Here is a 288,358-nt window from a genome sequence, read left to right on the forward strand (position 1 = left end):
CTAGCGCCATCCTTCCTTAATTATCCCTTTAGGAAATGATCCACAGCTGAAGCAACCAGCCTAATAACATTTACTAGGGAAAACATCCCTTTTGTTCTCATGGCAATTTATCCTTATAGTTCCCGCCATGAAAATATAATCACTTGGATATTCATCCAAAACCACAGCCAATCCTTAAGTATCCTTTCGAGAACAATCAAGCTGAAACAACCAGCCTAACATCCTTTAACTAGGAAAACATCCTTTTTGTTCCCATGGCAATCAGTCATCACAGACCTGGCCATAAAATCATCAATCACACCCCACTTGGATTAACATCCAAAACCACATTAACAAATAGTTGAATGCACAACTTCTTGCTTCAAGGCATCGCAATCCCATTGCATGCACAACCAGAATTTAACTTGGATGTATCAAAATACTTGCTCAAGGAATTTACAATCTTTTCTAAGGTAAAAATCCTTATAGATCCTTTCAATGATCTATGTGGTCTTCCACTTGATCCTGATTTGATCAAGGCTAACGTTGCCCTATTGTTTCAAACATTGACAAGTTTGGTAGTTTGTACAACATTCCTGTTAAGGTGAAGTTCCTTTCCTGAATACCCTCAGCATTCTTCCTTAGGTCGATTGCAACCCGCAAGATCCGATACCTTGGGAATTAGGGTTTTCCCTAAGTACGCCTTTGCTTGTAGGGAACAAGAATATACATAGTCGAATGCCAATTCAAATCGTGCTTTTCGAGTTACGGACTGGTGATCTGCCCTTTCCAACGACCTTAGCATCGACTAGGTCTTCATAGGATTTTTTCCCTAGATAGTTTACCTATCTAACTCCTATATGTTGTTGCGCATTGAGTCCACTAGGACGTCCTTATCCTAGTGTATAAGTCTCCCCTTCCTGGAAGAACAAGAGAATTTTTCCGTCCCAAGTTGTGTTGCACAACTTTGGAACCACAATTGCAAATTGGCAATTGATGAACTGCTTAAATCGGGAATTGGTCGAGACCTTAATTCCCTTATTTCGGCATAGTGTGCCCTAATTGGTAGGACAACAAAATTGAGAAGAACTTCTATTGATCCATCAAGAGAATGTGTAAAAAGCAGGATGCAATAACCTATTCCTTTCCATGCATTGAGTGTGACAAAATTTACTACTTTCATCAATGCAACCTTCCTTGAACTTATTATTATTATTATCATTTTAATCGATGCAATCTACTCTTGCAACTAATATTTTTACATGTTAAAGGCGGATTACGAAGTCAAATTACGAGCTTAAATTCAGCGAGAGGATATGAGTCTAGGACCTGGTTCCCATCGGTTGAGATCCCATTAGTGGCGATGGCCCCGTCTCAATCGGACTTACTCGCATGGTTGCCGGACGCATGCCTCTTAGGTGCCATACTTCGCAGGAAATTAGCAGTCGTACACGAGGTAGTCGGAGAAAATTTTCTCCAAAAACTCCCACGGCCTACAGCACCTTTGGCAATCCAAATTGCGAATCCCAGGAAGGAGGAGAAAACTCCCTCTAAGCTAGGGATACTTGGAAGGTTCCTAGAACCTTCCAAAGCTCTCTCTCTCCCTCCCTCTTCTTCTTCTTCTCTTCTCCTCTTTCTCTCCCTCTTCTTCTTCTTTTCTTCTCTCCTTCTCCTACTCTCTCTCCCCCTCTTCTTCTTCTTCTTCTCTTCTTCTCCTCCTTCTCCTACTCTCTCTCTCCCTCTTCTTCTTCTTCTTCTCTTCTTCTTCTCCTTCTCTCTCTCCCTCTCCTTTTCTTCTTCTCTCTCTCTCTTCTTCCTCTTCTTCTTCTTCTTCTTCTTTTTCTCTTCTTCGCCTTCTCTCTCACCCTCTCCTTCTCTTCTTCTCTCCCTCTCTTCTTCCTCTCCTTCTTCTTTTTCTCTTCTTCTCCTTCTCTCTCTCCCTCTCCTTCTCTTCTTCTCTCCCTCTCTTCTTCCTCTCCTTCTTCTTTTCTTCTTCTTCTCCTTCCCTCTCTTCCTCTCCTTCTCTTCTTCTCTCTCTCTCCTCTTCTCCTTCCTCCCTCTTCCTCTTCTTCTTCTTCTTCTCTTCTTCTTCTTCTTCTCCTTCTCTCTTCTCTCCTTCTTCCTCTTCTTCTTCTTCTTCCCTTCCCTCTCACTCTCTCTCTTTCTGATCACGAGAGTGCAGCTTGCCTGGCAAAGACAAAGGGGGGTGCACTATCCACAATGAGGAGGGGGTCTCCACCTTACGAACGAGGAGGGGGGGGGAGTTCCTGACGAAGCCCAGGGGGGCTGCTGCAATCCACACGAAGGGGGGGAAAGGTGACGAAGCACGCGGGAAGGGGGGAGAAATCTGTCATTCCATGTAGGGAGGGGGACGCTATCCCTTTCCAGACCCCCCCAAGGGGGGAAGCTTTTAAGCTTTTAAGGTGGGAGGGGAGAGGTGGCTTATGGGGGGAAGACGACGCCTCCTGCCATCTAGGGGGCCCCCCTTCTCTACCTTTTACTCTCTGAGGGGAGAGGTGGCTAACGGGGGGAAGACGGCGCCTCTCGCCATCTGGGGGGCTGCATGCCCCCCTTCTCTCTCTCTCTCTCTCTCTCTCTCTCTCTCTCTCTCTCTCTCTCTCTCTCTCTCTCTCTCTCTCTCTCTCTCTCTCTCTCTCTCTCTCTCTCTCTCTCTCTCTCTCTCTCTCTCTCTCTCTCTCTCTCTCTCTCTCTCTCTCTCTCTCTCTCTCTCTCTCTCTCTCATGCACACGACAGGGGGAGAGTAAAAAAATTTCATAAAAATTTAAAAAAAAATTAGGGGGGTCCTCATGGGGGGAGGCATGAGGGGGGGAGGGGGAGATATTACATATTCAATGGCCTTGAGCCCTTAGCTCTTCCAAGAAATTTATCTACATCTTCAAATTCTATCTGCACAATAAACCACAATAGTGTAAGATGTGAATAGATAAACATCCAATATTATTTGTCTTTAATACATAACATACTCTAATATAAACCACAATGGATATCTTTGAATTATCTTCCATACCTTAGGGTTTTCATCTTCTTCAAGAAGACTATCATCATAAAGATTTATTGAACTTTTTGGTTTGTCCTCTAATGGAGACTTCAGTTTCTCTTCATACCCCATGTCATCAATACTAAGTCTCTACTGAATTTGTAATACATGAATGTAAGGCTACAGAGCTGTCTTGAAATTCTCTCCCTCAACATCAAGACTTGCTAGCAATTCCTATTCATAACCTATAAAATTATTATCATTTTGACCCCATGCTACAAGGATTGCCAATCAGTAATATTCTCTAAGATCAAAAAGGTGTTGAATATCATTTAGCAATATATATCTCTTTTTGTTGATGAGGTAACTAGGAAATGTTGGGACACATTCAAGAGGACGTGTTTCAATCTCTGCACTCAACTCTAACTCCTTTTCTTCAACTTTTGTAATGTTCTCACTTTTAAACAAAGCAACATCAAATCCCTGCACTAATTAGTTCTCAACATCCTCCTGAAATACTTCATCTTTGCTTGCAATATCCTCTATCTTCTTCTCCTATATTGTGTCTAAATAACAACTATTCATATATCGAATATATACAAGAAATCCAACATCCTTCTATACAACAAGACATTGATGTTGATTTCGATGAAAATGACAATCTGCTTCCCACTTCTTGAATTCCTCATCAATAAGGCTAAACCTTGTTTGCAAAGTTGTTCTAGCAGCATTGGTAGCTTCCACTATATCACTATAATGGACAAATCCCTCAATCTTTATGCTTTCAACATGTCCATCATAAAACTCGCTATAATCCTTCAGTTTGTCTTAAAGTTCTTTCAAAAGCTCTTGCAAATCAAAGGGAACATTAAGCATATCTTTGATGTAAACAAATTTGGATGAATTTTCAGTTGTATGGAGGAAATCAAAGAGCTTCTCATCACTTGTATCCTCCAAATCCTCTTCCTCCATTCCCTCTAGAGAAAACTTCATTTTAGTCATCCTGATTACTCACAGATCCCAATCCTAAAACAACAACACAAGTTTAGAGAAACAATATACGAATTTATATTTGCTCACAGCCAAAAAAATTGTATAAGCTATGTATGACATGCTCACTAAGAAAACTTGGGCAAGACATCAATGTGAAACTAGAACAATGAGCCACAATGACAATTTATTTCATTCATCTTGGATATCTAAATCCATATATTATACTCCACATTTACAAATGCCTGGATAACATAGCATACATGTTAAATTGTGCAAAACAAAATAACAATGCCTTATGAAACGTGAATTGACCCTTTAGATAGCAGAGCAAGCATAATATTTCACGTGTCATTGGGCGGACACTATTTTAGTTAGAGGATTTATGAAATGCGACAACTACTTTTCGAAGCCCTCTACAGGTTGACAATTTTAATGATCTTTTATTCCTCCAAATACTCATTGAACTATTTTTCAAAGATTGCAGAAAAATAGTGATAATATAAGTTTGTTACCCAAAAATTAAATTGCTTCCTCAATATAAATGGGCCTTGTTGAGAATACACTTACTTTGGGCTCGTAGTGCCTTGTTGAGGATATGGTTGTAGAAGAGAAATCAAATTGCTTGGAACAAAAATTTGCATAAACACGAGCCTGAGTTCTTGTATAATGGTTACCATGCATTTATTCAGGAAAAAACCTTGCACTCGTGCAGAAGATCTGTATTTATAGTGAAAATGAAAAGGCTAAAAGTTCTCTTTTACACCAAAAAGCGGTTCCATAAAAGCACCATCATATCCAAAAATGTCCGTGACATGTGGCACAAGTTTCGAAGCAACAACGGTCTACGCAGTGCATGTGCCAAGTTAATTGTGTATTATAGCAACCATATGTGTGAACAAAGGTCCTTTTAAAACCAATTTTTGGACCACAAAAGCGTTTTTTCGAAGAGACCAAGCCCTTTCCCTCCTCCGAAACACCAACACGATGCAACTTTGTCACAGCCAAAAATTCTTCAGCACCCTCCAGGTCAAGGTAAGATTTCATCACCTCACACAAAATGTGCTAAAGTATTAAAAATGTAATTTTCTTCAAAATTCTTAGTAAGCTCAATAGCAATGTTTATTTTGCCGAAATTATCTTTGAAATCTTCTCCGAACCTGTCGAAAAAATTTCTTAAAAAGAGTTTGACAAGTGAACGTGATAATGCATAGCTCTCCCCCATGCAGATTTTCCATCTCACATTTTATATGTCAGGAAGGGCTCTACAACTAATTAAAATAGCTCAATCTTATGCTAAGATTGGTTTAAGTAACTAAATGTATTGATTACTATGCTTTTGTGTTTAAGAAACAACAAATTTAAAAGATCGTGGTAAGTCCAATAGCAAAATCATATTCTACTTGGTTATGGACTTATTTTTCAAAAAAATTTCGAATTTGACCAAAATTTTCACCAAAAAAATGTGACATATGAAACCTGGAAATGCATGTCTCCCTTACCTAGAAGCCCCAGGTCGCGTTTCATAAGTCAGAGAGCTGTATTGCTCAATAGAAAGTCAAGTTAGAAGATTAGTAGAACTTTGATGAATTATTAAAGTTTAATTTTATCATTTGATAAAATAAGTTATTGTCAAAGTGTGAATATATAATTGGCTTGGGATTGAAACTATTTGAGTAGTGTTTGTTTACCACTAAGTGATTGCAAATGACATTATATTAGATTTTGGAGATCTTTCCTAATCCGAGTTATTTTTTGTTTTATCTTGAGCTTTCAAATGGCTAGAACTAACGCTACTACAAGAAAGTAGAAAGTTGATCCTAGAGGTCTTGCCTCAAAGATCCATTAGTCCTACAAGCCTTCCAAACTTACAAGGAAATCGCCACTCTAGCCCAGATGAGGTGATGGAGATTGCCACTGACTTCTACAGACAGCTTTTTCAGTAGGAGGCAATCTCAGCCAGAGTACATCATTGTAGACAATAGGTTTAGGATTGCATTCCATCCCTTGTCACGGAGGAGATGGGACGCTCCCTCTTGTTGAGATAGGTGTGTAATGCATGAGCTCCCCTTTAATATACAACAAAAAGTTGAGGTTCTTGATCCATCTATCTCATACTATATGAGGAGTGAGCCTAATGCAAGTGCATTTGACCATTGGTTCAATTCAATTGACTTTGAAACTTTGGAGCTTCTTCTAATTCCATACAATGAAAAGTAAGTAATTTGATATTTTGTTAGATTTTATGAGATCTTGTTTTACTAGATTATTTAAATATTTTTACTTTCAATTCTCATTGGAGCCTAATTGGAATAGACTGTGTGGAGAGGCAATGTTTCCTCATCAATTCTATGAAAGGAAGCCATGGAAATGCCAAGTTGTAAGTTATATAATCCAGGGTCTCATTGATATTTTGATCGTTCTTTTTGTAAGTACTCTAAATTGTATTGTCTTTCTTGTACAAAGCTATAGAATAATTGATTGAAGTGCTAGAGAAATTTTATTGTCCTTCATAGTTTTACTTTATATTGTTGATTGCAGTGTCCTCATCAGGATGATAGTCACTCTTGTGGTTGGAGAGTAATTGCAAATGCCAGAAGATTGGTTAGGTTTATTTATCTCAATGATGATAAACTTATAAAGGTTTGTTGCAAAATAGTCCATTGATAATAATAATATAGTCCATTGTAAAAAATAACAATGAACTTTTAAAAAAAATTACAAATGTATGACAGTTTACAAGGGATTGCTATATAAGTGAGCATGTTTGGTATATAAGAGCAAAGATCATGAAGTACATAATGGTCAATTGTATGCAACTGACAAGAATGGACAATAGTGGGGGACTTGGACATTGAAGGAGAGGAGGTGCATTTAACTGCAGTAGGTGAAGCTATGCCTTCAACACCCAAGGCAACCAAAGCATCAAAGAGAGGCAAAAGAATGTCCCTTCTCCTAAGAAAAGTTCTCAAAAAAAAAAGTAGCTTTGCCTCATTTCTTGTAAGCCCATGCATGTATAAGTCATGGAGATGGCTGATAATAATTTGCCACAAATTTTATACATGTATTTTATATTGATAGTAAAGAGATCTTTTCTACAATATCCTTGCATTGTATATTCTTATCTCTCCTTGTTGATATCTGCAAAAAATATGTTGCAAATGTTTAATAATTAAGAAGTGAAACCAAATATATACCTAAGTGGATATAATATGATATAAAAACTTACTCGTTTTTTATTAAGTTGGAACACAAATGAGCATGGTAGTTCAATATCTTCATTCTATAAATCCATCCTCACTTGATGTAGCATACATGGTGATCTAGCCTTTAGGATTGCAATAATGTCCTTATTGAACCAAACATCACGATCCACTATAGGGTCTTTGATAAAATTATCAAGATTTTGGTCTAAAGCAACCAGACGACTACCAACATAATGCCATCTACTATAATAAAAGCTAAGGATGAAGAGTAGCAATCATATATTTACAAGCTATAGAGTCTTGATCTATCTTACATATATTTTTTTCTTCTATCCTAGTGTCCCATCCCTCATCAACAAATTGTATGACATGATCATATATTAGTCTCTTCATTGAAAGCATGGCCATTGATCTTCTTATCTTAACATTAGAAAAGAAGTCACGAAATATATTAATAGGCATGAAAAAAGTAACTTTGCTTAGTCTACTCGAGATATTAGGTTTTAATGCTCTCTATATCTCAAAAAATATTTTACATCTATAGCCTTCACTAGTAGTTGGACTTGGCAAAGGCCACTCAAAGCTTGAAAAATCGAGCAAAGGGAGGGGGGATATTAATCCCTATAGGCTACATTGTATAGGGACAATATAAGAATGATAATAAAAGAATATTCCATTCTTTGCAAGCTCTGTCTTCTTTCTACCTTTGTACATTTCTTCTCCAATCGAACCATGCATCACATCAATAACATCAACAATAGACTCAACCGGTTGCCATTCCTCAAGATTAGAGGGATAGACATGTACAAGACAAACAAAAAAATGTTATAATGGAAAACCTTAAACCAAGTTCAAAAAAAGAAAGACTTTAAGAATCAAATTCTTACAATTCTATACATTAGAAGATTTGAAGTTCCAAGTTCCAAATATAGCTCTCTATGCATAAGCACATATTGCATCAATACCTCTTTTGTGCTATTCTTATTTACTCCAAGCTTGAAATCTCGAATTCTACCCTTCTAAGCAAAAATGAACGAGCTCTCATATCTTTCCCTTTTTCCACATTTTGCCTGCTGCATGGTGATCCAATTGCTTTTGCTAATGATTGTAGGAATCCATCTTTCATCTTTTTGGAATGAGTTAAACACTGATATGGATGTGATTTGGGAGCTTGGATGCCTTGTTCAAGGTCGAATTTCTGTATCCATAGTACACACACACACACACACACACACTGAGAAGAAGAAGAATAGGCTACCACAAAGGAGGGAAAAACACGAGAGGGACAAAAGAAAGGAGATAAAAAATATGTCCCAAGCTTTTTACTAATTTGAATTTAGAGTAAACATGTCATTATCATTAATCCAGACATATCATTAAATAAAAGTGGACGGGACTGTATATCATTAATGCAAAGAATATCATAATCATGAATATAAGAGGCTAAAAATAGATATTGATAATACAAATTTTTAATATGTATTATATATATATATATATATATATATATATATATATATATATATATATAGTAAAATAATTTTTTTACCTTTTTTAAAAATGGAAGTTCCGTTACGAAGGCTTTGCTCCTATTGGTCTAGAGCACTCTCTTTCTATCTCCTAAAAGGCATTTTCGAGACCTCAAAACTCCCCTAATGACTTGCAGGGGCAAAGTACATCATAGTCTCCATAGACTATCTCACAAAATGGGTAGAAGCACAAGCCATGATGAAAAATGATGCTCGGACCACGGCCAACGCAGACCATGGCTAAGTTCGTGTGGGAGCAAGTAATCTCACAATTCAGTTGCCCCATTGAACTAGTTAGTGATCAAGGCACGAGTCACGATGAAAAATGATGCTCAGACCACGGCCAAGTTCTTGTGGGAGCAAGTAATCTCACAATTCAAATGCCCCATTGAACTAGTTAGTGATCAAGGCACACACTTCATCAATGAATTGATTGCCCACCTCCAGTCTACCTTCCTAATCATCCATAGGAAATCTTCACTTTACTACCCTCAAGCTCATGGGCAAGTTGAGTCCACAAATAAGATCTTAGTGAATGTCTTGACCAAAGTAGTCTCTGCTTCTCACAACGACTCAGATAACAAGTTGATGGTAACTTTATGGGCCTATTGAGTAGCCTATAAAACAGCTATGGGACAAACTCCCTTTAAGTTGACCTATGGAACTGAAGCCATTCTACTAGTAGAATTCTTTGTCCCTATGAAACAACTATGGGATAGACTCCCTTTAAGTTGACCTATGGAACTGAAGCCATTCTGCTAGTAGAATTCTTTGTCCCTATAGCTTGAGAGTGGCCATCCACCAAGAGAGATGGGATGGAAAGAAGGCATGAACAGAATGCCTAGTTGAGCTAGAACACCTATTAGAGACTCGAGACTCAATTTCTAGCAACCCATCCACTAATTTACAAAAAAGCACGATGTAAGAGCTGGTTTGACAAGTACGTCAAGTAGCAAGACTTAGACCAGGGCGACCTAGTGTTGTTATACTAAGAGAAATGCCATCAAAAAAAGATGAAGTTAAGGGTATTGGGGCCTTTTAGAGTCTGCACTATCAGTCGGAACCGGAAATGTTGAGCTCAAAACCCAAGACGGAGAGGGCAGAGGTTCCTTCAATCGTAGTCGCATAAAGAAGTATTACCCTCTCGCACATCCATTGTATGAGCCTTCGATGCTAGAGTCCCTTGTGAATGTACGAGTTGCCACTATCACATAGATTGAGGACGAAGATGAGGAAGCAATAGCAGCTGCTTACCTATACATAACAATCACTGCCCTACAAATACCTTCGATGACTCAATCGATGAGGAAGCCGATTGTAATATGCTAACTCACTACCTTCGAAATCCAAGAAAATTATGAAATGCAAACCCAATGAAGTCATCAAGAAGGAGAAAATGCAAAAGGTGCAAAAGCAATCTTTTTTTAAAAATGCAACTTTAAATGAAAGATGCCCCTAAAATTTTGTAAAAAAGCACCAGGCTCCCTCCTATGAAAATTATAAAAATCTAGACGGGCATAGGTGGAGGGATAAGGTAAATAGAAGGAAATAGAAAAAGAGGACCGTAGCAAGACGCCCGGTCATGTAAAAAAGAGGGTGGATGCCCAAGGGATTTAGGGCTTGTATATAAACTCAAAAAGTGAATGAGAAACTCATTCTTGGTGTGTGGAAAAAGTAGCTCCCTTCTTCTTCTCTTCTTCTCTTCTTCTCCTCTTGCTTGTGCTTGTGCTTGTGCTTGAGAGGGGGAGTGTGTGAGTGCGTGACGCTAAGGGACCATGATGGAGAAGCTCTCCATCTTCTCCTCTCTTCTTTTCTTTTCTTCTCTTCTCTTCTCTCTATGGTGGATGGAGCTTGACAAGAGAGGCTTGAGCTTGCTTGAGCTTGCATCAAGAATTATGGAGCTACCGAAATGCTTGAGGAAGGAGGCTACTCATTTGGGCATTAAGGTAAGCTCACTATACTCCTAGCATCGGAGGCGCATCGGCTAGGTGAGAGATAGCTATTAGAGCTTGCTTGAAACGCTTCAAATAATAAGCGGACCGTGGGTCTTAGCAGCCAAGTGTGAGCTCCCACTTCAGCCCTGCATTTGTTTTCTTCATAAAGAGACTATGATTAGCCTTGCCAATAACTACAAATCCAAGACTCTGAAAGTAAGTATTAATCAATGCATGCTAGGCTCTTTGAGCCTGTTTCAACCCATAAAGTGCTTTTTTTAGCTTATAGACATAATTTTGATACTAAGGGTGCACATACCCTTCCCATTTATCCATAAACACCTCTTCTCCTAAGTCTCCATTCAAGAATGCATTCTTAACGATCCATTTGATGTAACTTCCAACCCTTTCCTACCAATGCAATTACTATCCTGATAGTTGCCATTTTGGCAAGGTCTCTTCATAATCTAGACCATAATATTGTGTATAGTTGTTTGCCACTAACCTAGCTTTATATCTTTCAATGCTATCATCAAACTTGCACTTAGCTTTGTAAACCCATTTACAACTAATTGACTTCTTACCATCAAGCAATGCAACCAATTCCCAAGTTTGATTTTTAGCCAATGCATTTATCTCCTTGTCCATTACTTTACACCAATTCTTGTCCATTACAGCTTCATTGAATGTAGCAAGCTCTTTATATTCCATGACCTTTGTCATATATACATAGTGATTTGCTAAAAACCACTATAAATAAGCATGTCAATAGGATATCTCACCCCCCTGTGATCATCTCACTTGTAGTGAACCAGTTGATTCGCCTATTTCATGAGGTGGTACATATCTAGTTTGCCCAACTCTAGGAGTATAAACAGATGGAAGTTCAAGTTGTTAGTTGAATCATATCTAGAAGTCAAAATCCAAAGAGCATCATCAGAAACTTTCTCTTTGCCTTTGCCTTTTGCTTCATTTCTACCCCTCATTGACATAGCACTGCTAGTGGATAGTGATGCATGACTATGTAACCTACTAGTCCAAGGAGAAACACTTGGAGATACATCACCTATTGGCCCAGAGATAGTAGTACTCTACTATGAAATATTAGTAGATACATGATCTAAAGGTACATCATGTGGAATAGTAGTATATGAACCGTACCATGATGCCAACTCATCAAAGATAACATCTCTGCAAATTATGATTTCCCATGTAGATGGATCAAAGCATTTATACACTTTCTGCTCTTGAGCATAGCCAACGAACACACACCTCTATTATGTAGGATCCAACTTTCTTTTCTTCTCATTTGGAATGTGTATGTATGCAATGCATCCAAAGACTTTCAAATGGTTGATGTCGGTGGCTTATGTCCATACAACTTCTTATATGGTGTCATGTCATAAATTCCTGCTATAAGAGTACGATTCAGCATATACATAATTGTCATAACAGCTTCAGCTCAATAATAAAATGGCACATTCTTCCCATTAAGCATTGCATGAGCAGTTTCCATAAGAGCCTTATTCTTCCTTTTTGCTACTTCATTTTGTTGTGGCTTGTAGCTACAGATAAGCTGCCAATAAATGCCATTCTTTGCCAAGAATCTATCAAACTCATTGGATACATATTCATCACCACTATTAGATCTCAAACAAGCAATCAAATTCCTTCTCAACCCATCACTTAAAATTCTTAAAAACAACAAGTACCTCATCCTTATGTTTCAAGTTATACACCCATGTATATGCACTGAAATCATTAATAAAAGTGAGATAATATTTGGATCCACTAAGGGTAGAATTATGGGTTGGTCCCTAAACATCAGAATGAATCAACTGCAGTGGCCTAGTGCTATTCCAAGCATGTTTCATAAATGAAAACTAAGATTGCTTGCCAAACTAACATGCATCACAAACATGACCAAAATCTATGTAGGTAAACTTTGGCAAGCATGTAACTAGCTGCTTCTTCTACATAGTATGCAGCCTTTGAACATTAACATGGCCAATTCTCTTATGTTAGATCTCAAGATCATTAATTGCACCCTATCCATATGCAAACATAGTTGATTTCAATCGGGGAAAACTAGCATCCAAAAGGTAAACATCTGACCATGTCTTTTTCCCTTAACAATCAGCTCACAACCATTTCCAAACTCCTTAATAAGAAACCATGTTTATTGAACCAAACTTGCAAATTCTACTCTAAGAATCATCGCATGTACAAACATAACCATGCTTGTCAAGACCCATATCAATGAACCATTCACCATGCACAATCATGTGATTAGAAGCTCTTGAATTAATGTACCATACGTCATCTGACTTATCAACCTTAGTGGCATTCTTCTAAACATAGGTCATAACAAACAACCTATTAGTAGTAGAATCCTTAGCATGACTAAATGAAGCATAATGTCCCTGTTGCTTGTCTCTTTAATTTGCTTGCTTCTTCTAGCATTCATTAGCAATATGCTCATACTTCTCATAGTAGGGGTAGTCCTTATCCTTATTTGCATTCTCATGTGCATTCTAAGATTGCCATGAACCGACCTCTAGAGTTGGATCTCCCCCTTACTTAGAAGTATCCAATACCTCTAACATTCTATACTACCTATACTAATTGTTCACATTCAAAGATGCATTCTAATTAGTCTCTCAACCACGAGAGAACCCTCTACCATGGCTACCATGGCCTTTTTTATTTGAGTAAAAATTTGAATCTCTACCTTTTAATAATTGCTGATTTTGAGTCATTTTTACACTATTTTTCATGAAAAATTGGAGGCCTTTGGCTCTATATTATGTAATATTTTTCATAAAAATTTAATACAATAAGATCGTAAAGTTGTATATAATCATGATGAGGTGGAGTTCAAAGTAGAGAGTTGGGATATTTTAGAAGAAATTTTTTAGGGAGCAAGAAAAATAGTAAGTGATAGAAAGCAAATGTAGGGAAAGATTTTTATTTAATCGTAAAAAGATCTAGTTCAAGTGGAAAAACATTAAAATTTAAAAAGAGGATGTTCAAGAAGTTGGAGGAGGAAGTAACAGGAAGTGGGGGTTGAGCAAGAAGCAAGAAAATAAGCAAAAAATGAGTGTCATGTTGCATGAGAATGTTGATTAGTTTGCTACAGCATTCGGCCTTAATTTCAACATCATATGTTACAAACAAACCCTCTTCTCATCTCTTTCATCATCATCTTGTTCTTGAAGAGCATTCTTGGGTGTAGGGAGAGACAATTTTCAACAAGATTAAGGAAAAATTAGGGGATATTAGAGAAAAACTTGGGAGATTAAGAGATTTGAAGATTGGTGAGTATGAAGGGAGAGTAGAGCAAGCATTAGCATCATCGAATACACGTAAAGATCTTCCTTTCTCTCATTAATCATCAAGTATGTCAAGTTCTTTTAAAGATTGAATGAAAATTGCATAGTTTGAATGATTTGTTGTTGAATACATTGAATTTATGATTTTTGAGATTCAAATGGATGAACATAAGTTGAATGCTTCCATTAGATGGAATAAAATGATAAGAAATGATGCAAAATAGGCTAAAAATTGCATTTTTAGATCATAATTAAGGATATTAAGAATTATGGATAGTATTAGTGGAAAAAATTTTGAAATAGAGTGAAAACACAATAATATGAACCTATGGATGAAGTATTACCTTTTGGAGATGAATCCATTAAGAGATATACATTTTTTAGTGATAAAAATAATATTTTTTATTATAATTAGAAAAAAGTAAGAATATTAGTGAATGATTAAGGTTAAAATCCAAAAACATAGTTGAATTATAGTATGATGGATCTCCTCATCAATTCTTAGGTTTAATGGATCTCTAGAATTAGATATACCTAGTTTTTAGGGTTGAAAATGGTAGTTTTTTTATGTTTCTAGTAAGTAATTAGTGAATATTAAGAGTAAATGAGGGAATTTATTGATGCCAAATGGGGAATGAGTTGAATTCATTATGCAAAATATTTGGTTAAGAGGGTTTAATTTTTTTAGTTTAAAAATAATATTATGAATATTTTTATTTTTTGAGTAGTAATAACAAAAATTAATAAGTCTTGATAATAAAAAATTAATAAAATAAATGAAAAGAGACTATAGTTTATTTTATTTTCAGAGTTTATTGTTAATATTTTGTGGCTAATGTAATCTATTTGCAAGTACTTTCTACGTAAAATGCTATTCAGGACTGAAGTACTGATTAGTGTATATCAATGATTTCACCAAAATATTGACAGAGGTTAATGGTGAATTAAGAGTTGTTAGATAAAATTTTCACTAATTTTAATCCTGAGTACAATGGGTTTGATATGTTAGGAGTTATAGTTCAAAATAAGGGTTAAGAAGTAGTATTTGAAAGACCGCAACTTAAAGGGGATTTTTGGGTGAGTTGACAGTGGGACTACATAAGGGAAATATAAAATGTCTTTTATACTAATAATTTGGGGGTGAAGAGAGCATACAACTCCACTTCCAATCCTTAATTAACACAATGACTTCACATATAGTCATCTTGCCTGTATATTTAGGGGTTTCTTAGGGGGCTGTCATTTTTGGTGTGTTTGCTGGGAGCAGCAAGTGTATTAATTAAGGAGAAGAGAGGGTGGTTTTGGTTGTTTTAATTATTTAAGCATAAACTAAAAAGAAAATAAATTTTAAGTCGAAGATGGCACACTAAAAAGGAATAAAATATGGAGGGAAGATCTATGAGATTTTTCGATTACCTGAAACCAAACTTCTTCCAAAGTTCAATATCCTGAAAGGAACCAAATAATAAACCACCACAAGTATAGTAGGAGCAACATATAGGGAGTCTTCCCTGAGAGATGGGCAGAAGCTATAGAGCTTAGGATTAGAACTTTACACTTATTTGGTGTAACGTGCCCGCCTATTGGCTGTCCAAGCACGTTTTAGCGGTCCATCGAGAAACGATTCTAGGTGTTGCCACCCGACACTCCCATGGAATGTTTCGAGGTTTGTCACCTAGGTTTCCCGAGTCTGCCTCGCAACGGAACATCCATGGCCGAACCCACTAGGATCGATATGAAATTTGGGTTTCTAGTAGACAAAGTCTCCTGACAACATCCTAGCATTGGGTCTTCGACATCCTACTTTACGCAAAGATACCCAATCCGAAGCAGCTTGGTTCAAAGAGAATGGGAAATGAGAGGGATCCACCGCTCAACCTCTATGCCCGTAGGACATAGTCCCATTCTGGTCCCCTAAAATGACATGAATCGGGTTCTAACTTAACAATACCTAAAGTCATTGTCGGTAAAACCTTGTGAGAAGCCTCCCAATTCTATGGGACCACCCAGCCGTAGGATGGACCTGTTGGGGATTTCGCCCACCTGCTTCCCTTGATAACTTTAGTTTTCTAAATAGGTCCTACCACATTTATGTGTGACATTTAAAATCAGCTTCATTAATTAAGCCTTTTAGGGAACAGGGTTCGTTCGCGTAATTTGCAACACAGACATGAAAACAGAGCAAGCAAATCTTTTGACAAACAAGTTCCTTAATTTATCTTCAAGTTAATCTTTGTCTCCTACCCATACAAGTGTCAAGATTATGGGAGAGAAGGAAGGAGTCTCACTTGTAGCTTTCTTGCTTGCACAATGGGGGAATACACACAGAGGTGGAGGCTGAAAACAGTTTTCTTCTTCTTAGTTGTGTAAGCCAAAAGAACTCTAGTACAAAGAAAATAGAAGAACCCTAGATATGGGTCTCAAACCAAACTCAACTAACTAAGGTGGCATACTAACTGAGCCACGAACTAGAGTAGATAAGGATAGCTATCATGTAGCTATTATTCAGGGGCGGTGTACCAACCGCCTCTGCAACTGACAAGTCGGTGACATAAATACACAACGGTCACCCTGGCGTATCACGAGTGGAGCTCGATATCTCAACACTCCCCCTCGAGCTCAATCCCAATTCCTGCACACCAAGCAGGTCTCTGAACTTGCGCAGCTTCTCTGCGCCCAATGCCTTCGTGAATATGTCAGCTACCTGATCCTCTGTGCTGACATAAACTAGATCAATAAGACCTAGTAAAACCCTCTCTCGTACATAGTGATAATGCACCTCAATGTGCTTTGTTCTAGCATGATAGACTGGGTTATTTGCCAAGTGTATACTACTCATGTTGTCACAATAAATGACAACTGGCCCATCTGTAGACTGATGCATATCATAAAGTAGCTTATGCAACCAAGCTACCTCACATGCAGCCATTGCTGCATCCCTGTACTCAGCCTCTGTGCTCGACAAGGCAACTGTAGGTTGTTTCTTGCTACTCCAAGTGACTGCAGCACTCCCAAAAGAGAACACATATCCACTGGTAGATCGTCTATCAGAACTACTACCAGCCCAATCAGCATCAGTGTATCCATGCAACTGTATCTGAACCCCAGTCTCATAAAATAGTCCATACTGCAATGTGGACTTCACATACCTGAGTATGCGTCTAGCCGCATCCAAATGTGGTTTCCTTGGAGCCTGCATAAACTGACTTACCAATCCAACAGCATAGCTCAAATCAGGTCTGGTAATAGTCATATAAATCAAACTTCCTACTATGCGTCTGTACATAGTAGGGTCTTCTAGAAGCTCACCTGCATCTGTGCTCAGCTTCACATTCTGCTCCAAAGGAACTGAAATAGGCTTACAGCCTGTAATCCCATATTTGGACAGCATGTCCAATCCATACTGCCTCTGCAAGAGCTGTATCCCACTTGGTGATCTAATCACCTCAATGCCCAAGAAATAACGCAGCTCTCCCAAATCCTTCATCTCAAACTTCTGCTTCAATAGCATTTTCACATGAAGGATATCTTCATCACTGTCACCTGTCATAATCAAATCATCAACATAAATGACAAGTAGCATAATACCTTTCTCTGTTTTTCTCACATAAAGTGAGAAATCTGCCTTGGAAATCTGAAAGCCAATAGTGACAAGATACTGTCCTATCTTGTCAGACCATGCTCTAGGTGCTTGCTTCAAGCCATACAAAGCTTTCTTCAACCTGCAAACAAACTCAGGATGAACAGCATGCACATAACCTGGTGGCTGCTCCATATAGACCTCTTCTTGCAAATCACCATGCAAGAAGGTATTCTTTACATCCATCTGATGTAAAGACCATCCCCTTGATGCAGCCATAGCAATGACTGCTCTTACGGTTGCCATCCTTGCAACCGGACTGAATGTTTCTTCATAGTCAATGCCATATGTTTGTGCATACCCCTTGACTACTAATCTTGCCTTGTATCTGTTCACAGAACCATCTGCATTGTGCTTCACTTTATAAACCCACTTACAGCCAATTGCATTCTTACCTTTAGGCAAAGGTACCAATTCCCATGTAGCATTTGCTTCCAAGGCATCCATTTCTTCATCCATGGCTTTCTCCCATTTTTCTTTTCCCATGGCTTGCTCAAAAGAAGTGGGTTCTGGTTCCTGTATCACCTTGACCATATATGCATAGTGAATGGCTGTAAATCCATCATATTTCAGCCTATCCACAGGATACCTAACTCTGGTAGACCTGCACAAAGTGGGTTCACTCCCAGGTGCTCTCAAAACATCCCTGGTCTTCCTTACTCCAGGTGTAACAATAGAAGGAATACCCAACTCATCATCAATGCTCTATTCTGAGCCACTGGATTCACCATCCACATAAGAGTGACCTGCATTCATATCAAACATGGGCTGATCAACCTTCTCTTTTCCTTTTCGTGATACCTGCATACCACTATCTGCATTGCTTTGAGAAGATTCTCCTGATCTCAATCTGCCTGTCCATGGCGAAGAATGTGAACCACTGCTAGAGGATGCTCCAGGTCCACTAATATTTTGTGACTGCTGCTGTGAATTCTGTGCAGCATTACCATTTTGTGCATCTACATCATCTATCACATTTACTGGTTTATACCAGCTACTCATCTCATCAAAAACAACATCTCTGCTCACTGAAAACTTACGAGTAGAAGGGTTATAGCATCTATACCCTTTTTGCTGCAGAGAGTAACCAATAAAGATACACTTCTCAGCTTTTGGATCCAACTTGGATCTCAACTCATCTGGCACATGTACATAGGCAATGCAACCAAAAATTTTCAAATGAGAAATATATGGTTTCCTACCAGTATACCTCTCCTCTGGAGTCATTCCATGTATTGTTGCAGTGGGAGTCCTGTTCATTATATAGACTGCTGTAGCAACTGCTTCAGCCCAATAAAAATCTGGCAAGTCTTTTTCATTGAGCATGGCACGAGACACCTCTCCAATATGTCTGTTTTTTCTTTCTGCAATTCCATTTTGTTGTGGGGTATGACTGCATGAATATTGCTGCTCTATGCCATGCTCCTGCAGAAACCTTGCAAACTCATTTGAGAGGTACTCTCCCCCTCCATCTGACCTTAGACATTTTATCTGCAGGCCTGTTTCTTTTTCAACCATAGCTTTAAGAGTTTTAAAATGCCCAAAAACTTCACTTTTCTTTTTCATAAAATACACCCAAACTTTTCTGCTTAGTCATCAATAAAAGTGACAAAATAATGACAGCCTCCAAGAGATGCAGCTTTAGTAGTCCACACATCAGAGTGGATTAATTCCAATGGCTTCTCACTCTCTTGAACATATCTAGGAAATGGTTTCCTTGCCTGTTTTCCAAACTGACAGGCTTCACATACCTTATGCATTTCTGCAACCTTGAATTTGGGCAATCCTGCAACAATATTTTGGGCCTGCATTGATTTAAGTCGTTGTACATTAACATGACCAATGCGTTTATGCCAGATATCAATATCTGCAACTACACCGGTCCCATGTGCAAACATTGCTGCACTCAATTCAGACATGTCTGCATCCAATGTAAACATTCTGCCCTTCTTCTTTCCTTTTGCTATCAAGCGACCTTTATTTTTAATATCCTCAACAAAGCATCCATGAGGATTAAATCTGACCTGCAAGCCCTGCTCAACCATTTGACCAACAGAAACCAGATTCTTGGTGATATTCGGGACATGAAATACATCGGACAGGTATTTCTTTTTCCCATCCTGCATAGACAAAGGAATTTTTCCAATCTGCACAATAGGATGTGCAGTATCATCACCAGTCTCCACAAATCCTGGTTTTTCCATTTTCCTTGCATCCTCCATCCATTCTGCATGACCTGTCATGTGGTTTGATGCACGTGAGTCAACATACCATACATCATTGCTTTCTTCTGCACTTGTCACAGAATTGTTCATGTGCTGCACCATGAACAAATGCTCATTTCTGTCATCACCCTGTCTACTAGAAGATGCATAATTCCCTTGTTGCAGTTTTCCATTCATGATGTCATTCTGCTTTTTATAGCAGTCTTTAGCCATATGACCCATTTTACCACACTAGTAGCATTCAACATTACTGTTTGCATTTTGACCTCTTTGCTATCCACCACGACCTCTTTGGCTCCCCCTGCCTCTAGAGTTACCACGTCCTCCTCCATAGGACTGGTTTTCTTGAGTTTGCTGCATATTCTGATTTCTACCACGGCCTCCAAATCGGCCTCCTCTACCTCTACCTCTACCTCTTCCAGCGTTTGAGTAGAAGACAGCTTCTTTTGAAGTTCCTCCTGAAGAAGATGCACCACCATTTCTCTGCTCCTCAGAAATTAGAAGAGCAATCAACTCCTCAAAGTCAGGAAATCTTTCACGAACGGAAATGGATGTTCGAAACTGTGCATAATCCTTTCCTAGACCATTCAAGGTCACGGAAACTAAATCATCATCTTCCACTGGCGACCCAATGGAAGCAAGTGCATCTGCAATCTTCTTCACCTTCATGTGGTAGTCATTGATGCTCATATTTTCTCTTTGCACATTATGCAACTCTTGCTTGAGCTGCATTTTCCTGACTTGCGTATTTGTGCTATACATTTTTGACAAAGTATCCCATGCCTCCTTTGGCGTACTTGCATCCTGAATATGCACAATCATAAAGTCTGAAATACTGAAAGACAACCAGTACATAACTTTCCTGGCTCTCTCATGCCATGCTTTGAATGCCTGCATCTGCTGTTGATTGGGAACATCAGGAAGAACTGGTTCTTCTTCATTTCCTACAACAAACTCCCAATATCCTTTTCCCATAAGGAAATTCGTCATTCTAAACTTCCATGCTTGGAAGTTGTTCTTGTCAAGCTTTTCAGTGACAATCTGTGAGAGAGAATCAGACGCCATTACAGAATACTGCAAAAAGTTCTGTCACTGCAAAGAACACAGCTTCAGCCTCACAAGGGCAAATCTGCAAAACTGGCGAAAGTGGTATTTGACCACACAGTCACTTCCTAGTGACGATTTTGCATAAACAGGAACCAAGGATGATTCTGTAACTCCCAATGTCTCTGCACATAAGCATACGATGCAATTTCTACAGTAACTTTTCACCGACCTGTAGAATAGTGGCTGCACAGCATAAAACTGGGCTTTTTTCTGAGTGCGTGCAGAAAACTTCCGCCTCTAAAACAGGCCCCGAAATACTGCCCTTTTGCTTCACCGCGAAGGGCGTCTCAACCTGAGACAATGCACTCCTGCAATTTCCGGCTGTGCTACCTGCAGAGATCTGCTCCCAAAACAGAAAATGAAAGCAACACTGCTCCTCTTACCAGACCACCGCGAGCTTGGCTTGCTTTCTTGAGCTCCTTACCACAAACAAGGCTTTGATACCATGTCAAGATTATGGGAGAGAAGGAAGGAGTCTCACTTGTAGCTTTCTTGCTTGCACAATGGGGGAATACACACAGAGGTGGAGGCTGAAAACAATTTTCTTCTTCTTAGTTGTGTAAGCCAAAAGAACTCTAGTACAAAGAAAATAGAAGAACCCTAGATATGGGTCTCAAACCAAACTCAACTAACTAAGGTGGCATACTAACTGAGCCACGAACTAGAGTAGATAAGGATAGCTATCATGTAGCTATTATTCAGGGGCGGTGTACCAACCGCATCTGCAACTGACAAGTCGGTGACATAAATACACAACGGTCACCCTGGCGTATCACGAGTGGAGCTCGATATCTCAACAACAGGAGAATTATGTATCCCTTCTGTCCAACAGAAGTACCTGGTCCAAATCACATGGCACCAAAATTTCCATCCTTTATCTAGAATAGGATCTTCCAACACCTCCAGACGTTGGGCTCACGGCAGTATACAACTCTGTTCTGGACTCGAAAAGGGGTGTCCAAAGCTCCACTGACCCCAAGCGACCTAGGAGTATGACACACTTTCCATGGGTGGACTTTTCACCACTCGACTTTCAGCCCATGAATCGAGCAGTGCCCTCTTGGGATAATCCACGGTGCGATCTTGGAGATGATCCACTCGTGCCAAATACCCTTCCTTAATTAATCCCATTAAGAATCAAGCATAATCGAGGCAATCAGCCCTAATATCACCTTCTAGGAAAACATTCCTTTATTCCCATGGCAACTTGTCATTACAGACCCCTGCCATACATTTGCCGTCAACACAACCTTGGAAGATTTATCCAAATCACAATGCAATAATCAATTGATTGAAAGAAAAACATTTAGGGTGTTGCTCAATCAACCAACAAAACTAATTGCATTTTTTCCAAACAATACAACAATAGACGCGACGCGATAATAATTTTATCGTATATTTGCTCTCCCCCTTGGGCTCAAAGAGTGATTCTATGTAAATTTTACTTAATACTTGCATGCACAATTCTTAATGTATTCTTTTTACGATTATGCTATTCATAACCCCTGATTGATTGCTCTGTCAACAAATAAGCCATATACAACTAGTGCAATTAACTTCGCTTGATACATGCACTTTGCAAACTCTATCTTTCGAATATGTGAGAAGAGGTTTATCCCTTCCCATGACCTATTCTCGTATGTCATAGCATGGGCCTAATGTATCTCATGCAAGAATCAAACCAAGCATCTAACAATTTAGAAAATACATTACTTACGACCGATACCGCAATTGAATTGACAATGATGCCTTCACCCGAAGCTTCGTTGCTGGTTGTAGGATTGCCATCCGCACGTGACATTCTTCGCTTGGAGGCCATCATCTACAAGTAAACTCAAGAGATTAACAAGGCATAATAGATTTGAGACAGGAGAGGGTAAGAGAAGATGGCTAAGTCAAGGATCGAGATAGAGGGAATTGTGCAGCCTCTCAGGGTAACTCCTCTCTCTCTCTCTCTCTCTCTCTCTCTCTCTCTCTCTCTCTCTCTCTCTCTCTCTCTCTCTCTCTCTCTCTCTCTCTCTCTCTCTCTCTCTCTCTCTCAAGCTTTCTCTCACAATCTCTTGGAGGGGTATCCTTCTCTCTACCTCTCTCTCACAGCCTCTCGGGGTCTCCTTATGCTCCCTTGTGCCTCCCCATGCCTCATATTTATAATGAATTAGAGAGGAGGGGATAAGGCTGAGAACAAGAGTGGAGGGGCTCTTGGAAGACTCAATGATCTGATGCTCAGATTATAAATTTGATAGTTGCATTGGCTCCGAAAGGGGGGTAAAATCTCAAGACATTGGTTAGAAAGCTCTCAGTTCACTCATTTTCTCTGTTCGAAGTGCTGTCTACTGCTTGTAGATTGTGATCGCGACACACACGATTTCACCAGTCACTTTTCTTTAATTTTTTTCTTTTTATAAAATTTGCAAAACTAACTAAAACATCACTTGTCTTTTCTTTTAAATGACTGTTAATTCTATATTTTTAGGATAATATCTAAAATATACTAGTTTTTTGCCCAAAATTCTAATATTTTTGGACCATCCAAACTATGCACATTAATACTAGTGATTAATATGGCTCATAAGTCTCGTTCACATTGTAACTTCCGTGAAGGGTGGCTATGATCCTTGTCAATTTGAGAAAAATATCGGGTTACGACTCTCAAATTTTTTTAATATATTTTTAATTAAATAAAAATTATTAGCTATTAACATTAGTTAGTTTTTCCCTTAGTTAGTCTTTAGTTAGTAATCTTACTAACTTATTAACTGACTAACTAACTTTTGAACTAACCAACTACTTTTATTGCATGAAAATATTACATTTGGCCTTGCTACAAGACATAATTAATCATTTTGAGATTAAGCAAAAGAATTATGGACCTAAGAAAACAAGACTCTAATGAGCCGTTACAATGAAACTTTCTTATGAGGCTTCTTCCCTAAATTTCCATAAGATATTCAATGTATTATTGTAGATAAGGCCAGGGATACCGAGTTAGTGGATGGGGGCAAACACTTTGGACCCCAACTGTGGGTTGATGTCGAGCAATTATGTACTTGGAATTCAAGGATGTTTCAAGATGAAGCAAATGGGACTGTCCTATTAGCATCACATTTTAAGTTAGTCGATGAAATTCAACTTAATACCATTAGTGTGAACCACCATTATGACTAGTTTTCTAGAGAATCTTATAAGTCTTTTAGAAGAATAGATTGGGTTCAAGTGTCTCGGTGGGTAGTAATAACGATGAAGGAAGTCAACATAACATTTGATACAAAGAAAGTGTGGGAAGTGGCTGAAATTTTAGGTTTAGTAGAAAATCTTAGTGATGATATACCCTATGGGTCTGAGGATAAGGAACTACTTGACATTCTTCGGAAATTGAGTTTACACAAACAAGGTCTCTTACAGTAGAGAGTGATAGGAGGATGTGCATGGTAGAGAAAGCTGTCACGCACTGGAGTGAATTAGTGAAAGCCAAAAGTTAGCACAGGAAGAGAACCAGAAGAAGATTGGAAAAGAAAGCTAAGCGAATAGTGTAGTTAGAACAATTGAACGTCGAGCTACAAAATACTTTGTAAGTTGGGTTGAGTTTGTCCACTAGAAACCAGAAAAGTCACTGGAGAGCCAACTTTTGTTAGAACTGAGTTAGATTACCATTGGGAGAGGTAAGCATGAAGCTCTGAGGAAATGAGTGGTACCAATAAGGGTAGCTCAAAGAAGGGGTCAACTGCTAGTGAGAAGAAAGAAGAAGATACAAAAGGAGAGGGACACAATGGTGACGATTTCGCAAGTTCTGATAACTTTTCCATTGAAACGATAGGATATAGGACAGACGAAGACTTCATTGATTGTATGATAGAGGACCATAGTATATATAGTCTTTCAAAATATTAAGGTCTTAGTATATTATTTGCTGACCCAAAAGAGCATGTTCCAATCTTCGAGGATTTAGAAGTGCTAAGAGTGTCATATATGGCTATCAGAGCACTTGTGTGACTTACAAACTTCATACAATATTCTGGTCGTTGGGATGATGATCCTAACATGCATGTTCAACGGTTTGAAGTGAGGTGTATAGCAAATGAGATTATTGATGAAGATTAGAAACTTCACATATTCCCAGCAACTTTGAAGGATGAAGTAGCCTTGTGGTATGGTAACCATCCTATTGCCACAAAGATGACTTACACAGTGTTAAGAGATGCTTTCTTAACTAAGTTTAGGCGGCAAGGATTTTAGGACCGTTTAGGGTTACAGTTTGATTATTTACCACAAACCCTAAGAGAAACTGTGGAACATTACATCAAAAATATGGAAACATTAATTAGAAAGATGGGACAAAATGCTCCTTCAGAGGATATGCAAAAACGAAAATTCATTGAGGGGCTGCAGGAAATTGTTAGGGAACATGTAAGCCTTAAATGACTAGCTACTTTGGCCGATACAAAGATAGAAGCACGATAGTGGGAGGAAGTGCAATTAGGACAGTTGAGGAGAAAGGGGCTATACAACAACCCTGAATTGGTTCCCTCAAATATGTCGCCCTCCGTGGTAGCTAGTATACCATATGTAGGAGCTCTAGTCGCTCGTCAAGCTGATGCATATATGACGAGTGTAGGTGTGACCCCATCATCAATGCCATATTTAGGTTTTAAATCCATATCTAGTCCCCCCAATATACCCACCACCATACATAGACAATTACTGCATCTATAGGAGGACAGAGTCTAGACAATTTTAAGGTGGTTGAGCTAATAGCCAAATCTTTGGAAGATATGAAGAAAGAGATTCTAGCTGAAGTGAACCCCAATGTGATCTTTCTTGTTCATCACCATCTTGGGGTGAGTACCAAGTTTTGTTTCTTGTATCTTAATTTCAGCTTCCATGGCTACATTTTGCTGTGGTATAATGAAAGTTGTCTATGGCATGGCCATGATTGAAGCATTTTCATGTTATTTCCTTAGTTTAGTTCATTAGTTTTTTGTAAATTTTCATGGTAGAATAGACCTTCTTTACATTGGTATCAGAGCATGCATTAGTTTAGATCCCTGTCAAGAGTCATTTTCTTGTACTTGATCTAGTTTCACAGACTAGGAAGTGAAAACGCAGTTAAAAATTGGTCATAGTAGTTAGTTCTTCCATAACCTTGGTGACATGGAGATCTGTCACAAACCATGACTAAGATGGAGGTTCTTGGCATGAACCAATGGATAATGGGCTTTGGTCAATTTTAGCAGGTCGTGGCTCAATTTTGGCCCAAAATGAAGAGAGATGGACAAAATGCAAGTAACTTGGGTTGAGGATGAGTTTAGTGGGGGTTACTTTTGAGAAGGAAGGGTTTGCTTTCTAAACTATGTCTTTCTCTCTCCCGCCTCAAGCTCACTTCATACTCCATAGCCAATCTCTTGCTAAAATCTTCCAATCATGTCTCTTCCAACCACAATGGATACCATAGTTTGATTCTATGGATTGTAAGCTTTGTATAGAGTAGTGGTTTGGCACATTATGCCTCTTCCTTTGCTTCATAACTCAAAGAAGGCATCAGCATGAACTGCGCCTGCAGTCCATACCCAACTATTCTACTAAGAAAGGAGCTCCATAGCTCAAGCAATCCATGCTTGAGGCTTCAAACCTCATTGGCAAGTGGCCTTCTTCAATCTTGGGCAATATATCTTCCAATCTTGAACTTTTCTCTCTCCCATGAAACCCTAAGCAAGATAGTTTTGGATAGCATCAAAGAATTTTAGAATTCTTGAAGCAAATGAAGGGGATTTTGGTGGCAAATCACTCTTGGATCTTGCTTACACACGTGGCTTCAATCTATTGTCAACATTGAAGAATCTTTGGCATACATTGGTCTATGGAAGCTTTGGACAGCATGCATCTTCAATGTCACTGAAATCTTTGGTTCTCTTCTCAATTTTTAGAGTCTATGATCTACATTGGAGTTGTTCATTATCATCTTTCAAGCTCTACATCAAATGGAAGAAGAATTTACCTTCATCAACCATACTTGAAGCATTGGAGTTTTTTTGTCTCTTGGACATAATGGATAGCTTGTAACAACTTCATCTATTTCTTCTATAATCCTATTGTCTTCTCCTTTCAGAACCTTATCATCTTCTTCTACTAGGTTTCATCCACATGACTTTGGACAGCATACCTATAAAGACGCCTATGGTAATGTCTATGAGAATGTCAACCATCATGATCAGTATGACATGGATGAATGAACCTCACTAAGGGCAGTATGCAACATAAGGAGGACTTTCATGAGACCTCTATCCTTCAAGAGGGACATGGTTATGCAAATTTTGGTTTCTATGGTGATTCTATTGATGATTTATATCAATCCATAGGTGATTGGGATATGTACATGTTGGATAATGAAGATCCTTTACATCCATTTGACCATGATGACTATGAGGCAAATTATGAGAATGTTCATTACCCTTTTGATCCGAGGGATCATTGGGATGATTCTTATTTCCCATTTGACCCAGGCATAGTCATTGATAGTTTTGGCAGTTGTTTTCATGATGATGATCACTTTGATGGATTCCCATATGATCCTAGAGGATTGCCATGGAAGAATAGCTGGACTTTTTGATCCCTTGACTTGCAAATATGATTGACATGTCTTCATTGATTTTTTTAATTTAGTTTATGGGAGAAACAGTTGAAGAAGCATGAGTTCACTGTTTAACATAGCTTGTTGTATTAAATTCCTATCATAAAAATAAATGGCATGATGTCATCAAAGTCAAGATTTTATTATTGGATGTGATGTTCCTAGGTGTATTCTTCAAAATGACACCTCATTTGTTTGATTCGGAGCTTTATTTCAAAAGTTATGACTCTTTAACTATGACAACCCTTTCTTGGACAGCATGAGCAACATGAAGACAGTCATGAACTTCTTGGATCATGGATTCTTCTTCAACTTGTGCCTTTGAATTTTTATGCTACATCCTTTGTAGTATCTTCCCATTTGCAGCTTTAAGGACAAAGCTAATTGAAGCACTGAGGGTTTGTAATTGGCTCTTGGGTCTACCCTCCTAAGACTCTACCTCTCCCTCTTCCTAATGCCATCACTGGCACTGGTCGACAGTCCATGAGAATTGGATTGCCCTCTTCATTGTATGAGATGTAAGGGTTGACATAAGGGTCCTCCTCATTCGGATCCTCCACATAATGGACTAGAGCATCGCTTGGTGGATGGGTTATGTAAGGTCCAGGTGGCCTGAGTATGTATGTGGGATTGATCTCCAACCTAGGGATGACATGTTTTGCATCATTGGGTATCCGAAGGGCCAATGGGGCTCCTCTCCCAAAGACATTTGGAGGCCTATTCTCTAATTAAGGCTGGTTGTAAGGTTGTGAGTATGTGAGTCTCCTTAGCAGTCTGCAGTGCATGGTATCATGGCCAAACCTACCGCAGTTGATGCAAGGTCAGGACCTAGGGTCCTAACACTCAACTGGAAGGTGGTTTCTACCACAATACACACATTGGACATGTGGGTGGGTAGGTCTTCTCATCATCTCTTGTAGTCTGGCTAGCTCCATTTTCATCTCTACTAGCTCCTAGCGGGTCAATGCACTTCCCTTTATCTTGGTTGCTTGGGCCTGATCGTTAGCTAGATATTGTTTCCCTTTTTGAGGTTCTAGAGTTGGCAAGCTCCTGGAGCTTCTCCCCTTAATCCGATTGTCCAGTCGTATGGCCTCTTCAAAGATCCTAGCTAATGTGTCTCTTTGCAAGCTTGAGTTGCCTATCAAGGCCTTGCAGAGTTCCTTAGGCATTCCATTGACGGTTCACACTGCTCTCTTAGTGGATCATTCATTAGTGGGGATTCTCTTATGGAGACTCCGCATGTGAGTAACGTAGTCCCTGACATTCTCTTTGTCCCTTTGCTTAACATTCATCAGCCACACTATAAGATTATTTGAGTATGCGGGCTCTGAGAATCTCTTAATGAAGAGACTCTTGAGGTTATTGAAATTGTTGCGCTCTAGAACATCTAAGCTTGTGTACCACGCACATCCTACCCTTATCGCAGTGAGGCCGTTAACCTCACAGACCTGCTCAAACTGCTCTATGAAACTATACGGGTCATTGCTCGGCTCATACTTGTCTAGTTGTTTCGCAAACTGTGGGGATTCTCGATTGGCTCTTGGAGCCATTGGTAACTCCTAATCTTGCAAGCAATGATGTTGCTAGTGCTATTGCGCTTTGTTCTGCCAACTTGTTGTCTATTAGTCACTTTGTGATGAGAAGCTTGCTCAGTGTTAAATCTACCTCTAGCACTCTTTCCCTCTTTGTGTCCGGTCCTGTTTGATTTCTATTTGCTAAGACTGACTTCTCACATTTCTATGTCATGTCGCAATCTCCCAGTCTATTGTTGCTCTGCTGGTTGTTGTATGTTGCTATGCTTTGCAAAGCTTTCCGTACCAGCTTTATTTCCTCCTCAAGGTCTGTTATGATGTCTTTTGACGGTTTGCCATGGTGTTCTAGCCTAGTTTGTGCATCATATTCATTCACCATCTGTTGGATTTCAACTAGGGAATCCCCCAGGTCAAGTTCTTCATTTCTGCAATTTGTATTGGGTTCTCCCATATCTGCGATCTGTTGCTTCACCAAGTTGTCAATGAGGTTGATCAAGTTAGGCAGTGTTACACTCTCAATCGTATCGCTCCTTCTATGTGTCTAGCTTTTTGAGTTGCGTCTCTCACTTAATCCTACCAATTGGAGTTATTGCTCACCCATCTCACTACAAGATACAGGCCTCATACCAACGTTCAAAGCGACGAAAATGTTCATAAAAAATTTTGCCCCCGTTGTCATAAAAAAATGTCAGTATTAGCGATGCCATAGAACAATCGCTATTATCGTCGCTACATTCGTCGCTATCAGTATCGCATATACGACATTGATAGAGATGCAAATAGTGATGCATATAGTGACGATTTGCGATGCTAACTGTGACGTTAATAGTGACACATGCAGTAAATTTGTGACGCTAATAGCAATGGTTACAGGGGGAAAAAATTTTGTGGCAGGCAACAAGTTGCCCTGCCACAAATAGCACTATGTGCTTTATTTGGGCCATACAAAAGAGTTACAGTAAAGTGTACAATGCTCTCTCCATGAAGGCAAAGTGTACTTGAATCCATAAGACTGATACATAAAATAAATACAAGATCGCGTAATGAAAGCAACAGTACAATCATGGCAAGATACAAAGGATAATATTAAGATAGTGCATAAAAAATGCATGCATAAATCACATGACCAAAAAAGAAGAGGATGTGAGCTCTACGGATCCAAGGGCGAGCTATAGATCCTCGCCATCCGAAACCTCATCATGCTGCAAAAGAGCATCGAATGGACTCTGCAAAAAAAGAAACAACTACATAATAGCCCACCATACAATAATGCATTTTAATTAAAATTAGTAACTACAGACAAGAAAGATGAGTGACTTACTATGCCGCCGCATCCATACAATCGGTCGATAAATGCAGTGAGACCATGTTTCTCTGCATATCGAGTCTCTAGGCCGGTGGAATTGCGATTTGTAATGGAGTGCTGCAAAGAAAACAAAATACAACTATTAGAAACACGATTGTCAGTACAAGGGATATTGCAAAAAAATAAGCAAGCGGAACAAAAGAAAAACTTACAAAGTCCTCCAGATAAGTCCCGTGGGGCCGCCACTCCCAATATGATAGACCACTCGTGCCTCCAGTCATGCCCTCCCTGCCTCGCGATGTTGTCTCCAACATCCTAGAAAATCTATAGCCTCTTCCCTGAGTTGGTGCCAGTCATCATGCGTCTAGCCACTCGAGCTTTGAGGCCCCACTCTTAAGTGTCTTGCGCACGCGTACACTCCATCATCCAGCCTATGGAAAATCTATCTGTTGCAACGGGTACCGAAAACTCCTCATGCAAGGATGCTACTATGTAGTCCTTGCTCCCCTCCGATATGTTCTTCCAATGATCCAAGACATTATGCCGAAAAACTTGTTGGCACAACTCTTTCATACGAGCCATCACCCTCCTCCCCTCATCATTCATGATGATGGCTCATGTTCTATCATCTACAAGGTATCCATACCCCTCTAGGGTATGCCTAACATGTGTCCTCTCCCACCTACAACCACGTTCTTGGGCATATCCAAGAGACCCCTGTACATCTGGTGTACCTACAGGGTAGAATCTCTCGGAGTAGCACCCATAGGGGTGTCACCTGTGAATGGCTGAGCAAAAGCTAGAGTGACTGGAGTAGACGTCCTCATAGGTGTGACAAATCTCATAAGTGACACAACTTCAGTAGAATGACGAGATGGAGACACTGCGTCGATACCTCCGCAACAACCACCTAAGCCACGCTCTCTCAAACCTGCATGAGAGCTAGGAGTAGCACCTGTATCTCGAGGCGACCGCGTGCTCATTGCATCCACATCTCTACATCATCCCCTAGAACCACTCCCTCTATCTAGCCCAAGTTTGGAGCGTCGACCTCGTCTACTGAAAACTAAAGCATTACTGAGCACCAAAGTAGATCTAACAGAACGGCCTAATGGTGTCTGAGACAGCTCCTGGTTTGCCATATCTCTAAATCGAGCCATCTGATCTGGAAACATACGTGTGAAGATCTCCTATAGCTCATTGTCACTCATCTCTTGACTCATCGTGCGGATCCAAGTATCCACAAAGGTCACGTGCATAAACAAAAATTGAAGTTAGCATAATCAATATAAATCAAGCAAAGCATGGTAATATAAATCTTCAAAAAATGATCTTACTTAAAACACATATACTATGTACCCTTATAAGCGATTCATCAATGAATTGAGTAGCTGGATGCTCCAAGTATGAAGTACCCTATGGTCCCATGTCAATCTTCTGACACACTGGAAGGTCAATAGACAGGTCACCACAAAAGGATGAGTCAACCTCGTTCTCAAAGAATTATTGGACTCTTGTATTTCCATCATTGTTACCCAATTTTGGCTCCTCTACATACTCCAAGCTTTCGGTGGCCTCCACCCCTTGTAATATCGACCCCTCTATTTGCATATTGTCCTCATCTATGCTGGGAGCATTGCTTTGATCATATACTCTCGTACTTCAGGGAGCTAAAGGTACAACATATCACCGTCGAGGTTGTCGAGGGTTTAGATAGAAAATTACATGTTCAAAATCACGTGTACAAGAGAGATTTAACTTTTGTGACATGTACCATGTTGTAATAAAATTTTAAAAAATATGAGTTCATGCATCTGTTCACAATGGGCCGCCAATACAAATATGTCACGCAAATCCATCCATCTTTTTTCAATATCTGCTTCAAGAAATCCAGATGGACCTCATTGAACTGTTGCCCCAGCTCCTTCAAGTACCACTTTGAACCACTGCACATCGAATAGGATCATGGAGAAGCTATGGTAATCCATCGTGATAATACTTTGCAAGTTTCCAAAATACTCCATCTCATCTATAATAGTGTTTGGATCCGTTGCTCGTTGTTAGCTCTCTTGCTCGAACTTTGCCATAATACCACAATCTGTTGTGAAGCGCATTTTATCGATACGCTCCACGCGGAAATGCCGTCCGCGCGACCATGTCGCACTGTGTATTTTGTATTGTACATTGACATAGTCAATTAGTTGTCGCATATAAAATCTAGATACGACAAACCCTAAACACGTCGTCACCTTTGGACTACATCCCCTCGAGAATTCCCACTCCTCAATTGAGACCTCCACCCCTTCGCAAGGTGCTGTGGTCAATGCTCCATGCAATCATCGCATTGACATAAACCGCGACATCTCCTCCATGCCCTCAGGATATCGAATCGGTCGATGGTGCGTACTACATCAAAATTCAAATCATGCTTCTTTCCGATCTTTCCTGGCTTGCTCATACCTAGCGAGCCACATCTCCATGGAGGCATGGTGCAACATACAAAAACGATTCACTTTCTCCTCCATTGCAACATCCATTTTTTTTTTCACCCCATTTTCAACCACCACATTTTCGGTCAGTCTATCATCGTCCTTCAACGATTATAGCATACTGTTGTCTAAATCCATCGTTGGTAGCCATTGTCAAATATGCACTAATGCCTCAGACACCAACCAACCTTCAGTCATGCTACCTTTTGGCCGAGCTCGTTGTCGCACAAAGCCTTTCGAGATTTTCATGAAGCGCTCCAACAAGAAGAACATCCATCGTGTATGGACAGGTCCAGCAATCTCTAGTTCATCTACAAGATGCACCAGAAGGTGGATTTGTATCATGAGCATACTCATGTGGGCATGTACTTCTCAAAGAGATAAACTGTCTCCACTGCTTCCCACCTTGCAGATTCAATAGAGGATGTCTTTATCTCCTTCTGTGAGATCCATTACACTAAATTTGACAACTTGTAAATTGCCCGGTGTATTTCTAAAGTAAGGCATGCGGACTTGAGAGAACGCATCATACCCATCGAAGTGCGGATAGACTTGATAATTTGCTTCACAAGGCACTCTTCTTTAGTGAACAAAACCCAAGGAGCGCGAGTAGTTGCAAGCGACCATCAACACTCGATTACGGCCAAAGCACCTCCATCTTACCTAACTCCTTTAAATCCATTCATGCCCCTAATGTGTCTCTCTTTCCTGTAATGTGGTCCCATAATAAGCTACCCACATTCTTGAAAATATGCATGGGATCCAACAAGTGGTTGTGATCTGTAAGTGGATCCAATACAACAACTCATAGAAAACTGAGAACCGTCGCATTACGTTTGGATGTGACTCTGTGTGTGGACCATTTTTTTCTTATACCAAATTTGGGCATTCATTCGTGTTGGAGGTCATCCAAGAAAACCTTCCCTCAGTTCATGACCCTCCGACAAGAAAGCAGCGTGTCCTTGATATACCATCCTCTTCATGGTTCATGACCTTCAGGAGTCTAACTGTGGCCCACACAACGGACATGCATGATAACCTAAGATAACCAAACATGTCCCAACACCTCTATCCAATGAATACAAACTTGAACAAACTATGATAGATATTACCAATGAGAATGGAAACCTACTTACCTAAGCATTCCTCGAATCCCGAAAAGTCATGCATCATCCACATGAGAATGGCTCGAATATTGGCAGACCGTTGACCATCGTGCTTGCTCATATCTTCCACCACAAACCCCTCCTCCCACAAAATCTTAAGCTCATCAACTAATGGACGAAGATACACGTCCATATTCTTGACTTTGTAGCAGTCGAGAACGAGCAAGCTAATGATGAGGTGTCCTTTTTTCGTAGAAAATCATGGAGGGATGTTGTAGTTAACAAGGACTATAGGCCACACACTGTAAGAAGTTAGGTGCAGACCGAATGGGTTTACGCCATCCTTAGCATAGCCAAGCCAAAGATTCCTTGGCTCTCGGGCAAAGCCTGAAAAGGTAGAGTCAATGTGGCTCTATGCACATGAATCCACTAATATTCGTTGGACTCCATCTATGGATCTATTCTGTGCATGCCACATTGTCAAGCTCGCCATGTCGGATGTACGAAACATGTGATGTATATAGGGGAATAAGCGAAAAGTGTCTAAGAAATTTTTGAGGGATGCTTTTCCCTTGCAAGTCCTATCGATACCAATGATCATGACACTTTGGACATGTCTCCATAGTCTTGTATTCTCCTCAAAACAGTACACAATCATTGATACATACATGAATGTTGTTGTAGTCCATGCCAAGCTTTCGTAAAACATGTCGCGTATCATCACAAGACTTAGGCATGGTATTTGCAAGTGGTAATATATGATACTTTAGTAACTTAAAAAACACCTTGAAAAAATATAATTTTTTTAATAATAGCACCGAAAAAAATCAACAAAGTATACATAGAAGGTGTCTGAACAACTCGTTCACACTTGCATCGCTCCACCCGTATTTTGCTTGCACACTTAAGAGTGTAAGTAGTGTATTCAGGCGAGATACTCGGCACCCATCATATAATGGTATGGATACTTCCTCTCTAAGTAGATCAGATGTCTCAACATCCATGGGCATCAATGCATCGATCATTGCCTCCATCTCAACCTCCAAGATTATAGAAAATTTTGGAAGGCTGCATGTCTCCTCTGGTATTGATGGTATAAATTGGGTAGTACCTTCCAAGTGGTGGATTGGCTCAGGCACTCCATCCATCGCACGCCCACGAACTCTTCTAACTGGCCACAAAGGGTGCACTCCTCCTTGTGATGCCAGGAGGCATATTCCACGGTGGATTCCATGCTACGGTGGATTCCGTGCCACAGTGGATTCCGTGCCACGGTGGATTCCGTGAGGTTTTACGGTGGATTCCGTAAGATTTTATTACCGGAGAACATCACAGCCTTCATCGTTTTCCATTGGTCTATGTTACGACAAACAATTTGGTTTTGTTATCATTCTTTTTTTCTTTTAAAATTGTTTGAGAAGGGATTTGTTCTCTTGTAGCTCAACAAAATTAACGTATATAAAGTCTCCACCTGGCCTACAGTATGTAAAGTCTAATATGTTGTGCATGCAGACAAGGGAGTAGCTACCCTATGTCGAAGTGTTTTTCGTCCCACTGTGGTATTGCACTGGACCACTACTACTACTAGTACTCGCCTTCTCGAACACACCAAAGATACACCTTTAACAAAACCTCTCTCTCTCTCTCTCTACTACTACTACTACTACTACTACTACTACTACTACTACTACTACTACTACTACTACTACTACTACTACTACTACTACTGTTGCTGCTACTGCTACTACTGCTACTACTACTACTACTACTACTACTACTCACCTTCCCAAAGCATCAAACACACACAAGGTGCACCTTTAATAAAACATCTCTCTCTCTCTCTCTCTCTCTCTCTCTCTCTCTCTCTCTCTCTCTCTCTCTCTCTCTCTCTCTCTCTCTCTCTCCCAAAAAAAGAAGTTAAAGAGCTACTACCACTACCACTACCACTACCACTACCACTACCACTACCACTACCACTACCACTACCACTACCACCACCACCACCACCACCACCACCACCACCACCACCACCACCACCAAAAGCAAGAAAAGAAGAAATTAAAGAACTGTTGTTGCTGCTACTACAAAAAAAAAACAAGAAAAGAAGAAATTAAAGAACTACCACTACCACTACTACAAACAAGAAAAGAAGAAATTAAAGAACTACCACAAACAAGAAAAGAAGAAATTAAAGAACTACTACTACTACCACTAGAAACAAGAAAAGAAGAAATTAAAGAACAAGATCTTACCCTCTCTTTGTTTTTTATCAATTTATTCTCCTCTCTTCCTCCCTCTCTCTCTCTTTCTCTCTTTCTTTATTATATTTCATGTTTATTCCCTCTTTCTCTCATTCCTTCTTTCTTTTTCTCTCTTCCTCTCCCTCTCTCATTTCCTCTCTTTCTCTCTCAATACACATCATTTTTAACAAAAACAAGCAAAAGAAAATGAGAAAAAATAAAAACAGACCAAGAGGGAGCAATGCACTCACCGCGAAGGTCCGAGGATGGATTTGGTGGCTCCTCTTCGTGATGGCGGCTCCTCTTCACCCTTCGTACACTTCCTCCTCTTCTTCGCAAACGACAGCGGTGGCAATGAGAAGCTCTCATTCTCCCTCTCAAATGCATAATGCAATTTGCTCTCTCTTTCACTCCCTCTTTCACTCTTATGCACAAAATGTCACATTGGGGTTTCAGCCTGCTTTTTTTCATTTGAGTACCGTTGCTATTTGCATCGCTATTTGCATCACAAATAGCGATGCCGCTAATATGCGTCGAAAATGGCTATGGCTATTCTCCTATATCCTTGTAGTGTCTAGGTTTGAGAGTCATCTCCTATTGGTGGGTTCATTCTATTCATTTAGTTTGAGTGTGTTCCTTCTTATTTACAAAAGTAATCCTCAATTTGCGTTCACTCTGTGTGTGTGTGGTGATCTTTTTTGTGCACTATGTGAAATCAAGCTTTCAGTTTTTTCAAGTACACTTCAAGTGTTGAAAAAAATGTGGATGCAAACATGAGATAATCAATGCATCTTCCGCACTCTGGTCTAAGTTATTGGCCGAATAGGGGTTGAGACTCAGTCTCATTGGCAACCCTCACTGGTCTCTAGAATCTATGTTATGCTATTTTGCTCAATCAAGGTTAATTGGATCCTGTAGGTTAGTTTATGGCTCTAAGAGGGGCTAAAAGCTGGCATGACTGTCAATGCTTGTGTCTAGCCATCTGGCTACGATTTCTAAGGTCAATTACACTTGCAAGGCTTTCAGACCCTTTCTTGGTGTGAGGTGTTATGCTTCGCCCGGGATGCACTAAATTTGTCAATTTTTCTCTTGTCAGAGTTTCAGTCCAATTCTACAGTGTCTGATTTCACAGTGTTCGATCCCCAAAATCATACGTCTAATTTTCAACTGTTTGATTTCCATGCATCCGATTTAGACTTGTCCAATTGTGATGTGTCTGATTTGGACTGATTCGATGTCTGAGTAGCCGATGGCCAAGCATCCGAATCCAATTTTGAAAGTGTCTGATTGTAGGCAATTGTAGGCCGTCTGATCGTCTCCTAGTTGGTCCAATTTTTGGAATTGGCTGGGTAGCGTCCAATCGGACATGTCGAGGTAGTCCGAGTGTCCGATTGCCTGGAATCGGACGTTCGAGTGTCTGATTCTGGGAATCGGACCCTTGTGAGCCTTGTTCAATTACGGTGGCGAAAAAACAGGGAGACGACAAAAAATCAACTCGAGGTAACGATTTTGGTCACACCAAGATGCAATGAGCTCTAGAATACAAGAATGGACAAAGAGGAAGGTCTCTATATACTTGGTATGCACAAAAAACTCATGTGGAAGGCGATTGATTCGCGCGAAGCTCAAGGTCTCTCTCTCTCTCTCTCTCAAACTCTCTCTCTCACTGCTGTTAAATATGAAAATGAGCTTCCCCCTTGCTCTATGGGATCTTAAACCCTTGTTCTGCTCAGCCTTGGCCTCTCTGATCGCTCCCCTTGTGGTATTAACACATTTAAGCGCTCTTTTTTCCCACTTTTACCTTATTTGTGCCCTGTTTTGGTCTATTTGACAACAAAATCCCTAAAGCATTTCATTTCAATCTCTCGACCCTATCCTACTCTAAATGCAACATAAATCAAAACCCAAATACTAAATTGATTTATCCTACTTGTCGACTTATCAAAAACCCAAAATACTTACTTGTTTGAAGATTAAAAACCCCAAATCTCCTATCTATATCAAGCACCAATACGGGGATGAGACCCTACTTTGACGCTCAATTTGAGACGCACAACTGCTCAAGCTTGAATATGTTGGTCCCGACAGCATAACCAAAATGTAGTGGGAGCTCACACTCATTCATCAAGACCCATGGACCTCTTATTGCTTCAAGCATTTCAAGAGAGCACAAACGGCCATCTCTCACCTAGTCGACCCATCTTCGATCCTATGGGGGTGTAGTGAGCTTACCTTTTTTATGCTCGAATGAGTAGCCTCCTCCCTCAAGCAAACCGGTAGCTCTACAAGTCAAGATGTAAGTTCAAGAAACCTCAATCCACCTCCAAGCTCCATCCTCCATAACCGCATGTGAGACAAGAGAAGAGAAGAGACGAGAAGAGAGGAAGAAGAGAGGAGATGATGGAGATCTTCTTCTCCAAGATCCCTTGCCCTCACACACTCACTCCCTCTCTCAAGCACACACAAGCAAGCAAAAAGGAGAGAAGAAGAGAAGAAGAAGAGACCACTTTTTCCACACACCAAAAGAATGAGCTTCTCATTTACTTTTTGGGTTTATATACAAGCCCTAAATCCCTTGGACACCCATCCCCATTTTTACATGATCGGGCATCTTGCTAATGTCCTCTTTCCCTATTCCCTTCTAGTTGCATTATCCCTTCACTCATATCCATTTAGACTTTACAATTTGCACAGGAGGGATCTTGGCACTCTTATAAAATGAATTACATTGCATCCCACGCTTTCCTTGCTAGGACATTCTATGCACCTTGCTAGAATATTCGAAGCTCTTATTCAATGCTCTCCCATGTTTTTTCTGAGCTTGCCTTCTCTACTTTTCTCACTTGTGCAGGATGACCTTCTCTATTTACTTTTTGGCTTGGGCTTCCTTGGTCTTCCTCTGCTTCTTTTTGGGCTATATGGTCTACTAGGCAACTATTCTAGGAGTTCCTGCTAGTGTGAGGCAGTTAGAGAAGCCTGTTGAAATAAAAAGAAGAGAAAATTTTTAATATAATTGAAATATAAAAATACAGAGGTGTGTAGAAAGGGGTTCTAACCCCTAAAATAGAAAAACAAAATAAAGAAGAACTTTAAGAGCAGTTATTCGTCACCTTATGGGGGCTTGGTAGGTTCCTGGGGATGAGTTAGACCCAAAACCCGATGCCTTGTCTTCCTAAGGGTGGCATCAGCTAAAAAAGTAATACTAAGGAAGATTAGAGTGAAAATAAAAGTGAGCGGAAGAAAAAAAGATTGGAGTGTTGCCTTGCGATGAGGGCTTGGTAGGTTCTTGGGTACTGAGTTAGAACCTGAGGCCAATACCCTATTCTCCTTGGATCACTACACTTAGCTCCCTCCTTTTTACATACCCGAGTATGGAAATATTGAAAGTAAAAATATGTTAAAAGAAAATATATGTTAACCAGGCTATAGGATTCCTTGTCTAGTAGGAGTTCCTGGTCTATTTGTCCTAAATTAGGTAGGTAGTTCATGCCACCACCTAGGATAACTTCCTTGATGGTTCTTTTTAGCCAATCTGTGTTAGAGCAGTTGGTTAGCAACTTGCTCTGGACTTCTATTGGATTATGCTAGGCCTACCCCTTGAGGATTTTCATATCTTGATTTTGTTAGGGGGTAGGGTGAGAGTTGTGCTTATTCTTTGTTATGTATTCTATTTGTGGCAGCTTGATGTTTTTTATGGTTGTTGTTTGTGCAAATCAGTTTGCAGGATTCGGCAGGCTGAGTCGCCCTATGTCGCCAATGAGAGCTGAATTTTTGGACCCCATTTTGAAGTACAAATTTGGTCGGGAGGGATAAAAGATCATTTTTTCATAGAAAATTGAACGATGATGGATGGTCGAGAGTTGGAGTTTTCCTAAGTGGATTTCAACACGAAGAACCCAATTGAAGTCTTAGTTTGTCAATCGGAGTCCGTTTGACCCCCCATTAAATCCCCACATGGTTTTACGTTATAAAGCATCATCTAGGAGCCATAAAGAGCGCAATAGAGGCTAACTTGATAGATTTCGATGCCACGAAGCCAGTCGTCCAATCAGATCGCAATTATGAGGCCACTTACACCCTCAACAAAGGTGAAACCACTTGTCGAGTGGTGTGAACTTAGTTTGTGAACCAAATATTTGATAAATGACATGCAAATGCATGTAAATGAAATGAAACGAATAAAAAAACTAAAGTTTGCAGCCGACAAGAAGGGGAGGGGCTAATTTTTTTGTGCCCCCTCATTCCTTGATTGTGTGCCTCTTCCCAAGCTAAGATGAGAGAGGATTGATGTCATGGCTCTGATCCAGGCAGAAAGACCTCCGTTTTGACTATATTCCCAATAGGTATGGTACAACAAATGAAATTGCTAATTTCATGGTGTATTACATCGATATGTGCAAGGACTCCTCTGAGAAGTGTGGGAAGGGTTATCCATTGAAATACAATCCATACAAACACGAAGTTCTACATTAGAGGTTAGGGTAGTACACCCCTTAGATGCTCTTGACCATGGGGACGAGGGGTGATTTGGGTGTGTAGTAGAGGCCTTGCTAGTGCCATAGAGCCAATGTCAGACCTGTTTATGTCCTGACAATTGTGGACACAATAAGGTAAGAGATTTGCATTAAGAAACAAATAATTTACCTTGTAAGCTTTGATCGCCAGCAAATGCTCTCCCCATTTGCAAGTCCTCTTCAAATCTCTCTCTCTCTCAGTGTCTCCGTCTCTATATTTACTTATTTATTTATTTATTTATATTTATATATACGTGTGTGTGTGTGTGTGCGTGCGTGCGTGCGTGCGTGTGCGCGTGTGTGTGTGTGTGTATCCATGTGTCTCTCTATGTATTTGGGTGTCTTTTTGCTCAAAGGGAAAGCTAAAAATAGCATGTTCAATTTTAAAATAGATTATGTGTCTAACTATGAGTGGAGAAATCACTAAAATGCACATTTTTTATAGTCTAGGAAGGGGTGAGAAGCATTTTTAGCAAATATAACATCTTGATTGATAATAATCTTACATGTGAAGAATGGATAAAGTCGATACCCTTGCTTTCAACACTCTATTCAATAAATATATAATGAATAGCCTTTAGCTTGTGCCTTTTTTGAGAAGGCACATGAGCATATATCAATGAACCAAATGTCCTCACATGTGTGAGAGAAGGCTTGGAGCCAGGAGTGATGGTGCATAAAGTTCTTGTGGGATACCTATTAAAAACATAAGCGGCACATAGAATAGCATCAAAACAAAAAGATTTATGTATATTGCCATCTCCATGAGTGACCTATTCTTTTGTTTTGCTACTCCATTTTGTTGTGGAGAGTAAGGGGTGATGCATTAATGATGAATAGCTCAAGATGCAAGATACTTTGAAAACTTTTTGGAAATATATTCACCACCCTTGTCAATATGAAGGATCGGAATAATCACTTCAATTTTCCACCATGGCAATAAATGTCTTGAAGCAAGAGAAGACTTCAAGCTTAGACTTTAGCCCATATATCCAAGTGAATCGGAATTTCTCATTAATGAAGGTAACAAAGTATAGGAACAAAATATAGGAATCCACCAAGAGATTTGGTTTGTATAAGACCACAAATGTCATTATGACAAAGATGTAAAATAGATGGAGAATGAAGATGAGAATCCTTAGGAAAGCAAAATCAATGCATCCTACCAAGCAAACACGCTTCACAAATGTGATTTGATGGCAAGTCAATTTTTGGAAGATCTATGATCATATCCTATATGTGATTGAATCTTCATTAATACTTGATAATTCATGTGGCCAAGCCTCTTCTAGCATAAATGTGTATCATGGAAGGATTCCTTTGTTAATAAGGTACATTCAATAGGATTTTCAGCAAGCTATTGATCATATGTATCCACACGATAGAGATCTTTAGTATGAAAGGTGGAGCGGAAGTGAAAGCAAGAGGGAAGCAATAGCTATGGAGATTCAACTAAATAAGAGAGAGATTGGTGTGTCGAAACTCCTATGGTCATAATGTGTGACCCTCCTTCCCTTATTCTATTGTTAAAATAAAGAATAAAGTGATTGTGATAGGCAGCCACCACCTATAGTGCACAAGTGTGTGGGTTGTAAGTACAGGTAAATGTAGACACATTCCATGTTCTTCATCTCAAAGCTCTTCTTGAGCCGAGTCTTCAAAGCATCTAGCTCATCATGAGCACTCCCAACACAATCAGCATATCATCGAATATAGCACCAAAATGATAAGGCGATCAACACGGGCCTTCTTCGTGTAAAGACATGGATCCATATCACTACAGGAGTAATCTTGTGAATGCATAAAGGCATCAAACTTATGATACCATTCCTTAGGTTCCTGCTTAAGTTCATAAAGACTCTTCCTCAATTTGCACACTAGGTTCCCATTTTCTTAAAGCCCTTAGGCTATTGCATGTAAATGTCCTCATACAAGTCCCCATGAAGAAAAATTGTTTTCACGTCCATCTAGTACAAGTCCAAATCCATCTATGCAACCAAGGTTAATACTAGGCATATGGTAGTCATCTTGATCGCAAGGGAGAATATCTCATCAAAATCAACTCTCTTTCTTGCTTAGAACCCTTAGCAACCAATTTGACTTTAAATATTGGCTTAAGGTGACTAGGGTTCAACTTGTACACCTACTTTCATGGGAATGCATTTTTCCATTGGAATAATGAACTAAATCCCATGTATGTTCTTTTTGTAGTGAATTATTCTTGAATTGTATGGCCCTCTCCTAATAGTGACTATCACCTCTGTACATAACCTTGTCATAAGTGAGGAGCTCATCCAAAATCTATCACTAACATAATACATAGAGGGATCAAAATGATCAGGAGCATGTGAGGCTCTAGTGGAGCATCTCAAGATTGGCTGTGGGGCTTCTATGGCCTATCCTTTCTATCCAACATCATGATCCTACACGATAGGTAGAACTTGGGTCACTACATCATCAGTAATTGTAGCAAGCTATCTAATTGGTGCCGACTATGCTATAACATGAGGCTCCTCCTAAAAGATCACCCTACATATCTCAATCATGTGCTTTGGTCTCATATGCATCTTTTTCTCATAAAATATAACATCACGACTATGGCAGATAACCTTCTGAGCCTGTAGATCCCAAAGGTGGTAGTTCATATCACTTGCATCACCATATCTAAGAAAATATACATTTGACAAACTTTGGATCCAACTTATTATGCTTATATGGGAATATACTAGAAATCCTCATATCCAAAGACTTACAAGTATGCATATGAGGGGTATTTACCAAGGGGCATTTACCAAACCATACTTTCTCTACAACTCTATGACCAAGAGATTATAATGTATGGGAACTAACTTAGCTCAAAATTATTGTGGTAAGCCTACTTAATAAGCATATTGTGGACTCTTTTCTAAATAGTTCTATTCATATATTCTGCAATACCATTCTAGGGTGGAGTGTATGGGATGGTCAATTGACACTTAATACTCCTCTCATCACAAAATTGCTCAAAATCCTTAGAGACATATTTACCCCCATTGTCAAACCATAGGCATTTTAGTTTATACTGAGACTGTCACTCAACCATAGCAAGAAAGTGCTGAAATGTAGGCAAAACATCTTATTTTTGCTTAATAGGATAGGCCCAAAGCTTATGTGAATAATCATCTACGAATGTAACAAAGTACTTCACACCACCCAATGACTAACAAGGCATGGGATCATAAACATCTAAATGCACAAGAGCCAACAACTTACCCATGCATATTGAACCAGATTTTTTATGAGAGCTACATGTCTGTGTGCCATAAAGACAATGATCACATGAATCAAAAAATGAGTAATCAAGAGGCAGAAGATACTACAAATGAGAAAGTACATTCATTCCTTTCAAAGATATGTTCCCAAGGCATCAATGCCATAAAGATACATGTGAAAGATTAGTCACAACTAAAATATGGTCAATAGATCCAGAGACAAGCAAGGGAGATAGAGGTTTCCAACCTTGGTACATCTAGCAAAAACAAGACTACTACGAGTCTAACGTCACCTATGTCAATTATATCCAATATAGTGTCATCTATAGTCTAACGTCACCTATGTCAATGATATCCAATATAGTGTCATCTCCCAATCTAGCAAGCCCCATAATAGTATGGTAGCTATGAAACCAATGACGATATGGGGTAACATAGAATGATGCCCCTAAATCAAGAAGCCAATACGAATAGGCATAAGAAAGTAGAGCATCGATCAAATAAGTAGTATTATGTGATGAAGCAGTGAGTATGCAATCATTGAAGTTGTACTCCCCGAGGAGTCCACCTATAAGAAATCATCTATATACCATGTGTTCAAATGATATTAAGAAATACCCATTATTTACATGGCCTTAGAATGATCCCTTTTACTTTACTAAACTTATAGATTTTTTTCAAATTGTAATGTAAAAATCCATTTTGTAAATATAATACATTTTTTTTAACTCACATGTTGTCTTACATGTTGCTATAAGGTGGATCCCCCACGCTGCACTCCAAGGTATTTATCTCCTCTATCTTGACATTGGACTTAGTCATAATATTGTGATCATCAATAGCAATTTCCTATGCTTTTTCCTTGCCTTTCTCATTACACCTATCATTATGCATCTTATGGCATTGTGGCCTAATGTAACCTTGCTACCCACAATAATTACATGTCAAACACAACTTATGACCATGGGACTTACTACAAGGCTACCCAAAAGACTTGATTTGAGACTTCTATGAATCTCTACCATGGTTATTATTTCCACTTCCACCATTTTTGCCTCTGACTATAAGTGCATGAGAAGTGCGAGCTACATCAACATTCTTCTTGTTTACTTGTTCAATAAGTAAAGCACTCTCAACATCACTGCATTTAAAACCATCTTTACGAGGAATAGCACTCACAACACTATGGAAGTTATCCCATGATTCTAACAGCATGACAAGTAAGGACAAGAACTTTATGTTGTCCTCAAAATAAATGCCCTACTAGATAAGCTGGCTGAAAATAGAGTGAAAATCATTCAAATGAGTATTGGGTTGTAAAACCCACTCCTAAAAAGTCTTGTGCATAATCAAACTAGTATCTGCAATGTAAAATTCTTCCTTGAGTGTCTTCTTGAAAGCTACTCACCTAGTCAGCATCCTGCATGTACAATTTAGTAATTCGCACTTTTAGTTCATGTACAGTGATCCAAACAAAATACTATCTCCATGCAAGTTGAGCCACTCCAAAGAATTTCATCTTTTGAGCATAGGTATGTACATATGTAGATACATTCTTGCCATTGAACAACTTCATCTCACGCTCAACTGCTTGTTGTAGAGCATTCATCCATTCATCATAACAGTTTCTGTTTGAGTAGAAGCCTGAATCACCTATTGTTGTTGTTGTACCAGCATAAGCAAAACATCACTGGAAATTGAGCTCGAAGGTTCTCCCATCTTGTCTTTCCTTTGGGCAACCTTTCACATTGGATTCACCAATGTCGGAGGGGTTTGTCAAAAGGTTATATCCACCAGGGGGGATCAAAGATAGAAGGAAGCAGAGGATAGGAGATGAAAGAGAAGAAAAAGAATAGAGAAGAGGTAAACACGATAAAGACAAAGCACAATGAATCAAATCAATATGTATTGGCATAATCTGAAATACCTTGTCTGGCACTACTCAGAAGCAATCTCCAAGCATTAGATCTCCTAGAGCTCCCTCGTAGACCAAAAACATGTAACAAACAATAGCTTTCTCTCTGCTGCTTGAAACCCAAATTTGATGGCTTCCTTGGCTCTGAAAGGGGGTAAAACCCTAGGACACCTATTTCAAAATTTCCCAGTTCTCTCATTCTTCTTCTTCTTCCAATTTAAGGTGTTGTTTTCAAATTGTCAACTACTACGATTGCGATACGCGTGATTTCATCCATCTTTATTTTTTATGAAAAATCTCTAATCTGACTGAAAAAGCAACTTGCTTTTTGCATGCCACCCTATTCTAGAAGTTTTCCTAGCCTTTTAGGATATTTACAATAAATCATATAAAAATAGGCTTCAATTATTCAAAAATCTAGTATTTTTGAACCATCCATGCCACACAAACACTAGCACTAATGACTTAGATGACACTGACTCTCTAGATCAATCAGAAAGTCGGATGATGATGCACTCTAGAGTTTTTCACACTGTGTCCACGTAATGGCATGACAATGTAGCCAAAAACCGTTGGCCTGAAGCGATTTTCATTGTCGTTGTTTACATGCCGACGGAATCGAACGCGATCTGCAGGCATTTGATTCCTAGAATCAGACGCTTGGACACCCTACACCTGTCCGATTCCGAGAATCGCCCAACACTCGGACCAACCTGACCAGTCTGATCGGACCCAACAAATCAAACTCGGACAATCGGACACACTAGACTCAGACATCCCAACAATCGGACCACCACCAACCAATCATCCTGATGAGGATTGGACACTCCGACATGAGACCTCATCCGATTTTGAAAATCGGACTCTCAGACCACCATGTTGGATTTTGAAAATCGGGCACACTCAAATCGAACCAACTTGACATGTCACCCTGTCCGATTCCTAGAATCAAACATCCCATAATCAGACCATTCAGAATCGAACATCTCAGAATCGGACACTTGTCAAATCAGACATCTGATTCTTGAAATCGAACACTGCAGAATCGGAGTAGATTTTGACACATCAAAATTGACAAATTTAGCGCGTCCGGGACGATAAAGTACAACTCGCAACACAAGAATTCACCGAAAGCCTTACAATAAAATCTAACCCTAGAAACCGTGAGCGAACGGCCCGGCACAGTGCTGACACTCATATAAGCATATTCACCACACTTAGAGCTACATGTTTGACTAGCAGACCCCATTTGACCATGAGCAAGCTAAATGACATAGCACAGACCCTAGAGACCAAAGGAAGTAGCTAGGAATTGAGCCTAGAGCCCCATTAGACCGAGCGTGTAGACGAGGGTGCAAGAGCTGCAATTATCACTTTGTATTCATACCCACATTATTTTCCACCCCCATTAGACTGAGCGCGTAGGCGAGGGTGCAAGAGCTGCAATTATCACTTTGTATTCGCACCCACATTATTTTCCACCACTTGAAGTGCACTTAAGAAAAGCTAAAAGCTTGATTTCGCATATGGTGCACAAAAGAGAGAACACATACACACACACACACTGAGTGAGTATAAGTTGATGATTATTTGTAAATAATAAGGAACTCACTCAGACCTAACAATCAGAACGAACCCACTAGTAGAAGAAGACCCTGAAAAGTAGTTGGGTGATCGAGAACCCCAAGTATAGGACCAAGCACGGATGCGACACACGAGTTAGACGACGCTGCAAGGACTGACACCATTGGAGGAGTGGATTTGCCTAACTTGATCAATCTCATCAACAACTTGGTGGAGCACGAGACTACGAACATGACAAAGTCGATCACTAACCACAGACGTGGCGACGAAGAGCTTGAGCTAGGTGGTTTCTCGATAGAAATCTAGCACAACTAGTCACTAATTATGATCTACAGACCCGAACAAACCACCATCTAGGATGTCCAAGGATATCATAGCAGACCTCGAAGAGGAGAGGAGATTGTGATCTCACATTGAGCGAGATTCAATGGAGCGATTGCTAGTCAACTCGTCAGCAAAACAAAGTGCAGTTGCAATGGCAACCTCGTTGCTTGCAAGTTTAGGAGTTGACCAGGGCTCGAAGAGCCAGTCAAGAATCCTTGTCATGGCTAAGAAATTAGACAAGTACCAGCCAAATGATGACCCATATAGCTTCATAGAGCAGCTCGAGGAAGTCTGTAAGGTCAACAGCCTCACCGATCTTACTCAGCACTCACAAGCTTTTAGTCTATGCTTACGAGATAAGTATAGGACTTGGTACATGAGTCGGAACACTGCTAAGCAAATTGACTTCAACAACCTCAAGAGTCTAGAGATTCTCTGAGCTTGGATACTCTGATAATCTTCTAGTACGGATGATGAATGTCAAGTAGAAAGACAAGGAGGACATCGGAGACTATGTCATCCATGTGTGCAGAGTCTCTTCAAGAGAATCCCAACTGGTGATGATGAGTGACCCACCAAAAGAGCGATCTCCACAATCTTCATCAATGGGATATGAAGCGAGGAACTCTAGAAGGCCTTGGTAGGCAATTCAAGCTTATAGCAAGACGTGCTAGTGAGGGTTTTTGACAAGGTGATTAGAGTGGACGACCAGCTCAATGAGAGAAGCTCTAAGAGCTTGACACGATAGGAGACTTACGCTAGAAACTCTAAGAGAGTTTCAATGTCAAGTGAAAAATCAAACCCAAGTACTCAAGATAAAGGAAAGGGCACGAATGCAAGTCAAAAGCTAGCAGATATGAAGATGAAACTAGCCAAATTACAAGAAATGATGAGATGGCCAACACGCCCTCATGTCCAATGCATGTATTGTGGCAGAAACCACCTACCAACTGAGTGTCAGGACCCGAGGTCTCGACCTCATGATGCCAATTGCAGTAGGTTCGGCCACGATACCCTGCATTGAAGCTACCGAGGAGACTCTCGTACTCGCAACCATACGGACAACCATACCTAGCAAATAGGATGCAAAACTTCTTTGGAAGAAGGGGAGCCCCATTGGCTCTCCTGACACCTAATGACACCAAACCAACCATTCCTAGGATGGAGATAAATCCCGCAGGCATACCTAGACCACTTGGACCATACGTAACCCATCCACCGAGCGACGCTCCAGTCCACTATGTGGAGGAGCGGAACAACGAAGAGCCTTATGTGCACCCCTACATAGAAAGAAGAGCCGTAGGCGAAGGAGAAAGAAAGCTGATGCTAAAAACCGAGAGTTCCATGATGCTACCTGCAAGAAAAAAGATGGTGGACACAGAAGCATAAATGTCAACTCCAAAGACGGTTGATAAGGGGAGTGCAAAGGTCGGGGAGTACCCCAATGCAAAGCGCCAATTCAAAGCCATCAAAAAGGTCAAGGAGAGGGTAAAAGAAGCCTAGGAGCATCTGAAGGATATTGAGCCCATACTGGAAGATGAGATCAATGATCTCTCAAGCATAAGCACACCAACCTTGCCTCCACGACCAAAGTCGAGGGACGTGGTCGTAGCACAAGTCGTATCGCTTAAACAGAGATTACACGATTACATGCTACGAATCACAGCAAAGCAGTCAAATCCATTGGCCAAGAAACGTAGCGTTAGGAGAGAGGCAAGCAACCAACGACCTCCTCACCACCCTAGTGACCACCCCGGTGACTCTAATCTAAGCCTAGGAGATCTGCTTAGGCAGGATCCAACACTATGGCAAGAACTGAAGTAGTGGGTGGAAGGACCAATGGAGCAAGGGGCAACTGATCTAGACGATCATGACGTGGTGATTCAGATACCCAGTCTGTTGCAATCAGTGCCCAAGTCCTTGCACATCAATGCTTTTTGGGAAGGCAATGAAATGCATGCAATCTTACTGGTCCTAGCTCTAGGAGATACCAAGAGAAAGGGAATTGTAGATACGGGAGCAGGAGTTAGTGTGCTGAGCCACACGGTACTCCGGGACTGGGGTAACCCACTTGTTGAGAATGCTAGGTTCAATGTCACCCTAGCCAATGGAATGAAAGTGCGACCGTTTGGAGTATTAAAGAGTCAATCATTGAAGATTGTAGGGATCCAATTCTTTATTGATTTTATAGTCATGAAGGGAGTGGACTATGACATCTTGTTAGGCTAGCCCTAGATGCGTAATACACGGGTCATAGAAGATTGGGGTAACGGTCTAATCTTCTTAGATAATAGAACAGAGGCAGTAAAAGTACAGTTGGATACATGGAATACCATACCAGTAGTCGACCTAGATGCCATTTCCACCATGCTGAAGGGTGGTATGCAAATTAGAAAATCGTAGGGGCCACTCACCAAGTACATCCCTTATCCTGAGAATGAGTGAGGTTAGATGCATGTGCTAGCCACAATCAATCTGCCATTCTCGGATAGTCAAAAGTACAAGCAAGCCATTAAGGCAATTGATAAGCCTAGTGACAACACGCTCCTAGTACCAAACCGCATGGTGGCAATGAGCTCTCATAGACAATCCAACCCTATCAAGGTACGAGTGGCCACCATCACAGGAAATTAAGATGAAGATGAGGAAGTGGTGACGCCTTCCTACCTACACTTGTCAATGACTACCCAGAAGACACACGTCTTTGATGCACTCATTGACGAGGGAGCTGACTATAACATCATTACGCGCAATCATTTGATCCTCATTAGTCAACCAAAACTGCAACCTACCAACATCAAACTCAATCCATTTGAAAGACGGTCCTACTCATTGCTCGAGAAGTGCAAAATAATGGTCTCTATTAAGACTGAAAGCCTACATGTGATTGATTTCTCTAAGGGGAGGAGAATGTAATATTTCCACACAATTAAAAGTTAGTTGGTTAGTTCGAAAGTTAGTTAGTCAATTAATAAGTTAGTAAGATTACTAACTAAGGTAAAAAACTAACTAACGTTAATAGCTAACAATTTTTATTTAATTAAAAATATATATTTTAAAAATTGAGAGTCATAAATCTGATATTTTTCTCGGATTGACAAGGACTGTAGCCACCCTTCATGGAAGTTACAACGTGAACGAGAGTTACGAACCATATTAATTATTATTGTTAATGTGTATAGTATGGATGGTTCGAAAATATTAGATTTTTGGGGAAAAAAACTAGCATATTTTAGATATTATCCTAAAAAGATAAAATTGGATGTCATTTAAAAGAAAAGACAAGTGATGTTTTAGTTCGTTTTGGAGACTGTATGATGTACAGTATGTATTGTGTTGACATGAAAGCCTTAATTTTGTTGCACAATTGAATGATGCTCATTATCGTGTATGTTTTGGTGATTCTTCTTAGAAGATTACTCATGGGACAACCTCATTTTTGCTAGAGGTGCCAAAGTTAGTAGTCTTTATCCCTTGCTTATTTTTGGATCTATGGATCATGTATTGGTCATCACTCATCTTCATCATGTATCTTTATGGCTTTGATGCATTGGGTACATGTCACTTAAAGGAATGAAAGTTTTGACTTGTTTCTGGTATCTCTTGCCCTTGGATTATTATAACTTTGATTATTGTGATCATTTCATATACCGCAAGTAGACTCATAATTCTCATAAGAAATTAGCTCTATATGCAAGGGTGAGCCATTGTCTCTTGTTCATTCTAAGTGTTTATGGTCCCATGCCTTGTGAATCTCTAGGTGGTGCTAGGTATTTTGTTATGTTCATTGATGATTTTTCACTTAAATTCTAGGCCTATTCCCTAAAATAGAAATCTAACATTTAGGTACTTCTTAATGCTTTGTTTGCAGAACCAATCTATGCATACATTGAATGCCTAAGATTAGATAATGGGGGTGAGTATGTTCCCCTTTCACTTCTTAAGGCATTGTGTTTCAGCAACCATTGTGTTTGGTATAGGTTTGGAATACTTTGAAATCAAAATGTATATCCTCTATTTTTTTGGGTATTTTATTGTAGAGAAGGAATAAACCTAGCTCTAATCACAGCGAAGCATCCATCTTCACAAAATCACGTTGAGGATCTCCTCTCTACCTCTCCCTTGCTCTCCTTGAATGTTGCAAGGCAGAGTGATTAGCACCAAGATTTCTTGCCTAATGTTATTGCTAGAGTTCATAAAAGGGCAGTAATCTTACCTTTTTTATGGCTAAAATAACATGTTTAGCTTATATATGGATGTTTGATTAAGCACTAAGTTAACGTTCTAGATGCTACTATGCATAATGTTAAAACTTGTTGATGCACATTGTTTTGGCTTTTAGACATTGGATCAGGTTGATAAAATTAACAAGTAAGCTCAAGGCATGTCAAATACAATTGGTCATGTTGATTTGCTCTTATAGGGGGCATCATTAGGTTGGTTAATAGGCAAGCAAGTAGCTTCTTACATGATATGGGGGGATGAAGACCTCAAACCACAAGTATTATGGCCATCATCAACTTCTCACAAGCCAATGGGATTGACATGACCATTTGCCAAAATAATTAGACCAGTTGAATGTTGTGACGAGGTTTATCCTTATTATACTAATTAGCTAATATACATAGGGAAGGATAACTATGCTAATTCAAAGTCAACACATCAAAGAAGAAGAAGAAGAGAGGGATGGGGTAATAGAAGAAATTATATACTATTATCTTGATTCTTCATTTTTCATTATAAAAGACATGATAAACTACTATATTGGAAGTTGGCACTCATCTATCCTGATGATCTTGAACAATTTGGCCACTAATATCACTCTCCATGCATTGGTCATCAACATATTTGTTCATCTTCATTGTCTATCAAAATCAACTAAGCTCTATACTGCATGTTGCATATAGTTATCACTTATTGCCACATCCCGCTAATGAAACTAGCAATTCATAAGGGGTGATATGGCAAGTATATATAATATTATTTGTAGTATTTTTTAAACCTTGATTGAGGTATATAATATTGTTTATTATATGTGTTGAGACCTCGATCGAGGTATATCAAACTTGGATAAAACCTCCATCGAGGTACATAATGTAATTTATAATAGTGATTAAGACCATGATCAAGGGAGATAATATAATTTATGGTAGTTGTTATGACCTTGATCGAGGCATTTAAAATTATTTTCAAATATCACCAACCCATGACCTCCATTGAGGTAAGTAATAAAAATATTTCTTACATGATGATGTTGTATGTGTAATGGGATGTGATGTACGTGATGGGTACGACAATGGTATGAACACCTCAATGGAGGTTGATACGGGTGACAATATTCATGTTCATGCATACATGGTAGTGTAATGAACCATGATTGTGGTCTTTTTTGCTCACATAGTAGAAGCACATTTTTGTGTCATCTCACTAACATGGATGGAATTTTCTGCATCTTCTTGCTTATGTGACCACCACATTACCTTGATTGAGGTTGCCGATGTGGCATGTGTTTTCTCCAAGTAATCTTTGTCACATATTACAGCTTTGATTCCCATTGAGCCTTTACCACATGAGCTACATTGTTATAAATAATGTATCAATGTGGGGGTTTTGATTCCCCTCGAGTGAGCACCCACACATGAATATGCTTCCACTTGGTGACATGGGAACTTGTGGGTGTCCACTACCATCATCTTGAAGCTCACTACTTCTAGGAGACATAAAGGCCATACAACCCTATGCAAGCATAATCCTTGGATAGAACCTCTTGGTCTCCAATGGCTACCATATCATGACCTCTATCTATGTTTCTCTCATGTAAATATTGTGAGAAAACACAATGAAATCTTCACTTGGCATAGCCTAATGAGAGCGACCTGTGTGTGTGTGTGTGTGTGTGTGTGTGTGTGTGTGTGTGTGTGTGTGTGTGTGTGTGTGTGTGTGTGTGTGTGAGTGTGTGTGAAATGTTTAGGTACCCCTTTAAGATGCTCTTAGGCTCGTTACTCATTCATTGTTGATCAAATGTTTAGGACCATGTCCAAACTTTAGAATACCTTTGGGCTAATTCTAACAAATCCAAAGGGTTAAATTTGCAATACGTGTCAAGGAGAACTCAATGAATATCATCATGGAAGTTGTCCCTCAGCTAACCATGTGACCCAGGCTTGCAAGGGTTTTACAGCCCCTTGCTAAATTCTTTTGTTTGATTTGCTAATAAATCCTAGGCAGACACATAATTATGTGTTTGGGGTTTGATTCCCCTTGATTTATATTTCTTTTTCTCTTTTATGGTTTGAAGTTAAGTAATTGTTTTTTCTAGTTTAAATGTATTATAAAGCCTATAATGACTTGTACGAGAGAGAGAGAGAGAGAGAGAGAGAGAGAGAGAGAGAGGTGTGTGTGTGTGTGTGTGTGTGTGTGTGTGTGTGTGTGTGTGTGTGTGTGTGTGTGTGTGTGTGTGTGTGTGCGTGTGCGTGTGCGTGTGCGTGTGCGTGTGCGTGTGCGTGTGCGTGTGCGTGTGCGTGTGCGTGTGCGTGTGCGTGTGCGTGTGCGTGTGCGTGTGCGTGTGCGTGTGCGTGTGCGTGTGCGTGTGCGTGTGCGTGTGCGTGTGCGTGTGCGTGTGCGTGCTATTATTTTTCTAAGAAGTATTGCAAAGGTGTATATTCTATATCTTACACATAAGCATACTAACTTACACATTTCAATGTTTTGTGGAAATCCTTGCATAATTAAATTATTTTTGTGATAAATCTATTCTATAAAATTGAAATTTTGCTCTTTTTCCATAGGGAAATGTATATTGTATAAAATGATTTTGAGTTTTTAAAAATGTAGTTTTTTACCTTGTATGATTATTGGGGTTTGTATCTAATTATATATTGAGCGTGCAAAGCATTGTTCATCCTCTTTTATGAGCAAAAGGGAGGTAACCATGTAATATATTTGGATAATGCATTTTCTATCCTCTTTTGTGAGCAAAAGGAAGCAAATGTGCTTTGCAATGACCCCTGCTATGCAAAGCACAGTTCGTCAACCAAGCTGGAAAACTAGTACTTTATAGATGTAGACAAGCCCTAAGGCTTGAACCAATGTTCATGAAAGCCCTCATGCATGAGATACGACGGTTAGAAAAGCGATGCCATGGTTAGCACTTTAATGATGTGGCAATTGACTTTCTAATAAACCAAGGTCCCCTCAACCATGGGGAAAACTTATGTTTTGTCAAGTGCATTATGGAATTGGCATTGCTCACCATGTGAAGCTTTTAATGGTATTTAACAAATCAAAGCTAAAATAGATTTTTCTTGATGTGGTACTTCGATTCAGCGAGTTCCTTGTGTGCACTAGTTTGCATAGATAAATTGTCAAAGCTACAATCACTTGAAACAAATTAATTCGTTGTAGTTCGTGCCATTTGCACTACCTTGGAAAATTTGGGTAAATTGTTAAATTTTGAAAAAATCCTTAACAATTTTATAGGATAAATTTTAACATTTAAAATAAGACTAGGCATTCAGCACCTAGATTCTCTCACTGCTTCGCATCGGTGCTCGCCTAGTGCTTCACATTGGTATTTCAATGCATTGATATTCTATGGTGCTTCACATCCATGCTTCAAGTCTTTCGGTGCTTTGCATTTGTGTTAGGCCAATGCTTAGCACCACTTGACTAGTGTGATTGATGGCCTAAGTGCCAACCTAGCCCACATCCATGCCACATGGAGCCCTCTAGGGCATCCCCTCAACTTTGGGTAAGGGGCCCTAGTCTTTGTCACATGGTTTCATAATCAATGATTTTTAAAAGAGCATTGGTTCCCTTGATCTTTGATGACAACATTATCATATCACCACTTTTTTCTCATTGGAAGAGATGGTGTAAATGACCAATCCTAGCATAGGGGACATTAGCATGCATAGAGGAGACCATTCACCCAAATAAATAGCAAGTGATGCAACATTCAAGGGGTCAGCACATGTCAAAGTATCCATCGAAATAACATGTTAAAAAGTTCTTTTGCCACATCAAACTAACATGCCAAATAATTTATTTTGTCCATTTGTATGTTAATTTTGTGCCCCTCTAAAGGCACATTAAAAAGATTATTTCCACCAACATTACAAATTCTTCTGCACTACTTATAGCATGTGCACACACACACACACACACACAGAACTAATGCTCCTCCCCCGAACCTACTCCTTGCTGTCCAAATCAACTTGGCATGTTGGCTAGAGAGAGAGACACACACACATAGAGAGAGAGAATATGTGTGTGTGTGTGTGTGTATCTAGAAAAAAGGATTTTGACCTCTCCCTCTTCCTTCCTTCTTCTTCTTCTTCACCTTCTACAAGAAAAAAAAAGAAGATGACGAAGAAGAAGAATATTAGAGGACAAACCCGTTCAAAGCTTACTCTACTCCAAATTTTCTTTTGTTGCCCTATTCTAGATGCTCTTAGATTACAACTTGGACGCACTTTATGTAACATTTAAATAGCCACTCCTCCAAAACCCTTATCTTCACTTGCAATAGCATCAAAATTCCTTAATGTAGTGTCCTCTCAGTAAATAAGCAAGGGTTTCATTAGTGCTTTAGATGTCAAACTTGTGCAAACATGTGGAGACGTCTACTCTTTGCTCTCTCATCAAGAAATTTGAAGGGCATGTTTGCTTGCAACATGGAAGGAGAGATGTTGCTTTTCCTCAAGACTAACTCTCAATATAGCATTTGTAGTACATGTTCATAGTAGATTTGCAACAACAAAAGGGGTTGTGTAATGCAAAAGGCCATAAGCTTCAAAGTAAAGGGCCTTCATCAGGCAAAAAATAGTTATGGAGGAAATGACTGATTGGAGAGAGAGAGAGAGAGAGAGAGAGAGAGAGAGAGAGAGAGAGAGAGAGAGAGAGAGAGAGAGAGAGAGAGAGAGAGAGAGAGAGAGAGAGAGAGATGTGCTTTGTCGCCCTAGCCTTACGGGAGGGGTGTGTGTGTGTGTGTACATAAATACACACACATTTATAAATACATATTTGTAAATGTGTATATGTTGATATTATATATATATAATTATTAATGGGGAGAGAGAACTCTATGTGTGTGTGTGTATAAATAGATTTATTGTGAATATCTATAAATATTTTATAATCAATATATATAAATATATGTGTATAACACACACACACACACACACACACACACACACACACACACTTATATGTTTACATTTTAACGTATGTACATATTTCATATTTGTGTATTATATATTCTATTGGGTGTTGTATACGAATCTATAGACCATTTGATATTCGCCTAAAGGTTGAGAAATGTGTGTGTCTCTACATTTCCCCTACCCTTGTTTTTATGCTTGTTTGTGTGAAGACTCTCAATTTCATTGTGCCTATGGGACAAATGTGCTTTTGTAGCATACTAGACAAATGCCTGGAACCAATGGGAAGGCCTTGAGTGTGGACACGTGGATATTTCGAACGCACTTGTAGGGAGGCCTAAAGGCTGACATGTGCGCCCCCATAAGAGCTTTGTACCTATACCATGGCATTGCTGCTAAAAATACATGTATATGGAGTAGTAGTGACTTTGAGCCTTGCTTGGTTTTCATTGTACATGTGATTCTCTATAACCAGTGGTGAATCCTCACATGTGCAATGCCATGAGGGTATAGTCCTAGGATGTGCCTATGTTGTACCATTTCTTTCATTGAATAATACAAGAATATGCCTTGCTCTCACATATTGTGTTACCTTTTCTGTGCCGTGTCGAGTGAGTGATCAAGTGTAGGTATCTTACACTTGGTATCAAAGCAACACTTGCTCATAGTTAAGGAGTGCTTATGGAAGTAGGAGAGAATATCCATCACCTAGAGATCATATTGTGACGCCCACACTGGGATGCATGTCCTGTTGCCCCACCTTGTGTCACCCCTCATAATGTCATCCCATGTCGCATCGACCCGTGTCACGACACTCTTTGGTGCAACAACCCTAACATGAGCTACCATTTGAAGATGTGATGCAGCTTCTTTGTTGCAACAGCCCCAAAGCCAAGGTGCAACTCTCCACAACAACATAGAGGACAACGGAGAGAATGCACCCATCCTAGTGATTGAAGAGAGGAAGAAGAGCCAAGGGCAAGAATGGAGAGAAGCTCAAGAAGAGAAAATAGCCGGATTAGAGAGGCAGTTGGAGGGCATGTTAGGCTTGTTAGACTCAAATTGGAAGAACATGCAAATGAAGGAGGAAGAGGAGGAGAAGAGAAGAAAGTTTGAAGAGGAGCAAGGATAGAGGGAGTGGCTGATACAACAATAGGAGGAAGAGAAGAGACACAAATTACAAGAGGAGGTAGATAGGTTGGCAGATAGGTTAGTTAGGGAGGAAACATCTAGGAGTTCTCAAGACATTAAGAATGACGAGAAGAAATTTGAAGTAGGACATAAGAAGAAAGACATGAAGAAATACAAGAGATGAAGCAATAAAGATGAAGAGGAGAGTGAAAGTTCAAAAGACAATCATGGCAAGTTCAATCCACTAAGTACAAGGGTGAGAGAGACGAGTTGATTTTGAATAAGTGGATTGCGGAGGTAGATAGATACTTGAAGCATGTGAGAATCACTAAAGATAGGAAGGGAGAAGTAGTAGCCATCTATTTAGAGGAGGATGCTGCTAGTTGGTACCTACTGGAGCAAGATCAAGGACACACTGTCTTCTCATGGGTGGAACTACAAGAGGAACTCAAAGACTACTTCGTCCCAAAGATGAGTGGAGAAATCTCTAGCAAGTACAAGATGAAGGAATATGTTAGCAAGTATAGATAGTAGACGCTACAACTCTTGAGCATGGACATAGATACAAAGTTACATGGATTCCTATTCAACATGCATGAGTGGGCCAAAAGAGATGTAGAAAGACAAGAACTAACGAGCCTGGCAGAGGCCATAAGGATGGCTAAAAGATTAGTAGACTTAGAGGAAAGGGGGACAATCCAATGGAGTCAAGCTTGATTCAACACCAATCTCACCACCAACTCTTGGACCCCAAGACCCAACCCATCGAGAGGCCCCATCTCAGAGATTCAAGGTTAAATTTCAAGAGCAACCCCCACTCCACCTTGGTACCAAGGAGAGCATTTGAAAGGTGGGGAAACAATCACTACAAACCAACTCTTAGCACATCTTATGGGTTTGCAATATCAAACATATCATAGTGGAGATCCCAAGACTCAATCACACGACTTAGATATTCAAGTGCAGGGGACCACACTACAAGAATAGATATTCCATGGAAGATACAGCTTGTACAAGTGGATCTAGAGTAATAGTCATAAGTGCTTATGGAGGAGAGGAACCACAACTCCACGCATTTAGGAGATCCCCAATGGGAGTGGATCTAGAGTAATAGTCATAAGTGCATATGGAGGAGAGGAACACAACCCCTATACCTGAAGGGAAGAGATAGTGAAGGAGATCAAGCAATCTTGGTAGGTACTAGAGCCATTCACAATTTCATCACACCAAAGTGTGCAACAAAACATGGGATAAAATTGTCTAAGGCCCTAGAAGGATTAACATTGACTTTTACGCAAGGAGAAGCAAAGAAAGTAAAGCAAGTGTTTCCAGTACAAGTGGAAGTTGGGAAATGGAAAGCCAGGCTCAATTTTCCAGTAATATCTATGGATGACGTTGAAGTCATTTGGGGTCGAGAGTTCTATGACAAGTATGTGATTGCAATGTTTGGCAAAGGAGTTAATGAGATGTTGTTTGATATGCAAGGAGAGGGCATAATAATACCATGTGAAAGGATTCAACTTCCATGCAAAATGCCAATCAAAGTACAAATGAAGGAGAGAAAGGCAGGAGTCTCTTACCAAGTTGCAAAGTCATGACCCAGTAAGCCAAGAGCTCCAACTTAAGTGATGCCACAACAAGTTACAAACATTAGACCTTGTATCATGACCTACATTGCCAAATAGGCAGAGAATTTAGTGAAGCATGGAGATATTGTATACTTATGCACGATCAAACCTATGGAGTATGAGGTTGCCAAGGGTCCCAAACTAAAAATTGGCAACAAGGAAGTGGAAGAGGAGTATGTAGATGTGATGCCCACAGAACTACCCAAAGGCTTACCCCCCAAAAGAGATGTAGACCACAAGATTGAGCTAATCCCAGGGGCAATCCTACCAGCTAGGGCCCTATGCCAAATGGATCACAATGAACTGATGGAGTTGAAGAAGTAATTACATTAATCAAAAGAGCAAGGCTCTATCCACCCAAGCAAGTCTCCATTTGGTGTCCCAATTTTGTTTGTCAATAAGAAGAATGGGAGATTTAGATTGTGTGTAGACTCTATAGCACCCTTAACAAGATCACCATCAAGAACAAATATCCCACGCCCTTAGTGGAAGACTTATTAGATCAATTCCATGGAGCAAAATAGTTCAGTTGCATAGAACTGGCTACCACCAAATCCGTATAGTTGAAGGAGATATCTCAAAAATAGCCTTTTGTACTAGATATGGAAGCTTCGAGTGGCTAGTCCTAGGCTTTGGATTGAGTAATGGACGAGGCACCTTTTGTGGCTTAATGTATGGAGTATTATGGCCAGAGATAGATGTGTTCATCATTATCTACAATGAACATTTAAGACTAGTATTTTAGAAGTTGATATAACACAAATTGTATGCAATACCTGAGAAATTTGAGTTCGCAATGAAGGAAGTAGAATTCCTAGGGTTTATTGTAGGAGAGGAAGGCATCAAAGTAGACCCTAAGAAAGTTGAAGTAGTAAAGCAGTGGCCAATCTTGAAGACTGTCAAAGAAGTTAGATCATTTCTAAGGTTTACTATATTTTGTAGAAGGTTTGTAAAGGATTACATCATGGTCATGGCTCCACTATCCCATTTGACCAAAGGAGAAGGAAATTTCACATGGGGAAGTGAGCAACAAGCCACCTTTGATTTGTTGAAAGCACGTACGAGTCTGACTCCCATAGTCAAAGTGCGAGACTTCACCAAGCCCTTTGAAATCTCCACAAATGCACTAATTTATGGCATACTGGCATGTTGATGCAAGATGGACACCTCATAGCCTATGAATCCAAGAAGTTCATAAACACAAAAATTAGGTGGAGTATACATGAGAAGGAGATACTAGTAGTTATCCATTGCCTTAGGAAGTGGAAGCATTATATCCAAAACAAGCACGTAGCCGTGTTCACTTATACCATATCACTCAAATGCTTCCAACTCGAGCCCCAGCTATTCACCAAACAAGCCAAATGGCCAGATTTCCTCGCAGAATTCGACATGGAAATCAAATATACACCATGATCTACAAATAAGATAGAAAATAGACTAAGTCACAAGACCAATTGGAAAGCAGCGAGTGTAGCCAACAACAACTTCCTAGAACTAGTGAAGGAGACCTTAAAACACAACCAGGAAATGTGCAAAATAATAGAAGAAGTGTAAGTTGAGAAGGTGCCACATGGCATGTATACACTGGAATAAGAAATCTTGCTTGTAGGCTCTTAAGAGATTATACATTCCCAATAATGTGGAGTTAAAGAAAATCATCCTACGTGAAGTGCATGATGGGAAGCTAGGTAACATAAGGGCCAAAGAAAAACACTCGAGGCGCTAAGGAAATAATTATTTTGGCCAAACATGAAGGAGGAGTTCATAGACTATGTCAAGACTTGTCCCACTTGCCAACTTGTGAAAGCTCCACTTCATATTTGCTAAGCTACCATTGAATGCTAGGGGAGTAGCCTACCTCTTCTTTACTCATGTCTTCAACCTACGTGGGCTACCCTTAGCCATTGTATCAGATCGAGATGGTCGCTTCATGAGCAATACGTGGAAGGAGCTCTTCAAGACTTTTAAAACATAGCTCAGATTCTCATCATCCTTCCACCCTGAGATAGATGGGCAAACAAAAAGAGTAAACCAAGGTATTAAAGACTATCTCAGAAGCCATATTTGAGTGGACCAAAAAGATTGGGCCTTGTACCTTGACATGCTTGACTTCCACTACAACAACTCAATCCATTCAACAACATGTTACAACCCCTTTGAGTTAGCCACATGGAAAGAAATCATCACACCTTTGGCATTCAGAGCTACCAAAGTAGAAGATTAGGATACATAAGACTTCTTGAAGAAATGGTGAGAGAGAAATGCCACAGGCAAGTAGAGTTTGGAAAAGAGCAAAATCACCATGATCGAACAAGCTAATAAGAAATACAAGGCAACACTATTCACCAAAGGCGACATGGTGCTCATTAGCTCCAAGCATATGTCCTTGCCAAAGAATACGAGCCCCAAGTTCAATCATCAGTACTATGGACCATATTGCATCACCGAAGTTCTAAATGAGGTCACCTACAAGTTGAACATGCTAGAAAGCATATGTATCTATAGTGCATTCCATGCATGCCTTTTGTGCGGGTTCTACCCTGACCGCTAGTGGAGGTGGCATGTTCCATTGCTCCATCCAATGGCCCCTTCGAAGTAAAAGTAATCCTTTGGCGTTGGGAGCACAAGGGTTACCTTGAGTACCTTGCCAAGTGGAAAGGGCACTCTCTCAAAGAAGCCACTTGGATTTCAAAAGCGGAGGCTTGTAAATGTGGCAAAGAGGCCTTTGCTACCTAGCTCAAGGAGAATACCAACAATACTTTAAATGTACCTTGAGTCATGCCTTATATCACCATAGGACTTGCAAGCCTCCACTCCCCACATGTAATTGAGTCGAGGGTAGATTGGGATGAAAAAGAATAAAACTAACTCTGGATGGGCAAGATAGCTTGAGCTATTTTAAAACGCCAAAATGAGTCGATAAGCACTACTCTTAGATTGCTAGCGACAATAATCCATCGTGTAGGGGTGAGTGTAAGGGCTTTGTAGTTATACCATGGTGTTGCTGCCAAAAACACCTATATAGGGAGTAGTAGTGACTCTGAGCCCTGTTTGGTTTCCACTCTATGTGTGATTCACCATACATACTCAATGGTGAACTCTCACATGTGTGTCATCATGAGGGTATAGTCTTGGGATGTGCCTATGTTGTACCATTTCTTTCATTGAATAATACAAGAGTATACCTTGCTCTTACATATCATTTTACCTTTCTATGTTGTGTTCAGTGAATGATTGAGTGTAGGTGCATTACCCCTTCCCATCCCCCCACCCCATCTACCCCACCGCCTTGTTGCTTTGAGCCCTTCCTGAATATGTAATAGAGATAGAGAAATAGAGATACTATTCTAGTTACAATATTAAATAAAAACCTAGAAAATCTCAAAAAACAAAAGAGGAGGTTTTGTAGCTTGAGCTTTGAAACTTAAAGCTTTTGCAGTCGAGACCAATGATTTAATTTGAAGAGTATGTGTAGGCTGGCAGCATTTGCCAGACGCGCGTGTTAGAGCTGTCCTGTCAATGCGACAGAACGACCAGCGGAGATGTTGCAAACCCTATTGCGCCGATTAATCCCACACTCATCATCATCGTCATCGCTATTGGCTGCGGTGGCGGCATCGTCTTCATCGGCATCGTCAGCCGCTGCTGCTGCTCCAGCACCATGGCACTTCTTGTGTCAACGACGGAGGACACTCTTCTTCTTGGCGTCTCCATGTGCTTCTCCTCCTCCTCCTCCTCTTTCCGAGCGGAGTAGGCCTCCCCTGTTCAGCAGCAGCAAGAGGAGGTGCACCAACCAGTCCTGCTCGCAGGAGGATTCCATCGACTTCTCCAACTTGGACACTTACAACTTTGGCGAGCCCTCCTATTGGGACAAGAGGTATACTGTAGACCCTGACCCCGTGGATTGGTACCAGTCTTACAGCGGCTTCGCTCCTATCGTACAGAAGCATGTGCCTAAATCTGGCCGGGTGCTTATGGTTGGATGTGGAAATGCAGGTATGCTTGCTTCTTCCTCGTCTTGGAAATATACATTCTGCAATGTGGATAGAGCAGGAACAAGTTGTGACCAGCCTAAATGTTCTGCCCGCCAAAAAAAACCTTTTGTTGCGGTCTTCTTTTTCAGCATTATTACATTGCACAAGTCGGCGAATTTAGATGCTTTTGCTCTTCATCACAGAATGATTTTTGGATAGTGGATTCAAGTAATGACTGAAAACGAAAATTGCGAAGCCTAATGGATTAAATTGGACACAGTCTATTAAGCAAATACGTTCTTTAGAGGAAGTCTTTTCTGCAGTGGATATCAGAGGCACAGATTTCAATTTAGTGGATATGGAGGTTTCTACCCTTAGCTGTGCAATCCTTCTGCCCTTATTGCTATTATATGGATTTTAATAGCATGTATTCTCTCAATCAACGTTGGAAGTTGGAGCTCATACTTCATTGTTGGTTGGTTGCTTGCGTCCCAAAGAGCGTACTGTTGTTACAATAGTCATTTGCAGCTGTTATTACCTCTTTCCTCTTGTTTCTTGCAATAACTGATATAGCATTCGAATTGCCTTGAAGTTCTTATATTAAATACTTAGGCATAGTTTGCACTTAGTTAACTTCTTTTTACATTGAAATTTCTCTTGTTTAAAGATTTGTGCTCTGTGGTATTTATAAGTTCCCTTGTCAAATAAAATGATTCAAGAAAGAAAGTTTCAAAGCTTCAACCAAATGTTTAAAATTCAAAGGATAAAATAACTTACAAATAGATTTTTATGGGCATTAAAGTGCTTCAATTTACAGCTCCAAGATTGTGACCAAGAGGCACAGAGAAATGTGACTGTTTTGTAGTGAGTTGAGGCATGATTGAACATACTCTCTAGAGTTGAGATTAGTTGTGTCATGATCCTAACTTGCATTTGATTTATGTGAGGAGTTGATAGCATAAGTTTGTATCACGACTATAACCCTTGTCTAGTTTATGTGAGGATTTGATACTGGAAGTGAGAACATGAGGGCTAACAAAAATGCAAACACTATAACTAATAAATTTATGCTCAAGGGATGTAGGACATACAATGAAGCTCAAGGAGCGGTGACAAAGGGGCCAACCACAAAGTAGTTGGAGCGAGAATGAAGGCTTGAAGTAGAAAGTGGTAGATGCTCACATTAGTCTTTGTGATTTAGGTCCAGGCTGTGGGATTTTGAAGGAGTTGAATGATACCATGAACAATAGGATGGATAGTTCTGTCCTCTAATGGATTCCAATATGGAGAAGAGCCAACCAACCCTCATAGGAGGACTTGGATATGGTGGTGCAATGGACCCAAAGTACGGCTCCCATATGCATCGACGAAGTTTGGTGGATTGAAATCCTAAAGTTGAGATTGACTTCTAGGTTCACGTAGACTTGTTTTATAGTAGAAAGCAAGCTTGGCTCCTAGTTGGAGGTCACATGAGGGGACATTTTGGGGGTGAATCCATGGTTATGTATATTATCGCAAAGGCATTGTTGACATGCGTGAGAGATTGTCGTGACTACTTTCTTTTTTTAGGGCTTGGTACAATCGACATTGACATTGACATTAGTGTCTATTGGAGGCACCTTGGTGGTTGATTTCACACCCATTACGTGGGTATCCATGGTCATTGTTGTATGCATTATGATGGGTCACTATGATTGTATTGGTCACCCATGATTTGAGTGAGGGTCTTAGCGGATTGTACATTTCATGGGCGAATCACATGTGGGTATTTCTCTATTTTGTGCAAGAGAGGGCTGAGGTTAGTTGCCTTGATTTTGGGTGCCAGATCACATTTGGTTGACTAGTGTTTGTCATTTGGGCACCCAGTTTGGGGCCACCCCATTGGTCTTCCACTTTCACATTTTTTTGTGCCTATTTATAGCCAGGATCCCTCTTTCACTTTTAGTCGCGTCATGCTCCACAGCTGCTTTCTGTTGGAGGGAGAGGGAGATGGTGTCCATTGCCAATGATTGAGTGTGAGCTTTGTACTATTTTGTGCATTGGTATATGGATTCCATTTCTTGAGCATCATCTCCTTGTATTATTTTGTCCTTTGTAGCATCTCTCTTTCCTCTTTGCGTTTGTGAAATCTATTACAACAGTTTCTCACGCTTCCATTGTTACCCCCTATTCTCACAACACCACCACCTCAACATCATGCAACTCTTGACTTAGGGAAGAAGAAGGAAGCAAATGCAAGTCGATACACAATGAGAATTGTTCTAAAGGTTGTTATTTTGCATGCCATTAGATCGGCCATTTTTGTGGAGACAAGGAGTGGAGAGATCATTTTGAATTTTTAGTAGAGGATTGATTAGTTTATGTAAGTAGTTACATGGTTTGTCTTGTAAACACGACCATGTTTGGCTTGCCTTGTTGTTAGAGATTTGGTCACTTCTAGGACGGGGGCACAGGCATGTACAAGATGATTTAGGGCAGATTATGCAGTTGTACCATGTTCAAGAGCAGGTTGTGTAGTTGCTAGTAGTTTGGGCACGTTTCCTAGCAAGGTGGGCAATTTGGATTAGGTGGATGGTTTGTGCCACATGGTAGGCTATTTGCTTTTGCATTTTTCTTATTGTTTTATTGTTTAATTTGTTGTTGGCCAATTTAGCAGCGATTAGTTAGCCAATTTTGATAGGCCAATCAAAATTGGCCAACCTAATCATTTTATTGCATTATTTTTTGCCTATTTAGGGAGGCCTATCCTTCAGTCATAGTCACTTCAGTGTTTGTAGGTTGAGAGAGCTTTGGTTGGATATACACTCATAGCCCATTTTACATATCAGCCTTAAGATTCAACATTCATACTTCGTTGTCTCCAGCATTCTATTGTCTCTTCTTTTCTCTTCTTTTTGTGTTCAATTCTTTCTTTTGGTTTGGTCATACTCTCCTGCATTCATTGCACTTTGACATGGTATTAGAGCAACGTTGAAGGGCTGATCAATCATTGGCAGATTTGAAGAGCAAGTTTTAGTGCAACACCAAGACCACGGTTTATAGTGTTTGAGGGCAAGCGGGAGGGTTGTGTATTTACACAACGCCGAAGCAAGCGGAGAGGCGCTAGAAAGGAAACGAGTTTGCTATTTTTTTGCAGGATTTGGAGACAAAGAAGCAGAAAAGGCTCATTTTCAGCCTTTTACAGTAGATTTTAACTTTTAATCGCCTTCGGCGGTTAAGATATGTTCGGGAGGAGCAGAGGAAGCCCTAGCAAACTACTTTTTTTGAAGTTAGTTGGGGCTACCCATTGTTTTGTGTAGGTTATTCACATGACCATGTCTTCAAAAATTGATGTGGAGCTCTGGGCGATTATGGACCGAAAGGTCCTGGTGTTACTGGCTCTTCCATAGGATCAAAAGTTAGATGGAGAGACCTACCGCATTTGGCTGGTGATGATGCTTGCTATCTTGGAGTCTTATGATTTGGTGGAACTTTCTTCTTCAAAGAAAGCGGAGTCGGTGAAGGTATAGGTACATTGGGATGAGCTGAATGCCCACATATGGTCTTGTCTATTTCTCTCTCGCACACCAGTTGTGATTGCTCACATCGAGCATCTGACTAATGCTTGTGAGATATGGCTGGAATTAGATCAACTCTACAATAGGATGATTGTAATGAAGGGTGTTTCTATGTAGCTGCAGATGCGGATTTTGAACTCAAACAAGTCCGCTTCCATGTATGAGCTTGTGAATAAGCTTTGATAGTTACATATGTAGGTTCAGAATGCAAGCAAGGTGATCACCTCCAAGGATATGGTGCTTACTTCGTTATCACAGTTGCCCCCTAGATTCAGTGCATTCTACTCGCTTTGATTGCTTTTGGGCGGACGGAGATCCTAAAGTTGGAGGAGCAGGTTCTTATGGTCTTGGACCAAGAGGTACAACTGAATGGTACAAATTCATAGAAATTTGAGGCTCTTATAGGTCAAGCTTCCCAAAAGAAGAGGAAGTAAAAGTAGAAGAAGGAAGACAAGAACAAAAAGGATAGAGAGTCCACTTGCCACATCTGTGTTAAGACAAGTCATTGTAAGAAAGATTGCCCTGACAAGGAGGATAAGGATCCCAAGGCGGAGGAGAAGAAGACTACAAAAGACTCGGGAGCGGTAATTGTTCCTTCGTCAGTGACATTTCTACGTTTAGAGGTTATTGAGCCTCCACATGATGTGTTTGATGCAATGTTGATGGCTTCACGGTCTCGAAAGTGGATTATAGATAGTGGTGCTTCCTACCACATGACCCCCTTCTCTAGATGATATTTCCCATGTGTGTCCGATGCATGGGTATATTTTGATGGGTTATCATCTCCTTCAATGAGCAAGATTTGTGGACTTGGCCTCATGGCTGAGTTTGATAGGGATTTCTTTTAGGTTCTTGATAGAAAGACTAAATAGGTGCTTTGCCAAGGGCACAAGGAGAATGGTGTCTATAAGATGCAGAGTTCTTTAGCCCTTACTTCTCTTCTCACTTCTTAGTCTCAGTTTGAGCTATGGCATGCTTGGTACAACCACCTCAACTATGAGTACCTTAGGAAGGTAGCTCGTGATTAGCTTGTGTGTGGATTGCCAAATGTTGGGGTGAGCCATCCACACCGTGTTGTTGAGCTAAAAAGGCGTCACAATTTGATTAGCTTTTTTGAACAGCCTTAAAACATGTAATTACTGAAGCTTTCCTTAAAAAGAAATGCTGTCCTAGAGAGTTTGAGTATCCCATAAGCCAAACCCTAACTTGGGAGGATCTAGTCATCTACAACTAGACAAGTTGTCCACCATTCAATATATCTTGTTTTGCAGTTTCTCAACCATCAGCCTTCCTTCAATGGCTGTGCAGCCCCAAGCGATTGCTGCCATGTCATCATCACCCTCTTGGCACCTATCCACTATTGTCGCTAGCGACTATTGTTAGAGATCATAGCCTGTTTAGGCAGCTGCACAGTCAGCAGCAGCAGTCGGTCCAGCAGCTGCAGTCGGACTGTGCAGTGGGACTGCCACGTGGCAGTCCGACTGCCTGCAGCCGTTTTTACCAGGCTGCGCCCTATTTCTGGCGCCCCGTTCTAGGTGGTTTTTCGCCTATTTATTGTCGACGACTTCAGCAGTCTACCCATTCTTCTCTGTCGCAGATTACAGACCGGTGCCGTGCAGATTTCTGTCTCTGTTCACAGATTTCAGACAGCAGACAGTGCAGACTGCAGCAGACTTCGAGGTGGACAGCAGGTCGCATCGTCGAGGTGGAGACACGCAGTCCAGCGCACTGCGCCCGTGTATATCTTTGTATTCAGCATTCTTTATACAGCAGATCTTCATTGTACACTGTCTCTTTCTCTCCCTTTTTCTCTCTGCGTTCTCTCTCTCTCAGTCCTACGCTTCCGCACCGCTGCACTCTGACATGGTATCAGAGCAGTGTTTGAGGGCTGACTGAGCGCAGAATCAACTTGAAAAGGAGTTTCCATCGCGACACAAATTTGCGTTTTTTGCGTTTAAGGGCAGACAGGAGGGCTGTGCCTTGGAACAAGGCTGAAACGAGTGTGGGCGCACAGGAAAGGAGTACAGGTGGTGGATTTGCTGCTGTTTACTGCTGTTTGATGCGGAGGAAGTTTGAGTTTTCAACCTAAAAGTGCAGGTTTTGCTTTTTCATCGCCTCCGGCGGGTGAAGAAGCTTCGGGACGCGGAAGAGCCTTAGCAGGCTGAGTTTACTCAGTCAGAGGGGGCTGCTTTTGCGTTTGAGAAGGCATTGCAGGTGAAGATGTCTACAGAGATGGACTTGGAGTTCCAGGCGATTATGGACCGGAAGGTGCCTGTCTTACCGGCTCTTCCTACAGATCAGAAGCTCGACGGCGACAACTACCGCATTTGGCGCGTTATGATGTTGGCCATTCTTGAGTCCTATGATTTGGCGGAGTTGGTACAGGAAGATATTGACCGGCCTTCGGTAAGAGATGAGTCCAAACTCTCTTCCGATGCTCGTGCGGAGTTGGCCAGGGCCCAGTCTCATTGGGACAAACTGAATGCCAGGATTCGATCCTTTCTCTTTCTATCATGCACTACAGCCGTGATCGCTCACATCGAGCACTTGACGGTGGCTCGTGAGATATGGCTGGAGCTTGATCAAATGTACAATCGGATGACCCTGATGAAGAGGGTTTCTTTGGAGGTACAGATGCGGACCTTGTCCGTCAATAAGTCTTCTTCGCTAAGGGAACACATTAACAAGCTAAGGCAGCTACAGATGCAGGTTCAGAATGCGGGGAAGCCAATTTCCTCCGAAGACATGGCGATCACACTCTTGTCCCAGTTGCCGCCACGATTCGGTACATTTTACTCTCCCCTTATTGCTTCGGGGCGAGAGTCTACTCTTCGGTGGGAAGAGTTGGTTCCTATGGTCTTGGACCAAGAGGACCAGTTAAAGGGACAGAATGCTTCCAAGACGGAGGCGTTGATAGGTCAAGCCTCTCAGAAGAAGGGGAAGGACCAAAAGAAGAAGAAGGGGGATAACAAGTCCAAGAAGGACAAGGACAAAGACTCCACATGCCATATTTGTGGAAAGACTGGCCATTGGAAGAAGGATTGCCCTGACAAAGACTCGAAGGACACCAAGAAGAAGGAAACCAAGGATTCTGGAGTGGTGGCTGCACCCTCATCAGCTGCATTTCTACATTTAGTTGTCATTGAGGACGCTTCACCGAATGCTTCTGATGTTGCGGTGGTGGCTCCCCAATCTCGAGAGTGGATTATTGATAGTGGTGCCTCACGGCACATGACTCCTTCATCAGATGGTGTTGCCCAGCTGCGACCTTCGCGTGGGCAGGTTCTCATTGGAGACAGCTCTTCAGTTTCTATTGCAGGTCGGGGTAAGATGCAGCTCATTCCGGATGGACGAGGTGGCACCCATACCTTAGAGGTTTTGCATGTACCAGGATTAGGGTACCATCTCCTTTCAGTTCATAAGATTTGCTCCCTTGGTCTTTTGGTGGAATTTGACAGTTCTACTGTGCGAGTCCTTGATCGTGAATCGAGGAAGGTTCTATCATCTGGATATGAGGAGAACGGCATTTACAAACTGAAGTCTTCCACTGCCCTCTCTTCTCTTCTTCTTACCTCACAGTCACAGTCTGAATTAAGGCATGCTCGGTTTGGTCACCCGAACTATGACTATCTTCGGAAGGCGTCACGTGGACAGCTTGTTCGAGGGTTGCCGGATATAGTGGTGAGCCAGCATCCATGTGTCTCCTGCATACGGGGGAAGCAGCATCAGGATGCCATTCCCCACACAGCTTCGCGGCGGTCTACTTCACCGATGGAGCTAGTATCTACGGATCTATGTGGCCCTATGAGGAATGAGTCCCTGCGTGGGAGCTCGTACTTCATGCTGATCGTGGATGACTATAGCAGGATGACATGGGCCTATTTTTTGACACTAAAATCAGAAGCTTTCTCGCACTTCAAGGATTGGGTTCTCTTTGAGGAGTACCGATCAGGCCGGAAGTTGAAGACCTTGCGATCCGACAAGGGTGGTGAATTTGTGTCTAATGAATTTGCTCGGTTTTGTGCAGATAGAGGAATTCACCAGGAGTTTGCCAATACCAATACTCCTCAAGAAAATGGTATTCTAGAACGGAAGAACCGCAGTGTGATCGAGATGGCGCGCACCATGATGGAGCACCGACAGACCCCTCAGGTTCTGTGGGCCGAGGCTGTGGCTACTGCAGTCCACATCCTTAATCGATCCCCTACTTCGGCCGTGGAAGGGATGACTCCATTTGAGGCTTATTTTGGGACGAAGCCAGATGTTTCTTACTTTCGGGTCTTTGGGTGTGATGTCTATGTTCACATTCCCAAGGCTCACCGTGACAAATTTGAAGCGGCTTTCCGAAAACAGGTATTTGTTGGCTATAGCTCTCAGTCCCAAGGCTACCGACTGTATGATCCCGTCAAGCGGGATGTATATACTAGCCGTGATGTGCGGTTTGTGGAGGTTCCGGCTTCTTCAACGGGTGAGGAGCATCCCGTTCTTGGAGATCCAGGGGAGAGTTTGGCTCCTTCTACAGTTCCACTGGAGCCTGTGCCGTTTGATTATGATTCTGTTTCTGACACAGAGTCTACTGTTCCACCGGATCCTTCTGAGGAGTTACCACCGGTGGACATTCCAGAGTCTTCTACTGATGGAGAACGACGAGGGGAGGTTCGGCCTCCTCCTCGCTGGGCCCGTGACACACTCCGTGATTCAGGGATCGAGGGGGTTCCTGAGGAGTGGGGACCGCAGGATGGTCCGCGGCGGTCACGGAGGCACCAGGCGCATTCTTCGGAGCTTGTTTGCTCCAATTATTGTTTGATGTCCCGAGTTATGCAGGATCGAGAGCCCACCTCCGTGAAGGAGGCTTTACAGTCCACCCCATGGAAGAAAGCTATGGAAGCTGAGTTGGAGGCTATTGAGAGGAATGGCACTTGGTCACTTGTGCCACGCCCCCCGAAGAAGAAGGTGATTGGAGTCAAGTGGGTCTTCAAGACCAAATATCTCAGTGATGGTACTTTGGATAAGCACAAGGCTCGCCTTGTTGCTAAGGGTTTTGCCCAGCGCCCAGGGATTGACTGTCATGACACCTTTGCCCCTACAGCTCGTATGGCAACCATTAGAGCTGTTCTTGCTTTGGCTGGCCATAGGAGATGGCCTGTTTATCAGCTGGATGTGAAGTCTGCCTTCCTGAATGGTGATTTGAAGGAGGAGATCTACGTTGAGCAGCCTCCTGGCTTTGGTTCTTCAGATGGGAAAGTCTACAGGTTGAAGAAGGCCCTGTATGGTCTCAAGCAGGCCCCGCGAGCTTGGAACGAGAAGATTGATTCGTTCCTCCAGACTCAGTTGGGATATCGGCGGTCCAAGGCCGATCCGCAGCTGTATGTTCACACTTCCGAGGATGGTTGTGTGCTGTTTGTATTATATGTTGATGATTTGATTGTCACAGGTGATGATGCACAGCAGGTCCAGGAGACAAAGTCAGCTTTACATCGGACGTTCGAGATGACGGATACTCCATTTCTTTTTAGGCCATGAGATTTATCAGTCTCAGAGGGGGATCTTTCTCTCCCAACAGAGATATGTACAGGAGCTCTTGGTGACTTTTGAGATGGAAGATTGTCGGGCCCTCTCTACTCCTATGGATCCGAACTGGAAGGCCACTTCCCATTCAGCTTCTCCTTTGGCGGATGCTTCCCGCTATCGACAGTTGATAGGGTCTTTGATTTGGCTTCTCAACACGAGGGTTGATCTATGTTTTGCTGTTGGGCTCTTGGCAGGGTTCATGAGTGAACCTAAGACGGTGCATTGGCAGGCTGCTCAGAGGATACTTCGGTATCTAAGGGGGACGTCTGATTTGGGGATTCATTACCCCGCAGGGACAGATGGGTCAGATCTCGTACTTGCAGGTTGGAGCGACTCGGATTGGGCTGGTGACGTGGACCACAGACGGTCTACAACAGGTTACTGCTTTACTTTGGGTGCAGGTGTTATTTCATGGAGTAGCAAGAAGCAGCCCACGGTAGCCCTTTCGTCTACTGAGGCGGAGTATCGGGCCGCATCTTCCACCACATGCGAGGTTGTGTGGCTTCGGAGATTGTTGGAGGAGCTTGGGTGCCCCCAGACTCGTCCTACATTGCTGCGATGTGACAATGAGAGTTGCATTGCCTTGGCAAGGAATCCTGTTTTTCATGCCCGGACGAAGCACATTGAGATCCAGTACCACTTCATCCGAGAAAAGCTTCTGGATGAGACCATCACTGTGGAGTATTGCAAGACGGAGGATAATCTTGCGGATTTGTTTACGAAGGCGCTTCCTCAGGCTCTACTTCGGCAACATTCCCGATCCCTCAGGCTTCTGCCCTGTCCAGGCTCTGAGAGGGGGTGTTAGAGATCATAGCCTGTTTAGGCAGCTGCACAGTCAGCAGCAGCAGTCGGACCAGCAGCTGCAGTCGGACTGTGCAGTGGGACTGCCACGTGGCAGTCCGACTGCCTGCAGCCGTTTTTACCAGGCTGCGCCCTATTACTGGCGCCCCGTTCTAGGTGGTTTTTCGCCTATTTATTGTCGACGACTTCAGCAGTCTACCCATTCTTCTCTGTCGCAGATTACAGACCGGTGCCGTGCAGATTTCTGTCTCTGTTCACAGATTTCAGACAGCAGACAGTGCAGACTGCAGCAGACTTCGAGGTGGACAGCAGGTCGCATCGTCGAGGTGGAGACACGCAGTCCAGCGCACTGCGCCCGTGTATATCTTTGTATTCAGCATTCTTTATACAGCAGATCTTCATTGTACACTGTCTCTTTCTCTCCCTTTTTCTCTCTGCGTTCTCTCTCTCTCAGTCCTACGCTTCCGCACCGCTGCACTCTGACAACTATTCCCATCTGCTGGCTACTACTCCTTCGGTCCTAGGCAGCTGCGTTTTCAGCTGTTGCTGGCCACCTTGTGAATTAGCTTCCTTGTGGATATTAGATAGTTGGCGTTCTGGTTAGTGTAGGCCCATACAACATTTGACTTATCTTCCTGAGCTGTTGCTTTGTTGTTCTCAGCCTTGGTGATCAATTTACACTTTTTGGGCGGTACATTGCTGCATTTGGCGAGGTTCAGCCTCTAGATACTTGCATTTTGGTTGCCAGCCTGTTGCCCTTTCATGTTTAGCATTCTCTCAGCATCGATTAGTGGTTACAACACTGAGGATTCGTCTCCAGTGGACGTCACATTTCGACTACTCTCATTGCTTGGCCTTTGATAATCTTGTACACAGTTACTATCATTTACAGCATTCATCCATTCAAAGTTTTTTGAAACTAGCCTTCCTTCTTGGAAAGGGTAGTAATTCCCTAATTAAGCACTTATCTGTAGCAATCAACAAATGAATATAACTTGAAATGCACAAATTACCTTAATAATCTCGGACATTGGACACCTTGTTGGCCCCAAAATTGGCGCCCTTTTCGGCATTTCTTTAACTTGATTGCTAATGGAATGAGTACAGATTGAGATTCATAATCTCCTTTGTTGTTCCAAAAAGCCTCTTTGCTGTACAACAATCAGCAAATCAATTCGGGCCAATTGCCCCTTCATTTTTCACCCAGGACTTGCACAAATAGAACCACAAACTTGTTAGCAGATATGTCAGCTCATGCATTGTTATGGGAATGTATGCCCAAGGATGAAAAGTAACACTTTCTGTTGTTTCTTAATCACTCAAGAACTTTCTAGAGAATCCACAAAATAAGCTGTTCTTCCTGCTTCAATTACTCTTGTCCTTCACTTCTATTTCCATTTCAACATTATGTGCCATCCTTTGGTTTTTTTTGCCATAAGTCAAAAAGTTCCCACCTTGAATAAAGAGAGTGTCATGACAACCTTGAAGTTACAACCCATTCAACTTTGCTTCTTTGACCACAAGTTGTAATAAGTCATGTAAATCACCAAGCATAATACATGATGGGAAATTAGGTTGTTGGATCTCTAGCCCTTTGACTCTGCCTTGTAAGCTTCTATGTCACTAAACCCGGATGGAAAGACCACTCTCTTAAGCTTCTTCTAAGTCTTCAAAGTTGATTTGATTAACCTAGTACACACAAGACATTGTGTAAATAACTTACCATGACTTATGATACACGGAACCTTTTGTGCATTAACCCGTGGAAAGGAGCAGCAGTCCGTTTTTTTCGCCGCATTTTGCGGGCATCTTCAGGCTGAGACCAGGGCGCCATGGATGGAGGAGGATGAGAGGTGTCCAAGCCACCACACAAAGGGGCCACTCTTGGCTGAGTAAAACAGGGTTAATATGTATAAGAAGGAGGGCAGCAGCCCATTCAGGGAGGGGATTCATGCTCATGGAAGGAGAAGGGAGGAAGCTTTGATCAGTGCTTGTGTCTACATCTTTGGAGTAGCAATTCACTCCTTTGAAGGGAGCCCTTGTTCCACTTCTTGTTCTTTCTTATCAAGATTTGTGGGCTGAACTGAAAGGTTAGGAATGCTCTTTAATGGGTTGAATTTCTGTTTTACAAAGCATCTCTTGCATGGTTCAAGAGATACATGCACTTGTGAAGAAACAAGAGAAGGACACTGTCTTATGCATCTACCTCTTGAAGTAAACTCTCTTCTCTATCAAGAGGAGTTCTTGGAGAACATAAAGCTTTGATTTGGACTGTTATATGCAGCCCATTACTTTCTTTGTGGGCTGAATTTCTGTTTTTGCAAAGCACCTCTTGTACGGTTCATGAGATACATGTATTTGTGTAGATGGAAAGAAGGACAATTCCTTATGTACCTACTGCTTGATGTAGACTCTCTTCTCTACCAAGAAGAGATCTTTGGGAGACATTAAACTTTGATTTTGGACTGTTATATTCAGCCCATCACATTCTTTAGGCTGATTCTTATTGATGTTCCATTTTCTACTCTTATAGTTTATAAAGAGGACATGCTCTACTTTCACTTGAAATTGCCGTATCTAAACACCCTTGCCTTGAAAGGGCATTGAAGTCACTCTTTGGTAGATTATTTGTGTTATCTTGGATTATTCTTGGCTGCCGAAAATAGGGAATTAATGGGCTGAAGCTTTATTTGTGATCCACTTCCTTAATCTTGGTAGAACATGGACTCCTCTTGGTTCATATGAGTGACTACTGTAAAGAAAAATACCCTAACACAGAAACATAAACAGAAACCGTACGACAAATCACAGACTGATAAAAAGAACATATTTAGGGTTAGGGTCAGAGTAACTCAGAGACAATGAACATAGTGAATAAATGAAATGATATGACTACTAATAATACGATGCTCATGCAGCAAACACACTATGCAGTGAATGAATATTGAACCTCGAACTCCTATATCTCTAGGATCAGGGCAGGGGTAATGAGCTGGAGAGTGTGTCGTACTCCGAACGGATTCCGAATCGTAGCAAGGTAGCCTCTGGATGTCGAGCACCAGCAAACGCAGCAGTGAGAAGCTGGATCTAATGCAGACAATAGTGACGAGAGAGAAAGACTAAAACGGAGCCTGTAGGAGAGAGAAAGACTAAAAATGCAAGCAAGACAGCCTGCAGGAGAGAGAAAGACTAAAAACGGAGCCTATAGGAGAGAAAAAGACTGAAAACGCAGGCAGGACAGTCTGTAGGAGAGAGAAAGAGTGCAGCAATTGTAGACAGGAGAGAGAAAACTGTCAAGGTGGCAGATGGAGCCTGCAAACGCAGCAATTTGTTCGCGTGGCAGGTTGTACGACAGCAGTGCAGATGAACAACAGTAAGTCGCTAGGCAGAAACAACGGCAATCAGCGTGTAGAGGGCTGGAAACAGGCGCTAGACTGTAGGGAACATTGATGGACAACAAGGGCTGAGATGTCCTCCGCGACCGGGGTGTGGGCAGCAAGCTGGTAACACCTGAAACTTGCAAAAACGAGATTGTGAAAGAGTGGAGGGTTGGTTGCCAATTTATAGAAAATTAGGATTCTAGATCCTCTCCCACTTAACTTTCTCGATCCGCTCCCCGTTTTAGGGTTTTGGCTAAACTAAGCCTAAAATAAGCATGTTTTGGGGCTATTTAAGTGGCTAAGTGCATTTCTTAGCACAACACCCCCTCTTAGGCCCAAAATAGGGCAAGAAAAGTAGGCCAGCCTAAATTTTGATTTACCCCAAGGCGTCCCACCCCAAAGCAGCCAGGGCATCGGACAAAAGGTGCACGTCGGCTGCCCAGTGGCTTACCAAGACTACAGAGACGATGGATATCTTACCAAGGGAGTTCAAGTGATCACCCAAGAGAGGTCAGGGCATCGGATCAAGGGTGCTCGTCGGTTGCCCAAGGGCCTACCAAGGCCTACAAAGGCAGATGGAATCAACAATGGACTTGTTTGTTTTGTTTTGTTTTGTTTTGTTTAAAAAAAAAAAGTGGTTTGAAAATACATAAGTAATATAGGGGCAGCGGCCGATTAAGTGACAGATAGGAATAGATAAAGAGAGTTTTAAACCCAAGTTATTCACAAAACTAGCAAGCCAATCCTTCGCATTGACGAGGATAAGTGCCTAAGGATGATAAAAGTGAGTGTATGTGCCAATCATGTGTTGAATATGTGAGAGGCAAAAAAAAAATGGTGGGCTTAGCAAGACAAGCAAAGCAAGCAAGCAAGCAAACAAGGGTAGGGAAAGTGCCTTTAGGAGAACTGCCATGTGTTATGCTACGAATATGGTGGATCCTAGAGTCGACCACTCCAAAAGACCGAAAAGGGATAAATGCGCACAGATGCATGTTGACATAAACAGAATGCCAATGCATAGGGTAATGCAAAGGGAGATGCAAGATGTCATGGCCATGCAATATGCTATGCAACAGTGCCACTCGGACAGTGCCCTCGTAGGGGAAGTGTTCACTTGTCCAAGTGCCCTTTTACAATCAGTCATCTTGATAGTGCGGATGAAGTTACAAATGCCCATAATACAATACAAAAGAATAAGTGAATGTAATGTCTAAAAAACTGTAAGCATCATCACTGTCACGATCAAGAGTAGGAGCTGTCCCCTCTCAAATTGGAAGGGAAAGCAAGAGGGAATCATCCTCTCCCCGTTAAGCTGAAGAAGTAGGGGAGGGTGTGCCCTAGCCGATCTTGGGTAGCAGGTACTGAAGAACCGGTCGGTTGACCACTTTGATCAAGATATCTGCAAAATTATCTGATGAAGGCACAAACTCTAGGCGAATAGTGCCTAGCTCAACTTCCTCTTTGGAAAAGTGAAAGTGGACTCCCACATGCCGTGTCCGTGGTGTGATGATTGGATTGCCCACAAGAGCAATGGTACTTTGGTTGTTGCAGTAGGCAACTGTGGGAGAGTCACATGGAAAATGAAGCATCGCCAGTAAACTCCTCAGATAGATGGCCTCGGTGGTGCCATCGAAGAGAGCCCGATACTTAGCCTCGGTCGTGGAAGTCGCCACCGTCTCTTGCTTACAGTTGGACCAAGAAATGGGAGCCGTGCCCAAGGTAAAGAGGTATCCGCCATGGGAACGTCGGGTGTCAGGATCTCCTGCCCAATCAGAATCAGTGTATCCTTGCAAACATAAACCAGAACCATATGTCAAGCCATAAGAAAAATTACACCTCAAATAACGCAACACACGAAGACATGCAATCCAATGTGACATCCTAGGTGCCGTGAAATATGACTGAGTATGCTAATTGAGTAAGCTAAATTTGGCCATGTGAATTAATCAAAGAAGTTTTCCTACAATAGAACGATAGGCTTTCGCTTTAGAGAAATGTCCCACAAAAATAAGGAGATTAGCTTGGGGAGTAAGCTTACCTATCTTGTCATTAGGTGTGTGTGTGTTTACGCACAACACCCGAAGACTCTGAAATGGGAAATAACAGGCCGAGAGCCAAAAAATGCCTCATACGGGGTCTTTCTGAGGAAGAGCCGCAGTCGGGCATCTGTTAAGGATGTACATTGAAGTGTTAACAGCCTTGACCCAAAGGCGCTTAGGAAGCTCTGCTGCGAATAGCATAGAGCGTCCCATTTCCATGACTGTGCGGTTCCTACGCTCTACGACTCCATTCTGAGAGGCAGAGTTGGTAGAGGTGAGTTGGCAAGAAATGCCATGCTTCTGTAGAAACTCGGAAAACTCGTGGGAGATAAACTCACCACTGTTATCACTCCTCATGCACCCAACACGATGACCAGTCTGGTTATGAACCAACAGTACCCAAGCAGAAAAATATGTGAAAGCATTTGACTTATGCTTGAGGAAGTACATCCACATGTATCGAGAATGATCATCCACTATCAAAAAGAAGTACATCGTGCCGTTCAAAGTAGTAGTGGATGTCGGCCCACAAAGATCAACGTGAATCAATCTAAGAGGCTCCTCAGCTCTATGTGTAGACTATTGAGGAAATGGGGTACGGTGATGCTTCCCGAGCTGACAGGCTTTACAGACATCTCGAGCTAGCTTCAGGCGTGGAAGGCCCTCAACTAGCTCACGGCGTGACAACTCATAAAGTGAGTCATAACCAAGATGTCCTAAGCGAAAATGCCAAAGACGCTCATTGTGCGTAGGCTCCCGAGATGTGGCTAAGGCCTAGAAGCTATGGAACACGGAGCCTTCGGCGGTCGGCTCGGTCAAAAAGTGTCATGTGGTATAGGCCATTAGGCTGTGTCTCACCGTGAGCAATCACTAAACCAGTCAGAGAGTCAAGGACCTCGACTGTGGTCGTTGTAAAGAAAACTACTCGCCCCAACTGACAAAGCTGCTGAACAAATAACAAGTTCACCCCAAGCTGAGGGACATGATATACATTGTCCAGGGAAGCCAGATCCGGACACTTGTTAGTGGCAAAACTGATGCAACCTTGAGCCTGAATCTTGATCGAGGAGTTGTTTTCTACACAGACCCGCCTGGCTGCAGGGGCTCGGTTATGGAAAATGTCCTCTATAGGAGTCATGTGATGTGTAGAGCCACTGTCCACAATCCAAACTGGAGCTGAAGTGCTCGGCTGTGACGAGTGGGCCTCTGCAGTAACCTCGTCGGGAGGCAACTCACAGATTTGGACGAGACTCGTATCTGATGTCTCTATGGAGACGATATGGGCCTCTGCAGATCAGTTAGACAAGCCCTCTGGAGTTGAGAATGTTGTCGACTGAGATGACTGTGCGGTGGCAGTGTGAGTTTGACCTTTAAACTACCCCTTGCCATCACCTTGCCTCCCCTGTTGGGGGTTGCCCAACTGAGGGGTGGGGGTCTGAGACTTAGGTTTTGGTGCTGTGCCTTGTGCCTTTGATCGACACTCGTAGTCAAAATGGCCAGCCTTTTGACAATGTTGACAATACCTATTTTTTTAAGTTACATTCTACCACCCAGGTTTGAGTTGTGATTGGGAGTTTCTTTGAGAATCCCTAGATTGATTTAGCTTTTGAGTTTGATTTTGATTTTGAGTGGAGGTTTGGTTTGGTTTGCCCTTCCCTTGTTGCCCTTTCTGAGAACGAGCAAGAAGGGCCCCCTCTGAAGAGTAATTCATATGAAACTGATCGAACAACTGTGTGTAACGCAACAGCTGACACTCAAATTCATAGAATGTAGGCATGATAGGCTTTGAAACTATTCCTTCCACAAAATTGAAGTATTTCTTGGGGAGTTTATTTAGGAACAATGTGACGTGATCGTTAGAAGACTTGGGAGTCCTCGTAGAGGAGAATTCAACGAGGAGATGCCAATACTCAGCCAACTTGACTTTCAAGTCATCCTGGTCAGTGATTTTGAAAAGCTGAAGCTCATGGTCAAGATTAATACGACGGGTCCTATCTCGAGCCGCATAGCGGTCAGTCAAGTGTGCCCATCGCTCTGAAGAAAGATAACTCTGAAGTGAATGAATAAATGTTGTAAATGAAGGAAAGAGTGTATAAGATGCTCAAAGGAAAGCTCAGAGTTGTTCTGTTTGATGGACGGGTCAAGTTGTCAACTCCTTACGTATTCTTGCACAGGTTTGAAAATCTTCTTTTTTTTCATTTGACTCTAGGCACAACTTGCAAGTTTAAAGTTTAAACTTACTTTCTCTTCACATGGTTTATGATTGTTCATCGGGTGCATGTGAGAGAAATTGGTCTGTCTATTTCCTCGTGTACACAAAATTTGTAAGAAGCTTAGCACACGACAATTGGAGCAACTAATTTATTGTTGCTCCAATTTACACATGCTATGCAATATGCATGAGATGTGTATGGCAAGTCATGTATTGTATATGCAATTTTTATATATTTTTAGTTGATAACTTTGTTTATAGATTATGAAATATATTTAGAGAAGTTTCATTTGTTTGATCTAAGTTTTTCATCCTTTAAATGTATAATTGAATGTGGATTCACTTAAGCTCTTCGTTAGCACACTTAAAAGTGTGACTTGCGAGAGAGACTTGGAGAAGAAGCAAATATTTAAGGAGCTTTACTTGGAGCTCGAGGAGATAGACTAGCTGGTCTCTTGCACTTATGCATGCCATGCCCATGTTGTTATTTGCCCTTGCGCCGGTAGTGATGGAGCTTCCGCTTCGGTATCCATATCGGCTGTGCGTGATGCTCGTGGTGCCCTTAGATGCTATTATACGAGATGTGGAAGTGGCTTGAGAAGTGCTCCTAGTTCGGCCTAGGAGGATATATCTATTACTGCCTTTCACATAGAGCTTAGAGAGCCCAAGTATGATGACGAGGGCAATGCCATTAGTGAGGGTGATTTTGTTGAGAAGGGTGTTGGCTCCTCAAGCGGCGACAAGGATGCTTCTACCTTCGATGTTGAGAGTGATATGAGTATCTAGAGTAATCATGTATTTTGATTCGGATTGAACCATGGATGATGGCTTTTATCTCAATCCATTTTTGTATGAGATTGCACATTTGGCTCATAATAAAGTTGTTGGTGTTATTATTCACGCTGTACTCTTGGGTCGTGACTCTTGAGTCTTGTTTCAATTCTCTTGTGCACTTACTTTTGACTTGAATCTCCAAGTTTATGTTTTAAGTTCAAGCATTAAGCATAGACTTAGAATTATGTGTATTTTTTTTTTCATCGAATGTAACATTGGTCCAAGATTTATTAGTTTGATTAGCACTGTACTAGCATCGGATTGTACTAATTGTGGATGCCATCGGACGCGACAACCTTGGGAAAGCTATCCAATAGGTGATGGCTCGAGCCCATGAGAGTAGGTTGAGGGAATAATCGAAGTGTGATGTCCATGGGAGATGGATCCCAAGTGTTATAACCACCACTAATTGGAGTTGAGATGAGGTGAAAGTGAAAGGGCCGTAGGTTGGAAACCAAAGCATAGCACTCTCTGGGGCTGGAATTGGTAAACACAATTGGGTGACAGCAAAGAAGTGAAGATGATGCTGATTGGGCATGCACTGCAGTAAACGCAAGTTTTATGATGCTCAGGAAGAGGTTGGACAATAGGATGGCAGTAGTGGATAGGGTGCAAGGGGTTGGTGATGATGTGGGAGGGGTCTCGGGTTGGACAGCTAGTGGAAGGAGAGTTGATGGTTGAACCTTCAAGACAATAGATAAGGGTGAGTGGTGGGCAGCCTATCTATTTATAGATGAGTGGATTCTTTTAAATTAGGGTTTGGCTTACGAGACATAGACATTCTCTAGGACCACACAACATTTAATGAAACTTTGGATAATTTACATGTTTTGGGGCAGTTTTAAAGAGCTAATCAGTTTGTAATGCATTTTTAACCTCAGTAGGCCAATTCAGCAACAGTTGGCTAGTCCAATCTAATCATTTTATTCCATTATTTTGCGCCTATTTAGGCAGGCCTGCCCTTCGGACATAGTCAGTTTTGTTTTGTGAAGGTTGAGAAAGAGCTCTGGCTGGTTATGCACTCACAGCCCATTGTACATATCCGTCTTGAATATTCAACATTCATACTCTGCAGTCTTCAACGTTCTATTCTCTCTTTCTGTTTCTGTTCTCTCCATGTTCACTTATTTCTTTCAATCAGGTAAGTTTGCATTTGTTGCACTCTGATATAACCTTCTAAATGTCATTAGTTTAGTTAACGACCAACTTGTTATGGTGTTGTTTGCCAACAACTCTACTCATGATATGCTTTCTTCTTGATTGGTGTAGAAACTTCAACTCTACAGCATGTGTCGACCGTGCATATCGTGTCTGCTCACATGTGGATACCTTTTGTTGTAGTGGACCGGTTGTCTTCAAATTTGGCATAATTCTTTTGATTCACAGTAGTAGGGATTCATGCATGCTTGATTGCTTCATGCATGCATCCCAAGACAGCTAATTAGGTTTGTAACAATAGATTAGGGTGGAGGAAATTTAGTTTTGTTGAGGAGTAAAAGATGAGTAGTAGATTAGAGAAAATTCTCAAACCTTCCGTGACCCAAGCTTGATATTTTGTTAGTCTCCATTTTCATTGGGGTCTCCACATGCAAATTCAAGCTAAATAGGCCTTTGGCCTTGCCCTTGTTTTAAATAACATTAAGGGTTACCCACCTCAATTTTATATTCCTAACCTCTTGAACTTGAAAGTGTTGGAACTTTCAAGAAACCTTACTCTAGGACATTAAATCATTTAAATGCTTTAATCCCTGTGACACCAAAAGTCATTTCCAAAGGGATCTTCAATATTCCTAACCAAGATCTAGCCTAGGTACCTAATTGGTATTTGTCCACATAGTGCTTGCCAATATCCCCACTGCCCAGGCTAGAATTATGTGCCACTGTGACAAATCTTTCAACTTAATCTCATATGTGCACAGCCTACGTGTCCAGAGAGTACTAGCCTACGTGTCTAGAGAGTACTAAGTTAAAAATTCACCTCCTTGTGATAGATCTTTCCCTCAAATTCTTGCAATCATTCTTGATTGAATTGTAGTGTTGACCAAAGCATGTGCAACCATAACTGCCAAAGCATGCAACATCATAATCAAACCAGTTGCAACATGTGCACCTATTGCTTGACCCAACTGATGATGCCCATGACATGCTGAATTTTCAGCCAGCAAAACCAAGTTATAATTCATAGACATGAGACATAACTGCTGTTAGAACCATAAGTAATGCATCTGCATGCAAAAAACCTTCAACTGGGCATAAACAATGCCTTCTAGCCAGGATGTATCTCATGAAAATAATGTAAAACGTACATCAGCTGTAAACCACTCACAACCAATGCGAATCTATAGTTTCAAAGCCATGGTAAAAACTATATCCATCTATACATTGACCGTAGTGTCTAGTACATTGAATACTGATCCCAATGGTAGAAATATTGCTAGCATACACTATCCTGGATGCAAACAAAGTACATCCAAGGCCCACTATATAACTGACCGTTCTATAACTAGGGGAGTGGAGGGGTACAACCTCCCTACCGAGCATTAGGCAATACTCTTTGGACCCTTTATGCTTTGCTTAACTTGAATGAACTTGATTCATAGTCATTTTGCATCTGTAGGTAAAATCAAGATGAAACAATCTCGATTTCTCCAAGTAGTGCACAGAAACTTTACCTCCAACTTTATTTGCCCTAAAGCTTGGATTGGGTGTAGGTATTTTTCCCTTTAGGATCACCTAGATTCTTAGAACTTTCAAAGTGTTGCAAAAATGGTACATTCGCTACAATTCCAGCTTGACCAACATTAAACATTGCATCTCATTGACTGGCTCCAATCCCTTGTGCAACAACTATGCTAGGAGAACTGAATGCATTACCAAACATTCCATACGTGGGATTTTGCATTCCACCAGCCATTCTAGGATACGTTTGTCCATGCATTCCATGCATTTCTGACTATGCATCAAAAGTATTTGTGCCATGTATACCAGAAGAAGCAGTACCATGACCAACCATAGTAGGAAAAAGAGTTCCACCTTGCAAGTATCCCTGGATGGCTCACATTTGCAAAACGCATAGTGTTGTGATTTCTACGATTCCCATGTATTTGCCATCCTTGCTGCAAATCAAGCATTTTTATTAGTGCACTTGATGCATTGGGTGTTTTGGAGGGATGGTGGTGCCACACCGACCTTTGGAGATTCATGCTGTATTGACACTTTAGGAGATGCCTGACACATTTTACCCTTGCTGCCCTTCCTAGGTGACTACATGAACTCAGCATCCAAATCCTCTTGTTCTTGTTGATTCCAATATTATGATGCATTAAAGTTCTATTTTCATGAACAAGACCAACGTTTTCAAAGTGCTGCCCATGCTGACGGCCCATTCCAAGATTAGGCATTGGATTAATTCCATTGTCTTTTGATATCTTTGACAAAGATTCATGGCCATAATGTGCTGCTTCACCCCTTGAAGAAGACATGCTCGCTGAATATTACCACAGCTGATAATAATTTAAGCAAATTGCTTCCAATTCTAACTTGCAATGAGGTGCCTTGAGCCCACCTACTCACGGTTGATGGATCTTGGTGATGGGACCATGAAACCAACCTTCTTTTTCATAGAAGGGTGGTGGAGGTTGGAGCTCTAAATAACTCTGATTTACAATAGAAAGCAACACATTCATCAAATAATCGATAAATCGAAAATTTGACACACACACAGGGCTAGAATGCCCTAAATGAATTGAGATGAGTTGACCCCTAATTGGCTCCAAAGTGTTGGTGCCCCTGCAGTATTTCTGTTCACATTAATTCCAGGATCCTTTTCTACAGCTGAGATTTGACTAGAATCCCCGAGAGGTGTAGGCCTTGCCTTAGACTCAAAAGGCCTTGCCTTAGACTCAAAAGGATATGCTCTAGAGTTGCCACTTCCTCTATTGACCAGCCAGTACTCCCACAACATTTGGAATATCTTGTTGTTCTCTGTACCAGCCACCATGAAATCCAATTTGCCTCTTGATTGCACAATCAGGAAAGCTCAAATTGAATTCTCTTCTGTTGCATGCAAATTGGTTCACTTGTAGACCGAAAATCTCACCCATTCCATTTCACTTTCCATGTTCCAAATTGATATTAGTAACCTTCCTCAATCATTGAGGTGTGCATGCATGCATTGGAACACAGCTATTGAAATCCTTAACCTTGCTGGTTTTAGACTGAGATCAGCAAATCTCCAACTTCCGCAGTTAGATTCAACGTGCATTTGACCTAGACGAGGAAGAATAAGCAGAGGGAGAAATCTGAATTCCAGCCCCTAAGATAACGACCAGCAGCATATATCCCCAATTTGCCCCTTGATTTCGCAAATTCAAGGAGCCAAATTGGGTCTTGAAGTTTCACATGCAAATCTCTTTTGTTGTAGTTGGTTGTCCAATCTGCTGTAATTTTTCTGATTTACAGCAATAGGGCTTCATGCATGCATCCCAAGATGGCTAGTAAACTTTAATTTCCATTGAAATTAAATCTGTAACAGTAGATTAGGGCTGAGAAAATTCAGATTTGCTGAGGGGGAAGAGATGAGTAGCAGATTAGAGAAAATTTGCAAACTTTCCCATGAAAGAGATGCTTGCATAAGGGTTGTTCCAGGTCCAGAACATGCTGTAGATCAGGTCACCCTGCTGTAGTCAGGTTTTTTTTGCTGTCTAATTCTCCAAAATCAGGTTCAGCAGCTGTCAATTGCTCTAGAAGGTGCACCAATTGCTGCGTATTATCCTGAAACTTATCTCTGCAGCCTTTTCTAGGCTTTCATGGCCAAGAAACTACAAAGAATGGGAGAGAAAGAGCCCAACATGGAAGACACACTTGCATGCAACCCAGAATTGCACCAAACTTGAGATTTGGCAAATCCTCATTTTCATTGGGGCCTCCACATTCAAATTAGAGCTGAATAGCCCTATGGCCCTTCCCTCATTTTAAATAACATTAAGTCCTGCCAAATTCCAATTTTAAATTCATGACCTCTTTGAGCTTGAAAGTGTTGAAACTTTACACAAATCTTAGGCTAGGACATTAAATCATTCAAATCTCTAACCCCATGGCACCAAAAGCTATTTCCAAGGGGAGATTTAATGTCCTTGACCAAGATCTAACCTAGTTTCCCTAGTGGCACTTGTCCATACAACTTCCACCAATGTCCCCCACTGCCCAAGCTAGAACGATCTCTCATCTTGAGACACATATTCCACTTAATCTCACACGTGTACCTCGGATGTGCACAACTTAAGTGTCCAAAGAGAATTAAGTGAAAAATTCATGTCCTTGTGACAGCCGTTTCCTAGTTGAAACATCCTACCCCCTTTCCTTTTTAGGCAAGAAGTTGGCAAGGACACGAGAAAAAGGCTCCCACTTTTCCAAGAAGAAGAAGAAGAATAAGCAGCAGCAGCAGCAGCAGGAGCTGCTCTTACAGACTTGTTGTGTGTGTGACTCTCACAAGCCTTGAGTCTTGATGTCGACACTTGTTTTGGCATTGGCCCTTTTTTTGAATGCACTTCATGCTTTGCTTGCATGTGTGGCTTAAGTCTTACTTTATTCAGCTCTTCTTTAGTACTATATACTCATTTTTACTAGCGCAAGATGGTCTTTCATGTGGTGCTTTTAAAGTGTCTTTGAATACTTGTGACGTAAAGTGTAGGATTATGAGAATTTCCTAATTTTATGTATTTTTTAATGTCCCATTCCTATAATGGGGTCTTTCCATTCCTATGCCATTACCTATTCCCATCTGTTGTGCCTGTACCCTAATCCTGGCAGCTAGGAGATAAAGCCTATGAAGCATGAGTTAAGTGTACTGCATCTAAGAGCCTGAGAGGCGATTAGATTCACATTAATTTATGAAGATAAAATCCCCTTGGGTGCATTTACAAGCCTCATTGATGTGAAGTCCAAACCTAAGGAATTGGGAAGTTTCAAATCCATGGAGAAATACAAAAGAAAATTGCCTTTCACAAGAAGAAGCCAATAATTTTTGTCAAAAAACAAGGTTGTTTGTGACCAAGGTGTTTACACTCATGTTGAGGCTGTTTGTGTCTTTCTTTTTGTTTTTTGGGCAGTGGCGTGGGCCTGCCGTGCACACATGGCATGGCGTGCTAGTGTTTGTAACTTGTTCGGTTGAGTCCTTGTGATGTCCAGTCTTGATATTAGTGCTTACATGCATGTTAGCAGAACTGTTACAAGGTATGGTGATGAGAATGAGATTGGATGAGGTGACGTTTATTTTGGCTGAAAATATCTAGTGTTAACATCTCAATGTACACTCTTTAATTGCAGAAATGTCAGAAGAGATGGTCAAGGATGGTTATGCGGAAATAGTCAATATTGATTTGTCACCAGTTGTTATAGATGCAATGCAAAAGAAGTATTCTGATGTTCCTCAACTCAAATGTATCCATTTAAGCAGCTATCTATGTATTACAACCTGTTTTGGAGATGCATTTTTGTTTCAGTTTCAAAATTTTCCCTGAGTAACACAGTTGTATATCAAGGTTCACAGTTGCATGTTGAGGTTTTCTGATCTTATATACATATATTATGATTTACGATTGCAAATTTACAAATTTATGTGATTTGGATGTTTTAATGCTCAAAGTGGATGACATTATATACACTTCTGGCCATTGAAAGCATCACAGCGGAAGGCCCCAAATGCCACCTTAACTAGTCATTCTAGACTTGCAGATGGATGCACAAGACTTATCCGCCTTTGATAATTGCTATTTTGATTCAGTCATCGATAAAGGTAACCTGCGAAATCCCATTATAATTGCAATCATCTTGTGTGCTTATTTATTGGCATAAGGAGAAGGAAGAATAGGCTGTGAAGCTTTGAAGGGCAGGTCATTACCTATTACCTTTCAAAAGCTTGGAGCTAGTGCAAGCTTACTGTTTTTAGTAGATCGACAATGAAAGTGAGCCAAAACACATAGATGGAAATTTGTTTTGATGGTCATGTTTAATATTTTTACAGGTACGCTCGATGCTATGATGGTATGACTCCATGCTCTGAAACATACCTTCTTTTGCAGTATCTCTGATAGTTGCAATATTGTTCTGGTAACTGCTCTTATTCTAAGTATTCATGTGATTTTATATGCAGTGTGCAAGAAATGCAACATCTTGCATAGCAAGAATGTTAGCGGAGGTTAGCAGGTCTTGCTCTTTTCTCACTATTATACTTGTGAGCAAAACTCCTTGCATAAGTATCTCTCTATTGTACGAGTACTAATTTTTGTTTGATTTAACTTTTTTTACTACTCAGAACTTTGAAACCTGGCGGTACATTCTTACTGGTAAGCCGCTTTCTCTGCCTGGAATGCTGTGAATTGCTGGTCATATCTATTTTAGTTGATTTTGTTCCTATTGGTCTGGGGATGCAGATTACGTATGGGGATATTCAGTCAAGGTTGCCAGATTTGAACAGGGAGGAGTATTCATGGACAATTGATTTGTTTTCCATACGTAAGCTCAATAGCTGTGTATGCTTTTGTCGAAGCTTGAATTAACTGCTTATATATGCATGGCATACTTTAAGCTGTGAGTGGACATTTAAATGAATTTTTTTCTATGTTTTTGAGCTCTTCTTGTTCAGCCATACCGCGTCCCCTCATGTGAGAACAGACTAGGAGCAAACATGTCTCGTTGTCAAACACTTTCATCATGAACTTGAAAGGCAAAGAAGCTCTAGGATTTGAAAACCACCAGACTTAAGTAGGTGTATATAGAAAGCCATGCTCAAGTTCGACCGCACTTGAATATGGATGAGGCTTACATAACCCACCTCCACCATTCTCTATTTCTCTCCATCTTTGGTGCAGAGTGGAGAGGAATGTTAGCACCCTGAGGGGTAGGAGATAGATTCAAGGTGGAATCCAAGGACATAAAGAGTCAAAGGAGTCATTGCTCTTCTTCTCCTTCTTCTACACGGTCGCTAGTTTCTTGTAGCCCTTTTGGAGATCTCACCTCTTCGTGAAGCATCCATTGCCCCTATATGGATGCTGTGGGAATGAGATGATAGTCTCCCTTGTAACTTGAGTGCTGCCTCATGCTCCAGTATCACAGAAGTCATATGCTGAGAATGTATTGGAGTCGCCCCGGTGTTTGAGCTTGTAGGTCATTTGCCACATTATCATTCTTAGAAGATAAAGGTGTGAATTAGCAAGTCAAATTGGACTAGAGGCAATGTACTTGATCTATCCATATGCCTATGTAAGAGGCAACTATCAAGCGATTCTAAGAATGGCTTTTTCTATTCTCTCAAATGAATAGCCTACTTTGTCTACAATTGACCTTGACTCCTATCTCCTTCATTTGGTATCAGAGTAGCGTTAGGTCCTTCTAAGCATATGCCATTAGCTACTTATCATTTTCTTTCATCCATATCTTATCCTTACCTTATCTTTGTGGTACTCTAAAACAAGTTTTTTTTTTTGTTTGTTTTGGGTCTAGCTATATAGATTAGAACTTTGCATTAGGCTCAGACATCGAGCGTTACTATTGTAGTCATGGTTGTGGATTTATCTTAAGCCTTATGACTAAGACAAAAAAACCTCGTCACAGTAGACACCAACTCTCTCATTGCCATATCAGTCACAAGGAGGGCCACTTCTTGAGGCCATAGCAGGTTACTATTGCTGAATGTGTTTTAGTGCCCATGTGCAGCTTGAGAGGCAGAAGAAAGAGTGGTGGATGCCATGGATTCAAAAGCTACATGCAGTCAACATTAGTATATCGCTGAAGAAGTAGCCGCCATAGTTACAACCAATGCCATGTTGGCTATAGTTGTCATCGACAAGTTTCCCTCTCAAAAATCCTTTCACACTAACCCCTCTTTCAAACAGATTATGCTATAAGCTCTGTTCACATTGAGGTTTTTGGAACTAGATATCTATAAGCTGAATTCATATTGTTACTGTTTAAAACTACTTTAACACAAGTCTTGTTCACATTGTAGATTGATCTATGTTTTCATTAACTAGTTAATTGCTAAGCATTGTTCATTTGCATTTAGCCGTTGGATAACCTATCTATAATCTTTTACTCTCTTCCCTGTAAATTGGAGCTAGACATTGCCAAGTGTCATTATAAGCTTGGTAAGACCTCTTTGTAAAAATCATGGTCTCAAATTCCAATATTTCATTTGGCATTGAAAAATTCAAAAAGGGGAGTTGGGGAGTAATATCACACTTGGGATACTTAGATGCAATTTCTACTTATGCACAAAAAACCATGGATGGTAATCTGGGACAAATTACAATGCACCATCACAAATAACTGAAGAGTGGATATAGAAGGATGAACAGGCACTTGCTTTAATTGGTTTATATCTTGCTCTAGGCTTTATCCACCATATTAATATCAAAGGAATAGCAAAGGAAGCGTGGGAGGAGTTAAATCAACTTTAAGTGGTACCTTCTCTACCTGTAATAAACAATGTGAACTAGAGCTTGTATGTAAAGGGATGAGGATGATGAGTTGGATGGATAAAAGTGTGAGTAAGCAAGTCAAATTGGACTAAATACACTGTACTTGATGTATCCATATGCCTATTTAAGAGGCAACTATCAAGCAATCTAAGAATGACTTTCTCTTTTCTCTCCAACTAATGCCCCACTTTGTCTGCAATCCACCTTGATTCCTATCTGTTTCACAAAGAGGTTAGGAATTTAAAATTGGGGCTGAGCACGGCCAAAGTTTGGGTAGGGGACATGCATTTTTCATTTTAAAAAATTATTGTTGACCCGAATTTAAGTCTAGAGGCTTAGTTTGCAAGAGTAGATTTGACACTTGGCAAGTAACTAAGTTTGGGAGCCATGCAAGGCTGTGTGAGGCTATTTTGGGCTGTTTGGGGTAGGTCTAGGGTTGGAGAATTCAATTTGGGCTAAAAGACAATAGGGGAACCATCAGGAGAGCAGGGTGACCTGAATGGCTGCACCTTCTAGTGCTAAAGAGCTGGGCGACCTGATTAACAACATCATTAGGGGGCTGGAAATAGGGGATGGTTGCTGCAGGGTTTCCACAATTGTGAACAGAGACTCTTATAGCAGGTTGAAGGCAATCTCACTTTCCAGCAGCAGGCGACATTAATTGGATGCTCCTTGGTAGTAGGTGACATGGGCACTGTTAGCTATAGGCGACGGCTGAGAGAGCCTTTATGGCTATAGGTGACTTGTTTTTCTCTTTTGTTTCTCTTTTGTTTTGTGTTTACCAGTTTATTTCAGCATTCTTTTATGCTTCCATTGCTGCCTTCACTTCTCACATGGTTTTAGATTTCAGGATGTACATTTGTGCTGCTGTCTACTGCCAATTATTAATCATCTATGTTTGCTGCTGCTGGGCGACCAGCTTTTGGGACTTTTCAGCCTTTAAATTTCTACGTTTTGTTGTTGGGATCACCTTTCAAGCTGTGTTGACTGCATTTAACGCTCTTGTTGCCTTCATTTTCTGATTTTCTGCATTATTTTAATGTTTATGCCAGCCTTTAATGCTTCTTTGTTTGTGTTTTGTCTTGCAACAACATTTGTGTTTGCAGCCTCTTGGGTGCTTGTAGGCTTACCGACAGGGTTTTCAACCTTTGTTTGTCTTTGGTTGGTTGATTCTTCCTAAATTTTGTAGATTTCATTGTTTTTACACTGCATGTCGACTCTGTTCCGTGTTGTTTGGGCTGTCTTTTGGCTATACACACTCTCTCTTCTCCTCTTTTTTCCTTTATTTTCTCTTCCTATCCTCTCCACATAGTTTCCCGTGTTGTTCTACTAATGACAAACTTCACGGCTTTGATTACCTCATATGGAGTATTGTTATGAATGCATGGTTTGTGTAGTAGGTGTTATGGTATGTTGTTTCTAGAGCTATTGAATATCATGAGGGCATCACTCCTCTTCCAACCGATTTTGATGAAGACAACCACGAAGAAGCTGTGCGTACATGAGATTTTGATGATGCTCATGCATATTTTGCTCTTTTTCATTGTATCTCTAAAGAAGTTCTCTTGGTGGTCATCTCTTGTAGGATAGCTTCAGCAATATGGGCGAAGCTTTAGATATTGTACGAGGCTTTCTTGACCATGTATGCAATTAACCTTTATGAACATCTTCAACAGATGAAGTTTAAGCTAAAGGATACTATGACTAGTCATTCTTACTTCGTATTGCACATGTATAAGGTCAACTTCGTCACAAGTAGTTCGCCCTCCTAGAGGCTTGTCTTGTGGGGTCTATGCTTTACAAGCTTCCTGTAGAGTTTGATGGCGTAGCCAATGCTTTATGGGTCCAGATGTCATTAATGCTAGTGAGCTTTACCCATATGTTCTCGATGCTTGAGCATAAGGCGTCTTTATGGTTACAAGGGTGGCTTCCCTCCTAGTGTGGTATCTTCAATGAGGTCTTTGCAGTTTATGAGGGGGTTGACAGGAAGAGAAAGTCGAAGGCCTAGTGTTATCAATGTTGTAAGAAGGGACATTTGCGCAATGATTATAAATAGTTAGTGGTTTCGAGAAAGGAGGAGGAGAAAAAGAAGACGTAGGATACAGACTCCTTTTCGCCACCTCCTTTGACTTTGATTTGGATTCTTTGGCCAAGGCCAAGGCCAAGGTGTGGAAGGGGTTGTCTTCTTCAGATGGTAGGCGAGCCTTGGCAACCCCTCCTTTTGTTGCTTTCTAGGGTGCATGATGCGGTCATCCCTAATGACTCTCTGGTGCCAGAGAGGGAGAGTGAGAGGGTGGAGAGGTGGGGCAAGTGAGCCTCATCTATATAGGTATATAGGTGCCTAGGTTCGAGAGAGGGGCTTCCCTGATACCTCGATCAAAGTCTAGCAGTTTTTGAAATCTTGGAGCTAGGATTGACTTCTAGGTACATGATGGGCTGATACTTGACAGAGCGGGATTGACTCCTAGTTTGAGCTCACACAAGAGGACACTTTGGCGCTACTTGGGTATCCATGGTTCTATTTTGGTGGTCTTTGTTGTATGGAGTATGATGCGTCCTTATCATTTTATCATTGTATTGTATTAGATCACCCATGATGTAAGAGAGGGTGTTAGTAGTCTAGTCAGCTCACGAGTTAGTTTGGGCATATGTCCTAGTGGATTGGGCATTTTAGTGTCATTTAGGCATTTTTTATTTGTCATTGTGGGGATGATTTTGGCATTTATTTTTGGCTGATTAGCTTTAAATGATGGTCGGCCTGATCACATTATTGGCATATTTTTGCCTTTATATTCAGGCTCCTTCCTCCACAGTTCATTCATTCATCACTTGCAGACTCTTTTGTAGCCTTTGTTGAAGAGAGGAAGCTAGTGCTAGTGTCTACGCAGCTAGTGATTCATTGTTGTACGCGCTTGTCTCGTGTTTGGTTTATGGATTCCATTTCTAGAGCATATCTTTGAGTTCTCCTTTGCAGTATTCTTGTGTTTTCTCTTTTCTCTTTCTTTTGTCTTGTGTTGAATAGTTTATTTCAGCATTCTTCTGTGCTTTAATTGTCCCATCCACTTCTACAAAGATGCCCGAGCGGAGGTAACTGTTGGTAGGAGCTACTTCAAGATACGTCATAGAAGTTTTGAATATGCTTTGACATCATTCGTAGCCAATTCAAGGATTGTTTTCTCGAATTTATTTTTTTTCCAATCTAATATCATTGGAGAAGATATTTGAGGACAAGGAGTTGATCCCAAAGCAAGGTACTGTAATTGCTTCTACGCAAACCAAGCTTTCATGACAATACTTCAAGTTGGATAATCAAGGCCATTGAGCTGATCATAAGTGTTAGTGCAAAGAGGAGTCATTGAATGATGAAATCAAGAGTGAATTGAAGGTTATGAAAGAGTACTTGGGAAGAGTATGTGCGGTACTTGTGGTGAATAAAACCATAGTCAAATATATAACTATTCAGGTATGTAGATTACAAGAAAGTATACAAGAGAATGAATAAATAGTGAAGGGAATGTAGTGACTAAGTGCGACAACGGAGCACACACAAACCCTTTCTTAAGGTTGGAAGTGGAAAAAGAATCAAGTTTACCACACGTAAGAGCTGGCCAGTGGTCGCAATGCCTATAAAGTGAAAGAAAAGTAGATGACCGCATTTGGATGCTCAACCAAAGTAGGGGCAACAAATACAAAGTCACACGAACTGAAAACTTAGGGCGGCCAGCATTCAACATGTGGAAAAGAGGCCTTCTAGCTATTATCTGATCCCTTCAAGCTTGCATGAAGAGGCACATCAGCAAATGCATGTCTTAGCCGCCTTGGCAAGGTAGCTTGTTAGTAGATATGACACAATAGGAATAATAATAGAACCAAGAGACTTGGTCGTTTGATACCATGTAAGAATGAGATTGGATGACCATGAGAGTACCTATGATCTCTCTCTCTCCCCCCCCCCCCCCCCCCCCCCCCCAAAAAGGTGCGTCCACCAACTAGATGTACGTGTGCAAGATGATGTGGTGGAGGATAAGAGGAGTACAGAATATATAAGCAATGAGGAGCAAAAGATGGTAGCAGATTGAGTAGTTGTATGTAGCCAATAAAGTGGAGTAGTTAGCTATAAATCAAGCTGATGTGATGGGTAAAATGTTGGTCCAGTGTCTGCCTAGGTATTCCTCAAAGTGCCATCAATGTGGCCATAAATTCAATGCGTAAATCCGTGGAATGTACAGAGCTAACATTGATCTCATCAAAGAGTGGTCAAGTTGGATACCCATGTGGAACAGTCACATTGAGTAGACCCATGGGTAGCTTACCCACCGAAACCCTTGCCGCATAATAGTTTTTTATAGGGATTTCCAATGTTGTTGGATGGTCCATTTTTACACGCTTGTAAGGAAGTACCCTAACATAGAAACATAAACATAAATTGTACAACAAAGCACAGACAGATAAAAGAACAGAGTTAGGGTTAGGGTAACTCAGAGACAATGAACACAGTGAATGAATGAAGTGATATGACTATTGAATATATGATGCTCATGCAATAAACACACTATGCAGTGAATGAATATTGTATCTCGAACTCCTGTATCTCAAGGATCAAGAAAGGGGTAATGAGTTGGAGAGTGTGTCGTACTTTGAATGGATCCCATATCGCAGTAAGGCAACCTCTGGATGTTAAACACTAGCAAACGCAGCAGTGAGAAGCTGGATCTGATGCAGACAGTAGTGAGGAGTGAGAAAGATTTAAAACGTAGGTAGTAGGTGAGAGAAAGACTAAAAACGCAGGTAAGACAGCCTGCAGGAGAGAGAGACTAAGAACGCATTGTAGGAGAGAGAAATACTAAAAACGTAGGCAGGACAGCTTGCAAGAGAGAGAGAGAGTAAAAACGTAGGCCAGATAGCTTGCAGGAGAGAGAAAATTGCTAAATGCAGGCAGAACAATTTGTAGGGGAGAGCACTGCCGGACGCAGGGCTGTGATGATGTGGCAGGCTGTAGACTTGTTGTACGGCAGCAGATCTGCACAGGAACAGCAGTCACTTGGCTGGAATCAGTTCCAAACTGTGTGAAGAGGGCTGGAAATCATGTGCCAACTGATGGAGACAGCAATGGATAACTTCGACTGAGATGTCCTCCGCGAACGGGGTGTGGGCAGTAAGCTGAAACACCTGAAATCTGCAAGAACGGGATTACGGACTGAATGGAGGGCAGTATACATATTTACAGAAAGTTTGGGCCCTCCCAAGTGGGTTTGTGCTTATGGGACTCAGAAACTCTCTAAGATCGCGTTTCTTTTAAATAAACAAGTTTTCTTCATTAATTAAGTATGTTTTGGGGCTATTTAAGTAAAGCTAATGAATTTTTAGCTCAACAATGCTTGGTGGAATGCCTTGGTTTCTTTTAGGTGGTGTGAAGAAATGCTCTAAATGCAAAAAGCACAAAACCAATCACATCACTAAGTACAACTTGATAAATATAGAACATAGTTAGGGTTAGCATTAGGGTAACTCAGAGACAGTGAGCACAATGAATAATGAAGTGAATGAATACTGAGTATACAATGCTCATGTAACAAACACACTATATAGTGAATACTAAACCTTGAACTCTCATATCTTTGGGATCAAGGTAAAGGTTATGAGCTGGAGAGTGTGTCGTATGTTGAATGGATCTTGAAATGTAGCAAGGCAACCTCCATGTGTCGAATGTTGGGTGTAAAGCCCCTTTGGTGTAAACTCCCATTCATCCCGTGTGCATAAACTTACAGGTGTGAACGCACCCTTTACTTGTACCCTAACATATAAATACATTTTTATTCTTTGTGTACCGAGCAACACATTGGTACACTCACATTTGATTCTCTCAGATCTTCAACTCAATCATTGCTCATTCTAGTCTTGCATCACATAGCACTCACGCTCAATGAATTGGTATCAGAGCATTGGTTACAACGTTTGCGCTTTCCAAGAGTGTGCCAACTGTCACGGGACAGATAGAAGTTAACAAGTGTGTCAAGTCATAGGACTGACAACAGTCGATAAACAACACTCGACATGGAAGACGGGGGAGGTCGAGGTTGTGTGCAGTGTGACCAAAAACCAGCGACCACTCTTTATGACTGTTGCAGGTCGTGGGTAACAGTGAGCGTCTGGGTTCTGACGTGGCCTAACGTTAGATGGGGGTTGATCAACTCGGCAGCCACGTAGACTTCGCGAGATAGGTTGACGGGGCCAGACGGAGGCAGACGGTAGCATCGTCCGCGATTTGTTGGACATCACGTGCCACGTCAACGATGACAGGATTGATTGGCCAACATCATACACCAATAGTCGTGAGCAGATGGGCGACCTGTCAGGCAGACGGAAGACCACTCAATAGTTTGTGTTTTTTTTTCTTTCTTTTTTGTAGTGGCTTATTTTTTAAGCCTCGGTTCGCATGTACAAGCATGGTCTTCATTCTTATGCCTGAAAATTTGGGGGTTTCCCCAAATCTGATGTTGGTCATACATAACAGGACAATCTGACCACGGAATTGCAGAAATTGTGCACATTGGCTCTGAAAATTATGGGGCTTTTCTCATATCAGTGAAATTTTGCTTAGCTTAGTCAAATTTGTTGACATTGGTGCACATTTTGACCTGAGAATTTTGGGGCTTTTGCAAGATTTTGGCAAATTTTGCTAATTTTGCCCATTTTATGGTCTTGGGTTCATGTATTAATGCAATCGGTGCAGATTGGTCAGTAAAATTTTGGGGCTTTTGCTGAAATTTGATAATTTTGGCAACAATGATGTCTGAAATGTACATTGGGAACATTGCTGGTGCAATCTTGGTGCTGTAAGCAGTGAGATTTATCTCCACTTGTGAGATTTTGAAGAAATTGCAGAGAATCTTGCTACTTGGTCACACATATATGCAGTACACATGTTGGGCAGCTCCCATTGAGTTGATGTATCGTTGAATAGTCATGTTGCAGCAGTCTTAGTGATCACTTGCAGATCTGGGATTGTTGCAGATGTACTTTTGGTGATACTGTTGAAGTGGTCGTCATCACGCAGTGAAGTATGCTTGGAGTATATGCTGAGATTTTAGTTATATTATTGAAAGTCACCCGTTCTACTGCTGTACATGTACTTGGAATGAACATTGCTCTCATTGACTGAAAATTTGGATGATATTAGCAGAATATTCAGCTCATTGTTTGCTGTCATAAATTGCAGTATTGATCTTTTGGGGGCATTGCTGAAAAATGGCTGCAAATGCTTTAAGCAGCATTGACACTAAATCCCTTGTTGAAATCAATAGGTTTGATGGCACTACTTTTGACTTGCCGAAGGACAAGATGCAATGCATTTTGTTTCTCAAGGATTGTGATGATGCTCTTTTGGAAGTCAAGCCTGCAGCTATGACAGATGAGAATTAGGCTAGACTCAACAAGAAGGCTATTGCATACATTAAAATGGTTGTATTTGATGATGTACTTACAGATATTAAGCGTCTTGATACAACTTATGCCATATGAAAAAAGTTGATGGACACTTATGAAAATACAACTCCAGTAAATCAAGTGCACCTGATGCGCAAGCTTGTAAACATGGAGTTGGATGAGTCTAAGCCAACATTGGAGTATTTGAGTGCTTTCACAAGGATTTTGAGCCAGTTGCAGGACTCTGGTTTATAGCCCTTCAATGATAAATTGAAGGCCATTTTCTTGTTGATGACTTTGCTTGATAGCTGGGAGTCTTTGGTTGTTTCATTGAGCAACAACCTTGCTTTAATCTTCGATGGTGTTAGGGGCTCTATTCTCAACGAGGAGATTAGAAGAAAGTCCAGTGGAGAAAGCAGTGGTTCAACCTATCATCTTAGAGGCAGGTCCACGTGTCCTTTTACAATCATGTCATCTTCATAGTGTGGATGAAGCTACAAATGTCTATAATAGTCAATACAAAATAAATAAGTGTTTGAAAGTAAAGAATTCTAAACATTAACATTGTCACTATCAAGTGAAGGAAACTGCTCCCTCTCCACTGGAAGGAGAAGTAAAAGGAAAGCATCATTTCCTTGTTAATTTGAAGAAGTAGAGGAGGGTATACCCAAGTCAATTCATAGTAGAAGGTAATGTAAAAGCGGCCTATTGACTGTCTCAGTCAAAATATCTGCAAAATTATTATTGGACAACACAAACTCTAGTTGAATAGTGTCCATCTCAACTTGTTCTTTGGTGAAATGAAATTGAATCACCACATGCTGTGTCTAAGGGGTGATGATAGGATTTTTCCGCAAGGACAATGGCACTTTGGTTGTTGCAATAGACAACTATAGACAACTCCAAGAAAACTACAGTGTGGCCAACAAGTTTCTTAGATAGATGGTCTTTGTAGTACCATCGAAAAGATCCCAATACTTTGCCTTGGCCATGGAAGCCATCACTGTCTCTTGCTTGTGGTTAGCCCAAGAGATGGGTGCCGTGCCCAAGGTGAGAAGATAGTTGCCACAGGAATGCTAGGTGGCAAGATCTCCCGCCCAGTCAGAGTCATTGTACCCTTGCAAGCACAAATCATGACCATAAGTTAGTTCATAATTATAAGTACACCTTAAATATTGTAACACACGAAGACAAGCAATCCAATGAGACATTCTAGGTGCATTAAAACATTGACTAAGCAAACTAATTGAGTATGCAAGATTTAAGCTAGTATGAATCAACCAAAGTAGTTTTTCTACAACCGAACGATAGGTGTGAGTATCAAAAGACTAACTTGAGGTATCCTTCTGTGGATGGACAGCGGGATCTAGAGGCGTAGCCATGGGCCATATGTCATCACCGCAATATTGTTCCACTAGCTACAGGGCATATTTTTGCTGGGATGAAAATATACTTTTCTCAGATTTAACAATCTTCATCTCCAAGAAATAAGCAATAAACCCAAGCTTGTTATCTTTAATGTGGAGCAAAGTTTTGCCTTGTTATCTGCAATAGCTGTAAAATTTGAGTAAGTGAGGAATATATTACACATTTATAGATTAGGATCATAGAGGGTAGAATGGTATCCATGAGTTTGTAAGAACTTGTCAATTGTGTGGTACCAAGACGCTGGGGCTTGTTTCAACCCATAAAGAGCTCTTTGCAAGTAAAATACCTTGATGTTTCGATCAGCGGAAGAAAAGTTGGGAGGTTGCTCCACATAGACTTTCTTTTTCAAATAACCGTTCAGAAATCCACTTTTGACGTACTTTTGATAGATTACAATTGTGGTGAGTGATGAGCTCAACCAATAGATGAAATAATGTCAATTAAGCAGTAGGTGTGAAGGTCTCTTCATAGTCAATGTTGTGTTTTAACTTGAAACCTTGCAGTACAAGGTGAGACTTGTATTTGTCTGGAGTACGAACAATGTTTAGCTTGGTTCTAAAAATCCACTTCGTCTTGATGATGGCTTGTGACGAGGATAATCCATCAATATCCAAGTCCCATTTCAATCAATACTATCCAATTCCTTCTTCATGGTCTCATACCACACAAAGGGTCTTGGAGAGCCTCTTGCCAACAATCTCTCTCAGAATGTGCAATGTAATCAGCTATAAATAGTGATGCATATGAAGCTTGAGGGGTGAATTGAGTAGACCTTCTAGGGTTCTTTGGAGAGGAATTCGATGGAAGGATCTCAAAATCTCACATGGTTTGTTGGTACCCGTAGAGGTAACGGGTCTCGCGAAGGAGGCTCAAAAGTTGAAGTATCTGTATGAAGTTCAGGAGTGTGTAGTAGACCCTGCTCAATATAGGCAAGATCTCAAATGATGTGAGTGGAAGTGAGAACAAAGAGCCTAGCATAGAGGAGTGCACCGTGTCAATCTCATCAAAGACGACATCCCTTCGAATGATCACGTTGTTCGTTTAAGGATCTAACAAATAGTGCATAAAGATCAAGAATAAGCCTTCGCTTTGGAAGAATAGTGCGTAAAGATCAAGAGATTTGTTGGAGGGGTGAGCTTTTCTATGTTGTCATTAGAAGTGTGCGTATAAGAACAACTATGAAAAGCTTTGAAGTGAGAAATAAGAGGTAGAGAGCCAAAAAATGCCTTGTACGGAGTTTTTTTAGGGACCGCTAAAGTCAAAGGATGTACACAAAAGTGCTAATAGCCTTAATCCAAAGGTGCTCAGGGTGCTGTGCTATCCAGTTTCTATGCACTAGGACTCTCTTCTTTGTGGGGGAGTTGGTAGAGGTGAGTTGGTGTGCAATGCCTTGCTCCTATAGAAACTCAGAAAACTGGTGGGAGGTAAACTCACCACCAGAATCACTCATCATAGTATCCACATGGCAACTAGTCTGGTTATGGACCAGCAGTACCCAAGCACTGAAATAAGTAAGGGCATCTGACTTATGCTTTAGGAAGTACATCCACATGTATTTGGAGAAATCATCCACTATGAAAAAGAAGTTTAATACACCATTCAATCTAGTAGTGGATGTGGGACCACAAGGGATTCAACAGTATGAGTGATAGATTGTTGAGGAAAGGGTGTACGATGTTGCTTACCTAGCTAATCATCTTTATAGACCTCTCTTGAGAGTTTTAGGTGTGAGGGGTCCTCAACCAGCCCCTGATGTGACAGCTCATAAAGAGAGTCATAGCCAATATGTCCTAAGCAAAAATGCCAAATACATTCATAGTCCTTGGGCTTCCGTGTGGTGACTAAAGCTTGGAAGCGATGGAACTCTGAATCGTTGGTAGTCAGCTTGGTAAGAAAATAAGTCATGTGGTAAAGGCCATTAGGCTGTGCCTTGTCTTGAGCAATCACTAAACCAATCTGAGAGTTTAAGACCTTGATGATGGTCAGGTGAAGAAAATTTCTCGCTCCAACTGGAAAAGTTGTTGAACGGACAACAAGTTGACCTTAAGTTGGGGACATGATAGACATCATCCAGCGAAGTTAGATTCAGACCTTGGTTAGTGAAAAAATGACATGATCCTGGGACTAAATCTTGACCAAGGAGTTATTTTCTATGCGAACACTCTCGGCTGCAAGGGCTCGAGAAATGAAAATGTTCACTATAGGAGTCATGTGATGGGTAGCTCCACCATCCATAAGCCAAATAGGTGTTGAGGTGCTCGATTATGACAAGTGGGTCTCTATAGACACTTCATTAGGAGGCTGCTCATAAATGTGAATGAGACTTGCATCCGATGTCTCTAAGGAGATGTTGTGGGCCTTTGCAGACTAGTCAGACCAACCCTCTAGAGTTGAGTAGTTCGTTGACTATGATGGCGGATTGGTAGTAGTGTGGGTTCGGTCTCACCACTTTCTTTGGTGGGGATTATTTGACTGGGAAGTGGGGGTTTGATTCTTCGGTTTTGGTTGTATGCCTCTTGCCTTAGATTGACACTTTTCATCATAATGGCGAGCCGTTTGTCAATGTTAACTATACCTATTCTTCTTAGGTACATTCAGCCATCCAGATTTAAGAGTAAATTGAGGGGTTCCTTGGGATTTACTAGCCTTGTTTTGATTTTGATTTTGATTTGAGGTTTGTTTGCCCTTGCCCTGTTGTTGTCTTTGAGAAGATGCAACTAGAGCCCCCTCTATCGAGAACGTGTTGTGAAATTGATCGAACAATTGTGCCTAATGCAAGAGCCAACACTCAAACTCATGAAATATGGGCATTTGAGGCTATGAAAGCACGGGCTGCACAAAATGGAAATGTTTTCTTGGCAGCTTGTTAAAGAACATGGTAACCTGATCGTTAGAGGACTTAGAAGCCCCATTGGTTGAGAACTCCGCGAGGAGATGTCGATACTTAGTTTGTGATTTTAAAGTTTTGGAACTCATGATTTAAATTGATGCAATGGGTCCTATCTCGAGTCACATAGCGGTCAGTCAAGTGTAGCCAATGCTTAGATGCTAAGTCGAAATGTTGAAGTTGAGAGTGAAACTTAGGCAATAAGTCCTGTATGAGCTTGAAAATAGATAGAAGAGGTGTTACGTATCTTCCATGAGCGGATGACCTTGTATGGAATAAGTGTGGGATCAAGTTGGAGCCTCCACGATCTGTGCTGTGCCGATGCGCAGCGTGGAGTGAAGCCAATCCCGAAGCCGGGCCCTAGTTGGGGAATGTTCTACTACTTGACCATAAATTGCTATTTCCTTTAGCTCTAGATCCTTAGCTCGGACGGCTAAGAGCTGCTTCTCAGAGAGGACGACACGCAAGGTGTTTGACTGGGGGGCACTCACTGAGTGAGCCGGCGTCTGACCAGAGGTTTCCATTGCACGTTTCTTTTGAGAAAACTACCAATCACGTCGCGGTGCTACCTAAGGGGGGAAAGTTGCTGCAGATAGAGGGAACAACTGGAGAGTGGGGGGGAACAATGGCTTGGGGGGGGGGGGGGAAAGCTGCTGTTTTTTGGCAGGGGGTATTGAACACTGCGGATAGAGGCAGCACGTTGGGGGGACAACAGGGTGGGGGTGGATAAGACAGCAGACAGGGCGAACTGTCGGGGGTGGGGGCGAAAGACAGGCAGGCGGGGAGGGCGTGGTCTGACAGGGCGGGGGCGAAATGGCAGGATATGGCGGGGAGGGGGGGAGGGGCGAACTGTCAGGGCGGGGGCGAAAGATGGGCAGGCGGGGCGGTTGGAAGCACGGGGCGGCTCTTGTGAGAGATGACGGGGCAGTTGGAAGCACGGGGCGGCTGTTGCGAGTGGTCGGGTGGGGGGGAGTCATCGTGGGGGGCGGGGTGAGCTCACGCATGTACGTTGACGAATGGGTGCGATCAATCTGGGGCGGGCACAATGAGACGGAGCAGGGGCAGCTGGCGACGTGGCAGGCAAGCAACGGGACATTAGATGATAGGTGGCTAATGGTTGAAATTTGCATAATAGAGTGAGAAACCTGCTCCAAAGGATTAGCTTGAATGGTGGGCAGCTTGTCTATTTATAGATGTTGAAGGGTGTCTAAAAAAAAAGTAGGGTTTTGGGGGACCATTGAAACTCTCTTAAACCATGTATCAAATTTGCGTTTTTCGTTAATTAAGCATATTTTGGGGCTATTTAAAAATGCTAATTAGCTATAAAGCGTGTTTTAGCTCAACAAGGGCAGGGAAGCCTCATCTATACATGGTGCACGGGTTCTAGGGAGGGACTTTCTTGATGCATCGACCATAGTCTCAACCAAAGTTTGGCAAGCTTTGAAATCTTGGACTTGGGCTTGATTTTCAGGATCATGATAGGCTATTACTCGACAGAGAGTGGGATTGGCTTCTAGTATATGAGGGGACACTTTGGTAGTCTTGGCCAATGGCTGTAGGAAACCCATATGCATGTATACTTAGAGGCATTTTTGATAGGATGCTCATGTATGCTTGTGTGAGGCATTGATGATAGACATAGAGAGGTGCTAAGACTCTTCTCTATTTTTAGTTTTTGGTATGATTGACATTGTCATTAAGGTTCTCTCTGAGGCACCTTGGTGGGGGCTTGATCACCCATTGCTTGGATATGCATAGTCCTATTTTGGTGGTCTTCGTTGTATGGCCTTTGATCAGTCATTATCTTTGTATTGTTCCAGATCACCCATGATCTAGAGAGGGTGTTAGGAGTCTAATTAGCTCATGTGTGAGTGAGGGATGTGCCAGACATTATTGATTTATTTAGGTATTTTTTAGTGGTCACCGAGGTAATTATTTTAACATTTTATGCTAGCGGACCAATATTAAATGCTGGCCGACTTGATGCCATTTATGGCACTCTTTTGGCTTATTGATTGAGGCTCCTCCTTCACACTCTGTTATTCATCACTTGCAGATCTAGTGTATCATACATGCCCTATGGAGAGGGAGTCCGTGCTAGTGTCCATGCAGCCAATCACTCACTGTTGTATATGACTATCACATGTTTGGCATATGGAGTCCTTTTTTCAAGCACATCTTTGAGTTCTCCTTTGTAGTGTTAGTTTTCTTTGTTGTAAACCCTAATTTACAGCAGATATCATGGTTTAGTAGCTGCTTTGGAAAGTGTGCTAGCCAATGAAGATTGCAAGTTTTTGATTTTCAGTTGAAATCAGGTGGAGAACTGGCCAACCATCAAATTTGGGGCAATTTTACTCGTTTCGAAGTGGGTGATAGCTTATTTATTGTCTGAAACAAGGGGCAAATTGGATTAAAGACTTGTTGGTTATTTTGAACAGTAAGGGGCGTTTGGATTGTGAAGGGGATTTGGAGAAGTCCATTGTAAATTAACTCCTATTTCAATAAAGGTAAAGAAATAATGAAAGGGATGCCAGGCTTGGGGCTAACTGGGTATCCATTGTCCAAAGGTTAGTAGATAAATTTGTATTTTCAGTTTTGTAATATATGCTTAGTGCTGTAATTAAGTTGTAATTAAGTACTTATCACCTTGAGATTAAAGGAAGACTGGTTATAGCAGTTCAACTGCTCACAAAAATGAAAAGATGATAAAATGATGACAAAAATATCCTAGCAGTCGTGGAGCAAGAGAGCACTGACAAGGGGTGTAAACCAACTGAAAGACAAGAAAAGGCATAGAAAATGTGTCCAAAACAAAAGAAAAGCACACCAAATTGTCAAAGCTTCCATATCTTCGTCAGACTTTGACAGGAGCTCATAGCTTGGAGATGATAGACTGACATGACTAAAATAGACAGGCTAGCATATCTCCCTTCTTCTAATGAAGGGCATGCATCTTTATATAGTGAGGGAGTCTTTATTCGAGGTAGTTGCATTATAGGTATCGATGGTCTCTTGGTTTCCATCATAGCAAGAGGAGTCTTTTGTTATTTCATGGTGGTATAGGCAGCTTATGCAGCATGTGGAAGTGACTCATTTTTCCGCTATAACATCATACCTATGTCGATTAGCTAGAATATAGGCCAGGGAGGGTAGTTTACTACGTGCAAGAGCTTGATGCTATTGACCGTGATCAGACTTGGGAGTTAGTTCCACATCCAGGGTAGTGGAAGATAATTGGTGTGAAGTGGGTCTATAAGGTCAAATACTTGACCAATGGCACCTTGGAGAAGCACAAAGTCGGGCTTGTTGCCAAGGGATTCGCATAGAGTGTTAGCTTAGACTACTTAGAGATATTTACATCTACAGCGTGTATGTCTACTATTCAAGTTGTTTTGGCTCTTGTAGCTAATTACTGATGGCTGGTTTACCAAATGGACATATAGTTTACCTTCTTAAATGATATCTTAGAGAAGATCTATATTGATTTGCGTTTTAGTTTTTGTGTGTAGGGAAAGAAGGATTACGTCTCTAGGTTGTTCTCTACGGCTTGAAGCAAGCTCTTTTAATAGATTGATTAGTTCTTTCAAGACAGTGGATTCTATCGTTCTAGTCGTGACCTCAATCTTTATAACAAGGTTGAGGGCGATATGTGTGCATTAGTAATCTTGTATGCGGATGACTTGATTATTATATGGAGTGACTCACAATAGGTGGATTAGACTTGAGAGATTTTGCAATAGGAGTTAGATATGATGGACCTTGGGGTCTTACACTTCTTGCTTGGTTTTGATATTTGTTAGTCGATATACGGCATTTTTATTTTTCAAGATCTATCGGCCATAGTCTTGTTTTCCTCAATGATTGTTTTGAGTGTGAGACGAGAGGGAGTATATGTGTATTTAAGTGAGTGAGTGTATATACAATTGTCTACTCTATGTATGTTTGAGAAAATGTTTGGATTTGATAATTGGTTATAATTAAAAAACTTCAAATTTTAATAAATTTGAAAGAAAGAATGCGAGGATGTTTTTTTTTTTTGGGTCGTATGTCAAGTCAAGACACAGAATATAGATATTATGAAACTATATCAAATTATTCTATGATATGGGTATTATGTAACATTTTCTCTATTTAGAGGGTGTATCAAAGAGCTCATTTTTTTTCCAAGGTTGATTTTGTACACATAGATACTTTCGAATTTTGGGTGGGGCCTTGGGATTTAAGAGTCGCTCTTTAATTTAGCAATGCATATTGACCTCATCTTTTAGCCTTCAAGTACATATTAATAAACTTTTTTTTGTTTTATATAATAGTCTCTCAAAAGTAATAATAGTAACAATACAATATAATATGTATAATTTTATATGATCGTTTTATATATTGTAAATAATTGAACTATAGATATATCTAGATCTCGAACATATTTGATCAGAAAAAGAAAGATTTATCCTTTAATAGTTTCTTTTCTATCAAGAGGCTAAAGTACTTTTAAAAAACTAGAGAATTTCATGTTCGGAGATGTCAATGAGAATGTGGGTCATGCGAGTAGAAAATGCATATGTTTTTGAAATGCAAAAGTGTTTAACTTTAGAAGGGTGAAATGTTATTGGAAATACAAATGTAAGTGTTGAAAATGAAATAGAGAGTTTTTTTAAATATCGACGTTTCTAAAAAGATGAAATGAAAGTAGTAGCATTAATGGACTTTTTTATATCCATGAGTATTTATATACAAATCTCTATGTAATGAGAAAATAGTAAAATATCAATGGTGTTAATATGCTTATAAAATGAATATATACACCTAAAGAGACTCTTAGAGTATTCAATTATTTGCATTGAATGACTATGTAAAATCTCTAATCATATTAATCCAATACATGTTTATAACGCCAAGATAAAGATTGATAGTGATGTAAAAGAACCTATAGATCATGGATTGGACATAATAATTCATAGTGAATGGAAGAAGATTGTATCATGCATGAAATTGATATATTTTTATATATGAAGACATACTATTGGAAACCTATTCACAACTCGTGTAAGTTACAAAGGGAGCATTGTACTCTTAAGTATGCATGCATTAGATGAGTATGTATCTTATATAAATCTAGTTTCAAGAAAGAAATGAAATTTGCTATGAGAGAGTATTTTAGGAGGCAAATCTGTGCCGAGATACATACAGGTCTTTTATTTTTTTTGCTCATTGTTGAGAGCATTGATTGCACTATGCAAAAACATATTATTATCTATGTTTTATATGTCAATAACTAATAAATTTTATGTCTCTAGGGCATTAGGTAAGTATCACTTATTAGGTTAGTAATTGTGGAGACAAGATCCATTGTTATGTGATGGTGATTTATATCCCTCTAAACATTCCAATGTAGAAATGGACTATGCTGCAATAAATAATTATTCTTGTCTATCTATACTTGCTCGGGAAGAAACCTAATAAGGGCCTTTATGCTTGGGAAGAAGCCTCTATCAAAGTTCTAATTGTATAAAAGAGCTTTCTTACATAAAAGACATATGGTACTCTACAAATCACTCGATTGAAATAAGTTATAGAAGCCAATCAGTTGTAGCCTAAGTGGTTTGAGTGCGGCTCGTGGTGGTGATACAACCTACTAGTACAAAGTCTCCTAGTAAAAATGAAAGACGAATTGTAAATTTTAACATGTCAAATGATATTTATATTTTTATAGAGCATGTTGTGATGATATGCAAAATTTAATTTTCTACTTGTATTAGGGTAATTTCGAAAAAGCAGGTTTTGATAGGTGTAATGGCCTTTGATAGGAAAAATAACCATCAAATTTAGGCTCTAAATATCACCATTGGACACTTTATGACCCATTTAATGGCCTAGATCCAAATTGATACAAGCACCCACAAGTAACATGTCTAGCATAACTTTATAAAAGTTTTGTCAATGTTACTCAGTGTTTACTTGGGATACTTAGATCGTTAATGTGACTTTTGACTTGCAATAATAATGCAAAGTCAAGTATTAGAAATATACATCCTTGTGACAGAAATCCCCCTTGAGATCCTTGCAATCGTCTTCAATTGCATTGCAATGTGAGAAAAGCAAATCAATATTAAAGTGGAAAAAGCCTAGGTATTATAGTCGAAGAATATAGATGGCTTTTGTTTATGTTATGATATTGCCAAACACATGTTGAAATTTTCAGTCAACCTAACTAAGTTATAACTAACAAAAAATGAAGAATAATTGTTTCAGAATCTCATGGGAGAGATCCATTAACTCTAAGCCACAAAGTGTTCTGATGTGGCAATGATAGTAGAGCATAAATCATAGCTGAACTATCAATGGTATTCTATAACACTTTGGTGTTTATGAACACCGGCCGAGTACCATTTATAATTGATGAGGATCCATTGAAAACCGGTAACTAATAATGCATCTTTGATGATCATAATCTGATGCAAGTGTATAGTTTCAGAGTTGCAGTGAATATTATACTCGTTTGCATATCAATTACAATTACTAATATATTGAATAGTGACCTCATGGAAAAAATACAATACAAACAGTATCTTGGTTATAATTACTAATACAATGAATAGTGACCTTATGGCAAACATATAGTGTGCAAACAATATCTTGGATGCATGCTGAATATATTTGAGATCCACCTGAAAGAGTCTGATCTAAAGTTGGATCTAGCTGAAATGCATCCAAGTAAAGCTGTAACAACTCAGAGTGGTTTATTAAGTTACCTTCTTCCTCCATTTGGCATCCATGGTAAATAGTTTTAAACTTCACCAAGTAACCTATTGGAAACTTTATCTTTAAGCTTATTTTCTTTATGTGTCAAAATCTTGTTTTTCATAGCGTGGTCAGTGCTCTTAACAATGGGGCAAAGAAAACAAAGGAGTTGTATATATGTCACAGGGATGTGAAATTTTGAGATGTTGTTGATAACATTTAATATTGAGAAAACGTTTTTGGGGGTTAGGTCTTAGCCATTTAGTTAGTTTACAAATTGGGGGAGAAAGAGAGGGAGTTGGCGGTCCATTTTGTTGGAAATGCAATTTACACTTGCTAGAGAAAACTAGCTCATTATTAGTATAGCGACGATGTGTTGAGGTTTGAATCCTAGGCCAAATGGAGGAAGATTTCCATAATTGGATAGACCGGAGGTCATCCATCGCCTTAAGGTTTTGGGGCATAGATGGCTAGTCCAATTATGGGAAACTTTCGGTTAAGCGCGCAGTGGCGTGAATAATACTAGGATGTGTGACCTCTCGGGAAGGGGAGGTATAAGGGCTCCCACTTAGTTTCTAACTTGGTATCAGAGCTCAAGTTGTTGAGCTTGGATGGCACTAGGATCTCAACCAAGGTGTGGCTTGAGGGGTGGTGTTGAAAGTGCAATCTACACTTGCTAAAGAAAACTAGCTCACTATTGGTATTGCAGTTATGTGTTGAGATTAGGTTTGAATCCTAGGCTGAATATAGAAAGATTTTCATAATTGGATAGATCGGAGGTCTTTCATTATCTTAATGTTTTGGGAGCTAGATGGCTAGCCCAATTATGGGAAAACATCCGGTTAAGTACGTAGTGGCGTGAACAATATTGGGATGGGTGACCTTCTTGAAAGGGGAGGTACAAGGGTTTCCACCTAGTTTCTAACTCATTTTCTAATAAGAGAACAACAATTTGCTGGAGAAGACAGCCATTTGGGGGCCTTAGCAAGCGGGGGACAGCAGGGAGACACCTTTCAAAGTGGGGCAACAGCATTGCTGATCAGGTGACAACATTTTGGAGGTGCTTGGCAACTCTCATCTTGGCTTTCTCTTATCTTCTTCAATTAATTCTCAAAAGATATCAGCATTTCTTAGCCATTCTCGGCTAATCTTAGACAGATTTCGTAGACAGCAAGAGGATTTTTGTTGTAAACCCTAAATTTTGGAGAAATAAGGTTTACCAATCCGCTTGAGACTCATGTCAATAGGAGAAGGCATTGTACACTAAAATTAGTACCTTAAATTCATGGGATTGACAGGGATTTCATATGCTAGTCCACCCGTTTCAAATCTGGGCAACATTTGGTTAGTTGGTGGTTTCATTTGTGCAAGTCTTGAGTGAAAATCAAGGGGCAATTGGTCCAACTTGCTTGCTGATTTAATGCACATTAAGGGGCTTTTGGATCATCAAAGGAGATTGTGGAATCTAAACTTGTACACTGTGCATTTGTAATCAAAGTTCAAGAGATTGATAGGGGCATTAGTTTTGGGGCTAAGCATGTGTCTATTGTCTAAGATTGTTAAGATAATGTATACATTTCAGTTTATGCTTAGTTATTGATTGGGGTAATTAAGTGCTCGGTTGGGGATTATCATTGATCCGAAGAGGAAGGTTGATCATTATATCTTTGATATACATTTGCTTTCAAACGTGGTCGTCTAATAGTCAATATTATTTCTTTTCTTGAAATTGGATTTACATAAGATCCATACTTATATGATACATGTAGATTTGGAAATATAAAGCTTCCTTTGCAACATGTATATGTTGATATTTTTTCAATAGTATGTTTTTATATACATAAAAATATATTAATTTTATATATTATATAATCCACTTCTATTTACTATGGACTATTTTAATCTAATCCATGGTTTATAGGACTTTTACCATTACTATTAATTTTTACTTGGTATTATGTGTACGTATTAGATTGATATGATTAGATGTTTTTGCATGGTCATTTAATGCATATAATTGGATGTTTTGAAAGTCTTCTCGGGTATATATGTTCATTTTGTTAGTATCTTGATACTATTGATATTTTACTCTTTCCTCATTGCATAGAGATTTGCATATATATATATACTCACGGATACAAAAAAGTCCATTGGTGCCACTACTTTTGTTTTATGTTTTAAGAGTCATTATCATGAGAAAAGGTCTTTGTTTTATTTTGAACACAGACATTTGTATTTTCAATAGCATTTTATCATTCGAAAGTTAAATCCTCTTGCATTCCAAAAACATTTGTATTTTTTTCTAGCACGTGATCCACATTCTCATTGATATCTTGCGATGTCAAAATCTTTGGCCGTCCATAAGCACTTTGGTTTTTGGATAGAAAAGAAGCTATAGAGGGATAAGCTTTTCTTTTTATTGCCAACCCTTTTGAGATTTAGATGGATCCACGGTTGAGTTATCTATAATATATAAAAAGATCATACAAAATAATATATTTTATTTCTTATATCTTATATTGTAATTATGTTATTAATTGTTTTAAAAGGTTATTGTACAAACAGCAAACGAAGCTTATCAATGTGTGCTTGAAGGCTAATAGGTGAAGTCTATATGAGTTATTGAATTGAAGAGAGACTCGAGTCCTTAGGTTCCACTAAAAATTTGATAATATCTATTTACAATGCATCACATAAAGACCGTCAAAGAATGCTTACATTCATTGAAGATTGAATTATAAAGTATAATTTAGTTGAGATCTAGATGTATTGTAGATAAATGGATCACAAAGTATAAACGATAAAATAGTGTTTAATATATTAAGACCACCTATTTTATGGAACCTATTCACTATCGTACCAAGGGAAAGTATAAGATAGACAATGGAAGACATAGATATTATAGGGTCTTACTAACTAAACTAAGAAAAATCTTACACCATTTTTTTACGTGAACTAGATTCAAATCAGTTTTGCAAAAGGATGAGCTCTTTGATGTACCCTCTCTAATTAGACAAAATGTCCCACGATATCAATGCCATACAATTATTTGATGTTGTTTTGTTTCACATTCAGCCCATTCCATGTCTTGAATCGATATACGAAAAAATGAAATTTATGCTCATATTTTTTTCTTTCTAATTCATTAAGGTTTGAAGCTTTCTACTTACAATCAATAATCAAAATCTAAGCATTTTTTCGAATATGCATTTAGGTGTGAGCTTATATAAACACACACTCACTTAGTTGCTTACATATATACTCTCTCTTTATCTCTGTCTGTCTCTCTCAGATTAGAGAATCAAATGTAATCTTTGTATTGCCTAGACTCTTAATTGGCTACATCTTATCCTCCTATGCATTAGCCATCATAAAATGAGTATCATTTTACTATGTAAGCTAGATTCAATGGATACTTTTGAAAAACTTATGTTTTATGGGTATTTTGTAAATAAATGATCCTTTATAAGATTCTAACACTATGATTTTTTAAACTAGTCTTTCAAAGTTAGCAATGTATTATTAGTTCTAGAAGCCCATATTATAGAGTCATTTTATTGACAAATTTGAGAAGGATAATAATGTTCATGTCCTCGTGTTACAAAGTGAAGGTTTGAAGCTTTTCATAACACTATCATGTTGAGAGAATCTGTTAGAAACTCTATAGGACAAACGTGATAATTTGATGATGCTCCATTAACTAAGATTTAATGCTTATCTATATGTCGTGACTCCATTAACTAATATTTAATGCTTACCTATATGTCATGATGTTCTATTGATGTATGCATAGTTCACTGTATAGTAGTAGTGATGGTGCGTACTTCTATAATATCAATTCTTGAACACATTAAAGTGCTCTGGTTTTTTATGTTTGATTTCCTTATATAATCATTCTAGCCTTGATTTTTTGATCATTTATACGACAAATTTCCAAAATCTTCCATGTAAGAAGAAATAATGGTCCTAACTTCTTTCAATTGGATATTAACTCAGAAAAACAAAAAATGGAAAATATTTTTTTATTCTCATGTACATAAATCTTGATTTGCTGCTTGCTAAGTTGCTAATAGCTGTAGCCTGTCAGCTATAATCCTTGCACAATGCACTCCTATAAGGCTGTAAATTATAATGATTCAATCGATTGATAAATGAAAGCAAAAACATTATATAGTCTAGAGTCTACACTAGTAGATTAGGAGCCAGCTAGTGTCTTACCCGTTTGAGTCCTAATCAATTGTATACTACAATGTGAAGCTCCTCTCCTTGCTATTGCTATGGCAGCTTTCTTGGCTCTCCACTTGTTGTAACACCTGTTGCTTTTCATTGTGATTCATGAAGAGCTCCGCTTGTCGCTGTAGTTGCTACTTGCAGTTGTGAGTTGACTTGTAGCTTGTGCCTGCTACTGTAAAGTGAATGGCAACTACCTCCTTATTGCTACGTAGCTATGAAGTGCCTCACAATTGCCGCATTGCCGTCTCATTGTCGTGAAGTGTCTCCTTGCTTGCAGGTGGTGCCTTAGCTCTATAGTCTCTACTTGTAAGAGTGTGCCACCTTGTGTTGCACAGTCTGGTGGTGTGAGGATCCTATGCAGTGTGAGCAATGGTGGCATATCATTTGATGAGTCAAGAGCTGAGAGTGTCTTCTTGGGAGTTCACACTAGCCATTGAGTCCTAGTCTCTAGCTTTTAGTTTTGGATAACAATTATTCCTATTAGCCTATTAGTTGATAGATGGAAGTTTTAGAATTAGAGAAAACATTAAAAAAACATTTAGGGATCCATGGTACCTACTATCAAGTTACTAACATAATTAGTGATGCGAAGTTACTAACCTAACTAGTGGTACTTACTTAGTACTTTTGAGCCACTATTCACTAGTACCAAGCCACGACTTATTATATACTATATTATTGGTAGAAATGAAAGGCAAATCATGAATTTTGACTTGTCAAATGATATGCACATTTTCACAGAGTACTTTGTGGATGATAGGCAAAATTTGATCTTCATCTTGTACTTTGACAATGTATTTTTGAAAAGGCTTGTTTTGATAGTCAAAATTGTCTGATAGGAAAAATAATTGTTAAATTTAATCCTTGGATATCACCGCTGGACAATAATTGGCCTAGACTCAAACTGACACCATGCACCCACAAGTACATGTCCAATTTTATACAATATTCGTCCATTGCTTACTTAGGATACTTAGGCTGTCAATGTGTCTTAATTGACTTGCACTTCACATGTGGACAACTTAATACAAAGCTAAGCATTAAGAATACAGATCCTTGTGACAGACCCAGTACCTACTATCAAGTTACTAACAAAATTAGTAATACCAAGTTACTAACCTAACTTGTGGTACTTACTTAGTACTTGTGAGTCAGTATTCACTAGAACCAAGCCTTGACTTACTATGTACTATATTACTAGTAAAAAGGAAAGGCGAATTACTAATTTTGACATGTCTAATGATATGCACATTTTTATAGTGTATTTGGTGATGATAGACAAAATTGAATCTTCATCTTGTACTTTGATAAGGTATTTTTGAAAAAGCTATTTGATATCCAAAATTATTTTTGACAGGAAAGAGTCGTCAAATTTAGGCCTTGAATATCACCACTAGACAATTAATGGCCTAGACCCATTCTGACACCATGCACCCACAAGCACATGTCTAGTATAACTTTATATAATATTCATCCATTGCTTACATGGGAAACTTAGGTCATCAACATGACTTAACTGATTTGCACTTCACATGTGGATGATAAAATACAGAGCTAAGCATTAAGAATATGCATGCATGTGTAACTGACTTGCACTTCACATGTGGATGACAAATATAGAGCTAACCATTAAGAATACGCATGCTTGTGATATCTGGGCTTTCCCCCCACTTTGCGCCTGGTTTCTTTCGAAATCTTTGCAATCATCCTCCATCAAATTGCAATGTGAGAAAGTTAAAACAATGCTGAATTGGAAAATGCAAACCATGACTGACCTATCATTGGCATCGAATAACGCTCTACCGTGCATAAAAACCAGCTGAGTACCATTTGTAATTGATGATCATCGACTGAAAACGAGCAACTAATAACCAATCTCTAATGATTATAATGTGATGCAAATCTACAATTTTAGGGCTGTAGTGAAAACCATACTCATTTGCATATTGAATCCAATTACTTGTACATTGAATAATGACCTTGTGGCAAACGTACTATCTACAAACAATGCCTTGGATGCATGCTCAAGACATCCAAGATCCACTATATACATGAGGTGTCCATCACTAGAAAAGTGGAAGCACTATCTCCCCCTTGAGCATCAGGCAATGCTTTGGACCTTCCACTTTGCTGAAGCTGAAAGAGCACGATCTAAAGTCAATCTCACTGAAATGATGGTAGGTAAAGTTGCAACAACTTAGAATGGTCTACCAAGTCACCCTCTTTCGTCCCTTTGGCATCCATTGGTGAGTAGGTTTAAAAGGGAATGTGTTGCAGAGTTGGTCCACACTTTTGATGCAAGATAGAGCACTATCAATGTGGCTACAATTTAAGCAATTGTTTGCTTCTATTTGGTTGATGGGTACCTTTCAAGTGGATGTTATGTCTGGTTGGAGTAAGTTGGATGTATCACAATGCAAGAATTCGGAGCAATACAATAAGAGGTTTTGGGAGGTATCGTTGCTGGTCACTTCTTATTGTGTTGTCCCCCTTTCAAAGCAAAGTAGAAGGTATTGTTGTGGGCCACCCAAGGAAATCAAGGATGTTTGTATAAAGACCTTTGTGACCAACATCTCACAACTCATTGAGATGACACGTACAGCCGATGCTTTGTTGCATGAAAAGTCCTCAAGCTCGAAGGACAAAGATAAGAAGCCATCCAAGTAAGTTTTTCAAGGCTGAGAAAAGTGGCAGATCTGAATATAGATCTGAGAAGACGTAAAAACAGCAAGGAAGGACTTAGAAATTGATTGCACAACACAAAGAATCAATGGCTATAAATAAATGCTTTTTTTGTGAATGGTAGGGGCACTGTCTCCAATAGGTAGCAAGCTGAAAAAGCTGAAAATAAGGGAGATTGCAAGGAAAAAAAGCCCAAAATCTTAGTTGGTTTAGTCTTGATGTTGTGGCAGATTAGCCCCAATGATGATGCTATAGAACTTTGCAGAGCCTAGGATAAGATTAGAGATTAATATGCATTGATCATTTTTGATTGTGATGCACGTTCAGATTTTATCTCTACAGACATGGCTACTCGTCTAGGCATGAGAGAGGATGAGATAAGTCCCATGGGGGAGATTGGTTTGGCATGTAAGAGACACAAAGCTCGTTGCTCTAATCATTATAAGGCTTCGCTTACACATTTAGAGTTATGTGGACAACGAAGAGTTCTTTATAGCACCATTGGTAGAATGTGATGTGTTACTTGGAATGCCTTGGTGCCATCATGCGCGTGTAGTAGTTGATACCTGTGACAAATTGTAATGCACCATCATAAGGATAAGGTTTAAGATTACATGTAAAGCTGAAAGGGAAGTTAGTCCCTATTGTAACAAGTTTTTGGAATCTCTAAACTATCGAAAAATCATCTTTTAGTATACTTGGTTTTTGTCAAGGATAAAGATGATAATGCAAATGTTGGGAATCTTGGAAGTTGGATAAGGATCACATTTCATTTTTGAAAATGTATATTGATTTCTCAATCACTTTTGGGGTAGTTATTGTCTGAAAGGCCAGAAGATGACAATATAGATTTGATCCTCGGCAACATAGTTATTCTCATATGTAGTATATACTCATAGAAACATGGGGACAAGGGACAACCAAAGCCAGGGTATGGGGATTGGGGGGGGGGGCGGGACAACACATTAAAAAATGATTTTTTCTATATAAAATAGGTTTGAGCTTATCATATTAGACTCTACTATACTATAGTACACAAAGAGGCACATTTTAAGCTAAGAAAAATTCATTTTTCATTGCATTTATTAGCATGTTGTATAATCAACACAAGACAAGCAAATGACAAATGACAAACCATATGGACAAACTTTGAAGATTGATGTATCACAAAGGAGCATGTATTCACTGACATGATCCATATGACATGAAAACTCAAGAGTCCAAACTAAAAACAAGTTTTAAAGGACCAATGTCAAAAAGACCAAACCGTAAAAGTAACTGCTGACATCATGATATCTGACATCACATAGGTAAATCGCTATGATGTTGTAACCAACCATAAAGCAACATACAAAAAGAAACATCAGCAAGGATCAGGCCCAAATCTAGAGGGCATCGTCATCATCAATTGTAAAATGGGCATGTGCAGCTCCCGAAGTACTAGCCTTATTATCATGGGTGCGAGGTACAGTCTCCCTAAAATGAGCATGATCCTTCTCCCGATCCATCTCCCGCTCCATCTCCCTTCTTCTCTCTCTCTCTCTCTCTCTCTCTATGGGGATCACATTCTCAGGACCGAGATTCACCCTGAGGAAGGCCGCGGGGGACAGATTGACTCGCGGCTACGCTGCCCTAGGTTCCATGGTACAATTTCAGGAACCTCGGACGAAGCTATGGCTCTTTGATAACTTGGTCACACTAGCACTTTTATATGGGGTCCCGATATGGGGGTCTAGCCTCTACCATACATGACAAACCACACAAGATGAGCCATTGCCCGAAGAGGAGGAGAGATACGAAGGATGGGAGCAGAAGGAATGCCCCTTGGTGATGATGATCTTCTAGTTGATCAGGAGTAAACCATCAGTAGCACACCAGATCATAAGGGCAGAATTGGGAGCACCACCTATAGTGGCAGAGGCCCTATCCTAGACCGTGACTTTCTTGCCCAAGCTTTGGAGCCTACCTCGGACAGATACTTCTGCCTTGCACTAGAATCATCCAAACAACTCGCATCACAAGGGGACATTGAATGGTGGTACGCTCGTAGTTAGGTTTGCTGGCTGCAGTTGCATGGGCTACACATGGACCACCTCCCACCCCTACAATATAGTCTGGACTGCCGCCACCTGAAGATTAGTCGGGAGGAGCTGAACCGCGTCATCAGGGTGGATATTATTCAGCTACAGACAGCTTGGACATGGGTGTTACCGGTTGAGTATCTGGGGAAGAAGATGACCTTCTATCGAGAGCACCCTCCTACGCCTCACACCTGATGGCTTCATTATACATCCGAGATACATGGATGTACTCCTGTTCCATGGGGTCGGAAGTGCCATTGGGAAACTCCATATCTCATCACACCAGCTACAGATTGAGACAAGCAGATACGGAGCAGACTCTCTCTCCCAAAGGATAGGATTTACCAAGTATGTTAGCTAGAGCTAGAGACAGAAGAACATTATATATGTAGATGCTCAGTGTGCTAGGAGGTTAGAGGCTGCTTCCACTGTCTCTTCAAGGAGGGATTTGGGCCACTCTCCCAAACACTAGACTTCCCTGACCAGAAATGCCTCGTGGGCTCTTCCTCATGGAGCTACGTCGACATAGAGGCCACCTTCTACGGGTCCGGGACCAAATAGTCGAGAACACATAGCAACACACCCTCCAAGAGTTCTACAGACCCTCAACCACCCCCTCTACAACGAGGATTGCAGCTAACCACCGACCAGTGGCCGTACCCCGAGGAGTCACCTTGGATAGAGCTACAGAGAGAGACAGAGCTTGCCGCCCACAACTAGTAGGCCCATGCCCCTGCAAGAGACATCACCTATACATACAATGGATACTACAACGCCATTGGGGAGCCATACCCGGCCACCTGAGCCTCTCCATGCTAGACAGGCCCGTGCGGGACATCTTAAGATGACCACGCTCCATGAGCAGTTCCACACTGCACTTAAAGTGCATCTAGATTGTATCGAGTCTGTATACCATTTTGTACCTACTCACCTAGTTCACCATAACACTAGATAGTAGCTTTACTGGGACTTAGAAAACTTCCCAGACATTTTGTATGTAACGTTTTGGTCTCATATACTAACTTGGGCCTTTTGTAGACGTTAATATAACTTTCCTTCTTCTTTCTCTCTCTCTCTCTCTCTCTGTCTCTCTCTCTCTTCGAGGCCGTAAAACTTACTGAATGGCTGAGACCTAGCCCGCAAAAACGTTTTTTCAGTTTGCATCGGCATTTTTTCCAAGTAGCAGTCTTTTAAATTAAAATTTTTAGCATACTCTAGTCATTTATTTAATTTTAAGAATTAAATAATCCAAAAAATTAATTTCAAATCTTTTCACCTTGCCCATAATTAAATGCACCTATCCATTATTAAATTGACTAGGCCATTTGCAACATGGAGTGGTTCCCAACCTTTGTTGATCCTTAGATTGGCATTAATTAATTAATTAATGCTAGTTCTAGTATCATGATTGACACTTATTGTCCAAACAAGTATGCTTGGGTCAAAACTGACACCAATTGACTCCCAAAGCCAAGTTAGCATATCTTATCATAACTTTTACCTTTGACACCCATTGCATCCTTGGGGTCCTTGGCATGTTTCCATGAAATAACCGCGTTGTGTATCACAGGTGCCAAACAACCTTGCATATTTGATTGATATCTTAATCAACTGATATCGACAAGATTATAATAGCTCAAAATTTCACGTCTCCGTCATAGAAATCTCCCTTGAAATCCTTGCAATCATCCTCAATTGCACTGCATTGTGCCAAAAGAAAAGCATACTGCATTGGAATTTCCATAAGATATCATAGTCATAACATTAGCCACTATTGTCCAACCATGCCATATCTCCGAAACGTTGCTGAAAATTTTCAGTCAGCATAAACATTAGATAACATTGAGAATTAGCCTAGAATTGCTAGAAATCCATTGGATGCATCCATAGCTCATGTTTCTCAATATTGTGACTCCACAACCATAGTAATGCATATTCTCAGCATAAACCATGGTTGAAACTATCAATGCCATTTACTAACATGCTATTGTTCATGGAATCAACAGTAAACCTTTGAAAACTAAGCATGATTTGATCATAAAATGATCAATGATCACAAACTATTGGAAGTGTGACCTCAAATTGATCACACACTGATTGCAAAAATTGATGTACAATCAATGCAAAAACGGATGCAATAGTGATCCCAAAAGTGACAATAAATGGTTCTCAAATTGATCAAAAGCTGAGCTGAAACTATTTAGATTGATCTCAAAACTGAGGCAAAAGCTCATGCCCAAGTGATCATGAATTGATCCCAAGGTGATGAAAAGTATAGCCTTATAGCCGTAGTAACAACCATACTCACCTGCATACATCTCACAATGACTAGTACATTGAGTAGTAACCTCATGATAGACATTGTCAACACAGTACCTTGGATGTATGCTTAATACATCCAAGATCCACTATATATGTGAGCTGTCCACAATTGAAGGAGTGGAAATGCTACCTCCTCCTTGAGCATGAGACAATACTAGAGATCCTTGATCTGTTGAACTTGATTGAGCTTGAACTCTAATTGAGAGGCATCTAGGTAAAGTTGCAACAAATGAGGATGGTCTGCCAAGTCATCCTGTACCATCCACTTTGTATCCATTGGTGAAACAATATTGAAGCTTCACCAAGAAGTATATGAAAACTTTACCTCTAACTTTACTTGCCTCAGACCTCCGCTAGGTTGTAAGCATTTCTTTCCCGTAAGCATTGTGATCCTCTATACTTTCACATTGTTGCAATTCCAACTTAACTTATATGCAACATTGTATCCAATTGACTAGCCCCTTGTGTGTATCTGATATGCTAGGAGCACCATACGCATTAGGAAACATTCTTGTTTGCATACTTTGGACCATTGCAATGTGACTGTGCATGGGTATTTGTATACTACCAACCATACCAAGATACATTTTCCCTTACATTGCATGCATTACTGGTTGTATTTTTTCTCATGACCAACTCTATACGGAGCATTTGCACGACTAGAATTAATACCATGAGTTCTAAACATAATGGGCTGTATATATGCATTGCCACACTTGCCACTTTATGCTCCAACATCATGCCAACATTCCTATATATGGGGTTATCCATATATACAGTCATAGCCGAATACATTGGGCCTTGCACACCATGCATTGGCTGCTGCATACCAGAGGGATTTGTGCCATACATTCCTATATGCGGTACTTATCCAACCATAGCATGAAAATTCATGCTATCACCAAAGTATCTTGGCTGCCCCATCATAGCATGCATGCCAAGCTGTGCAAAATCCATTGGATTGACACTTCCATGATGGCGTTGCATTTGCATTCCTTGCCCCATAGGTACTTACTGTTTTACTTCCATAACATCTTTGGGAGCTTGAAATGAAGGCGTTGACAATTTCCTTTGATGGATCTTACTGTCACGAAGGTTTAGAGGATGACTTTTTCTTCTTGCCCTTGTCATCCTTCTTCAAATCGTTCAAAAATTTGGTGAACTAAGGATCCTTTGCCAATTCCACAAAGAGATTTGCTGCTGTCCTTATCTGATTCTTAAATTGATCATCAAATTCCTCTTCACTTTGCTGGTCATCAACGTCATTATGCCTTGAAGGTCCTATATCTTGCCCAACAACAATATTTTTAGCTTGCGTGTCCATCGTTTGAGCCTTGTCCAAGATTGGGGATTGCATTTCCTTCATTTCCATGTGAATGTTCATACTGAGGGGGATCATCACTACTTTATTCCATCTCACTGTATGAAGAAATATTGCCGTAATTTCTCAGCTGAGAGCAAAAATTAGCACTAGCATGAAGTGTTGGGTAGTAATTAGGCACCTCGGGCCCAGTAAATCAAGAGATGGAGTGGAATCCCGGCAATGAAACCAGCCGTCCTTCTCGGATAGGGTGGTGAAACCTGATCAAGCACCAATTACAACAATTAAAACTTGAGCATACATTGAAATGCACACTTTACCTTAACATTCTTGGACAATAGACAGCCAATTGGCCCAAAATTGGCGCTCATTTCGGAACTTGTTTATCTTTAATTGCTAATGAACAATGTACAAGTTGAGATTCCACAATCTCCTTTGCTAATCCAAAAGCCCCTTGTTGTGCGTATAATCAGTAAGCAAGTTGGGCATTTGAAATACTTGTCAATTCCACGAATTTCAAGTGCTGATTTCAATGTACGACGCCTATTCTTGCTAGCATGGGTTCTAAGGTGGCTGTCAAACCCTGATTTTTGTAGAAATTTAGGGTTTACAGCAGAAATCTTACTTTTGTTCACCAAATTTCTTTGAGATCTGCTGACAATGGCTGAGAAATGTTGAGATCTTTTGAGAAATTATTAGAGAAGGTGAGAGAAAGCCAAAATGAGAGAAATCTGATTTTCTTCGTTAGCAAACCTTAAAATCTGTCTGCTACTTGCTCTAGGTTGCATTTAATGCAGTCACCTACTGCCAAACAACGTGAAAATGCTGTCACTTGATTAACAATGCTGTTGCCAACCCCTGGAATATGTCTCCTTGTTGTCCCTTGTTTGTTGGGGCCTCCAAATTGTAGCCTTTTGCAGCAAGTTGCTGTTCTTTGATTGGAAAATGGACCAATAGCTTCCTCCCTCTCTCTTCTAGGCTTTAAACTAATTGAATGGGTGAGATTTAGCCCCCAAAAACGTTTTCTCAATTTGCTAGGCGTTTTTTCCAAATGGCAGGCTTCTAAACTTATTTTCCACATTATCCATCCATTTAATTAAATTTTATAATTAAATCATTCTGAAAATTAATTTCAATGCTTTTGATCCTACAAAAAATTAGACGTGTCCATCCATAATTAAGTTGGCTAGACCATTTGCAACTTGGAGTGGTTTCCAACCTCTGTTGGGCATTAATTAATTAATGAATGTTAGTCCCTAGTATCATCATTGACCCTTGTTAGCCAAACAAGTGTGCTAGGGTTTTTGTAATGCCTTTCCTAGATTATTAGAATTCCCTTCATTCACGGGGGTTTTCTTATTAAGCGAGTCTCTTATACAGGTCTCCATGGTCAGTGCTTTGCTTGCAAGATGATTGGACATCTTGCAGCTGAATGCCTTAGGACACACTGATGCTAGACCTCCTTCAGGGATGAGGGAAGTGGTAGACCTGAGACGCGTCACAGGAGTGATGCAGAGCGCCAGAGAAGGCGCAAGGCTAGACAGAGGACGAGACAGTGCCAACGAAGAGAGCGCGTTGGTGAGAGGCAAAGGCACGAGGGCCTAGAGCCGAGACGGTGGAGAATGATCAGGGACCTTAAGTATGATCAGGGACCTTAAGTCGCCAATCCATGTAGAGCGACTGCAGCTCCCCATTGCCCCCATAGATGCTCCTCTGGATGCCTAAGAGCCAGAGGTCCCATAGCCACTGATAGGGGCAACACTGCAGATGGATGTGATTCAGCCCACGGAGGCAGCGATACTAGTAGCCTCTTAGGAGCTACGACAAGCTTTAGATACGCCAATATCCCCCAAACCATTACTCCATAATGTTGAGCTTCCCGAGCTTAGCCCATCTCCGGTACCCGACACACAGCAGGCAAGAGAGGCCGCGATAGCCCAGGACAATGAGCAGGAGGTAGAAGACTCAGATGCCTGCTTTGAGGACTTCCCCCCATTACACGCCGCAATAGAGATAGTGGAGAGGACACATTATCGGGTATATACTAGGAGACAGTAGAGGCAGGCATGGGGTGTACAATGACGCCGGTCCAAGAGGTTGAGACACACTCCATGAGGATACTCTCATGGAGTGTACGAGGCTTCAGAGGTCGTCACTTTAGGCAAGGCCGGAGCCTCATGCGATGGGATCTGCACAAAGCTGTAGTAGGAGGATCGATTGATTTTCTTATATTACAGGAGCACCACCTTTCTGCAGACAGAATTTTCCGATGTTGCGGGAAGCTATTGCCAGGTCAGAGTCACACTTACTAGGCAGCAGCTCTAGGTGTTACCGAGATATAGGCTAGAGTATGTATATGTGTTGGGGAGCAGTGGACTGAGTCGTTACATGGCTGGGGTATTCTGATTCTAGGGAGAGCCATGTGGATCTTGGTGAGAGTGGAGGAGGCACTCATTGGTTTGTTGGCCATTTATGCCCCGAATGGCCAACGAGACAGGAGACAGTTTTGGACCCACCCTCAGTCAGTCTCTACCACAGGTTGATCACTGGATGGTAGGGGGTGACTTTAACATGGTGGAGGCTCTTGAGGACAGGAGAGGCTGATGCATAGAAATCATTAGGGGAGGAGAGCAAGCTGCTTGGGAGAAATTCTTATTCCAAATTAGAGGCTATGACCCATGGTTCAAAGCAGAGTTTTGCAGGACCACAGGCTCAGTTCAGTTCTCCAGGAGAGACGAGGGGATAGGAGCCAAGACTTTCTTCAGGATTGATCGATTTTATGTGGATAACTGGGCTTGCGACAGAGGCAGCCTTACAGGCATCATACCTGGCACAACGCTCTCGGACCACTCATCGATTCAGATACTTCTTCTTGAGAGAATAGGGGGACCCCATTCTAGTGTCAGGATTCCAGAGCAATTGTTTTATGAGGATGATCGTAGAGAAACAATCACACAGTGTTGGAGATCTAGACCCTTCTTAGTTGGATCGGCAGCTAATGACTTGGATGAGAGCCTACAAGAGATTAGTTCCCTCTTCAGAGAGGAGGCCACAAGGAGGAGACAGAGCCTTCTAGAGAAGGAAAAAGCTGCTAGGGCATCATTGGTTGCGTTACAGAGGGAGGAGGAGAGACGGCCAGGATGCAGATGGATAGTTGAGAGGATGCATACCGCCAGGGCAGAGATCGACTCCATGAAGGAAGCTAGATCAGAGTACATATTTCATGCGAGAGCCTCTTTTTGGACTCAGTCTGGGGACAGCGTTAATAGGTATTTTTTTGGCACCACACGGCTTAAACACTCTAGACAAGGTGTTCGGAGACTCAGGAGAGTTGATGGATCCATAGCATAGGGCCCTCTAGAGGCGAGATAGGTGGCCACGCAATACTATACATCCCTACTAGGATCCACCACTAGACCCCTTGAATATGAGGAGAGAGAGAAGCAGTTTGGCAAAGCACGCAGAGGGTGGTTACAGAAAGGATGAGCAGAAATTTGATGGCCCATTTTACAGAGGAGGAGTTAGAGGAGGCACTTCAAGCACTACCCTCAGGCAAGTATCCAGGGGAAGATGGACTAGATAAATCATTCTTTGTGAGCTATTGGGATCTTATAAAAAAAGGCCTTCACACAGCTTTTCAGGAGATTATGGCTCAGGGACTATGCCAGAGAGACTCTGTGAGGGGCTGATTCATCTTATCCCGAAAGGAAGTGGAGATAGATTGGAGATCACATAGTGCAGACCGATCACCTTGCTTGGAATTGCCTATAAGATCCTCGCAAAGTTGATTAGTCTTAGGTTGGCACCATTGATGTTAGATATTATACACCTCACTCAGACAGGATTCGTCCAAGTGCACAGCACCTTGGACAACATCTTCACCTTCTGGGAGACCACAACTTTGGCTAGATCCTGGAGGCAAGACCTTATTGTGCTTCTTCTTGACTTTGAGAAAGCATATGATGCGTGGATTGGGAGTTCTTGGAGGGCACAATGCTGAGGATGGGCTTTCCAGAGTAGTGGGTCAAGGGTGTAGCGGTTCTCTATTCTTCAGCACATAGCCAGGTCATGACTGGAGGGGCAAGAGGAGATAGATTCAGCATCCATAGATCAGTTAGACAGGGATGTCCACTTGCTCCGTTCTTGTTTCTATTTGTAGCAGAGGCCATGAGTTTCTTCTTGAGAGACAAATCTACAGGTATGAGAGGCATTAGGCTACCCATCCTTGAATTTGAGGAGCTTCTTGATGTGGAGTTTGCTGATGATACAACAATTTACTTGGATGGGAATAAAGGTAACTTTAGAGCCTTTGTAACAGCCATGGAGACATTTTGCAGAGCAGTAGGAGCACTAATTAATTGGCACAAATCCTTTGGATTTTGGATATGTGACAATAGACAGCTAGAGTGGCGACCACATGAGGATTTCACATGGGTTCCCCGCGGGACTGCTGTGAGATATCTCGGATGCCATGTGGGGATTGACATTACTTGAGAGCAGCAGCTGGCACCCCTCCTTTTGAGCATCAAACAGAAGCTTTTGTATTGGAGCTCGGCGAGACTCTCGTTGGCACCAAGTTCTTTTTGCGACCATGTGGTACATCACTTCTTGTTGGGCATTCTCTAGGTCGTGTATTGGCCAGGTGAAACGCCTCATCAGGAACTTCATTTGGTCAGGAGAAGATGGGTGTCTAGCCAGAGCAAAGGTGGCTTGGGATGTCATCATACAGCCTAGATCCAGAGGAGAATTGGGGATCATAGACCCAAATAGTTAGAGCAAAGCCTTATTGGTCAAGCTCATTGTTAGGGGTTTGCTTCCAGGTGAGGAGGCCTAGAACAAACTTCTAATGGGGAGGCTAGAGGACTTGACACCTATACATGGAGGACCATGGCAGGCCAGCATTCATTGGATATTTTAGGAGATTAACACCAGAGATTTAGGGAGGAGCTTCGAGGTCAGATTTGCAGCTGCCATTATTAGAGCTTGGAGATCTATATTTGCAGGGCTCCACCAGCTTCCCCCGACTACTATTGAAGAGAAGAGGAGACCGCCTCTTCTCTTTAATCATTATTTGAGATCAGAGTTAGGCCACACTGTCACAACTCTATAGAAACAGAATTTGTATCCTTTTTCATCAAATTGTCTATATAATGATTTATTAAATTTGTTTCCTTTGCACTAATTAGATATAAAGAAAAGTGCATTGGAGTTGGCCATGGATGAGCGGTCACAGGTTATGGTGGACCCACGCAGTGGGTTAGAGAAAAGATAGTTCACACTTCCACCTATATGGCCCGATTGGGCGCTGTGACCAGAACTCACGCATATCAGGGTTAGACTCGCACACAGAAAGGATTGATGCCTTGAAGTGTGGGCTAGATCCACCAGAATAGATAGTTACAATCAACAAGATGGCATGATCATGAAATGCTTGTACAATGTGCATGTGTGGGCTGAAAGCTTGAAATGCACATTTCTTTGCATAGGAAAGTCACATGAAGATTCTGATACCGTTTTTGCGATGTATACGGAAAAAGCTTTCATATGACACCCATATTGGGGGGTCCATAAATTTTAGGAGGTCCCTAAATTTTAGGAGCGTCGAATTAGCCTAAAAATACTAGTCCTAAAAAATAGAGATGTCATTCTAAAAATAGTAAATTCTGTACTCTGACTGTGCTTACTAAATTTGGTTGTTTCTATTCTTGACAGTATTCAGCCCAAAAAGGAAGGCCATAGAGAAGAGACAAGTGTCAAGACACTTGTCACACAAGTTTCCAAGTGTCCCACCACTTGTCACATCTCATGACATGTGTCTGGACACTTGTCTTGTGCTGCTCAACTTTCTCCTTTTATACTAGCTCTTCCCTCTCCTATAAATAAGAGCTCGTTTTTCTTCATTCAACATCATTTTTCTTTGTTGTAAACTCATGTACAGCACCCACAGATAGCCTGAAACTGGCCCCATCAATCCCCATCATCATCCCCCACTTCTCCATTATCAAATTCCTCCATATTCCCTCTTCTATCATTGCTGTTTTACAGGACAGCAAGCCTGTAAATTCATTACAGTAGCTCCTTCTCGAGCTCTTTCTTCCATTTTAGCAACAAGAAGGAAGCCCTATCCATGTACTGCTGATCAACGATGGTGAAAGGCTGATTTCCCCTCTTTCTTCTCTCATACTATAAAGAAATCAGCTCTTATCGTTGCATAATAGATAATGCATGTGTGTTTGTACATCTTTGCATGATCTTGTGAGAGTGAGAATTACTTCTCCTCACTCTCAGGTTGATTGTAACTGAGCTCTTCCCTAAGGGACTTGGGTTGAGCAGAAATACATTCCTTCGGGGGGGGGAGGGGGCTGCCTATCTTCAACCCTCAATCTTGTCTCCATTACTTTTACATTTTCATGGCTGTAATTTTGTGAGTAATTTTCATTTTCAGCTTTAAGTGTTCAGTCTCTTTTTATATTAAATCTCGAAAACAAGCGAAAATCATAATTGTTAAGTATACTACGTTGTTCAGGGTGTTTACACACACCATTGGGCAGTGGGCACACTTATCATGGGGGGGATTCTCTTTACAGGTTGCTAGCTCCGTGGGGGAGTGGTTTGCATTTTAGGAGTTACCACAGGAGACCCAAAGGCAAAGATTACATGGTCTTAGGGGAGCCAAGGCTATGATCGAGGCTGTGATGGAAGGGGTTCCACCGGATTGGCAAACTGAAACAGCTTCCTCTCAGACTTGGATTGCTCTTTTCTCTAGAGGGGATATCCTTCTAGCAGTCATTGCATCTAGCAGAGACATGACATGCACTTTCATAGTTGAGAAGGATGGCCGCCTCCAGCAAGAGGACCTTGATCTATAGCACCCAGTGGCTGCTCCAGGCAAAGAATCGGAGTAGTGACACACTTTCAGAGAAAATGGCGATATTGGGCACACCATGTCTTATAGATGGATGGAGATATTGGGCACACCAGAGAAGGCCTCTACAGAGACTTCGGTGGAATCCAGGAAAGTGGGTGTGGAGGGATCCCTTCCTTGATAGGCCATCTGACATCTCCTTCTTTGGCTACAGTACTAGATTTGGACGGAGGTTACAAATGAGCAAGATTAGAGCACGGCCTGCAGCCATCCCTCATTGGCATAGAGAGGGAGTCTCAGATGAGTTCCCATACGACTTTTGGAGGCAGCTACATGACAGCTTCAGGCCCAGTAAGATATCTCTCTTTCTATGGCTTCTAGCCCTAGGAGTTTAGCAGTTGGCACTTGGCTTGGGTATGGAAGGGACCCACTGGCTTGCGCGCGATGTGGTGAGCCAGAGGAGATTAGAGACATTGCCTATGGGACTGTCCTCGAGCCCAAGAGATTTTGAGGAGAGCTTTTAGGATAGTATTCCATGGTATAGCAGATTTCATGGTGGCGACATGGGGGGCTGCTGCTTGGGTCACAGACCGAGGTCGAGCTTGCGGCTATGAGGACACTTAGAGGAGCATTTCTTTTCTCATCATTGGATAGTATCTGAGCAGGATCCCTACCCTAGACTACTCACAGACACAGTGGACTTAGGGACATTGTCACAGATGGGAGCTGATTTCCAGCATTATAGCTTGGTGTACATATGGACTGCGAGATGTAGCCGGGTCATTGATCTTCAGGATATACCCACCGGGGAGTCTTTATCGAGGATTTGGACAGAGATAGTTCATACTCTCCGTGGGAGATAGAAGAGGTTGCATGGCAGCTCTGAGAGGATGAGGAAGAAAAGAGAGGCTTTCCTGAGGATTTGGGATTGAGACACCTTCTTTCACACTACCCCTCAGATGGTGTGGCACTTTAGCCCAGCAGATTGGTTGTTTACAGAACCATTGTATCTATGACATACTTAATTACTCTTCACAGAGTTTCTTGTACTTTGTATTTACCTTAGGGGGACTTTCTCCGAGGTGTTATTAATAGAATTCTCTTTTCTTGGGGGAAAAAAAAAGAATTAGTGATTCAAAATAACAAACACCATTTGATTCGCATCCTGTATCATTGGCTCAACCCAATCTAACTCATGAAATCCTTGAAAAGGTTGTTCCAATAGTGTGCCATGTGGTAAGAAAATGTGATGTGCTTCTACAATCCTTGAACATTGGCACATGTTGCCTTGTTTGCGGGCCAAGGTTGTCTCCGTACGTAGACGGACTGATCCATATGGTACGGTATGGTATGTATCCATACGATTTAGTACGAAAAAATAGGCACTTTTTGGCGACTCTCCTTAATGCCTATAACTTTCTTTTTTTCTTTCTGCTCTCTTTTTTTTTCTTCTTTTTTTTTCTCTCTCCCCAGGCCTCTCTCTCTCTCTCTATAGCCTCTTTCTCTCTCTCAACCATAGTTGTACTAGTACCATATATGAAAGGTTTCATACTGTACCATACTTTAGGTACCGTACCTTACGTATTAGTACCATAAGGTACCAACTTAATGGATTGCATGTTTCCCATTCGAACTGCACTTTGGGGCTAGCTAAATGCTCCTTATATTAATATGATCCTTCCATGAGATTAGGTTATTTGAGATGCAAACAATTTCTCTCAACCTTCTCTCTCTCAAGCCCACACTTCTCTTATTTGTATGATCATGCATGTATGATGTATCCACACCCATCTATGTAGTTATAAGTTATAGGTAGCAGTAGCCCATGTTGCCCATGCAGCATTAGGTTTTGGCATGTTACCCTCAAGTACTCATCTTATATACTCTAATAGCATTGCTATTTAGACTTGAAATATCTATTCTATTATCTTTCATCCAAAATAATGAAGTTATTTTTTTTTGTACTAATATCGTACTGTACCTTATAAAATCTCAAGGTACCATTTTGTGACATTAATGTGACATTAAAGTGATAAGAATAGTAGGACTCACCAAGGTTTGACGGCTGGCAATCGGATCAAGATGGTCTGGCCAACAATATACTAGGCAAGGCTGGGAGGTGAAAGGAATGACTCGTGCTCACCCATTCGGGCTGTTTCTTCTGGCTTCATAGTCTTCTTCTTCTGAGTCATCGGACATTGGTATCAGAGCTGACATGTTTAGTCGTGTGGATTTGTGGAGTCCTTCAACGAAAAGGTAGTCGACGGATTTTCAGTCGTTCCGCTATCCATTCCAGTCGACGGGTTTTGTGTCGTCGACCCGTTAAGGACCCGTGAAGCCGCTGGTTAAAACGCTTGGTGACACGTCGCGTAAAACTTGACGTGACGATTATCTACGAAATTTTATGGCGGGGAAGCTACCTTTTACACAGAACGCCGTAGGCTGGATCCTGCGCCGCCGAATCCTGGTCCACACCCGTCCGTGAACGCACCAACGGATCACACATTCTTTTCCCTTTTCGCAGGCTGAAGCCGAAGCTATTTTCTGATGTGTGTCTGATCAGTCGACTGCGCATTTGGAATTTTTCCTATCAGCCTCGACTGCACTTGCATCACAAGTACAAGCTCAGCAGAGAGCAAGTTCAGGAAAGGGGCATTGATGGCCTGCGTGATTATTAAAGAAGGGGGCTGAATACTAGTCGTTTCTGCAAAGAAGCTCCATTTTCTGCGTGACCGATTTTGTTCAGGCGATAAAATTTGTTCCTTACTCTTCGGGTTTATTTACAAACCAGCAACAACTGCCTGCCATTAAAATCAGGGAAGTACTTTACTTTGTATGCAAATTTCTTATCTTTGCTTTCCAATTCCAGTGTATTAATGGCAAAAAAAGGGAAAGAGAGAGTAATGGAAGGTTCTAGTTCTGGGGACCACCCTATGGTAGATCCCTATGAATTAGAGATGCAAGAAGAACAGTGGGAAGAATATTTTGCTACACGAGAGCAATTTGATGATCTTACTGCTCGTGTGCAAGCTCAGGGGGTTCAAATGGAATTTTTAACCCAAACACTCACTGAAATAAAATCTCAATTAACTTTATTATTAGAAAGAGATAAAAATAAGATAGAAATCTCGAATGTCCCACCTTCATCGAAAGATTTAGATGTGACTATGCGAGATCCTGAGGAACCCCACCATAAATTGAGGGATAATCCAGTTCTAAAGGATATGAAACCCCCTCAGTTTCACAGGGAGGAAAAAGACAGAAATAAAGATACAATCTTTAATTTCCTTCAAAAATGGAAAGATTTACATAAACTTAAGAATACCCCACCACATCTCCAAGCACTGGAGGCTAGTTTAACTTTGGGGCCCAAAGCATATAAGTGGTGTCGAACTTTAAAGGAGGCAAATAAAATATCTGAAACTTGGGCTCAATTTGAATCCGTCTTTTTGAAAGAATTCCTTCCTGAAAATGAAATGGAAAGAAATTGGGAAGATTGGGATTATGTCAGACAAAAGGGAAGACCCCTGCTGACATATTTGGAGGAATATCGTGAGATAATCCTCAAATTGGAAGGAATAGATGAATTTCAAAAAACAAGAGGATTCATTAGGGGACTAGACAAAGCCTGTAAAAAGGAAGTAAAAAGGAGTTTACCTAAGACGCTAGAAGAGGCAATTAAATTTGCATTAATTCATGAAGATAGTATGCGTCCAGGTACACTCACTAGTCTCACTGATACGGAGCCCAAGTCTAAGGAATTGGAAACCTCAAAATTTGTGGGCAAATTTAAAAGGAAAATGCCATTCTTTAAGGGTAAAAAACTACCTTTTGAAAAGAAACCATATGTGAGGCCAAAGTTAAGTCTTGATGACTTTGATAAGGCAAAAAAAGAAAAGTTGTGTTTCAATTGCCTATCCCGTAACCATGCTGCTTGGAATTGCCCTCAAAAGAAAAAGGTGGAAGACAAAGAAAAGGATAAGGACAAGGGCAAGGGAAAAGAAAAACAAATCCATGTAGTGCAGACCTTAGAATTAAAGGGGCATGAAAAGTACAAATCTTTAGAGGTCTTGCACATGGATGTACAACACAAGTGTTGTATGTCAACTTCTATGTGGCAGCCTATTTTTGGGCCACATGATTTACTTAGAGTACATGGATTGATAGCCGGAAAGAGGGTTAGAGTCATGATTGATGACTTTGCTACACATAATTTTATTAATTATGCACTTGTCAAAAAATTGAAACTTTCCCAACAAAAGAGTGGGCATCAATATGTTGTTCGTATGATGCAAGGCCAAGACAATAAAATATGGGATACAATGGTATCCAATTTGGAAATTGAGATTCAAGGATATAAAGATAAACTTGATTTCCAAATTATGAACATGGAAAGAGCCGATATTGCTCTAGGGAGGGAGTGGCTATGGGGGTTGGAACCATCCTTAAAACGTAGTTATCACCATAATACACTGGAATTTGAAAGGGATGGTAAGATCTTTGTCATTCAAGGTGAACATGAAGTATCTGATAATCCTTTGCTGTGTTCTACTGAAGTTCAGAAGCTGATAAAGAAGGAAGTTTGTGAGGTATATATGTTATGGTCTCTTCCTATACAGAACACTTTTACTTTCTGTAATATAAAGCAACAATTTTCTTATGTTTGTGAGTTGAATGTTAATAATGAATTAAGTAGTTTGTTAGATGATTTTAAAGATGTGTTTCCTTCTGATTTACCAAGTGGCCTTCCACCAGATAGGGGTGATATAAATCACCCAATTGAAATAAATAAGGATACACACCCTATTTCTAAACCACCGTATAGGTTAAGTGAAACACAACATCAAAAAGTTGAAAGACAAATTAAGGATTACCTTGATAAAGGGTTTATACAACCTAGTAATTCACCTTGGGCTTCACCAATTTTATTGGTAAAGAAAAAAGATGGTTCTATGCGACTTTGTGTTGACTATAGAGCACTTAATAAAATAACAATGAAGAATAAATTTCCTATGCCCAGAATGGAAGATCTTTTTGATCAATTGCAAGGGGCAAAATTCTTCACAAAAATAGATTTAAGATCAGGTTATCACCAAGTAAGAATTAAGGCACAAGATGTTCCCAAGACAGCATTTCGTACTAGATACGTGCATTATGATTTTTTGGTGATGCCTTTTGGCCTCACTAATGCACCAGCTACCTTTATGAAGCTGATGAATAGTGTTTTACGGCCCTATCTAGAACATTTTGTAGTAGTCTTCTTGGATGATATCTTGATCTTTAGTAAATCAAAAGAAGAACATTTGGAACACTTACAATTAGTATTCCATTTGTTAAGAACACATTCCCTTTATGCGAAGAAAACTAAATGTGAATTCTCTTTGCACAAGAGGTCAAATATTTGGAATCAACATGGATCCAGAAAAAGTAAGGGCAATTATTGAATGGCCACCTCCAAGGAACCTGGAAGAGTTGCAGATCTTCCTAGGTTTATCTGGATTTTATCGTAGATTCATTCGAGATTATGCCAAAATAGCTGTTCCAATGACTGACCAACTTAAAGGGAAAGGAAAAAGTTTTAATTGGGGAACAGACCAAAATGAAAGTTTTCAAAAACTTAAGGTAGCTATTGCTACAGCTCTAGTATTATTAATTGTGGATCCCAATAAACCCTTTGTGGTTGAAGCTGATGCCAGTGATAAGGCGATAGGCGCGGTCTTATTACAAGAAGGTCGACCAGTTGCTTTTGAAAGCAAGAAATTAGATCGTGCAAAACAGAATTATTCTGTTTATGAGAGGGAGCTGTATGCAATAGAACATGCAATGAAGAAATGGAGGCACTATGTGTATGGTGCCAAACTTTTGATTTTATCGGATCATGAAAGCATTAAGTGGCTTAATGATCAACCGGATTTACATGGGCGTAAAGCCAGATGGGCCGAACTCCTTCAAGAGTTCGACTATGAGATAAGATATACAATAGGAAAGTATAATATAGTAGCTGATGCACTCAGCAGAATGCCCATCATTAATGAATTGAGTTTTACTAAGTTCACTTCCAACTTGCTTGAATCTTTAAAAGGGAAATGCCAGGTTGATCCGGCATATTTCAACATATGGGAAGCAGTAAAAAATGGGGATCCAAATGAAAGTGCTTCTACTGAGGAAGGAATATCTGAGGATGTTCAACAAGGAAATGGAGCATCAGGGGTTGCTCAAATTGGATTCAAGTGGAAGAATTTTACCATTGATAATGGTTATTTACTCTACAAGGGTAGGGTATGTGTCCCGAAAGATACAGAAATAAGACGCCAGATACTCTTTGAGTGTCATGATACCCCTAGCGCGGAACATCCAGGAGTTAATAAGACTTATAGTCTTATTAAATGGCAGTTCTATTGGCCTGGAATGAATAAGGACGTCCTTGACTATGTGGTCAAATGTAATAAATGCCAGGTTAATAAAGCTGAAAGATTGAAAATGGGAGGACTTCTCCATCCACTAGAGATTCCTTCGGGAAAATGGGAGAGTATCTCCATTGACTTTATTGTTGCTTTACCTAGAACACAGAGGGGGCACGACTCTGTGTGGGTGATTGTGAATAGGTTAACCAAAATGGCTAGGTTCATTCCAACTTCAACTGATGTTAAAACACCAGAATTGGCTAGATCGTTCGTAGAGAACATATACCGATTGTATGGCCTTCCGGCAAATATAGTTTCTGATCGCGACAAAAAATTTGATAGCCAATTTTGGCGTGTGGTATTTAGGAAATTGGATACTAAACTTAGCATAAGTACGGCGGATCATCCGCAAACAGATGGGCAAACTGAAAGGGTTAACCAAATTCTTGAAGATATGCTTAGGGCATATGTAAGTAAAAGCCAAACTAATTGGGAAGAGTATTTACCGATAGCAGAGTTTGCATATAACAGTGCCAAGCACTCTTCCACTGGATATAGTCCATTTATGTTAATGTATGGGTTTCAGCCCAGAGCTCCTTTTGCAGTAGGACTGCATAAGGAAAAGGTTCAGGCAGCTAAAGACTTTTTGGAGGATATGAATAGTATGTTAAAATTTGCTCAAGAAAATATTAAAAAGGCTCAAAACCGAGTTAGAGCATATGCAGATCCTCACCGAAGAGACATCTCCTTTGAAGAAGGAGAATTGGTCTATCTTAAGGTGCTTGAACAAACTAAAACTATGAAAAAAGGACAATGTCCAAAGCTTTCACCAAGGTATTGTGGTCCTTTCATAATACTTAAAAAGGTGGGAGAATTGGCTTACAAGCTCCAACTACCTGCTGGTAGTAAAATACATCCAGTTTTTCATGTAAGTAAATTAAGGAAGAAGCTGGGTGATTTGGATAATCTAATCTTAAATGATGCCATTGAGGAGCTATTCAATGACCAATCTAATCCACATGAACCAGAAAGAATATTAAATGTTCGTAATAGACAAACGAGGAATACTATTTATCAAGAATGTTTGGTTAAGTGGAAAGATTGTTCAGAAGAAAGCTCAACATGGGAGCGAGTAAGTACTTTAAAGAAAAGATTTCCCGATTTACCGTTAGACCTTCCAAGTATCGTTTTCGAGGACGAAACCGATTCTTAAGGGGAAGGAAATGTGACATTAAAGTGATATTTAATGTGACATTAAGGTCACATATATTGAATGTGATATTAAAGTGACATTTAATGTGACATTAAGGTAAATCTAGGGGAACACGCACGAGGATGACCGTCCCGCCTCTTGGGCGCCTGAACGGGGTTAAGGGGAGCCTAGAAATAAAGAGAGTCCAAGAATAGTAGGACTCACCAAGGTTTGACGGCTGGCAATCGGATCAAGATGGTCTGGCCAGCAATATACGAGGCAAGGCTGGGAGGTGAAACGAATGACTCCTCACCCATTCGGACTGTTTCTTTTGGCTTCATAGTCTTCTTCTTCTCAGTCATCGGACACATTTGGTACCGTATTTTATCGTACTGTACTGTATCGCACCTTTCGTACCTGACAACTATGTTGCGGGCTCACCATTAGCCACAAATCCAATCACGAGATGTGGCCCAACAATCTCAATGGTAGAGATCCACTCTGTTGCAAGTTGAAGACTTCTGAGTCCTTGAAGCATCATGGGATAACATAAAATACATCTCTCCTCGTTAGTAAGCTACAATGCTATGGATAGATCTCTTTCTTGTGTCACACTATCCAGCAGCAGAGTGAGTGTGACACCATTCTTCTCCATTCTCTCTTTATGTTTGTTGTAGCTTAGTCCAGAATACACTTTTTCTTCTCAAGCAAGATAGTGCGTAAAATCTAAGATGAGAGGTATCGAGATGTTTGCCATCACACCTACTTCAGTCTCTTTGGAAGGAGCAACGAGGGTACATAACTAGAATCCCATAAACACAGTAGGAGATGTGCTACCTAGACTTTACTTTAAAGCATTGTACTTACTTTGTTTTCATTAATGATATGAAAGTACTCTTTTCTTTTCAGTAAAGTGTCTATGTCATAATCCATACAGAAGATTGTGTTTATGAGTCCAAGTCTCAATCTTGGAACCTAATTCACTTGTGTGACAGTTAGCCTTGTTTGTGTCCATGTCTTCATGAGTTTGGTCTTCGTCTTCCAATCTCCATAGTATCAGAATCCAGTCGGGCATGGCTCAGCTCGGCTTAGCTCTACTTTGCTCTCTGTCAGTGCCTTTTCAACTTTGGCTAGCTCAGTTCCAGCCCATGACTTCATCTCTTAACTCTATCTTCACTCGAGCTTCCATGGCAGCCGTAGCCAATTTCACCCTATCAGCTTGAAGCTCTTATATTTCACTCCATAGGTCAAGTCTCCTGGAGCTTCCTTGTAGAAAAGTGTTTCCCTGCTTCCAGAGCTTCTGTTTGTCACTTCAATCACTGACATTTGGCAACCATAGGCTCAGCATTGTCAAAATTATCAGTCAGCCATAGCTTGCAATTGTGACCTGTAGGACATACTTTGCCTGGAGTCTCTCGATCTCTCAATACAAAGCATATCTCCTCTTGCTTTCTTCTAGAGGATCATTCCTCAACTCAAGGCGCAACTCTCCATCAAGTTAAAGCTTGACATTAGCTGCTCAGTGCTTCAGCATTGCTGAAATTTCGTCACTCTGTCCAGAATTGCACCCGTGCTGATCGAATGCGCTGATCTCTCTCTGTGCAACACAATTCCAGTTGCCATCATAGAGCATTGATAGTCCATGAAGTAAGCTTTATTTCTATATAAAAAGTTTTAAAAATGATCAAGTATAGCTCCTGCAATGTCAAAAAAACCACGCCATTGTTAGAAACCCTAATTGTGACTGCATAGCCATGTTTCACCTAAGCTCAAAAATCTCATCATTTTCTCTCTCCTGCCACTTGGAGCAACCCATTGCCACTCTGATCTACTGCCCTAGTATCAAATCAAGGAGGTGAAGGACGTGGAAAGATCGAAGAAGAATCGACGACCTCGAACTAAGAATATTGAAGTTCGACATCAACTCAGACATAGTCTTTACATAGTGTGTTTTCACACTGTCATTACTTGTGTCTCTTGACACGTTGTAATATGCTTTTCCACTGATAAAATCTAAGAATTCTGGAGTTGATTTGTTGTTGTTTCTGCAAATTCAACATGGGAAAATGTTCTCCAACTGCTGCTTCAAAGGAGTCGGGTTTCACACTTGGAAAACCAGCATCAAACTCATCCTGATGAAAAAGGGCCTATGGCCCATTACCATTGGAAAAGAAGAGAAGCCTCGTGATGCGGACCTTGCAGTTACTTGGTAAAAGAATGATGATAAGGCTTAGGCCATTATCAAACTAGAGCTAGACGACAGCTATATCCACCATGCAGATAACTATGACACTTCACAAGATACTTGGAAGAGACTTGACACTCTGTTTGGTGCACAGTCTAAGTCATCAAAGTATGGTCTCTTGATTTAATTTTTCAAGCTTGAAATGAGTCAACCACATTACTTGCCACACATCTAAATTATATGGAAGGACTTCTAACCCAACTTGCAGAAATCAACATTAAAATGGAAGAAGATGTTTGCACATTGGTGTTCTGCTCAAAAGTTTACCTCTTGAATATAATAATGTGTCAACAACTCTAATCAATATGCGAAACCTTGAGTTTGTTGATATCCAGGCATCACTATTAGAGGAGGAAAAGAAGCTAAAAACTAAGGAAGAACCAAGCACCTCTAGAGATGAACAAGCTCTATATGTTGGTAAGATGTAGAAAGATAGGAAGGACCATCTTTTCTGTGATTTCTGCAAAAGGATCGGATACTCTTAGAAGTTTTGCCATGCTAGAAAGAGGTCCCAAAAAGCCTATCTAGTTGTTGTTAAAGAAGAAGAAAAACATGGAGCAAAAGAAGAAGAAGAAGAAGAAGAAGAAGAAGAAGAAGAAGAAGAAGAAGACCACCAGGAGAAGGACAAACGTCATCAGTCCTTTTATTCAGATAGACTTTTTTAGCCTTGTATTGCCTAGTCCTAATTCTTCGGACATAAACTTGTAAACTCCTCATGTAGCCTTGTACTATAGTCTCTGTACACTTTGTGAGGTCCTTGTTACAACCTCTAGATTTCCATCATGTTTATGGTACCCACACTTAGCCTTTTCTGTGAAAGCCTCTGGTATTTTTCCATGTTTATGGTGTGCCCACACTTTGCATCTATTGCTTTCACTAAAGCCTCTATACACTTTGTACTTCTGATTGTGATTGAGGAGGCGTCTTGAGACGTTTGCAATCACACCTATTTCAGTCTCTTTGGAAGGAGCAGTGAGGACTTAGGACTAGAATCCCATAAGCACAATAGGAGATGTTGTCACAAGACTGTGACAACTATTACCTTTTTGTTTATTTCTTTATTACATATTTTATTTGGTTTTTCTTTTTGGAAGGATCCCTCTTGAAATCTAAACGCCTGAGTTGCATGGCCAGTATGTGAAACAGACAGGAATGTCTAGTGAGTCAAGACTGGACAGTTAAGGCCCAGTATAAGTCTGGAAGAGACTGATGGCACTGTAGATTGACAAGTCTGGAAGAGACTTGTGAAAGTGTATATGGATAAGTGTATTGAAGAACTAGCCTGGAAGAGACTAGTTCAAAGTGAAGATGGACAAATCTTCAAGAGATTAGTCCATGTGGGGTCATCAGTGGAAATTCACTTTTTGTTGAGCTACATTACAAATTTGGATGTAGCCATAGTCTGCAAAGATGGTTAGAATACTAGTGGGATGCAATGGAAGCAACTCCTAAAATTTAGGGAGTTACTATTTTTGGACCCTAGAATCTGTTCGCGTCATTATCTTCGTTTTTGTACGAGGATTAATCCTCTGGTCTGTGCCGAGGTCAAATTTTGAACCGAGGATGGAGAATTTTAGACCGAAAGGTTTAAACAAGAAAATTGTTACATGTATGCCATGTGTCACAATTTGGGGATAAATTCCCAAAAGAGAGAGAGAGGGCAGCACAAAAACGAGTTTCAATGCATGGGGGGCTCATTTTGTGAAAGGGAGATGGATTGTTGCAGATGGAGAGCTCTTGAGAGCTGGTCTACCCTGTCTATGATGCACAGAGGGCTGAGCTTGCTTCCTACTCTCTCTCTCTCTCCCTGACAATGTGGTTATGCTGCAGAATCAAGGGCTTTTCTTTTGATTCAGGTACAGCTGTGTGGAATATGCTGTTTTTGCATGAGACAAGAGCCTCCTTTCTTCAGGAACAAGAGCAGTTGTTTGCAGTTCCTAGCAGGGACAGGTGAGGGTGGTAACCTCACCAAGTAAGTGTCTGAAACAGCACTGAATTAGTATTGTTTTTGGACTCTTCGGAGGTTAATTTAGAGCCCAATTGATGTTAGAATCAAGGGGCACTTGGCCCAGATGATGCAGGACAGTGCAAGGAACAATATGAGCTGAGAATAGGTGTCAGAACAGGTCTGAACCAGTTATTACAGTGGGCTGAACAGTATAGGGAACAGTAAGAGTTGTAAACAGGTTTCAGAACAGGTCTGAACCAGTAAATACAGCAGGTTGAAATGGCCAATTCTGCACTCCAACCAGAAGATTCAGACTTGGGCAGAGTTTCCCCTCCTGGTCAACTTGATTTGGGTCAGTAATTGTACTGTTATGATGTCAAATTTCACCCAGAATAGGTGAAAGACGGCCCATTGTACTTTCTCTTTTTAGAAATAAAGAAATACCGCAAGGGGCGCCTAACTTAGGGGCCAACAGGGTGTTTGTGCGGCAACAAGAGCATTCTAGCTTCATGTATTTCTTCTTGATTCTATGTCTTTAAGTTGAGGTAAAGTGGGCGAATGTTAATTGGGTGAAAGCATTTATATATTTTGGTTGTACACTACCGCCCTTCCTAGTGAACAGGCTGGTTTCATGGTTCCATTGCCGTGATCGAATCACTTTTTCCCTAAAGAGTGAGCCGGGGTCTGTTTGGGTGTAAGACACAGAATTGTGCATTATGGCTGATAGAAAGGAAGACACCAGAGAGGAAGCTTCTGCATCATAGGAGATCCCTGTTGTTCATGAGGTGGGAGAGTCTTCTAGACCTCCACAGTTTGGTACTTTTCCTGTTATGGTTGAGCCACAAGTTCTTACGGCTTCTTCTATGGATGAAGACACTGTCAAGACTTAGTTAGTTGCTGCTGTGAGTATGTTTACTCAAATGATGCAGAATCCAAGGTTTTTGGCATTTTTGCAGCCATCTGCAAAGATTTTGGATCCAGTAGAGGTCCAGGATAAGGGTAAGCATGTTGGAGATTCAGTGGAAACACCAAGGCAGGTTGCAGAGTCAATGGAGACTCCAAGATTGGTTCCGACTGTCCAGGAACAGGTGGCGGAAACACTAGTTACACAGGCATTGCCAGTTCAGCTCGCCACTTTACAGCAGCCAAATGTTGGTTTAAATGGACAGGGAAACAGTTTTCAGGCTTTACCACAGGTTTTCCCACCGACCTCTGTACATCTTGGGTACTTTGGAGGTTGATCTGTATTTCAGAGTATGGCTGGATATGCACCTGGAAACCAGATTTATGTACCAGGAACAATGTTTGGGGGTACACAGGGTTTTATTTGGCCTTGTTGCATAAATAAATGAGACATCCAACTGTTGGAGCATAGATATAGATGTTAAACAAATCATTGTCAACATGCAAGGATAGCTTGAGGTTAGTCTCCATTGGTGTGCAAAGTGGCTTGCAATCCTATAAGCCAAATCTCTCAAGAAGTTTATCAATACATCTGAGCTGTGACAATCCAATGCCTCTAGCATCATGAATGAATTGAATGCCCAAATAGTAGTTGCAAAGGCCCTAAGTCTGACATCTCAAAAGCTTGTTGCAAACTTTGTTTGAATGCTGAAATCTAATCGGCATGTGTCCCTCTGAGTAGAAGATCATCTACATAAAGACATATGACTAGCAAGGATCCCCTCTCTTTACTTATGTAAAGAGTAGACTCTGATGAGCTGTTAATGAATCCTTGGTTGAGTAAAAAGGCATCAATTTTTGCATATCAAGCTCAAGGAGCTTGCTTCAACCCATATAAAGCCTTTTTCAGCTTATATACCAAGTGTTCGGATCCCTGAATCGCAAAACCAATGAGCTGTTGTATATACACTTCTTCTTGAAGTTCTCCATGTAAAAATGCAGTCTTAATATCAAGCTAAACCATAATGGATAGCCAAAGCAACCATAGACCGAATGGTAGTCACATAGGATGTAGGAGCAAATGTCTCCTTATAGTCAATGGCTTTCTTTTGTGCCTAGCCTTTGGCCAGAAGCCTGGCTTTTGCAATGGATCCATTTGTATTTCTTTTCAGCTTATAGATCCACTTTGTATCAATGGCTTTCTTCCTAATAGGCAATGTCACTAAATCCCATGTTTGATTCTTTATAATAGAATCAAATTCAGCTTGCATTGCTGCTGTCCAACGCATAGTTTGTTGTGCATCCTCAAAACATTCAGGCTCCTCATCGTTAAGTGTATGTGCTTCCATAACAAACTCCATTGTATTAGCATGATCATGCGGATGAGCTTATCTTCTAGTGGGACTAGCAATAGGAGTATCCAAATGACTATCTTTCATAGTTTGCAAATACCATCTAGGCATCTGCTCAGCTTCTTGATTGTGTACAAGCTCTTGTTGAATCTCAAATTTAGCATATTGTTGAATATTCAAATTAGCCAGAGGCTGAATTTTTGCATTGCTGTATGGAGGAGCTATTTGAACATTATGTTCGTTTACCAAAGCTCTAGCTGTATCACCAAAGGAAATGGGTAGTAGCCCTTCAAACACAGCATCGGCAGCGTGATATGTATCAAAACCAGCGAGGGATAATTTAAATTTTGCATAAAAAATCACATCCCTACTTACAAATACTTGCTTGGAAACAAGATCATACAATCTATATCCTTTGCTCTAATTGTTATGCCCTACAAAACTGCATATAAGAGCCTTATACGAAAGTGGCCAATTGAAGGTTTCCGGTTGTTCCAAGCCTCAAAAGGCATAATATTCTTTATTGCCTTGGTAGGGCACCTATTCAAAACATGGCAAGCATACATAACTGTTTCCATCAAAAAAACATGTGGCAAACTCTTAGCTTTCAGCATACATCTGGCGATCTCCATGAGTGAGTGATTCTTCCTTTGCAATCCCATTCCGTCGTGGAGTATACGTTGTAGTATATTGATGGACAATGTCTTTCTGCTTCAAAAAAATATTCAGTATGGAAGACATGTGTTCCCTCCCTCGATTGGAACGGACCCGTAGCTAGATTGATTTTTATCAAGTGCAACAAAAGCTAAAAATACATCATACACCTCTGACTTTTTCAGCAATTAGTAGACCCAACAAAAATGAGTAAAGTCATCAATGAAGGTGACGAAATAATAATAGCCACCCAATGACTTTGTTTGCATAAATCCATATACAAACAAATTCACAATCTGTAATCTGGCATTTGCCTTAAAAGCAATATCACGAGGAAACAAGAAATTGATGCATTGTTTCCAAAATGCCTCCCTCACAAATATGTTGAAGAGGTCTCTCCAAGAGAGGTAAGACATCTAGCATCTGTGTACATTGCATAAGCATCAAACTGCCATAGTTGACATGCCCCATGCGAGCATGCCATAACTCTGCGTGTGACATAGCAGGAGTAAGAGTACATGCCAAATAGACCGACTGATTAACCGAATAAGCATCTAACTCATAGAGTCCATGACATAATGTGCTAGTCAAATCAAAGTCAAGAATTCTTTATCCCTGACCATACATTTGTTATCATTAAATGTGACCTGCATACTACGCTTTGCTAAAGAAGAAATGAACAATAAATTCTTCTTTATGCTTGGCACATATAATGTATCCTGTAAGTGGAGAGTAGAGCCATCAGTGGTTGCCAAAACAATCTTCCCAATACCTCTAATAGAGTAAGATGCATTGTTGGCGCACTACACAAACTTGCCAATAGGAGTTGTAATAACAGAGGAAAACTAATCCATGCAAGATGTAATGTGCCTAGAAGAACCAACTGCTAGCATCCTCAGTAGAGCTAATTGCGCTATTAGCCCAAGAAGAGTCATAACTGCAAGTGTGGAAATAGTAGTCACGGTCTAGAACAAAATACATAGACCGAGTAGCAAAAGAAGGTGCATCAGAAACAAACATCCCTGACTCCTCCACCTTGGCTATGCGCTTCTTACATTTTGTTACGTAGTGACTTAGCTTCTTACAATAGTGGCACTTGTCCTTCATGGTTTGCGTGCGCCTTGTTTCTTGCTGCTCTGTGAAGTACCTAAACTTTTAGAACTCTATGGAGCATGTTTAGACTAGTTGCCCTTGCCCTTTTGCCTCGCCATAAAAGCTTCTCTAGGGGCTATTAGATCCATCCCACTGTTCTTTATTGTTTGCTTTTCTTCAAGGAGCAAACTAACCAACTGAAGGAAAGTAAGTGGCTATGGAGAAATTCTCACGGTGAGATTTAGGCCCGTATGAAATGTGAATAAGAGGATGGCAATGAATTCAGAGTAGTAGAGATCAGTTGTGTATCCGAATAATACTTGTCTACATTCATTAGTTGCTCACGCAAGTCCTAAATTTTGTTAAGATGTTCTTGCGTGGAATCACCTTCATTCATCTTCACATTCTCAAGCTCTTTCTTCAAGAAAGAGATGCGTGTCTCATTTTTCCCAACAAACTTCTGCTTAAGTGTAAGCCATGCTTCTTGTGAACAAGCTACAGACCATATGTGGGGGATTATAGACTGCTGAACTGACAATGCAATTAGTGACAATGCTTGAGCATCCTATGTGTCCCAAGCCTTTTGTGATTCTTGGCCTTTGACCATGTCCTCTTGGAGGAGGTGTTGCAAGAGCCACAACTCCAAGATGAACTTCTTCACCACTAACATAATCTCAAATTTTTTTCGCAATCAACACTTTTTTCATCTTGAAAGACCATAGAGAATAGTTGTTGGCATCCAACCTATCCTCCTTGGATACATATGTGAATACGTCACTTTGTCCTTGATTTCCCATGGTAAATGTCACTGTTTCAAAGAGCACAAGAGCAAGAACAACCTAGAAATTTGAAAAATTTCAAAAATTACAGCAAGCACCACGTTGTAATTAATAAATCTGATCACACTCTATCAGAACTATCCAATGTAAATGCTGTCCAATGCACAAACAATGCTCAACAACACAAAAAATGCAAAACCCCCAAAATTTTGTTGTCCAAAATGCACAATTTCAGTCTATTTCAGACTGAACTTGAAGTATATGTGCCAATGTCTGCAGTGAACCCAAAAGCCCTAAATTTTTGGCCCGAATCTCAAGAAATTTCTGCAATAAATGTGTCCCACACATGTCGAGGAGCAGAAACCGACTGCCCAGGCAAAAGCCCTTGTCTGAAATTCAAATTTTGAAATTAAAAAAAGCCTCTATTACCTCCTTTAGCCAAGAATGCTGTCAAGGTGGTGAGCCGTTGGTGGAGACTATGACGGAGCTGCCAATTGGAACAGGGGGTGTTGGCAGGCAGATGGCCAAGCGGGTGAGCTGTGGATGGTGTCAACAGCTCTGGACCAGGGCATAGCACTGCTTGTAGGTGCAGAGGGGACAGGTGACCAGGAGGCACGGCCTGTTGGGCGGTAGGCATCACAGGACAGTGGCAGAAGCTGGGGGCTATGGCGGTGCTACTGGCTGGTGGCATTGCAGGCGCAGGCAGCTAGATGAGCTGGAGGAGGGGCTGTTGAGCAAGATTCAAGCTGAGCACTGCAGGCGACTGCGCAGGCAGTTGGGGAACTGACCTGCAGGTGGTGCAAGTGGCTGCACTAATGGCAGAGGCAACAGCTGACAAAAGTGGAGCTGACCAAGAACTCAGCAAATCTGGGTGTTGTTGGTACAGGACTGAACAAGGTTGAGCTAGACTTGAGTTGTATCTGAGCTCTGATATCAAATGTGAGAGATGGGACAGATCGAAGCTCAGCTGAGAGCACACAGTTGACAGTGAAGAGAGTGTGAGAGTAAAGACATGACTCCCAATGCAATAATCAAATAGTAATGTGCAAGTACAAAGTACAACCCTTAAACCTTGGGGCTATTAATGTGTGTTCACACCCGAAAGGTGTAAAACATGATAAGTGCCCGAACTATATAGCATGAGCACATAAAATAAAGATGAATATAACTGGGGGAAAAACTTCTCATAAGGAGACTAAAAAGTGCCCGAATATCCTACCAAGGATCACCGACACTCCTTTGTGAGTGTAGACGTAAGTCAAACCCAACATTGAAGACTTCTTGAGCGTTGGCCTTCAACATTGGGCATAAAATGATCCGCCAAGTGTCTAGTGCTTGGGATGCTGCTACAAGCCATCAACATTGATCGTGATGTTCTTGACATCAACATTGAGGGGGTTTTTATTCCATTAATATTTGTTAAAAATAAAAATAATTTAGAAATCACTTATTATTTTTTTAAAAAATATTAGGTGATTGGAATTAGATATTGGCCATGTACATACATTGGCTTAGACCTTTGCATTACTTAATAAATAATTATGTAGGGTTCTCCGCTTGAATTTTGATTCAAAATGAGTTGTATTTCTTTTCTTTATTTTCTTTCCTTTCACATTAGGGAGGATCGTAACCACTTTCCATGTGAATTGTGAGTTTAACCCGAAAGCTATATCCATGTATTTGACCTTTGGTTATATGCTTGGTGCCTTGAGCCATGCACACACAAACCTTTGAACTATGTCTTACTTCGGGTTCTTGAGATTTTCGGTAGACCATGTCATGTTGTTCTCAATCTCCTCTCTAGAATCATTTTATGGGATTAGACATTATTTCTCTTTGAGGTAAGACCTTCTCTTTTCTTTTGCGTATGTTTGGTGTTATGGATTTAGTCACCCATGACCCGAAGGGGGGTTTGTTAGATTTATTTATCCTTGTATGTGAACACACATTATTGTTTGTAAAAGTGCGTGTTTAGGTATGAACACCTTTTATACCACTAGCCTATATATTCAAGTCCTTTCACTTGTACTTTCATCCCTTATATCTCACTTCTTATTAATCTCTCTTTAGTTTGTGTGTACTTGCAAGAACTCCTCTCTCTCTCTCTCTCTCTCTCTCTCTCATACCTCCATGGAGTTCTATCGGCCATAGCCTACCGCTCACACACGTGAGCTCCATACCCAATAGATGAAATGGTTCCAAAGTTTAATACCAAACATATTGAGCCTGTTGTCAAGTGCTCCAAGTTTGTTGAGCACTCCCCTGTGAGTGGGCTAAATGCATTGCCTTGGGGGGAATTACAAACATTGCCTTGTGCTTTGGAGATGGATCACACGTTGTTCCTATGCTCAAGAAGCAAGATAGTCAGATAACTTGTAGGACTTGGATTGGAATTATCTTTTGGAGTTCACCAACATGTTGCTCGAGAGTATGTTCAATGCTGAACAACCTCTTCATCTTAAGTGTTCGATGCTTTTGAATCATTTGGTCCACTCTCGTAAATCAGTGCTTGTTAAATCTTCTTGGCACCCACCTTTGGATTGGGAGACGACAAACCGATTAGAGTTGAAGTGCTGGCTGTTTTGAAGCTTCTCACCTCGCAAGGCAAATTGGAACAAAGGCCGATGTTGCATTGGATGGCGCGTATGGTGCTGGTGACTGGTCATTGTTGCTGATGCTCTCCTTCCTGCAAGGTTGCAAGTGCGGTTGTCATGTCTTTTTGATCAGTTTGACGCTACTCTTGTGTTCATTGAAGCTATCATAATTTGTGGGACTCCATCTCAACCTCTTTAAGGGCCGTATAACTTCTCCCCTCTTTGGACCAAGAGGCCCCTTGGCAGGATTGGATGATTATTGGTTTGTTATACGAGACAAGGGTTGGCTTGAGTCAATCAAATATATTACTTGCTTATACGAGACAAGGGTTGGCTTGTTTAGAAGGATAACACCGCCTCAGGTCTTCACGTGGTGGAAATTTGTGGTAATGACAAGCTAGCTTAACAAAATGCCTTTCAGATCCAAGGTTTTCTTTTGGCGAATGTTGATAGGTGCTCTTCCTTTTACCTTTCCACTCTCCAAGCAACAAATTTCCAATGGTTGTTTCTTTTGTTAGACATGTATGGAAACCCCACCACCATGGGTTTCTTGCTAGGTGGCACGGAAGGTATGGTTATACTATCTACCTTTTGGTCCAGATTGGTTGTGCCATCGATGCTTCCCAAAGATTGGGTCTTTGGACTATTGGGATAAAGGCCTGTTTGACCTCTGTGTATAGCACACACACACTATTCAATTGTACATGTGAATGTACCCTTAATATGGCCTAAGTATAAATACATTTTATTCTTTGTGTACCAACACATTGTTGGTACACTCAAATCTAATTATACTTCCACTCTCCCTCTATGACTCTCGCTGTCACTCTCACACTTCCCTCGAACTGTTGTTGCACATCCCTAGTTGAGCTGCAACAACTGGTATCAAAGCACAGAGTGCATGCTTCCTAAGATCAAGGGCAGTTGACAGTGCAGGCAGCTTGCGAACACATTGAGGCAGAAGAAAGTCAAATGAGCAAGAGTCATGGACTCTCAGCTTAGAGTGGGCTGTAGGCGCATAAGATGAACTGCACGTGACAGTCAATAAGTGCCAGCAAGCAGTTGCTCGACCAATAGGCGATAGGTCCGTCGTGCGTGATTAGGCGACAAGGCGGCAGTCGTGGCAGGAGTCACAAAATAGGGGAGCAGTCAAGCAGACAACGCACGCAGCGGGGACCATTGTCGCTGCTAGTCAGCAGTTTCACCACACAAACTAGGCACTGGTAGGTGACGACCAAGCGTGACAGCCGTCAAATGCGTCAGCCACGCGACGGGGCATGGTCAACCCCCTGTCCCCTGTCATTTTTTAAAAACAGAAGATTTCAAATTCCTTCTATCCCTCTCTCTGACGGGGACACGTGATAGCACAATTTTGAGGTCTGTGTAAATTTGAGCTAGTAATTTGTGGCTTTTATCAGATCTAATCCGGTCTATGCCTAGCAGAGACATCTAGGTCAGAAATTGCAGACATTGTGTGTTGTGACCTCAATTAAATTGGGGATTTTGCCAAATTTGTGAGCTTGCAGCATTGATGGATTGGCACTGTACACTTGTCTTTAGACAATGGGCAAGAGCTTGTGTTAAAAGATGTCAGATATGTGCGGTGCATTAAAAAGGGTTTACTATCTGTTGATCAGCTTGACTTGCATGGTTACACTACACTGTTTGGTGGTGGTTTGTGGAAAGTGAAAAAGGGTTCCATGCTGATTCAAAAAGGAACCAAGAAGGGCACTTTGTATTGTTTGTACTATAAAGCCTTGAATGGCAAGTTTCTTGTAGTTGCTGAAATTGGATGTCATTTGGAGTTATGGCATTTGGAGTTATGCCATATGAGCCAGAAAGGACTTGAGGTCCTTACCTCTCTGAAGAGGGTTGTTGGAAAAGGCTCTAAACTTGACTTTTGTAATGAGTGTCAGTTTGGAAAGCAAAGAAAAAATTCCTTTTACTTTGGTGTCTCTCGTAAGTCCAATGTCTTGGATTGAGTGGATTCTGATGTATGTAGTATGCCCGTAAAATCGTTGGGTGGTGCTCCTTATTTTTTCTCCTTTATTGATGATTGTTCCAAAAAGATTTGGCTATACTTGTTGAAAAAGAAAAGTGAAGTGTCTGTTGTTTTTAAAACTTTTCATGCATTGGTGACCACTCAGACATGTAGAAAGCTGAAATGCTTGAGAACTGATAATGGGGGTGAGTTCACATCTACTGAATTTAAGTCCTTTTGTGACTTGCATGGTATTAAGAGGGAGCTTATAACTCCTTACAGCCCTTCTTCAAATGGGGTGGCTAAAAGATATAATAGGACTTTATGTGAAAGAGTGCGGTGCATGCTGTCAAGTGCTAATCTCCCTCATGAATTTTGGGGAGAGGCACTCAAAACTGCAGTTCACATTTGCAACCGCTCTCCAAACAGGTCCTTAAATAATGGCATCCCTGAGGAGGTTTGGTTTGGCGGCCTCATATAACCATTTACGCATATTTGGCTATGATGCTTTTGTGCATATTAGAGATGAGCTGAGGAACAAACTTGGCCCAAAATCCACCAAAGGCATTTTCATGGGCTATGGTGATGAGGGTGAATTTGGCTACAAAGTGTGGTTACATCAGTCCAAGAAAATTATTTGCAGCCGTAATGTTGTGTTTATTGATGCAAAGTTGCTGAAAGGTACTTTAGTCTCTAATGAAGATATGAAACAGGTCAAATTTCAGTATTTGCAGCCACCTATTACTTCAGAAAATGAGCCTCATGGTGCTGTACCATAGGCTAAAACTGATGATCAGCCGGTTATTTTTGAGCCAGATGATGATAGACAACAAATAGGAGCACAAGGTCATGGACAGCAAGTTAGACTTGCTGATTATGAAAATGCAGGTGCTGGTAATGAAAATGAAGGTGCTGTATAGCATGAACAACATTCTAAAATTGGTTACAGCAGCCAATAAATGTTGAAAATAACATACCTCCAAATGTAGATCCAATTCCTCAAAATGTAGATCATTGGGTACGCATGTAAACATGCGTAAGAAGGCAACCACACATGTTTGACCCCTCCTTGCATTATGTCATGCTTACAGATGAGGGTGAGCCTCTTATATACAAAGAGGCCAAGTCATGTGAATTCAGCAATAAGTGGGAGCTAGCTATGTAGGAAGAGATTAAATCTCTATATGCAAATGATACTTGGGATCTTGTGTTGTTGCCCAAAGGAAGGAAGCCTCTTCCAAATAAATGGGTTTACAAAGTAAAGACAGTTGATGGGAAATCCAAGTACAAGGCAAGACTGGTTGCACAGAAGGAAGGGATTGACTTTCAAGAGGTCTTTTCACCGGTTGTGAAGATGACCCCACTACGTGTGCTTTTTGTTCTCATCGCTGTGTTGGACTTAGAGCTGTATTGGACTTACATCTTTCTTGCATGGTGACATTGATGAGGAAATTTACATGAAATAGGCCGAGGGCTTTGTAGTTCTTGGAAAATAAGAGATGGTGTGGAAACTAAAACTCAGCTTGTATGGGCTGAAGCAAGCACCACGGTAGTGGTACAAAAAGTTTGGACACTTTTATGCTATCTGATGAGTTTACATGCAGCCATGCAGATCATTGTTTGTACATGAAAAAGGAAACAGATGGCAGCCCCATCATACTTGTTTTGTATGTGGATGATATGTTGCTAGTTGGGAAAAGAAACTAGCTTGGATGCTCTCAAAAATCAGCTGAAATCAGCTTTCTCCATGAAGGATTTGGTGAATGCAGAACATATTTTGGGCATGACGATTCGCAGAGATAGAATGCAGAAATTGTTGTTTTTATCTCAAGAAAAGTACATTGAAAAGGTAATGGTCAAATTTAACATGGTTGAAGCTAAGCCTTTTGGGGTACGCTTATCTCCTTATCTTAAGCCTAGTAAAGCCGACAGCCCAAAAGATGATGTGGAAGCAAATGCTATGAAGGGAGTCTCTTATGCATCAGCTTGTAGCTCTCTTATGTATGCTATGGTTGCTACTTGTCCAGACATTGCTCATGCACTGGGAGTTGTTAGCAGGTTTATGCCAAATCCTGGCAAAACACATTGGGGGGCTTTCAAGTGTATTCTTCGACCCCTAAGGGGTATATAAAGAAAGTGTATTTGCTATGGGGAGGGTGCACTTAGTTTGCAGGGTTATTGTGATGCAGACATGGCAGGTGACTTGGACACTCATAGGTCCACTAGCGGGTATGTCTTTACAGTTGCTAGTGGGGTTGTTTCTTGGTGTTCTAGGTTTCAGAACGTCCTCGCATTGAGTATTACTGAAGCTGAATATATATCAGCTAACTACTGAAGCTTCTAAGGAAGCTATATGGTTGAGCAGACTTGCGGAGGATCTCAGCATGTCTATGGGTACTGCAGTTTTTGGACGTGATAGCCAGAGTGTTGTGTATCTGGCTAAGAATGCCATGTATCATTTACGCACAAAGCATATAGATGTGGGATATCACTTCATCAGACAGATTCTGGAAGATGGTCCGTTTGACCTCCGTGTATAGTACACACACACACACACACACACACACAATTTAGTTGTACATGTGAATGAACCCTTAATATGCCCTAAGTATAAATACATTTTATTCTTTGTGTACCAACACATTGTTGGTATAGTCATCTCTAATTGTACTTTCACTCTCCCTCTCTGACTCTCGCCATCACTCTCACACTCTCCTCGAACTGCTGCTACAGATCCCCAACTGAGCTCCAACATGGACATCCCAAGTTTGTGGATCTTGCTCAAGCTGATATGAATGTGCTCTTTCATTTCTTATGTTTATGGGGTTGTTGGTATGTATGGACTATGATGAATGCATTCATCTTTGATGCTTTGTCGGGAGTGTAGAATCATATAGTCCACTTGAAAAGACTTGTTGATCGGATGCTTGACTTGATTTAGTTGGTGGATATTCTCCCTAGACAGGATTTGCTTTCTTGGCACGTGATAGTTTCTGCCCTCCTCTAGCCCCTATCTTGTTCCTTTGTACTTGGACGGTGATGCCTTAGAGAGTACCGGTTGCGTCTGTTGTATCTGGTTTATGTTCGATGGCCTAGAGCCATCCCATGTTTTGTATTCTTGTGATCTTGTCCTTTTCTTATCAGCCCTGTGCAGCTAATGTTTTCTTCTCTTTCTTCTTTTGTGGTGTGCAGCTATTCCAGGAACAAAGAAGGCTTTGGAGGACTGCTCTAGGGCATATGATGAGCCGTTAATAGTGAATTGCAACAGTAGTCATGAGGACTCATTCACATCGAAGGCCAGGGACACCCATTATGTCTATGTATGCCACAAGGTTAAGTGATATTTTTCTCATCTGTAATGTCTTTTATCTTTTCAGAGCAGTTTGAATTGTTGAAAGCAAAGAGGCTTTTTGCAGTTAGAGGAAGCTCTTTGAGGATTGATTTTGCTTGATCTAGTATGGTTGCTGGTTGAGAGTATAAACATCCATGGTTTTCAATGAAGTTTCATTGGTTCGGATTCCTGCTGATCCCCTACATCTCAGTCCATTCAACTTGTTTCAATGTTTCCCTCTTTAGTCAGAAAGTGAGATTATGCCCAAACATTTGGCAACTTTGCTGGTACTAGAACTATGTGCCAAATTGGATGAGCTGGAGGACCTCTGCAACATTTTTCCAAATGATAGACTCGTTTTGTTTGCAGCGTGTGAAAAAGTAAGAACATTTGTCACACATGTGAGTGAAAAGTGGAAGCCTCTGAATGTTAAACCCACAGTCAAAATGCAAGAGATACACAGTTTGCTTATTAACATCCAGTGAAGGTGTTAGAAGATGTTGCTCTCTGACCAGGCTACCAGCCATGTAACTGTATACTGCAATTTGCAACAATGTGGCACATGGAAATATCATTGCATAGCTAAAATGCAAGATAGATGCTTTGTGCTCTACTTAAGCCTACCGGCTTTACAAAAACATAGCTTTTAGGGGTCACTTCTTTTGAGTGTGCAAATATGCACCACCTATCAGTAAGCACCTCAATACAGCTCCATACAAATTGATGTGTTAGTCCAGTTGGCGCATATGAAGACCAGGAATGGGGTAGACTGAAATGTAGGGAATGAATATTGGGATGCAGTTCACAGCATATGTATAGGATGCAGGTGCTTTCTTCGTGAGGTGTATCCGGTTGGCGAAATCTCTTAGACCAACCTTTGGATGTGCATGCATATGCATATGCTTCTTTGTGACTTGTTTCTTCTGTTCTCCCTAGGCAACACATATGTTCCGTGTTCTACTTAAACCAACCAGGTTAGCAAAAATGCAGGTTTTGTAGGTCACCTCTTCACGTTTGTACTCATGCATTGCCTATCAGCAAGCACCTCAACACAGCTCCATGCTAATTGATGTGTTAGTCCTGTTGGTGCCATACTGAGATCAGCAGTGGGGTAGATTGAAATGTAGGAAATGGAAACTCGAATGCAGATCAGTCTTTGAGTGCATGAGATATAGGTGCTTTAATAAAAAAAGGTAAATCATGTCGAAGAAATCTCTTAAGATCAATGTTTCTACATGCATGTGCATGTATATGCTTCAGTGACCTCTTTGTTCTTCTTTACCAACCGGTTCCTTCTCAGCTACCTTTTATATTTCTGTTTTGTCCTTTTCAGAGCAGCTATTTCACTCTTTCCTTATACATCTTTCAGACATGGATCTGGACTTAAATGTCTATCGATTTTAGATCCCTCGGGCCCTTCTCTGATATCTTCCATGAAAGGAACCTCTTCTGTGGAGTGTTAAAGAGGCACAACAATTAGATGTGTACCTTGTTTAAGGGGGTGCATCATGACCCAGTCCATGCTTGAAGCATGGATGAATGATAACCTTGGTGAAAATAAAATTCCTCATTTATTTTCTTCACCCTTGAATTTTGTGATGCAGAATGTTTCTAAAACAGTATATCAGCTTATTAAAATGCAGGTAGTAGGAGGAGGTTTTTTCGCTTATTATGTGCCTTGGGATACTCTATTTGATCTTGCTTATACCCTAACGCAAAAACACAAGCACAATCGTACGAAAAGCACAAACTGAGCAGAACACAGTTAGGGTTAGGGTAACTCAGTGACAATGAACATAGTGGAGATCTGAAATGAATGAATTTGCATAATGCATTGCTCACGCAGCAAACATTATGCAATGAATGAATATTGTACCCCGAACTCTCATGTCATGAGGACTGAGGCAAAGGTAATGAGTTGGAGAGATTGTTGTACTCTAACGGATCCTGAAACACAGCAAGGCAGCCTTTGAAGATGTCTCACAGTACTAAACACAATAATGTGGATGCTCGAACAGTGTCCCACAGGTAAAAGAGAGAGAAAGAGTTGTCTGTAGAGGGTTTGATACCTTGGCATCGGGGAGTCTCTTTAGTCAACTTGCCTTGATTTTGTACTCTTTGGTGTTTGTTTTATGTCTTGTTTATAAAAGAGAGTTGAGTTTATGCATGATGGCCTAGAGTCATCCTGCATCTTTAATCTCTTGCCCTTTTGCTCGAAAGATCTAGGCCTCTCTCTTGGACATTCGGCTTGTGGTGGTTGGGACAAGGATGCATGCTCTTGATTGGGTCTTTGGTAAAGCTAAATACTACGGTTTGCCACAACCTCACATGAAGGTCTGTTTCACTTCTTTACATTTTGGGATTGCTGGCATATTTGGGTCACTTGCAATGCCTTTCTTTTTTATGCCACCTCGGGCATTCAACGTCATGTTGCGAAGCTTAAGGGATTTCTCCAGTGGTAGCTTCACCTTCTACAACATGTTGATGTCTTGGTCAGAAATGACTTAGTTCCTTGGCATACAACAATGTCCTTTGTTCCTTTGCCATGACTTTGTATCTTTTGTGCACGATGGACTAGAGCCTACATCTTGTAATCTTGCAAGCTTGTACTTGTACGTTTTTGTAATGAATACAATTACCTATTATGTGAGAGAGAGAGAGAGAGAGAGAGAGAGAGAGAGAGAGAGAGAGAGAGAGAGAGAGAGAGAGAGAGAGAGATTTTTTCTGTTATGGCGAATCTGCAGGTGTCAAATGGTATTGATGTGGCCTTTCTTGACTAGCATATAGGGCATGGGGATGATAAAGATTTGGCGGAATCAGATGGTGACTCGTTGCTGTCATAGGAACCAACCTAGTTTTATAGCAGATTGTTGCATTCCATGAGAGGGCAGCTATCTTTTACTTTACAAGAAGGACTCCTTTGATTACTAGGATTCGTGCTTGGCGGCAATCCATGCTTGTCAGTGTCGAGGCATGTCAAGTTGATGTTTCAGGGAAAGTACATGCCGCTCTTGTTGAAGATATTTATGATGGACCGACACGGTTTTTTGAGGGCCTTTTTTGTTCTTCGGAAGTGCATGCTCGCATTATTCAACGTATTCCTTTGTTCATGGATGGACAACTAGTATATATCATCCCATGGAGGCCTATGGCTGAGTTTCAGGAGGTGCTTAGGCAAGCATGCCCAATTTGGATGGAGGTGGTTGATTGTCCTGCACATCTTTGGTGACTTCTCCCTTTGGTTTTGAGAACCCTTAATGAGGTGTTGGTGGAGCCCCAATTGGCCTCTCGCAATAGGAACAGGACTTATATGCTTTGGGACACAGGGAAACCTCACCTAACCAAAATTTGTTTTGAGGTTCTTGGTTGCAAATATTGGTATTTAAGCTTAAATGGGATGGGGTACATTTGTTGGATGCTGTTTTAGATGTGTCCAATTGGGCCGTTTATTTCAGAGTGTGATAGAAGCCATGAGGTGTTGCAACGTTCTTTGGATCTTGACATGGATATGCAAGAGCATCATCCACAACAAATGGTTCAGCAGCATGAAGTTGATCTTGTGCCTCTTGTCTTGCATGGACATGATGATGGAAGGAAGGATGTGTCCCAAGCTGGTATTGAGCGTGAATCGCTTTCGGTTGGTCGGAATTTATCTCCTTAGGATGATTCTTGGGTCACTGTGGTTAGATGTAATGCTAGACAAGAATCTCGTTGAACTCCTGCTCACCCACCTCAATCTTCATGTGTTCTTGTAGTTGGTGTGGATGATAAAAGGGAATGCCGTCAGCTTTGGGATGACTTGCACTGCCTTGCCATGGCTTGTCAATGTTTCGTTATGGGTGATTTTAATGCATGTGTATTTGCGGATTATGCGACTTCACTGCACTCGGTCATGGATGGTCTTGAGAGGCCGGCTCGGGATGCTCTGGTAGCTGTGTCTTTAAAATAGGACATGTGGTCCTGGATGCATCCTTCACAGTTTGGATATACTTATCGTTCTCTTCTGCATCCAAATACTTGGACCAAACTTGATAGGATCTATATTTATCAGAGTGATTCTTTCCTTCCTATAGTGGGTGGAGCGACAACATGTTTGTCAAATCACTATCCTTAGGTTTTGGATTTAACCCACAGACCTATTCATGCCTTTAAGGCTCTCCTTGCTCGTTTGCCTCTATGTTTCAACCAATCTTTTTTGTTGTAAAATGGGTTTTTGGAATGTATTCTGCAATTGATTTTTTCTTTTAGCTTGAGGGTCCTATTTGGAGGGATGGAAGCATGGGCTGTTTTTAGGAATAATGCATGAGCGTTGTCCTGATAGTATCCACAGGGACCATACGAGTCAAATAAGCAAGTTTGTTCGAACGGAAATCTCTATCATCCATGACTGCCGATCTTGTCACAACTCTATAGAAACAGAATTTGTATCCTTTTTCATTAATTTATCTATATAATGATTTATTAAATTTATTTCCTTTGCACTAGTTAGATATAAAGAAAAGTGCATTGGAGCTGGCCACTGATGAGTGGTCACAGGTTATGGTGGACCCACACGGTGGGTTAGAGAAAAGATAGTTCACACTTCCACCTATATGACCCGATTGGGCGCCTGTGACTAGAACTCACGCATATCAGGGTTAGACTCGCACACAGAAAGGATTGATGCCTTGAAGTGTGGGCTAGATCCACCAGAACAGACAGTTACAATCAACAAGATGGCATGATCATGAAATGCTTGTATAATGTGCATGTGTGGGCTGAAAGCTTGAAATGCACATTTCTTTGCATAGGAAAGTCACATGAAGATTCGGATACCATTTTTGCGATGTACACGGAAAAAGCTTTCATATGATACCCATATTGGGGGGGTCCCTAAATTCTAGGAGATCCCTAAATTTTAGGAGGTCCCTAAATTTTAGGAGCCTCGAATTAGCCTAAAAATGCTAGTTCTAAAAAATAGGGATGTCATTCTAAAAATAGTAAGTTCTGTACTCTGACTGTGCTTACTAAATTTGGTTGTTTCTATTCTTGACAGTATTCAACCCAAAAAGGAAGGCCATAAAGAAGAGTCAAGTGTCAAGACACTTGTCACACAAGTTTCCAAGTGTCCCACCACTTGTCACATCTCATGACATGTGGCTGGACACTTGTCTTGTGCTACTCCACTTTCCCCTTTTGTACTAGCTCTCCCCTCTCCTATAAATAAGAGCTCGTTTTTCTTCATTGAGCATCATTTTTCTTTGCTGTAAACGCCCCGAACAACGTAGTATGCTTAACAATTATGATATTTGCTTGTTTTCGAGATTTAATATAAAAGAGAATGAACACTTAAAGCTGAAAATGAAAATTACTCACAAAATTACAGCCATAAAAATGTAAAAGTAATGGAGACAAGATTGAGGGTTGAAGATGGGCAACCCCCCCCCGAAGGAATGTATTTCTGCTCAACCCAAGTCCCTTAGGGAAGAGGTCAGTTACAATCAACCTGAGAGTGAGAAGAAGTAATTCTCACTCTCACAAGATCATGCAAAGATGTACAAACACACATGCATTATCTATTATGCAATGATAAGAACTGATTTCTTTACAGTATGAGAGAAGAAAAAGGGGAATTCAGCCTTTCTCCATCGTTGATCAGCAGTACAGGGATAGAGCTTGCTTCTTGTAGCTAAAATGGAAGAAAGAGCTCAAGAAGGAGGTGCTGTAATGAATTTACAGGCTTGCTGTCTTGTAAAACAGCAGTGATAGAAGAGGGAATATGGAGGAATTTGATAATGGAGAAGTGGGGGATGATGATGGGGATGGATGGGGCCAGTTTCTGGCTATCTGTGGGTGCTGTACATTTACCAAGAGTTGATTTTGTTGTAGTAATTGTAGAACAATTTCCAAGTGTTGATGATGCTCCTCTTCATTCTTGCTAAAGACAAGAATATCATCAAAGAAAGTACCGACATATTGTCGATGCTCTCTAAAGATGCGCTCCATCATTCGATTAAAGGTGGCTGGTGCATTGGTTAATCCGAAAGGAACCACCAAGAATTCATAAAGACCGTATGAAGTGCGGAAAGCAGTTTTGTGTACATCTTGTGGTATTACCCTAATTTGATGATAACCACTCTTTAAATCAATGCGGCTGAAAACCTTTGAGCCTCCTAGACGATCCAAAATGTCGTCAATTCTGGGAATAGGAAACCGATTCTTCACGGTGATTTTGTTGAGGGCTCGATAATCAATGCACATCCTGAATGTGCCATCTTTCTTTTGAACAAGAAGAACCGGTGAACAAAATGGTGAAAAGAGTGAATTTTTCATGCATAAAATAAATTACCTTGGGCATGTCATCTCTTTTGAAGGGATTCAGATGGATCCTGAAAAGATCAGGATAATCCAAGAATGGCCTCATCTTCGTGATGTACATGAGGTGCGATCGTTTCTTGGCTTATGTTCTTATTACCGCCGCTTCATCAAGCATTTTGCACATATGGCTTCTCCACTTCATGACCTTACAAAGAAGAAGATCTCTTTCCAATGGAAGGAAAAAGAGAAGGCAGCCTTCACAAGGCTGAAAACTGCTCTTACTTCTGAACCTGTTCTTATCATTCCAGATCTGGTAAAACCATTTGTGGTGGAAGCAGATGCTTACGGTGATTGTATTGGTGCAGTGCTAAATCAAGAAGGCCATGCCGTAGCCTTTGAAAGCCGCCGTCTAAATGATGTGGAGAAAAGGTATGACATTTATGAAAAGGAGCTCTTAGCAGTGGTTCATGCTTTAAAGATATGGAAACATTATCTTTTAGGCAATGAATTCCTTATTAAAACCGATCATCAAAGCTTGAAGTATTTCAAGACTCAAAAGCATTTGCAGGAGAAACATGCAAGATGGGAAAAGTTCTTGTCTATGTTTCATTTTCAAATTATGTACACTCCAGGGAAACAAAATGTAGTTGCTGATGCACTTTCTAGAGTGCCTCGCATTGCAACTATTACAGTGGCTCATCATGAAGATTTTCAAACGATGAAGAATACTTATGATGAAGATACTGATTTTGCAGCAATTTGGTCAAATTTACAGCAAGGAGGTTCTCATCCAGATTATTCGATCAAAGATGGTTACCTTCTCATGAACAATCGCCTTTGTGTCACTCTTCCTGTTCGACAAAAGGTGCTTAAAGAAAGTGATGAACCCCCTTATGCAGGGCATAGAGGGAGGGCAGCCACTCTAAGTGCAATTGAGCGCTACTTTTATTGGCCAACATTACGAAAAGATACACATAACTTCATTGAGGCTTGTCTGGTATGCCAAAAATCCAAATATGATAGGCAGAAGATTCCAGGATTGTTGCAACCTCTTCCAGTGCCCAAAGATCTATGGGAATCTATCACAATGGATTTCATCTCAGGTATTCCAAGAACACCTCAAGGTCATGATATGATTTGGGTCATAATTGATAGATTCAGCAAACAATCACATTTTATTCCATGTCATAAAACATTGAAATCCGCACAAGCTGCAAGACTTTTCATTCAACATATCTTCAGGTTACATGGTATGCCTTCTGAGATCATTTCAGATAGAGACTCCAAATTCACAAGTAACTTTTGGCGTGCTTTATTTGAGAATTTGGGAACCACTTTAAAGTTCTCCTCAGCTTTTCGTCCTCAAACTGACGGCCAAACAGAGGTGATGAATCTCACTCTTTTGGATATGTTGAAAGCTTATGTTAGTGAACATAAGTCACAATGGGAGAAATATCTTCCATTATTGGAGTTTGCTTACAACAATACAGTGCACTCATCCACAGGGAAAGCTCCAAATGAAATAGTACAGGGTAAAGTGATTCCTCCTCCAATTATTCGCACTAAAGATAAGATTTTTGCTGCTGATGAGTTTGCTTCAGATTTAAAAACAACAATGGATCAAGTTCGAGCCACTATCAAAGTTGCGCAAGAGCGACAAAAGAAGCAAGTAGATAAACAAAGAAGACCTTTGGCTTTTGAAAAAGGTCAATATGTCTTGCTAAAGTTTTATAAAAGCAGGCTCAAACAAGGTTCTGGTCAAAATTCATCTTTTCCAAAGCTCTCTAGTAGATACTTTGGACCCTTCAAAGTGATTGAGAAAATAAATGAAGTTTCTTATCGACTTGAGCTTCCTACTCATTGGAAAATACACAATGCTTTTCATGTAAGTTTGCTAAAACCTTACATAGGACCAGAACCAAAGGAACCCATTACTGAAGATCCCCCAGAAGTTGAAGAAACAGAGCAACTCTTGGAACCTGAAAAGATTTTGTTTCTCAAGGATCGAACCATGAGAAGTGGCCTTGTGACACGAAAATTCTTGCTAAAATTCAAGAATCTACCCACCACAGATGCACAGTGGGTAGATGAAAAATTCATGAAGGATTACCCAAATATTCTACAACAATATCAAGAAGATTTTCAGCTGAGGACAACTGAATAAAAGCCAGAGGGCTGTCACAACTCTATAGAAACAGAATTTGTATCCTTTTTCATTAATTTATCTATATAATGATTTATTAAATTTATTTCCTTTGCACTAGTTAGATATAAAGAAAAGTGCATTGGAGCTGGCCACTGATGAGTGGTCACAGGTTATGGTGGACCCACACGGTGGGTTAGAGAAAAGATAGTTCACACTTCCACCTATATGACCCGATTGGGCGCCTGTGACTAGAACTCATGCATATCAGGGTTAGACTCGCAGACAGAAAGGATTGATGCCTTGAAGTGTGGGCTAGATCCACCAGAACAGACAGTTACAATCAACAAGATGGCATGATCATGAAATGCTTGTATAATGTGCATGTGTGGGCTGAAAGCTTGAAATGCACATTTCTTTGCATAGGAAAGTCACATGAAGATTCGGATACCATTTTTGCGATGTACACGGAAAAAGCTTTCATATGATACCCATATTGGGGGGGTCCCTAAATTCTAGGAGATCCCTAAATTTTAGGAGGTCCCTAAATTTTAGGAGCCTCGAATTAGCTTAAAAATGCTAGTCCTAAAAAATAGGGATGTCATTCTAAAAATAGTAAGTTCTGTACTTTGACTGTGCTTACTAAATTTGGTTGTTTCTATTCTTGACAGTATTCAACCCAAAAAGAAAGGCCATAAAGAAGAGACAAGTGTCAAGACACTTGTCACACAAGTTTCCAAGTGTCCCACCACTTGTCACATCTCATGACATGTGGCTGGACACTTGTCTTGTGCTACTCCACTTTCCCCTTTTGTACTAGCTCTCCCCTCTCCTATAAATAAGAGCTCGTTTTTCTTCATTGAGCATAATTTTTCTTTGCTGTAAACTCATTTACAGCACCCACAGATAGCCAGAAACTGGCACCATCCATCCCCATTATCATCCCCCACTTCTCCATTATCAAATTCCTCCATATTCCCTCTTCTATCACTGCTGTTTTACAAGACAGCAAGCCTGTAAATTCATTACAGCACCTCCTTCTTAAGCTCTTTCTTCCATTTTAGCTACAAGAAGCAAGCTCTATCCCTGTACTGCTGATCAACGATGGAGAAAGGCTGAATTCCCCTTTTTCATCTCTCATACTGTAAAGAAATCAGTTCTTATCATTGCATAATAGATAATGCATGTGTGTTTGTACATCTTTGCATGATCTTGTGAGAGTGAGAATAACTTCTTCTCACTCTCAGGTTGATTGTAACTGAGCTCTTCCCTAAGGGACTTGGGTTGAGCAGAAATACATTCCTTCGGGGGGGGGTTGCCCATCTTCAACCCTCAATCTTGTCTCCATTACTTTTACATTTTTATGGCTGTAATTTTGTGAGTAATTTTCATTTTCAGCTTTAAGTGTTCATTCTCTTTTATATTAAATCTCGAAAACAAGCAAATATCATAATTGTTAAGCATACTACGTTGTTCGGGGCGTTTACAGATCTTCTCTTTGCTATCTCTAAAACATGTGCACGGTGTGTCTCTGTGATCAGTGTTCAAGCACGTGTCTCCACTAATGCCGCTCTAAAGAAGGGAACGAGAAGGCCCATGGTGGACCCGTTGCAATTACTCATACGTGACATCCTATAAAAGGGAGTCACGACAATGACAATGGCACAGACTTTTTGCCAAAACTGCTCATTAAGGCACAAGCGTTGCATGGCTTTGGCCTACTCTGTCTCATGCTCATCCCACTCATTCCATAGAGTGGACACCATTGTCTGGTTCAAGGCTGGACCGCACCTCATAAGGGCACTCTAGCAATAACCATATGTAAGCAAAGCGAGTTGAAGAAGGCTTGTTCAACGCTAGTGTGCTATGCTGACAATACATCACAAGCACCTTTACCTTTATCGTGAAGAATGTGACAATTGATGTAGCTTTTTGGACCACCCTCTTCACCGACTTAAGCTTCCCAGTGTCCTCCATAAGCAAGTCCAAACAATGACCTACACATGGAGTCCACACAATCGTAGGGAACTCGGACTCAAGCAAATGATCCATGTGCCGACAATTCGATGCATTGTCGGTAACAACTTGCACCACATTTGAGGGGCTCATCTACAATCACAATTTACAAATTACAAGTAAGCGTGCTTATTACTTAATACTAACAATACTTGGCAAAAAAAACGGGCGAGTGGACATGAGACCAATATGTTGATGATGCCACATTTCTTACGATCACTCCATCCGTTGGTGAGAATGTAGCAACCATATTTTATCCATACAGCCCGAATGGGATCAAGGGCTCTATCAATCCTCTCCTCCTCTTCATCAATCTTTTTCGTTCTCATGTCATTGTATGTAACACCGGTCCATCCTTCACATGGACCCACATTGGCAATGTCTTTTACCATATTCTTCTATTGCTTTTGCTTTAGGACATTGAATGCAAGATTGCACTCAATCACCGTGCGTGCAATTTCAATGTCTGCAAGTCGTTGCCTTTCTCTAAGAAAGGCAACCAATCCAGGCACATGACTGGGAGCTTGAGAGAGGGAGGATTGTCTCTCCGACACCGCATGAGCCTGCACTCTTTATCTTTTACTGGAGCCGGATGCAGATGTGGAGCCCCCACCACCAATGGTAGAGACCTCTCCCGCATTGGTTGAAGATACGCTCACATTGGATGCTTCCTCATTAGTAGGCATAGGAGTTGGTGCCGATAAGCCACTTCCTCCTCTTGTGCATCCCCCTCTCATCTTGGTGAGAATCTCCTCCGCAATGTTTTGAGGGAACTCCTTGCACGGAGCAACTTGCCTCCTGGTCTTGAAAAGATGTTGGAGAAGCCGAGTTGCATCACTTGTATAGCGCTTCCCACAATACTTGCATGCCCAATGGTGGGATTGGGCTTCTTTTTGTCCCTCTCCACATGGATCACATGCAAATTGAAAGGCTCGTGCTTCTCACAAGTCATGGTGCCAATGACGGATAAAGAGGAGAGAGAGAGAGAGAGAGAGAGAGAGAGAGAGAGAGAGAGAGAGTCTCGACTCTTGAAAGTTGAAAGTTGAGTGTCGAAAGTGGAAAGGGAGGGAGACTTGAGAGGCCCGAGGGTTGGGCTAAAGTTGAAAGAGCAAGAGTGAGAGGGAGGGGATTGGAGATGAGAATGGCAAATGCTTTGATAGGGTGCAGGATAGAGGGGATGGAAGATGTGAGTTGAGAATGGCAAATGCTTCAATAGGGTGCGGGAAAGAGGGGATGGGAGGTGAGATTCGAGAATGACAAATCACAAGTCCATTCAAGAATCAAGATCTAAGAGAGAAAGATGAGAATGGTAAGCGCTTGCTGAATTGGTGGGGAAGCATGGAGGAGAGGAGCACCTTTTGTAGATGAGAGAACCGTCAAAGTTCAAACAGTCAAAGAGGGGTCAATGGTCAAAGAGAGGGCTGCTAGCTAGAAGGGATTCAAAGAGGGCTAGGGAGGGGAGTGCATCGCTGGGAAAGGGGGTGGGATGAGGTATCCAAAGCTTCCAACCCCCCAAAAAGTGCCACATAGGCAGGCGGAGTAAAAGCGGGGGTGTAAGAAATGTGTGATGTGGGATGCAAGACGTATAGGCGACGCGGCCTAAACAAGTGCAAAAAAACGTATGAATTCGTACGGATATGTACCGTACGACGTACAAAGGCAACTATGGCTGGTCTTTCTTGCGGCAGCTAATGTCCACCATGCGATTTGGTCCTCGCATAATTTTTCTTGTTGATACCATTAGTTAGGGTGTTGTGGCTTGTATTGCACTTAATGGAGAGATCGTAGATGAAATCGCCTTGTCTCCGTCTCTTTGGCACAGCTGCTCTCTCAACCCTTTGCTGTTTGCTTTGGACACTCACTCGATGCTCTCATTGTTAGATAAGTTGACCGATCAAGGTGAGATTGTTGGTTTGTCTCTTTCTAGTGGTGTCCAAATTTTGGGTCAATCTTTGGCTAATGATTCCTTTTTGTTCCTTAAGGTTGATAACACTATGCTAATCAGGCAATGGTTGCGTGGAATCTTTTTGCTTTGGCATTCACACTTCATATTAATGCTAAAAAATCGACATTGCTTTTTTGTATGAAGAATGATTTGCAGGCTGTGGGTTGGTATGTAGCTTCCCGTGCCTTGCTTGATTGGATGTCATCCCGTATCCATGATCGCTACATGTATTGGAAATCTCAGGGCTGGCCTCTTCATGTGACACTTAAAGTTGCTCAATGCATCATAATCAGTATGATCTCGTTTTTCCTGCCATTGCTTCCTTGGACTAAGAAGTCTCTTTTGGAATTGGTTCAATCTATTTGATTCATGTTGTGAAAAAAGAAAGGAAATTGTTTGGGCAAAGTGTGCATCTCCTAGTAGCATGTGACTACTCCTAAAAGGATGGGGGGAGCAGCTTTATTGGATGTTAATTTGCATATGGCTACTTTGAGACTACCACTTTTGCAGTCACTGTGTGTAGAGTCATCCCTAGTCAGATATTGCAAAATTATTCATATAAAGGACTGGCATCTCTCATGGCAGCACAATTATTCACGTTCTTGGTGGCATGTGCTTAATTCCACCAGGCCTATTAAGGTTTCCTAGTCTCTTCTCCTTTCTCATTTGATTGCATCTTGGCAAGAGATGTTACATTTTGCAGTTCACCACCCTCCTGATTTTCGTAAGGAGGAGAATTCATTGCAAAGAGAAGTACTGGCTACCTCCAGGTTGTTAGATTGGCTTGATAAAGATTTGCAGCAAGACAAGTTTAATCGGATAGCTCGTTTGGGGTTGAAGATAATCCATGATGGTGTCATTCCTTGGCAGCCTCGTCTTTATTCTTTTGGCGTATTCATCAGCACTTTCGGGTGCCTCGACGATATCATGATATTTGGTTGTGTATATAGGACATGCTTCTAAGGTTCTCTCCTTTTCCTGTGTTACAGCCATTGTCTCCTTGGCGAGATTGGATATTTGTGCTTCCTGATGATTTCGAGAAAAGGTCAGCTAATGAAATATATTATCAAATGGTGGAGGCCAAGAGATGGGTCAATGGAAAGGCTAATAAATTATGGCGTATTCGGGATAGTAAAAAGAAGTGGGAGGAAAGATTCATCCAACTTTGGAAGTTTAAGGTTCCTTATCTGGGTAAAGTGTTCATGTGGAGGTTGCTTATTGGGGGTCTTCCAACTAGGGACGTGTATTTTGCACTACATGTGATGAGACAGTGCTTCATCTCTTTGTCTCTTGCCCTGTTGCTCGACAGATTTGGAGTTTTGTTTCCCGTGTGTAGTCCTCGGTGATTTAGCATTGGATATCAACTAGTTCGTGGATTATTAGAAAGATGACCTCTATGTCTACTTTGCATTCAGATTATTCTTGCCTCTTCCATTTCCTTAGATGGACAGCCGTGTGGCATATTTGGCGTACTCGGAATGCCTTTATTTTTGGTTCAGCCTTGGGCATCCATGGTCATGTGGCCCATGTTTGTGGTTTAGTGTTATGGCAGATTTCCTCTATGGTGTCAGCTCATCTGGTTTTTCTTGAGATTGTTACTCCCAGGCTGGATATTGTTCTCTCCATAGGAGCTGTCCTTTTTGTGTGATATTTCTATGCTAGAGTCTTGGTAGCCTTTCATCTGTGTCTATTTTCTTAGCTGACCTGATGGTTTGATGTAAATATTGCTACTTAATTCAATTATCTTCACGAAGAGAGAGAGAGAGAGAGAGAGAGAGAGAGAGAGAGAGAGAGAGAGATTCTTCCTCTAGTGGTATACTTAAGGGTGTTGTTATGGAGCCTTTTAATCTTTCTTGATCTAGTAGACAACACTGTCTTCTGAGCTCTTTGTTCTTGCTGTAGCCACCAATCCTAGTTTGACATTGTTTTCACATTTGGCTGCAAATGTTGATGTGGTGGGCTTGTCCCTTCCTTCAATGCAACATTTCGTTGGACACACTTTGGTTGATGATACATTTATGTTCCTAAAAGCTGACAAAGATAATGTTCATAAATCGATGGAGATATGGGACTTGTTCACACTTGCTTCGGGGCTTCATATTAACGCCTCCAAGTGTGCTCTTATTAGTTACACAAAATGAGACATGTGAACTTTGGATTGGCAAGGAGAGATGGTAAAGAAAGATACTATTTTGAGACATTTGGGCTATCCCATGGAGGTGAATGTTTTATCCAAGAAGTTGCTTGAATGGATCTCCACACATATTGCTGACAAGTTTATATATTTGAAATCACATGCATGGCCTTTTCATGTATGCCTGAAAGTGGCCGGACAATTGTAGTGCTGATGATTTCCTATTATTTGCCACTACTTCCTTGGTCGAAGGCCACCTTGCGAGATATAAGATAGTGTATTTGCTTCTTGCTCTGGAAGGACTCTACTCAATTGAGCATCTCTTGGATCTCTTGGAATCATATCGATACTTTGAAAACAATTGGAGGTGGAGCTATTTTAGATATGAAGATGCACATGATTGCCTTTGTTGTACTCTGTTTTAGGCTGTGTGTAATGGACAGCAGCCTTTGATTTCTATTGCAAATTCTTTCTTGAAGATCAGAGTATCTTGCACGGAAATACCTGGATAATTCTTTACAGGCTACAAGATAATTCTTTACAAGATGAATTGGTAGCTGCTTCAAGGCTTGTTTCGTGGAAAGACAAACAAGAAGTGAGGGCCCTGTTGAATGGAATGGCAAGGGGTGGGCTGATTATTGTTGGTGATGCGCTTTTGTTTGTGCATCCCATTGTTATGTCCTTCTAGTCACTTTGAAGGTTTTTTCTATTCACAGAGGCTATCTTCACTAATGAAAAACCATTTCTTATTTGGAAAATGCTGGTGGGTGGTCTTCCCCTTGCTTCTATGCTGTCAAGAAAAGTGAAGAAACCTCTTATCATCGGTTTTCTTCTTGCCCAATCGCAAGAAATGTTTGGTCTGTTCTATTTACTTTTTGGCACCATGTGATTGGGCTCTCCATTTGTTCAAGGGATTGGTTTTTGGAAAGTTGAAATTAACAGCCTTTGTGTAGCTACATATGAAGGCTGTTTTTCACTTTTTTTGTTGCTGGGGCTGTTGGTATATTTGGACTACCTGGAATGCATTCATTTTTGACTTTGCTAATGGAGTGCAGAATTACATTGCTCCAATGAGAGGAGGTCTTCATTGGCAGCTTAACATCATTCAGCTAGTAGACATTCTTCCAAGGGCTGATTTGCTTTCTTGGCATATTGCGGTTTCCTTGGTCATCTTATTAGCCATATATCTCATTCATAACCACTGTCACATTGTCCACTTGTATTTTGTGTTTTTGGTAATTACCCTTCACACACACACACACACACACACACACACACACACACACACACACACACACACACACACACACACACACACACATTAATATATATTGAAGACCAAATTGACCAATGAGACATATTCATGTACAAAGGAATATCCTCATGATGTCATGAAAGTGAAAAAGTGCGCGCGCGGCAATGTCCCTTAAAAACTCTTGATCCTTTGTGTCTACTAGTCTTGGGGTGCCTCATGCATGCTCGTCCTTTTGTGTTTGTTGAATTCATTGTATCAAGATCATATTATGATGGTCTAGAGGCCACTTTGTAATCTTGTTATCTTGCACCTTTTTTTGTAATTAATATAAGTACCCATTTTGTGTGAGAGAGAGAGAGAGAGAGAGAGAGAGAGAGAGAGAGAGAGAGAGAGAGAGAGAGAGAGAGAGAGAGAGAGAGGTCTACAAAAGGCCAAATCGGTCTAAGACATTGAAATGTTACATCTGAGAAGTCTTGGAATTTTCCAAGTCCCAAAAAAGTTGTTATCTAATGCTATGACTACTAAATGGAGAATAAACACTAAACAATACATAGCTAGTGAGTACAAAACTATGTCTAGGACAAATACAGTGTGGAACTACTCAAGAGGCACTCTCATCCTAGGATATCTCTATTGCTCAACAGTCTCACTCATCCTAGGATATCTCTCATGGGTCTATCTAGCATAGAGAGGTTCAAGTGACGAGATAGGGTTCCCTAGTGGCAATGTAGTATCCTTTGTATCTACAGATGATGTCTCCTAAGAGGGTGTGGACCAACTGGCCATGGGCAACGGGCTTGGCGTCGTGTTGTGGATGTGTCTAGGGTGGTTTCCCATCGTGGGGGCGTTGGTCAGATCGATGAGGGCTTTCTATTGGAGGGAGTAGTTGATGCTTTGTAGAATTTTGTGAGTGCAAATTTGTGTGTGGCTCCGTGTCTTTGTTACTAGGTGCGTAAGAGGTGCTCTTTATGGCAGCATAGCTTCAGTTCGAAGAGCACGATGCATCTTTGATTTGAGAAATCCATAACCCTGGATAGTGGCCTAAATCCCTCTCTGAACAAGCAATGGAAGCACCCTCGAATCTCATAGTACACTGGGCATCTACATAAGTAGTGCTCCTCTGTCTTTAGCTCTTGAACTGATAGAGGTGGCAAATCCTATCCTCTGGGGGGAGCGAGTTTGCATCGTATCTACCTCTCTCAATTCGGAGTTGATGTGAGGATATATGAAACTATCCAATGGTGCATTGTGCAATATGAGATGTGTGTATCCATGTATCTCGGACGAACAACAAACAAAGCATTGGATGATATGTGTAGATTCTGGAAGATACTTCTGATAGGAAGCCATCTTTGTTCCCAGAGCCCAAGTAGGTGCCACCCATATCCTCACGGTGTGTATCTAAATAATGTCCATCCGAATGATGTGATTTAGCTCCAAGCGAGGGCAATCAAAGGTGTACTATAGTGGTGGGAGGTGATCCATGTTTAATCCATGTCACTGTAACCTTTATCTAGGAATACTTGCACTCAGTGTCCCCTTGTATTGCTAGTTGTCTAGATGACTCTAGTGCGAGCCGTCTCGATAAGGTTCAGAACCTATGCAAGAAAGTCACCGTCTTGCACAGGGCCTTCGCCACTATGGGTGGTGCTCCCATCTTTGCTTTGATAATCTCATGTGGTACCAAGGGTGTACTTCGAATCATCCGTGAAATCATTAGTACCAGGGGTCTTTCCATCTGCTCCCACCCCTCATATATCTCCACCCCCTTGGGTAATGGTTGATGCTTCATGGCTCTTCTAGTGTGATAGAGGCTTGATTCCCATATGGGGTTGCCATACAGAACTGTTGGTGTGACCAAAGTGTTCAAGAGCCACAAATTCATTCAAGACTCCTGCAAATTGTATGTGTGTGTACTCGCTCTCCATCGACCCTAGAGCCGTCCCATAACCTTGTGTCAATCTATCGTCTGTTGCTCTCTTCAAAGTGAATCTTTGAAGTCCACCTTCCTTCTAGGAGAGGGTGGTAATTCCCTGATCAAGCACTTAATTAGAGCAATCAATAAATAAACATAAAGTGAAATGCACACTTTACCTTAATAATCCCGGACAGTAGACACTCGGTTGAGTTCAAAACTGGCGCCCCTTTCGGTATTTTTTAATTTTATTAACTAGTGGGCTGGATAGAGATCGAGATTCCACAATCTCCTTGGCTGATCTAAAAGCCCGTTGTTGTAGATGCAATCAACACACAAATTAGGCCAATTGCCCGTTGAATTTCACCCAAGACTTGCTCTAAATGGACCACAACTGGCCAAATGTTGCTCCCAATTTACATTGAATGGATTGGCATTTGAATTCCCTAAGAATTCCACAAATTTTAGATGCTAAATTCAATATACAATGCCTTCTATTGATGGCATGGGTACCAAGGTGGTTGCTAGACCCTAACTTTTGCATAAATTTAGGATTTATTGCACAATTCCCTCAGTTGTCCACCAAAATCTAACTGAGATCTGCTCCAAATGGCTGAGATAAGTTGAGATCTTCTGAGAATGGGTTGGAGTAGGTGAGAGAATGCCAGAGAAAGAAAATTCAAAGATTCCTCGTGGGAAATATCGCCAGCCTCAAAATGCTATTGTTTGCTGCTGATGGTCCTTCTTTTGCTGGCACCTGATCCCCTAGGGCCTCTCCTTGCTATCACGTGCAGTAATGACTGAATTTCTGATCAGAAATTTGATCTATAGCACCTTCTCTCTCTCTTTCTCTCTCTCTCTCTCTCTCTCTCTCTCTCTCCTCCATAGGTTGGAAACTCCTAAATGGCTAAAACTAGGCCAAGTGGCAATCTTCTAAACCCAATTTTCAGCATTATCCAACCATTTAATTTATTTTCAACATTAAATAAATTTAAAAATTAATTTCAGCCTTTACAACCTTGTCTAAAATTAAATGTGGACATCTAGAATTAAATTGGCTAGGCTATTTGTAGCATGGAGTGGTCCCCAACTTGTGTTGACCCTTAAACTTGCATTAATTAATTAATTAATGCCTAGTCCCTAGTGTCACCTATGACATTTAATGAGCAAACGAGTGTCCTTGGGTCCAAATTGGCACCAACTGATCTCCAAAGCCCAAGTGGCACAACTTATCACAACTTTTACCTTTGACATTCATTGCATCTAGGAGGTCCTTGGTCTACTACCATGAAATAACTGCCATGTGTATTACATGTGCTGAACAACTGTGACATTTGATTAGTAACTTAATCAAATGCTACTAGTAAGATTAAAGCATCACAAAATTTAACGTCCCCATGCGGTAGACCTTTCCCTTGAAATCTTTGCAATCATCCCCAAATGCATTGCATTGTGCCAAAGGAAAAGCCACTGGCATTTTAGTAAGGCATCATAGCGACAACATTGGCCACTATTGTCTAACCATGCCATATGCCCCAAACCTGCTGAAAATTTCCAGCCAGCATAAACATAAGATAAAACTGAGAAACAATCCAAAATTGTTGCTAGAAACCCATTGGATGCATCCCTAACTCATGTTTCTCAACTGTTCTGACTATCAACCATAGAAAAGCGTATTTTTAGTATAAACCATGGCTGAAACTTCCAATGGTATTCACTAACATATTGCTATCCGTAGAACCAGCTGTAAACCATTGGAAACTCAGCATAAACTGATCACTTGTTGATCTGAGAATTGATCACAAACTGTTGCAAATGTGACCCCAAACTGATTGCAAAAACTGATCAGTAATTGATGCAAAAACCGATGCGAAATCGATCCCAAAAGTGATCATAAATGGTTCTTAAACTGATCAAAAACTAAGCTGAAACTAATCAAAGTTTTCTTTCAAAACTGAGGTAAAAACTCATGCAAAACTGATCATAGACTGATGCAAAAATATAGTATCGATGGTTGGGCGAAACTCATACTCATCTGCATACATCTCACAATGATTAGTACACTGAGTAGTCACCTCGTGGCAGACATACTATCAGCATAGTACCTTGAATGCATACTAAATACATCCAAGATTCACTACATACGAGAGCTATCCAAAATTGGAGTGAAAGTGCTACCTCTCGCTTGAGCATTAGGCAATGCTTTGGATCTTTGCTTTGCCGAACGTGACTGAGTCCAATCCAAAGTGGGCTCTAATTGAAAAGGATCTTGGTAAAGCTGCAGCAACTAAGGATGGTTTGGGAAGTCATCCTCTTCCATCCATTTTGCATCCATTGGTGAATAGTTATGAAACTTCATGAAGTATCTCTTGGAAACTTTATCTCCAACCTTTACTTATGTACCGAGATTTTCTCGGATACCAAAATCTCATCCAGCTTCTTAACTTGAGGGTGAATTTGTGTAGATACATCCTCTGGCATATCACCACAAAAAGACATTATATAGATACATCTTCTTCAACAGTTGAAAGTGTCCATAGTACCTCATACTAAACTTTGCAATATCTCTTCTTTTTATCTTTTTCAGCCTTGCCTTTTCAAAACACAGCAATACGTAAGAGCCCTTTGCAAATAGAAAAGAACATCTGTGGCGATTAGCTCCCTTATTTTGCTTTTCTTGTGACGTTTGAAGTGCATATTTTATCTTTGCATAGGCTACATTGAAGTTTTCCACATAACGATCAGTCTCAAAGATCTTATCCTTAGTTTGCAAGATAGGTGGTAGCTTCTTGCTACCCTCAACCACCTCTATTGAAGCTTTGCTTGTGGAACTATTGTCGAGAAAATACGTATGCTTTGATACTATGTGAAGAAATGATTGAGCAACTAGAGAGAGAGTAGGGTTTGCAAGAACGAACAAAGAGTTTGTATATTTACTGTAGCACAGAGGAGCGGGAAAATGGAGCAGAGGAGTGGGAAAATGGAAAAAGGAGATAACCGAAAGGGCACAGGACAAAGGAAGGAAAAGGCACTCCGGATGGAAGTCAGACCCTGAAAATTTTGAATGACGACCTCTCCAGAAGGCTTTAATGTCGCCTCGAGAAAAGAAAAGAGTAAAAGCGCACCATGAATTGTGAAAGCGCCCCCGAATCCTTGTAAAAGAGTGCCAGGCTCACTCTTGTGTAAATAGTATGCACTAGTTGGGAATGGGATAAGTTAGAACGGTGGGAAATAGGAAAAGAGGGCCTAGGCTAATGGCCGGCCATGTAAAAAGTGGGGATGACTGCCCAAAAAGTAGGGCATGTATATAAAGTTCAAAAGTGAATGAGAAGATCATTCTTGTGTGTGGCCAAAGCTTCTTTTTCTTCTTCTCTTGTTTCTTGCCTTCTTACTTGTGCTTGAGTGAGGGATTGAGGGAGTGTGAGGGAGTGAGTGTGTGAGAGTGAGGGATCGTGGAAAAGAAGCTCCCCATCTTCTCTCTTCATCTTCTCTTCTTCTCCTCTTCTCTTTTCTCGTGCGGCTATGGAGGATGGAGCTTGACGGAGAGGCCTTAAGGTTGCCACAAGGATTGTGGAGCTATCGGAGTGCAAGAGAGAGGAGAGAACTCGATCGAGCATCAAGGTAAGCTCACTATACCCGTAAGGTAGGCATTGCGCGTCGGCTATGTGAGAGGTAGCCATGGCCGCTCGGCTTGAAACGCTTGATCAATAAGCGGTCCGTAGGTCTCGGGGTAGAGCTCCGTAGCGCCACTTCATTTTGGTTCTGTTGCCGAGACCAACGGAATCGAGTCTCAAGCGCCACGCGCATCGAATCGAGCATAGAAGTAGGGTTTGCAGTCCGAACCGGTGCTTGAGATAGTTAGGAGATTTAGGAGGTTTTAATCCTTGGAGCAAATAAGTATTTTGATTTGTTGTTGAATATTAGAGCAGGACCATCCATGTTCATCTCTGTTTTTGATTCCATGTCCATCTCTGTTTTTGATTTTTGTTGCATTAGGTTAAGATTAGGATAGCAAAAAGAAGGAAAACAGAAAGGATTCTGTTGCTACTGGAAACAGGGAAATAGAGGCACAAATTCAAATTTCTGGTTGGAAGAGTGTTAGGGATTAGCTTCTGAGGTTACAACAGGCTGGGATGGGGCAATAAGAGGCCCAGGCAACCAAGAAAGACCACACTTGACATTTTGCTTTGTGAGAGAGAGTGAGCTTGAGAGCTGCAGGGAGATCCTTGGAGTGTCGTTCGATTCGAGCACCACAGTGATTCCAAGTATGTCTTGCATTTTCTTGTAGTGTTTTGCACCTATCTAGAAGGCACTGGATGATTCCATGGAGTAGGCGCTGAGCTTGAGTCATCGCGCGCAACTCGCGGGCTGTCGTCTCCGCAGTCGGATCAAGTTGTCTGGGTTCGATTCCCAGAATTGAACCACCCGATTTCTGGAGTCGGACCGTTCGACTGCGATAATCGGACCACTCCGTTCAATCCGATTCCAGCAATCGGACCCAGTGCCAAAATTGGACCACGTGTCCTAGTCTCAAAATCGGACCAACTGCAAGGATCAGACCACTTTTACTAGTGTGAGAATCGGATCATTGGTCCTAGCACCACCATTGGACCACTCGTTCTATCGCAGGAGTCGGACCCTCCTTTCCGACTAGGGAAATCGGACCAAACTAGAAATCGGACCCTCCGATTTGCACAATTGGACCACCTTGTCCGAGTTTGAAAATCGGACCACCCTGTCCGAGTCTCAAAATCGGACCAGTCCGTCCGATTCTGAGAATCAGACCACTTCACCAGAACTTAAAATAGAGGGTTTTTGAACCTGCCTGACAGTCCTGGCCACCGTGTTCACATCTTTGATCCCCCTGGAAACCCAATTTAGCCCTTAGAAGCCAGAGACGAGACATGATAACCGAGGATTCACCCCAAACAACTAGACACTGAGCGGACCGAATTTAGAACTTGACTTGACTTTCGGTAACCAACCAACCAACCCTGAAGCAGAATGGAGAACGCAGCATGAACTTTCAGTAAGACCTTAGATCAGCCAGAACATGTGCTTAGAGCCATATCAGGCTACGAACGTGAGGAGAAGAGTGGAGTTTGCATTGAGTATTTCCTGCATCCACACCTCACTTTTGATTTTATCACCAAAGGTGCACTACAAGAAAAGAAAAAGCCTGTTTTCGCACCGAGCACTAGAAAGCACGAAGCACAACTTGTGAATAAGATTGACAACTACTTTCAATAACAAGGAACTCATCAGGAGATATAATAACGTCAAGGAACCCACTATTAGGAGAAGATCCGAAAACATAGTTGGGTGCTTGAGAGCCCCATCAGTAGGACCTTAAGAAGACACAAAGATCTAGAAGGCGATAACATAGAGGATCGGACGCTGTCGGAGCTACTCAAATTGATCGACGACCTTGTGGAGCTGGAAGTGGAAGCAATGTCAGGGTCACGAGGCGGACAAGAAGAGGACCGACTGGACTTGGAAGAATTCCCAGTCTTAGTGCAAGAGATAGTCAATGAGTACGACTTGTTGACTAGGACGGTAGTTTAGGGCAGACCAGTAGAGGAAGTGGTAGCAAGCCTAGAAGAGGAAAGAAAGACGATTAGAAAGGCGCTAGAGAGCATAATTGCCTATAACCACGAGCAAAAGGCTAGGAAACTCCAACAAGATGTAGACATGTACGAGGCCCGATGTGTGCTAGCCTTGGCTGGTGCAGCCAAAGCAGGGACAAATGCAGAGAGAGAACGAGCAGCAGAGGCTGACTTATCATTGAGTGAACTCGTAGCCAAGCGGCTCATGGACAATACGTCCGCTGAGCAGAGCGCAACAGCCTTAGCCATCGTATTACACTTGGGATTAGGGGTCACGCAAGGGGCAATCTAGAATTCCTATTGTTGCAAAGTAGCTAGACAAGTATGAACCTAGCAATGACCCATATAGCTTTGTGGAGCAATTTGAACAAGTTTGCGAAGCAAATGGTCTCACGGACCTTGCACAACGCTCTCAAGCTTTCGGTCTGTGCTTAGGTGATAAGGGGAGAATTTGGTACACTAGTTTAGATGCAACTGAGCGTACGAACTTTGGCTGTCTTAAGGACCTCTTTATCAAGAGATTCTCTGAGGCAAGGTACTCTGCCAATCTCATCGTTCGGTTGATGAATGTCAGTTAGAGGGAAAAGGAAGACATAAGGGACTATGTCACTCATGTGCGTAGCCTCTTCAAGAGGATCCCTGCAAATGAGCGATCTAACGAGAAGACTGTGTCTACCGTATTTATAAATGGAATTCGAAGCGAGGAGCTCTACAAGGCTTTGGCTAGTAACTCCACTCTACACCGAGACGTGTTAGCTAGAGTCTTTGGAGAGGCAATAAGGGTGGACGATTAGGTTAGGGAGCGAAGCATGAGGAAAACTAGTCGGGACAGTACAAGTTAGAGAGCTCCAAAGCGGTCAACAATTTCAGGAGAGAGAGAGAACTCTAGCATACAGGATAAGGGAAAGAGTGTTGACCAAGGCGAGGAGCTGGCTGAGGTGAGAATGGAGCTTGCATGATTGCAAGACCAAATGAGGAAACCTGTGCGGTCGCATGTGCAGTGTATATACTGTGGCGGTAACCACTTCCCAGCCGAGTTCCAAGATCCTAGATCTAGGCCGTGCTCGAACTATGGTAGGTTCGGTCATGACGCATTACATTGCAAACTGCCAAGGAGATTTCCATATGCGCAGCAATACAAGGCCGTGCTCGAATTGCGGTAGGTTCGGTCATGACGCATTACATTGTGGACTGCCAAGGAGATTCCCTTATGCGCAGCAATACAACCCTCCATACTTAGGCAAGAGGCCACCTAACCTCTTTGGCAGGGGAGCTCAGTTGGCGCTTCCAGCACCAAATGATGCAAGACCAGCCGTTCCTAGGCTAGAGATGAACCCAGCAGGCATACCCAGACCACCAGGGCCCTATGTAACCTATCCATCGAGTGACACTCCTGTTCACTATGTGGAAGAATCTAGTGAAGAGGAGACCTACGTGAACCCATACATATCCTATGATGAGGAAGGCAATCCAGTCCTGATGGACTACGACTACCGACCAGTACTGGTGATGGCGCTAGGTAGAGGAAGAGGTAGAGGCTTTGGAGGACCAAGCCAAGATCCAATCTCATGCTGGACTTGGGGTCATCCAGGCCTTATTTCATCACGCTGCCCGGAAAGGGAACATGCAAACAAGGACAAAGCTGATCTTTGATGCACCGAGTGTGAAATCACACATCTATTTCCTGACTGTTCTAGACGGAAGCCATCAACTAGTTCTGCCAACGTGCCCTTAGTACCCTTGGGGCTGTTCGGTGTGGAGACCTTTGACAGTGAGAATACGCCCATCCCACTACATGTCATGACGCGAGCACAGACAAAACAGACAGGCATCTCATTGCTTGGGCCAACTAACCTGGATGCAGCCTCGTTGGGAAAGAAAAGCCGGAGGAGAAAGAGAAAGAGAAGAGATGCAAAGATTACCCTTAGGACTAAGGAAGCTACAACGCTAGTGACAGGAAAGAGGGTCACTGACGTAGAGGCAGAGACCTCAGCTCCTAAGACAGCAGAACTAGGGAGTGCCAAGGTAGGGGAATACCCCTATCCCAAACGGCAACTTGAGGCTATAGTCAAAGTCAAGGTGTGGGTCAATGACGCCCAATAACACCTTAAGGACGTAGAGCCCATACTGGAAGAACAAATTGAAGATCTCTCTAGTGTGAGTACATCCGTTTCACCGTCGCGACCTCAATCAGGGAACGCACCCATACCACATGAGATGCCACAGAGGCAAGACCAGGAAGAAGCATGTCAGCGAGCTAATCAAGACATATGGCCAAAGAGTGTTGACCAAGGAGAAAGGCAACCACCCAGCAACCTCCTCACCACTTTAGTAACCGCGCCAGTATTCTTGAGCCTAGGAGATTTGCTTCGGCAACACCCTTCCTTATAGTAAGAATTAAAGCACTGGGTGGAGGGAAAAGAGGAGCACACTGCCACTGACTTGCAAGAGCAGGACGCAGTCAAGCAGATTCCAAGCCTAACGCTACACTCAGTTCCAAGGTCACTGCACGTCAATGCTTTCTGGGAAGGCATGGAGATGCATGCAGTCTTACCTATCTTAGCCTTGGGGGATGTAACATAAAAAGGAATCGTAGACACAGGCGCCAGTGTCAGTGTCTTGAGCCACGCAGATCTACAGGCTTGGGGAAACCCACCGATGGAAAAAGCTAGGTGCAATGTCACATTGGCCAATGGAATGAAGGTTCGACCATTCGGGGTCCTAAAGAGTTGGCTAGTGAAGGTCGCAGGGGCGCAGTTTTCTGTGAACTTCATTGTTATGAAGGGAGTGGACTACGACATACTGCTAGGCCGACCCTGGATGAGGAACGTTGGAGTTATTGAAGATTGGGGTAGCAATCTCATCTTCTTGGGGAATAGAACAGAAGCTGTAAGGGTTGAGTTGGATACTTGGAAGACTACCCCAGTCGACCTTGATGCTATCTCAACCATGCTAAAAGGTGATACACAGGCAAGCAAACGCTATGGGTCATTGACCAAGTACATCCCTTGTCCTGAGGACGAGCGGGATTGGATGCACGTCTTGGCAACCATTGACCTACCGTTCTCAGATGAGGAAGAGCTATATAGGCAAGCTGCTAAATCCCCAAGCGTGCCAACAAGGGAGTCTATCGTGCCACTCTGCATGATGACAGGAAGCTCACGTAACCCAGGGAAACTGGTCTCGTTCCATACCCCCACCAATAAGCTCGAGCTTCAGGAAATCATAGAGTACCTGACCGATAAACTGAAGGGCAACATGGCTGCCAATCTAAAACCCCTAAGTGATCTTTTGGCTAAGCTTGAGTGGAAATGGACCAAAATTCACAATCTGAACCTATTATACAATTGGGCTTTAGTCACTGACGAAAAGGAAATTGGAGAGGAAAGCTTGGGGGATGACGAGCAGTCAGAGGGACAAGACTCTGATGATGAGGAGTATGAGGATTGCCGCTCTATTGGTTACGAGAGTGAAGAAGAGTTAGACACGATAGAATATGACACTGAAGGGAGAACGATTGAACAGATCAAGGCAGACTTTAGGCCTAGAAGAGAAAGGGCAGGCTGGAATGAAAGAGGAGCCATCCGGATGGAGTGCGATAGATCCTGGTCGGAGCATATAGGAGCCATGGATTACGAGCAGGCATGAGTGGTGCAATCATTGGTAGTTCTAGTGCTTAAGACGGATACACCTACTGAATTATGACCCCCTGGCGAAACTCGTTTCTCAAGCGAGGGATGTGAGTTTAACTCGGAGTCAGAAGTCAGTACGGAGAGTAATCCCGAAATACCCCAACTCTCTAAGGTCAGACGCACCAAAGGGGACTTGCTAGTCCACCTAAGGCGCAGACGGCTAAAGGAGGAGGCCAGGAAGCGAACTAAGGACTCAGAAGCAGAGATACAAAAGAAGCCGTAGGATCTTCCCAAACGCTTCACAAAGTTTAAGAAGGGTGATAGAGTGGTGATTCTGCTAGGAGCAAAGAGACAAGGGCAAACCAGTGAGTCAATTGAGGGACCTGCCAAGGTCAAGGAAGTCAACTTGGCAGGGGAAGGCGAGAAGCCTGGACTTGTGTTCATTGTTGACGACTTGACCAAGGATGAGGAGGCTAAACTTGTTGCTCTTCTACGAGAGTATGTCGATGTATTTGCCTGGTCCTTGGAGGAACTTAAAGGAGCCGATCCTAGGATTGTGACCTATAATATCCCAATGGTTTCAGATGTGGTGCCAACAAAGCAATGACCTTATCCTATGAATCCCAAACACGCCTATGCAGTGAAGAAGAAAATTGATAAGCTCATGAAGGCTGGATTTATATATGAGATTGAGCACATAGATTGGGTATTACCTATAGTGATTGTTATGAAAAAGAATGGTAAAATTCGAGTGTGCGTGAATTACAAGAAAGTTAATGCCGCTACGAAGAGGGACAGCTACCCCTTAACGTATACCGAGCACATGCTGGAGAGGGTAGCAGGCAGAGAAGCCTACAGCTTCCTGGATGGCTTCTCTGGCTATAATCAAGTGCAAGTGCACCTTGACGACAGGCACAAGACTGCCTTCGCCACGGAGTGGGGTGTATTCGCCTACATCGTTATGCCCTTTGGGCTAATGAATGCGCCTGCGACCTTTCAACGATTAATGTGCACCATCATCAAGGATATGCTTAGACGCGAGCCAAAGGTGTTCGTAGACGACTTATGCGTACACTCTAGTTGGGTCGAACACTTAGAAAAGTTGAGAGCTGTCTTTGAACGGTGTCGGTCATACAACCTCTCGTTGAACCCCTTAAAGTGCCAGTTCTGGGCACGGCTGTATCCTAGGGTACCTAATGTCAAGGAACGGCATTGCCACTGACTTCTCAGAAGTCAGGGTCATTGTCGACCTACCACTACCCATCAACTACAAGGGTGTTCAGTGTTTCTTAGGCCATACGGGATACTATCAACGCTTTGTACTGAATTACGCACTGATTGCTAGAGCATTGTACAAGTTGCTGATCGTATTCGAGTGGATTGAGAAATGTAACCTACATATGAAGAGTTGAAGAAGGCTCTCACCACTACACCAATCTTACGAGCCCCAGACTGGAGCATAATGTTTCATGTACACATAGATGCCTCTAAGTTTGCTATTGGAGCTGTTCTATGGCAGCCTGGTGAGCATAACCTAGATTACCCCGTGAGTTTTGCCACCAGGCAGCTTACTGAAACTGAGATAAACTATTCCACTACAGAAAGGGAAGGGTTAGTCATGGTGTTTGCTGTAAAAAAATTTAGGCATTATCTGTTGGCCACCCCCTTCGTCTTTTTCGTTGACCATCAAGCCTTGCTTTATCTCGTGAACAAGCCGTGCGCTATAGGTCGCATAGCTAGATGGTTACTTCTCTTGTTGGAATTTGATTTCTTTGTGGTTGTATGTAAGGGAAAGCAGCACTACTTGGCTGATCACATGTCCCGCATACCCACTGGAGAAACTGCTGGACAAGGCATATCTGACGACCTACCGGACGCTCATCTCTTTGGCCTGTCTAGCGAAAGAGACTTGCTTAGAGCCGATCTGACGTCATATTGGGCCGATGATGTAGTTCAAGTGCTAGAGAACGGTCTACCTGAGAGACCTATTGAGAAAGCTTGGCTAAGGAGACTTATCTTAAAGATCCAGCTATACCAACTGATCGTCGGCCAACTCTATTGGCTAGGACAAGACAGTTTGTTGCATAGATGTGTGTGTGAGCACAAGATGCACGATGTATTGAGAGAAGCGCATGGTGGAATAGCTGGAGGACACTTTAATGGGGATACAACAGTCCGTAAGGTGCTACAATCCCAACTATGGTGGCCCGCCCTATTTCGTGATGCTGCTAAATTTGTAAAACACTGCGATGAGTGCCAGAGGACTAAGATGCTTGTGCGCAAGGATAAGATGGAGTTGACTCTCGTAATAGCACGACAACCCTTCGAAAAATGGGGCATTGACTTCATTGGACCTATTAGTCCTGCGGCACAGTACTCCCAGGCACGCTACATCATTGTGGCAACTGATTACCTGACGAAGTGGGCAGAGGCAGGAGCCACTAGGAAGAACGATGCTAGAACCACTGCAAAGTTTTTGTGGGAGCAGATCCTTTCACGTTTTGGTTGTCCAATTGAACTAGTAAGTGATCAGGGCACACACTTCATTAATGAAGTGATATCCCATCTTCTCTCGACCTTCCTAATCATTCATAGAAGGTCCTCGCCCTACTACTCTCAAGGAAATGTCCAAGCAGAATCCACGAATAAAATCCTAGTCAAAGTGCTTACGAAGGTGGTATCCATATCACAAAGTGACTGGGATAACAAATTAATGGGGGCCTTGTGGGCCTATTGTACAGCTTATAAGACGGTTGTAGGACAGACGCCCTTTAGGCTGGCTTATGGAACGGAGGTCATTCTACCCTTAGAGTTCTTTGTCCCTAGCTTAAGGATAGCAGCCCAAGAGCATTGGGAGGAAAGAGAGGCTTGGACCAACCGCTTAGTGGAGTTAAAGCGTCTCACGGAGACTCGACTCTTAGCCACCCACGCTTTGATTTGGGAGAAGGCACGAAGAAAGATGTGGTTTGATAAGCATGTCAAACAGCGCAACTTTGATCAGGGGGACCTCGTTCTACTATACTCTGTGAAGGGTCACAAATAGAAAATGAAATTTCGAGGACTAGGACCTTTCCGAGTACGTACGATTAGTAGAACATGCAATGTTGAATTGGAGACGCTCGAAGGTGAAGGAATAGGCTTTTTCAATGGTAGTTGCATGAAAAAGTACTATCCTCATTCCCATCGATTGCACGAGCCACCTATGTTGGAAGCCTCTGTCAACGTTTGCGTGGCCACTATTACTGAACTGACAGATCAAGATGAAGAAACAGTGGCACCCACCTACCTACGAATCATGGTCACTGCAGAACGGACGTATTCCTTTGATGCCTTGATCGAGGAAGCTGCCGACTATAATATCTTGACGCATGACCATTGGACATGCATTGGTCAACCTAAATAACAGCCCACAAACGCTAAACTCATCCCATTTGGGGGCAACACTTACTCACTCTTAGGAAAATGCAAAGTGGCTGTCTCTATCGAGTCCGAAAGTATACCAGTCTTCTTTTATGTGTCGCCAAACACTAAAGGGGCCAGTAATAAGTCACTACTAGGTCGCACTTTTAAAAAGCAATCGAACTGCAATGTGGACTATAACCTAGATCGCATCCATCTTGCTGCGCATAGTGACTACTTTCAGCAAGGGTTATCTTGGTCCTTCTACAATTGCAAAGCCTTCGATAGAGACCCCTACGACCACGCCTATAACCAAGCCTAGGGAGAAGGGCTGTGATATCTCACCCCACGCTCAAACTGCTAGAACCAAGCCCACGCTGAAACTGCTAGAACCAAGCCCACCAAGGCCATTCACAAGGCCAAGGAGTCCACGCTCATATGGGTGCCAAAACGACAAGGGCCACCTCCTTGTAAACCGCAGAAACGTGCTTCTAAATGCCAAAACTATCAGTCACAGCCTAAGAGGCAGCTTAGACGTTATCGACGTAGGCGCACGACCGTGCCGCGATAGATCCCCAAAGATCCCTTGCGAGCACAAGGATACTATGAGGGCAACCCCTGGATATGGGTGCCTAAGAGTGGACATTCAAGAGGCTCAACTCTAAGCAACCTCACTCCAGCTAGAGAGGCTTGCACATATAGAGCCCAGGCTGCAAAACAAGCTGGATCAACACCGGTTGTGATTAATGAATCCCAAAACATTTATCGTCCAAAGGTAGATGCCCCATAATTATCCAAGTCAGAGGAGTTGAGCACCCCCATGCCGGCTCAGATAGAATGCAGCACACCTTCTATGCCATTGGAGCCCCTTGCAGCATCTCAAAGTGCTTTCAAGTGCAAAGTCTCATCTGTGACGCCATCAATGGAGTCACCACTGGCCAGCCCAATTGCACCATCACCACCAGCAGGTCTTAGGCCTTCGTATGAAAGACGATCTTTCCTTTCTGTGGCCAAGGATCTTGCTGAGACCTCGGGAGATGACGTAGTGACATGCATCAAGGTGTTAGATAACACCTTCACCACATTCGCTAGGAGCTATGAGAGGCTTGACCTAGGACTTCTCGATGAACCCCTTGCTTCTGATGTTCGTGCGTTGCCATGTACTTGGGAAGACTACGAATTTATGACCGTCAAATTCCTCAAATTTGCCGCCGAATTAATCGCTAATGGAGAAATCTCAAAGGAGCAAGCCATTCTCAGAAGACTAATTACCTCATACCGCAAGCCTGCTCGCTCTGCACTTGAACATGAACTGGAGGAGCTCACGCAGCTTGCCAGCTCTGATTCTTCGTTCTTACAATTGTGGTATGCCTTACGACTCCAATGGGAGAAAAAAGGCTGCCGCATCATGACCAATGCCGAGCAAAGAAGGGCAATCAAAACAATTGAGCACGACTCTACTTATGTGGCACCTCTTTCGTTTAGGGTTTTAGCCATTACACGCAACATACACTTAGATGACCATGTGTTAGCCCATCCTTGCATTGACTACTTCCTTACGGAAGAGGAACTGCACGTTGCTAGCCGCCTAAACTCTGGGGACATCTTTCATGATGTCTTGACCTATATCACCCAAGCTTCGATACGACCATGTGAACTTGATCGTCATGCCCAGCTTGAATATAACCCTAACCTCTATACTTGGCTGTTGGCCAAGTAACTCGTCCCACAAAGTCCATGTGAGTCCTTCTCCTTCCGTTGCTAATCCTAGGAAGGATTCCTTGAAAACTTAAGGAAGGGAGGGGGGAGTGGAGCAAAGTAAGAGCCAAGCGATGTAGCAAGGCGTAGTGATGGATGAAAATGATCAACTGGATTGAAATAGGAAAGAATGCAAGGAGGAAATAGATGCTGCTTTTGAATTATTTCCAAGTTTCATACCTTTGAAGTAGCACGGCAAATTGTCACACGCATTCTTTCTTGGGTTTTTGTTAGTGATGAGTCAATTCATAACGCTAATGTTGGAATGGTGTAATGACAAGCACCTACCATGGTAGGACAAGAAAAGGGGGGTAAACTTTCATTCACTGAAGAGGAGCTGACAAAGTATGGGATCAGTGTTGAGACACGTGGAGTTAGTTCACGTTCAAACATACCCTGAATTTAGACGATGCCATCCTGGAAGAGCTGGCAGTGAAAGGGTTTGTGGATAAATGCAACCTCCAAAAGTATGTGGAAAAGGTCGGACATGCTGTAGATTATGGCATGTGCGCTGACTTTTTAAGGAGCTTTGATGAAGGTAGGAGCTGTGGCACGGTCACAGTAAGGACTGGTGACCAGGAAAGAAGGGTGTAAGTGTCCCTTAATGCAACTATCGTCGAGAAAGCCCTGGGGCTTGTGTCCAAGGAGGGGCGCCCAAGAAGAGATATATATACCATGATGGAAGTAAAAAAAGATGACGTGCACACAGTGGATGGAATCAATTTGGCTGATATTCCAGACCCTGCAACAAAGATGCAAGCTAAAATGGTCCACGTCTTTTTCTTAGGACAGAGATACAACACTTTAATAAACAGAATCAGGGTGCCATTACTAGAGAGCATCGCTGCAGGAGTTCCAGAGGAGGTGGATTGGAACGGTTTTGTGTAGAAAACTATCAAGAGTTCACCTGCGCTCCTGGCTCCAGCCGTAGCACTAGCTGGTGGGGAGTCTCTTGCTTCTAATGCACGATCCGTAAGGAAAAAGCCTGTCGCGAAAGCCTCCACAATCAGATATGGCGGTGTCCTGATGGCAATTATCCATGAGGCTATCAAGGATGCTGGTGTAGATGAAGAGCAATATGTGCATCAAAGCTCACCTCACCGCGAGAAAGAAGGCTCGAGTGAAAGGACAATAAGCGACAAAGGAGAGCCGAAGGTACCACCTACTCAAGCGGCTAAACCACGGGAGCAAAAGAAGAGTGACAAGAGCTAGAATGAGAAGAAAGAAAGACTGAGCAAAGAAGAGCGAGCCGAGATGAAGAGGGCTCAAAGAGAGTCAAGAAGGGTGGAGGAGGAATGAAGGAAAAAAAAAGAGGAAAAACTCGAAAAAATTAGAGAAGAATCAAAGAGGGCAGAAGAAGAGAGGCAAAGAAGGGCAGAGAAGGAAGCCGAAGAACTAAGAATGAAAGAACTTGCTGAGTTGGCAGAGGTCACTCATAGATCTGTCGAAGAAACCCATGGGGGAGGAGAGATTGATGCTTTGAGTCCCCGCCATGAAGTTGAAGCAAGTGGCAGTGTGGAAACGGCCCCAATAGTTGTAGGCAAGCGCAAGTCCCTACTGCACCCCCTACCTTTCTCCTTTGTGCCAATACCAACCGACACCACAACCACAACCACCCTGCAACCCATGCCCTCTCTAGACATGGCCCAATTGATCAACATGATGCAGCTACTTGTAAGTAAAGTGGTTGAAATTGTACCAGAAGCTGGAGCAAAAAGGCCCGCTGCCGCAGATGCCGAGTCTAGGCAAGATCCAAAACGACAGAAGCTAGAGGCATCAACCACTACAACCCCTACTCCCATGCCATCTGGTGTCGACTATGATGCTTATGTGGCTGAGCTTCTAGCATAATTGGACAAGGCAAAAGAAAAAAAGAAGATAGCCCTGGTGGAGTTAGAGAAAGAAAAGGAAACGTTGGCAGCCTTAAGGCTGGAAGTTTCAAAGCAAAGAGCCGACCGAAGAAGGGAAGTGAAAACTCTACAAGATCAGCTGGATGCAAAGACCAAGGAAGCCCAGGACAATGAGAGCCGCCTAAGACAAAGGCTGGAAGATGAAGAGCAAAACCTGGTGGCAGAACAACGAAGCTTGAAGTTACTAGTGCAGTAGTATGCTGACTTGTAACAGAGAACTGCTGAACTGGAAAGGTACAGACAGATAGAAGCTCAAGAGGGGGCGCCAAGTGAGCAACAAGAAGATGCCATAGCTTTTCGGCTATGGTATGAACTTGAAGAACAAGAGAGATTGGAGAGGGAAATAGAGTTCCTAGAACACGAAAGGCCGGGAGTTCCTGCAGCAGAAGCACAAAGGCTGTAGAATGAGGCACAAAGGTTGCAAAATGAGACACAACGACTGCAAGATGCATTGGAGATTACCAAGGGAGACATAGAGGCCCTCATGGCCATGGCCTTCGCCCAAAGAAGATTGCACTTCGCAGAGATCCAAAGTCACGGGCAGCTTGTGCAAGAAAAGTCAGAGCTATTTGCTGAGGCAGAAAACGGATTCAGCATTGCAAGTCAGGCAAAAGAAGTTGCTGAAGAATAACTGGCTCGAAAATCTAAGGAAAGAAACCAACTTTGGTTCTTAACTAATGAGCAGCAACAGGTTGTAACAACCTTGGCAAGTGAGCTGGTCTTGTTACAGAGAGCTAGCATACATGCTGCTATGCAAAAGCAAGCCATAGCTGAGGCAACTCAAGAGTTGATAAGATTGTTCATTAGATGTGCTATTCCCTTCCATGTGGCTAAAACAAAGCAATGGAGGCGAACCATACAAGCCATCAGCCGCATTGGATGTGAATTGGAGAGCACATCCTCAGAGGCACTATGCACACGAGAGCTCAAGATGGAAAAGCCATGCATTAAGGTTCAATTAGAGCCATTGAAATATGTATGGAAGAAGTATGGCTGTATCGTTTTGTGTGATGGATGGTCTGACGCCCGTAGGAGAAATGTGTATAATGTCATGGTCTCATGCTATAAGGGCACTATGTTTGTGAAGGCCATTGATGCCTCTTTGCCAGGCCTTGTAGTGACAGATGCATTTATATGACAGCATTTGCATGATGTCATTTTGAAAATCGGGCATGAATATGTTGTGCAGGTTGTGACCGATAATGGAAGTAATTGTGTCTCCATGGGCAGCATGTTAGAGGAGTTTCCAAGCATTATATGGATACCTTGTGCTTCTCATTTCATTGATCTTTTGATTGAGGATATAGGTAAAATTCAATGGATTGAGATCATATTCAGCACGACCACAAGCATGGTCAATTTTGTAAGGAGGAGGCCCAAGGTTCTTACTATATTTCGCTCATTTAACCACCTTGAGCTGTTAAAACCCTCCACCACCAGATTTGCCTACATCTTCATTGTGCTTGAGAGATTGGTGCGCGTTTACAAGGAGTTGGTGCGCACTATATGGTCTGATGAGTTCATGCAGTGGGATGAGTATGATTATCCAAAGACCATGGTATTTCGATGCAATGTCATGAATGATACTTGGTGGAAAGATGTGGAGGCTATGGTAAGAACTCTCAATCCTATCTACACAATGCTACACATTATTGATATGGAGGGAGCACTATGTGTCTTCTTTATGAGTATATGTATAAGATAGGACAGACTCTAAAAAGAAGTAACTTTTTGCCCTCGAACAAGTAACTCTTGAGTCTTTATTGTACAAATTGATATTATATGTGAGAATTTTGAAATTTGAATAACTATTCTTGAGACCTGAATTGACATTTCTTCAATGTTGACATCTTAAGGACTGCTCAAATCGTAGTTGTGCGGGAGAGGAGATGAAATTGGTTTCATAGACTAATTCATGTAGTGACTCTAGTCTTGGATCCTCTTTGGCGAGATGATGAACAGAGTGAATGTAAGGAGCTAGAGGAGGGATTCATGGAGTATATGACAAAGGTGATAGGTGGCGATGTATCAATGCTTCAAAGGATTGAGGATGATCTTTTGACATTCCGCAATGAGAGCTTGCATTTTGGTAGAGAGACTACGAAGTTGAGAGAGACTCAACTTTAGTCTGTCTCATAGTGGGAAAAGTATGGAAATTGTGCGCCCACATTGGTAATTTGCAACCCCAAGGTTTCTTTTAATAATTATACATAATCACATATTTGTAATTTATTATCACTGGCATTCATTGCATAGTTTGATTCTTGAAAGTTGAATCTTAGATTCTTATGGGTCCGTTTGTGTTTCTATTTGAATGATGATTTATAGAAACACATTGCTATACGTGTTCTCTCACAAGATTGTAGCTCAGGCCGTTGCGAGAGAAATTGGAGTACTTGGGTGCTTTTCCATACAAAGAAAAGCAATAAACTTACCACTGCTCAGTTAGAGAGGTTGGTCTTTTACCATTGCAACCTCCAACTGCTTGAGAAAAACGATATTCATCCCGAGCCTGCGCAGGTGATTATATTTATATTTTGCTAATAGCTTATGGTCTTTGAAGTTTGACTCTTGAATGCCAATTGTAGAATCTAAAGATAGTAACTTTTTTAAATCTATGTCAAATAAACACAGATAAATATTGACAAGATCGACATAGAGAAGGTGAGGTTTGTTCGAGACATCACTCCAGAGAAGTGGGATAATATACCATGCTCTACCAGGAGATGATAGCCGCAAGCGGTGCCACACGCAGGAAGATTGCTTCTCAACGTCAGAGAACCATAGGTCAGCTGCTCTAGCAGATTCAAGGGCTTGTGATAGTTCTGGCTCATCAGGTGATGTGGATAGTGATGAGCCAGAGGAGCATCATGATGATAGCACCTCTATTGGCTTAGATGATATTGCTACAGATGCTTGAGCCTTGAGCCTTGATTTTATCGTTGATGTTGAGCATTGTTGACAGTTGTCAGTTGCTTATGTTTTTTCCCGTGGTTGGCCAATGGCCGTTGTTCTTTGAGATCTCATAGATCTATTATCTTTCTTTGATATTTGACTCTTGAGACATGTCATGACTCACATGATACATCATATGATCATTGCTATAGCTTATAGTCTTGACTCTTGAGTCTTTAAATTGGCTTCTATTGATGTTAGATGTATTTAGATTTTAGAATCTAGGTTGCCTTTTTTTGAAATTTGAATGATGAATGATGAATCTTGATGTATCGTTTATTTACTTAGTACTATGATCTGTCATTATTATCATGAGTGACGAGTGATGAGTCTCATGAATGATGAACTTGACTTTTAACTTTTAAGTTCTGATCATGATTCTTGGATGATAGATGTTATGATGTTAGTATGTTACACTTTTGTTTCAAAATATTGTAAGTCATTTTGGGTGATTTAAGATTTCTTCAATCTTGTGATTTGCAGCTTTGCGAAATTGATAAGTATGTGAAATTACTGTGCAATGTGATTTGTGAAATTTAAATCATGGGGCTTGGAAGTTGAATTCTTGTACTAAAAGTTAAGATTGTTCAGTCACCAGCGACTCTAGTCTCTAGTATACTTAGTATGTGTATATATATGTATATTTAATCAATAATTTATTGGTTTCTCTGAAACGCGGTTTGAAACTCTAAAACTCCGTTTCTTCCAGTTTTCAAGACTCCCGTTTCCGAAACGCATGGAAACTATGATTAAATCCCTTGTAAGCCTCAATCTCATTGTAAAAGGATAGACACTGCCCTTCAAAATGTCTAAACTTGAGCAAATAACCAAATTCAAAGGTGAAGGCTTTCACGCCTGGAGAGAAAAGACAATGTATCATCTCATGAGGAAAGACCTCTAGGATCTATTTGAGGATGATATAGGAGATGTATATGGCAAGAAAGAAGATAATGAAGACGGGTTCGTTGAAGAAGTCCAGATTAAGATAAAATAGTGGAAAACGGTGAACAACAAGGCCCTAAGCATCATTGCTTGGGGACTATCTAATGATGTATTGCACCATATCTCCGGCATCAAAGATGCAAAAAAGGCATGGAATGAGCTTGATAGGATCTTTAAAAATCAAGCTAAAAACTCAAAAGTAAATTTACTCATGCAGTTCAATAAGCTAGATGTAAAGAATAGTTCTTCTATGACCATGCACATTAAGAAGTTTAAGAGCCTAAAAACTTAACTTGCAATTTTAAAGAACATAGATGAGTATGAAGCCATAGCAGTGCTAGTAGCAAGTGTAAATCAAGAACCATATGAGAACCTTGTGTCTATCGTAAGTAATGTTTCTAATCTCTCACTCAAAGACATTGAGCATTTTCTACTTGATGGAGGAAGTAAACTTAGAAACAAGGATGTAAAAGAAACAATCTCAAAGGACAATCTCTTGCACACCAATGAAACTTATGGAGCAAAAGGACATGGACGAGGATTCAACTCTAACAATAAGGATCAGGTCACATGTCATTATCGTGGTAAGACTGGGCACATGGTCAGTGAATGTTTCCATGGGAAAAGAGCATAATAGGTGTAGAATGGTAACCATCAAAATCAATTCATGAATGAAGAAGATGCTTCTGTTATCGACAATAACTTTGATAGATTATTTTGAAGAAATTTTCATTATATCTTTTTCATTATGGATCTTATGAGTGGATTTTGTTTCCCTTAGTGAATTTTCTTTGTTTAAAAAAAAAAACATTGTCAAAGATGTAAAGTTTCAAGCTTTAACTTGACTAGGTTGCCTATGAGCTAGTCTCCCGGGCCATGTCATCATGTAGGGGGGGGGGGGGGGTAAAGCTACCAAGTATAGAAACTCATCAGTAAGAGATGTCCTAAATCCCATATGCAGAGTGAGGCAGAATACTACTATCCAACTACTATAAAGCATTGTACTTGACTATAACTTTCAATGATGAGTAATGCAATATCATGATACTTTGTACTTTCAATTAGTGTCATTGTCATTGTGAGTCTCTTACACACGATTCTATTCATGAGTCTAAGCTTTCATCTTGGAACCTAATTCACTCGCGTAATAGTTGGTCTATTCAACTATGAATCTAGTCTTCATCTTCCACTCTCTATAGTTACCATGCTCTCGATCCGTCTTTTTGACAACTCAGGCTAGCACACTTGGGATACTCTAGGCTAGTCTAGCATTATTTAACACTCGTAGTTCCTTGGGCTAATGAGTTGGGTCCATAGGATAATCATTCCTTAGGCTACTTTGCCCTAGGATCTTCTTTCATTTTTCTTGATCTGCATTCCCAGATTTCTTTACTTTGTTCTTCATTCATTTGTGCTTTACTTTTTTTTGGTTTATCACTGAAGCATCTCACTAACAAACTTTGGTGTGCAGATCCTAATCTTTTTTGTAGACTTTATTTGCTTATCATGTATGTCATAATAATAGGGTGATTGTATCATGCTAGTGATTTCACCATTGATATTTGTACTCATAGGTGCCCTTTAGGCCTTTTTGGTATTTTGCTTTAGTCTTAAGATTAGTAGCCTTCATACTTGTAGCCTTTTTGCCATGTTATTTCATCTTAATTTACTTTTCATTGTTGTATGGCATACGCATTTCAGAGTTAACTAGCTTGTAATTTAATTTATATGACATCTTTATACTCAATGCTTTGTTTTTATGTTGCATATCTTGGCTTTGTTATTGTCTCACGAGGATGTAAAATTTTATTGCTTTGCTTAGGATTTGATTAAAAGTTAATTAAATGTGCTAATGTGACTTGCACATGTGAGATGTAAGTTAATCAGTTGGTGCCAAAGAAAAAAGTTGTAATAAGTTATACCTCACGAGTACTAGGTGGTACTCGGTGTTAGATTTGAACCTAGACCAATTTCTTGGCCGCTAATATCGTTGGGGATATTAGAGATTGAGCATCATTTAATTAATTAATGTCAGTCTAAGCGCTAATAACTCCTGAAGGATATTTTAAAAATTAATTTAATAAGCTGAATAATGTTGAAAAATGGGATTAAAAGGTTTTCAGTTAGCAGAACTTGCCCATGTAAGTGGGAAAAACGTTTTTAGGGGTTGGGGAAAGTCTATTCTAGCCATTGTGAGAGAGGGAGAGGTTATTAGAGAGTAAAGAGAGGTTGGTGATGTGATTTGCACCGACAACAGTTTTGACATGTGACAACAATTTTGACCCCTTGAGGAGTAGGTGATAGTAGCCCAAGGTTCTTATGGTACAGATGACAATATACAAGATTGGACAGTAATTTTTTTAGTGGTCCTAAGCTGTAGGTGACAACTTCCATGGTTGTTTGAGTAGGGCAGCAGTAGCTTTTTAGCATTTCTCGAGATGAAGCTTTGAAATTTCTCTCTATAGCATTTTCTTTTATCCTCCAACCATTTTTTAAGTTATCTCAATATTTTTCAGCCATTTCTCAAGTTATCTGAACATTTTTTAGTAGTTTGAGTCATTAGAGGGAGAGATTTTAGTCAATCTTTGCTGTAAGCCCTAATTTACAATAAAAATTAGGGTTTGATAGCCACCTCAAGATGCATGCTCAGAATTGAGGGCCTAGGATTTGAATTCCAGTAGTTGAAATTGAGGAAGTTCAAGTAGATTTAAGAGGCTAGCTAGCCGATATGAGATTTGGGGTTGAATTTGTCTTTCAAGGAGTAAGGTGAATGCTAATCCCCAAGCAAACTAAGGGGCATATAGCTTTGGAGGCTTATTGGTCAGTTTTGATAGCAAGAGGCACTTGGAAGAGCAGAGGAGATCAGAAGATCTCAGTTATACTTCCATTTGTAATATAAGATAAATATATACCATAAGAGGTGCTAGTTTTGGGGCCAAGAGTGTGTCCAATGCTTAAGATTAAAGTGGTAAAGTGTGCATTTTCAGTTAATGAGAATTTTGTGCTTGCTATTACTAGTGCGTGATCATGTTATTTACCACCCTATCTCAGGAGGAAGGTTTTTTTAAATCCCCATTCCCATTCCCCATTTCATTTTTTGATAGATAAGATAACCATTGCCTTTGTAGTCTTGGTGGGTTCTTAGATAGCCAATGTACACCCATTTAGTGATGCCTTGGCTACTTTATAGTGGATATCTCACACTAAAATATTGGGTGAGCTGTGCTTCTTGTCCCTTTTTGGTTCTAGTTTTGGGCTAGAGAGGGGGTGTTAAGCTAAAAAAGGAGCATTTCTCATCAAACTTTAATCCTAAAACTAAAAGATTCCCTAAGTTTGTGTCCCATAAGCAAACACCCAAACTTTGGGAGGATCCACATCTATAAATAGGAGGCAGCCTAGCCACTTGTTGCATCCTTGTTTTGTAGATTTCAGCCATCAGCTCTCCTCATCACTAGGCAGTCAACCATCTCTTCACCGATTGTTGCCATGCCTTCTAGATCGGCCAGCGACTTATTTTGGAGGTGCTTGAGGACTGCATTTGCTGTTGGAGTGGGCTGCCCTGTGGTCCAGCTCCTGCACCTGTTTCGAGCCTGCATTTGCAGTAGTGCTGGCTGCATTGCATCAGATGTCTCCCTTAGCTGTTGCGGAGCTCACTACTGCTGCATATTACTAGCTGTGCTCCTCTTCAAGCCCTTGTACTTTCAACATCATCTGAGCTTCAATTGGTAGTTACAGCCCTCCAGATCCCTCTTTGATCGATACCACTGTTTGACTACTCCTTCAACTCGCTCCCACGAGAGTCATCAGCTGTTGACGGCTTTGCCTTTAAGTTGTTGTCTGAGTTAGTGTTTTAGTTGTGTTCCTACATTTTGTGTTTTCTCCACGCAAACCCTAGCATACCTCCATGCTTTGACCTAATATCGATCTTGGTAAAATAGTGAGCACTAGAGTGCCAATCGAAAAGGTTATCCATCCGATGTAATCATTGTAGAATCACATTGTGTGGGTTTTTTAAAAAGCTAGAAGGATGGGTCCGCTCCGTGGAGACTTACTAGGCTCAATAAAGGTGTTTTCAACATACTCATGTAACTGTCTAGCTATGTCATCCTCCTCTGGCACATGCACTGCCTATCATGAACTCACACAAATCATACACCTCTAACTGCAGCTGCATCAGCTGGCTTGCAGCCTCCTTATATGCATGCGATGTGCCACAATGTCAAATGTTTCACAGAAATTCCAGAAAGCAACATTAGGTTCTCCTCCCATGTGTTCGTCCCTCCTCTACGATAGCTATAAATACATGATCCGGTGTAGCGTATCCCCTCCTGATGCCAGCATGCCCAATAGCTGTATGCTGGTGTATTTGAGCCCAATGAATCAGCTTATGCTCAACAATAGAGCTATAGAACGTGGCCAAGTAATGGTTGATAACAAAGGTCCGTGGTACAATTTTAAAAAGTTGTATGACATTGTGTTTCAGTCCAAACTGTCTGGACACCCCTGAGATATGGCCCTATTAAACGTGTGTACCAGAACTGGAGCTTAGTGTATCTACAGCATGTGAAAAGTGCTTGGCCACTAAGTGGTCAGGGTCCTGGACTCTGCTTGTCTGCAGTCTATCAATGGCCTCCAAGATCATCCTCAGTGGAAAAGGGTGCTATGAGAGAGGGAACTCTGAAGACTTGCTCCTTTGAACAGTGTGGAATACATAATCTGATTTCACAAAAGCAAGTGTCCATGCTTGCGCTTGCATGCATGCCAAAATTTACGACACACATTTTGTGGTGCTAGCCTCCTTGGTGGCATGTGGTAGCATTAAATGTCAAGTTGTGTAATTGTGTCAGTTTTGAAGATTAGAAATCTGATCAAGATGTTAGGATGCTGGTTTGACCTGGTAATCTTATTTTAATCATCATGGTTTCTGGTTGGTCATCCAACATGAGAAAATGTGAGGTATATTATATTTTCTGATCTGAAAGTGTTATCCTTATGCAGGTAGTCAACACATAAGAGTATGGGAAACTCTATGCAGTCTCTCTCTCCCCCTTCATTAGTAACAAGTAGTATTGGAAATGGTGCACTATGATGGTCGCCTGATCTTAGCATGGAGAGACTGCTTTTCTATTTAAGTTCAGAAAGATTTTGCACTTCAGCAGTCCTTACAAGGAATTCAGTACTGTACAGAAGTAAATGCGAGGGCTGATGTTGCCTTGGCTTTTTATGCATGAGAGTTTGGTGTGAAGGTTACCGCATGATGGAAAATTCAAGGAAATGAGGAGCATCTTAATCTTGCATCATCGAATTCGTGGGAATCTGCACGTAATTCTCTCTGTAGTTCAAGATCAGTTCCGGTTGAGGTCAAGAAGGCATGGTGTATGCTACTATAAATGCTAGTCCGTGCCTAAATTTAGCCTTGCAATCTCTATATGAAACTCTCAATATTTCTTTCTGCATTGCTACAGTTATAGAAAGAAAATTGAGTTATTCAGTTAGGAAGTTGGTGGAATTGGTTTGATTACTATGTATGGCTGCCTGAGTAAGGACTGGTACAACACGTTTGACTCAATTATTCTGGATCCATGGTCACTAATTAGGGTTGTCCCAAAGGAAAAGTTTCGATTTGAGATGTGTATTGGACTCCATAGATATGGAGTGCCAAATATACCTGTGCAGTCAACCATTAGCATCTTATAACAGACTAAGCACATTACAATCTAGCTGTGCACTTGTTTCTTATACTGCAAAGCTGGTGGCGAGACGAGGGAATTATCTTTCTATTTTGGTTATGCATCGAAAGTATTGTTATGCATGCTGATGACGCTTGAACGCTTAGGTGGTAGTTCTCTCTCCGGTGGGACTTGGGCTTAGAGTGTTTGTTTGCTTAGTGTAGTGTGCTTTTAATGTAACTTCTGCCATTGTTACCTTTGAATGGAATTGCAAGACAAGAGGTCCGTAGGATGTCCATGAGACTGAACTGCTCCCATGTGTGTTGGATATCGAACATTTAAGAAACTCATCTATCCATTTACAAATAAGCTTGTGGACACTAGCAAAATCTCATTGGCTATGCACATCTTGTGTTACTTAGAACCTTGAATTTTGACTCACAAGATGGCGGTGTGCAGAAGATATCATTGTTTGCACTGATCGATGCTCTCCATTATGGGCCAACTTGGATAATCCCAGCACAAGACATTGGGGCATCCATGTACCTGATGACACTATCACTAGTCAATTGTCCCTTCACAAATGGCAACATTTCAGCTGCCTTTGATTTATATGATTCAATGGACCACAAGAGATTTGTTTCATTCATCTTTCCATTGCCATGTTCTTTCATTCACACCTTTGTTATGTTGTTTATTCTATGTTTTCAAATCCAGTCTTTATCGTTTTCCTTTTCAATATGCTCATCTGTATTGTTTTTTCTTTTCTTTCTTGTGCATGTTTCTCTTATTATTAACCAATCCTTCGATTCATGGTTGTCTTCAAGAACCAACTTATCATTTTACCAACCATGAAATTTAAGTATAAGTTTCAAGTTGAATGGGAATTTTCAAGTTGGACTAAATTGTAGGAGCAAGTGTTCAAAGTGCTGCGAGTTTGAATTGAAAAATGTATTGTTGGGTTTGGAAACATGAGCAAAACACAAAACTTGAAATAACACTTTACAATTTTAGTCAAAGATATGATGTGAATTCAATTTTTTGAGCATTGGTAGTGATTATGATAACAAGAATGAAAAAATATAGGCCTTGTTTGGATTAATAATAATGAAAGCAATAATGGTGATGACCATACTACACCAGACTTCAGTTTGTTTACAATGTGCAATCGCATCTTGACAAGCTAGTCGATAAAGACAGGGGGCTAATAGAGTTGGGTTTTTGTGTCAATGGCGAAAGATTTTCATACTTTTTATGTTTTATTGCCCAATAGAAATATTTTATGCTTCATTCTCTTCCTAGGTTCCTTAGTGAATGAAGCATGTACAAATTTAGATCTACAAAGAATATGCTTCATTGACTAAAAATCATGAAAGAGAAGTATGTATCATATTTTATGAAAAGTGAAAATTTTGTCATTGGATAAGTATGTAGCATCATGTTTTAGATTATTTGTCATGTAGTTGTTTTATTTATAATTTCCCTCCACTCCACACATTTCACTCATATTTGTTTGTTACTTGGCTTGCAATATCAAAATATTGTAACCAAGTGTCTATTGATGTCATTGTAGTGTGAAGAGTACACATTGTATGTGCAATGTGTAGAATTCATAGTCTTGTTTAATTTATAGTGGCTTCACAAACTCTAACTTGTGTTTCTTGACACAATATGAATGTTGCAATGTAGCCTTAAATCACATAATAACGTAGTCAATTTTAAGGCTCTATAAGAATCATGGTTTGTCAATTGATTGATTCAACAATGTTTAGTTTCTTCATTTTAAGAGTGGTCACCTTATTAACCTTGATTTTTTAAAATTTTGGATAATTTCTATGCTCTCTTACGAGTCTTGACATCTTCATCAACAAGCCATAGGAAGATGAAAACCATAATGAGTCCTTCAAAAGAAACATATGGATTATATTTTCGAATTGCATAAGTTGTGACACAACAAAGCCTTTCTGAATTAACAAAGTAGTCTATTGTATGAAAGGTTATCAAGTCCACAAATTACTAGTAGCACAATAATCAAGAGCTCTTATAATTTCCACAATATAATTACAAATGGTTTGCAAGACTCTCATGTCAACAAGTCAAGTAAATAACATATTTATTAATAGTTTTTAATAACCTTTTCACATTGATCAAATTAATAATAATGCAGCTTGCATCTTCATTTCACTTGATTTCTAGAATAAAGATCACTTAGGGCTTCATGTGTGATAAAATCAATCATTTCACATTGAAGTGTTAATCACGTTCACAGCTAATTACATTGAAGTGTTGATTACATTCATAGCTAATTACACTTCAAGCACAACTTTAAACTTGAATCGAGGTACACTCAATTTTATTTCCATCAAGATTTTTCATCACAATCAAAGCTAATTACAATGAAAGAGTGCTTGCATCTTCATTTTACTCAAATTCAACATTGTTTCTCATGAAGATTGTTATATGGTTTCAATCTCACTTCAAAAAGCTAAGTCCCAACATACAAAGGGAAAAGATGTCCAATTACAAGGGCTTATAAATATAAGACTAGAGCATAACTTCAAAGGCTTAGTGAATGTGTAAGGAATATCTTATGTGTGTCCAAATATAATTTCACATAGTGATACAATTAAAGCTCTAAAGTTGCTAGTGCATATACAAGCATATTGGACCTACTAGGAAGTCAAGCCCCTTTGGAAGTTCTTTGGAACATTGGACAAAGCTGGTCATCATGGGTTGTTGAGTTTAAGCGAAAAAGTACATGAAGCCAAATGAAACTTAAACAATGGCTCCACGAAGATATGGGACTTGTTGAGAGCTTTGATTTTGAAGTCCATCTAGTCATTATGTAATATGATCATTTTTGGAAGACACAAAAACATGACACTCTTTCTGATTAACTAGTACCAAGCTATAAAGATTTTAGAGTATGTCTTAGGTTAATAAGAAATGAAAGTCTAGCCTTTAAGATAATAGCCTATAATGCATTTCTATAAGAAACACTTTGAGAGCGAAATTTGGAAACTACTCATTAGGCAGGTATTATTTTTTGAAGGAGCTATAATGACCAGTATGATGTAATTACTTATTGCTAATATACTTTTGAGTCTCACATATTCTAAAATACTTTGATCCCATCATATAGCTACCAATTGATAGGTAAATACATTGGCCCAATTTGAGCATACTAGGTATTTTGAGCTACAAGTAAAACTTAAAATTTGGCCAAGGACTCATTGCCTCAAGCCAAATCATCCCAATTAGCAAGAGTGTCAAATCTAAGAAAGAGAGAAGATTGTATTGTCGTAATTACCATTAGACATAGATGAAAGATCCTCGAAGTGATGTGCTTGTCTTGTGGAAATTGAAGACACAAATTTTATGTCCAGGTGTAATAAAGAGTAACTTGTGTAAAAGTAGTTGCAAAAGGGGTAACTCTTGTGTGATGTGATTCCATGATGTAACACATGGGAATGAAAAGATTGCAAAATTGGTTTTATGCTTATAAATGATTAAAATATTTCCATAAGCAACTATAACTTAGTGATTAAATAATTGGGATGTAAATGAGGTGGTCAAGGGTGCAAAGCTCTAGTGTGATGTTAATTGAATTATCAAGGTTGCACAGGGTCATTTTGAGTAGAAATGCATATGTCCATTCTTGGTTGTTTGTCCCCACATCATATAGGGATGAGGATTGCCTTGATTGTATTGCAAGAGATCAAAGTTGGGTCCGATTATGAAAGCCTTCTGAGATTAACATCTTCCAATGAATCCTAGGGGGGGATATGTTATGGTGTCCTTGTTTTTGTTTTTTCAATGTTTTCTTTCCATTTAGAAATGATTGTACTTGGTTGAAAGTTTCCATCATTCCAATGATATGGGGACCCATTTCACGAGTAGAAGTAGAAACAAACTATGGGAACATGATACTCTCCAATAGTTATAGATCACATGTGGGAGATGAAATGGCTTATGAAGAATTCCAAGCATGGGATAAAATTGTTATGACTTGGTTGATGTATTGACCATGGATAATATTGGTAAACAAAATAAGCATGTAGGTTCTTGTAGGGCGACACACTTTGATCACATTTATTGCATTGAAGGAGTATGGTGTATTACCACACAACAAACTCTAGTATTTGAAATTGCTATTTTGAAAATGATTTTTTAAATCTCATCCTATGTTGAACTTTGAAAGAGAGGAATATAAGCAATGGTGCCCAAAGTATGGGTTATTTAAATTATTTTTGTTGTTAAAGCCTAGAAAGAATATAAATCAAAATCTTGCTTTCCTCTTGCCAAACATGGAGTTTTTTCTTCAAATTTAAGTAAAAGTAGAAGTTACAAGCTACTCGAAGTCTGTTGGGATAAAGGTCACTAGTCAATAGCTAGGCATGCACCCCTTGTATATGTACACATTATACAATTATGTATAAGGGAAGACAACAAAGAATAAGGGTTCCATTCACTTTGTATCCACATACATAGCTATGTTATGTTCTTTTCTCTTTGAATCCTCACCACGATCTAGATCTAAGTCAAGGAGGTACCCACACATTAATAGAGGTACTATTCTGATCATCACCAGGATCTAGATCTAAGTCAAGAAGGTGCATGATTCATTGAATCATGATTTGGGACTATTTTTCACCTAGATCTAGATCTAAGTCAAGAATTGGCCATTGAGGATTGATTAATAGCTACAATAGCCCATTTGGGCATTAATTCAAGTAGCCATTTGTGGTTGGGATTGAAGCAAAACAACTTGGCCTTGGATGTGCGGAAAGAGTATCTTGGTACATGGTTTTTATGAATGCAAGCATAGGCCTTGCTTAAGCATTTGGAAGAAAGCGACTTACTTTTCAAAAGAACATGGCTTAAGTAGGGGGTGTAAGCAAGGCCCTCAATCATAGGGCCTGCTACAATGTATAATGACAAAGAAAGGGTAAGAGAGAGAGATAGACTTTACGATTTGATGAGGGCATGATGTCTATGGATTGTGTTGCTTATTTGAATGTTCTAGGAGATTTTTAATGCTAAAAATGCTAATAATGACCTATGTTGATGCATTCTGGGCAATCAGGTTGTGCGTGCCATTTTCTTAGGTTTTTTCATGTTGCTACATGGTATCTATTTTACCTTAGAACATGTCGTCTATGACCTTTGATTAAGGTCAAATTGAGATAGAACTAGTTTCAAACTATAGAAATAAGTTATATGTGTTTTGGAGGTTGTTTTGCCTCAAATTAAGAATTGGAAAATTTCCAAAAAAAACAAGCACAAATATTGATACACATTGAAGAGTGCACATGCTATTATGGTATTGCCTTTACTATTGCAATGAGCACTTGGTTGCTTAGTCTTTTGGCCTTGCAATTGAATATATCTTGAATTATGGTTGGTGTACATTTGTCTTTGTTTTGGGCTCTTGATGTTATTCAACCATTTTTTGGTTTTATGGGACACTCGTATTGTAGCTAGTTGGTTTCTTTTGAGCTTGTGATTGAGCATACCTTAGACATTTGATGTGCAGAACATATTGTTTTCGTTGTTCAATATTTAAAAGCTTGATGGAATAAAATTTTCATATTGGAAATAGTAAATACATAATGTATTGGTTTAGAAGAAGTATGTCAAGCCAATCACATGTGGTGGGATCAATCCCAAGAACATGGATCTGGTTGTATGGGAGAAATTGTACTCCATATATTCTAGATTGCATCCCACAATTACTTCCATCTCAAATTTACACTCTCTAATTCACTAGTTATGGTTAGGTGATCGCCCATTCTTCTCATTCGTTAGAATATGAAGGTAAAAGAGATTGCATGATACAATCACTAAGATTGTGGATGAGTATGGTGTTCATTGTACAATGTCAAAGAGATTGACAAAGTGCTTTGCAATTATCATGTCCAATATTGAAGATTCTCATTCCTAGCTTGATAATTAGAATGTATAGAATGAATGACATTGTATGTTCTCATCCCTAGCTTTATGATTAGTATTTGTAATGAATGCATTGCATTCTACTCTCACACCCCTTGCTTGATGAGATTAGTATTTGCAATTATATTGTCTAGCATTGTAGATTCTCACCCCATAGCCTTGTGATTAGTATTGGCAAGGATGATTTGCATTAGAGTTAATTATCATTGAGAATTCTCTTTCTTTTTCAAGACATTTCTCGAAAGAAGAGATTGAAAGTGTTGTTTTTCATGCACAAAGAAAAATGCTCCTAGAATTGCCAAGCTACCAACAAAATGTTTGTATTCTCTTCTTTCACCCCTAGCTTCTATTCACCCCTACTTGATGAGATGCATATTTGCAACTATTTTCTCTAGTATTGTAGATTTTCAACCATAGCCTCATGATTAGTGTTTGCCTTTCATAAGAAGAGATTGAAAGTGTTGTTTTTCATTGACAAAGAAAAAGGATCCTAGCATTGCTATGCTACCATTAAAATGTCAGATTTCTTAGGAAATGTAAAAAAACTTATGTTAACTGATGTGAATGCTAGAATGAGTAATGTCATTCCCAAGTACCCTAGGAAAATAATTTGCAAGGATTGGATGTCATTTGCTATACTCAATGTTTAATACAAAGTATTGGCTAAGGATTTGATACTATTAGGGATAATGCATATGCTACACGAGTCATTCGTGATGATAAGCAATCCAAAATATGTGGAGCTATTTTCAATTATGTTTTCATTCTCATAATGTAGAAAAAAGAGATTTGACCAAGTGCTTTGTACTATGCTCGATGACTCTCTTCGCCTCACCTATTACTTGTGTTAAGGGTCACCTTTAGGGATCCTTTAAGCGTAGGATATCAATGAGACAAGGATAACATGTGGTCCCACCACCTTTTTTAATTGAGAGTGATCCCCTACCATGAAACATGGATATGTGACTCTCTTCTTAAATAAGAAAATGCATAATCCCTACTAATTCATCACAATAGGTGTCCAATTTAAAAGTAGTTGTAGTGAACAAGTTTGGAGGTCTGGATTTGTTTGGGTTTTATGAGAGAGCTATTAAATTCAATATGATTTGAATAGAGGATTTCGAGATTACTAACTTGATTGTGAATCTTGCCAATATGTGATTAAGAATGGGGAATGAGATTGGGGGTGAATGCAAAACCTTGTTAGTCTAATTCATATATAATAACTTTATTACCATTTAAGGGAAAATTGGGATGCATGTTTGGGCATTTTAGTTTTAGAGAGAGAAAGCCTCAACCAATAGAGAGAGTGATAACATAAGGGTAAAAATGATTTTTTTATTTTAAAATATTTTATCTCATTAAAAAAATTCAATATAAATTGTTTGAATGTATTTTCTGGGGACAAATTCATCGACACATAGAAAGAAAGAAGCTCTCGAACAATTTAAGACACTAGATAGTGATATTTTTTATTAGACTCATACACTCTTGCATTCTCTGTATCATTTTCTTAAAATTCTAGATTATTACACCAAAATACACTCCCTCTCTTGTAGTATCCCTATCTTTTTCTTGAAACTCTTTAATACTTTAATCTAAAATATTGCACATGGTATGCTATTCTCACTCCTACTTTTCATTCAACTCTTCGTTTGCTTTGTCTTCTATTTCAATGATGTAAAAGAGGCCTACTAATTGAATTTAAACTAGCAATTAATGTCAAGAGACATGAAAACTAAACAAGAAATACCAAACAGGCCATGCCATGGAGAAATTCTTATACTAATCCATGACATAATGGAGCCATGGTTGTAGTAGGAAATTACTAATGCTAAAACTAGAGCTAAGATGAAAGTGTTTAGTAAATTTTTATATGAGCCAAAAGTGTTTATAATGTCATCATGGCTTCTTTTATACTCCTCTAATAATGTTCTAAGTCTCTCACTAAGCACAATTATCTTCCTTCTAGTTAATGATGATCCAAATAATCCTAGGCAAGCAACTTTCCTTCATTATAGACCATCCCCTCCTAAAATAGCTTTGTCATGAAAGCTTGGATGAGAGAAATAATAGAATAAAATTAGGGATAGTGAAGTATCCTCCAAGAAATCAAGAGTTACAAATATGGCAATTTGTAAAAATGTCTGAGTGTTGTTTAGAATAGGGTTGCAAGAGAAAAATGACCATAACTTTGGATGTACAACTTCGAATGAGTTAAATGAGGTATCTAAATATAGAAGACACTCCATAATACTCATTTGGACTATAAAAATCCAAATTTGATGAATTTGGGCAATTATTTCACTATAGAATTTTCATAGAGCAAGTTGTTTTTCTTGTTATGCAGTCATCTACAGTCCTCTTAAAGAAGCCATGGAAAATTATCCAAATTAAGTGGATGGCTGCCAAGTAGATTGCTCTAAATCCCTTTCATTTTGAGATATTCAATGAGATAATTGTTGCAAAGAACCTTCTCACACTTAGCAATAATCTTTTTCTCATAGATGATTAACCCATCCTCATCAAAGGATGGCGATTCCTCAAGCACTTAAATTTCAAGTCCAACATAAGGCTTCAACTGAAAAACATGAAAAACATAATGTATGTAGGTAGTACAGGGTAGTTGAAGTTGATAAGCAAGATCTCCAACTCTTTGAAGCACTTGGTATGGACCATAGAAGTGACATGATACTTTATTATTGTGACCTCCCTTGAATGAGGCATAACAAGACTTGGGTACTTTTGAAAATACCCAATCTCCAAGTTTGGATTCCACATGCCTTATCTTATCATCTGCATAAGACTTCATTATGCCTTGGGCTTTTCTAATATTCTCTTGACATTGCTTCATAAGGGACTCCATGTGCACAAGTTGATCTTTGTTGAAGATCACGGATCTAGAGCATGGTAGCTATGGAGGTTGGAAGATGAAGACTATGTTCATGTTGTTATAGACAAAGAGAGACTGGCTATTACACAAGTGAATAAGGTTCCAAGATAGATTACCTTGGTCTCATAAAGACAATCTTGTGTAATGGACAGACTGACACTGAAAACATACTATGTGAAAGTACAAAGCATCATAATATTGTATTAATTCCATAGTCAAGTACAATGCTTTATAGAAGTTGAGTTGTTCCATTCTCCTCACTGTGCATATGGGATTCAACGCATCTCTCCTTGAAGCATACATCATTTGTTATTTCTCAACACCGCCCCTCAATGATGAGTCCCTACACTTGCTGGCTTTTGCCCCCCTCCCCCCTACATGATAACATGGCTTAGGAGACTAGCTCATAGGTAGTCTAGTCAAGTGAAAGCTTGAGACTTTACATCTTTGGCAAGGGTTTTTACAAAGAAAATCCACTAAGGGAAAAATAGAGATCCACTATGGGAACAAATTCCTTAGAACAATCTGTTAGAGTTGTTGATGGTAGCAGAAGTATCTTCTTCTTCTTCTTCATTCATGAATTGGTTTTGGTGGTGGTCATTCTGCATCTGTTGTGCTCTTTTCTTGTGAAAACATTCACTTGCTATATGGCCAGTATATGGCCAGGTCTTACCACAATAATGACATGTCATCCAACTTTTGTTGTCGGTATTGAATCCTTGACCTCTTCCTTTGGGTCCATCAGCTCCTTTGGTGTATAAGAGATTTTCCCTAGATGATGGGATACCATCTTTTGCATTCTTGTTCTTTTGTTTATTCTCTTCATCAAGAAGAGAGTGCTCAATATCGTTAAGTGAAAGATTGGGAACATTAATTAGTATTGAAACAAGGTTCTCATGTGGTTCGTGATTAACACTGGCAAGTAGCATTGCTATTGTCTCATCCTCATCAATGTTCTTTTAAAGAGTTGCTAGCTAATTTTTAAGGCTCTTAAACTTATTGATGTGTACAATCATTGATGAACTGTATTTTATATCCAACTTATAAAACTGCATAAGTAATTTTACCTTCGAGTTCTTTGCTTGTGTACCAAAGATCTTGTCAAGTTCTTCCCATGCCTTCTTTGCATCCTTGATGCCAGAGATGTGGTGTAATACATCTTCTGATAGACCCCAAGCAATAATACCTAGAGCTTTGTTGTTCATCTTCTTCCATGTCTTTGTTTTAGGTTGGTCTTCTGTAGCATCTTCCTCTTTAGCATTGTCATCTACATCATCTTCCTCAAAGAGATCCCAAAGGTCTTTCCTCATGATGTGGTACATGGTTTTCTCCTTCTGGGCGTGAAAACCTTCACCATTAAACTTTGCTATCTATTCTAGTTCAGTCATCTTAGTAGGAGGTCTTACCATGAGAACTCTTGGGCAGTGTCCGTCCTTTTTTAAGAGGATTGAGATTTATAAGGGATTTGATCAATGTGACTTAAAATCATTACACAAATTGAGGATAATATTTAAAACAAGAATAAGAAGGTGAGTTACTTTTGAGTAAGCTAAAATTGAAGTGCTAAGAAACACTATTTGAGTATCAATAGATATTATGTGAAGACCTTTATGTTGATGCTTAGGTTTCTCAAACCTTCCTCTTGCTAAAGTCTTTGTGGTAGACTAAGTTTAGACTTAGATCAAGGTGGCAGGCACTGGAGTGAGAAAAACAAAAGTTTTATGAGTTCTTAGTGTAAATGAGCTATGGTGGAATGAGGGTTACATAGGCAAGTGACTCATTTTTTGATTAGTGCATCTTGTAGGTGCATTCATATCACAAATCCTCTTATGAGGAAGAAGCTTATGACCCAAGCTTCCAAAGCCATATGGTCTTGGTAAGCATCGTGTTGTGTGTAGAGAGTACTAGCATAAGGCACATTTCAGAGCAGCACGGTGAATTTTATCAATGCTAGAGTCCAGAAGCAACAATGTCCTACCATGATGTACCAGGCAGGAGCGCAAGGAGTTCATGGATGCTTCTTCAGAAGAGAGCTTGGGGAGATATAGCCTGTATGTGGAGATCCAGCTCCTCCAAGTAAGGTAGATGCTGCCGTCCGCAAACATAGATATGGTAGCAACTTTGAAAACATGCAATGTTGAGGCTATAGTTTCCCAATGTCACTGATTGAGGTGCAAGGGATGAGCTTTAGAAGCAGAGAAACACTTCTGCAAAAGGAAGTCCAGAGAAATTTGGCCTATGGAGATAGATATAGAAGCTTCAAGCTAAGAGGGTACTATTGGCTATGGCTACCATGGAAGCTTTATTGAATGTAGAAATGTAAATGGAGTTGGAGATGACATCCAGCACTCAACCTGAACTAAGAAGAGACGGAGATGAGCTAAGATAAGCTTGCTGAATGGGCTTTGATACCACGTTGAAGATCATGGATCCAGAGCATGGCAACTATGGAGGTTGGAAGATGAAGACTATGTTCATGTTGTCATAGTCAAAGAGAGAACAACTGTTACACAAGTGCATTAGGTTCTAAGATAGATTAGCTTGGACTCATAAAGACAATCTTGTGTAATGGGCTGACTAACATTGACAAGATACTATGTGAAAGTACAAGGCATCATAATATTGTATTCATTCCACAGTCAAGTACAATGCTTTATGTAAGTTCAGTTGTTCCATTCTCCTCACCGTGCATATGGGATTCAGCACATTTCTTCCTGGAGCATACATAAATTGTTATTTATCAATAATCTTTAGCTTGAGAATTAACATTATCATGAAAGAGTGTTGAAGATACTTGGACCTTGTATCCATATAGAGTCTTGAAGGGTGATATCCCAATACTCAAGTGATGAGTATTGTTATAGAAAAACTCAACGAGGTGAAGCCAATGGTCCCAACTAGATTATGTATCATATCAATAGTGTCTCAAATAAACTTCAAGTCATTTATAGGCTCTCTATCTATCCATGTTTTTTGGGATGGTAGGTGGTACTAGAAGTGAGGAAAATGCCCATAGAGTTAAACAAACTCTTCCAAAAGCTACCCATAAACTTGGAATCTCTATCATGAATAATCTTCATGGGCATATCATATGATTAAAAACCCCCTCCATAAATTGCTTTCCCACTTACTTGATTGAATATTGGGTCTTAATCGAAGGAAGTTGAGCACAGCTTATAAGATGGCAAACAACAACAAATATACTATTTCAATCATGTTTAGTAGTTGGAAGTCCTATAATGAAATCCATAGATATATTAGTCCATTTGCTAGTAGAAATGGGTAGCAATTGTAATAATCCACTAGGCAAGAGAGAATAATCCTTGTTTGGTTAACACTCCAAGCATTGAGAAACAAAATCCTTCACAATTGTCCAATGTGCTTTCCAACAGAAGCTTCTATGAACCTTATCAAATGTCTTGAGAAGGCCCAAATGCCTTGCCATAGTAGAAGAGTGCATCTCTTGAAGATTTTTTGCTTGAAGTTAGACAAAGGAGTCAAGTATACCTAACCTTTGAACCATAGAAGACCATTATGTTACTTATAATTTGAGAATTCTCTATCTTCCCCTTACTATAATATTTGCATAATAGTGGTTGCATATGTTGGTCCAACAAATACTCTTCTTGAATGTCATCAATCCAATCTTTGTAAATAGTGGAGATGGTTGATAATGAGCATGCCCACATGCCTGAAAGAGCTTCAGCAACAACATTATCCTTTTCAGCAATGTTAGAGATATAAAAATCCTCACTTTGAAGGGTGGCTAGCCATCTTTTTTGTTTTAGAGAGAGTGTAGCTGTGATAGCAAGTATTTCAATACTTGATGGTCACTTTTCACTTTGAAATGGCTACCATAGAGATAATGGTGCTACTTCTTGATGGCATGGAGTATTGCCAATATCTCGTGCTCATGAACATGCAGGCTCCTCTCATTTTCATCTAATTTTTGGCTTTCATAAGCAATAATTCTATGGTCTTGAACTAAAACAACCCTAATGCCTTGACCAATTGCATCAGGACATATGGTAAATTCTTTGGAAAAGTTAGGACAAATCAAAATAGCTTCTGAAATAAGTAGATATTTAAGCTCATTGAAGCTCTTATATGCTATAGCATTCCAAAAGAAGGCTTATTTACCAATGTAAAATATGCCTACAATAATTGAAATTGAACTAACAATAAATGCCAAGAGATATGAAGACTAAACAAGAAATAACAGACATGACTATGCCATGGAAAACTTTTTCTATTAATCCATGACACAATGGAGCAATGGTTGCAGTAGGAATTTACACAATAACAACTAATGCTAAAACTAGAGTAAGTTGAAAGTGTTTAGTAAATTGTCAAATGAGCCAAAAGTGTTTACAATGCCATCAAGGCTCCTTTTATACTCATCCAATAATGTTCTAACTCTCTCTCACTAAGCACAATTATCTTCCTTCTTCTAGTTAATAATGGTCCTCCAAATAATCCTGGGCAAGTAAATGCCTTCATTACAAATGAACTATATACATTTGTGGCATCTTTCTTGTTACTATTATATAAATTACAAGATAAAATACTTCAAATGTTTATAACTAGAGGTGGATTTCATGGGGGAGCCTTTGGTTGGCATAATGTGAAGAGGGGCCCTGAGATGATCAAGTGGGCCCCCACATTCTATTGGTCCAAGGCTCTCTCACGTATAGCCTAGGGTGAATACAACACAAGGGATAACCAATCATTGTGTTTGGAAGCCTTATCGCATTGTACTAGTCACCACCATTGTTCATTTTTTAGCATTTTTTAACACTCCTTGGGACTTTTGGGACATTTTGGATACAAGAGTCAAATAAAGTGCCAAAATTGACAATTTTGGGTGGGGAATGAGGCAAAAATGAGTGTCATTGCATCCAAAATGGCCCAAAACCCTTTTTGGGACGCACTAGGAGGCCAAGATATGTACAAATGGAAAATGTACTTAGGATGATTGACACAACCATTCATCATTCGTCCCACTCATTTGTATCTAGATAAGGGTTTGACCTTGTCATTTGTATCTATATAAGGGCCCTCCACCAATGATCTATCATTCATCCCACTCATTTGAATCTATATAATGATTTGACCCTCCCATTTGTGAACAAGTGAATATCAAGCAATACACTACCTTTGTATTTCCCATTGCATTATACTAGTCCTCCCATGTGCCTTTTTTATTTCTTCATATCTTGGCCTCCTTTCATCCATTTTGAGTGTTTTTCAACCCAGACGAGGGTTTTGGGTCATTCTAAATGCAATGATACCATCAACTTTTCTTTGATCTCCATCCAAAATATCAAATTCTACACTATGAATTGAGTTGTATATTTGGAATGATCAAAGGTCCCACATGGGGTGTTTAAAAATGCTCCAAAAAAACTAGGAGATCAATTTATGAAGGAGTTCCTGGCACATGCAATAAGGCCATTAAAAATAGAATGCTAGGTTCCCCCTTGCATTGCCTGGGTCCATGCTAATGTTGACTGGATCTTAGATTCACACAATGTGAGGGGGGACACCTAAAATTCTTGAGGGCCTCCCTTTGAATTGCTTGAATCTAGGCTTCCATTATGTAGGTCTTGGATCCACACAATGCAAAGAGGATAAAGTGTAGGACCCCCTCACATTGTGGTGGCCTTAGCCTAGCCTTAGGCTAGTACAATATGAGGTAGTATTGGGTTGGAAAAATGCGATGGGGAACTCTCTAATGGTAATGCAGACCCCTCATTGCATTGTGCTAGCCCAAGGCCCCCCTCGTGTTGTGTGAGTCTTCTTAAGTACCTTCCTTATTTCTTTGTATCTTGGCCTTATTTCTTTATATCATGGGTATCTTCCATATTTCCTTTATCAAGGGTATAAAAAACCATTTAAAACAGACAATATGAGATTAAATTACAAATGAGTTAGAAAAATATTCATGGTGATCATCAACACAATGTGATAAGGCCTCTCCAAACACTACTTTTGGTGTGTGTCTCACGTTTTGTTGGCCTTGAGTTAGCACAACATGACGAAGTCCTAAGACTATTGGGGACCCCCTCCCCCTTGCATTGTGTTGGCCTTATGCTACATAATGCAAGGGGATCCTTGGGCTAGCATAACATGAGGGGGTCTCTTAAGACCATGTCAAGAGCCCCTCATCACCTTGTGGGCCAACACAACGTGAAAGAGTGTTGTATTAGCTTGGTGATTGATATTTGATTGTCCATGTATACTTGTAGATAGATCTTATTGAGATAGGGAAAATTATCTCAACAATCTAGGAGATTGTTCCATTTATACTTTTTGTTTAAATAAAAGTACAAACTTGTAATTGCAACTATATATTTCCACCTTTTGTATTAAAAATGATAATATTGGAGATAATGAAAAATCCCCTTGGAAAAAGTGCAAGATCCTTTCAAAGATAAGCCATAATATTTAATGAAAAGGAATAAATAAAAAAATTGGAAAAAAAGAAAAATATTAAACTCAATTCAAGGGTAAGCCAAAACATTTAAGCACACAAAGAGTAGTCATGTTACCAAGCATGAACGGTTTATAACAAGTATTCGAGGAAGTAATCTCTGTGTGTGTGTGTGTGTGTGTGTGTGTGTGCGTGCGTGCGTGCGTGCATGCGTGCATGCATGTGTGCGTGTGTGTGTGAACCTCTTCTCAAAAGTGGAGAGCAAAAGAGCTCAAAATTTTGAAAAATGCTAGAGGGAAAAAAGTGCAGAACATGGATTTAGACAGAAAGGTGAATGTTGCAAGAAGTAATTTTTGGACACTCATAAATTTTGAATAACTTTGCATCGTAAATCATTTTTCAGAACCTAGATCACTCCTATGAAAATTCTAATTATGTTAGACTGAGATGTTGGTGGCACATGCTTTGGCTCACTAAAACCAAGAAGGGTACCAACTACTTACTAGATCTAGATAAAAAGATGCATATCAAATCAAGCACTCTTTATTGATCGATCACTTATAGCTTTCACACCCCATGAGGTCTTCAATCATATATTTTTACCCACTTGATTTGACACAGACAAAATTTGCAACTCTACCAATTGTAATGCATAACGATTTAAATTGATAATTAATGCAAGATAAAGAGTCACCAATTGTTGTAGTCTAGGGATTGTCAAAGATCTCCTAAGTAAAGATCACCTCGATCACAAGTCCACAAAGCTCTGCATGCCTTGAGCCCATGAGCTCACATAAGATTGTAGCTCCTCGCTTGTTCATTCAAGTCAAGCAAGAACCCTCTCTCTCTCTCTCTCTCTCTCTCTCTCTCTCTCTCTCTCTCTCTCTCTCTCTCTCTCTCTCTCTCTCTCTCTCTCTCTCTCTCTCTCCCATGACTTTGTCATGCCAATACCCTTCATTTTCCTATTGCTACAACCTGGGCTTTTGTATTTCTGATCAATCCAATGTTTTCCCAAAGTATCACATGTCTCTATTACTTGTTCCACCACATTTGTGGGAAGCAATAGCTTGAATTTCTTAGATATGTTAAAGTTGAAGGGCTTGGGCATGTCTTGAGATTTCCATCTTCCCCAAAGCTGAAATCTCCTCTGCGTAGTGGATGGCTATGACTTTCTTCTCTTTTTGGAATGGAATGTTAAGCACATATTGGGGGATGCCTTTCACCTCTCCTTGATTTCATCAAATTTTTCCTTCCTTTGTTGATGAGGATCTCTACTAATATTAGAAGAAGTGGACTTATTTAGTGATTGCTTAATAGACGGCTATTCTAGGGGTGTACATTCTAGAACGTCTATCATGTTTCTTAGTGGTTGCTTAATGATCACTTAGTAGATGGCTATTTTGGGGGTGTGGGTTCTAGAACATCTATCATGTCCCACTCGCCTACCTCAAGTGGTGGTGATAATGGAGGTTTTTCAAGGTCTAGAAATCTTCCTTGCTTAGCTCGAGGACTCTTCTTCTCTAAGCTATTGCACCGCATCATATCTCATGGGACTAAACTTAGGTTCTTATGGGTAACAATCCCATATATTTATAGAGGGATTCCTTGGAAAATTGCAATTTCTATTTTAAATCCACTTTTTTCTTCTTCCCTTGGATTTGTGATGTGGAGCAAGGTCTAGGTGAAGCTACAATATTGTATTTTCAAGAGCTTCTTGACTACGTTGGCTCTATCAATAATCAAGTTTCTTTCATGACTTGTTCTTCTAGTTGGTGGGCTAGGAACCTTTCCTCCCATGTTAATTGGCTACCTCCTTCTATTTGGATAGGTGGTTGTAGTTGTTGAGTGGTTCTTAAGGCCAATTGCCTTGGTTGAGATAGAGGAGGTGGTACTATGTGGATGGGTTGCTTCCCTTTGCCTTGCACAAGCTTGGGAGCATCTATACTAGTATTACTTTCACCCTTCTTGGCACTCTTGCTTGATGTTATTTTAGGAAAGGAAGGGTGAAATGGATCCATGGTAGTTACTACTTGGTTGCTTGACTGATTTCTAGATGGCCAAATTAAATTCTTTTGGGTCTTTTCTTCTTTCCTCCTCTTCCTCTTTTTGGAGTATGTTGGCTTGTTTCCTTGCCTCTTGACTTTTGGGACTCTTCTTTGGCTCTTTCTATGCAAACTTTGATCATTCCCCATCCTTTTTGAAAGGATCTCTCTTTTGGCTATCCTTGGTGGAAGCCCAAGTTTTTCCTTTCTCGTATTTTTCTTCTTGACCGATCTCTCCTTGTTGAGTTTTGTCCAACTTTTTCCTTTGTATGGCTTCCAATGAGTCTCTTTGAGCTTCCTCGGATCTTTTCCTTCTTTCCTCTTCTAACATCTTTTGCCTTTAGTTCTCCAGTTTTTTCTTAGTATGTGTGGGTTGGAAGACTTTGCCTTCTTGTATTTAATCTTTTTGATAGATGCATATGATGTTATGTTACTTTTCTCTTTTCATGTGGCCAATTTTCTTTGGGTCTCTTCGTATTGTTTTTGTGCTACCTTAGCTTCCTTTTTTGGGCGTGCAACCAATTTTCTTTTGGGGTTTCTTTGTGTTATTTTCATGCTAGCTTAACCTCCTTTTGTAGATGTACTTTTTCATCATATGCATTGCCTATAGCAAGGGGCTCTTACATTGATGATGTTGCAACTTCCTCTTTTGTACCTATTATTAGTTCCTTAATTAGTTTAGGATCCTTGAGGGCCTCTTCAATAATGGCTTTGAGCACTCCTCCAAACCCCATTAGGGCCTTATTCCTTGATGCTTTACCTAAATTGGGGTTGCTTTGTCATCGATGAGTGACTGTACTCCAAAGAGCCCTAAAAGTATTGATGGTATGATTGCATTACTAGTGGAGGCCTTTCTCCTCATACAATGTGAATATAGATGTGAGACACCACACTTAGGGCATCTGAGTTTAGGTTTTTCCTTGTTCACTTGTTCCTTTTAATGACATCGAGATGAGATATGTCCAAGATGGCCACAATTCCAACAAGCAATTTGATTAGATCCCTATCCCTTTCCTTTGCCCAACATCATCATTGATATTGGTATGTAGTCCATGAGAACTCGATTGCCATCTTTATCAAATGAGATGTAAGGGTTTAGATATGCCTTTTCTTCCAGTCACTCCTGTACATAGTGTACCGAAGTATATTTTTGTGGAAGCATTATGAGTGTAGGGGGTCTAGGTATCCTAGTGGGATTGATCTTTGCTCTAGGTATGGCTGAGATTTGGTCATTGGGTGTTGTCGCAGCTAACTAAGCTCCCCTTCTATAATGAAACTATCTATTCATTGGGTATAGTAGTTTTGAGGATATGGTAGCCTTCGCGGCAATCAATAGTGGATAGCTTCATGCCCAAATCTCCCACAATTAGTGCAAGACCTTGATTAGGGATTAGGGAAATCTACTAGAAGGTGATTAGTCAACCTCTCACTATATATTGTGATGATGCTTGCTACTTGAACCATTTTTTCATTCCTCTTTCATCAAGTCATCAGTTGGTATGGATTCATCAAACACATTAGCCAATATGTATATCTTTCAACAAGCTAGTAGTGCTTGGATAAACAACTCCTTGAGCACATCAAAGTCATTACTTTGACAATTGAACCAATTTTGGATCAAATGTCATCTCTGTGTTGTCTAGGCTAGTAAACCAATTTTGGCCTTTTTCATCCAAACACAACTCAAAAGCTTGTGCTCTCTTTTCAATATCCATAAACCTCTTTCAACTATTTGATGAATTTGTATGGATCATCAAGTGCCCAATATTTTGTCAACTTGCTTTGTGATGATTGGTATCTTCATCCTATCTCCCAGTCCCATTCCTAACCTAGTCAAGAGTGAGATAGATAAATAATCATTATCCCTCTCTATTGCAGTTCTATCTAGTAGTTGCTTGATGAGAAGATCAAAAGAGTTTAGGTTCGATTCATCCTCTTATTCCTTTGCAGTTGCAATTCCTCCAGCCAAATCTAGAATTCACTCGACTTGATCTAATTCTACCTCCTTCCTATGTTTGTCTATCCTTTGAGCTTGAGTAAACTTAACATCTTGCCTTACAAGATCCTTTCTTAGTTTCCTGTCGACTACCAAATCTTCTAGGATGTCCTCTACTAGTGTCCATGCATAGTCTATCCTAGTGTGTTGGTCATAGCATGATATCATTTGTTGAATGTCTAATGGGAATTCAATTGAATTGAGGTCAAGGATGGCAATGTTTGAGCATCAACTTGACATGTGTCCGAGCTCTTCTTGGATGGCTAATGCCTTGACGAAACTAATGGGTTCTAATAAGGAAGTGGAAGTTCCTATTCGACTCTTCTAGGAAGTCATGTTCAACTATGTGGTGATTGGTCAAAAGTTTGTAGATTTGAAGCACTATTAGTGTCAAGACTTGGTTGTCTTAGTAACCCATGTAGGCTGGATAGGCACGATAAGTTTCTTGTTGTCTTATGTGTGTTGGATGTGGTCTCTCTCTACCCAGATGTTTTAGCCTTAACATTTAGTGTGTGTCTTGATGGTTCCTTCATCTCTATTTTTTAAGATCACAAAGTTTGCTCTAAGGTTAGTGTCAATGTCTTGTGGCTATTCCTTTCCCAATTTATCTTTTCTTAAGGTTTTCCTTGGTTCTTCAATTTCCTCTCTCCCCTTGGTTGTGAAATGACCAATAACCCTATTCAAATTGGCAACAACAAGGTGAGACTTTCTTATAAAAGTAATGTTCATGACCATGTAGATCATGAACTACTATGCCGGATTGTGCAAAGCAATGGATCAATTTGCAACAAGAACAACTCTATGCATTCGATTATTTTAGAATTAGTAGTCTTCTATGTGGTGGAGTGTATCAACGGTTTATGTCTTGCTAATTGGATTATTCCTCCCTCCCAGGATTTCAATGCTTTGAGTGATTGGTGATGTTTTATGCAAGAGAGAATCTAGTTAAAGTTGCAGGTAGGGTTTGGCTTGCTTCTCAACAATCATTGTAATAATTGTTATTTCCAAGTATGCACCCATAGCTCAAGCTATGGAAGCTTAGGGGCTAGTTCAATGAGGCTTTGATCCTCAAGTACTATGTTTTTTAGTTCCCATGAGAATGCTTGGCTCTCTAGTTGGTCAATTTAGGAAAGGTTCTAGAGTAAGCTTGGTGTACTACTCATCTACCCAAGGCAAGGGGGTATGGTTGTGTTTTTGGAAACAATTGGTACACTCCATATGTTTGTAAATAGGGTTCTACTCTCAAGTTGTAGATGCACTAGGGAATGGTGGTTTGCTAGGGCAACATTTGTATTTCAAGGTTTGTACAAAAGTCAGCCCCATGCTTTGGGTGTGTAGCAATAAGCTCTATTTAAGTGATGAGATCTAGTGGATGTGCAATGAGAATTAAACTTTTTAAAACCCTAGCACACTAAATCGAGAGTTTTAAGCTCTATCAAGATGTAAGTCACTAGTGAGATAAAAAATTTTAAAGCTCAATTGAGACAAGAGTTTTGGCAAGTTTCTCTTTCCTCTAATCCCAAGTTAGCTTGATAGTCCTTTCTGATGGTCCAAACAATCATAAGGCATTGGAGATCCTTGTCGTGGCACTAGGTATGCTCCATACTAATATCCCCTCATTGGTATATAGTTTATTTTCAAAATTTCCTCTCTAATGATCGTAAGGTGCTCCACTTAGGTGTAGAGATGAAGATGGGTAGATATTATATTTTTCTACTATGACTAAGGATATTTGCTTCTTTCTTTTCTCTTTTACTTTGCTTTCACCTCTGGTGTTTTGGACAAGATGACTCAAGTTCAATGCTTTTGTGTCAATATGTCATGCTTCTAAGCACTTGGGTGGTGCCCTTACTTCAACTTAGGCTCATGGTGCTTAGCTAAAGGCCATGCTCACTGGTGCTCATGGAGATGAAACAAGGCAGTGCTCCTCTCAATCAGGCGGATAGCCTCAAGTCAATCACCTTGAGGAGCTTGCATAGTGATTGTGTCAAGTGATAGGTGTGCCAAGATTACCTTGAGTACTATGTTTGGAGGAAAGTTTCCTTGAATGCCATGGTTGGAGATATATCAAACATGGGTAGATTGCCTAGAATAATTAAGTTTGGGGCACCTTGAGTGAGGTTATTACCTAGAGTGCCCATGTTATCTCAAGCTGGCTACATGATGGATTTGAGTGGGCTGCTATTGCCTTGAGTAGGCACACTATCTCAAGTCGAACGCATGGTGGATGTGACTGCTTCAGGTGGAGGTGGTTATGATCACCTCAAGTAGAGATGATTGTTGATTATCTCAAGTTGCTAGGGTTGCAATCCTAGTAGTAGGGCTTGGTGTTATCTGTTAGATATGGTCAATGCCCCACCCTCATTAGGTGCTACCAATGATCCATGGTGCTCAAAGTTGTAAGGCCCCCATTATGAGGAGAAGCCAAGTGTGAGCCCCCGGACATTGGTGGAGTCCTGACTTGTAGATCACATGAGGTTTATGTGACTGGATGGCAAAAAGGTGACCATTGTGGGTCTAATCTTTGGTTTAGACGGAGAGGTTAAGTTGGTAGCAACTTGAGGCACATTGCATTGAGTTGCGTGGTAAGGGAGTTAAAAGGGGCCCCTATTGTGGGGTCCGGGGGCCGCGGAAGCGGCCGTTGGTGCTGGGGGGTCCCAGGGGGGCTAGCGGCCCCCTGGCGGGGGTCTGGGGGCAGTGCCCCCGGCCTGATGGTAAAGGAAATATTCCCTGGAATATTCCCTGGCTGACTAGTGGAGGCTCATATGGTAGATCGGTTAGCAGGCGGACCTAACGACCTTCGCGGGCTATAAAAGCTAAACCCCTTCACAGCCATCATTCACTCATATTTCACCCAGTCAGAGTTGTTGTTCCAGCTAGCCTTAAGCTCTTCACCTATCTTCTGTCTAGATCGCCATCTAAGCTTCACACAGTGGAAGCGCCCGGGTGGACAGAGCCATCTTTGTATCAGTTGTTTGAAGTTAAAGAATTTACTAATTCTCCTCTTATCTGTTGTGTACTCTCTATCTCTTTCTCAGATTCTGTTCGCTGCGCCGTGTAATATTTTACATGGTATCAGAGCCTAGGGGGCTCTAGAGATCGAAGAGCGTGTAAGAGGCAAAGGCTTCAACAGCAAAGAGAAACTATGTCGACTTCCGGAAGAGGTGCAGGAGGTGGTGTTGCTATACTGGCTATTCAAACACTGAGGATTTGTCCACCAACCTTCAGCGAAGGCAAGTTAGATGGTACAAACTACACCTTGTGGAAGTTCAAAATTACAACTATCCTTGATTCTTATGAGCTTCTGGAGACTGTGCTGGGGACTGACGCAGAACCACCGCCTACCCCCGACCCATCAAATCCTAGTGTGATGATTCATCTGAATGTAGATCTTCTATGAGCTTGGAAACGAAGGAATGCAGATGCATTGTGTGCCTTAGTTACAAGCTGTTCTGAGAGTGTTTTGACTCTGATTCAGCATACAACCAAAGCGTCAGAGGCTTGGAATGTACTAAGGAGTCAATATGAAACACAAAACCAAACAAGGATTCAAAACTTGGAGAATCAACTAGCAGCGGAGAAGTTTGCTGAAGGAGAGACGGTTGAAGCATTCATCACTCGGATTAAGAATCTGCGCGACCAGATGGCTGGCGCTGGGATACAAAAGACTAGCGAAGAGCTAGCTCGGAGGTGTCTTCGGATTTGTCCACAAAAGTTTAATGGACTAGTAACTGCCCTTAATACTCAGGTGAGACCTCAAGCTTTGACTTTTGAGGAGTTTTGTGCATTATTAATGGAGGAGGAGTTGAGGCTGAAAGCCCGAGAAGGAAGCAACAATGGAGATGCTGCATTCTCTGCCAATGCAAAAGGCAAAGGTGTTTCCTCCACCAAAAATGATGGTGAAAAAAAGAAGAAGGGCGGCAAGAAGAAGTTTCAAGGAGAGTGCTTCTACTGCAAGAAGAAAGGACATGCAATTGCAAATTGTCGTGTCAAGAAGGCAGATGAAAAGAATGGTACCCTTAAAAGTAAAGGGAAAGAGAGAGCCAATACGGCTGAAGCGGAGTTGGAATTATTCATGGCGACCATTGAGGAAGTGTGCTCCTCGGCGCAAGAAGAATCTACCACTGACTCATGGGTGTTGGATAGTGGGGCCTCCCGTCACATGACCAACAAGAAAGGTCTGTACAGTTCTATGTAGCCTCTACAAGAATCCATCACTGTGACGATTGGAAATGATGCTAAATGCCCTGATGCGGGCACAGGTACTATTTCTTTTGTTGCTGCAAATGGTGAAGTCAAAAAGCTTTCAAATGTGTTGTATATTCCCGAAATCAGGAGAAATCTCTTATCAGTTGCTGCCATAACTGATCTTGGTCATGAAGTGAGGTTCAAGAAGACAGGTGCATAAATTATTGATAGTGCTGGCACAATTGTTGGCAAAGGAGAAAGAAGGAACAACATGTATGAGCTAAGTGCTCTTGCAGCCACCGCTGGAGTGGGCACAAGTAAGCTTTGGCATGAAAGGTTTGGACACATTGGATTTGCAGTATTGAAGGAGATGGAAAAGCAAGGTATGGTTGCTCACCTACCTACAATAACTGAATTGAAGGAACCATGTGAAGCTTGTATGATGGGCAAGCAACAGAGAAAGGCATTTCCACAAGAAAGCAAGAATAGAGCACAGGCTCCTCTAGAGTTGGTGCATGCTGACTTGTGTGGTAAGATGCCTACACAGGCCTTGGGGGGATCTTCTTATTTTATGTTGATTGTCGACGACTACAGTAGGAAGATGTGGGTGTACTTCCTTCGTGATAAGGCTCAAGCTTTTGGTAAGTTGAAAGAATGGCTAATACTTGTTGAGAATGAAACATGGAAAAGTGTGAAGAAATTTAGAACAGATGGTGGTGGTGAGTTCAACTCAAAGGAGTTTGAAGGCTTTTGCAAGAGCAAAGGGATCAAGCGTCAATTGACAACGCCTCACTCACCTCAGCAGAACGGTGTTGTGGAACGCAGGAATCACACCATTGTGGAGATGGCAAGATGCATGCTAAAGGGCAAGGGATTGCCTAGCCATTTTTGGGCTGAAGCTGTTAATACTGCAGTCTACATTCTAAATCGGAGCTATACAAAGGCTCTCAAGGGAAAAACACCTCATGAGGCTTACACTGGTAAGAAACCATCTGTCTCACATTTCAAAATTTTTGGATGTGAATGTTATGCACATGTTCCAGATGAGAAGAGAAACAAGTTACAACCAAAAAGCAGAAAATGTATCTTCTTGGGTTATAGTGATGAGTAGAAGGCTTACAAATTATATGACCAAGAGGCAAAGAAGATCATCGCGAGCCATGATGTGGTGTTCAAGGAGGAGCCGCATACAGTGGAGGAGGAGAAGGCAAGTTCTTCCACTTTATCATCAAGCGAAGAAGTAGTCCACTATGAACCTGTCCCGAGAGCTATCCCTATCCTTAAGGAGGAGGAAGCATCATCTTCAGATGATGAGGAAAAAGCTCACCAACCTGACATCACCCCACCGGAAAAGCCATTGTTGCGCTGGGTGAAGCAGCTCTATGACCACAATAATCCTATGCCTGCATCTGTTGAGGAGAAGGCAGACGGACCAAGGAGGTCTCAGAGAATAGAGGAGCAAAGGAGGGCTTCTACTCACATAGTCAATATGGCCTTGATGGTTGAGATTATGAGAGAAGTAAAGGAGCCAACTGACTTAGAAGAAGCACTTGCAGATCCATCATGGAAGGCTGCTATGCAGGCGGAGTACGACAGCATAATGAAGAATGACACTTGGGAGCTAGTGGATCGACCAGCAAAGCGGAAGGTTATTGGCACCAAGAGGATCTAGAAGGTAAAGTACAAGGCTGATGGTACCTTAGAAAAGGACAAAGCTAGACTGGTTGCCCAAGGATTTTCACAAGTTGAAGGGTTTGATTTTCAAGAGTCATTTGCCCCAACTGCCAGAATGACCACTATTCACATGGTACTTGCAGTGGCTGCCCACACGAAGTGGCCAGTGTACCAAATGGATGTTAAGTCAGCATTCTTAAATGGTGACCTCAAGGAGGAGGTGTACGTGGCTCAGCCACCAGGGTTTGAGGCCCCCATTCTGAGAACAAAGTGTGTAAACTGAAGAAGGAATTGTATGGGCTGAAACAAGCCCCCAGAGCATGGTACCAGCGGATAGATAGGTTCTTTTTAAACCTAAACTTCAAAAGATGTGCCTCAGATGCTAACTTGTATGTTTAAGGGATGGTAAAAAGTCTGTAGTGATTGTCCTATATGTGGACGACCTTCTTATTACAGGTGACTATGAAGATATGATCAACCAAACTCGAAAGGCTTTGAGTTCTGAGCTTGAAATGACAGACTTGGGCTTGCTGCACTATTGTTTGGGGATTGAAGTCTGGCAAGAGCCAGGAAAGATCTTCATCTCTCAGAAGAAGTATGCATGGGAGATCTTGAAGGCATTTGGCATGACCGAGTGCAAGGAGATAGCTACACCTATGGAGGTGAATGCAAAGTTATCCGTCGAGGATACATCAGCACTAGCAGACATTGGGAGGTATAGGAGGTTGGTCGGCAATCTGATCTACTTGTGTAACACCAGACAAGATATCAGTTTTGCTGTTGGTGTTTTGAGCAGGTTCTCAAACAAACCTCATGAGAGTCATTGGAAGGCTGGGATGCGGGTGCTCAGATACTTGAAGAAAACTCTTAACTATGGTATCACATACAGTTTTGGAACCTCTCTTGTGTTTACTGTGACTCAAATTGGGCAGGAGACATTGATTCCAGGAAGTCAGTTTCTGGTTATTGTTTCTCTTTGGGTTTAGGAATTTTCTCTTGGATTAGTAAGAAGCAACCAACAGTGGCATTGTCTTCTACCGAAGCAGAGTACAAGGCAGCTTGTTTTGCTGCATGTGAGGCCGTATGGTTGAGAAGGATTCTATGGCATATGGGAGTGCAGGATGAAGAACCAACTGTGCTGAGATGTGACAATCAGAGTTGCATCGCCATTGCCAAAAATCCAGTGTTTCATGCACGCACCAAACATATAGAGATCCAGTATCACTATGTGTGTGATTTGATGGAGGATGGGATAGTGGAGTTGGTCTACTGTCCAACAGAGGAGAATGGAGCAGATATCTTCACCAAAGCACTTACGAAGGATCTGCTTCAAGTTCATCTTCAGAGACTCGGCATTGGGCTGAGGAGATAGTTCACCTATGGGTGGACATTGAGGTGGGGTGTTAGATATGGTCAATGCACCACCCTCATTAGATGCTACCAATGATCCATGGTGCTCAAAGTTGTAAGGCCCCCATTATGAGGAGAAGCCAAGTGTGATCCTGGACATTGGTGGAGTCCTGACTTGTATATCAGATGCGGTCTATGTGACCGGATGGCAAAAAGGTGACCATTGTGGGTCTAATCTTTGGGTTAGACGGAGAGGTTAAGTTGGTAGCAACTCGAGGCACATTGCATTGAGTTGCGTGGTAAGGGAATTAAAAGGGGTCCCTATTGTGGGGTCCGGGGGCCGTGGAAGCGGCCCCTGGCTGGGGGGTCCCAGGGGCCCTGGAATATTCCCTGGCCGACTAGTGGAGGCTCATATGGTAGGTCGGTTAGCAGACAGACCTAACGACCTTCGCGGGCTATAAAAGCTAAACCCCTTCACAGCCATCATTCACTCATCTTTCACCCAATCAGAGTTGTTGTTCCAGCTAGCCTTAAGCTCTTCACCTATCTTCTGTCTAGATCGCCATCTAAGTTTCACACAGTGGAAGCGCACAGGTGGACAGAGCCATCTTTGTATCAGTTGTTTGAAGTTAAAGAATTTACTAATTCTCCTCTTAGCTGTTGTGTACTCTCTATCTCTTTCTCAGATTCTGTTCGCTGCGCCGTGTAATATTTTACACTATCATCTTAAATAGTTGACTTGCATGGCACCTTGAGTTGGAGCTTGGATTCTCAGAGGTGGGCGGGGGGTCACTATATGTAAACCCTCTATATCATGTGTGTTCAAAAGGTATTAGAAAATACCCTTTCGTTGCATAATGTAAGGTAATAAGATGACCCCTTTTTCTTTACAAAACTTAGAAAAAAATTTCAAATTGTAAATAAAAAACCCTTCTATAAATGTATTCCTATAAATTTTACTGACTAAAATAACCCTTTTGTTGATTGCACATGGTACACTTACATTTTTTGAGGTGACAGCCCCAGAATCTCTGAGTTACAACCATATCAATACACCCAAGCATAGGAAGATCCACCTAATGTACTAGACTAGGTCTATGAGCCACTATCTAGACACTGACCATGCATGTTTGGGTCACTAAGCATGGTAATGCCATGGCTAGTGGAAAACCTACACATTTAGCTCTACAATTTACAATATATGATCTAATGTGATCCATTCTTGATTGAAACCCCAAATGCAATTAAAAAATCCACTATCAGTACCAAAATAGCTCCCAATAACCTTGTAGTTCAAGCATCTCTCTGAGTTACAACTAGTTCAAAATACCCAAACACAAGAAAATCAAACTAATGTGCTAGACTAGATAGCATGTCTAGACCATGCCTGTTTGGGTCACTGAGCATAGTAATGTCATGGATGGTACCTGTGATTTCATCTCTACAACCTACAATTTATGATCTCATGTAGTCAAACAATGCACTATCAATATTAAACTAGCTCATTGGTGTCCTGAAAATGCCTATGAGCACATGCAATTTTTGGTGAAAGCCTTGAATTGATCATACAAGCCTCAAGTCAAAAAAATTATAGAGAAAAGACTAAGGTATGGCATCATTCAACTCGTCTAATGCTTCCCATCAAAATTTCCCAAAACTATGTCCACTTGTAGTTCACAATGGAAGTTGGTCATGCCCTATCGGAAGACCACTTGTGCTGGCTAAAAGCTTATCATAGAAACATGATAAAAAATCATCAAATCTCTAAGAATAGTAGGTTTTGGGCCAATCCCCAATGATATTACACTCCAAAATCCAATGATCCACTTGCATCCCATTAATCAAGTAAACTTCTCAACTAGCTAGTTTTCCCTGTACTTATTTCCATGAATCAATTACTCCAAGGCAACATAATTTCAAAGATTTTAGCATAAATTTAGCAGTATTTGAGAAAAAATCAAGGATTTATTATTGCACCTAGTTTTCTTAAACTTATTTTAGCAAATTCTCAACATAATTTCATCATAGTTTTCTTGAACTTATTAGTCCTGCTAATTTGCTTGAACTCTCTCACAAAGCGTATGTGCTACTACTAGCTAGTTGTTTGGTAAAGGCTTCTTTTCTATGATATTTCACTCAATAAATTGCTCCAACCAATACACACGTTGAATGTCTTTTTGGGCTATCTATAGTAGACTACGTCCACCTACTTTGAAATTTCCGTCATAAAAATTATGAATAAATAGTGAAAGCCTACAATTTACTGATTTCACACTTTCTTGAAGCATACAAAATTCAATACACTTGTTGGTCACTACACTAAAAGAAACCAATGATTACCCAATAAGTGAGTACTTTTTTGGAGATTAAAAAAATAATAATTAATTTAATAGAGAAATTATAATTTAAGACAATGTTTCAATCGTTTGATCAATCAAAGAAAAATTAAAATACTCAGATTGGTTCCTTCCAACCTGCCATCCTATCTTATGACGTGCGAGGTCTTTGCATCTAGCTCATCCTTGCAAGAAAACCTATCTCACTCAAGCTTGATGTATTCCTCTTATAATCAATGGTTAGAAGATCAATCAAATGCGATTCGATTGAGTCTTGGAAACACAATCAAAATGAAGCTATAAACTACATGTTGATCTAGATGGAGAGATGTATATCGAATCATGCACTCTCTATCGAATGACTAATCACAGGTAGCCTCTCACCCCATGAGGTCTGCTACCATGTATTTCTACCCACTTGGATTGTCATAGACAAATCACCTGTAGCCTCTCAACCTGAGAGGTTTGCTAACCATGTATTTCTTCCCACTTGGATTGTCATGGAAAAAGTCTACACAGTCTATCAAGCAATGTAGAACAAGTCAAACTAAGGCAAGGTGAAGACTCATTGATTGTTGTAGTCTAGGAATCTTTAGAGAGCTCCCAAGATTTGATGATCCCATCACTTGCATGTCCATAAATCTATGCATGCCTCAAGCCCATGAGCTTGCATAAGATTGCAACTCCTGGCTTGTCTCTCAAGCCAAGCTTAGACCTCTCTCTCTTTTTGTGTGTGTGTGTGTGTCTCTCAAGCCAATCTCTTTGTGTCTCTACCTCTCAAACTCAAGGTAACCTAAGAAGGAGAGGAGATGGGATGGAGAACCTTTAGCTAGAGTCAAGAGGAGTACACACTTGCCTTCCAAAAAGAAAATAGACTTGTTCTCCATGCTCTAGGCTAGCATGCAATAAAGAAATCATGATTAGAAAGAGTCGTGAGAAAGAGAAGGAGATAAGCCTATGTATTTGTAATCTTAGGAATGATTTGATTAATGCTTTTTCCACTTTAAATATGGGCTTCCGTTTTACAATTTGGAAGTCCTATTTGTTGGAAAGTGCTCGTGGCCTAAATGGTTTGGGATCTGAATATTAGTCATTTGATACTTCCATCTCTATGCAGGCTGAAATGCCGGATTTCAATGAGCTAGTTGCATTGCTCATTCATGAGGAGGTTAAACTTGGCTTGGCTACAAGCTCTAATAGCTCCAAGAGCAAGGATGCTGTCTTTTATTCTCATCAACATGGCCGTGGCAGCCACGATAGAGGTTATGGTTCTAGCAAAGGAGGCCAACAAAATGTCATGTATGAAAATAATAACCAGTAGGGTTCAAATGCACGAGGAGGTGGAAATTTTAGAGATAGGGGAGATCTAGCCCTAGAGGCAGAGGCTCCTAGCAGCAGCAGCACCCATCTGACAATCCCAATAAGGATAAGGATTGTCACTATTGTGGAAAGTATGGTTATATTGCCAAGGACTATTGGAAGAAGCAGGGCAATCAAAGAGGCAAACAATATGGACATTATGCATCATCGAGTCAGATAGAAGATGCATTTGGGGATAGATTGTTTTCCATGACATATATGAAAGATAAGGCTGCTAAAAAGTCTCATGAGGATGCAGTTTGATACATGGATTTGGGGGCATTGAATCATATGACACCTCATGGTGATTGGTTTACAAATATGGTTATTGAAAAGAATGGCTATGTATGCACAGGGGATGACACGCATCATAGCATAGAACATAAGGGAAAAGTACATTTGGTAATCCATTATGGCATGAAGAAGATCTTACATGATTTATTGCATGTGCTGTCAATTACTAAAAACCTATTGTCTATGGATTAGATGACTGAGAAAAATTTGCAGGTCTGATTTAACAAGCATGGATGCTTCATTGAGGAGCTTGGTAATGGATGCAAATTGATTGCTCACGGTCATAGGAATTGTAGGATGTTTACTCTTGATGCCACTTTGCCATAGCTGAAATCAACAATGTTTGCCCATGGCTCTAGCATAGTTAGAGACTTGGAAATATGGTATAAGAGAGTGGGACATGTTAATCTTTAGTGACTACAAATGATGCAGAAGAAACAGCTTGTGATAGGTTTACCCAAGTTTTAGTATACAGATATTGGTCATGTTTGCGATGCTTGCCAGTTTGGTAAATAGTCCAGGTTGCCATTTGTCAGGCATGTAAGAAATAGTACGTGACTGTTGCAGTTAGTTCATTCTAATGTGTGGGGGCCAGTTCATAATGCATCCATGGGAGGCTCTAGGTACTATGTGACATTCATTGATGATTACAGTCGCTATACTTGGGTTATATCTTGAAAATAAAGGACGAGGTGTTTACTATTTTTCAACAGTTTAAAAAGCAGGTTGAAAAGGAATTATTTTGTTACATCTCTTGCTTGAGATCTGATAGTGGTGGGGAGTATGTGTCAAATGAGTTTGATAGTTTTTTGGCTGAAAATGACATGCGTAGGCAACTTACTTGAAGCTACACTTCTCAACACAGTGGGGTAGTTGAATAGAAGAATAGGGTATTGATGGAAGCTGCTCGGGCAATGATGAATGAGAAGAGTATGCTACTCTATTATTGGGCTGAGGCCATTATGACAGCCATGTATATCTTGAAGAGGACTCCCATTGAAGGTATTCATGAGATGACACCATTTGAGAAACTGTATGGCTACAAGCTTGATATTAGTCACATGAAGATATTTGGCTATCTTGCTACTTGTAAGAATATCCTTGATGAGAAGAGAAAGAAGCTAGATCTGAAAGCACATAAGTGTGTCTTTATTGGCTATTCGCAGGAGAAAAAGGCATACAAATGCTATGATCCCTCTATTTGGGATACATTAGTGAGCAGAGATGTCATCTTTGATGAGATGGCCTCTTGATATGCATCACCAGCTGCAATGCCATCAGATATGCCTTCTACACATGTTTCTCTAGTTGATTCGCAACAGTAAAGTACTACATTGACAAGCCCTAGTGGTACGATGGTATCTCCGAACATGGAGATTACAGAGCTCTACCTCACCATCCACTGACACTAGTATGTTAGTGAGGGGGAGATATGATGTGATGGACAACAAAGGGAAAAAGAAAGCTCTGAATGTTGCATATAGCATGATGACACATGGCATGATAACTTCATGCTATGACTCAACTAATAGTCTAGACAGTGAGCTTGGTATTCCAACTGTGTATACTCCTAGTACTAGGTAGAATAGGTACATTTATCCTCATGAGAGAGGGGAATTGAGTAGAGCACCATAGCTTAGACAATCGCAGAGAGTTAGGTACCCTATGGATAGGCTAACTTACAGTGATTTTTTATATGACAAAGGTGACAGAGGTCAAAGAACCTGCTACATTTGCTGAAGTAGTGATGGATAAGAATTGGTGCACAGCTATGGATGAGGAAATAGATGCTTTGGCAAAAAATAAGACATGAGATCTTATGCCACTGCCATAAGGAAAGAAGACCATTGGCTGCAAATGGGTCTACAAGATTAAATACAAGTTGGATATGGCAGTGTAGAGAGGTGTAAAGGGATATGCCCAATAGTATGGGTTAGACTATGAGGAAACATTTAGCCGTGTTGCCAAGATGGCAACCATAAGAATAGTGATTGCATTGGTTGTTGCTAAAGGTTGGAAATTGCAGTAGATGGACGTGAAGAATGTGTTTCTCAATGGTGATTTAGCAGAGGATGTTTAAATGGATCAGCTTGAAGGGTATGTACACCCTAATTTTCAGCATTATGTATGCAAACTGAAAAAAGTGTTGTATGGGCTGAAGTAAGCTCCAAGAGCCTGGCATGCAAGGATCAATAATTACTTGCAGGGTTTGGGGTATCATTTTACTAATGATTGTGAATGCTTCAGTTGATGTGTAGAGATAGCAGTAGTGGCGGAGGAAAGCATTAGAGGATAGCGTGTATTCGAGTTATCACTTATATTTTGATGGGCGCATACCTTAGGCATGGCGCCTATATTTTGTCACGCCTATTTATTGAGGCGTTGGATATTTATTTATTATTTTGTATGTGCATGGGTGCACGATTATGATATTTGTATTTGGACATTGTACTGGGTACGTCTAACTCTTTGGGCACTTGCCCATTAGCTTTATTTCTATTTTGTGCTAAAGCAAACTCAAAAGCCAAAAGCGTGCTATTTTGTAATTTGGGCTATTATTATTTGAGCTTGAAGATGATTAATACATAAAAATACATGCTTTGTGGAGCGCTCACACAAGGCATGGGGGGAGATTGCATCCAATTGGTCTCTTGTTCATGTCGTGCATGCTTTTTACCTTGAGTTTTGTGCAAAAAGTAGAGTTCTTTTGTTCTTGGGGACCTTCCGGCAATCACTACGCGAGCATACAGCATCCAATCTGCGCACCAGTGTTCAAGGAGAAGGATACTGCTCTTGCTTCTTCGCAAGTGTCCATCAAGCCTCTCTCCATGAGAGCTTTTGTGTGACACTTTTAGAGAGAAAACAAATGCCCTAGTAGCTAGGTCTATGTTTTCTTTCGACCATGCAATGATAATTGTGGACAATGATCATTCAAAAGATTCATGAGAGAAGACTGAGGAGTTTGGGATTAGCTTTTTCCTACCATCTTACATAAAGATGGAGGTAGGCTAAGGCAAATCCCCATGGCCTACCTTCAGCATACATCTACACACATATACCTAATTTATAGTAAATTTTTACATAAGAACATTAATTTTTTCATAAAATTCCATTTTAAAGATTTTTATAATGTAATTTAATATTAATTATTGGTTTTTATTTTTTAGATTTATCAAGCTTATGTGGATTATGATTCAACATTACATTCAATATAGTCCATAAAAATATCATTTGAATAATAAAAATCCATGAAATTATCATTTTCTACTAAATCTCGTATTGTAAGTTTTATGATTTTGATTTTCATTATGTGAATTTCTCAAAATGATTGATTATTCTATAATTTTAGATATATTTAAGCATATTCAAACATTTTCAATCATTTTCCATAATAAAAACAAAAGATTCATCATAAAATAAAAGATCACTTATTCTATAAACCGCATATGCATCACATCGTGTTTCGAAAAAGTGGAGCCACTGATGCTATTTTCTAGCCATTGACACCTCAAAATCACTCAATGTATGAGCCATTACATATCCAATCCATCCCATATCCATGAATCCATTGCCTCAACCCTCCCTTCCTCTCTCACATGCAACCATAGGAACAAAGAATAAAGAGAGATAGAAATGGGAGAGAGAAAGATTGAGTTTCTATCTTTTCATTTATTACACCAAATCATGCGTAGTTTGGAGTGATCTAAATCGAAGAATTCAAGAATCCATGGCTAGGAGAAGGAGACATGATTTGAGCATTGCCAAACTCCAAAAATAAAAAAAATGGGGTGTAAAAAAATTTACATTTCCTCCCCCCATCTCGATAGCTTTTTGTTTGTTTTGGCTTCCTAATCTTCATTAGCTACTTGTTTGTTTGTTTTGGCTTCCTAATCTTCATTAGCTACTTAAATTGTAGAAAAAATGGTTCACTCCTTCATGTTCACACTATCCTATAAGTGGTTTTGGGCCGAATGGAGGAGAAAACGACCTTGGATGCACAAACCGACTAGACGGGCAACTTTCTAGCATCAAAATCTATTACTTGGCTTTTGTCAGCTTTCTAACTTTCAGATCAAGTAAGTGTGTCATAATGCTAAACCTTGAGGCTATTAATTGGGACATCAAATGGACTCCGATCTACTAATGAACACTTGCGTTGGATTCATGATGCCGAAATGCAACTAGGAAAACTCTAGCTCCTTGATCAGTGGTATGCTCATTTTTCACAAAAATCACCACTTTTATGGATCTCATGCCTTTTTTAGACTTTATATTTGGCTCTAAAGTTTGGCTCTCACCCTCTCTCAAGAGTGACTATCATGGCCTCCTCATCATAAGTAAGGGGATCACCAAAATTTGTCACCATAGCATAGTGTATGGAGGGCTTAAACTAATTAGGCTAACATTTATCTCTAGTAGATTATCTCAAACAAGCTATGGGGCGTGTACATATTGTCCACCAACATCATGATCATGGGCCATAAGAACATCATCTATAGGTTGTCTAGCTAGTTGTATAGTAATAGAAATCTCCTCCTAAAATATCACCCTACATACCTCAACTACATGCTTAAGTTGATTATGCATCTTCTCCTCATGAAAACAACATCATGGCTATGGATGACTTTTCTAGCTTGCGGAACTCATAAGCAATAGCCTAGCTCACCTGCATCCCTATAAACAAGAAAGATACATTTCATATCTAGCTTATTGCGTTTGTACTTGGGAACATAGCAAAAAGCCTCACATCCAAAGACACATAAATAAGCATATGATAGAGGCTTCCACACCATATATCCTCTAGCAACCTAATAACCAATAGTAGTACATGGGGATTTGTTTATCAAGTGTATGACAATAGTAACTTTCTTAGCCCAAAAATGCTATGATAAGCCTACCTAGCTAAGCATACTATGGACTCTCCCTTGAATTGTCCTATTTATGTGCTGGGCAACACCATTTTGGGGTGGGTATAAGGGGCAGCCAACTAATGCTTAATACCCTAATCATTGCAAAATTAATCAAATTCTTTAGAGACATTCAAACTTGTGACGTATCGCCCGCTAAATATAGTCGATAACATTTGGTGGTCGTATGGGGTCTTTCTTAGCTGCCGCCTTCCACACTCCACTAGAATGTTTGGACTTTGATGGACTTTGATCAGTCTAGGCGACCCTAGGTTCACCTCGTAGGGGAATGTCATGTCTCATCCCATGAGGATCGACCTGAGTGTTTCCTGCTGACCTAGCAGTCTCCTATCTTTAGCTAGCTCATGTTCGGAGGTGTCCTTTGAGAGGCTTCTTGTCCAAATGGAGAGGGGTCATTACCCTTGGTTCATGGAGTGTAACACTTTTTTTTAGTAACGGGCTTGGATTCGTGGAACCCTAACGTATTTTGGCATAGCTGCTACACCTTTTGGTGTGCAAATTGGATATTGGATACGTACGTAGCGAGTGCCAGAAGGTCCCCACGAACAAAAGAACTCTATTTAAGCTCAAAAAGCAAGAAGATAGACTTACACGACATGAAGAAAAGAGACAAATTGGGTACAATCTCCCCCCATGCCTTGTGTGAGCGCTTCACAAGGCATGTATTTATAAATTTATTCATCTCAAAGCTAAAAAAATAGCCCAATTTTACAATAAGCATGCTTTAGCTTTTATGTTTGCTTTTGTCCAATTGTAGAATAAAGCGGTTGGGCGGCCCAAAAGTCGGGTTGTGCCGAAATACAATGTCCCATAATGAAATATTTAAACTGTGCACCCATTCCCATATAAAATAATAAATATTTGTCAAACGCTTTAATAAATAAGTGTGCCTAAATAAATCTTAGCGCTAGGCCTTTAATAATAAGATGCACGCCTATCAAAAATGATAATTTCTTCTAGGTAATTTGAATACACGCTATCACCCAGTGCTTCCCAATGCCATCGCCGCCTGCTCTACACATCAACTGAAGCATTCACAATTGTTAGAAAATAATAAGATTAAACCGACAAAAGTGCATACCTAGCAGTCTTCAGCTACAAAATAAATAAATAGGTTGGAACTTTGTCCTAATCTTAATTTAATATGAGTGCACTCTAAACTCATAAACGTCCATTAATTTAAATATGTATTTTACAGAATCACCCAATGTGGAGTCACCCATGTGCACATTAAATTAATATGACACCCGAAAAGGACAGGCATCCCCATTAACTTCTTGTATAAGAAATCCACCTTATGTACGAGCCCCGACAAATAAATATAGTTTTACGAAATCCACTGCAAAACCTCACGGAATCCACTGTGGAATTAAAAAAAACTCACAGAATCCACCATGGAATATACCTCCTAGCATCATATCCCTGGGGTGGTATAACAATTGACCTCAATTGCTATTAGCTCAATGTGGAGCGAGTAGGGGAGGGGTAAGCACTTAGGTCGCAGTCATGTATCCATTGGTCCTCTTCAACAGGATGATTTTAAACTTAACCAAATATCTAGAGTATTGATGATCAATTTTAGTGGTGAGAAAGTCAGTGTTTAGAATAATTTCAAGTTCAAGGATTTCAATTTCTTCTTCTAATAAAGGAGGGTTTTCATAGATAGGGTGAACAGGTAATTGGCCTCTAAAAGGTCGTAACAAATTGATATGAAAAGTATTATGTATTTTTTAGTGTTGGGGTAGTTCTAATTTAAATGCATTGTCATTGATTTGGTGAATGATCTTGAAAGGTCCATAAAATCTAGGGGCTAACTTAACATGGTGTTTCTCAATACTTTGTAATCTTCTCTTTTCAATGCGTAACCAAACATAATCATCAACTTTGAAACTCATAGCTTTTTTTTTTCTTGTTAGCTTATTTTGTGTATGATTGTTGGGCTTTCGCAATCATGTCTTTAACTTCAGCAAAAATAGTAGCATGCATATTGGTAATATCATCAACAGCTTTAACTTTGTTTGACAATGATATAACAGGTGTAGCAAATCTATGTCCATAAATGATTTAAAAATGTGCTTTCTATGTAGCTGTATGTAGTGTATTATTGTATGCAAACTGAAGTAAATGCAAGTGTGTATCCTATGTTTGTGGTTTTGAAATTGTGTATATACGCAAAAGATCTAAAATTATACTGTTAGTAGCTTCTATTTGTCCATTTATTTTAGGATGAAATGCAGATGAGAAATCAATCTTTGTTCCTAAATTAGCAAACAAAGTAGTCCAAAAATTATTGCAAAATCTAGAATTACGATTGGAAATAATAACTTTTGGCAAACCATGGTTAGTGAAAACAGTCTTAAAAAACAATTATGCATCTTGAGATGCAGTTAATGTTTTCTTGCATGGAAGAAAATATGCTTGTTTGCTAAATTGATCTATAATAGTCAAAATCATATCATGATTTGCTTGGGTGTTAGACAAACCAGTTATAAAATCCATTGAAATATGTTTCCATGGTTGTTCAGGAATCGGTAAAGGCATTAATAAACCATATTGCTTACCATGGTGTCGCTTAACTCTTTGACAAATTAAACACTCAGATACAAAGTTAGAAATATCAGATTCTATCTATGGCCAGTAAAAATCTTTAACCAACGTATGCAAAGTAGAAATAATACCTCTATGGCCTTGATATGGAGGACAATAAATTTTGTGCAACACAAATGATCTAAATGGAATAGTTACACACAACCTTTTCTCAAAAAAGTTAAATCCATCAGAATAGCACAATGAATTAATTGGAATCCAGTTATTTGTAACTAATTTATTACAATCAACTTGAAAACTGGGGTCTTGATCATAGGTATCTTTCATAGTGATAAGGGAATCAAAAGATATAACGGAGATATTATGGATACTTGGTCTTCTACTTAAGGCATCAACAACAATATTCTCTTTTCTAGGTTGATATTTGATAAGTGGATGAAAACTTTGAATTAAAGCAGCCCATTTAATATGACGGTCAGAGTTTTGTGGCTAACTAAGGAGATGTTTGATACTTTGTTGGTCAGTTTTGATAATGAATTCACGTCCCATTAAATAGTGTTTCCATTTACGTAAAGCTTGTACTATAGCTAGCAATTCATTATCATAGGTAGAATACTTGAGTTCAAATGGTTTAAGTTTGCAACTAGAGTAAGCTATGGGATGTGAATATTGCATAAGGAGCTCTTATTCCAGATCCACTAGCATCAGTGACTACTAGAAAGAATGGTCTATTAAAGTTAGGTAATTGCAAAACAGGTGCATGTGTTAAAGCATGTTTCAATAAATCAAAAGACCTTTGCTGATTATTAGACCAATGATATACAATACATTTTTTAAACAATTTTGTCAAAGGCAATGCAAGCAATTAAAACTTTTCACAAATTTTCTGTAAAAGCTAGCACGACCTAAGAACGAACATAATTCATGCACATTTTTAGGGATTGACCAATTCAAAATTGCTTCTATATTTTAGGATCAACTTTAGTACCATCAGAAGAAACAATATCTCCTAAGTATTCAATTTGGGTTTGGAAAAATTTACTCTTTTTAGGATTAGCATATAATTGATTCTCTTTCAATAATTTGAAAACCAAAGATAAATGTTAATAATGCTCGTTCTCATTCTTACTGAAAACCAATATGTCATCAAAGAAAATAATTACATAATGCTGATGCTTCAAAAATATGTGATTCATCATACGACTGAATGTGGCTGGTGCATTAGTCAAACCAAAGGCATAATAAGGAATTCATAATGACCAAATTGAGTTCTAAATGTATTTTTGGAAATATCAGGTGTATCCAGTCGTACTTGATGATATCCAGATTTAAGATCTATCTTGCTAAATATTGTGGCCCCTTGTAGTTTATCCATGAGGTCTCCTATCCTAGGAATCGGATATCTATTCTTAATAGTAATCTTGTTTAGGGCACGATAATCAATGTACATCCTATAGGTGCTATTTCTCTTCTTGACTAACATGACATGTACACCAAAATGAGAACTACTGGGCCTAATGAGTCCGTGGGTTGACAATTCTTCAACTTGGGTTTGAATTTCTTTCTGTTCAATTTGATTATGTCTATAAGGTGCTTTACATGGTGGTTGTGATCTAGGAATTAAGTCTATTTTATGATCTTCAGGACATGTAGGTGGTAAGACAAGTGGTAAGTCAACAGTAAAACAATCTTTAAATTATGAAAGAAATTGTGCATGCCTAGGATGCATTTGATTTTCCTTAGCTTCAATTTCATTCACCCATACTAAATATGATTTGCTACATTTTCTTAATGCATGTTTAGCATGTGTGTGACTGAGCAATGGAAAATTATCTAAAGTGTGTGTTTCATGTAATGTGATTAGTTTTTCATTGGAATGAATCTTCATTGAATGTGTGGAATAATCTATATCAGGATTATATTTATGATGCCAAAGCATTCCTAAAATAATGTTACTAGATTGCAAAGGCATAACTAAGAAATTTATGCGCTCAACATAATTGCCAATTTTAATTTCTATATCATGAACTTATTGTGTGCCATTGTATCTAGTACTTAAGAATGCAGCCTTTATGTGATAATGAGTTGGAATAGTATGTAAATTCAATTCTTTGACCAATTTTACAGAAATAAAATCATGTGTGCTCCCATCATTTTACAAAGCAATCTTTTCTTTACCATGCACAAGACATTTCATCGTTAATAAAGAATGTGGATTTGGCATACCTGGTAAAGTATTTGAAGTAGTACCAATATCATCAGCATCTTCTATGAAATACATATTTAAATTAATGGACGCCCACATTAAATTAACGAGACGCCCGAAAAGGATAGGCGTCCCCATCAACTTTTCGCAGAAGGAATCCACATTGTGTACGAGCCCCGGCAAATAAATAAATTTTACGGAATCCATCGTAAAACCTCACGGAATCTACCGTGGAATATGCCTCCTGGCATCAGAAAGAAGTCCCTTGAATCAAGTATCCAATACTCATAAAAAGTGAATGAAGCATCAACTAACTTACTAGCATCAAGAGAAGAAGCTACCAAGATGTAATCATCCTTAGACTTAGGTTTCAAGGCATTTATCTCAATTTTCATAACAGACTTACTAGGAACAATGCTATGATTATCAAACTTTTCTTGCACTTTGCCCTTTCCTTTCTCTTTGTAGTTATCATCGCACAACTTATGGCACTACAGTTGAATATGACCTTGTTTCCCACAATAATAATATGTAAGAGAGGCCTTACAACCATGAGACTTACTATGAGATTGCCTGGGAGACTGAGACCTTTGTTTTCTAGATTTAATATCTATGTTATTAGAAGAGAAAAACTTGGGTCTTCCTACATATTTGCCATAAATTAAGATTAGTTCAAAATAGATGCTCTACTCTAACACAAGTAGAGGTAGAAGTCATGGTGGTAGAGGCCATGATGGGAAAAATTAGGGGCGATCTCATAACTCACAAGAGTAATCATATATATGTGGTAGAGACGGGTCTCAAGGCAGGGGGAGGAATAGAGGACGTGGCAAATAGAATGCAGGTTATGATAAGAGAGAATGCTATAATTATGGTCAGAAAGAGCATACTATATATGATTATCTAGAAAAGAGAAGATGCAAAAATAATAGAAATGGGAGAAGGCAACATAACAATTATACATGTACTAGCAATCAAGTAAATAATGAGAAGTTGTTTATTATGCATCACATGTTGAATGTAGTAAATGAAAACGCATTAGTAGTAATGATTGATTACATTATGATATGTGGATTCATGTGCCTCTAAGCATAAGACATCTCATGGAGAATGGTTTAGAGAAATGAAAAATCATAAAATGTGTAGTTTTTTGGAAACAAGTGACAATACAATGCATATATTACTCATTTTGAGAGTGTCCCACTGTCTACAATGAAGGTATGAGTGTATTTTATGAAGCAGACAAGTGAGATATTCTCTCACTTTCAAGATTTTGAAAATTTGGTTGAGAAACAAGCAGATGTGCAAATTACGTACCTGAGGTCAAATGGAGGGGGAGAATACCTCTCCAACGAATTTAGTAAATTCTTGAAACAACATCGGATTCAAACACAATTTACATGCAAGTATACTCCATAATGGAAAGGTGCGATAGAAAGAAAGAACATGCACATTGCAAAAATTACGTAAGCCTTGATGGTTGAAAAGCATATGCCTCATTATTATTAGGATGAGGTGATCTCTACAATTATGTACATTATAAATAGGACTCCCACTGGTATAGTGCATACTGTGACACTAAAGAAGTTTACTAGCAAGAAACTAGATTTGTCACATGTTAAAGTATTTGGATGCATTGCATATGTACGTGTTCTTGATGAGCTAAGGAAAAAGTTAAAGTTGAAAGATAAAAAGTGTGCATTTATTGGCTATTTCCTTAAGCAAAAGAGTTACAACTATTATAGTCTAGCTACATACAAGTTACAAGTGAGTAAAGATGCTATGTTTGATGAGATGAGAAGTTGTTATGCTATTGAAAAACATATTTTTGTAGATTATGTAAAATAAAAGATGATTGCAGGTCATAGACATTGAGTAAGCTATAAGAAGAGTCCTCTTCTACTAGGCCTATTGAGAGACCATGGGGTGGTAGGTTACATGTAAATAGCACTTCTATAAGTGCATAAAATGTATTACACAAGGGAAAAAAAAGGTGGTTTATTCACTTGGTGTGCTAGATTTTTCTATAGGCTATTCACATGGAGATGGTGAGCCTAATGAATCATATTAGAGTATGGATCAGGATTTTAGTATTCCAATTTTTCATACACCTAGTGTAAGGAAAACCATGGTTGATGTAAAGGAATCACAGAGTGATCCACATGTGCATAGATGAATGAGAGTAAGATATTCCATAAATAGGTTGATATATGATGGTAATGTTGCGTGCCATTATATGTATATGGTGAAGGTTATCAAATTAGTTGACTCCACTTATTTTGAGAAAGCTGTTGGTCATATGCATATGAAGAAAGCCATGGATGAAGAGATGGCTGCATTGGATGTAGTTTAGACTTAGGATTTGGTACCACTACCTGAGGGAAATAAAGCTATAGGCTACAAGTGGTTTACAAAGTAAAATATAATGTAGATGGAAGCGTGAGCATGTATAAAGCAAGATTGGTTCCCAAAGGTTATGCACAGACTTATGGGATTTATTATGAGGAGACATTTGATTTAGAGGCAAAGATGGCTATAGCAAAAGGTTGGTTCTTGCATCAAATGGATATAAAGAAAAAATTCTTGCCTGGTGAGTTGTAAGAAGAAGTGTACATAGGGAGTAACCACAGGGTTATGAGAGCATGGTTCACCTTGATTATGTATGTAGGCTACACAAAGCTTTGTATGGGCTAAAATAGACACCAAGAGCATGGCATGACAAGATAGCATAGTATCTTGTCTCTCTTGGTTTTGTATTGGAAATGTAGATCACTCACTTTATCGGCATTAGAGTAATAGGGGCATTGTTTTGATTAGCTTTTATGTGGATGATTTAATAGTTGGGGGTCATAATGTGCAAGAGGTGAAGCATGCAAAGAGTCTTCTCAAAGAAAAAACTTGAAATAAAAGATTTGGGAGAGCTGAAGCAATTTCTTGGCCTTGAGGTGATAAGAATATCTAAGAGGATATGGCTATCACAAAGATAATATATCTTGGGCATGATGAGAAGTAATGGTATGACTGATCTCAATGCCATTGGACAAGAATGTGAAGCTAAGTACTGATGTGGATGAGATATTGGAGATTCAACGATGTACAAAACAAGGGTGGGAATTTTGATCTTTACCACTATCATGATGCTAGATTATAACTACATAGTTGGCTTGGAGAGTTTGTTAATACATGTGTCTTGTAAGCCTCATTTGGATAGTGTGAGATGTATGTTGTATCTTAAGGCCACATTTAATTATGGTATCTTTTATAAGACTGACTTAGTGGTGCAATTATTTGGTTATACTCATGCAGATTGGGAAGGTAGTGTATTTGACAGGAAGTCCACCAATAGTAGCCATGTATTTTCCTTTGGAAGTGGGGCTATGACGTGGACCAATGACTTTTTTCCACTAGTGTCTATGTATTTTCCTTTGGAAGTGGGGCTGTGACTTGGAGTAGTAAAAAATATCCAACTATTGCATGATTGAGTATAGAGGTAGAGTACAAGGGTGCTACTATGGCAACACGTGAGGTAGCTTGGATGTGAAAGCTACTTGATGATTTGGGGATATAGATAGATAGGATATTTGTCATTTACTGTGGCAACATCATCAACATATGGTAGGCAACAAACTTTTCATGCACACATGAAACACATTTAGGTTCATTACTATTTTATCAGAGAGTAGGTCTTGACATGTGACATTGATCTCATATTGACCACAGAGGAGCAAGTTGCAGATATTTTTGCCAAGGCCCTAGGATAAAAAAAGCTTCTACAATTTCGAAGCTCACTTAATGCACATGTCATGGAGCTTGAGGGGAAGTGTTGAGATGTCAAGCTCCACACGAGCTAACACTCATGTGCTTGGATGATCATTTCCACATTCATATCACTGATGTGGTTGATATCTGCATTGACATATCATTCTAGTGATACTTTACAATTGGACATTAGTTAGTCCACTTTCCCAAGTTATGGGATATCCATCTAGTCATCTTTTTAGTTAATGTGCCCACACTATGGAGTACTTGTATATTTTGTATGTTGTATTTTGTCCTTAATCTTGGTAGACTGTTATAGTGGAGAAGAAGAAGAAGAAGAAAGACTAGGGTTTTTAGCTTCGTATCTTGTGTGCATTCCTTTTGTGTTTTGTATCTTACGAGATTTCAAGTTGTCTCTCTCTCCCCCATCTTTTCAAAGGTGGTACAAGATATGTACTATTCAAGTACTAATTTTAAGGTTTGTTTAGTTAAATTTTTTTAAGTCTAACAAGGTGAATGGTCAGATTTTTTAAATAAAAAATGCAATTCAAAAATGCCAAATGTCACCTCTCAAGAATTGACTGACATAAGCTATGCAATTGAGCTATATATATATATATATATATATATATATATATTGGTGAGCTCTCTAAACATAGTCTCATCTCAGCATGATGATGTACTCTTCATGAAACTCAAAACTACACACGTACACGAATACTCTGTGTGTGTGTGTGTGTGTGTGTGTGTGTGTGTGTGTGTGTTGATTAATCATGCTACAAAAAATAAAAGATTTTATTGCTTTGTTATGAAATTCTCAAAATACCCTTGCATGAATGTTTAATCATGGAGATATGCATACATTTGATCTCATGGTAAAATACTCCTCTATATTTACAAACAAATTAATAGTTAGGTTGATCTTCTTCATACTAGTTGTTAAACTCCCAATAGAAGCTATTGATTTTGCTCATTTTCTCTATTGAAATATGCCCTCTCTAATAATCTCACATGAATCCTTCTCTATTCGGTGGAGAAGAGAAGATGTATTGGACCCATGAGAGAATATATGAATATACCCATATGTGGTGCTAGTTGGACTCCCATGTGACATGGTATATTGACTCATGGATTGATGGTAAGTAATAGACCTTAGAGACATGGTGCACTTGAGGCATGTCAAACTTAATTTCCTTTAGAAGGTGGGAGTACACATTGTTGAGAGCCCATTAACAACCATGTCGTCAAACAAGGTATATTGTTGGGCATTGTCTTTATATTGTTTGTAAAATGCCCTCTAACCATGTAAATTCCTCTTGCAAGTTTGTTTCCCCATGCATCTCTAAGAGATTTCTTAGTCAAATATCTAGGCTCAATACATTTAATAACAAAGAAGATAAAAAAATCATCATACTACTCATGTCCACTCATAACATAATTGTTACCCTCAATGATGGGTTGATTGAGTATATGCATAATTGTTGCCATTGGATTCTCTCACATCCCCACACTTTGTGCCAATGACCTACCTACATCTTGGGGCATTATCAACCAAATACTCCTATTAATATTGAGATCTCCTTTCATTGATTGAGAATAGGAGCTAGATGTGCCATGTAACTTTTTTATTTGGTAAAAAAATCAACAATCTATACTTGCAAAATAATCACACCATCCATATTAAGGTGTTTATGTGTTAGGACCCTCTTCACACAATGCTAACACCATCATGTTTCCCCCTCGGGGGGTTCACTATATATATATTCTCTATATAGCGTGCATTCATAGCCTATTTATAAATATCCTAATCTGTGAATTTTCTTAAATAAAACACAACCCTTTTCTATTGAATCTGTAAGTAACCCCTTTATATGACACCCTTCTGTATGTAAAAAATGTATAAAAATGGTGTTTTAAAAATCCCTTATTTTGAACTCACGTTATATATACATATATCCGTGAGTGACCCCCCCCCCCCCCCCCCCCCCCCCCCCCCGCCCCTCGAGGTTTCCCCTTTCCATGATTCAATCTAAAACATTTCCATGTCATCTCTATCCTTGTCTTTTTTCAAAATCAACCTACAAAGTAGAATGGTCCTTGAAGCTTTGAATTGTGAAGTTGCACCATCACACCATACCTTGTAGTGTTGGAAACTCAAACGTTGACCTTTGAGCTACCCATTTCTTCAATGATAATGAATGTAAACTAAACAATACATTGATTTGTGTGTTAATGCATTGATTGCATCTCATTCTTGTCTTTGAATGACCAGTTCTTTAAAAAGTCCACTATAGAGACTATAGTATCTATAGGAAGCCTTTTGCTCTTTCAATGAATAGTACTTAGCAAAGCCCACTATATAGACTATAATATCCATAGGAAATCTTCAAGCACTCTCTATATTGATTAACTTGCCATTTGTATGTAAATTTGTGTTCAATGAAGGACCTAGTTTTCTCTTGAAGAAGCTTTTGAATTCACAGACAACAAGATACTTAATGGATAGCACCTTTCATTTCCTATCTTCACAACTTTTGATTCAAACTTAAACATCTTCAAACACTTGAAGTACAGTTGTTTTTTAATCTCTCATTGCTTATATGGACAAAAGGGAACATCCCTAAGGCCACATTTGTCATATTGATCGATATGTCGTTCATACATGTGAATTGCTAAATCCTCTTACTTTGTACTCCCAAAGTTTTGTTATCACATACAAAAAGTGATCTAGAGCCATTCATGCCATCTTTTTTTTGCAAATCTTATAACATATGAAATAGTCTCCCATGAAAACTAGTAGCATCACAAACATAGCTAATCGTATGCATCTTTCAAGAACTATGATTTGTATGTGGTATACACAACATAATGTGTTTTGATCTTTTAGCTTGCTTACAAACACAAACCATGGTTTCAACTTCTTGAAGTACCTTGCCCATTATGCACATTAGGATGTATCTCCTTGAATTTTAGGCAATACTCTATCTGTAGATTACACATAAGCATTAGAACCTCAAAATAAATAAATATATAGGACATAAGCCTATGATGGCATTGTAAACCCCATAGGAGTAGCCATATAGCAAAAAATTTCTACAATAGCAAAACATTGCTTTTGCTATACGTGATATGGCACATTGTCGAAATAAATTGCACAAACTCATTTCAATAGCACACAATGGTAGGCATTAGCAACCTCTAACACATATGCTAGTGCATTCCATTACATGACACAATGGATTACATCCTCATCTATGCCAAATAGCTTAATATAGCACCAATAGCAAAGATGCATGTGCAATGCAATTCTTAGTGGTAGCTTGACTCCCATATAACAAATAGTAATAAACTTTGGCACACATCAATGCAATGAACCATATATAAAGCAATAACACAAATGCTCTTGCTTGCTACATAGCAATGAATAATAATGAATACCATAGTAGATATGAAATCTCTAGATTATTATATAATACACAATAGCAAGAGTAATACACATGCGGATGCACTCCATTACATAGTACTTACTAGTGGACAATAGTAAACATGCTAATACGTGCTATATCGCATAAAATAACACTTAATAGCACACGTGCAAGTGCTAGAGTTATATTGCTTTCATGTAGCACTTCATTGTGCACACAATAGCAAACCAAGGGAAACATGGTACTTGTTGCGTGTGAATAATCTAGAATAGAATGCTACATTGAATAGAATAGCAAGCACTTACCCCATTTTAGTGAAATGAAATGTACAAGACGCATCGGAGGACTATGGCAATGATAATATGGCAATACTACTCTATTCAACACAAAGAGAATAGCAAATAGAAGTTTGCTGCTAATGTACAAGAAAATAACACAAATGCTCTTAACTAATAGTCTACATGCAATAGTTGTGATTTAATTGGGATTTAGACCTTGGCTAAAAAGGTTTGAGCTTCATGCTCTTCTACATGGATGATTATCATATAGTATGCAATACATGAAATGGAACTAAAGTTAATAAAATGATTGCTTAATGACTGAGATCCATCTAGCAAGTGTATTGGAAATTCAATGTATTGCATGCAACTAACAGGTCATCAAGCGATGTCTTTCTTGTTTTGAGATACCCTAGTTTGCTTTGTCCAAAAGTTGACAATGGACTCCTTCACCTCATTAGCTAACTTGCTAGCATGCATTGGCTGACTCTTACATAAGTCCAATGGCAACATGCTAGAAATATCAACATCATTGTCAAATCTATGTACAATAGAATAGAGGGTTCACAGATGGACATCAAGAAGATTGAATGCTTTAACAAGGTTGATACTTATATTTTTAGTGCCATTATGTTGCATCAACTCATTCACAAGCATGGTTAGAGCATTATGTTTCACAAAAAGCTCAGTGTTCGAAATTGGATTATTCAATTCCATGTAAGGAAACCCTCAATGCAAAGAGAATATCAATGGACCATTCATGAACCTTGTGTGCATTATAAAATGTGCTTATCATTTGCAACTACTCGGTCACTCCCTCTTGGTCTTGTCTTCCATAAACACTCAATTCAAATTTAATGTGATGAACAATTTTCTCAAAGGTTCTTATTTTCCTTGCTTGAATGTGGACCGCTTGGACTTTCTTTTAATGTGATGAACAATCATCTCAAAGATTCTTATTTTCATTGCTTGAATGTGGACCTCTTGAACTTGCTTTTAAGTAAGAATTCTTTTCATCAATACTCCCACTTCATCATTATATTGAAATGATCTCAGACTCACCTCTCCATTTTGAAGACATGATTACTCCCTTTCAGACTGGTGCCTCAACAACTTGTGCTTCCACAATTAGTGGCTTCCCATCTAGCCACTACAAATCTTGTAAATTGTTTGCATGAAACCTATAATTCCTAAACAACTCTAAAAACCTCCATTTGAGTAGACCCTAATATTATTTGTGGGCCTTCCATCTACATGTGCTTGTGCTTGAGCTTGATGCCTCTACTTACACACACACACACACACACACACACACACACACACACACACACACACACACACACATGCATGCTTTGGAGTGGAGACACACACAACACACACACACACACACACACACACACACATTCACACACACTTTGGAGTACACACACACACACACACACACACACACACACACACACACACACACATAGAGTTGAGATATCGAGCTCCACTCGTGATATGCCAGGGTGACCGTTGTGCATTTATGTCACCAACTTGTTAGCTACAGGTGCGGTTGGTACACCGCCCATGAATAATAGCTAGATGACAGCTATCCTTATCTACTCTAGTTCTGGCTCAGTTAGCATGCCACCTTAGTTAGTTGAGTTTGGTTTGAGACCCATATATAGGGTTCTTCTATTTCTCTGTACTTGAGTTTTTTTGGCTTACACAACTAAGAAGAGGAAAACTGTTTTCAGCCTCCATCTTTGTGTGCATTCCCCCATTGTGTAAGTGAGAAAGCTACAAGTGAGACTCCTTCCTTCTCTCCCACAATCTTGACATGGTATCAGAGTCTGGTTCGTGGTAAGGAGCTCAAGAAAGCAAACCAAGTTCGCAGTGTTCTGGTAAGAGGAGCAGTGTTGCTTTCATTTTTCGAGTTTGGGAGCAAGTCTCTGCAGGTAGCATAGCTGGAAAGTGCAAGAGTGCATTGTCTCAGATTGAGACGCCCTTCGCGGTGTAGCAAGAGGGCAGTATATGCTGCGGGAGAAGGCTTTAGCCCTTGGTTGCCTTGTTGTTTTGATTCGAGGCCATTTCGGGGCCCGTTTTGGAGGCGGAAGTTTTCCGCACGCACTCAGGAAAAGGCCCTGTTTTTTGCTGTGCGACCACTGTTCTACAAGTCGATGAAAAGGTACCGTAGAAATTGCATCGTATGCTTGTGCGCAGAAACATTGGGAGTTACAGAATCATCCTTGTTGCCTGTTGATGCAAAATTGTCACTAGGAAGTGACTGTGTGGTCAAATACCACTTTCGTCAGTTCTGCAGATTTGCCCTTGTGAGACTGAAGCTGTATTTTTTGCAGTGATAGAATTTTTTTGCAGTGTTCTGTAATGGCGTCTGATTCTCTTTTACAGATTGTCACTGAAAAGCTTGACAAGAACAACTTCTAAGCATGGAAGTTCAGAATGATGAATTTCCTTATGGGAAAAGGATGTTGGGAATTCGTTGCAGGAAATGAAGAAGAACTAGTTCTTCCTGATGTTCCCAATCAACAACAAATGCAGGCATTTAAAGGATGGCATGAGAGAGCCAGGAAAGTTATCTACTGGCTATCTATCAGCATTTCAGACTCTATGATTGTGCATATTCAAGATGCAAGTATGCCAAAGGAGGCATGGGATACTCTGTCAAAAATGTATAGCACAAATACGTAAGCCAGGAAAATGTAGCTCAAGCAAGAGTTGCACAATGTGCAAAGAGAAAGTATGAGCATCAACGACTACCACATGAAGGTGAAGAAGATTGCATATGCACTTGCTTCCATTGGGTCGCCAGTGGAAGATGATGATTTAGTTTCTGTGACCTTGAATGGTCTAGAAAAGGATTACGCATAGTTCCGAACATCCATTTCCGTCCGTGAAAGATTTCCTGATTTTGAGGAGTTAAATGCTCTTCTAATTTCTGAGGAGCAGAGAAATGGTGGTGCATCTTCTTCAGGAGGAACTTCAAAAGAAACTGTCTTCTACTCAAATGCTGGAAGAGGTAGAGGTAGAGGTAGAGGTAGAGGAGGCCAATCTAGAGGCCATGGTAGAAATCAGAATATGCAGCAAACTCAAGAAAACCAGTCCTATGGAGGAGGATGTGGTAACTCTAGAGGCAGGGGGAGCTAAAGAGGTCGTGGTGGATGGCAAAGAGGCCAAAATGCAAATAGCAATGTTAAATGCTACTACTATGGTAAAATGGATCATATGGCTAAAGACTACTATAAAAAGCAGAATGATATCATGAATGGAAAATTGCAATAAGGAATTATGCATCTTTTAGTAGAGAGGGTGATGACAGAAATGAGCATTTATTTATGGTGCATCACATGACCAATTCTGTGACAAGTGCAGAAGAAAGCAACGATGTGTGGTATGTTCACTCAGGTGCATCAAACCACATGACACGTCATGCAGAATGGATGCAGAATGCAAGGAAAATGGAAAAACCAGGATTTGTGGAGACTGGTGATGATACTGCACATCCTATTGTGCAGATTGGAAATATTCCTTTGTCTATGCAGGATGGGAAAAAGAAATACCTATCGAAAGTATTTCATGTCCCGAATATCACCAAGAACCTGGTTTCTGTCGGTCAAATGGTTGAGCAGGGCTTGCAGGTAAGATTTCATTCTCATGGATGCTTTGTTGAGGATATGAAAAATAAAGGTTGCTTGATAGCAAAAGGAAAGAAGAAGGGCAGAATGTTTATGTTGGATGCAGACATGCCTGAATTGAGTGCAACAATGTTTGCACATGGGACTGGTGTAGTTGCAGATATTGATATCTGGCATAAACACATTGGTCATGTTAATGTATAGCGACTTAAATCAATGCAAGCCCAAAATATTGTTGCAAGATTGCCTAAATTCAAGGTTACAGAAATGCATAAGGTATGTGAAGCCTGTCAGTTTGAAAAACAGGCAAGGAAACCATTTCCTAGACATGTTCAAGAGAGTAAGAAGCCATTGGAATTAATTCACTCTGATGTGTGGACTACTAAAGCTGTATCTCTTGGAGGCTGTCATTATTTTGTCACTTTTATTGATGACTATAGCAGAAAATTTTGGGTGTATTTTATGAAAAAGAAAAGTGAAGTTTTTGGGCATTTCAAAACTCTTAAAGCTATGGTTGAAAAAGAAACAGGCCTGCAAATAAAATGCCTAAGGTCAGATGGAGGGGGAGAGTACCTCTCAAATGAGTTTGCAAGGTTCCTGCAGGAGCATGGCATAAAGCATCAATATTCATGCAGTCATACCGCACAACAAAATGGAATTGCAGAAAGGAAAAATAGGCATATTGGAGAGGTATCTCGTGCCATGCTCAATGAAAAAGACCTACCAGATTTTTATTGGGCTAAGGCAGCTACACCAGTCTACATAATGAACAGGACTCCCACTGCAGCAATACATGGGATGACTTCAGAGGAGAGGTATACTAGTAGGAAACTAGATATTTCTCATTTGAAAATGTTTGGTTGCATTGCCTATGTTCATGTGCTAGATGAGTTGAGATCCAAGTTGGATCCAAAAGCTGAGAAGTGCATCTTTATTGGTTACTCTTTACAGCAGAAAGGGTATAGATGCTATAACCCTTCTACTCGTAAGTTTACAGTGAGCAGAGATATTTTTTTTGATGAGATGAGTAGCTGGTATAAACTAGTAAATGTGATTGATAATGTAGATGCACAAAATGGTAATGCTGCACATAATTCACAATAGCAGTCACAAGATATTAGTGGACCTGGAGTGTCCTCTAGCAGTGGTTCACATTCTTCACCATGGACAGGCAGATTGAGATCAAGAGAATCTTCTCAAAGCAATGCAGATAGTGGTATGCAGGTATCACGAAAAGGAAAAGAGAAGGTAGATCAGCCCATGTTTGATGTGAATGCAGGTCACTCTTATGTGGATGGTGAATCCAGTGGCTCAGAACAGAGCATTGATGATGAGTTGGGTATTCCTTCTATTGTTACACCTGGAGTAAGGAAGACCAGGGATATTTTGAGAGTACCTAGGAGTGAACCTACTTTGCGCAAGTCTACGAGAGCTAGGTATCCTGTGGATAGACTGAAATATGATGGATTTACAGCCATTCACTATGCATATATGGTCAAAGTGATACAGGAACCAGAACCCACTTCTTTTGAGCAAACCATGGGAAAAGAAAAATGGGAGAAAGCCATGGATGAAGAAATGGATGCCTTGGAAGCAAATGCTATATGGGAATTGGTACCTTTGCCTAAAGATAAGCATGCAATTGGTTGTAAGTGGGTTTATAAGGTGAAACACAATGCAGATGGTTCTATGAATAGATACAAGGCAAGATTAGTAGTCAAGGGATATGCACAAACATATGGCATTGATTATGAAGAAACATTCCGTCCGGTTGCAAGGATGGCAACCATAAGAGCAGTCATTGCTATGGCTGCATCAAAGGGATGGTCTTTACATCAGATGGATGTAAAGAATGCCTTCTTGCATGGTGATTTGCAAGAAGAGGTATATATGGAGTAGCCACCAGGTTATGTGCATGCTGTTCATCCTGAGTTTGTTTGCAAGTTGAAGAAAGCCTTGTATGGCTTGAAGCAAGCACCTAGAGCATGGTCTGACAAGATAGGACAGTATCTTGTCACTATTGGCTTTCAGATTTCCAAGGCAGATTTCTCACTTTATGTGAGAAAAACAGAGAAAGGTATTATGCTACTTGTCATTTATGTTGATGATTTGATTATGACAGGTGACAGTGATGAAGATATCCTTCATGCGCAAATGCTATTGAAGTAGAAGTTTGAGATGAATGATTTGGAAGAGCTGCATTATTTCTTGGGCATTGAGGTGATTAGATCACCAAGTGGGATACAGCTCTTGCAGAGGCAGTATGGATTGGACATGCTGTCCAAATATGGGATGACAGGCTGTAAGCCTATTTCAGTTCCTTTGGAGCAGAATGTGAAGCTGAGCGCAGATGCATGTGAGCTTCTGGAAGACGCTACTATGTATAGACGCATAGTAGGAAGTTTGATTTATATGACTATTACCAGGCCAGATTTGAGCTATGCTGTTGGATTGGTAAGTCAGTTTATGTAGGCTCCAAGGAAATCGCATTTGGATGTTGCTAGACACATACTCAGGTATGTGAAGTCCACATTGCAGTATGGACTACTTTATGAGACTGGGGTTCAGATACAATTGCATGGATACACTGATGCTGATTGGGCTGGTAGTATTTCTGATAGACGATCTACTAGTGGATATTTGTTCTCCTTTGGGAGTGATGCAGTCACTTGGAGCAGCAAGAAATAGCCTACAGTTGCCTTGTCAAGCACAGAGGCTGAGTATAGGGGCGCAACAATGGCTGCATGTGAGGTAGCTTGGTTGCATAAGCTACTTTATGATATGCATCAGCCTACAGATGGGCCAGTTGTCATTTATTGTGACAACATGAGTAGTATACACTTGGCAAATAACCCAGTATATCATGCTAGAACAAAGCACATTGAGGTGCATTATCACTATGTGCAGGAGAGGGTTTTACTAGGTCTTATTGATTTAGTTTATCTTAGCATAGAGGATCAGGTAGCTGACATATTCACGAAGGCATTGGGCGCAGAGAAGCTGCACAAGTTCAGAGACTTGCTTGGTATGCAGGAATTGGGATTGAGCTCGAGGGGGAGTGTTGAGATATCAAGCTCCACTCGTGATATGCCAGGGTGACCGTTGTGCATTTATGTCACCGACTTGTTAGTTGCAGATGCGGTTGGTACACCGCCCATGAATAATAGCTAGATGACAGCTATTCTTATCTACTCTAGTTCATGGCTTAGTTAGTATGCCACCTTAGTTAGTTGAGTTTGGTTTGAGACCCATATATAGGGTTCTTCTATTTTTTTGTATGAGAGTTCTTTTGGCTTACACAACTAAGAAGAGGAAAACTGTTTTCAGCCTCCACCTGTGTGTGTATTCCCCCATTGTGCAAGCAAGAAAGCTACAAGTGAGACTCCTTCTATCTCTCCCACAATCTTGACACACACACACACACGCACACATGGACGCACGCACGCACGCACGCACGCTTTGGAGCGGAGACATCTCTAACTTTTAGCCACTTTCAAGGTTTTGGAAAAACAATTTCTCTTAAGGTTTTTAAAAGGGTTCCTTTAATCCTTTGAAACTTCACTATGACATGCTCCATAGCTCAATACTTGTCACGTCCACGGGAACGAGGTATTGAGCCACCTATTCGTGCTTTTGGCCCATAAGGAATAAAAAAAGACCAAATTTGGAGAAGTTTAAATACCCCTTATTAATACAATAGAGTGAAAACAAAGTTGGTGCCTTATTAGCCCTAACTTTGGTTTTTCCTACCTAGGTCCTCCTCTTCTCCTTGAACTGTTGAAGACCATGCCAAAGCACATTCTCAATCTCAAACATGTCAAGATCATACTATTTAGTAGCAACAAGATGTAAGAGTGAAAACAAAGTTGGAGACTTATACGTCCTAGCTTCGCTTTTGGCTGTATAGGTCCTCCTCTTCTCACTAAACTATTGAAGATTGTGTTGAATTGCCTTCTCAATGTTTGCCATCCCAAGATCACCATGTTTAGTGGTAGTAAGTCCATATCTATGTAGTTCACATTTTTGGAGCTCTTATTCTAGCTAGTTTTTTTTATAGTCTCACCTTATTCGTTCTGCAGTGCATGCTTACTGATAGAGGATTGCTACATGTTGATTATCGATAGGGTAGTGGAGGTGGTCATCGTGTCTAGGACACACAATAAATGCATTAAATACCTTTGAAAAGCCTTATATGATTGGTACCTTAAGAGGTTGTGGCGTCCTCATGAGTCCTCTCCCTTCATCTCATCTCTCAAAATAGAACCTTTTCTTCTTAAGGAATTCTCAAAGAAATGGCAACTTACAAGTCGCAAACCAAGGGCAAGGTTTTTAAGTTATTTATCCTAGGCGTGTTTCAAGCGAGGTAGGAGACAGGTAAGAGAGCAATGGTTACTACATATGTGTGGAGGATGGCAGGATAGTCTCTAAAAGTGACACTCCGCACCCTAACTGCAGTCTCAGAATCAGAAGTATTAATGTTGTATGGGGAGAGACATGGCAGTGTTAATAAAAAGGCTGTTCGATGTGTCCTCTCTGAGCTGGGTATGCCTTTGTCTTAATGCCTCCTGTCAACCAAATCACGGCCATTCTATTTACACACACACACTCTCACTCACTCACTCACTCTCAGTCTCACTCACACGCGGGCGCGCGCACACACACTCTCTCTTTCTCTCCATCTTTCCTCATCATTCGGCGCAGGATCACTCACAGTTTGCTCTTCTATTGGGAAAAGACTCTTGCTGCAAAACACACACAGTCACACACACACACACACACAGAGCGGGTTCACATGCAGCTTGCAGCGCCATGAGGATTGCAGTGCGGAGTCTTCCTTGCATTTCTATTCAATTGCTTTTCTTGCTGCACCTCTTGACTACTCAAGCTCATGCAGCTGCTGCGACCAGCGATGGCACAGCTCCCATAAGCACAACAGCAGGTATATGCCAGCTATTTCTCCGTGCATTATCGTGACAGGCAGTTGACCCCATTACTTCCCGAATGGTGGACCTAAGCTTCCATAATCAAGAAAGATCGATGTCCTAAAGGAATTATTATCCCTCACAAATTACCTTAACTTGCTGATTGCTGCAGGTAAATCTTCAGCTTCTGAATGGATAATTCCGGTTCAAGCACGCCGATTGGCAGAGGTGAGCTCAAGTATCCTTTCAAAGAATTGGCTATGGCAGTTAGGGCAGGCAGTAAGCAATAGTTAAAAGGGCAGCAGCAGGTCGATAGACTGGAGTTATCTCATGATATGCTGATGAGACATCATTCATGTTATTGAGATTAATAAACTCTGCCAAGGATTAGATAGGGCAGCAGTGGGTTTTTTCCCGGGCTGGCTGCAGTAATTAACTTTCATACCATTAAGTTTCTAAGATTGTGATTAAAGATGGCCAACATTCATGTTATTAAGAGACCAACATTCATGCTATTGAGAGTAATATCCTCCAGTGAGAATTAGAAATGGCAGCAGTAGGTCTTTAAAGGCCGGTTGGGCTGCAGGAATTTGATGATAGTGATCAACATTCATGTCATTTGGATTCCAAGGTTGTGATTATGGAAGAGACGCCTGATGATATCCTGTTGCTGCAGGTGAAGGTGAGCTCACTACAGAGAGGATCATTGGCTGTGCAGTTGAGGAAAAGGGTAGGATCGAGGCCACCCATGTGCAGGCACAAGTGCAATGCGTGCTTCCCGTGCGAAGCCGTGCAGGTGCCGGCTCCAATCAGCAGCTCCCCCATCACCACTGATTTCCTGCACCTTGATTACTCCAACTACCAACCTGAAGGCTGGAAATGCAAGTGTGGTACACGCATCTTCAACCCTTAGTGATCAGCTCCCTCATGATCATTACTTACTGATCTCCCGATCGGATCTCTGCTGCAAGTTACTTTCGTCCTCCACTCAATCACCATAATATAGCACAATTATAATATGATAGCCAAAATGACAGAGGTGATCATTGTCAGCCATCACCATTTGTATAGATACATATCTCGATGAATTCATACAGCTCTTCAATTTGAACAGTAGTTCATTAGACAAGGATAGAGTGTGTCATGCAGCGAGAGAGAGAGAGAGAGAGAAAGAGAGAGAGAGAGAGAGAGAGAGAGAGAGAGAGAGAGAGGGTGTGTGTGTGTACATTGGTAATGAACAAGTATGAGATGCATTTCCTTTGTGTGTTCATAGAGAGTGGGCGGTTCCATCTTCAATTCACCGGCTCTGTTAGCTTAAGTGCCTAGACCTCTTTGTACAAAGCTAGGAAATTAATTGAGTGACGATGAAGTTTAACACAATATTGATTTGTAGTCTCCACTGCCATGCCTTTAATTGTTGTCAATCAATGTTATTGTGCTAGATAAACTGCTTCATCCTTGTACAATGTTGCCCCATAGACATCCAAGTTCATGATCTTGTCAACAAGCCCTGAAGGTACATACAACATTGGCTTCATTAACGAATGTATGCAACATTTGGAAAAGTGGAGGCAACTCCCACCTATAGGTGTTGGGAGAAGAATGTGGAGCTATAGTTTTAGGAAACATTTGATAGGGGAAAAGGGCCCAAACTCCACAACGATGAGTGGAAGTCAAGATAGTGTTATGGGTAGTTGATGATGAAAATTATTTAAGCATAAATAGTTTCATCAAATATAATCTTAGTATGAATAGATTTAACACAAATGCCATGATACTTTTTGTCCAAATAAGACAATATATATATCCATAAGATCATAATAACACTCAAGTTCCTTGTAGAACCACACATTTAAATGGTCCTTTCACAATGGTAAATAAGCTTACATACTTAAAGTAACCTCCCATAAAAACTAGTTCAACAAACATTAGAACTCATAAGTGAGAGTACTAGTGTTTGTGAAAGGATATTTAGTTGTATGAAAACTTATATAGATTGCTGCAATAAAGGCTTATAGAGTGGATAGGAAAATATGTATACACATGAAGGCATGAGCCCCACCTCTTTGGCCCTTTGTATATCCTAATCAATGTGGCTAGCTACAATTGGTCATATGCATGTTTAATACACACTTTTCTACAAGTTTGCAAAATATAATAGCCATATTTCTTGAGGATTTCTTGTACAATGTTTAAGATGGTTTAATAAGAAATGTATAGACTCAATTGATGTTTGTCTTGGAGAGATTTCGTGAAGATAATGAAAACTATTTATATTCCATCAAGTATTTTGGCCAAATTAGTATTACATGACATGTCTAGACCAAGAGAGTTACACAAGAAAATGGAAATTTTTGCTTTTAAAAAAAGAAAATGTTGGTGGAAACTTGTTGACAACGATCCAATTATTGGAAATGGTATTAGAGGCATAGATTGTGGATTGATCCATCTCATTTTATTTCCTAACCCCTTAGGTCTTGATATATTGGTCTAAAAGGGATACTAAATTTAGTGCATTTCAATCTCATCTATTCATGGTCTAGGACTTATAACCACTCTAACCAATTGAGATGTGAACAATCCATTATGTTGAAACTACAACATGGGACCAAATGCAATACCTTGATATTATTCAAGTATCAAAAACTAGTATGCTATATCAAAGAAGTTTCAGGAACAACTTGTGTTGAATTAACAATATTGAGATAAACTTATAATCTTTTTTAATAGTAATAAAAATAGGTCTTATTGCGTAGTTATGAATCATAGTGTAGAATCAATGATTTTCCATGCGTATTAATAAAAAGTAATTAAAGATTAAATAATAACTTATAAAAACTTATAATAACGGTCAAGTGATGACCTATCTGCTACAAAATATACTTGAGCAAGAATAGAATATAAGCTATGGGGAAAGGAAGAAGGATAAGTGGAGAAGCATGATGCCACAAAATAGACTTGATTTATTTGATATTGAAGCAAATACATTGTTTTATAGCTTTTGAGCTTGGACACTCTCCGTTCTCTTTGCCTATTGGATACATTTAATACATTGTAGGTAGCCTCTTTTTGGTGTCAACTCATCCATCCTTATCCATTGACATATCTATCCATTCTCTTAGACCTAGTTCCCATACATACACAACAAATATGCTAACAAACCCCCCCTTGATGCCTCGTTAGTCATTATTGATTGCCATTGCCACCAGGGATGTGATTATAAAATAAGATTGCTCCCCTTGAGTCCCCTATTATACTCATAAGCATGTGGTGTGACACAATCAAGATGTGAGTAAATGACATTAAATTTGATTTGGGAGTTTGTCCCCTCGGCTATATCATTGATGCCGATAGTAGACATTACAATTTTATTTTTCATCTTTGGTGCTTGCTATTCTTTGGCTCTTAGCCTTGGTTGATTTTCTTCTCCTTGGATTTGGCTCCAATCTTGATCTTCTTTTTGTTTTACTTTTTCTCTTCTGGCTTTCTTTCTTGGATTTTGACATGCTTTGGTAGGTTTCATGGTGTCCTTAATCTTCATAGTCTCCTTGGACTTATTTTCCTTCATGGACTTTGTATTGGTGGTCTTTTCTTTGATCTATTGCTCTTTGGCTTTAAGTCTTATGATATTCTCTTTTTTATGGATACACAAGGATACATTGTTTTCACTTGATAGCTTCATGGCATACATGGTTTGGTGATTTTTTAAGGCATCATAATGGTTTTGGATTTGATTTTGAATAATAAATTTAGGCATTTTGCATGATGGAGATGGAATTTTGTTTTTGTGGTATATAGGAAGGTCTTACCTCTTGGCGTTTTCACTCAATGGCAATGTCTAATCCCAATTACAACAATAAGGATTTTATAATGAAGATTGAATAATAAAGCACTTATTTAAAAGAAAAACTTTCACACTTTTACAATGTATATTTTTTATTTGAAGACATAATATTAGCCTTGGTACATGTGAATGCAACTCTATTTTAACCAGTTTGGAGGAGAGGAATAGTGTGAATAAGACTTTACATGAGAAACCATTTTGAGAAGAAGTCAAGTGTGAAAGGAGGCTATCTTAAGGGAGGGTTTTTAATAACCTTAATATAAAAGAAAGGAGATGATAATCATGAGCAAGACAACATTTTTTCAATCACCGCAAAAATGGCAAAGGTCAAGAGGATATTTGCGGTGGTGCCGAATTTGATTCACTATGTCGTCTTGTACTTAACAATGTGAAGTTGAAGCTTTAAAGCTTTATATCACTCTGGTTTAATCTCTCTCACCTTCTCTATCTAAAACACACAGGTTGCACCCCTCTAACATGTTGACAGAAGCTACCCTTTTTGCTTGTGGTGTAAACAATGTTGGGGATAAAGTCATATGTGCCTAAACTGCCCATGTATTCACTACACTTATAGTATGCACACACCTCTACACTGCAGGTGGTGAGTGCCCATCATTATCACTTCATTATTTATTCTTTCAATGACTAATGAATAATGGAAGGTCAGTCACACATTATGACTATTGGAGTTTCCACATCTTTAGTCCCTCTCTCTCTCTCTCTCTCTCTCTCTCTCTCTCTCCATCAACCATAGGTCACACCTCTCTTGTTTCCACTTGCTCATGCTCCCATTTAGGCTTCTCCCTTCAATAAGTATCAAAGCCCTTGATCAAGTTGGATCTTCTTCTTCATTAGCCTATAGCTTAAGATTTGTGGTAGCCCTTTCTTAAACTCCCCACGATATGCATTGATCTTCAATTCTCTTCCAACTTACAAGGGCTTACTCCAGGGATTGAAGAGGTTGCATTGAGTATATGTGAGTGCTTTGTAGTGCCCATTTGCTTCAACCATACTAGCATTCAACTATGTAGCAATAGTGTGAGTTATCATAGATTGCGTTGAGCTCCACGGATTGAAAAGGTTGCATGGAGCATCTGCTCGTGCTTTGTAGTGCCCATTTTCTTCAACCATACTAGCATTCAACTCTACAGCAATCGTGTGAGCTATCATAGATTGTACCTGTTCCTAGACAACACTCCCTATGCTCTATAGCAATCCATTTCCACTTGTACTTCCTCTTGGACACTTGTGCAACCTCTGGTACACTCCCTAGTATTGGTTACTTGAGTTTTGGAGCTCCCAACATTTGTTGTTTGCTACAATATATATCAAACCTGCTATTATAAGTCTATAACAGTCTTTCCTCAATGATTGGAGCTCATTTCTTGTTTCTATTGATGCTCATTGGTTGCGTGGATACTTGGAATACATTATGTGATGGTGTCATTGGACTAATTTGAGCTTGTATTAGCTCATTTTCAGCAGTTTTTCGTTGTTGTAATATGGTGACCAATAAACTATTTGATTGTAAAGTGTTTTTTTTTCAAAGCTCCACTACAAGGATACAAAGGCATAGTGACAATGCTTTCCGACGCAAATTAGTGGTGTCACTATGTGACGCAAATAGTGACGGTACTCAAACAAAAAAACGCGGGCCGAAACCCGAGCGTGTTATTTTGTGTGAACGAACAAAAGAGAGAGCGAAAGGGAGAGCGAACTCTATCTTGCATTTGAGAGAGAGAGGGAGAAAAAGAGAAAAAGAGGGAGAAGGAAAGCTTATCACCGCCGCCGTTGCCATTTTTGCAAAGAAGAGGAGAAAGTGTATGGAAGGCAAAGAGGAGCCGCCGTCGCAAAGAGGAGCCGCCGAATCCATCCTCGGGCCTTTGCAGTGAGTGCATTGTTCCCTCTTGCTTTGTTTTTGTTTTTTCTCATTTTCTTTTACTTGTTTTTGTTAAAAATCATGTGTATTAAGAGAGAAAGAGAGGAAATGAGAGTGAGAGGAAATGAGAGAGGGAGAGGAAGAGAGAAAAGGAAAGAAGGAACGAGAGAGAGGGAGAAAACATTAAACATAATAGGGAAAGAGAGAAAGAGAGGGAGAGGGAGGAAGGGAGGGAGGGAGAGGTTGTTGTTATTGTTGTTGTTGTTTTATTTCTTCTTTTCTTTTTTTCTTATTTGTTGTTGTTGTGATAGTCGTGGTAGCGGTAGCAGTAGCGGTAGTTGTTGTTATGGTAGTCGTCGTAGTAGTAGTGGTAGTGGTAGTGATAGTAGTTGTTGTTGTTTAATTTCTTCTTTTCTTGTTTGTTGTTGTTGTGGTAGTCGTAGTCATCATAGTCATGGTTGTAGTAGTAGTAATAGTAGTTTTCTTGTTTGTTATTGTTATTGTAGTAGTAGTTTTTTTCATTTTCTTGTTTATTATTGTTTAGTTTTCTTGTTTGTAGTAGTAGTAGTAGTAGTTTTTTCTTTTTTTCTTTTTTGTTGTTGTAGTAGTAGTTGTTGTTTTTTTTAAAAAGAAAATTATTGTTTATTGTAGTGGTAGTGGTAGTAGTAGTGGTTTGTTGTTGTGGTAGTCATAGTCATCGTAGTAGTGGTAGTGGTAGTGGTAGTGGTAGTGGTAGTGGTAGTGGTAGTGGTAGTAGTAGTAGTAGTAGTAGTAGTAGTAGTGTTTCTTGTTGTTGTTGTTGTAGTTTTTTTTCTTTTCTTGTCTATTGTTGTTTAGTTTTCTTATTTGTTTTTGTAGTAGTAGTAGTAATAGTTTTTTCTTCTTTTCTTGTTTGTAGTAGTAGTAGTAGTAGTTATTATTGTTGTTGTTGTTTTTAATTCTTTTCTTATTTATTGTAGTGGTAGTGGTAGTGGTAGAGAAAGAGAGATGTTTTGTTAAAGAAAATGAGAGAGGAAGAGGAAGAGAGAAAAAGAAAGAAGGAACGAGAGAGAGGGAATAAACATACAGCATAATAAAGAAAGAAAAAGAGAGAGAGAGATGGAAGGAGAGAAGAGAATGAATGGATAAAAAACAAAGAGAGAGTGGTGGTGAGGGTCATCATGCAAGAGTGATCCTGGCTCTCAAATAACGTTACAAAATTTATAGTGCAATTGCAAAAATAATTGAAGGTTTAAAAGAGTGCTCAGGTAAGTAGGCTTCTGTTCTAGTTGGTAATATCTATCATAACTCATTCAAGTTTGTATTCACTGGATAGAGGTGCTGGGACAGGTCTGGTTACCTCAGGTTATCATGCACGTCCATTGTGTGGGCCATAGTTAGACTCCCGAAGGTCACAAACCATGAAGAAGATGGTATATTAAGGACACACCGCTTTCTTGCTAGAGGGTCATGAACTCAGGGAAGGTTTTCTTGGACGACCTCCAGCACGTATGAATGCCCAAAGCTGGTACGAGCTGAAAATGGTCCCTACAAAGTCATAGCCAAACAGAATGCGACGATACTCAATTTTCTACGAGTTGCCATATTGGACCCACTTACAAATCAACCACTTTTTGGATCCCATGCATATTTTCAAGAACGTGGACAGCTTGCTATGGGACCACATCACAGGAAAGAGAGACACTATAGGGACATGAATGGATTTGAAGGAGGTAGGCAAGATGGAGGCGCTTTGGCTGCGCAGTCGAGTGCTGATGGTCGCTTGCAGCTACCTTGCGCTCCTTGGGTTTTTTCCATTAAAGAAGAGTGCATTGTGAAGCAAATAGTCAAGTCTATTTGCATTCCGACAGGTATGATGCGTTCTCTCACGTCCACGTTTTCTAAAGACAACCAATTATCAGGGCTAAAATCCCATGATTGGCATAAGATATGTCAGGTTTGTACTACGAATGGATTTTAAGTGGCTTGTGTATTTTTCTATTTGGAGTGTAGTTGTTGTTCATAATACTCGTTTGTGGCAGTTTGTACTACCGATCACGATCGCAGGATGCCTTACACCAAAAGTACACGGGGCGATTTACAGGTTGTCGACTTTAGTGCAATGGATCTCATAGAAGGAGATTAAGATGTTTTCTATTGAATCCACAAGGCAGGGAGTAGTGGAGACGATCTGTCTCTTTGAGAAATACCTGTCTACCAGCATGCTCACGATATAAATCCACCTTATTGTCCATCTTGTAGATGAAGTGGAGATTGTTGGACCTGTCCATACGTGATGGATGTTCTTCTTTGAGCGCTTCATGAAAATCTTGAAAGGAGTTCGGCCAAAAGGTAGCATGGCTAAAGGTTGGTTGGTGTCTGAGGTGTTAGTGCATATTTTGCAATGGCTACCAACGGTGGATTCAGACAACAATATGTTATGGTCACTGAAGGACAATGATAGATTGACCGGAGATGTGGTGGTTGGAAATGGGGTAGAAAAAAGAATGGATGCTGCAATGGAGGAGAAAGTGAATTGCTTTTGTACGTTGCACCATGCCTCTATGGAGACATGGCTCGGAAAGATTGAGAGGAAGCGCGATCTGAATTTCGACATAGTACATGCCATCGATCGATTCGATATCCCGAGGGCATGGAGGAGATGTCGCGATCTATGTCAACGTGATGATTATGTAATATCTCCGCACAATAAAAGTTAGTTGGTTGGTTCAAAAGTTAGTTAGTCAATTAATAAGTTAGTAAGATTACTAACTAAAGACTAACTAAGGTAAAAACTAACTAACATTAATTATTGATAATTTTTATTTAATTTAAAATATTTTATTTAGAAAAATCAAGAGTCGTAAATTCGATATTTTTCTCGAATTGGTAAAGACCGTAGCTACCCTTCACATAAATTACAAGGTGAACGAGACTTATGAGTTATATTAATCACTAAGTTCATGTGTATAGTTTGGAAGGTCCAAAAATATTAGAATTTGGATAAAACTAGTATATTTTAGATACTTTAGATATTATCCTAAAAGAAAAAGATATGGAGGATTTTAGAACTGGATGTCATTTAAAAAAGAAAAGAGAAGTGATATTTTAGTTAGTTTGAAGATTTTATAAAAAGAAAAATAAAGAAAAGTGACTGGCGAAATCGCGCGCGCCGCGATCGCAGTTTACAAGCAGTAGACAGCACTTCGAACATAGAAAAGAAGAAGGAGTGAACTGAGAGCTTTCTAATCAAGTGTCTTGGGGTTTTACCCCCCTTTCGGAGCCAATGGAACCATCAGATTTATGATCTGAGAATCAGATCACTGATCTTTCCAAGATCCCCCTCCATAAAGAGCTCTACTTCTCAACCACAAGCCCTCTTCTCTAATTCACTATAAATATGAGGCATGGGAGAGGCATAAGAAGCATAAGGAGACCCCGAGAGGCTGCGAGAGAGAGGTAGAGTGGAGGATACTCCTCCAAGAGATTGTGAGGAAGAGCTTGCAAGAGAGCTTGAGAGAGAGAAAGAGAGAGAGAGAGAGAGAGAGAAGAGTCACCTCGTGAGGCTGCAAGGAAGAGAATTAGCTCAATTTACTCTCCTAGACTGAACCATCTTCTCTTACGATCTTCCATCTTGAATCTATTCCACCTTCTTAATCTCTTGAGTCTATTTGCGGACGATGGCCTCCAAGAGAAGAATGTCGCGTGCGGATGACAATCCTGCAACTAGCAACAAGGCTTCGAGCAAAGGCATCACCATCAATCCAACTGCGGTTCCGGTCGTAAGTAATGTATTTTCAATTTGATAGATGCTTGCTTTGATTCTCGTATGAGATACGTTAGGCCCCATACTATTGCACGAGTATAGATCATGGGAAAGGATAAATTTCATCTCGCTTACTCGAAAGATGGAGTTTGTGAAGTGCATATATCAAGGGAAGATAATTGCACCTAGTTACATATGACTTATTTGCTAGTAGAGCAATTACAAGGAAGAATCAGTCAAGCATTGTGAATGGCATAGTCATCAAAAGAACGACATTAAAAGAGTGGGCATACAAGTGCTAGACTAAAGTATAGTCAAGAGTTATAACTAGTATGATTGCTAAAAGAATATGACGTTAAGAATCATGAATAGAGAAGTACTAGTTTAAAGTTTAGATACTTCAAAAGTACTTAGCCTAAGAGCCTAGGAGTCAAATTACTTGAGATCATCTCACACTTATCTTATCAAGTATTTATATGTTATGCCTATAACATGCTTGATATATGAGGATAAATTTCTATTTGCCTCATGACTTGACTAAGAGCTAGTACAAGAAATTAATCATAAGGGTTAAAACTAAGATATCTTGAGATCCGTCGGATAACGATGACTTTTGCTAATCCAAACTCAGGGTTGGGTTATCAATCAAGGTAAGTGACCTATAGAACTTACATCATGAATAGTGTTTGAACCCTTAACATATGCCCTAGCCGAAGGAAGGAAGTGTTGAGAACATGTTTGCATGGTATTGCTCTTAGATCCCAAGGGAGAGAGCAAATATACGATGGAAATGTTATATCGTCTATTCTTGCATTGTTTGAAAAGAATGCAATTGGTTTTGTTGATTGATCGAACAACATCCTAAATGTTTTCACATTCAATTGGTTGTTAGTTATTGTTTGGATGATTATTCCAAGTGCTTGTGATTTATGGTAAATGCATGGCAAGGGTCTGTGATGACAAGTCGCCATGGATTAAAGGAATGTTTTCTTGGAAAATGATATTAGGCTGATTGCCTTGTTTGTGCTTGATTCTTAAAGGATTTAATTAAGGAAGGATATATTGTACGGGTGGATCACCTCCACGGTCGCACCGTGTAGTAACCCGAGGGGGCACTGCTCGATTCATGGGCCGAAGGTCGAGTGGTGAAAAGGCCAACCACGGGAATGATGTTTCGCTCCTAGATAGCTTGTGGGTCAGTTGGAGCTCTGGACACCCCTTGCTAGGTCAAGAATGGAGTTGAAGACCTCCGTGGCCCCCAACATCTGGGCATGTTGGGAGATCCTATTCTAGATAAAGGATTGAGTTTTGGTGCCATGTGAATTGGACCAGTTACTTCTGCAGGGCAGAAGGGATACTTCTGTTGGACAGAAGCGAAATATAATTTCTCCTGTATGGGCAGGAGACAAAGATTAACTTGAAGATAAGTTAAGGAACTTGTTTGATCTTGTTTGTCAATAGATTGCTTTGCTCTGTTTTCGTGTCTGTGCTATAATTTACGCGAACGAACCTTGTTCCCTAAAAGGCTTAATTAATGAAGCTGATTTTAAGTGTCACACATAAATGTGGTAGAACCTAATTAGAAAACTAAAGCTATTAAGGGAAGCGGGTGGGCGGAATCCCCGATGGGTCCGTCCTATGGCAGGGTGGTCCCAGAGAACTGGGAGGCTTCTCACAAGTTTTTATCGTCATTTGACCTTTAGGTATTGATAGGTTAGAACCCGATTCGTGCTGTTTTAGGGGACCGGAATGGGACTATGCCCTATGGGCAGAGAGGTTGAGCAACGCATCCCTCTCGTTTCCCATTCTCTTTGAACCAAGTGCGGCATAGATTTGCTTCGGGATGGGTATCTCTGCGTAAAGTAGGATGTCCAATACCCGACGCTAGAATGCTAACAGGAGACCTTGACAACTAGGAACCCGAATTTCAGGTCGATCCTAGTGGGTTGGGTCGTGAACGTTCCGTTGCGAGGCGGATTCGGGAAACCCTAGGCGACAAAACTCGGATCATTCCTTGGGAGTGCCGGGCAGCGACGCTTAGATTTGTTTCTCGATAGACCGCTAAAAGAGTGCCGAGAAAGCCGATGGGCGGGCACCTCACAGATTGCATGGAGCTTTGACCGCAGTGTCTCGTGAAGGGGCGGAGGTCTCAACTGAGGAGTGGGAATTCTCGAGGGGATGTAGTCCAAAGGTGATGACATGTTTACGGTTTGTCATGTCTATATTTTATATGCGACAACTAATTGAGTGTTTCAATGTACAGTACAAAATATATAGTGCAGCGTGATCGCGTGGACGACATTTTCGCATGGAGCGTATTGATTAAATGCACTCCACAACAGATTGTGGTATCATGGCAAGGTTTGAGCAAGAGAGCTGACGATGAGCAACAGATCCAAACACGGTTATAGATGAGATGGAGTATTTTAGGAACTTGCAAAGTATTGTCATGGTGGATTACCGTAGCTTCTCCATGATCCTTTTCGATGTGCAGTGGTACTTGAAGAAGCTGGAGCAACAGTTCGACGAGGTGCATTGGATTTCTCGAAATAGATTTAAAAAAAAAGGATGGATTTGCGCGACACGTTTGTGTTGATGGCCCATTGTAAACAGGTGCATAAAATCATGTATTTTTTAATTGTATTACGACATGGTACATGTCACAATAGTTAAATCTCTCTTGTACGTGATTGTGAACATGTAATTTTCTATCCAAACCCTCGACAACCTCGATGGTGGTACGTTATATCTTCAGCTCCCTGAAGTGCGAGAGTATATGATCAAAGTGATGTTCCGAGCATAGATGAGGATAGTATGCAAATAGAGGGGTTGATATTGCAAGGGGTGGAGGCCATCGAAAGCTTGGAGCATCTAGAGGAGCTAGCATCGTGTAACAATGATGGAAATACAGGAGTCCGAGAATTCTTTGAGAACAAGCTGGACTCATCTTTTGTGGTAACATGTCTATCGACCTTCCAGTGTATACGGAGTTGTGTCAGGAGATTGATATGGGACCATAGGGTATTTCATACATGGAGCATCCACCTACTCAATTCGTTGACGAATCACTTATAAGGGTACATAAGATATGCATTTTAAGTAAGATCATTTTTTAAATATTTATATTACTGTGCTTTGTATGATTTATATTGATTATACTAACATCAATTATTGTCTATGGGTGGCAGGTGACCTTTGTGGATTTTTAGATCATCACGATGAGTCGAGGGATGAGCGATGAGGAGCTACAGGAGATCTTTACATGTATGTCTCCAGATCAGATGGTGAGATTCAGAGATATGGCAGACCAGGAACTGTCTCGGACACCATCAAGCCGTTCTATTAGATCTACTTTGGTGCACTCTGATGCTTCAGTTTCCAGCAAACAAGGTCGACACTCCAGACTTGGGCCAGATGGAGGGAGTAGTTCAGGGGGATGCTGCGGAGATTTGGATATAGTGAGCCCATAGTCAGCTCGGGATACAAGTGCTACTCCTCGCTCTCGTGGTGATTCGAGAGAGCGTGGCTCAGGTGGTTGCTGTGGAGATACCGATGTAGTGTCTCCGTCTCGTTGTTCTATTGTCATCTTGTTGTATTTTATGTAGATTTGTACTTTGTCACTTTTTTTCTATTCTCTCCTCACTAGGGACACATTTTCCTTTAAGTGGGAGGTTATTGGGGGTAAAGAGACCTATGCCTATGCCACCCATGTGTTCGCTACACTCATAGTGGCCGCACACCTATACACTAAAAGTGGCGAGTACCTTTCACTGTCACTTCATTATTTATTATTTCAATGAAATTTGAATAAGGGAAGGTTGATCACACATTGTGAAAGTTGGAGTTTCCATATCTTGACTCGTTCTCTCTCTCTCTCTCTCTCTCTCTCTCTCTCTCTCTCTCTCTCTCTCTCTCTTGCTTTCTTGCTCCATCTTCCATAACTCATATCTTTGGTACTTCTACTTGCTTGTGCTCTCACTCGAGCTTCTCCCTTCACACCTAAGCTTCAATGTGCTTTACACTCTAATTAATGTAACATAAATATCCAATGATCCTTGATGAACTCTTTGCAAGTCCATAATACTTTCCTATATACTGAGATATAAGTTTACACACTAACATATGTATATCACATATATGAGGGAGACACATATCCCTTTGACTTCAAAGGTAATTAAATCCAGACAATCTTACAATATGGTAAGAGGGCTAAAGTGATGCCCCCCTATACAAGTCTAACTCTACATTTTTCAAAGAGTAATCAAGTGCCAGTAAAGAGACATAAATCTAATGATCCTTTTAGAGAGAAGGAAGTAGCCCTCCACCTCCTTGTGCCATGTGGCCTGTCCTTCTATGGGTGCTTGTCTACAATATTTTAATCATTGAGTTTTAATGTATCACAAGAGGTACAAAGCTTCAATCTTTAAGTATTGAGTATATTAGGGGCTAAAATGTTTTTTTGCCTCATATCACTTAGTAGAATATCAATGCCGCAGGATTTTCCACAATTCTCTGCATGCTAAATTTTTGCCAGTAGTAGCTACCCCCTATACTATTCCCCTTACCCTATATCCAAAACATTTCATGCAACACTGAGACTTTCCATCCTCTCTAACACAATTGGACCAACATCTACATTGCAATTGAGGTAAATTTGTCAAGATAATTAATTTTCTCCTATACTGAAATCTTTCAAATGAACATGATATTCACCTTGGTCACACTTTATGAAGCAAAGCATAAGTCATATGTCCCTTAGTTTAGTAGTTATATGATATTCCTTTAGTTTTTTTAACTTGCCATTTTATAAATCAATAGGGTTATCACATTGAGAACTAAAATGTACATAAATGGATATGCATTGCCATACAAACATGTACATTTATAAATCTAAACCAATTGATTTTTCTTTAAGAGCACGATTTTGAAATGAATATAAATGGATTTAAACTTCAAGCATTTTATGTGGCTACCAACTACTTGGAAAAAGAAGCAACAAAGAGAAAATCGAAAAATGAAGGCCTTCTCTCTCTCTCTCTCTCTCTCTCTCTCTCTCTCTCTCTCTCTCTCTCTCTCTCTCTCTCTCTCTCTCTCTCTCTCTCTCATGTGTTTCAAATCAAACTTGGATACAACATTAGCCAAAATCTAAAGATTAATAAGGGCAATTTCATATCTTCAAGATGTTAGACCAAATGTAGATCACAAGTTCTAAAAGAGTTTGTTCACCATACACAACCTCATTAATTTCCTTGCTCTTAGGTAAATTTCATTTTCTCTTTAGTTTTATAGATTAGAGTTTATTATTCATGGATTAATTATTTATGGATTATTTGTATCCCAATGTCATGCTCTTGGCACAATAGTATTAGCATATTTGATAAGTATATACAGGAACTAGGTCTAAGAGAAAGGATAGATATGTGGATGGATAAGGATGGTGAGTTGACACCAAAAAGAGGCTACCTATGATGTATTAGTTTTGGCCTGATGTCATGCTCTTGGCACAATAGTATTAGCATATTTGATACATATGTACACGAACTAGATCTATGAGAAAGGATAGATATATGGATGGATAAGGATGGATGAGTTGACACCAAAAAGAGGCTACATTGTAGTTCTAGCCCAATGTTATGCTCTTGGCACAATAGTATTAGCATATTTGATACGTATGTACGGGAATTAGGTCTAAGAGAAAGGATAGATATGTGGATGGAAAAGGATGGATGAGTTGGCACCAAAAAGAGGCTACCTACAATGTGTGAAAAGAGAAGGGAGAGTGTACAAGCTCTAAAGCTATAAAATAATGTATTTACTTCACTATCAAAGCTATTTTGTGGCATCATGCTTCTCCACTTGTTTTTCTTCTATCCCTCATAGCTCATCTTCTCTTCTTGCTCAACTATGTTTTGTAACATGGTATCATAGCCCCTTTCCTAGGCATCCATAACTATGAAAATTTGAAGAGGTTCAAGGTCTAGTGTAGCTCAAGACAAGGAAGTGCTATTCAAGAAGGTGTTTGAAGCTTACAAGGGTGTGGAGTCAATTTGAGTTTGTGTTGAAGAGGCTGCCATTAAAGAAGGTACTACGGCATACTCCATTCATTTGTCATTGACATTTTGAAGGCTATCATTGTGAAGGAAGAAGAAGGATTGCAACCAATATCTCAGGTTCAAATCTATTAGCATTGTTATTTTGCTTGCTTGTTGCCAAGAAGTAAAGGGCCTGCTTAAGAAGGAATCCATGTCAAACTAAGGGGCTACTTAACATATGGCCTATTTGAAGGGAGAAGCCTGAGTGGGAGCACGAGTAAGTAGAAGCAAGAGAGGTGTGAGCTATGGTAGATGGAGCAAGAGAGTAAGAGAGAAGGACTCAAGATGTGGAAACTCCAATAGTCACAATATATGACTGTCCTTCCCTTAATCATTAGTTAGTGAAATAATAAATAGTGAAGTGATAGTGATGGGTGCCCAAAAAAAGTGACAAATTATAAATGTGCATAGAGTACAATAGGATGAGGAATAGATGTCATCTCATCCAATAGCCATCATCTTCTTAAGAAAGGCAAAACACTCCATTGAGAGACTTTTAGTGAGAAAATTCTCAAGATTTTAGTTTGTTGAGATCTTAACAAGCTCAATGGACTTGTCCTTAATGTTGAGATTCAAACAATCACACCTACTGACAGCCTCTTTGTATAGAGCTTCGGGGCTAAGGACATGCAGGCTTACCTATCCCATATGCATAGTGGTGCCTACTGTAGTCTTCTTCTCGTCTTTGAACCACCATAGCCATGCTCTAGATCCATGTATTCTCACACTTAATGACCTCATTGAGAAAGTGGTAACGCACCTCAATGTGCTTTGTCTTTGCCTGGAAGACTTGATTCTTGGCCAATTGAATAGCACTCGTAGAATTTGAATGTAGTGTAGGAACCACACCAGTAGCACAAAGGTCTACTACCATATGGCCTAACCAAAGAGCCTCCTTGCAAGCTTCAGTGTGGTTGCAATATACTATGCCTCTGGATTAGATAGGGCTATGCATTTTTGCACCTTAAACATCCAAGAAACATCACCTCTAGCCAAGGTGAATTAGACATGGGCAAAGATGGCTATCTACACATCCTACATAATCAAAGTCAAATATCTTGGCCACCATAACATATGCATATATGTGCAGTGCTCTTAAGGCACCTCAAATTAACCTTCATGGCATTTCAATTCTACCTACCAGGTGTAGCTACTTGCCATAACTCCCACTAAAAATGTTATATCAGGATGAGTGGCTATCATGGCATACATCAAACTACCCACTATGGATGCATATAAGGAGATCTTGACCATCTTGACCTTCATCTCATCAGATTATGAACAATTGACCTGACTAATCTTCACATAAGAAGGTAAAGGGGACAACTAATTGGCTTCACATCCTCCTTATGAAACTGCTTAAGGATCTTTTAGATGTACTCCTTTTGTGATAAGTAAGGGAGCCCTTTAGAGCAATGACATATGATACACATCCTAAGAATATGTGAGGTGTGTCCCATGTCCTTCATCTCAAAGCTCTTCTTGCACTGACTTTTCAAGGTATCCAGCTCATCATGACTACTCCTAGCAATCAACGTATCATCCATATAGATTACCAAAATCATAAGGCTATCATCACAAGCCTTCTTCGTGTATAAACACAGATCCATATCACTATGGATATGTCCCTGTGAATGCATGAAAGTATAAAACTTGTGGTACAATTCCCTAGGTGCCTACTTATGCATACTAGATATTCCCAGTCTATTTCCTCAAAGCCCTTAGGCTGCTATATCTAAATCTCATCATGTAAGTCTCTATGTAAGAGAGTCATCTTTACATCCATATTATAAAGGTCTAGAGCAAGCTAAGCAATCAAACCTAGTACCAAGTGCATGGTATTCAACTTAACTACAGGAGAAAATACCTCATTGAAGTCAACATTATGCTTATGCTCAAAACCCTTAGCAATCAATCTGGCCATATATGCCAATGTGGGGCATATAGGGGTACTCTTTGACTTGTATGCCCACTTGCATGGCAAAGAACGTGTTCCACTAGGCAAAGGAACCAAATTCCATGCATGGCCTTTTTGTAATGAATCATATTCTGGTTGCATGGCCCTCTCCCAAAGAGTGACTATTACCTTTGTACATGGCCTCATCATCATAAGTGGGAGGCTCACCAGCATTGGTCACCATTACATAGTCCATGGACTCAAGAGAACACTTATCTCTAACAAATCATCTCACAGCAAGCTACGGAGCCTGCACATCATCCTATCTAATATCAGGGTCATGGGCTACTGAAGCATCAATAATATGTAATCTAGCTAGTTGTGCAATAACAAGAGGCTTCTCTTGAAAGATCACACTACATATCTATCTCAAGTACTTGTGTTTAGATTGCTTATAATTTTCTCCTCATGGAAAACAACATTATGGTTATGGATGACCTTTCCAGCGTGTGAATCCCATAAGTGATAGCCTATCTTACCTACATTCCCATAACCAAGAAAGATGTCTTGTACTGACTTAGGATCCAGCTTATTGCACTTGTCCTTGGAAGCATAGCAGAAAGCCTCACAAATCAAAGATACACAAACGAGCGTATTATTAAGGTTTTCTAGACCATACCTCCTCTACAACCTAATAGTCAATAGTAGTGCATGGGGATTATGATTAATTAAATGTATGGTAGTAATAGTAACTGCCTTCTCCCAGAAGTGATTTGGTAAGCTCTTGGTAAGCTTGCCTAGCTAATGATACTATACAGGCTCTCTTAAATCATCATGTTCATGCACTTAGCCATATCATTCTAGAGTTGGGTGTATGAGGTAGTCAATTAGTACAGTCCAATCCCAAACTAGTTCTCAATAAGAGTATGTTGTTACTAAAACATAGCCAATACTTTTGATTTCTACTTTATGGGATATTTCTAGACCTTATGTGAGTAATTATCAATGAAAGTAACGAAATATTTTGTCATATCTAATGACCGATATAGGACATAGGTCCACAAAAATTAGAATGAACAAGAGCCAGAGGCTCACCCATACATGTAATGTTAGAATTCTTATGCAAACTACATGTCTACATACAATAAAGACAATGATCACAAGAATAAAAATATTTATAGTCAAGGGGCGAAAGATATTGGAATCATGTAATCATTTTCATTTCCTTTACTGACATGTACTCAAGATGATGATGTTATAACGATACATGTGGTACTACAGCCACCCACTGCTAAAATATGGTCGATAGATCCAAATACAAGTGATAAAAAATGCTAGACTTGGCACTTCATGCAAGGACAAGATTCCCATGTGCAATCTTCCATGAGGAATCACCAAAAGATACAAAGTAACTTGTATCGTCCAATTGGCCAGTAGAAAGTAGACTTTTGGTCAAAGATAGAACATGGCATACATCATACAAAGTAAAGATGTTTCCTAAAGTAAACTGTAGCCATATGTTTCCAATAACAACAACATCCAATGCTAATTTATTGCCCAATCTAGTAGATCCTATCCTACTACGATAGTAGTGGAACCACTCCTAATGAATAGAAATATGAAATGAAGTTCCAAAATCAATCAGCCAACACTAAGCATAAACAGACGAGGCATCAATCAATTGGGAAACATCAAGAGAAGAAGTTGTAATTATGTAATCATCATTTGAACTAGTCTATGCTACATTAATCTCTTCAATATTAATGTTGGACTTGTTGGGGACAATGTTGTAATCATCATTCTTTTCCTACACTTTACCCTTTCCCTTTTACTTGTGCTTGTCATCACACATTTTATGGTACTAATATGACCTTAGTTCCCATAATAATGACAAGTTAATGTGAACTTATGGCTACGAGACTAACTGTAAGACTATCCACATGAGCAAGAATGAGACTTCTAAGACTCTTTTCCACGACGGCAGTCATTACCACTCTTAGCATTACTGCCTATGATCATCAAGTATGAGAACTATGGGAAGCATCAACATTCTTTATGTTAACTTATTCATTTAATAATGTACCCTCTACATTCTATGATTTCAGCCCATTAGTGGGCATATTTTCACACATAGCAATACAAAATGTGTCCCATGATTCAAGCAATGTAGCCAGCAAGAACAATGGTGGGGGATTCTCCTTAAAGTCAATCACCTACAAAAATAAGTGGTTGAAAATAGAATGAAACTCATTTAAGTGAGCAAACACAAAAGTCCCCTCTTTCATACAAAGGTCCATGAGTTTCTTCAGCCAATATATTTGAGAGGTAGGGCTCTCCTTATCATAGACATCACGCACTCTTCTCCCATAATTTCCATGCAATCTGTCCTTCAAAGACAACATTATAGAATACTTACTTAGAGACTAACAAAATGACTGTAGATTTGTGTAACCCATTCAATTCATCCCAATTCTCTATATCAAAGCATTTAGGCTTTACACCCTCGTATGCCAATGGCTTAATCTACAATTTATGCACCAAAACTTGTCTTATATGTGCCTTTCAATAGCTATAACTAATGCCATCCAATTTGTCAATGTTAAAGATAGCATTGTCATTTTATCCACTAGCCATCATGTCAACAAATGAAAGCATCGTATAAAAATATAGATTTTTATAAATAACTACAAACCAACCCCAAATCATAGCCAAGACAAATTCTAAACACAAGAAAACACCAAAGTGTAGGGCTATCCACTAACTACTAGTAATAAACTGTTAAATCAAAGCATCTGATCTCATAAATAATGCATAAACTTGTAATTACAATATTACTGTAATAAATGTAGTAGTATGAGAATCCAACTATGGGCAAAGCAAACAAAAGACCAAGGCTTCCACTTCTAGGAACATCAAGGAAAACAGTCGGGATATGTAGCTAGAGAGTCTCCTTGCAAGGCTCAATGTGGGGCTGCAATATACTCTACCTTTGTAACAGATAAAGCCATGCATTTCTGCACCTTGGGCATCCAAGAAATAGCAACAAGATATAGTCAAAGGTGGACTTCTTATTGCCTCTATATCTTGCATAATTAGAGTCGGTGTACACCATGACTCTTGTATCCTAGGCACCATAATATATGAACATATTTGTAGTGCATTTAAGATACCTTATGATACCCTTTACGACATCCCAATGTTGCTTGCCAGTTGTAGCAATATAGCATGCCACAACTCCCACTGCAAATTCTATGTCAACATGAGTGGCTATCATGGTATACATCAAGCTATCCACTATAGATGCATAAGGGATCTTGGCCATCTCAACATTTTTCTCAACAGATTACAGGTAGTCACTCTAGCTAACCTTCACATAAGAAGGTAAAGGATAGCCAATAATCTTAACATCCTACATATGAAATAGCTCAAGGGCCTTCTGGATGTGCTATTTATGCGATAAATAAAAGAGCACCTTAGAGCGATGGTGTGATATATGCATCCCAAGAATATCTGAGGCCTATCCCATATCCTTCATCTCAAAGCTCTTCTTGAGCAGACTTTTCAAGGCATCTAGCTCATCATGAGAGCTCCCATCAATCAACATATTACCCACATAGACACTTCATATATAAACATGGATACATATCATTGCGGGTATATCCGTGTGAATGCATGAAAGTATCGAACTTGTAATACCATTCCCTAGGTACCTACTTAAGGCCATAAATACTCTTTCCCAACTTGTATGCCAGATGTTCCCTACCTTTTTCCTCAAAGCCCTTAGGTTGCTATATATAAATCTCATCATGCAAGTCCCTATGTAAGAAAGTTATCTTGACATCCATCTAGTAGAGGTCTAGATCTAGCTATGTAACTAAGGCCAAAACCAAGTGTAGGGTAGTCATCTTGACTAGAGGAGAGAAGATTTCATTGAAGTTCATACCATGCTTCGGCTTAAAATCCTTGGCAACCAATCTAGTGTTATAGATTGGCCTAGGGGGTCTAGGGATACTCTTCAACTTATACATCCACTTGCATAACAAAGCATGATTTCCACCAGGCAAAGGAACCAAGTCCCACGATATCACTAAAGTAGGTTCAATTGCATAAACCCAAAGCTCTACTTAAGTGAAAAATAGCTAACTACCTCAAGTGACTCCCACTGAATAAAAACTAAATGCCAATTGAGCAAAACAAGCTCAATAGATCATAGACATGACATTCAAGATCCAAGATACATGAAGCATAAGCTGGGAGCATTAAACCCAATAGAATCTTCAAACATTCAACTATGCAAGTCATTGAAGAAACCAAGGTGTATAACCACAACCAATATGAATGCAACCAAGCTCAAAGTTAAAGCTAAAAAGATTTCAATAGCATATCCAGTTGTAGACCATCAATGGAATACATCACGACATCGAATCAAGTACCTGAATGGCATCCAAGAGCAATAGGCATAAACTTCCCTGTGCACGTGCTTGTTCCTCTATTATTACAATACTCAAATGATACTGAAAAATGAGCTATTTTTTGAGCTTAAATCAATCCTAAAAGCATTCCAAGACATCAATATAATATCCCCCAATGATTTGGCATCAATATGCGAGCATACAAGCATCAATAGAGCTTCAAAAGATGAGGTGTATGATATCCTTGTGTCTATTACTTCATGTTGCTCTGTTCATATATAGGGAATGGTCGACACTTGGATGCCCAAAGTCGGTGCAGCTCAGTGCCACAAGACCACTTTCGAGAGTGATGCTAAGTCTTAGCAAGGTTACCAAGAGGTCACCAGGACTGGAGGAGTGATCAATAGGATTAGGAATGGGCTAGTGCAACATGTGCAATTCACACTACTACTGTTGTTGGTCCTATTGTTGCAAATGGCCTAACTAGTAGTACTTGTAGCTCAAGGGGAGCTCAATTGGACATGTACAATGCATGGAAAAAGAATTAATCGCTTGAGAGAAAGAAAAGTATCAAGTGCATACCTTGAGGGAAGAAGCCATGGTTGCCTTGAAACAGTGAGCTATAGGTATTGATATGGGCTAAAGAAAACAGAAGAGAAGCTCCTCAAACCAATTCTCTAATACCAATTGAAGGGAGAATCCTGAGTGAGAGCACAAGCAAGCGGAAGCATCGAAAGTGTGAGTTATGGCAGATGAAGAGAGAGAGAGAGAGAGAGAGAGAGAGAGAGAGAGAGAGAGAGAGAGAGAGAGAGAGAGAGAGAGAGAGAGAGAGAGAGAGAGAGAGAGAGAGAAGATGTTGGAACTCCAATAGTCATCATGTGTGATCGGACATCTCTTATTCAAATATCACTAAAATAATAAATAATGAAGTGACTATGATAGATGCTCACCACCTATAGTGTACAAATGTGTGGGTACTATTAGTGTAGTGAATACACAGGTGACATAGGCATAGGTGCCTTTACCCCTAACAGTGTAATTGCTAGTGAGCATGAGCATATGTTCCTAAAACTATCATATGAAAGAATTATAATTCAATATTTTTTTAATGATCAAGGCCTTAATCCATTATCCTTCGAAGTTCAAAGTGTGTATCCCTAGCATATGTATGTATATTGTGGTCTAGATGTCATTGTCCGCTTTACATTACTTTACTTTAGAGAATGAAAGGGGTGTGTATCCCTAACATACATATACATTTATGATGGACTATTTGTTAAGTATTATTGACTTTGTGTGGCATTACTAAGGGGTGTGAAGCATGACCTTTATAGAGAATTGACTTTGTGTCGTCGCACATGAAGCAGGTGACCTAAGTTGCTTGGGCATTGTATAACAAAAAAAAACCCCACGCACAAGTATGTGTGTGTACATACATACATGTTTATTTTCCTAATGCCTTACCCTTTTTAGTATAACCTAAACAGACTATCTAGTAATATTAGAGATTTTTGTAAACATTGATTGGAATTAACTCTCAAAACAATTATGATTGTGTGCTACCTAAGCCTCTTTGTTGCAAGTTCTAGTGTAAGAAAGAGTTAGGAAACATGGAGATCGATTTGACCAACATGAGTCAACATAGTCTAATAGAGCATGTGGATAAGTATCCCTCAATTTTAACTTTGCACTTGCTGGGACTAAGTGAGTATGTAGTAGTACTCTAAAAATGAGGGTACTTTGTTAATTAAGCAACATTGTGATGATGTGCTACACAAATATTGGTTGGGTTGGTTTTTTTTTTTTCATTTGAGATTTTTTTCACATCCTTATGCCAAACACATGGATTGATGCCAGCAAACTCAACAACACTCACAAAATAGCAAGGTTTAGTGTCAAGCGAATTGTTAAAACTTTTTTAAAAATTGAATTCTTTGGAGAGAAAGTTTTCTAAATTTAAAAATCTAATGTAATTTACTTATAATACAACAAGAAAACCAACAAAATCTAAAGAAGAATCTAGGTGCGGAGCATTTGATTGTGAAATTAGTGGAAGATTTTTGTATTGGCTATGAAAATGGTTTATGTGAACAATGAACAACTCAACTTGCATGTGGAGGCTCCATTGCTTGGTCCTTAGTTTACCGACTAATGACAAACCTCCATAGTTTTGGACTCAAAGATAAATATGCATGTGTCTAGGCTCAAAATAAGAATGATCAATGTGTTTCCTAGTAATGTAAGAGTAGTGTCACACCAGCTCTTATGGGGGCAAGAGCTGCACCTTACTATGCAAGAATTCCTTGCGGTTGCACCAATTGCTGCAATTGCTATGTTTGCATGCTACGTGCGTTGGACTTAAAGTGATAGGACAAAAGTTGTACATGTTGGCATTCAATGATTGGTGGTACAGAGGCTGATTTTGTTGCTCATTGGATAGCACTAGGTTACCCCCACTACCCCTACTCCCCCTCGGTGCAAGCAAGTGAGAGTGGGGTGAGAGCATTCCTGCTAGCCCTACCACCCCCCTCGGTGCAATGTAGCCTTAAGGAAGAGTGTTAGCATGTTAGCATGCCTCAAATTAGAAGGGCTATTATACAACTTTTTGTTTAGAAGGCCTAATAGCAAGCTCCTTTTCTTTTTAGAGAGGTTGGAAGCGCCTATGCCATCTTTGAGAATTTCTTCAATTCTTATCAAGGTCATTTGTGAAGGGTGACATTGTTGTAACTCTTCCCTAGAAGGGTAAAACCCCCTTTTAATGGGTATTGCAACCTTTCAGATTTCAGATTTGCATGTCAGCACGATTAGTATAGTGGGGTAAAAGCCTGGATTTAATGAGCAATATGGTGAGTGACAGGTCCTTGAGAGCCAAATATGTCTGTATGCGGGGCTCAATATGGTCACATATAAATTGCAAGATCGATGATACTGTCACAAATGGAAGGGAATATTCAATAAAAAGGCGATGACGCTGTCGCGAAATACGAAGGCAGGTGGGTGAAAGTGTAGCTTTTACCGGCGCAAAGCTGCTCAGTGCTGGGGCAGTAAGGGGGATGGAATGAGTCAAACATCGAACGGGGCAGGTGTCATATATACTAGTCGATAGGTTTTGAGCTTGCAGGCTGGCGCAGACACAGAGACACAGAGACACACAGAGAGAGAGAGAGAGAGAGAGAGAGAGAGAGTGTGTGTGTGAGTCAGTCTGATTAATGAGTATATCATTAGGACGTAGGTAGAGAGAGTGCGTTTAGGGTGGGCCGGGGTCCCGTGAGAAGCTTCAATGCAGTACTCTGATATCAACGCGCCGTACGCCATAGCGGCCAAATCAAGCGCCTTTACAAACAATAGAGAGAGAGAGAGAGAGTGTGTGTGTGAGTCAACTGTCAGTCCAGACTCGATAGAGAAACCAAGGTGGTAAAATAGTACATTCTGGGTAAACCCGTTTCAGTGTATTCTCACAAAACCAAGGTCGCGGCATGGGTCCACCAACTCAGCTGTCTGGACTCTGCACTTACTCGTCCTTGCTATACTCACGGGGACTGGGAACCGAGTCATCACCCTAGAGCCTAGGGCCTCTAACCGTCTTTCAACAATTTGTTTGGTGGACCATGGCTCACCTCTCTCTCCCCTAGCCTACCAAGCCACTCCACTGCAGCCACTTCCAAACGGAAGAAGAAAAGTTCTTCTTGGTTGTGGTAACTAGGGTGAAGGGGCCAATACTTCAGCAACAGAATTTGTAAGTTTGAGATATTATTATGTGCATAATGATTTATGCCGCCAAGAAGCAAAAACTAGAATTTGGACTCACACCAACAATACTCAACCCAGACTTAAACCACGTAAACATATTGATGCTTTATTCAAGGTGAGGACATTTGGTAGTCATCAAAGCAAATAATCACAATCATCCTTATATGTCACAATGAATATTCTCATTCAAACAACCAGGGATTCCTTAGGTCTATCTCATAGGTCAAGCGTTTTGGCCTCATTCCACAAGGATTGACCTGTGAGTTTCTAAAGACTCAACTAAGGTGTCTAATAGCAATCTAGCATCGAGCTACAATAGATTACTATTGCACAATCCATCGTAAGCTCAAGGTAGGCAAGCACCACACTTGGTTCAAGGAGAGTGAGAAACAAGGGGGAGCTGACCATCAGCGTTGTTGCATAGATCAGATGTGATATTTACGCGTAGTGAGCAAAAGAAGCTCTCCCTTACTCTCTTTACTTATTAAAATTGAAAGCACAACTCATAAAACTCAAAATAGACTTACAGAAGAGTAAAGCAAAATTGAACGACACATTATTGGGTGCAATTTTTTCCCATGCATGGAGTGGGCATCTCCTCCATGCCGTATTTATAATATTAAAGTGAATCTTGCTTTGCCCAAAGATAGGCCCTTTACAATCACTCTTTTCACAAAAGAGTTTGAGTTAACTGAATAAACATTTACAATTAGTTACACAACTCATAATTGTTGAGAGCCATAAAATATTTCTAAAATATATTTAGTATATCTTCTAAAAATCTCAAGTATCAACAAATATTTATAAATAGGATGTACGCACAGCTTAGAATAAATGACTATGTGTCTATTTAAATAATTTAATGAAGAAGTCTTTAGAATAAATTGCACTTGCCATATATATCCAATTTATCTTGCTCTATACATCAGCTATGTCAAAAAGTCAAAAATTCATATTAGAAAAATAATTAGCTGAATAAATACAGCCTGCCATAATAAATCAACTAATCATTGAAATTCACGTAGACGTTAGCACTTGAGATATGAATATTGTGGCATCATCCATATATGACTTTACCCACATTCACACTTGCAAATCTCAGGCCCAAAAAGGATAGGCATCTCCATCAACCTTCTGACCAAGACGAAAAGTACTTTGCTCTTAGGAACATGCCCCAAGCTAATGGAGTACCATTCAAGACACTCATCCCGTCTCAATGTGCACACAAGGGAGAACTATTGAAGGCGCTCATCTCCTCGTGTAGGTGCCTCTTAGCAACCTACCCTTGGAGGGATAGCAATTGTCCTCAATTGCTATTGGCTAGTTGTGGAGTCAATAAATGTCAAGAATTACACAAAGCATGTGCAGTCATCCATTGAGTTTCCTCAACAGAATGGTTTTGAAATTTTACAAGATACCGGGGATAAGTATTGCCAGTACGGGTGGTTATATAATCAATATCTATAATAGATTCAAGAATTAAAAGTTCATGATCATCTTCAAGCAATGGTGGAGAATCACACACGGGATGGGCAAGTAGTGAATCTTTAAATGGACAGAGAAGACCAATATGAAAGGTATTATGAATTTTCCAATGGGTAAGCAATTCTAATTTAAAAGTAGTAGCATTGATACAATGAAGAATTTTGAATGGCCCATAAAATCTAGGTGCAAGTTTAATATTAGGATTCTTCTCAATACTATGCAATCTACATTTTTCAATTCACAACCAAACATAATCACCTTCTTTAAAACACATAGCTTGGTGTTTCTTATTAGCGTGCTTAACATAGAATGTTGAGCCATAGCAATCAATTGTTCAAAAATAGTGGAATGAGTATGGATCCAATCATCGGTAGAAGGTACTTTTTGACTTAAATGAAATATTGGTGTTAACAGTTTGCGACCATAGATAATTTGAAAAGGTGCTTTAGTGGTGGTAGAGTGAGGTGTATTGTTATAAGCAAATTATAAAAGATACAAATGTTGATCCCATGTGCTCAATGAAAATATAGTATATGCATAAATCAAATCAAGAATAGTGCTATTAGAAGCTTCAGCTTCGCTATTGGTTTTAGGATGGAACGATGAACTAAAATCAATTTTATTGCCAAGGTTAGAGAATAGAGTTATCTAAAAATTATTGCAAAAATGGGGATCACTATCGGATACAATAATGTTTAGCAAACCATGGTGTACAAATATATGCTTTAGAAAAAAATTAGTAGCTTGTGAAGTAGTTAGATTTTTCTTACATGGAATAAAATATGCTTGCTTACTAAATCTATCGATAATAATAGTCCAAAGCATATTATTTTATGAAGAAATCAGTGGCAAACTAGTAATAAAATCCATTAAGATTTGTTTCCAAGGTGAGTTAGGAATATGTAAAGGTATTAACAGACCATACTACTAACCATGATGTCTTTTAATTCGTTGGCAAACAAGACATTTAGAAACAAAGGTAGAAACATCATGATTCATACGAGACCAATTAAAATCTTCTTGCAAATTACAGAGAGTAGAAATGATGCCATGATGATCCATATAAGGTGGATTGTGAACTTCTTGGAGAACAAAATGACGAAAGGGTTGAGTAACACACAAACATTTCTCATAAAAGAGGAATCCATCAGAGACAGAAAATTTATTAATAGGAATCCATTGGTTTTGAAACAAATTTAACCAAGCATTATGAAAATCAAAGTCATACAAATAAGTTTTTTTCATAGCATCTAATGAAGATGTAGATAGCACAAAAGTATTATTTACTGATGGTCTACGAATTAATGCATCAGCTACAACATTTTCTTTTTAGGATGATACTAGATTCAAGAATGAAAAGATTGAATGAAAGATGCCCATTGTATATGTCTATCAGAGATTTGCGGTTGAGAAAGAAGGTGTTTGGTATTTTGTTGATATATTTTAATCATAAATTCTGAGCCCATTAAATAATGTTTTCATATTCGTAATGCATGTACTACATCTAAAAGTTTCTTGTCACATGTACTATACTTAAGTTCAGAAGGCTTCAATTTACAACTAAAGTATGCAATTGGATGGTTATTTTGCATCAATATGGCACCAATGCTAGAACCACCACTGTCAGTAGACTAGAAAGAATGGTCTATTGAAATCAGGGAGTTGTAGAATAGGTGCATGAGTTAATGCATGCTTTAGTAAATCAAAGGATTGTTGTTGGTTGTCGCCCCAATGAAAGACGATACCTTTCTTTAATATTATAGCTAATGGATCTGTCAGTAGACTAGAAAGAATGGTCCATTGAAATCAGGGAGTTGTAGAATAGGTGCATGAGTTCATGCATGCTTTAGTAAATCAAAGGATTGTTGTTGGTTGTCGCCCCAATGAAAGACGATACCTTTCTTTAATAATATAGCTAATGGCAAAGCAAGTAACGAGAAGTTTCTAACAAATTTACGATAAAAATTGGTTAAATCTGAAAATGGATGGACTTCTGCATATTTTTGGATGTAGGCTAAGTATTAATAGTCTCAATTTTATGTGGATCAACTTGTATTCCTTTAGAAGATAAAATATGACCTAAATATTCAATTTCTGTTTGAAAGAATGTACTAATTTCTAGGTTAACAAAAAGATGAATCTTTTTTTTTTACTAAACTAAAGACTAAAGATAAATGATGTTCATGTTCTCTTTCAATTTTAATAAACACAAGGATATTATTAAAAAAGATAATAACACAATCTAAAAATTTAGTAATATTTGATTCATCATTCCATTGAAAGTGCTAGGTGCATTAGTAAGGCTGAAGGGCATTACCAAAAATTCATAATGGCCAAATTGGATCATAAAAGCAATTTAACAAATGTCAAGGGTAGCCATGCGTACTTGATGATAAGGTCAACTTGTTGAACATAGCAGCACCTTGCAATCTGTCTAATAGATCATCCACATGAGAAATTGGATATCGATATTTTATAGTAATTTTATATAGAGCTTTGTAATCTATGCACATATGATAGGTTTGATTCTTTTTCTTTGCTAAAAGAATGGGAGCTCCAAAAGGTAAACTACTAAGTCATATTAAATTTTTATTTAATAGTTCTTCAACTTTTTTTTGGATTTCTTTTTGTTCTACTTGATTATGGCGATAAGGAGCTTTACAGGAGGTTGACTACTATTGAAACATGGATCTAGAACATGGCAATGTGAAAGGTATGGAGGTTGAAAGATGAAGACAAAACTCATAAAGACATAGACAAACAACTATCACACAAGTGAATCAGGTTCCAAGATTGAGACATCCTCCTACTATGCTTATGGGATTCTTGTCATGAGCCCTCACTGCTCCTTCCAAAGAGACTAAAGTAGGTGTGATTGCAAATGTCTTAACACCCCTCCTCAATCACAACCATAAGTACAAATTAGTGTGTAGAGGCTTTAGTGAGCAACCACCTAAAAAGTGTGGGCACACCACAAACTTGGCAAACACTAGAGGCTGTCACAAAAAAGGCTAAGTCTGGGTACCAAAGACATGGTGAACATCCAAAGTGTTAGAAATCAAGCTCACCGTCAGTGTGTCTTCATCTATGACCGACATCTATGACAGCTAGTGTGTACAACTGTCTACATGTGACTACATTAAATAAGTCGGATTAGTAGTCAGTCAATGACCTGACTAGAGTTAGTCAGTCTAGTCTACATTTACACTAGGTCACTTTATCTTGTAAGGGGTGTGTGCTTTTCAGTTTAGAGTGCGTGGAAATGAAGGAATGAGCTTGAGAGCCTAAAGGCTCATGGATATGGAGTCTTTCCCTTTCTCTCTCTCTACTCTTTGAACACAAAGGCTATAATAGGGGCCTCACAAAGGGTACAGAGGCTATAGTACAAGGTTTATATGAGGAGTTTACAAGCTTATGCCAGAAGCATTAGGGCTAGGCAATACAAGGCTAACAAATTCTATTAGAATAGAAGGATTGATGAGGCTTGTCCTTCTCCTGGTGGTCTTTTTCTTCTTCTTCTTCTTTTACTCCATGGTCTTCTTCTTCTTTTACTCCATGGTCTTCTTCTTCTTTAATAGTAAGCTAGATAGGCCTTTTGAGACCTCTTCTTGGCATGACATAATTTCTCCATGTGCTCGATCTTTTTGCAGAAGTCACATACTATCTGATCTTTCTTGCCTTTGTACCTATTACTGACATATAACATTTGTTCATCTTTAGAGGTGCTCGGTTCTTCTTTGGATTTTATCTTCTTTTCTTCTTCTAGTAGGGAGGCCTTAATGTCAACCAGTTTAGGACTAGGCATGTTGATTAATGTAGTTGACACATTATTATAGTTAGGAGGTAGGCTTTCTAACAACACACCAATACAAATATCTTAATCCATCTTGAGATTTATCCCTGCAAGTTGGGTTAGGAGACTTTCCATGTAGTTCAGATGAGATGCTAGGGATGTATTATGTTTCATATTAAGTCGAAATAATTCAATCAATAAACCATACTTTGAGGATTTGGACTGTGCACCAAACAAGGTATCTAATCTATTCCAAGTGTCATGGGACGTGTCACAAGCATCTACATGATGGATGTAGTTGCCATCCAACTCCAATTTGATGATGGCCTGTGCTTTTTTATCATTCTTCTGCCAAGTAACTACAAGAGTTGCATCCTGAGGCTTCTTTTCTTGTCCATTGGTAATGGCCCATAGGCACTTCTTCATCAAGATGAGTTTGATGCAGGTTTGCCAAGTGTGAAAACCGACTCCTTTGAAGTGAGATGTTGGAGAGTATTTCCCATGTTGGATGGCTGGAGCAGTAGCAAATCAGCACCAAAATTCTTAGATCAGATCAGCAAATGAGCCAATTGTGTCAAAGGACACAAGTGGCAAAAGTCACTGAATGAGTGTCAATAGACACTATGCTTGCATCTTCTTGGGTCTTCCAAAAACTTCAAGATCTTCAAAATCCAAATCTTCCTCTCTTTGATTTGATGTTGGGACTTCAAATCAGAGTGGCCTTGGCTTGGTTTAAGTGGCAAGAGAGAGAAAATGAAGAAATACTTGAGCTTTAGCTCAATAGGCTATGGAGTCTTCATTAGGGTTTATGTGCTGGCTTTGGCTTTCTATTTAATGTGCATTGTAGGCTTGATCATTTCCCAAACTTTTTACATGGGTAGAAAGCCTATCTCATGGGCTTTCAAAACCCCATGGTGCAGTCCAGATCGCAGCACGCAGGAGGTGCAGAGACTGTATGAATAAGCTACATCTGTTTAGAGAATGCGATAGTGAATTTCTGAAATGTTGGAGCTATTGTTTGCCAATGTCAAGTTATGATGCGACAAAGAACTACTCCAGGAGTAGAAAAAAGTATCCACAAAAGAGAGCTTGTGAAAATATTGCTTAGATGGAAAGATCCAGGAGCTCCAACAAGGCAGGGTGCTCACTGACTATGGCAGTCAAGAGAGTGTAGTGAAGAGATGCACTCATGAGTTGGACCTGAGTTGAGAGGAGTGAGAATGGAGCTAGTGGTGAAGTCATGAGATGACCAAAAGTGAAGATGAGTTGAGCTAGGCCATGCCGGACTGGACTTTGATACCATGTTGAAACATGGATCTAGGACATGGCAATGCAAAAGCTATGGAGGTTGAAAGATGAAGACCAAACTCATGAAGTCATAGACAAAGACAAGATCAACTATCACACAAGTGAATTAGGTCCCAAGATTGAGACTTGGATGTTGAGATATCGAGCTCCACTCGTGATACGCCAGGGTGACCGTTGTGTATTTATGTCACCGACTTGTCAGTTGCAGACGCGGTTGGTACACCGCCCATGAATAATAGCTACATGATAGCTATCCTTATCTACTCTAGTTCGTGGCTCAGTTAGTATGCCACCTTAGTTAGTTGAGTTTGGTTTGAGACCCATATATAGGGTTCTTCTATTTCTTTGTAAAAGAGTTCTTTTGGCTTACACAACTAAGAAGAGGAAAACTGTTTTCAGCCTCCACCCTTGTGTGTCTTCCCCCATTGTGCAAGCAAGAAAGCTTCAAGCGAGACTCCTTCCTTCTCTCCCACAATCTTGACATGGTATCAGAGCCTTGTTCGTGGTAAGGAGCTCAAGAAAGCAAGCCTCGGCGACCTTGTTTTTTTGATTTGAGGCCATTTCGGGGCCTGTTTTGGAGGCGGAAGTTTTCTGCACGCACTCAGGAAAAGGCCCAGTTTTATGCTGTGCAGCCACTGTTCTACAGGTCGGTGAATAGTTACTGTAAAAATTGCTTTGTATGCTTGTACGCAGAGACATTGGGAGTTACAGAATTATCCCTGTTGCCTGTTGATGCAAAATCGTCACTAGGAAGTGACTGTGTGGTCAAATACCACTTTCGCCAGTTTTGCAGATTTTCCCTTGTGAGGGTGAAGCTGTGGTTTTTGCAGTGACAGAATTTTTTGCAGTCTTCTGTAATGGCATCTGATTCTCTTTCACAGATTGTCACTGAAAAGCTTGACAAGAACAACTTCCAAGCATGGAAGTTTAGAATGACGAATTTCCTTATGGGAAAAGGATATTGGGAATTTGTTGCAGGAAATGAAGAAGAACCAGTTCTTCCTGATGTTCCCAATCAACAGCAAATGCAGGCATTCAAAACATGGCATGAGAGAGCCAGGAAAGTTATGTATTGGCTGTCTATCAGTATTTCAGACTCTATGATTGTGCATATTCAGGATGCAAGTACGCCAAAGGAGGCATGGGATACTTTGTCAAAAATGTACAGCACAAATACGCAAGCCAGGAAAATGCAGCTCAAGCAAGAGTTGCATAATGTGCAAAGAGAAAGTATGAGCATCAACGACTACCACATGAAGGTGAAGAAGATTGCAGATGCACTTGCTTCCATTGGGTCGCCAGTGGAAGATGATGATTTAGTTTCCGTGACCTTGAATGGTCTAGGAAAGGATTATGCACAGTTTCGGACATCCATTTCAGTTCGTGAAAGATTTCCTGATTTTGAGGAGTTGATTGCTCTTCTAATTTCTGAGGAACAGAGAAATGGTGGTGCATCTTCTTCAGGAGGAACTTCAAAAGAAGCTGTCTTCTACTCAAATGCTGGAAGAGGTAGAGGCAGAGGTAGAGGAGGCCGATTTGGAGGCCGTGGCAGAAATCAGAATATGCAGCAAACTCAAGAAAACCAGTCCTATGGAGGAGGACGTGGTAACTCTAGAGGCAGGGGGAGCCAAAGAGGTCGTGGTGGATGGCAAAGAGGTCAAAATGCAAACAGTAATGTTGAATGCTACTACTGTGGTAAAATGGGTCATATGGCTAAAGACTGCTATAAAAAGCAGAATGACATCATGAATGGAAAACTGCAACAAGGGAATTATGCATCTTCTAGCAGACAAGGTGATGACAGAAATGAGCATTTGTTCATGGTGCAGCACATGAACAATTCTGTGACAAGTGCAGAAGAAAGCAATGATGTATGGTATGTTGACTCAGGTGCATCAAACCACATGACAGGTCATGCAGAATGGATGGAGGATGCAAGGAAAATGGAAAAACCAGGATTTGTGGAGACTGGTGATGATACTGCACATCCTATTGTGCAGATTGGAAAAATTCCCTTGTCTATGCAGGATGGGAAAAAGAAATACCTGTCCGATGTATTTCATGTCCCGAATATCACCAAGAATCTGGTTTCTGTTGGTCAAATGGTTGAACAGGGCTTGCAGGTCAGATTTAATCCTCATGGATGCTTTGTTGAGGATATGAAAAATAAAGGTCGCTTGATAGCAAAAGGGAAGAAGAAGGGCAGAATGTTTACATTGGATGCAGACATGTCTGAATTGAGTGCAGCAATGTTTGCACATGGGACCGGTGTAGTTGCAGATATTGATATCTGGCATAAACGCA

General features: G+C 40.3%; 2 protein-coding genes across 4 annotated transcripts; both read left to right on the plus strand.

Moving 5' to 3' along the window:
- Positions 1-63,181: 63,181 nt before the first annotated feature.
- LOC148033421 (uncharacterized) lies at positions 63,182-198,209 on the plus strand. 3 transcript variants are annotated; one of them, XM_087681341.1, is made up of 9 exons: positions 63,182-63,745; positions 88,445-88,558; positions 88,845-88,913; positions 89,142-89,161; positions 89,271-89,323; positions 89,433-89,463; positions 89,551-89,632; positions 91,508-91,578; positions 153,915-154,051. In XM_087681341.1, exons 1-8 carry the CDS (start codon positions 63,292-63,294, stop codon positions 91,573-91,575), a joined length of 891 nt encoding a protein of 296 aa, XP_087537467.1. In that variant the 5' UTR covers positions 63,182-63,291; the 3' UTR covers positions 91,576-91,578; positions 153,915-154,051. The 3 variants fall into 3 exon arrangements, with proteins under 3 accessions (XP_087537467.1, XP_087537466.1, XP_087537465.1); XM_087681340.1 differs by lacking the exon at positions 91,508-91,578 and adding an exon at positions 196,959-198,209 and having other exon boundaries at positions 63,184-63,745; positions 153,915-154,042; XM_087681339.1 differs by lacking the exon at positions 91,508-91,578 and adding an exon at positions 196,959-198,202 and having other exon boundaries at positions 63,187-63,745; positions 153,915-154,054.
- A 55,178-nt stretch (positions 198,210-253,387) lies between these two features.
- Positions 253,388-254,976, plus strand: LOC148033422 (uncharacterized). The gene is made up of 3 exons (XM_087682296.1): positions 253,388-253,866; positions 254,022-254,077; positions 254,526-254,976. The coding sequence occupies exons 1-3, from the start codon at positions 253,410-253,412 to the stop codon at positions 254,760-254,762; spliced, it is 750 nt and encodes a 249-aa protein (XP_087538422.1). The 5' UTR covers positions 253,388-253,409; the 3' UTR covers positions 254,763-254,976.
- Positions 254,977-288,358: the final 33,382 nt, after the last annotated feature.

Source organism: Lygodium microphyllum, chromosome 7, assembly GCF_053477565.2.
Source record: "Lygodium microphyllum isolate KBCC chromosome 7, Lygodium_microphyllum_v1.1.10, whole genome shotgun sequence".
Lineage (NCBI taxonomy): Eukaryota > Viridiplantae > Streptophyta > Polypodiopsida > Schizaeales > Lygodiaceae > Lygodium > Lygodium microphyllum.

What these genes read in the sequence shown, in the direction of transcription:
- LOC148033422 (XM_087682296.1), top strand. Translation starts at nt 253,410, where the DNA reads ATGGGGAGAGACATGGCAGTGTTAATAAAAAGGCTGTTCGATGTGTCC. An exon ending in TCCCATAAGCACAACAGCAG is followed by an intron (nt 253,867 to 254,021) that starts GTATATGCCAGC and finishes TGATTGCTGCAG; the next exon opens with GTAAATCTTCAGCTTCTGAA. An exon ending in AAGCACGCCGATTGGCAGAG is followed by an intron (nt 254,078 to 254,525) that starts GTGAGCTCAAGT and finishes CTGTTGCTGCAG; the next exon opens with GTGAAGGTGAGCTCACTACA.
- LOC148033421 (XM_087681339.1), top strand. Translation starts at nt 63,292, where the DNA reads ATGTTGCAAACCCTATTGCGCCGATTAATCCCACACTCATCATCATCG. An exon ending in TGATTCAGTCATCGATAAAG is followed by an intron (nt 88,914 to 89,141) that starts GTAACCTGCGAA and finishes ATATTTTTACAG; the next exon opens with GTACGCTCGATGCTATGATG. An exon ending in ATGTTAGCGGAGGTTAGCAG is followed by an intron (nt 89,324 to 89,432) that starts GTCTTGCTCTTT and finishes TTTACTACTCAG; the next exon opens with AACTTTGAAACCTGGCGGTA.